We start from the raw sequence: 219,376 nt of genomic DNA on the forward strand, positions 1-219,376 counted from the left end.
ATCCCACTTTTCACCTTCAAGCAAAATTTTATCAAAATTGGACCAAAATTACTCAAGTTATCGCGTTCAATGTGCGTTTAAATAAGTTGCGCCCCCTCCCCCCCTTTTTTCTTTATACCGGAAGAAGCAAACAGGGGACGGGCGGGGACTTGTAGGGTGTGATTTTACATACCATAACGGACATCTGTGCAAAAAATTAGCTTTATATCTCGCATTTCCGGGTAAAAACCTAGATTGACTGGGCTAAAATGGGAAGGCAGCGATCAAACGAAGGTGGCTCCACTAGCGACAGTCTGCAGCGCGCTACATTTTACAGCGCGCTGTAGAATGTAGCGTCGCGCGGGAATGGAACTCGGACCATTTTCGCGCTACATTTTGCAGCCAACAGGTGGCTCCACTAGCTGTAAATTGTAGTGCCGCGCCAAGTCAGTGTACGTACAGCCGACAGGCATACGTGGACAAGACACACACGCTACAATCAGTTTAGACTTTTTAGTGTCCTTAGTTTATTTTTATTTTTGTGGATTGATTTGTAATCAATGGAGCCTGAACTGGACTGTGAAATTATTATATTAGAAATTATTAAATTATTACATCGGGAGTGTGGGAATCTTGTTTTATAGAGGTTGTGTAGGGATTTCCTACTTTATATTATAAAGTAAAACAGTAGTGATTGGAGAAACAAATACGTGAAAACATTCAAATCGTACAATTGTTATAATTAGCCCTCATGGTGGAAGTAGCCCTATAATAAAAAGCTCCTAATGGCTGTTTTAGATTATTTTTAATAGGTACAACAAAAACTCACGAAACTCATAGTGATATTCACCTTACATTGGTTACTTAGAAATATTACTTCTGAGGGTGAATGATTGTAATAAAATTAAAATAAAATAGAAATAGAGATAAAATGTCCATTAGAGTAGAGTAATTCGACACACCCAGGATTGTTGAAGCGAGGGTTCACTGTATAAAATTAATTAGTTAAAATTCAGTACACTAAAATTACCTTAATGTCACTGAAAGCACAGACAATATAATACTCATAATGTCTACTTTAATGTCTACTCTAATGTTTACTCCATTGTCTGTGCTGAAAGCCTTTCCTATACTCCAATTGTTTCTCTTAGTTTAGTTGCACACAAACGTGTTGATACTGATTCTAGTAAGCAAACAAGTTTTGGGACATTCGATAATATTCAAAAAACTTGTCTGAATACTTTCAGTATGCAATGTGTGGAACATCCCTTCGGACTTTACGTTGCTTAATATTGGATGGATCCACCATTTTCCTGCTGTGATCGGCGTCGTCTTGATAAAGTACACTATGATAACAACACTAAGAATGTTAATTTGCGGCATGATCCAGGGCCACGTTTACCTCGGCGCTACACTTAACTGCTAGTGGAGCCACGGTGCATGTGAGAGGACGCTGCAGATTGTAGTTCGTACTCTGCTGCTAGTGGAGCCACCAACTGTCGCGTGTAGCGCGCTACAATTTGCAGCGCGACAATTTACGGCAAGTGGAGCCGCAGCCTCATAGGTTTTTTCTCACACCACACACTCAACACGATCGTGAAGACATAAGACGAAACCGAAACGGCATGAGAGCCAATAGAATTGTCCGTCATGGAGCGTCCCGTGAGCCTTGCGTAAACTAGACCCCTAAAACTAAAAGGCATCTAAATTGAAATTCACAGAAAGAGAATGGAACGAAATAGTAGAATAGGAAGAATTGAAGAAAAGAATAATGAATCTGAATCCGAATCGTCGTGTCTAGGCTAGGCTAGTCGTCTCGTCTTGTCTTGTCTTCGACTTCCGTTCCAGTTCCAGTCCAGTTCCAAATCAATCAGTCATTATAATTCTCGTCTCGTCGTATACTCGCAGGCTTCAACTAAAATAATAAGGTAAAACACTGGCTAATTTTAATTCGACTGCTCGTTTTGTTTTGGTTGAAAAGTTTCAACACTTTAGTGGACAGGACAGGACTAGGTATTATACACATTGCATTTGCACTCGTCCTCTATTAATTTTTAAGATAATATTAGGCCTATGCATTCCTGTTAAAATTTCTTTAGGCCTAGTCTAGGTAAGTTCTTGTTTACATAGGCTAACTTAAGTATTAAACTTCCTTACACAATTTAAGTTAGGTCTTAACAAAATCGTAGACCAGTTTTTGAACCAAAACCAGATAACCTTTCCTTTAAAATGAAATCTTGGACTCCCTTAACTAACTACAATGAATACAATGAATTTATTTGGCCAATCAACAACAACATTGTTACAGGCTATGTCAGTGCAAGCACAACTTAGGCTACCTAGGGTAAGATAGGCCTAACTTAACTTGATTAGATATGCTAGGTTATGTTTTTAAGTCTACAGCCTTGGAGCCTCGTGTTGTAAAGTTACTTGTTACTCCGCAAGTTCTTAGTAAGTAAGTTAGGCCTACTTACTACCTATTCAACTCCAAAATAATTAGTGATGCAAGACTGTGCGATGTGTAAGTTTTTCAATGGTTTGGAATGCATTCCTTGCCTAAGTTAGTCATGGTTTAAAAAGGTAAGAATATTGATGAGTTAAGTTAGTCAGTTTTGAATTTTTCGAAGAAAGGCTATCTTTAAATGTTTAAATGCAATAATTTTAAATCCTGTTTAACTGCCTAAACTTGTCTAATGCTATGCCTAACTTATGTAACTGTAAAAATCCTCATGCAGGAAATAATTAAGTTGACTCGGTAGGCTATTTAGTGTAGATTGGCGCGATCTTGTAGCCTTGTTAGTGACTAAGGCTGACATATTCCTTAGACACAGCTGTTAATTAACCTTTCAGAGGGCGCATTAGTTTCAAAACGGAAGAGGGCGCACCTGGAGGTTACTTCCAGGTCCATAAAAACAAACATTTATGAAGTAAAACTTGTATATATTAAGTTAGTGCTGAAATTAAGTTTTATTTTTAATTTTAAACGTATAAAAATGTGTTTAGTGAACTAAGTTATTAATTATAAGATAACTTAGGCTACCTTAATTATATTTTATAAATATAAAACTGAACTAAGATTTTATCAAATGTTCTAACATAAAAGTAGGCCTATATGAAGAAATCTTTTGCAAGAATATATCCAAGTTACCGTAGTTAATATAAATTTTACCAAAAATGTCCTATAACGTGGTTCTAGATGATAACACTCACAATACCTGATGTTTTAAGTAATTTAACATTAAACTTATGGACCCATATTAACATTGATACCCGTATCAATACTAAGTTAATTGACTCTGTACATATGTCGTGAATCTCTCTTTCAGCACTGGCTAAGAGTGCTGCAATTCGAAATTTAACTTCTTCACTCATCTTGTAGAAACTATTTACAGCCTACACGCAATAATCAACACTCACACTAAACTAGAGGTTGCACACGGAAGTTACCTCCAGGCTATACAAGAATCGGCAGAGCGCACACAGAAGCTATCGTACTTCCAGCCTCTTACAAAACTAACAAATATAAAATAGTAGGGGTGAGTTATGACCTTCACTCGATTCTAGAAATGCGTGAGGTACAGTGACACGCGCACTGCCGACACCATTCAAAATAATATGATCGCGAAAAATAAAACATCCCTGGAGATTACTTCTGTGATGCCACCTCTGGAAGGTGGCATAGTGGTATGGTAATAGCCCATACAGCTAATGCATTCGCCCTAAGGGACCTACAGTTTATATCGGATTCCGAACCACATTTTTTCCCTGGTATATACGAATTGGTCTTTGAATTTTCAGGATAGTACTGCGGATAGTCGTAGTACTCACTCGTGCGGACGTTAATCTACGAACCAGAGAGTATTGCATCCACAGTGCATGCCTATAAATATCCACAATTCGTAACCTCCTAGTAGTTGGATTACAGGACGACACCACCCGTCCTAGTTTTTTTTTTTTAGTTAAAATAATAAATGGAAAGTAAATAAAGATATACGTCTTATAACACTTAAAACATATATTTATGCTTATACTGTTACTCACAAGACGGTATATAAAAAAGATGGTAAGTGGTGATCGATTTCGATTGGACACTCCAATCATCATCAGACCCAATAGGCGAATGACAAGAATCTTTAATGGCGTCCCTACTTATACCCTATTGGCTACCGGAAACACCGGCCAATACATTTTTATAAGTACAACTGGAATCGAAATTTACTTGTTCATTAATCAACTTATTTCTATTTTTACATTTTTCCTTATAAATATACAATTCTACCCAAGCATTCATCACATATCCCTTCTTACAATTCTTCAAAATACATCTAGGTAGATTATCCTCCATTTTTCCTATTGAGTGTCCATTTTGTAACATTTGTTGTGCGACATTTGATCTTTCCGGTTTGTTGTTTCTCCATGCAGATATGTGGTTTTTGAAGCGGTTGACGAAGTTCACAGTCTGTCCAATGTAGAAGCTATCACAATCGTTACAATTGATTTTATAGATGCCCGATGCATCGAATCTGTTACAATCTTCTATTTTTTTATGCAGTATTTTACTCATGGTGTTCTGAGTCCTGTAGGCTATCGAAACTCTGTATTTCTTGAATCTGTTAGCAGTCCTTTGTGTTGGTTTTTATACGTTGGTTTTTAATGGATCAGAAACTTAATACCCTGGAAAATTTAGAATTATAATGTAAACTCTTATGCAGAAAACCATTCCTCTATGAATGAACAGGAGCGAAGTCGGTTTTCTTCCTCTTTGTCTCAAGTACACTACAAAATTGAAAGTCTTAAAAAGTAAACAGATAAAAAGAATGGCATCCCATGAGGCCCATGTAAATTTTTCAAAAAATTGTACTCATATTATGGCGAAAATGGATTTTTCCTGGCTATACCACTGGTCTAGAACTTATTTTTGGCACAGAGCTTAGTTATACCGTAAGTATAAACATGTTTATATAATTGTAAAAAAAGTTGATATTTTAAGTTGAAATGTTATAATTTTTAACGCAGTGTGTAAGTTTGTATATTTAAATTTTTTTAGGGGAGCCGAAAGTTTTTGGACCCAAAATGCTGCGGTTGTCAGTGATGGCAGTGGCAGTTGGGGCAATGTGTGCCATCCTGCTCAGTCAGACAGTGGAGACGTGTAATGAAGCGGTCTGTGCCAGCGTCGTCAGCAAGTGTATGATAACTCAGTCTTGCAAGTGTGACCTCAAAAACTGTTCCTGTTGCAAGGAATGTTCAAACTGTCTCAGTTACCTCTACACTGAATGCTGTTCTTGTGTCGGTCAGTGTCTAATTGATAAGATTTTAATAATTTATTTTCGACTTTTTTAGAATTTTTGAGTTTGGCTGATTGCGTGTAGGCCTACATAATTAGATATATCGTCTTTGTAATCCAGGGGTAATATGGTACTACGGGTCCAATTAATCCATAGTCGGGTTCATATTTGTACACTAAACTAAATGTTGAATGTTTTTACATCTAACAGTCTTCATTTGCATTGAGTCAACGGTTATAACATAGGTACGACACAAAACATTGTAGCACATGTACAGCATAAAAACTGGTGGCCAACTGTGTTGTATAGGTCTCAATACTGGTACGTATGGGCTCTCAATAGACTGAAAAAATGAATATCTATCTATATTTTTTATTGTAGATCCTTTCTAATCTGTCACCTTTGCATTATAAGGAGAGTTCTACAATGGTGGAGTGTATGACAAAAGATAATCTTTTGCAAACACAAATCAATATCAAGTACAGCTTATTTTAAAATCAAACATGTCTATATATTGTTAAAAATAACAAAATAATATGAAATCGATGGGTAGGCCTATACAATGGGATTGAGTTTTCTGTTAAGGTTATATAGGAACATTTTGCAAGATCCTAACAACATTGTAGGCTTAACCCCTTCGCTTACAACGACGGCGATCCGCCGTCGCGCTCCCGTTAGCCATTGTGTGAAGCGACGGCGAATCGCCGTCCGCTATTAAAACCTGTTTGGGCCGAGTTAGTTCCCCAGAAATCCAATAGATCGCATATGCTTCTTGTTCTATGATTTCCAGGCTTTCTTTTGGTTATATTTTCGTCATCTCAGTCCAGTCCAATCGGCAAAAAAACTGAAGTTGAAATGGTGCAACTTAGCAGCTGACGACGTCTACTCTGGTTTCACAGCTGATACGTTGTTGTGTTTACTTCGACGATGTAAACATTGTGTTAGAGCCTTGTTTTACTTTATTATTTTATTGAAAAGTGTAGTTATCTTATAAAATAAGTTATAGAATTTACTTAGTGTAAGTTTTTATCAGTATTTTACTTTTTCGTCGTTATAATGACTGAGTTATTAGGCCTATCATGTCGTGTTTCACTTCGTCGTGATAAAGATTGAGCTACAGTATCTTGTTTTACTATATTATTCAATTGAAAAGCTTTTGTATAATACGATGAGTCTTCAAAATAACTTGGTATTCGTGGATGAATGTGGAAAAGAGTTAGATGAAAGTGACATCATAAAACTTATAGGGGATTGTGACAGTGACAGTGATTGTGACTTGTTTGAGGAGAGTGGTTGGAGTGATGATGATGATTTGGAAGGGAGCAGAATTCAAGTGAGTAATAAGTCTAATACGCCTATTGATTATGAGACCACAGTTTCCCCAGAACATAATACTAATTGTGTTAGGCCTAGGCCATTAGAAAGTGACCAGTTGTTGCTTGAACAGCCTTCTTGCAGCTATGCTAGGCCTATGACCCCTCCAGATGCCCTTACTGTCCAATATAATTCAGATTTGTCTAGTAGGCCTGAAATATTTGATCAGCATGTATCTTCTCCATCACGTGATGAAGAATTGCCTAAATCAGTCCAGTTTCTTGATCGGTTATACCGCGGTAGTATGAGCGCGCCTTCTCTCTCGCCTACACCGAGTGAGGAAGCTGACGACCCTGGTTTCCCTGACTCTAGGCCTATAAATGATATAGATAGTGGCAGGCATAGGCCTATGACCCCTCCAAATGTCCAATCTGATTTAGATTTGCCTATTAGGCCTGAATTATTTGACCAGCTTGCATCTTCAATCGTGCCTGCCCTCTCACCTACACCGAGTGAGGAAGCTGACGACCCTAGCTTTCCTGACCCTAGGCCTAAAAGTAAACCTGTTAGGGGCAGGTCTAGAGGAAGAGGTAGGCCTATAGGAAAAAAAGCTATTTCACAACCATCTAAGCCTACTAAAAGGTCCAAAACTCAAACTAGTAACGATACAGCTCCACCAAAAAAGAAGAAAAAGGAGGGTTGGCAGTGGACCAGTACCATAGAAAGTAATATAATAAATAAAATCCCTTTTACTGGTTGTCCTGGTGTTAGAGCAAGTTTGGCTAGAAGTTTAGGCTCAGCTCCCTCTGAATTAGATGTTTTCAATGCGTTTCTTGATAATGACTTTTGGCAACATGTTGCAACAGAGACTAATAATTATGCCAAAGAAACAATTAAGAAAAAGAACGAAGCAGGCGGGGTAGGAAAAACTATATACTCAGAATGGTTTGACACAACTGCAGATGAGATGGCTTGTTTTTATACACTGTGTGTCCTTATGTCGCTTGTAAAAAAAAGAACCATACAATCATACTGGTCGCCTAATGCTGTAACTGAGACCCCTTTTTTTCGTAAAGTGATGCCATTCCGCCGTTTTTTGCTACTGTCCACATTTTTCCACCTTACAGACAATAATAGGAAACCTGTGAATGATAAACTGTGGAAGTTAAGGTACGTTATTGAGTACATGAACAGGAAGTTTTCCCATCTGTACATACCTGATGAAAACATAGCTGTCGATGAGAGTCTTATGAAGTTCCGAGGGAGGTTGGGCTATGTCCAATTTAATCCCAAGAAGAGAGCCAGATTTGGCATAAAGTTTTACAAGTGTTGTGAATCTGGAAGTGGTTATTGTTCTAAATTTAAGATCTATACTGGAGCTGAAGTCAAAGAAAATGTACCGGTTGAAGAAGGAAGTGGGGATTCTACACAGGAGGAAAAGCTGTTAACGAGTGAGGCGATAGTCGTTGAAATGACAAAAGATTTGGCAGGAAAAGGACATACTCTGACAATTGATAATTGGTACTCCTCACCTCTTCTCTTCTATAGACTTAAGCAAATAGGTTTCAATGTAATTGGAACAGCTAACTGGTGGAGATCAAACATGCCAGAGAGCTTCAAAGAGGGTAAACTTAAGTTGGGCGACTACGAGACAGCCTATAGCCACGATATGTTAGCAGTAAGGTGGCAGGACAAGAAGCAAGTTTGCATTTTGTCTACCTTTCATCAAAAAGCTGACAAAAGATCAACTGGCAAGAAAGACAGAGTTACCCAAGAAATTATAACAAAGCCAGAACCAGTGATCTACTATAATCGTTCAATGGGTGGAATTGACCGCGAGGATCAGCAATTAGCGTCGTTTCCTAGTATGAGGAGGTATGCTAAGGGATACAAGAAGATCTTCTTTTACATAATGGACATTGGCCTTTTTAACTCTTATGTACTGTTCAAAAAATTAACCAGAAAAAAATTGGGGTTCAGTGAGTTCAAGGAGAGGTTTGTCAAGCAAATGTTTGAGTCGCGACAACTGCCACCGTACAATCGAAGAGGACGATCATCCAACTCAGAAACACCTCTGAGGCTCCAGGCAGCAACTTGGGGACATTTTCCTAGGCCTATTCCTCCAAATGAAGTCAAACAAACACCTTCAAGAAGATGTAAGGTGTGTAGTGCCCAGGGAAAGCGCAGTGACAGCCGATGGGAGTGTGAGCTCTGCCTTGTCGCACTTCACATGCCAGAGTGTTTCAAGGCATACCACACCAAAATGAACTTTGCTTGACATTTGGTGAGTTTTTATAAGTGTCATACAGTATTATAGACTAGTTCCAAAACATATATGAGCCCTATGTAGCTAAAAATTACCAATAAAAAAGTTTTTTTTTTATTTTTTTATTTTATTTTTATATGGTATAATAAAAAATTATAGTTATATTTTTTTGGGAAATATTTATATATTTTGAATCTACATTTAATTTTGAATAAGAAAATAATAATATCTTGCATATAAATAGTAAATGTTGCCTGAAAAAAAATTAAATCAGAAATGAATGAAACTAGCCACAACAAATTCGTTTGTTTTGGCCTAGGCGGGTAAAAAAAAAATCATAAGTGAATGGGTTAAGAAAACATGACTTTGCAGATATGTGTCCAAAGCCGAACTACTCGTCGCTCCGTCTTAGCACAGCCAGTCAGGTGGCTGATCTTCCTGAAGCCATTCCCAACTTGTTCCAAGTGCTGACGGCCGAGAGAGACCCTGATGAGCGATGGCTCACCTTTACCTTCCCTGTGGACTTTGACATCTCCATGTTCAAGCCCCAACTCGAGAAGGAGTACAAGTACAGAACCCGTGAGTATTGACCGTTGAACCTCAAATTTAAGAAACTGTATATTCAAATAGCATTTTCTGCGGATAATTCATCACCACTAGGTTTTTTTTATATTTATAGCTGGTCTTTAATTTCTATCTAAAGATTGTGTAAATGGGGATGGCGTGTAGGGTAGTGTGAGAGAGACAGAAGATTATCATACCACTCTTTCCCTAAACGTGATCACTGGTCTCAAATCTAACCCATAAGAAAAGTCGTTTCAGTATCTCCCACTTTCTGCCGAACCAGTCCGGAAAAACTTATATGTGCTTATAAAAATTGTTTGGTTAAAGAGATGTCACTTCTGCTAGAATGTAGTCCGGTTAAACTGATGTCTGGTTAAAATATTCTGTAAATATTAGTTATGAGGACGTCTCCTGTATTCACAAAAATTCTAATATTTTACTGGAACTTACAACATTTCCAACCAAGCATTGGACTGGGTTATAGGTTAGTATAGATTTATGAAACACTGTTTATTGATGTTGACAGAGAGTGTGGAGCAGGAGGTAGCTCCTATCAAGGACGTGTTGACACTCAACTGCTCCGTGGCGTACCTGTCTCAGTGTATGAGCCTTAACAAGTGCCACGTGTCGTGTCAGTCAATGGGAGCCGCCAGTTTCCGGTGGTTCCACGACGGATGTTGTGAATGTGTCGGGGATCGCTGCATCAAGTACGGCATCAATGAGAGCAGGTATGTTATCAATAGTTTTCCATAATTAATTTTGAATGCTCTTTTCATTCCATGCATTGCTGGGCTCTATATTTCTTGCGTAAATAAGAATCAGTTGGATTTGAGAACTTTAGCTGAGTATAAAGTCCAGCCTTGTTATAACAAATCCAAAGGGACCGAACTGAATATTCGCTATATCAAGGATTTCATCAAAATGAGGTTCGTTATATTGAGGTTAGGTTTGCCGGGATTTTGCTAATTCGAGGTTTAGAAACAGCATCAAAATACGTTGAGAGATAACCTCTCATTAAAACACAATTAAGTAGCATAGGCTACAATACTTTACAGTACTGGATTGACATTGTAAACTAGAACTTCGATTATCCGGTGTTATAAGGGGGAGCGATACCACGGATAGTGAAAACCACCGTTAATCCATCATGGTATGGGAAAAATAAGACAGACACTTGTTTTTGAGTGTGATTTAACACCAATAATGTTTTTTATGTTTTAAAAGGAAACGGTCCAAACCCTGGTCTTGTTACTATTTAACGTGGACCTTTTTTGTTAGATAGCATCATTAATTCATAACCCAATGACAAGTGGCATCTTGGTCTGGGAACGATCTCACTTGGATTCGAACCAGCGACCTTAAGATTTGAAGGCGAGCACTATAACCACTCGGCTACCCAGACAATTATACTGTGTAATTTAACCAAAAATTTCCTTTAATATCACAATTTAAATTTATTTATCATCAAAAAATACAATATTACACAATCATAATATTGAGCAATCATGGCATTTTAAGTCATTGACATTGTTTCACTTTACAAACTGTAACATTTAAAGTCACAGCTTACTGAAACTCACCTAAAATCTAGCCAAACACTGTATAGCAAAAAAACCCATAAAGAACAAAACAGTAGAGAGCTGTGTAAGCTACTGCTTGTGATTACACAAAAAGTTAATCACAAACTTATGCCAGCCTCTATAGGAATGTCTTGTTGTTTAAGGATTGTAGCCTATCAGATAGGCTACAGTATTGCTTTATCACAACAGAGGAATGTCAAATAATAATCATCAACTAGCCTACTAATAATCAACTACTGCTGCCAAGTTTAAATTGTACTGAAAGCAATAAAAACAGTAGACAAGTCATCAAACAGTGTAAAAAAAATCATAGCCTATTTGAAGATCATAAAAACAACCATAAAAAGAATAAAGATAACGATGTTAATATTCTTTCTCTTTGTTCTTCTAACAATGATAAATTTGTTATATTGAGGTGTCTTATTTCAGCCGGGATCGTCAAAATCTGTTAAATCAAGGATGTTGTTGATATATGGTTTGTTTGTTATTCAGGGTTAAAAAACACATAGTGTCTACAAAGATATGTGATTGATTATTTTGCCGTGTAAGGGGTTGTCACAAGAGACAATGATGACGTCAATGTTAACGATTTTTACATAACCACAATTGATGTTCTCTTTCCTGCCATGACTGCTAATTTTATGTTAACTTTGTACAAAAATCCTAAAAAAACATAATATTGGTCGGATTTTTGAAATAGCGGGGCTCACCGTATTTCTATTAATAGAAAATTAAACATTTCATTGAAATCCTTATTGCTCCAGCGATACTAACATTTCATTATGGAAAATATAACTAGTATCAATTTAGTTTTATATTTCTGAAAACCACACATACTGCATACAAATCTAAAAATGTATTTGCTTGACCTATTTAAGGTGTGCGAGGTGTCCTCAAACAAAAGTGTTGCCTGAAGAAGAGGCAGACTATGGTGAAGATGATGAAGGTTTTCAAGCGTAATCAACCCGAGGATTCTCTGACCGAGTGCCTTAGTAAGATAGTTGTTATGTGCCATGTCTATAATATATATCAAAGCGCTTAATACTACTAACTCCAGATCTGTTAAACTATTTTACTAGTGTTTGCCATAGCATTATCAAATATATTAGGTCTGTTTCTTGCCATAAGGAAAATTAATTGATTACATAGTAGTTTCTATTTTTAGATTAAACAAGTCTTCCGTCCAAATGACTTAAGAAGAGAGTTATAAATTCCTTAATAGGCGACAAAACCACGTTATAAAATCTTGATTAGTTTCATGAATATTGTACAAATATGTAAAGAAACTTATGACATCACATTTTACAAAACAAAGACTGAATAGATAATCTTTTTTAACAGACATGACCTTGTAAATGGTATTTTTATTAGGAATTTTATTTTTTATTTATAGATTTTTTTATAGTTGTTTATAGGCTACTAATATTGTATAGAATGTAGTTATATATCACTTTATCGGTAAATACTATAAATATTAGTCCTGAGCAGTTTAGAACATGTTAACATGCGATGAAAATGTAAATGAATTCATACTCTGAACCCCTACCAAAGGTGTGTAATCTCTAAAATTGCTACAAACCTGTCTTGAACCTTAAAGTTAGCTTTAAACTAGCCTACATTGTTTCCTCCAGTTTGTATAAAAAACAGATTGATTTTCTGTGGAATTACAATTTCAGCCTTGCCATGCTAACTAAAATCGTAAGTTATGAATTCATGACATTTTATATTAAGTTAATTTTATGCTTTATTCTTAGCCTACACTTATATTTATATCCTAATTGGGAACAAATATTTAGGGATAGGCCTAGATAGTAATAAGGGCACCATTTATTTTTGAGAATAAGTATATGTCAAGGTACTCACCTTATCCAGTTTAGTTTAATTTTAATTACCTGGTAGGCCTATACTTTACTCCTTGTTTGTACATTTATTCTATTTTACCTTTTTTATTTAGATTTTAAAATATTTCTTTAATTGTCTTTTTATTTTGTAATTTTAAAAAGTTTTAAAGTTTTTATTTGACTACTTAACTGTCAAAGCTTAGTCTGGTTTGTCTTGGATGCCAACTGGCAACTTTGGAATGTTTATGGAATGTGCTTTATTTATTGCTTGCTAATAATATTAGCATAAGATAATTTGTTTGTGGTTACATGAGATAGTAGTCTACCTCACACCAAAGCTTTATCTTTCTTGAAATAGTGTCATGTTAATTAATGAAACAATAGACTTGGTTCCATTACTTGGCCAATGGATGATTGGACTACCATGCGTTTCAACAATGCAAAATTCCATTTATTGTAAAATTCAGTTAAGTGTCTTCTCTTAACGCAGAGATTTTATTTTGTTCCATTTATTGTAAAATACAGTTAACACGTTCGCTGCTACGGACGTTCCGGAACGTCAGCCGTGCCACGGCGCCAGGAGCTAGGAACGTTCCGGAACGTCACCGTTCATTGTTGTTTAACGTTTCCATGGATCAGCCAGCTCGTCACGAGCGTCCTATATTTCTTTACAGCTCGTGGGGACATATTTTTCTGACAATAAAAAATATTGTTTCCCAAAATCACCACCAGGGTCAATAGAACAGGGCTTTGTCCCACCTCTTTCCTGCTAGATAGCGACACTACTTTACCGACTGCAACCTGGGTAGTGCTGCTATCTATCAGAATCACTTAGTACTATATCCAAAGCCAGTTTTATTGCAGAACATTGCCATCCAGTATAACTACTGTTGTTTTTACTGTAATTCAGTGCATCGGCGGCAAAGTTACGCAGCGGCGAGCGTTAGTTCAGCTCCTGGCGCCGTCCCGGCATCTAGCAGTCAGCAGCGAACGTGTTAAGTGTCTTTTAAAGCAGAGAGATTTTTAGCTTAAGTGTGGTTTAGTTTCCCACATACTTTTATGCTAACAAAGGCTAGGCCTACTTATTTTATGCAATAACAAATTAAATTTTGCATTTATTTTTGTGATATAAATTGTATTAAATTTATAAATAAATTATACTCTTATTGTATTTGACTTGTTTACCTTTAGTTGTTTTTACCTAAAAATTAAAAAGATTAAAAATCCAATGTGAAGTGTTGATAGTAGTGTATGTTCTATTCTTTCAAAAGGTTGTCTTTTTGGGGGGTATTTTATTGTATAAGGAAAAAGGGCATACTGTATTTACAATTAGTTTTTATTAGACAAGTCTAGTATCAGCTTGAGACTGTGTGAAATTCTGTGTAAACAACTGTGTGAATTACCAAACTTATAGTGGACAGCCTCGTCTGCAGACTTGTAAGGACCAAATTCCCTACACTTTTTACACACATTTTCTACATCATATCCGTCAGTACATGGTGATGGAGGATTTCATTGTATCTAGTTAGAAAAGTTTATTATAAATTAAAACTGGTATGTTGGTATATTTTTAAGGTAATCATTAATCAATCACGTCAGCATCTTTTACCTTGATTTACCTAATTAATTTCCTAACAAAAACACCAATAAATAAGCTACAGTGATGTAAAGGTAAATAAGACACACTAATTGTATCCTGGAGTTTACTTTCCGAAATCTACATATTCAAGACAACATTGATATTCAAATTCTTAAAGTGACCTGCACATAAATTACAAACTCTCATAACTTTTAGAAATAAAATATATAAGGTAGAGGCTCTACAGTTATAAAACAGAACTAAGTTAACCGATAAAAATATATCACAAATTGTAGAGATAATTTTCAGGTATAAAATTGCACCTAGTTTGTTCGACCAGCGAAACTAAGTATTCCAATAAATTGCATATTTAACAAACTTAAACTCACAACCACATTTAATTGTGCTCAGGCTTACATGCAATCCATAGTAAACAGCACTGGGTTATACATGCAATCATCTATACAACACAGCAACATAACCTCAGTGATATGCTTGTCTTTTTAACTATCAATACTTCTCAGTCAGAATCAGAAAAATGTCAAGCCAATAAATATTCACATAAATGGTATTCTAAACACTATAAATCACAATGTTATGCAATTCATTAGCACAAATCCTGTTTTAGCGATATTCCCTATAGGGAAGTAGCTATTACCGTAGGTCTCATGGTAAGACCTAAGCCCGGGACCGATTTACTTTTTCATTTTGATGTCCCCAGAGGCCAAAAACACCATTCGTTCAAATTTATATATATATGTGTGTGTATCCATCCGCACGATAACTTTAGTAATTTTTGTTGTAACATTTTGCTAATGAACAGATCTAAATATGCATTTCAGCAGAACACGTTTTTCTGAATATGAGACCTACCTACAGTGATAGCTTATTCCATATATAAGAAATCTGCTAAAATTAAGTTTGTTTTTAAAATTATGGATGTTTAACTATTTTATACAGTAGGTTTAAAGAACCCTATTATTCTCTCTTCCCATTGCGAAGCACAGGAATAGCAGCTTGTCAGTTATAAATCCTTTTTTTTCTTTTTTCAAATTAATGTGTTGGATTATTAATTTACCTACAATGTCTGTTCCTCCTTCAATTGCAAAGTTTAACCTATTTTGTAAGAGAATCTAAATTTAAAAATCTGCAGAACAGAAACCAACCTACAACAATCGTTAAACAGGATTTGTGTTGTCAAGTTTTTTTTTTAATTACATGAAAATTTGTAAAACAATTTTAAACTAGTGTCAATGAAATACCTATTATACATTGTAAACACAGTTTTTTTACAAAATTGTGACATTGGTGTTTTCTTTACAACCTATGCTACTTGAGTTGAAACTTGTACAAAGACTACGCTTAGAAGAGCACTCGGATCCTGGTGGTGCTTGCATAGACAAAGCATTTGAATTTTATTAGTAAACATCAGTTCAGTAATACAAAGTCGACAAATGAATTTTCAAAAAAACTTTAAACTAGCTGAATAATTGAATCAATAAAATCTGGAATTTCACTTTCGCAAGACTGTACAGATAATCCTGAAATCCTGCCAATTGCCAATAGAATTTAAATTACCAGATGGTTAAACCTCAACCAGTTTTAAGTTCATGGATAAAATTTCACAAAATACCTATTTTATCCGATTAACCATATGATTAACTACCCAATTACTCAAACCAAAGTTTTAATTTGTTACAAGTGAATATACGGATCAGAGTACTCTTAAGGACTTGGTAAGTATTCTAGATTCTTCCTGTTCCTGAAGTTAAGCTTCTATAAAAAGAGTTCACCTAGAAGCTAATTGTAATTTTTTTGTCATATTTTATAAGCCAAGGAGAATTCGTCAGACTTACTGAAGCATGCATTTCCTACAACTAGATTAGATTGTTTGGACTGAAAAAATCGCGATATTTGTAGTATTAAAGCGATCTTAATGCTTTTATTTTTAACCGTCTTTCTTTGAAAAAAAGGACAAAATGCTTAAAACAAGATTTTAAGTCCAAATAAAGTGCAATTAAACTAAACACAAGAGCCTAGTTTTTGTTTTGAAATTTGAATCATATAAAGAGAAATGTAGTGTGTTAAAAATAATGATATTAGTATATATTTGATATTTCTTTGCTCCAAAGTCTCACTGAGGATAGCAAAGTATGATGCGGCTGGCTTAGTGGTTATGGAGCGAGGGACTTTCATTCTTGAGGCTTAAGGTCAAATCTCTCTCAGGTGGAATTTTTTCTTGAGTAAAATTGTTTTGACCAAGAAAATAGTTTGGATTAAATTCATATTTTAGTGTTATCATTGAGTTAAGCCTACATGAATATTTTACATAACCAATACTCCTTAATCGAGATCAAAAATAATTAAAAAGTTGTTTACTAACTTTGTATTCTTATTGCCTTGGAAATAGATACATCAAAATAAATAGGTACACCAGTAAACACTTGTTTTTTTTTTTTTTTTGTATCTACCCCAGTGGCATTTTTGTAATGAAGTCAAACACTTTTAAGGGAAAGCGGTCCAAACCCATTAAAGTTTAGTGGATGTGCCGGGGATTGAACCCGTCCCTCCCGCACCGAAGTCCGAGACGCTAACCACTAGGCTAGCAACACAAACAAAATATAGGGGGTTATAGGGTAGCGCTTAAAGAGGGAAGCTGTATTATAAAGATACACAGTGTACAACTTGTTTTCCGCATTAGTTGGGTTAAATTAAAGTATTGCATGGAAAAAATCCACCACAAGGGCCAAAGGGTATTTTAATCATTGCTCATTTCCCAGCATCAGTTTTGCCTCGATCGGTAAACTTGTGTCAAAAACAGTCACTTTAGGTGGTAGTGATAAAATGAACTCTTAAGCTTGATGTCCCAGGTCTATGCCTAATCAATCACCACAGCTAACCTGAATTCACAATTCCAGAGAAACTCTAGTTGTTCAATTCACTACACAGGAACCTAACTATGCAAGTAACAAAGGATGATAAATATTAATTTTTGTCTTAGTGCTCTGTTAAACCCACAGTGAAGGTGCTTAAAAATAAAATACATCACACCAAAAACTACTTGCACAAAAATGCCCGTTGCACTGATAAAACTATAGCTATCAATATTTTTGTAATATCAATATATAACTCCAATGGCAACAAACTTTCTAAGACATTGTATAAATATCACTGCCAACACCATAAACATGTTAACAGTCAAGTCGATGAAAGGTGATTAATACATGGAAACGCTTACATTTTGGTAAACTATAAATATGTAAACACCAATTAATTAATAAAGATAACAAATGGTAACACAACATAAAACATCAAAACATAGCATTTACAACTATTTATACAAACGTAAACATCACATTTATAACATGTATCATTTATTTGACCAGTCATATTGAAAACGGTTAGTGCGTACTGGGAACATTCAATGTAAAGTCTGTAGTGTTCTGGTATACTGGTGACTTTTAATCTGCAAAGTTGTAAAGTTTGTACACCAATGAAATACTGGCAGCATGACTACACTCAAGTGTTTGGCCACTTTTTTGTGCCGAGTAAAACATTGTGACAGAACAATGCACAGGTTAAGTTGGTGCATATTCCCAGAACGCGTCCATTAAAATCGCATCAGCCAGGACAATGGAGCACAAATAGTAAACCCTAGGTTAACAAAAACAAGGGATGCCACTTCATTGGTTATAATTGATGATTGATTATAACTAGGAGTTATGTAGATTTTACTGTCTGTCCTCTACAATCTTAACATTATCTTGAACTAATAACGGAAGTCTCCAAAAGTCAATGATATTACCTATTACAATGTAATATTTATTTAAAATATTAATCACAATATTATATTATTACATTTCTGATTGGAGTGCACAATTGCAAGTAAAATTCCCACTTAGATCATACATCTCATTACTACTTTTCTAAAGTAGGACATAATAACTAGTTTAGCTTATCGAAAAAAAATATTACAAAAAGGTGTAGGTCTGGATCAAACTATATGGATGTAACAAATCAACAACTCCAACAAAAATTAAAATTTTCCTTTTGATTGGTAACTTTTTGAGGTTTTAACTTAATCTATATTTAAGTTTTAGGTTGTAAATTACTATTTGATACAAGATGGTTTACCAAACATCTGTAAATTGAAGACGCAATACAAATTAGCCTATATAATGATATATACAGTAGACTCTCAATAATCCATGATTGAGATCTTGAATAGTGCAAACCTAACCTAAAATTCCCTGGAAATAACCTAACATTGACTAAATTTGGAATTTGCTTAAACTCATTTATGTACATTTAAGATTCAATACAGGTTTAGGTAATAATACATTTTTAGTTAGTGTACATTGCTTTTAGTTTTATCTCACACGCATAATCTAAAACAATAATATTGTTTAATCCGCGGTGTGGTTAATCCACTTGTGAATAATCGGGAGTCTACTGTAGTTGTACTGCCTGCCACAGATGGTAAAATAAACAAACATTCAAGGAATACTATTAGTAATACTGGGTGACAAAAGTGATTGAATTTTTATTTACCATTATATAAAGCATCTAAACTGTACCAGTATTTTCGAGTTTTGAGCATAAACAAATTTTAAGCGTGGTTATCATAAGTCAAAGTACTGTACTAATTGTGTAAAGCATATATTTATAAACAAATAAGCCCTTAACTAATCTCCTTATCTAAAATTACATTATTTGGGTCCAGCCCTTTTCAGAAATATTAAAACTCAAACCAATAATATGCTGCAAAAAGTAGTGCAACTCTGAGCAATCTTCCAACAGTACAAAATTTAAAAATACAGCTACTGTTAGAAAAACTAAGCCACAATATGATTGTCTTGACTCATCAAGTGTTTGTTTGCCAAACAAAAGATGGTAATACTTTATCCAACGCTAAAGCAAACAACAAGAATAATTTTGACAGTATTTACACTTTCAACTTTGTTATATTTTAATTTGTGTTTGATTTAATTGTTATATTTTATTTTAACAATAATAAAATATTATTACCCAAGCTTCACAACAAAGCAAGAATACACTTAAAAGATTAATGTGGTTCTTTACAGTAAAAAAAAAAACAGTTTCACACACTTACCAAGCAAATTATACAGGCAAATCTTGTAACTTAGAGCTTAATTTAAAGTTGCAATAACTTTTGAACCCTAATTGTTGCAGCAATGGGGGTTGCACTATTTTTTTAGAACTATAAGGACCATAACATAAAATGTTTTATCCAAACCAGCTTTTTCTAAAAAAAAATCAGATTTTTTGTTATTTTATGGGATTTTTCAAATGGAAAATAAAATAAGTAACAATAATTTTTGAACCGTAATTTTTTATACGGAAATGGGATTTGTATGAATGAATAAATGATACCATAAACGTAGGTTTACACGTTGGTACCAAATTTTATCAAAATCGGATAATTTTTGCTCAAGTTATCGCAATCACGGACATATGTTTATATATATGAATTTGAACTGATGGTGGTTTTGGCCTCGGGGACCTCAAAACGAAAAAGTAAATCAGTCCCAAGTCTAGGTCTTACCATGAGACCTACGGTAATAACTTATTCCTTATATGGGAAATTTTCTAAAACAAATCTAACAGCTGATACGTCTTAAATATGTGATTAATTACAGCCTTTTAATTGATGTCCCTGACCTTGTATGAAGTTGAACGGCTGACGGGGTTTACAAAAGTTTGTGATCTTTATTAGCGTTTATAGATTTAATAATACATCACTATATATATTTTTAAATGGTAACCGCTGGTCTATAAATACTTGAAACGTTTACTTTATTTACTCTTTAACATACATTAGAGTCCAACCAATGTCCTTACGATAGTAATTAAAATTATAAAGATTGTTAGAAACACTGACCAAAGACAAAGATGAAAGAGAAGAGAGCACTAAATTTTAAATTGAAAAAATAATCCAAGCAGCATATTATTGGGGTGTATCTTAATTAACATTAGAAGTATTTTGAGCACCAAAACTGTCTTTGGAAAGAGTAGAAGAGCATAAAAAGGCAAACTTTAAATCCGTATGGTTGGGATGAAACAATATCACATTTTAACCTGGGCTGCTGTCTAATCAAACCATGACATTAAATTTCAAATCTCAAATCTGCCAAGCCTGAACAGGTTGTAAAATATATTCTTATTTAATCCTTAAAAAAGTGTAAAGGTACACTAAATGTTTGTTAAGGCCTTCTTTTTTACTTTTTACCCTCTTCATACAGCCACAATACAATACAAGATTAATTTTATGGGAACAAACGACTCATAACATAAACAGTTTCTTTAAGATAAATCCACAGAATATCTAAATAAAGGAAAAAATGTTATTGAATAGTTAAACTACCTGAAGATAAGATTTTAATGAAATACCATTGAAGATTTTAATGAAATACCATTGGATTCAAAATGCTTATAACATTTTGATTCTGAATTATCTTTGGTACTTTGATGGGAACAGTGTTTTAAATCACTAGCACTATTGCCATAAATACTTAGCGTACAACACAGACTTTTTGATCGGTTTTCATCAAAACCAAGAAATTAAATTCGGTGGTGAAACAGCAAAGAAATGCAATGGTTTCATTCCACACAAGACAAGAGGAACGTTGGTTGGAAGAGCCAAGGAGGATCTTAACAGAATCACGTGTCAGGGTTCGGTGGCTCTGTGGATTCTGGTAGTTTGATGAATGGCAAATCATTGCCACTCCACATAGAGTACAGATGCGACCTCTGACCATGGGTCAACTCCTGGAAAACATTTTTATTAGTTTTCATGATTACCTAAAACAAATCTAACAAAGGGGAAAGTCGTTAAGAGCCAACACGATTTAGAAGACTGGTTTTAAATACATAATAGTGGTGGTCAAAACCAGAAATTATGTTTCTAAAATATGAAACCAAAACTTGAAAATGAAAAGTACTCACATCAGAGCCAGAAGTGGACGTGCGACTGTGAAGGGAGTAACAGGAGGAACAGTCAGTAGAAGAGCTGCTCTTACGGGACGCCAGCATCCCGACATCAGGTTCCTCACCCTCACCCCACCTGCACACAACAGTGGTACTCGTAAAATACCATGCTACCACCACCTAGTGGATGTTATTTAGCACCCCTCTACGCTACTAGCCAGTGTTTTTATATACAGCTCGTAAATTAGCCCAGTGCTCAGTGTACTCATAGACGTAACCAGGGTATTAGAAATAAGGTGCCAGACCTACAGAGAGGGTCTGGGGTCTGTCCTTCAAGAAATTTAAAAACATTTAAACTTGAATAGCAAGTTATGAACAATTTGTAAAACCTTTTGAAAATGTTAAACAAACTCAATCAGTTTACACTAATTGCTTATTGTGATTAAGACATACCGTGCCCTTTATTAGCTTGCAATACATTTATTTATTTATTTACAGAATGCCATTACATCATAAAATGACAGGACATTTTTAATACAGTACTTAATCCTACCAATTTCCACTTTTTTTAAATTTGTTTGGATTGGCAATGTTTCTTACCAACTTCCTCTATGACTGGAACATCGGCTGTGCATCGGCTCCACTGCCCGGGTCAGCGTCACTCCTAGAACAATACAAGTATCTTTGATATAATAAAAATTTATATTTTGATGCTTAATTTTATACCATGAAATCAAAATCTAATATTTAAAAACGTGTGTAATAGTTTTATGATCAAAAGTAATTATTAAAAGTTTGAAGATCCTTAAACAGAAGTTAATTTGTTTGTCTACCATAACTTTGTGAATTTCCCTGCAGGGAAAAAGGTTTTTAGCCATTACTGTAGGCTTCGATGGTGAGGGGAAAAAAAGAGATAAAAATCTGGAACTCAGGTATTTAAAAATTGAATTTTGGATCCAATATATATAAATACGATACTCAATATAACTTACTGAATTACAATTATTTTGATCCAATACTCTGCTCATTACAAATATATAAATCAAATAAGACTATTGAGATTAAAATCACAAATTCGAGTTTTGCTTCAAGTTTCTTCACTTCAAGGTAAGACTACCTTCACCTAAGTGATTTTAGGAGAGAATTAATTCAGAAGAACTACTTGACAATGGAACTATGTACAATTTCAAGAGACTTTGTATTTGACCTCTATCATTGCAAAGTTTTAAATAGCGTTGATAATCTGGGAGGTATATTTTTTTGGCCCACTTTTACATTCTAGGACATAGGTTCTTGGCCGGGAACGTTTGCTAAATTAATTCTTCTAGGCCTAGAGGGTTACGTCATTATCACTTAGATGAAAATCTATTGATGATTGGCATGATTTGAAACTTGGACTTTGGAGACCCAAGTCTCGTGCTCTACCACTAGACCAGCTTCCTCCTTAAGAGTTGTAAGCACAATCTATTATATGTACAGTAGAACCCCGGTTAACCGAAACTTGGGTTAACCGAAACGGTTCATAAAATGGTACAAGGCTAAAATAGAAGTATGTAACCTCAGTTGTTTAGTTTAAAGTATTTTCTAACCGATTGTAACATTTTCTGTAGCTGAAATAAAACACTGTATTGAACAGACAGAAATTTCTTTTGTGTCATAGTCATTTTTCCTACACATCGTTGTAATACATATGCTATTTAGCATATGACGGATTAACCGAAAAATGGGTTACCCAAAACAGCTCTCCCCCTTTATTTCATCAAAACAAACAGATATTCACTTTTTAAATTCAAGTGAATTGTTTTTACTTCATCCATAACGACCAACATTCTTAGTCAGTGGTTTCTACGATAAATAACCCAGGAGATGAAATCAATTTATTCACTATAAAGAACGCTAAACAAGAACAACTCAAAAGTAAGTACCACATGGATTCTTTATCTTTTATATTTCTTTATTTACGACCAATCCTTCAATTTGACATACCTACCAACCATTTCTATGTATTTAAGAATTCCATCTTCAAACATCACCTCTTATCTTTTATTTATTACAGGTTACAGTGAATGGTTAAAATGTTATGTCGGATTTGTTGACAGGAAATGGTTTATATTAATTTTCTATTCGGTTTTTTTAGCAAGGGACGTAATGGTATAACTCTCTGTTGTATCCAAATTTGTTTACTCACTAAGCCCTTTAAGTTCGTCACCTCATAAACCCATGCTAAAAAAAACTCTACTATCATGTTGATGAGAAACCTAAGCCGAGTCCAAGATTGGGTTTAGCTCACTTGGGCACCTACACTATCAAAGCGAAGTTGGCTGACTCCGGTAAAAATGTCAAACCACACTACAGTCCACAATCCTTTCAAACTGACTAAGAAGGAATTTCCTGTATAAGTTATCTTTGCCATGACTTTAAATAAGGCACATGGACAGACGCTGACGAAAAAGTATTGTTTGTGACAGACCCCGTTTTTTTACACATTCAGTTTTCTGACTACAATTATTGATCTAAAATGTAAATCCACATCTATTTCTGTAGTAAGGAAAGGACCCATGCTTAAATCGACGATGCACTTACAACGCAGTATTAACTGTATGTTGTGTACTTCAATCAGTGGGATTTGAGAAGGATTCAGTGTGAATGCTTTTCACAGGTCTGCTAGTAATACATAATCTTTATCGTCAAAGTAAAAAGGAGGATTTGTATATGTTGGTACTATATTACTAAGCCACCAGTAAGCTTTAAATGATCTAGACAATCATTTCATTCATACCTGGTAAATGATGTCCCTGAGGTCCCTGTTTTATGGATAACAGCGCAATCACGTCTTGCAACTCTTCTTGATTGGCTAGAGCCGTGTGCCACACTGCATCTGTGAGGAAAATCGTTTTTAAACCTTGATCAATAAATAATCTAAAGGAAGCTGGTAAGCGTAAGAGTTAGCCCATGCACATAGCTATTTTTGTTACAGCAAAAAAATACCAAATTACACTCCTGATTATCATGATTATTATTTATTATTATTATGATAACGATAATGAATGGCTAATTATTATCTGTCTAGGTACAACTAAAATAATAAGTAAAAATGATATTTGTATGTATTGATTACCTATTATTCCAAGTACGTCCCAACTCAGCCGAATGCGCTACAAACTCTGCCTCTAACTAATTCAAAAGGCATATTCAGTGTAAAATACCTCTTTTGACTGATGCCAGATTATTTATAAATCTCATAACCTATTAATAAAGATCTCTCTAAGAATAGTTATTAAGTAGACGCTACCATAGATAAAACATACTCCCTTAGTAGATTTCTTATCCTTATGGAACAGCTGAAGCCAATTTTATTGTTAGTTCTGTCTGGTGCACTGTAGAGGTTGTGTTTTGTTTACAATTTGTTTCTTGTTATTTCAGTAATTTAAAGCCTCGTTTAACCAAATAAAACAATCTTATCATAAACAATAACTCGTCCCCTAGTTTGATTTGATTTAATTAGTTATATAACCCAACAGTAAAGCACAAATCATGAAGTTGCCCTAAAATAATGGAAACAAAATGTTGTTGACACCTAGCAATCAGTCACCAGACATGTTTTTAAAATGGGATGAGAAGTCTACTTGTGTTTGTTACTCAATGACGCTACTAACCTGGAGTGGTAGAACGGCTTCTGTCGCTACCAGAGCTGGTGGGTAGAGATAGTTTCCAAGGCATTGACCACCTTCGGGCACCTTCCCCCATTCTACCTTCCCCTCCTGCCCCTCCACCTACCTCCGACCAGCTACAACAAACACACACAGATCAACAATACAGTACAACAACTATTGAACATGATCAGCTACAGGAGATAAAACAATTGAGTCACACACTCTCGTAAATGTTTGATTTAAAGTAAGCGTTTCATCGACAAGATCGAGCCACTCATCCTACACTCATCCATCTCCGTTCATACTTGGCTTAAAATACCAACATCTATGGTTCATTTAGTCATATTGGAGTTTGTATGGTCACCATTTCAAGTAAAAGTATAAGCAGCCCATGCACTGTATCTTCCACATTGTGCGTGGAGTACAGCATTAGATGGTGCTTTTTTACTAACCATCTACAGTCTTGGGACAATCTTCTTTTTCCATAAAAATAAAAGAGGGATAAGCTTGATAGTCGTCCTCAGTTTGTGTGGAGCCTCAAATAACTGTACTTGGAGCATATAGTATTGGCTGGTGCGACAGAATTGTTTTGCACTGACGTAACTGCTGACTCAATGCCCGAGTCAGGTTTTTTGTATGTATTGTTTTGTATGGCGTTAGGATTTTGATGAATATCAGTTAAACTCTTCGCCCACCACTTACCGCCGCTGGGGTGGTGGTGGAGGTGGCATCCGGGTGTAGCAGCGGGCCACAGCGTGAGTATCCGGCTCAGGGTGCGGAGGCTGGCATTGACACTCGACCAGGCCACTCAGACACTCACAACAGGCCAGACTCAACTGGTACTGCAGATTGACCAGGGTCACCAGCCCACTGCACACCACTTGCTGTACATACAACACTATCATTAGATAGAGACGGGAACACCGGGTTAGCATTGTTAAGCCTACTAATAAATACCAGCTGTTTCTATTATTAATTCCCACTCATCAAGGAAAGCTGACCAGTTCCAGTTTAAAAATATCAAAAATTAATGACTTCTCTCAGGATAAAACCAGTGGTATTCTGACTATCAGGCCAGTACCTCAGTAGAACTCCAATAATTATCCTTTGAACTATCCAGTTTTTTAAAAAATGTTTATACTATAGCCTTATGTGATTTCGCCCATAAAATATCACAGTTTTACTCCAACCGCTGTGAAAGGGTTGTTGACAAGCTAATGGGAGAAAGTATGTGTCAGATTGCTGATACAGTTTATTTGAAATGTAGCAATCAGCTAAATTGTTACTAAGCAGGTAAGTTTATATTGTGGAGTAAATGTGAAGGGGATTGAGATGATAACTAATTTGAGAATGAGCAATATTTAGTTCAACAACTATTCCAAAGTTAAAAGGAAATTTAAATTCTTCCTTAGATAATAATAATCAATGAACTGTAAAATGTTTTTGTATATTATATATAAATATTTTTTATTATTTGAAAAATCTCTTGTATTATTCTTTCCTTTCCCTTTCCTACAGATCGGTGTTGTCAGATATGAAACATCAAAATTAATAGATGGTTCGTGCTTCCTCTGCGGTGTGAGCATTGAGCGGTGTAGGGTAGTAGATCCATCCCATCTACTGCTTCGAACGCTGCGGTCTTCATTATAGGTGGCAAATGACTCACCTCATGATGGACACTATTTGCACACATAATATGTAAATGGATTACAGTACTGCAAACTACAAAATATGTAAATTGTCTTTATTCTTCTTGCCAATTTCATTAATTGTCTCCATTAGGTGATCTGGATCATTGAAGATCAGGTTGATTTAAGTTGAGATGGTTGAGTTATAACATATATAGGTATACTCATTTACTACTTATGCTGTTACTTGTTTACATGGTAACCTAATGTGGTACATAGGTTACATCATTATCAAGCTGGTTATACCAGTTTAGGTTAGGATATTTCATTGAAACCTTGACCTGATTAGTTTCTGCCTGGTCAGTGTCTATGTCCGGCCCGGTGTGCGCCTCTTGCAGGCTAGCAATGGCTTGGTTCCTCACCACCGCAGTGGCTGCGTGTGTCGCACTGCTGAGCTGCTCAAAGATGGCACGACACTGTGCCGCACGTGCCCGACACGCCGTGGACTGCCCTGCCAACTCTCCCAGACAACCAGACAACTGTGCTCCGGCACTACACAGCCCCTTCAACATCTATCAAATAAGAGGTATTTTAATGTTTTCGAACATTTTCATGAAATGTACAATAGTGAGTCTGTTTTCATACTAAACAAGGATGTGTTAGGATTGTTTTACGAGAAACAGAATTGATCATTTAAGCCATCAGGAAAGATATACAAAATACTAATTTTTCAGTAGTTTTTCGTAAAAACTATCTATTGTATCATTTATAATAGTGAATTATTTATACAGGTGCACTGTGGATGCGATACTCCCTGGTGTGGATTAACATCCGCACTAGTGAGTACAACTATCTGCAGTACTATCCTGATAATTAGACCAATTCGTTAATACCAATTACCAAGGAAAGAATGTGGTTCGGATTCCACAATAAACTGTAGTTCCCTTAGTTGCCATTAGCTGTTTGGGCTATTAATTAACAGCTGTGTCTAAGAAATCTGTCGGCCTTAGTCACTAACAAGACTACAAGATCGCGCCACTCATCCTACACTGATCCTTCACTCATATTTGAGTTGAAATACGCACATAGTGGCGGCGTTTCCATCTTAAATAATTGATATTGATTGATTTTGTAAGTGAATTTAGACTAGAAAAAATTGTATTTACATTATTCGATCGGCTGATACATGTAAATTACATTAATCAACAGAAAAAATCTTTATTTCTCAAATCCAAGTGTTTTGTTTTTACTTCATCCATGATGTAAAAACCAGAGGTGAAATCAGATTATTGACTTTAAGGAAGTCTAAACAGGAACAACTCAAAAGTAAGTACCGCATGGAATCTTTAGCTTTTATATTTCTTTATTTAAGACAAAGCCTTCATTTTGACATGACCAACTATTCTATCTATATTTAAGAATTCCATCTTCAATCATCACCTCTTATCTTTTCTTTAAAGCAGGTTTCAATGAATGGTTATTTTGTAAGAAATCTGTTACTGACAGGGAAAGGGTTTAAACCCATGCTAAAAAGAACTCTATTATCATGTTTATGAGAAACCTAAGCATGGTCCAAGATTGGTTGTAGCTCACTTGGGCACCCCATTTTGCGAACACTATCAATGCGAAGTTGGCTGACTCCAGTCAAACTGTCTAAGAAGGAATTTCCCTTAATTTACCATTGCCATGACTTTAAATAAGGCACATGGACAAACGCTAACAAAGGAAGGATTGTACATGCCAGACCGAGTTTTTTTTTACACATTTAGTTGTTTGTGGCTTCGTCAAGGGTGCCCTTTTTCAGTGAAAACTATGTCTGTGTAAAAACAAAGCCATCAACACAAAAATCTTATACGGCCATATTATTCCTTCAACAATGGGGTTCAAAGAGGTTCTGTAAACATGTAAAAAAACGTAAATAGCTTAATATGATATTTTGAAAAAGATAATTATTTATCTAAAATATAAGCCCACATCTAGGGGTTTGCGATGCAGCATATTTTTTTTTTTTTAATTCTATGTGATTTGATTTGATGCAGCTTGTCATGATTTTCTTTCAAAATTATTTACAACTTGCGATTCTGGTATGGATCATCTACATTAAAAAAAGGTTTAAGTAAAATAATGTATTAAATAAAATGTATTATGAGCAAGAGGATAGTTGCTGATCTAACCTCCTGCTGATGGACACTGCTAATTTTATGGTTGGCCTAATTTATAAGCAAATCCAGATTTCACTAACAATTAGAATAAGCCTATAATAAAGCAATTGTTATTAATTATTGACCTGCATTAAATAAAATTGAGTTTATTTTACATATGATGTAGCTTTATTTCCAGTTTTATATTGCTGGCTTTTAATACTTTGGGATCACAACTGCATATACCGACAGGAATCCTTTCCAAAACGATATTCCGCAGACGCTACCAACCCACCTACTATGCATCAAACAGTGGCCTATCGCGACTTCTGCGTACTGGGATTGATCTCGCAATGCACCTGGACTTCTTTCATGACTCATTGTCCTTGTTCCGGAGAAAGGTCGCCTCCCTGCTAAAGTAATAATAACTCTAGTCATTACAGTAGAATCTTACCTTTCACAAGCTCAAGTCAATTAATCATTCCTGTTGTTGTTGGCAAATATCACCGCTTTAGGTTATGTATCTGTTAAATTTAATTTGTTGCCAGACCACATTGTATTAATTTATCAAAAACAATCTTTCGCTGCTTCTAATTATTATTGTTGTTGTTATTCCTTGTCACTTTTGTTATCACTGTTATTGTTATTGTTATTTGTTAATATTGATATAATATCTGTTAAATTTATTACTTGTTATTCATTTTATTATGTTCTTGCTGATACCACTTTTACTGTTGTATGATGAGCCATCTAATTACATTGTATCCATTTTTGTAAACTGGTGTAAACCGTTGGGAAATAAATAGATAAAACTGAATAAATCATAGAACTGCTCTAATAGGTCAGTTATTTTCTTACTAACCTGAATAAAAGTGAGCCATCCACTCATACACTCAGTTACTTCTTTCGATGATGCCTTTAACGCACAAATGCTGTCCACAGTATCAGGAACTTCTGGATTTTCTGACATACTTAATAACCTAAAATTAATAATTAAAAGTTTAAGTTGTAATTATTCTGTTTAATACACAGCAATATGAAAGAATTGTTGTTGACATTTATTCGATCGTTGGGCTCTTTGGAATTTGTATCATATATTTTAGAGGTCCAGATTTAGGAAAGTATACATACAGAGTGAGTTTTAATTGTCCCCCCCAACTTTTTTCTGCATTTTTTCAACTATCAATCCCAGACCACTTCCAAAAATTGTTGGGTAGTAAGTAATTCATTTTGACAAGGTGGTCGTTTCCAGCTGCCATCTTAGATTCGCCATATCGGATGCGAAATTTTTTTTCTTCAAATGTTAAGGTGAGGTTGTGACCCATTGTTTCAATTGATTGATTGATTGAAACTAGATTTTTACACTGATTACAATGCCACAATCCGTTTTTTTATAATCTTGATCCATTCCAAAGCTATGAGGACTTCTTATAACTTTATTTTTAGCCCATTTTAGCCCTGTGCATTTACAAACTAAGACCACAATCTCAAAATAGTGCTGGATAAAGATAAGTATACACCACCAGTCATTGTCAACCTATTTTCACTTGGTTATGACGGATGTAATTTTTTCGGCCGCCATCTTGGATCCGCCATTTTTGAAATGTGATCAATTATTTTAGGTGGTGTTGTGACACATAATTTTGAATGAATTTTTTAAGCTGACCTCAATGCATCAATCAGTTTTTCATTTTAATATTTTGTTTTTGAAATATTGACATTTTAAATAAAAAAATTGAAATATTTCATAAAGAAAACTTGATAACAAAAGTGGCATTGAGTTCAGCTTAAAAAATCACAACACCACCCTCATATTTAAAAATAATTGATCACATTTCAAAATAGTGGATCCAAGATAGCGTTCGAAATAATTACATCCATCATAACCAAGTAAAAATAGGTCGACATTGACTGGTGGTGCATACTTATCTGTATCCAGCACTATTTTGAGATTATGGTCTTAGTTTGTAAATGCACAATGTTAAAATGGGCTAAAAATAAATTTATAAAAAGTCCTCATAACTATGGAATGGATCAAGATTTTAAAAACGGATTGTGTCATTGTAATCAGGGTAAAAATCTAGTTTTAAATAATGGATTGCAGCCTCACCTATACATTTGAAAAACATATTTTGCATCCAATATGGGGAATCCAAGATGGCGGCTGGAAATGACCACCTTGTCAAAATGAAGTTACTACCCAACAATATTTGGAAGTGGTCTGGGATTGATATTTGAAAAAATGTAGAAAAAGGTTGGAGGAGAGGACAATTAAATTAAAACTCCCCCTGAATAAAAAAATATACAAGTTACAGCTTTTGTATAGGGCCTATTGCATATACCTTGTTCTTAGAGTAATTTAATTCTGAGCATTTTAAACAAGAATATTTTTTTAAACAAACCAAAAATGAGGACCGAACTTGGTAAAATACTTTACAGAGGCTAGTTAAAATTTGTGACAGTCTTTGTACAAGTATTTGTAGGCCTATTCAATAATTTTCTGTTTTATTTTATTTCCATTCCACCGGCCAAAGATCATTATAAAAATGATAGGTAATGATTATTATTACAATCTTATACTAATAAATAAATATGCAGTTATACAATTCAATAAATAGCTATTTAACACACAAAAAATGTATGATAAATAACAGATAAATATATAAATCAACATTTTAAGAGTTTGACAAGACAAGAAAACAACACCGCTCAGTTTACATGCACATTGATTAATAAGTATTCTAACCTATCTAATACATAACAAATATAACAACTTATAATACATTTTGTTGCTGGTGCAGGGAAGTCAACCGGACTGTAGCCTTCCTTAAGTTATTCCTATTATAGTCCTACCACTTAGAAAAAACCCACGGACCTTTTTGAGTCGCGCAGGTAGGAGAGTCAGAGTGGTGGGAAAAGACCCCTCACCCCTCGCCAATGACTTATCCCAACCACCGCTCCAGGCCCTTCCCCGCCATCACCCCTACGTGCCCGAGACAGCTGTGGTTCTGCACAGGTTCTTTTTAAAGTGGTAGGCCTATAGACTTGGTGCTCAACACTTACTGGTTACCTTCTAACTTTTAGCCTAAATAACAGTGGATTTTTTTGTTCTTAAATTTAAAATCACAAGTAGTAAATCAAATGCAATACTAACCTGTTACTGTTATCCATAGCCGACGCAGCATGAAATCCAGGTCTATCAACAGTGAGGTGATTTCTCAACTTGCCACACAGATAAGAGCTACGAACAGGTGGGGGTTTGCTACGATTGCATGCAGGGCTCTTCTTCATATTAGCCGATATGGGTTCCATTGTTATTACTTGCTAATATTACATGTTCGTTGTAAATGTTTGTCATGGTTTTCTCAGACTGTGTAGGCTAAATATATGTCATCCTGCAACACCAGAAACATAATTAACACAACGTAACAAAGAATAAGGATTCATCAAAAGTGTTTGGCTTAATTACACTTGGTACTGGGGGGGATACCTTAAATACCTTCCCTGTAGGGGATGATAACACAGTGGTGAGCCAGAATGTGCTCAATAGTCTGACTCTGGTCCTGCTTAAGGAGAACCTGGGTGATTTTGAGACTCGAGGTGATAAGCATTGTTAGAAGTACTGTATGTATATTCTCTACTGCCTGCCATTTGAAGATAAAACCATATGTTTTATTAATTGTTATGATCTATTTATATTACTTGTTTACATTTAATCAGTTTTGTTCTCAACTATGTTATTAAACCATCTATTGTTTTTCTTCTCTTTTATTGAGTAAAATCTTATCAATCTTACAATCTATCATTAACATTATTGGTCCTAAATCGAGCCGGAACAACAGCATATCAAAACAGAACTGTGTGTATCTATATCACTGGGATTTTATTTACCAAAAATTCTTTTATGTCTACCTAAATAGTAACATTCATAATCATCATGGCATCATTAAAATCAAAACTCAAACTCCAAAAATCAAGAACACCTGGAAAATGCTTCAGCCTTTTTTTCAAAAACAAAGATTGTTTGTAGGCTCAACTACAAACACGAATTGAAGTTTTGGAAGCAAATTGGACAAAATTTGACAAGGATCATGAGATGATCTGCGAATCAAAGGCCGAAATGCTGGAAAATCTGGAATATATTAATAAAGATCACTACACAGCCGAGGACAAGAAGCTTACCTCGTAAGCAAATCGGAAATGCTGGACCTCCTTGACATAATCTCAACATCATCTCACCAAAACGCAAGTGTTACTGAAAGTAATAAACTTAAATCTTTTCTCAGACTCAAATTGCCTCAAATATCTTTGCCACAGTTTGCAGGAGATTATCAATCCCGGAAACCATTTAACGACATTTCCAACTCTTTGGTTATTTCTAATCCTGACTTAACTGATGTAACAAGATTACATTACCTCAAAAATAGCTTGGTAGGCGAGGCTGCTCAGTTGATATCTAATTTTCAAACCACTGGGGAAAACTTAGTTATGAAAAAAACGGGTCTTGATTAACAAACATCTAGATGACATTTTCAATCTCCAACCTTTAAAACAAAAATCTGCCAAACATCTGAATCATCTGTAAATGAGAGTTTGGGTTCACTTAAATCTCTTGGCTCGTCGATCGATCAATGGGATCACATCTTAGTATACCTGATTGTTCATCGTCTAGATCCTGATACACACGAGGCATGGGAGCTTCACCAAGGCGTCTCAACGGAACTATCATCGCTGCAAGACCTACAGACCTTCATCGAGGGACATGTATGGGCTTTGGAAAACTTTTGAAGCCAGGGAAGTGTCTCACTCGAGTGGAATGGTGAATCTACCAAAACCTCAAGGTAATCCTCAGCATTATCCAAAAATCAACATAGCTTTGGTAGCTGAATCTAAAGGAAAATTAAAATATGTATGTAAACTGTGTAGTAATGCTCATTACATAGCATATTGCAAAGAGTTCCATGCTAAAACACAGCTAACGTAAGGACTTCTTATCAAGTAAAAGGTTATGTTTCAACTGTCTTGGCCCTCACTTGCTCAAAGAATGCCGATCTCAAAAATCATGTGTGAAATTTGTTAATCGCCACCATAGTTTGATTCATGACGCATCTAGTCAAATAAAACCACTAATCGACCCCCAAATCCACCGAATTCGGAAAGCTATCAAACATACCACAAGTGTCCTCAAATCACTCTCTTCCCACTGGAAATCGACACACAGTTCATTTAGCTACTGCTCAAGTTAGAGTAATCGGCCCGAAATGTAACAACGTTGTATGTAGAGCTCTAATTGAACAAGGCTTCAAAACTTCCTTCATCAGCGAGCATCTAGTCCAGACACTTCATATCGAACGATCCTCATCCTCACTTTCTCTTATCGGTATCGGAGGAAATCAATCATCAACTACTCGTGGAGTAGTGTCCCTTAACATTGGGAGTCCATCTAATGACAAATTCATCTGTCCGTTAACAGCACATATTCTGCCAAAACTCAAGTTACTACTAATGACATCGTAAGTTACCTACTATGACACCAGGTGAACCTAACTGCCATCATATCAAGGAGCTTCAACTAGCTGATGAAGATTTCATGACCCCTGGGTCTGTAGATTAGATACTTGGAGCTGATGTTTATGGAAGTATCATCCTTCCTGGACGTATCAAGGGTCCGCCTCTTACTCCTATTGCTCAATCAACCATCTTTGGTTGGGTGTTATCTGGGCCAAGTGGATTTATCATCAATGACAATAAATCACCAATGTATCATTGCCTACTGGAGAACAAAGTATATGATTTAATTCAGAAGTTTTGGGAACAGGGGGATTTTGCCAAAGATCCAGTTCAGGTTTTATCTCCTGAAGAACACTTTCAATCAACGCAAAGAGGAAGATATGTTGTTAAAACTCCCACTAAAAGAGTAGGCCTATGCCAAAAATCCTGGAACTGACAACCTCATTTGTTGGGTAACAACAGCTACTGGAACACCCAAGCTCTCTTCCTGTCACAGAATAAAATTGCCCAGTTCCCTGTTGCAATTTGGAGGGGAGTATGTTAGAAGTACTGTATGTATATTCTCTATTGCCTGCCATTTGAAGATAAAACCATATATTTTATAAATTTTTATGATCTATTTATATTACTTGTTTACATTTAATCAGTTTTGTTCTCAACTATGTTAATAAACCATCTGTTGTTTTTCATCTCTTTTATTGAGTAAAATCTTATCAATCTTACAATCTATCATTAACAGGCATGAATATGAAACACGAAGGGCCCATGACCTCGATATGCCATGCTGCTGCTTAAGCCACACCTTAAGGAGATACCCTCTTTTGGCAATAAAGATCTAAAACTCCCTGCCAAATAGCGTAAGGTACCTCGACTGTACAGCGTTTAAGACCGAGTTGAAGCGCTTGCTCACAAATAAGCCCCTGTACAACAGTCTTAAAGAGTTTTCTAACGATCCTCTAACGTCAGGTTGAGTATACAGACACGCATGCCACAGCCTAAGTTTTAAAATTTTTAGAAATTTTGTATATTGCATGTTTTGTAAATTGTAAATTTTGTAAATATTGGTACTTATAAATAATGACACAATCTATCCGAGATACTTTGGTCAAGGATTAAGACAACAAGTATTACATGTAGCAGCAAACCTAGGTACTCATTAAAATTTATGTTATTAAATAGGAAATAAATCTGACAATTTTCAGGGAACCAATGATCGGACTTATATCCAAACACAAATCCAGCCAGTACAAATTATTACTATTATTATTATTATTATTGGTATTAGTACAAATCCAGCCAGGTAAATAGTAATTCGCTTAGTTATACTTGGTTCAATAACCTAGTTAACTTAATGAGTTATAGCTCAAATTAGAGAATAGGATTAAGAACTAATCTTGTTTAGGCAAAAATAATAGCCTATACCAGTATATTGGATTAAGAAATGAAACTATTCTAAACTAACCTAACATAACTAACCAAACTTGCTGTAGGCTAAATTACCGTTTCAAAATTCCGAGCATTTCAATTTCAATATAATTTTTTTTATTTTTTGTTGATACTGAACAATATTTATTTATCGTAGTTGTCAGCTGATAGGTTTCAATTTGTTAATTTCAATATAAGTTATCGAATAAAATAATATTGATCAATTATATTGAAAAGAAATCATTGATAACTTAATTAATGAATGTTCCCTTTAACAGGAAAGTACCAATTTTTGTAACTTAAGTATATTATTGTTTTCGTTGATTATCAATAAAATCGTAAACATATCATAACCCGAATAGAATGTTCAACATAGTGAAAAAAAAACTAAAGAACGATAGGCCTACATTGAATCAGATAACTATCGATAGATAACATTATTCACCCAATAACATATCGCAGGTTCTCTGCAGAACTATACCCGACCGTTGATAGTTATCATTCTACAACATATCACAGGTTCTCTGTGGAACTGTATCCGCCCAAAATTCTGATACGTACTAAAATATGAGTTCCGATCACTTGGAATAATAAAACACGAAGTTAGTCATGAAATAAATGTGATAGGTAGGTCTTAATGCCGATACCTTAAATATTAAGAATGTCATGTAAGTTAGGCCTAGTAGCCTAGTGTTGTTAACTGATATTGGAAAAAAAGTTCATTTGGGTACAGTTTCTTAACTGGGCTATGCTAATATCGATTGAAACTATCGAATTGAAAATATTAATTAATAATCGATATTTTAAAATATATTTATTATCAAACTAAACCATCATAACATAACCTAACCAACCAAACTTGCTGATGGTGAAAAAATCGCATGAAGGTTTACTAATAGAATCGATAGTTTCAATCGATATTAGCATAGCCCAGTTAAGAAACTGTACCCATTCATTTTTATGTTTTTGGTAGATAACACCATAGATAAAACATACTCCCTTAGATAACACCTATCCGTGTATTTTTATCATCAGCTATCTAATGCAAAGCCACTAGCAAAGAGTATACTTACTTAGTCTAGGTATAAAAGGTTATGTAAACATTGACCAGGAAATTGTAAATTATTAGTTTGCTTGTCTAACAGACCTCTGAAAGTCTTCCTGCAATCCAAAAACCATAATATTTATAGTTTGATAGGACACATCAACATTTATTCAGGCATTACTTTCCTTACCTAATGTAAAATGCAGGGGCGGCTTAAAATCAATTATTTTGGGCTGCCTTTAAAGGGCAAAGGTTAAACAGCACTATCTTGCATTATAAACGTGAATTAACGCTTAAATAAATTAGCATGAGTACTACAACAACTGGTGAAATACCCACAAAAAACAAATTGCCGATAAAAACCCCAAACTTGTATAAATAGGTAAATAAATATAAAGGAATTCAATTCAATTTACATTATTATGTCCTATATAACCGAGTGACAATTGAGGGAATTGACAATAATAATGAATGAACGACAATGAACGAACAAACTCTTCTGCTTGTTCCAGTAGGGCCAACTGAGTGATGATAAATAAAAATAATCGTAGAAACCCAATGGCTTGCACTTTATACGATTGCAATATATAAATACCGGTTTCTTATTTTCAAGCAGTGAGTTTGAAAAGGTCTCAATGGGTTTAACCTAAGGGAGTATGTTTTATCTGTGGTTTAACCCTCCAAAATATAAACTCATTTTTGCTTCATTTTACCCATCTTTCAAATCTATTCAAAATCTCTATTTATTTATTTTACAAAGAAACCCACCGACTTAAAGAGCAATTTATGAAATAATGGATAGTTTTTCGCAAGGTTTCTCGTCATGACGAACATTTTAAGTGTGTGATTTGGGGAAGGGACTTGTAGTTTTCTCAAAAGTGCATGGGTACTTTGGGAATTTTATATGGATAACAAGGATTTAATTTATTATACTCTCTCATTCAGTTTGTTAATTAGTATTGTCTAGCTAAAGTAGTAGTCTTGGAGTAGACAGGTCTCAGGTACGGCCACCTTAAACTCCAGGCAACGGCCTGGTAGAATTGACAACGTCGCAAGTAGGGTTGTTTAGTGTCAGACGTCCCATAAGATAACATGGCAGACAGGTGACATCACTATATAGTGGTTTAAATTACCTTACTTGTCAAAACGGTCCTTTGTAGTTAGTAAGACTACAGCTGTTTCATGCTTCGAATGGAGCACATCATCAGGTCAGAAGAATGTCAAGTAGTCTTCATATTCCTCGCAGTGGAGTTCGTCAAAAGTTTAATAAATAGACAACAAAACACATAACACACGGAAACACGAAACATTTAATATTGGTTGACCAGACGACGGTAACAACACCCTCAACCGGTGCTGTATTACGTGTGTTGTTACCGTCGTCTGGTCGACCAATATTAAATGTTTCGTGTTTCGTGTTTCAGGATTGTGGGAGCGAGCTGACCAATTTCTTGAAACATGTGGCACCGCAGTTGAAGAGAATGAAGAGATCAATGACCCTGTGCTGCTCATATAGCGTTGCGCGGTGAGACCAGTCAAACAGCTCCCTCGATCTGGTGCGTAGGGACATGAAAGCTAATCCACTCAAGCAGCTCCGGGCAGAGACCCTCCCCGTTTACCAGTCTATGTAGGAACATTAGATAAAAGATTTTCCTTCTAGTCACCAGGGAATGAAGATCCATGTCAGCTGATAGTGGTGTCCAAGGCGAAGACCCACCAGGAGGCTAAACCAAAACTGGACTGATGGACTGAAGCCTCTCTTGAAGATAAATTTGGTAGGGGGTCCACACTAACTAAGCAGTATTCTAGATGGGATCTGACGATGTGGCAATAGAGGGGTTTCAATGCCAAGGGAGACGAAAAGTGCGTGAATATCAGGTTATCAGACATTCGACTTATAAACATACTTATATGCAATGGTTTACAAATTTAGTTTTGTTTGGTTAAATAGTACACGTTGGTTTTAAATATCGCGAAATAAAAATAACCAAACATTTGAACACTCTCTTCATTTAGTGGGCAGAAACATAAGTATATGTATTCATCGTATTTACAAGAAAGAAATCGGGAGGAGGAGGACTCAAAATCTATGAAAAAACATAGTGCAGAATGCAAAATGGGGATCAACATGCCACCTTCCCACCACCTTTCACGCTGGTGACTAGGTGTCACTACCACAACTTGACACAAAGCCATTTACAAAATTTGTATCTGAGTTAGCGGGTTGACGTAATGACGGGTTCACTCTTGTCCCCATCTGGGTGCTACCACGACCTGTTACAACTACGTACAGGGAAAACGACCAGTTCCTGTATTCCCGTGGGGGAGGTATGGCCGCAACAAAAGCTCTCCACCGTACACGGATCTGGGCCAGCTGCTGTACTTCTCTCCAGTTCTTGCCTTCCTCCTCTACCTGTTTTTCGATGGACCTCCTCAAAGCTATCTTTGGTCTTCCTCTTTATCTGCTTCCTTTGGGGGTTCCACTCTTAAGCTTGTTTGCTGATGTTACCATTTGGTCGTAGAGTGTGGCCTATCCAAGCAAACTTCCTTTTCTTGAGGACTTCACCAATAGGGGTTTACTTGCGCTCTTCTCATTAGCTCTTCATGTGTTACTCTTTGTGGCCAATGGATGTTGAAAATTTTTCGGAGACATCTGTTTATAAAGATCTGCAACTTGGCTGTAGCTCTCTTGGTGGTTTTTTGTTAGAACAGGCCTGTACTACTGATCAACTCTACATATTATGGTGTTTTAACACCGAAACATGTCCTGAATTGACATATTTTATTGAGCTGTGACGGGATAACGTAAGTAATTTAGTCTTACATTATGTCCAACTGCTCAGGGGCTACACACATGGATTTTAAAGAATCAGTTTGCTGATACCGTAACGAATTGGTCTAATTATCAGGATACCACTGCGGATAGTCGTAGGACCCAATAGTGCGGACGTTAATCCACACCAGGTAGTTTCACATCCACAGTGCATGCCAGCGTGCCTAAATATATCCACAATTCGTGACCTCTTAGTAGCTGGATTACAGGACGATGCCACTGTCCCAGTCTATGAACGTATAGTATAAGTAGTTCGGGAGGAGTCAGGCAGCACGGCCTCCGGTCCGGAGTTAAAGGTAAGGTAAAGGGAGGGAAAGGTGGCCGTGCCGTGAGTCAGAGGACTTTTTTTAGAGGGATGGTTGTAACACGGCCACCTTCGGCCATTGTTGTGGTGACTACTGACTAGACTAGCCTAGGTTGACTGACTGAGTTGAGTGCCCACTGCGCTGCGAATGCCCAAATCCCGAGACCCGAATCGAACGAATGGAGTAGGAGTATGGATTGAGTAGATTGACTGTGACTGATTGACTGAGTGAGATGGATGAGGGATGAGGTAACTTCAATTTTAGGTTACATCTACTTAATTTACCTATTTTTTATTTCACATTTTCAGTAACTAAACTAAGTTCAGTTGTTTGTTGTTGTTAGATAGACCTTTTGGTCAAGTAACTGTGTGAGAATGGAGGATGAAAATGACGAAGAAAAAGTAATAGAAGAGGATTACTATACTTTTCTGAATATCCCAAGAAATGTAAGTTTGACTTTCAATTTAATAATATAATTTACCTTATTATAATTTAGTTCTAACAGGGAATAGGGTTCAGGGGTAGGCCTACCCTAGTACTAAGTTATTTCTAGATGTTTTGAATTTTTCTTTTAATGACAATCAAACTGCAGGTACACTTCCATATCTGTTGGCACAAACAACTGAATGAGTAATATATTGTTTATTCAATTGTTTAATTCGATATATCCTTTGGTTAGTTATGTTAGGTTAACCTTACCTAACTAACCAAACGATATATCGAAAATAAAGACAATTTTCGATATTTATTTGAAGTTTAAGGTTACTTTGGATTAAAGATAGATATCTATACAAAAAGTTGGGTTTAGGTTATTTGAATTGTCACTCAGTGGCAGCTAGCCCATAAGGACTCTGGGACGCCGCCCTCCCAACAATACATGTTAACCCTCCGAGTGTTATTTGTTGCTGCATCGACACATAACACACTTTGTGTAGTGTTTTGTGTCGATGCAGCGACTCGCGACTCACAAACACTGTTTACGGCGAAGGCTCTATGACTGACAAAATCGGATTGAACTGGATCGAGTTAGGTATCGTTTTATTTGACAGATTCAGCGCTTTCACCGGAGGTCTGTCTCTAAGCGCTTTTCATTTTAGTTCCGAAAATATTGTAGCAGACAGCTGACTTGCGTATTTGTAAACAGCTTGGTTAACCTCGGACCGATGACTGATGTGTTTTATTACGTTTATCATTGTTTTAATGTTAAAAATCAAAAGTAGTGATATACGTGGTTTAATTTGAAAATAGCCACTTTGTTCTAAATTTTATGAGGATTACAAATATATAATAATATAAGGAAGTAAGTTGTTAGATTTGCAAATAAATAAATTATGGGCAAAAAACAGATTTCAGTACTTAGCGTTTAGCTAAGAATGCATAGCCTAACCATAGCTAGGAATCTGGCTGATAATTTACATCAATATCACTACCTACTTCTTCAGGATCATCAACCAGCCCTTCAAAATCACTTAAATCTTCTTATAATGCACCACGTATATCACTACTTTTGATTTTTAACACTAAAACAATGATAAACGTAATAAAACGCATCAGTCATCGGTGCGAGGTTAACCAAGCTGTTTACAAATACGCACATCAGCTGTCTGCTACAATTATGATCGGCTCGAGAAAAAAAAGCGCTTAGAGACAGACCTAAGGAGAAAGCTTAGAATCTGACAAATAAAACGATACCTAACTCGATCCAGTTCAATCCGATTTTGTCAGTCATAGAGCCTTCGTCGTAAACAGTGTTTGTGAGTCGAAGCTTCGACAAATAACACTCGGAGGGTTAATCTATGGTAAGGCACTGCAAAACACTATTTTAAAAATGCTTATAGACAGTAAACTTATAACTTACTTGTTGAGCAAAGTGAAGCTCTGCTGAATTAATACACTCCTGCTTTTGTTTTACAAATACTCCTCCTGAACGGCTGAAGCGATCTGCGGCACGAAATTTAGCACAATCATAGTAACCAACCATGGGAAGGTATGGTACAAATTGGACCACAGGGCTTTTTCCTAAGTGAATTTAAACTTTTGGAAATTTAACTTGGGTCTTATGGGTTATTTGGTTCCATGACATTATTTGTGAGAACAATGAAAATGTAAACAAGAGTCGAATTATATGTTGGTCAAGGAATTATCTAATAGCACATTACAAATACCGTAGGTAGGCCTACAATGAAAAGGGGAAGAACAATTGGATTGATATCATTGAACATAATTTACTACAAAATACACAACCAATAATTATGGACGCCGGAATAAGGCTGATGCACCATTGACTTTAAATAATCCAAATAGCCATTCCATTTATCTGAACCAATATAGGCCTACAATAATGCATTCTGTTCGCATACTGCAAATAGACTTTCCATTTATGTGAACTTGACGTACCATTCAATACTGCAGGCTTGGGAGACTGCAAGTAGACATTCCATTGACGTCAACCAGACGTACCATTATCTTACTGTACTGGATACTGCAAGTAGGCACTCCATTTATGTGAATCAAATGAACGATTGCATTGGATCCTGCAAGTATACATCTCATTTAAAATATGTACCATTGACTTAAGAAAAGTACCTATTGGAGATATGCTAGCTCCTGCAAGTAGACAAAACATTTACGTTAACCAAAGGTACCATTGTGTTTGGATACGGTACTACAAATAGACAGTCCATTTAAGTAAACCAGACGTAAGGCTACCATTGACTTTGGGTACTGAAAATGCATCTTATATAGCCTACTGCAAGTAGATTTATCTTTATGTGAAGCAGGTGCACCATTGATTTACTGTAAGTAGACAAATCATTTTACATGAACCAAATGTACTATTAAGTTTGGACTCTGCAAGTAAACCATCCAATTAAACGTGAACCAGACGTGCCATTCACTTTAGAACCTGTAAATAGACATTCCATTTAAGTGAACCATGCGTGACATTGACTTTGAATACTGCAAATAGGCATTTTATTTATGCAAACCATATAGGTATGTTTACGAGGCGAAGAATCGACTGCGATTTGTAGCGCCCCAGCAGTAAAGTATATAGGTATGTTATATTGATATTGGATACTGCAAGTAGACTTTTAACTAGATGAAACATAGACTTTAGTTCCTGCTAGTAGGGAATTCATCTACTGTACATGAACCAGAGACTTACAATTGACTTTGAATACTGCAAATAGACATTCCATTTATATAAACCAAATATACCATTGACATTGGAAACTGCAAGGTATTTTTAATCTCATTTACGAGAAACAGATTTAGCAAGGACTTTGTATTAATATGCTAGCTCCGCTCAATATTGAAAGCAGACAACTGCATTGTACACCTAGTTTAACTAAATTTTTAAAGATGCTAAGAAAAATGTTTGATAGGCAATATATGAGAACTGTCACTAAGATTAATGTTGATAATAATCTTCTGTTGTCTAATCTTTAGAAGACCATAAAATATCTTCTATATTAGCCCATGATGAAATTGTGTTGTTTTGATAACAATAATGAATTTTTAGTTAGGCCTATATCTATTCAAATACTGTAATGTACCTATTTATTGGTCTTGATTAAAAAAAATAAAGCACTGTGGTCGATAAAAAATTATTATCAGCTTAAACTTATTTTATTAACTTTCAATTTGTATCAAGGCAAAAAATTGTTTAGTTCATATAATTGCTAATATCATTTGCATGGTAAGTAACAGTGCCTGGAAAATCCCCAACTCCCCATGATAATTACTAATATCAGTAATCGTTTTTGGGCGAATCATTTTAGGGCACCGTTTTGGGAAATTATTGTGACGAGGGTGACCAAGAGTACTATAGTAATTTATATATCATTAGAAACCATATTTTTACCTGAAAACAATGTTGCAAAAATTTGTCTGCTGTCACAAAAACTAAATTAACTACCATTTTTTGAATTTTATTACTGTAATGCCTCTTGTCGGCTGGTCTCTGTCGCTATTACTGTGAACTGACTGACTAACACAAACGTGAATGATTGAAATTATCGTCTAGGGAAGAAGAAGAAACCTAAGATGACAAACAAGAAGTTTATACAAAGAGGTAGAGGCATTTGTAAATTAAACTGAACATTGATTATGAACTACCGTACTTCAGTTCTTATTTAGACATGTGAGGATGATAGGTTGGGTGTTATTTGGATTCCTAGTTAAACTGTAAGTGTTTTAGGTTAGGTTAGATTAGGAAGTTAAAGTTTAGGTTATAATGAATCGAGTTGTTGATTTATATTATCTCCTGTTTTTGCACTTCGTAAAAGTATTCTAAGTGTGGGTTTTGAGGGTAATATTTACTTTAAAATGGCATATAATCAATCAATAAATGTGACTTGGGCTATTAACTTAAATTTTAATTTTATTTTAAGTACAGATTCAACGTTCCTAATACAACATGAAAATAAAATTCAAAAATCGTCAGTTAATTCAGTTTTGTGACAGCATACAAATTTTTGCACCATTGTTTTCAGGTAAAAATCTAGTTTCTAATGACATAGGCCCCTATAAATTACTATAGTACTCTTGGTCACCCTCGCCGCAATAATTACCCCATTTTGTTACTAGTGGGCCAATTATAATTTTATTTATGTCAATTGTTTAGTTTCATCAAGACCTGTAAAATGATGGGTACCAAAGTCGACTATACTTCCCATTTGAAATTGTTGAGCTTACCGCTACCCCCATTATCCCCAAGGGCAAAATTTTCAAAATGAACCATCCCAATTGGAATTTTTGAGCTTACCCTTACACTACAACTGGGGGCAACATTTTCAAAATCAACTAATATTATTGTAGCCCCCATAACTAAGAAGGTTGCTGCAAACCGATTTTAAATCTCTCAAATGGTTATAAAGTTAGGGAGGGGTGCAAGTTACTTTTCATCCACCCTGTATGGATACCTACTCTATTTATACAAAAACATTAAAATACATAGGGTCTAATATAAAAAAAAAACATTTTTGTTTTAGAAGTTTAGGCTGGCCTATATGATTATGGTGCTGCCTCACACACTGGCTAGTGATGTGGCAGTTAGGTATGCATTCACTTGGGAGGTGAATTTCACAATTTGTTTCCAGTTCTTAGCATTAATCGCAATTCATGGAATACATGTCTAACTCGACCTTTGAATACATTCATTCAAAAAGAGAAGGTTGCAAAATGCTCTGGGTAAGTTCCCTTTCCGGTAGAATGGGCCTACTGGCGAAAGTGGAACTAAAAATGTCTACAAGATCGTTCTCCGCTCCCACACGCTAGAAAAACAAACGAGATTGTTCCAAAGTTAACCGCTGCGCTACGCTCACAACAGCTGTTTGTGTGCGCGTTACTACTTGATTGTATAGGTTTGATTTTGTCGCTCTAAATTGCTCCGCTCCGCCCCGCTCCCAGTCGGTGTATGTGTGTTTCTACCCTTAGTCACTTACAAGACTAAAAGATCACGCCACTCATACTACACTAATCTCCATTCATACTTGGCTTAAAATACATAGGTACATTCGTATGGTCGCCATTTCAAAGTACATTCGTGTTACTGTAGGTATTATGATGTTGGGTTTACCTGCAAACTCCCGACTTAACTATAGCCAGCAATATGGAAGTGTGTTTAATAATTAATGTTCTTTTAGCAAAGGTATTCTGTTTCTAGGCCAGCAGTGAAGAGATCAATTATGCTTATCGCAGACTCAGTAGGCTTTACCACCCAGACAAGCATACCAGTGATCCCTTGAAAAAGAATGACGCTGAACTTTTGTTCCATAAAACTAAAAAAGCTTATGAAGGTATATGCTATGATATATTTCCCCACAATTTCCAGCATGTTCCAAGTAAAGATCTCTTTAGGAAATGCATTATTGTTTAAGACTTTTCTTTAAAAAACTTGGAAATTTGCAGCTATACTTCCAAACATTGCAGCTTTGGTGAATCGTATTCGATTTACAGTTGATTGTTAAGGCAAATAAAGCCAGATTAGGTACTGTGCTTTTCACTTTTGTTCAAACAAATTATTTATGAAACATGTAAATCTACTTTCAGAATGAATACAGAATACCACCACTGCCAATCTGCATACAAGGCAAATTAATTGTTACTTTTGGGTTTATAAAATATTTTAAGCTTTTTATATTTAAATATAAGAGGTTTAATTTACCTGTTGCGTCAATTGATCCTTAAGTTATGAAATAACTACGGCCGTTTCGTACTGCTAAACGAGTACATCTTCAGGTTGTCTATGAACGTTAAAATACGGCCTTCTCATCCGTGGGTGGAGTCGTCAGCACATTTAGGACACATAACACGAACACATAACGAAACATTAAAATATTTACAATTAAAAACTTGGCCAAGTAGTCCGAACACGAGAGTTGTGTAACCGGTAGCGTTAGATGATGAGTCATGACTGACCCGTGTCGGGAGTTGGGACCCCCTCCCCTTCTCTTCCTTTATCTTTGCTCTGGTTTCTTTTGTTTTGGTTGATAATGTGGATAGCAGTGTTGTAAATTATATTTGATTTGAAGACTGCTGTTCATTTAATATATGGTCGGGTTGTTGTTTTGATGCTCTGTAGATCTCGAATTCTTCTATAGTATCCATTTGTTTGCCTTTATTACATAGATGCATGATTTCTAAATTAGTGTGTACGTCGGTGTAGTTATGGTTCGAATTAATGAGGTGATTGGCAAAAGCAGACTTAGAGTTTCTCCTTGGTAGATGTTCTTTGAACCTTGTAGTGAAACAGTTGACCCTAAGATTAACCCTTAGTTATTTCATAACTTAAGGATCAATTGACGCAACAGGTAAATTAAACCTCTTATATTTGCATTACCTTGATCCAGAGGCTAACCCATCATTTTTATATTTTCTATAAAAATTTGATAAGTTACCTAGATTAAATCCCTAGGTAAAAATAACACCACTTTCATCTAAAATATCAAGTGTATTGCTGCAAGAAGCAAAAAAAATGTTTAAAAATTGCAATGATGATTGTTGGAAAAAGATTTTCCCATTGGCCAAACAATACATTTATTAAAACCTAAAAGAAAAGTTGATATTTTCCAACTACACCTTGAGGAAGAAGTCATTTAATAAAGAATTAGGAAAGGCAACCTTCTCAAAATCCTCAAAAAAGTGACCTACTAACATTGAGTAAACAATCTCATAACAATGATGTAAATAAATATGGCAATTTTTTTATTAAGACATGCCAAAAACTGTAGATATAGGCTACAAACAAGCAGTCTGTTGCAGTTGATTTACTCTCTATACGCCAAAGTATAGACAATGTGTTGTATGGTCGCCATTTTAATGGAAAGTATTAAAGTATTGTGTTTAGCATTTTTGATATCTAAGTAACGTATAATGATAGATGGAAAGTGTAGTACAGTAGAACTCCAATTATCTGAATCAAATAGGACCGTACCACATTCGGATGGTCAAAAATTCTGAAAATTGGATTTTTATCAAAATGTGGGATATTTTACAGATGAAGAGTTAAACCTAGCTTTAACAATAATTGTGATCGCAGTATGCGTCTGCAGAGATTTCACAATCGAAATATTCACTATTTCGCCGCGATCATAGAGTACGATTATCATTTTCCATGACCATGGGAGACGAATATGGTTTTTACCACAGAAGATGTTTAAGATTTTACGCCATACCGGACAACGACGATAATGTTTCTATGACCATGATCTTGTCTACACGGCAGTGGGATATGTTTTATATTTTGATACAATCACGGAAACTAGGATGATGTTTCCTTGACCGCAGGAGAAGATGATAATGTCTACAAGACCGCGGAAGGGGGTTTGGATTATTCCGTGATCACTTCTTCCTTCTTTGATAAAGATTTTCATTAATTGTGGTTTAAATTTTTGTAAGCGATTCGGATATTCGACAATTTGAATAGTTGGGGTTCGATAATTGGAGTTCTACTGTGGGCTTTAGTGTGAAAATACTAAAATATAAATTGTTTTGTTTTCTATACCAAGCCTTTCAAAATCTTTTCACTATTCATTTAAGTAGACATCCCATTTTCCATACAAGGTAATCTAAAGGCTGTAACTAGTTTTTGAACAGGAATTGATGTAATTGAGCTGCCAACAAAGTGCTGCCATTTTCTTATTTCTAGCAAATACACCAAGCAATGGACAACTTATTATAAACTATAGAATTTTCATGTCACGTTAAACACCTAGTTTTAAAAGTGAAAAAAAAAATAATATTGTCAGTGTCACAATGGTGAGAGGTTCATTGGAAGTTGGCTACAGATGGTCCATTATAAATTATTTTACTGTCTACTAAATTATGATCGATTGTCAACTTCTTCAATGTGAATCTACTTTATAATAAATTAATAGCCAATTGGTAGTTTAACCTTTTTACTTTTTTCAAAAAGAAACAGAAATATTTAATTTTAATGTTTTATTTGATAATTTTGTAGAATCTCCAATAAATTAATTTGGTTATTAATTAGGCTCCCTGTTATTTTTAAAGTTTTGAACGACCCACACAAAAGAGCGATCTATGACAGTCTGGGCACAAAGGGGCTAGAAACTGAAGGCTGGGAGATTGTCCAACGCACCAAAACTCCTCAAGAGATCCGTGAGGAGTATGAAAGACTCGCAAGGTAGGACAGAACTAACAATAAAATTGTCTTTAGCTGATCTATAAGGATGAGAAATCCATTATGTTTTATCATAGACTAACCAACACAAGTAGACTTCTTGTCCCATTGTAAAATTTAAAACTTGTTTTTCGAGTCTGGTTTATGTCTGGTGACACTGATTGCGAAAAAATTTTGTTTTCTATTATTTTTATTTTAGGGTTGATTACATGATTCGTGCTTTACTGTTTGGTTATTTAACTAGGGAACAAATTTTTTTTTATGATTAGGTTTTAAATACTGAAATGACAAAAAAAACAAATTTGTAAAAAAACAACCTCTACAGTGTATTTGACAAAACCAACGATAAAACACGATCCTTCAGCTATTCCACGAGGATGAGAAATCTATACAATGGAGTATGTTTTATCTATGGTTTTATTCTATGGACTACCTATCAACTTTAATTTTATGTACTTTTAACAATCTTATGAGACTGACAAAATGTTGCAGGTATAGCCTACAAAACAATTAACTATTTTGTTACAATTTCTAAAGTTCTATGTTATTAATCTATTATGTTAATTTCTATGTTGTTTTTGTTACAACATTAACCATGTAAAACTATCTATCCAATCGCAACTAGAATAATGGAAGATTTAGATACTATAACAGAAGATGTAGATAAAGCAAAGAAATCAAAATCATTGCGAAAAAAGTCAAGTTTGATCTTGGAAATGTAAAGAAGTACGTAGACTTGGGAACAAAATTTTCTATCAATGAAATTAAAACTAGCTATGTTAGCTAATATTAAATCAAAGTAAGAACTAACTAAAAAAATATTGACTTGTATACAGAACACAGTTAGATGTTTGATATTAAACACGGCTGACTAGACAAAGTACTATTAAAACATGCTGGTTGATACAAAAGCGAGATTAATGGATGCACAAATGCGTCCTACGGCAAGTATATAAAACATAACTCTGTTCCTAATCAAAATTATTGTATCAATGCAAATCCACCAACTAATGTACCGATTCCAGTCCTTCCTACTTTTAATTTAAACTTTACTCCTTACGATGAAAGCGACACTGATGTTGGTCACATTTCTGTAGCAACTGAGTTTTTATGTCCTCGTCCTTGTCGTTAAGTCCACATATGAGTTGTATTCGTAATAGCATGTCTAATACAGATTTTCCACATGCTTCACAATTAAGTTTACAATTTGTCGACAGCGTTTTACTTTCTCCCCCTATACCATAGTATATGGAGAAAGTATTGTTTTTGTCAACATTTTCGAGTGTGAGTTTTGAGTGGATGTATCTGTTTTGGGTCCCCCTGAACCCAAAAAATTGTTTTCGAAGTGATGTCTGGGTGTATAAATGTGTACAGAGCTACAGACCACACCTGTAGTCCGATTTTGATGGAATTTGTTATGTAGGTACTAATTCATAGTATTTCTAGGCGATTTTATAACTTTTTTGTATTTTAATGGTGATTTTTTTATAAAAACCCGTAAAATAAATGATTTTTTCAAAAATGGCCTGAACGTCTTTTATAAATAATTATGTTATAGCCCTTTAAATTCTAAACAAGTTGGTACAAATCCCATTTCCAATTTTGTATTGTGTCTTAAGTTGCTCTGTTCTATTGTAGGGAGAGAGAAGAACGGAGACTACAATCGCGAACCAATCCTCGGGGAAATGTTACAGTCAAAATTAATGCCACTGAGATGTTCGCCCAATATGATGAAGATGAATATGAATATGAGTGAGTATTTTCTCCTTATCAGCCTAGTATTACAGTACTATTGGGAAATAGTCTTAAAGTACATTTTAGTAAATTTCCAGCGTGATTATAATTTTCTACCATTGCAATTGGCTGTACAGTGATGTGCTAGTGTGAGATATTGATTTTTAAATTTATATTTTATATATAGAAATATTGCATGACAGTGTGTGCTTGTACTGTCCAGCCCTCTTGCGTCCTTTGCAGTAGAGTTGTGTTTGTGCAGAGGATCTCAAGAATAGGCTAGACCAAAGCCAAAGTCAAGACTAGCCTTTTATATAGTTTATATAGAAAATTGGCCCAAGCCAATCTTTTATTCTTATGATACTATTGTGATTGTTGAATAGGTCTGTGAAAATTGAGCGATAAAAGAATTTACGATGTCGCCAAGATCTCAAGCTAATTTTACCTCATGATTAAACTAAATACTGTCATTTTTTTAATCTAGAGGTTTTTTATGTACAGCATACCCCTGGTGGAGATCTCTGGTATGTCTATATCCCAGTCAGTGGAGGCTCCCCTCACCACCCGCAACCTCATGACAATTGGGGGAGAGATGTCTACGCACAATGGGACAGGTATGTTGTACAGGTGTCCTTCAAACAGCTACATTATAATTATTGTGATGTCAGCAATTAACTTTGTTCTGTTTGAACAACTTTTGAATGATTTAAACTAAAAATAAACTATTGTTTATTGCCTTATTTTCAGTGATACATAAAATCGGAGCAGTAGTAGTTGCTTGCTCAAAATCGTGCCTTTTCTTACATCACATAATTATGTTTCTCTTTTGAGCATATTTGTTTGCTGGATTTCTATTAAATTTGAGAAAATTATAGAATTAGTTTAAGACTTGATGATGGTACTAACAAGTCTACAGTAAAAAAAAAATCATTCATAAAGCCAGATCATAATTATTATCAAAATAAAGTGGCAAAAGTTTTTCTGTAGATGATGGACTTAAAATTAGTTTTGGGGCCTATTTTGTACATTTTATATACAAATAGTATAACTAAGACCTTCCCTAACTTAAACATAACTATGTACGCTGACGATGTAGCCCTCTTGTTTGAAAATAAATCATTAGATAAACTAGAAATTGATAGCTTTGTAAAACTATCAAACCTTTATCAATACTTTAATAGCAATAATTTACACGTTAATCCAAGCAAATCAAGCTGTATACATTTTTCAAAAGCCAACCATTCTGAGCCCAGCCCAGTAATATTTATGAACGAATTTGAGTTACCCTTAGAAACAGAAGTTAAATATCTAGGATTGATTTTTGATAACACTTTTTCTTGGACACCTCACATTGATGCACTGTGTTCCAAGCTGTCGTCTCAATTATTTTTAATGAATAGATTTGCAAAGTATCAAAATTTATTACTTATGCGATTAGTTTATTTTTCACTCATAGAGTCAAGATTAAGGTATGGAATTATTCTCTGGGGGTCTGCGATACAATCAAATTTTTTACGCGTTTTTAGGTTGCAAAAAAGAGCCATTCGTATTATGGCAGGTGTGTACAGAAGAACACCTTGCCGAAATTTTTTTAAATCCCTTGAAATTCTAACGTTACCTTCGATATATATTATTGAAATTCTATTATATTATAGGTTTAAATCAACAACAAAAGTAACCGGTGCAGATATCCATAATTATAATACCAGGCAAAGACACCATCATAGACAAACCTCTCATAGATTGGAATTAGCTGCATCATTACCTCAAAATCTCGGGCCAAAACTGCTTAACAAACTTCCAGCCAATCTACAATCCTTAACGTCAGAAGCAAAATTCAAAATTAAATTAAAAGAATACCTTTTAGAACGTGCATGTTACTCTGTTGCTGAATTTTTTGAACAGCCCAATTTATAAAAAAAAAAAAAAAAAAAAAAAGTCTGAAGCTAAGTCCACCTGCTCTGTAATTATTACTTTCATATGTGTTATCAGTGTTATAGTAGGCTACCAGTTTTGTTATTTTATTATTTGCATTATATTATTGTTTATATTTAGAAGTAATTTAAGTTGACGTTTGTAATACAATGTATATTGTCTGACTACAATAAATGATTTGATTGATTGATTAAAAGCAATCGTTGATTGGAATGTAAGGATTGTTTAACCTCAACTGCTAGACTACTGTTCTGTGTAATGGTTTAAAGACAGTGAAGTAGCCTATAATTTACATTGGCAAGGTAGTGCAGGGAACCAGCAATGTCTGTCTTATACTACCACTGAGCAGGCTGTATTGTTTGTGTGTCAAGAGATTCAGCTGGTAAGACTGGTGTGATCTGTGTGCAGGTTCAGGAGCGTTGACATTGACTGCTAAGAGATTGCTGCAAGACAACAAGTGGGTCGAAGCTGACTTGTCAGTAGGCAACGGAGTGGTGCTCGGACTCAAGCATTTCCGCTACCTCACACGTCGCATCTTCGGCACTGGCACACTACAACTGCACTTCACAGATAGTGGCATCAAACCTGGGATCGAGGCCAGTGAGTATCGTTATTCTATGTGATGTTTTGCTTCTTCATTTCTCTGTTTCTTCAGCAATACAAAATTGTACTGACTCCTTCTGTAGATGATATTTTTAATAATGTACCGTATTGTGGATTGCGTATTTGTAATATTTTTCATAGACTGAGAGAATCAAAATGGGGCCCTTGTATGAATGCTATCGGTTGATAGAAGTTCCCTATAGCACCTTTACCTACATCCTGGGAACTTTTTTGAATCTGTTCTGCAACATTCAAAGGCCAATAAATATTTGTTAACTAGAGTTTTTAGTGACATAGCCTATTTATCTTTATTTTTTAGTAAAGGTGCGGTACTAAAATGATATGGATATAAAATAGTTTCTTGTAATAATCCTATTGCTGGAAAATAACGTTGCCAAATCCCTAGAAGAAAATTGTTAGTGGTTGGTGGGTTCAAGTCAGAGCTTTCTGGTCTAATTATCTCCGGTAACTGATTGGCAATAGTCAGCTGATAGAGAAATGTTCTTGTTCCATTGTTGTAGTAGGATTTAAAAATGTTTTGCCAGGGGCTTTTTAGGGATAGAGTTCAGGAGATAATAAATAATAAAAGGTCACAAAACATTTTTCGGACTCTTAATTCCCTCACTTAAGCTAGCTGAATTCTATCCCTTTTTAACTTCTATCAACCTCTCGGCTTTCCCTTGAAATGTCATTCAAGATATTGAGTGTGTGTTCCAGCTCTGGCCACACAGTTGAGCGACAACACGATGGGTTACCTGACATACCGCGTTGATCTGCAACAGAGCTCCATGACGACCTCCATCGCTCACAACACGGACCGTCTCAGTGCAGGCTGCGGCATCACGCTAGGAATACCTCACTCCTTCCTCTCAGCCAACTGCTCTTATAACTTCAAACAGAAAAAGCTCAAGGTGCATTCGGCAATTAAGTGAGTATGGGTTTATTTTTAGTAGCCAAATATCTGTTTTTGGAATTCACGTTTAGTACCCTCGTAGACCAGCTGTAGCCGATTTGTTATTAAAAATATAGTTGAATGAGCCATCCACAAAGTGTGCTATAGTCTAAAGTTATATTTTTGTCCTTAGATGTAATAGTAAATGTGACATTAACAATAATAGTTTTAAATTACTTTCTTTCAGTTTGGGTTTGTTAAAAAGTTGAAGTATTCTAAAAAAATCAGTAGATTACTTCAGCTCATTCTGTCGTTGGCTCAATGTAACTAAGTTCACTTTAATTTTAAAGCTGGCTAAACTTTTTTACACAAGAATGGAGTATCTAGAAACTATATTATGAATAGTTTAAACCATTGGTAAAGGTTTAAGTCAAAGAAGTTAATAAAAGTGATTTAACTATTTAATAAAAGCTTTGACAATTATCTTGGTCTTGTCTTCATCTTGAATCCAAAAGTTTTATTGAAACACTAAACTGCCTGATGTTGTGATTACTTACTTTGGCTGAAGTAAAAAGTGATTTATACTTCAGTGTTATTTTAACTGAACATATGATAGAGAGGAGGGATAAAGCTACGATAAAAATATATATGAAAGAAAAACTGAATACGAAGTGACCACTTGGACACCCTTAAAAATGTGGAAAGAAAACATTTGAGACCAGCAGAAGCAGTTAGTTAATTAACCCAAATATCCTCTAGCGCATAAATTAATAGCCAAGGTGCGAGTAAGATTTGAATTATTTTAAATTTAAAAATATTACATTTTCATGACTATGTCGTGTTTGGCAGAGGTGGGACATTTGGTGCATTATTGGAGTACTCGGCTGAGAAGAAAGTGTCTGAGCAAAGTTCCATGTCAGCTATGGTCAGTGTTGGAGTGCCCTCGGGGGTGAGACTGAGGATCAAGTGAGTTACAGAATCAGTATTATACTTTTTCGGTTTAGTAGTTCATGATATCTCTTCTACTATATCAACACTGTTTGAGATACAAGTATTTGATTAAGTATGTTTTTGTTTTGTGGCTAGCACAAAAATAGTTGATTTAACATTAGCAAATATACAGGAATGGTGGAAAGCGTAGCCACATAGAGTAACTGAATACAAGTTAGGATCAAGAATGCACATATATTACATTCTGATAGCCTACACCATCATCATACACTCTTGTGATGTGTTGTTGTTAAGCGCCACCCACTCAACTGAAAACCTTCTAACGAATTTTGATAACTTCGCGGAATAAACTGGGAATTTTGCACCCAAACCTTAGAATAGGGATGTGCTGATTTCAGCAATTTTTCAATAGCCTATCGACAATATCGAAGGGATGTCGATTCTTGATACTTTGAGACGTTAGATTCACGGTAAAATTAAGATCACATGACTCAATCGTGGCGACATGACAGTATTAATAATCTGCCCTCTCAGTTTCAGTAACATCAAGAATTTTCAATCTTACGAATTTCACATGTGGCCGTTGCAATGGCTTTAATATCCCACAATTTCCGCTTCAAAAAAGTATTAAAAATTACTAAAATCCCCAAAACATAAATAAAGATTCCTTTAATTTGCTGTCTTCAAAATATCTACCTAAAAAAAATCAGTTACATTTGAAATTAATTGAGTCATTATTCATTAATAAAACGTTCATTTCAACTTCAGTGGTCACAAAGACATCAATGGTCTTCCGCGATCATTGTGTAATCTTGAATTTTGATCTCAGATGTATTCTGCTATCATGAGAATAAAAGCTCTGTTTGGATTGATTGTATGCCTTGGCGCTCGGTCACTAAGTTTTCAGCAGAATTACCTTCAATCTGGCCGTCATCATATCCTGTAATCAATCATATCAGAAGCAGCAACACCAATGCAGTGTCCCTACACTGTCGCGGTCCGCTAGGACACGCTGAGATGCTGCTAGGCTTCTGCCTGTACCCATCCTTAAACCCTTTATCCCTTTTAAAGTTACAAAAATATGCAAATATGACTGTAAAAATAAACAATATGAATAAACCAACACCAATGCAGTGTCCCTACACTGTCGCGGTCCGCTAGGACACGCTGAGATGCTGCTAGGCTTCTGCCTGTACCCATCCTTAAACCCTTTATCCCTTTTAAAGTTACAAAAATGTGCAAATATGACTGTAAAAATAAACAATATGAATAAACCATTAATTTTATTTTGACGTCATATCCAGAGTGACAAGAGCTAGACAGACGTTTGTGTTTCCCATCCATCTCTGCGAGGAGCCCCTGCCTAGTCCAGTGTTCTACGCCACTGTTGTGCCTCTGATAGCCTACACCATAATCAAATACACGATCATCGACCCGATTGTAGCTGAACAAGAGCAACAGAGCAAAAAGAAACAACAAGAGGCAAATAAAAACAGGTATTTGTTTAAAAGGTTACATTTATCCATACTCAACTATACTGTAGTTAGTAAACAATTTTAATTAAATATAACTTACATGAAAATTATGCACATCAAGGATTGATTTGATTTTTTACCAAACTGCTACCACTTAAATACATAAGGCAGTTTTAAGGATTTCCTTTTCCTTTTTTTTATTCAGACCAATTTCTAATGGCTCAGATGTTCTGCTGAGATAAATATTTTTGGTATGTAGGCCTAACAATTAAATGAAGTCATGAACATTTTTCACAGGATGGCTCAGATGAAGCGGGAGGCAATGGCAGCTGTTAACCTGATGGGAGTGACGTTCTCACGTATCCGTGCGACAGAGGAGGCTAACAAAGGAGTGGTGATTGTTAAGGCTTTGTATGGCCGACTGACGACGCTGACGGAGGGAGAGAGGAATGTTAAAGAAGACTTGATTGACGTTACAATACCAGTGCAGTGTCTGGTCAAGGACGCTGTTCTAGTACTGCATGATGCTTCAAAGGTGAGTTTGTAGTGACAGGCAGTTTGTGTATTTTAAGAAAGATAAACAGTCAATTTTGAGGTAGATGGCCTCCAGATGACTGAGAGAGAAATGTTTAAGGAAAGGCTCTAGGCCAGGATTTTGAATTGTAGAAAAAGGAGGATAGCAGCTAGCTTACCTTGAAAGTGTGGGTAGGCCATAGAACAAGAAGAAAAACACTATGCACACAATATTTCGTCCCCTAAGGGACTTTGTCAAGTGTAGGAGAGAAAGAGTTACAAAATGGCTGCTGTCAACTATGCAGCAACCGAATGACCTAATGACAACCTAATTACTCTATGATTAATAAACACAGTCTGCATAGTTGACAACAGCCATGACAGCAGCCATTTTGTAACTCTTTCTCTCCTACACTTGACAAAGTCCCTTAGGGGACGAATTATTGTGTGCATAGTGTTTTTCTACTTGTTCTATGGCCTACCCACACTTTCAAGGTAAGCTAGCTGCTATCCTCCTTTTTTTACAATTTGAGAGAGAAATGGTTTAAGTACCTGTATTATTGGTAATCCTTTGTGGATGTTGGTAGATACAAGTTTCGGTTCATGTAAAACCATCTTTAGGCGTCAGAAGGACAGAAACCTTGCTTCATATGAAGGTTGTCATTTTTTTTACACACATTTACAAAATGAACACTCAACCCGCGTGGCTATATTTTAAGACACAATGGGTAAGAGTTAGGTCTAGAACTAACCTAAACTAGCAGTTTAGACGTAAGCTTAAAAAATTGTAAAAAAAACTTAAAAATGGTAAAAACGGTAGGAATAAGATAGAAAACAGTTTTAAGTTATAATAAAGAATCACTTTTCAACACTGTTCAATGTACTGTAAATATGTACTAAAAGAATAAAGATTGTTTGAAATGAAATGATACCGTCTGTTGTCGACTTGAAAAAGCATGACATTTGAATAGTTGCACGCATCTTGTAAAACACACTGGTGCATACCCCAAGTTTAAAATTCAGAATTTAACATGTAGCCTATATCATGTTTTTAAAAGGTGTTACTTAAGTGTGTTATTGCTATAGAGTGCGTTTTCCCTATTAAACTTTGCCTTTCTATTTTAAGCGTATCTGTTCTATTCTACATATAATAACAGTATTTGTAAATAGTAAAATTTCAACCTGAAAACATAGTGGTAGGGACTAAGTATAACAGGTAGGTTTTAAAACTTTTTAGAATTTTCCTATGTTTGTAAAATAGTACCTAAATAACATGTGTGATGTGAACCTGTACTGTTCTCCAGTGTATATTGAAATGTGTTTGTTCAGAGCCAGTTGCCTGGGTTCTATGATCCGTGTGTGGGAGAAGACAAGGGTCTCTATATACAGTATCTGTTCCACAGCCACGTCTCTGAGGTCTTGTGTAGTGATACTGAGGCCCTCAGGATACCCAAGCTAGGTAAGTCACTGTACTGTGGACTATGCCAAAGTATACAGGGTGGAAAAGAGTCTCAGGACAGTTAAATATTTCAAAAAGTAATAAAGGTAGAGCCTTAAAACTTAGTACACAGTTACCGGGCATTAAAATAATTTTAACACATGATTCAGTGATACACTACCTCTTCATGGGGACTACCCGCTAGGAGTCAGAAGAAAATTTTAAACTTAATCATAGGTTGATATGCACATGAAAAATTAATGGTCTTTACTAGTAGATTTCAATGCAGTAAATTTGAACTCAAACGGACAACCGAGTCAAAAATGGTAGGCGTTCAAAGATTTCTTAAATTTGGCATTTTGAATCTTTGAGCGGCTGCCATATTTGACTCAGTTGTTCTCTTGAGTTAAAATTTGTGACAATATATTCTACTACAGTATTAAAGACCTTTGTGCATATCGACCTATGCATACGTTTGTGATTTTCTTCCAGCTCCTAGCGTTCTTCACTGAGGAAGCGTATAAAAGCAATGCAAATTCAATGCATCTTTGAATAGCTTTAATTTTCTACTCCATTGTCCGTTTGAGTTCGAGTTTGAGGCATTTTATTTTACAAACAAAGACTTAATTTGATGTGAATATCAACGGTATGCTTACATTTAAGATTTTCTTCTGACCCCTGAAGAGGTACCGCATCTTTGAATAATCTGTTAATTACCTCAATGCCCAGTGACTTTATACCAAGTTTTGAAGATCGATCTTTGTTACTTTTTGAAATATTTAACCATCCCCAGACTTTTTTTCTACAATGTATAGGTACTTTAGGTTAATAATACATTACATCCAATACATTTTTAAAACACACTAAAATGCAAATTGAAAATTTTCAAGGTAATTTCCACTATCAGCTGATTTGGATATGATGTAAGCTGCATTATGCTAGTATTAGGCTACATAACAATAAGGGGGCAAGTGAAGCACAAAGAGTTATGGATGAAGGGTGTAAGTTAAACTTTAAGTGGATGAAGAGTGCAAGTGAAGCACTTACCACATTTGCGTGCATTTCCTGTACTTTACCCCTAAATTACAAAAATAGCTCAGCTGTTATCATACTTAGGACTATGGGAGTCAGTGTACTAAATATAACATCACTTGCACTCTTCATCCACACTTTTTTCTTTGTAATTGACGAATTGATCTAATTATCAGGATAGTACTGCAAATAGTCATAGTACTAACTAGTGCGGACGTTAATCCACACCATGGAGCATTGCATCCACAGTGCATGCCTATAAAAATATCCACAATTAGTGACCTCCTAGTAGCTGGAGGATTACAGGACAACACCACCGTCCCATTCTGAATTTAAGTTTACAGATATTGAAATTCAGCAAGCTTCGGCAGTATCTAGTTATACAGAGTTAGTAAAAAGTGTGGAGACCCTCTGTTATTTTTTAACGGCCCATACTAGAAAAACTAAACTCGGCACACCTTTATGACATGTTATGAAGTACTTTTTGGGCATAACCGTCACTTGGTGTACATCCCCAAAATGGGGGATTTTGGGTTAAACTCAAAAATTTCAAATACAAAGACCCATCGAGTGACCCCTCATTTTGAAGGTCCTGGTAAAAGAAAACCAACAACGCAAACTAGAGGTCTTTATCTCAATCCAGTAAAAAATGGCAGCTGATTGAAATTCTCAGAAGTTAAATTTAACTTACAGCTTTCCAAGTCTGGAGACCCGCTGTAAATTTTTTAACGGCCCATACTAGAAAAACTAAACTCGGCACACCTTTATGACATGTTATGAAGTACTTTTTGGGCATAACCGTCACTTGGTGTACATCCCCAAAATGGGGGATTTTGGGTTAAACTCAAAAATTTCAAATACAAAGACCCATCGAGTGACCCCTCATTTTGAAGGTCCTGGTAAAAGAAAACCAACAACACAAACTAGAGGTCTTTATCTCAATCCAGTAAAAAATGGCAGCTGATTGAAATTCTCAGAAGTTAAATTTAACTTACAGCTTTCCAAGTCTGGAAACCCGCTGTAAATTTTGTAGCGGCTCACTATAGCATAACTAAACTCTACACACCTTTTTGGCATGTTATGAAGTACTTTTTAAGCCTAATAGCCTCTTGCTTACCAAACCCAAAATGGGGGATTTTGGGGGAAACTCAAAAGTTTTAAATGATAAGCCCCATCGAGTGACCCCTCATTTTGAAGGTCCTGGTAAAAGAAAACTAACAACGAAAACTAGAGGTTTCTATCTCAATCCAGTAAAAAATGGAAGCTGATTGAAATCTTTAGAAATCGGAAATAACTTGCAATATAATATTCAATTGGCTGCCATATTTTACTGTGTTAAGATAGATACATATAGTTTGCGTTGTTCGTTTTATTTTATTATGACCTTCAAAATGAGGGGTCACTCGATGGGGCTTATCATTCAAATTTTTTAGTTTCCCCCAAAATCCCCCATTTTGGGTTTGGGAACTTATGAGATTTTCAATTGGCTGCCATTTTGTACTGAACTGAGATAAAGACCTCTGATTTGCGTTATTGGGTTTCTTTTACCAGGACCTTCAAAATGAGGGGTCACTCGATGGGTCTTTGTATTTGAAATTTTTTAGTTTCCCCCAAAATCCCCCATTTTGGGGATGTACACCAAGTGGCGGTTATGCCCAAAAAGTACTTCATAACATGTCATAATGGTGTGCCGAGTTTAGTTTTTCTAGTATGGGCCGTTAAAAAAATACAGGGGTTCTCCACACTTTTTACTAACCCTGTATTGTCTACAGTTTTATCATTATACATCCTCTATTATTTATGACTAGCTGTTTACCCGTTCTACGTACGGGAATCTTGTAGTAAGTTGAAACCTTATATTCAGAGCAGGAGTTGGTTTGCATATTTAGTGTGCATTTTTCCAGGTATGCTGGCAAAACTATTACTGTATAGGAATACATATAAACCTTCGCAAATACAATATCTGACAGTTTCAAAGCCAAAACGAATGCTTTGCAATTAAATGTTACCCGATCGTGTTAGTCCATATTTTATATCTAATGATAAAAGGAATTGCTTTATAGATCTATGAGGCATAGCCCTAAGGTAGGCCTGTAATTGAAAGTTACTTTTCACACTGGTTAAAAGTAGTTAAAAAACTACCTCAACCTCACTACTGCACACTTTATTCGGGTTGAAATTTTCATTAACAAAGGTGCTCTTTTCTTTTCCAAGAAACACTGAGAAATAAGGACATTAATGCGTTACCAACAGACATACACACACAATAGCAGAATTGAATTAGGGGATTCGCTACCCTTTAACCAAAGCAAATTACAAACAAAATAATTATTTGAAAGTTTTGATTGTGTCATCAAATGTTATGATAATCGTTTTTAGGCCTAATCAAACTGTAAAATTTGTGTAAATCCGTTGGCAAATATATAAATGAGTAAATAAATACACAGTCCACAAACAATTTATTCGTTAACAACGCCAAGCTTTAAAAATTCATGATGGTTTGCTAAAAAATCTTTCAATAATGTTTTATCATTTCATAGCATAAACTAACATTTTGGAGTCCAGACAGAAAATGCAAAAATTATACAGTAGGACATCAATTAAATTTAATAAGAAATAAGGTGCAGCACTAACGATAACTATAGTTTTAAATATTGATGTGTTTCTACATAAAAATGATTCTTACTGCTACCACCGGTTCTAAGGAAAAGTAGCAGTACCATAAACCAACGTTTACATTTAAGAAAAGAACTATAGTACTTACAACCAATTCAAACTGTCCTTCTAATCAAACTGTTTTATATAGGTGTTAATCCGTTGGCAAATATATAAATAAATAAATACACAGGCCACAAAACATGTAACATGTAACGTTAACAACGTAAAGCTTTAAAACTCACTATGGTTTGCTAAAAAAAACTTTCACTTGATGTGGTGCAGTACCGAAGTTATTAATCTCCCTTGGTTTTAAATGTCTTTTAAGTTTTCAAGAATCAAAGTTATTTCCCATTAATAGCATTATTTGTAAGCAACTTTCAATGTTAACATATTAATGACAGTTTGAAGAAACCACCTTTATCCAAACAAAGGTTTCTTATGTAAAAGATTACGTAATCTCTCTCTAAACGATAATTGGTACATATATCTAGCAAACATTCGGAGGAAATGTGACAAAAAACGCACAAATCTGGGGTTTTGGACATTTGTAGTTATACTTCCTAAGTAGGAAAAGTACCGATATCGTTGTCGAAATGTAAGTAGTAAAAAAACAAAAGTGACACATTGGAAAAGCGAGTTTAGCTACATCTGTAAGTTAAACCTCTGTTACGATCACGGCAAAATCAGAAAGATCTTCCAAGATCGCAGCAACATCCACGATCACCCAGTCACCCACTGCAGTTGTGATTTTTTACTTTGCACTTTACACAACTGTCCTTGAAGCGCCGTCAATGAGTGGAAACCTTTTTTGTAAGGCACAACGTTTTTAATCTCACTTGGTTTGGATGTGCTAACAAAACTTGATCGGAAATGGTTGCGGTATTTGTAAACAACTTTTACTGTAAACATAATCAGTGACAGCTAGAAGTGAGAACTAATCCAAACAGCTGATCGTTATTTCATCAAATGTAATAGTAAACATTAGGAGAAAATTTGACAAAAATCGAACAAAATTGGGTTTTTGATAACACGTTATTTTGTTTTCAAAGAAGCGAGGCCAGGTTTTTATAGCCAAAGACACTCTCACCTATCCAGTAAATACAGACAAATGATTAGAACCTTCATCGGTACTCTAGTTTTCTAGGAGTAGGCCGCGTAAAATGACATTTTGGCGTTACAGACGCAACCACAGAATGGACAAACAGACAAACAGACAGAAATTGAGATAAGACTCGTTTCGGCTTTCTTAGGCTATGAAACCTAAAAATAACCAAAAACTGCATGATTCTAAGCAATGTACAGGCAAAACTGTAATTTTATTTGTATAGATTAGAGTATTTACTTGACTTCTAAAACTTCAGATACTAACACTCGTTGATGTTTGTTTCAGCTCATCGGATTACCCCGACCTGACTGGGGGATAGTCATTTCTAGTACTTGTTATGGTATTGTTATTAGTTATTGTCTTGTATAAAGTGTAAAGTAATGCATCAATAAATATAATTAATTTGTGCTGAGGCTGATGTTTACTTAAGATTTTTCACATGTCCTCGGTATAAACAAGGCCACACTAAAAAAACAAGCCGTAATGCTCGTCAAGCATGACGTCACGATAGAAGACGGCAATTACGTAATGTTTGCCGTCTGTGATCAGCTTCTTGTTTTAATCTTTCCTTGGAAAATAAATAAATAAATACCTACGTCATTGCCTTCTTCTATCGTGACGTCATGTTTGACGAGCATTACGGCCTGCTTTTTTAGTGGCCTTGGTATAAAGTGGTAGACACAATCCAGAAAATATCCATGTAAAGCAAAACCACATAAAGGAAGGATCGTTGATTGACTACTGCATTAGGTTTAAAATTTATTCTGCAGCGTTTAAGTTTGTTATGTTATTTTGATCAAAGTAGGCTAATTTCATTATACATTGCAATTGTTAAACTTACCGGTAATTTTGGTTTGAAGCCAGATAAATCACCTGTGGTGAATACTTTTCTCTCCATTCACTGAGTTGTACTAGGCTTGTTCATAAATAAACTGCTGGTCAGTTGTGAAGAAAATAAACTGTATCAGCATTCTGACACATACTTTCTCCCATAAGCTCGTCAACAACCTTTATCATGGGTAAGCGGTAATAGTAGGCCTAAGTTGTGTATTATTCCAGCTTCAAGAACAAATTATTAATAAACTAGTTTACCTTGTGGTTGCCAGATTCTTGAAATGAGTATATATCTTGCTCGATGTACATTTACTGAACTACAACCTCAACCAAGCCGAGTACACCAAAGAAAAACAAATAATAGAAAATATAGCAATTAACAATGGATACGACCCTCATATTATCGATAAAATGATCAATAAAATACTAAAGAAACTAAAACCTAACCCTCCAACAGACATCATAGATGACAAAAAGACAATAGAACGAACTAAATATATACCAATCAACTATACTGATCAAATAACATAGAAAATTGGAAAAGTCTTCAACAATGCAGGATATAAACCAGCATACAGTGTAAAAACAAATCCCGTCCCAAACTACAGAATAGCTGAGAAAACTGACATCCCAATAGAACAAGAAAGAGGCGTATATAAAATAACATGTGCACCACCATGTCAAAAAGAATACATTGGCTATACTAACAGATCATTTAAACAGCGATTCAAAGAACATAATGCCAGCCACCACGCCAATCCAGAATCATTAGTCGCCAAACACCTGAAAAGTAATCAGAACCACCACATCTCATTTCCAGAATCATTAACAATCCTCAAACGCACAAATTCTAAGTCAATAGCGAAAGTCCAAGAAAGCTACCACATATATAAACATACCCATAGTTCAAATGCAGACACCCTGTTAAACAAAAAAGAAGATTACAACAATTCAATAATTTTCAAACTTATAAACCATCTAGAAGATCAATGTGGCAACAGCGCAGAGACTTGGCAACGTCGCAGTCCAAGAAGAGAAAGCTCTAACATCATAAACTCACCCCCATCCCCTGACCGAACCTCCCCAAACAAAGCTCCTCAAGCCAGTTGTCAGTCAAATAGTGACACATGTAGTGCCTCCGGTCCGCGCACGCGTTCGCGCGCTGTGTTCCTATGACTTTACGTACCGTAAATCGTCATCCGACCGAAAATGTAAATATTTGTAAATAGTGTTTGTGTTAAATAGCCTAATGTGACAAACTGTGCTCCTGACGATGCTACACATGTAGCGAAATGTACATCGAGCAAGATATATACTCATTTCAAGAATCTGGCAACCACAAGGTAAACTAGTTTATTAGTAGGCCTAAATATGATATTTTATAGTTAAAAATCACAAAAGTTGCAATAATTTTTGAACCGTAATTGTTACAGCAATGGGGTGTTGTACCATCTTTTTAGAATTTTAAGGACCATAACACATCTTCCTCTGACAGTAGAATCAATCCTACTCCTTCCAAAGATGTACAGAATTTAAGTATCTAGGAATGATTATTGATCAATATAACACAGAAGAAACTGAAATTAGATCACGACTGCTCAGTGGTGACAGATGTTACTGGTCCTTGCAAAACCTATTGAAAAGTAAACTTTTATCCAGAAAAACCAAATTAAAAGTCTATAAGACTATTATACTGCCTATAGTTACCTACGGATCTGAAACGTGGGTACTAACCAAACAAGATGAAAAGAAGCTAATAATTTTCGAAAACAAAATTCTCAGACATATATATGGCCCAATTGAAGAAGAAGGAATTTGGAGGATTAGAACAAATAAAGAATTACGTGAGGTCTACAAAGATCCGGATATTACTGCACTAATTAAAAGCCAAAGATTTCGATGGGCAGGACATGTCTACAGGAGACCTGAAGAGTCAGTCTTGAGAACAGTGACGGATGCTGTACCTGTAGGAAGAAGACCTTTAGGACGTCCAAGGCTGCGATGGTGGGACCAAGTCCGGAGGGATATGAGAAGGATGTCCGTTACAGAGGAGATGATGAAAGACCGAGAAAGATGGCGCAAAGCTGTTGGAGAGGCCAAAAACCTGCTTAGGTTTGAGTGGCCAGCTAGGTAAGGTAAGGACCATAACATATTAATTTTGATCAAAACCAGCTTTTTCTCCAAATATCCGATTTTTGTTGTTGTTATTTTATGGTTTTCATGGGGAAATAACATAAGTTTCAATAAGTTTTTAACGGTAATTTGTACAGAAATCGGATTTGTACCATTGTGTTCAAAATTTAAAGGAATACTAAACTTTTAAGAAAATCGTTACGGTAGGGCCATTTTCGAGAAAATCCAATTTTCCGTTTTTTTAGGTGGTTTTATGAGAAAATCCAAATCTAAATTTAAAAAAAATGAAAAAACTCAAAAGTTTTAAGGACCATAACATACTAAGAGCAAAACCGCCTTTTTTCTAAAATGCAATATTTGTTATTTTATGGGGTTTTTATGGGAAAACAACATAATTTACAATAACTTTTGGACCGTAATTTTTACAGAAATGGGAGTCGTTCAATTTTGTTCCGAATTTAAAGGGCTACAACATACTAAATTTTTATCAAAATCGTTCAGGCCATTTTTGAGTAAATCAGATTTTTCTGTTATTTTATGGGAAAATCAACATTAAAAATCAAAATTTAAAAAAAAATTAAAAAACACCTGGAGATACCATGGATTAGAACCTACACACCTAAATTCATCAAAATTGGACCACAGGTGTAGTCTCTAGCTCTGTACACATCCAGAATATGCGAGTAGTGAGTGAGTTGACGAACGCTACAGTTGCAGGGCCGGGCAGGATGGTGGTGGGGGGAGGGGACCGGAGCGTGAGAGAAATGATGATGATATCTTTAAAAAACGATTCCGATACGACCATTTGACCGAGTTAATATCTGAAAACAGCAAAATTCTTTACAAAATGACTACTTGCGATTAAAAAAAAATATCACAGCAACAAAAGTTTATAAAACTTTTTTGTAAATATATTTTTTTTTTATCATCACACTATCGCGAATGTTTTATTTAGGCTAAATTATTAACAAAACAAAAATCGGACAATAATTACGGAAATTATTCGTGCAAATTTGCCGCAGAGGTGCTGCTATCTATCGGACTAGAAACACAACTTTTTCAGGGACATTTAGCCTTAATAAGAAACTTTGATACATAGTAAATACAATAAAACTTCTAATTACTGGCATAATTACAAAGCGCTAGTGGAATTTTGGCAAATCACCTGGAACATTGATAATATGATATCAGGTTGACTCGTTGACTTCTCCCTACCATTAACCACCCAAAACGCCCCCTCCCCCCCCCCACACACACACGCCCACGCACACACAAGCACACGCTGTATCAGCTGTCTGTATCAGAGGTCAACCGTGTTCTGTCTAAGTAACATGTCGACCTTAGTTGGTAACAAGACTACATGATCGCCCCACACTCATCTCCATTCATACTTGGCTTAAAATACCTACCTTCGTATGGCCGCCATTTCAATTAAAAAAATACAACGTACAAAATCAATGAAAAGGAAAGGATATATTTGTAGGTATGTATAATGAAAAAGTTATAATAAAATAAACTTTATTTTTAACAGTGATATAAAAGTATACAACAATATTCAGTACCAAAAGGATATTTAATTCTACATTACGTATAACAAAAGAATACATTTATAATTTTACAGTTGTTAAAATTGTTACTTTTAATAATATGAATAAATACTTTATTACCGTACTTACAAATCGTAAATTAATTAATACAAAGTACATATCAATAAAGTCGCCACCTGGACCTACTCAAACTTGGCTCAAAAAGGGTGAGTTAGAATTTCCAGTTTCATAAAATGCAATAAGTAGCTTTTTTGAATCTAGCTAAACAATTCGTCGCGTGCAAGTTGAAGGGGCGTGAGTACATTTATCATATGTACTTACGCCCCTTTGTCTTGCAAGCATCAAATTGCATGGCTACATTTTTAAACTGGAATTTCAAACGCATGTTATGCTTGTATGAATAGACTTTCACTAGCAAGTGGCTACAAATTAATTGCATCAGTCTTTGATTTTTGGGTTCAAGTTGATTAATTTGGCAGTAATAAAATCGAGAAATTATATAAGAATTAACTTACTTATAGTAACAAAACACAAAATTAATACTAAAATACTTTAATAGATTACTGAGTTGTAGTGGTCGATTATAATTTTTTCAGCATAAAAAATCTGGTAGTTTATTTTAAAAAGTAGAACACTAGTAATATGGTAAACACAATGGATCCGATTTGTCAATTACTTATAAGATTGAATGGTTGAGCCAACATTAATTATTTATTTGTTTGCTTCCACATTTTATTGATTTTTCAATTTAAATTCTAATTCATTGCATGGATAAGTATTTTAATTTAACCTGGCATTAATTAAATTATGCTTAATCAACCTCAAATGTGACAGCACCTTCAGTATACAATTGAATATTATAAGAAAAGGGAGTAGAGCGTGCACCATGTTCAAATTCCAAATCACAGTTTGGATTTTAAAGACGACATGAGTTTTTCTAACTTCATTGCTTTCTTCAGATCTCCGTGTATCTTCAGTTTTCCTGTCATAAACGCTGCTGCTGGTTTCAAATTGCCTGAAAGTTCATGAATTCTTTATAGTGTTTTAAGGAAGTAAAAGCACTTAGGTTACAACTCTGATACACAGATCAGATACAATACAAAACTATCGATCCTTTGGAGAAGGGCCTCTAAACTCAAGTGTATAAGAACCAACTAGCAATTAGACAGTTTAAATTGTTGATAACAGCCTCAAGAAAGGAATGGAAAAGAATGCTAGGCCTACAAGTTATAAGCATACTGGAAGGGTTGTTATCAGACCATGGACCAAAGAGCAAGCACCTTAGAAACAAAGGACTCAGCCAAAAAGACGGATGCATATTATGTGCTTTTACAGAGGTAGAATTTGCTGAATATTTGTGGCTAGATTATCTAACTCGAGCCCAGAAAAGGATGAAATTCCTAGAAAATGCCAAATGACCACGTGGGGTGCTATAGGGGGGGGGGGAGGAAGGCTTTGGCCCCTCCCATTGGACCCTAGAAATATTTCCACCATAAATACGTAACGGAGGTGTTTGGTCACAATTCTAGACCTTTGAATGGCTTTAGAAATAGCGTGTTTTTTTTGGGCAGGATCCCTGATGTGGAACAACCCTGACAAGGTCCTAGAACCATCACTGGCAAGGAGCAAGGTATGGCCATACCCCAATCCACCACACCAAAAATGCCACTTTTTGGGTGTAATTTAATACCTGGTACTAAACTACTTCTTAGGTAATACAGTTGAGTTGCGATTCCTTTATGAGACAATAACTGCAAAGAAACAATTTCTCTAGGAATGAATTTTTTTAAGAGAACAAAGATATAAGTGTATAAATCTTTACATAAAAAACTGCATTTTTTATTATGTCATATTCAAGAGTAAATTTCGTGACTAATACAAACCAGAGAAGAGTTTGTGAAAGTTGACGTCTGTCATTGCGAGGGTTGCGTCGGGAGTGGAAGGAGCTTTGCCCTTGCCACAAGACCCGACTCCGTTCTTGAGATCAAGAAACCAGTTTCTCTCCTCAGGACCAGTCAGGTTGAACTGATAAATGGACTGCACCTGTCATACACACCATTCCACATTCTAGAAACTTTGATCATCATTACAATCTTACTACAAGTATATATGATGACTATGTCATTATTACCAGTAAATATTTATTATATATATGCCAACTAGAGATCTGTGAGTGACTACATTTTTGAGCTCAGTCGAGCTATTATTTTTGTGATGGTATCGTGATCACAAAAAACACCTGCAAAGATAGCAGGTGAGATTTATAAAAGATTTGAAATTAACGATTAAGCAGCTCGCACCAGAAGATAATTAATAATTTACTGCTTCCATTGTAAAATTTGTTGTTAATACTTGGACCTACATCAACAACTCCTAGGTGTCTTGAATTTCACATTATAAAGAATGCCATAACTAATCATTTTTCAGACAATTCAGTAAAAGCACAAGATAATAACTTCTATGTCTGGAAGACATGGCAAGAAAATAAACAAAGATGGTCCAGGTAGTTAAGCGTGTTATGGATTTAGAAACTCTACATGCTTCCTTAGTCCTATATTTTCTGACCATCAGACTTACTTTCTTCACTAATTCCTCGTTAAGGCTGTTTGATATGGCAGTAAATATCTTCTCCACATCAACGTCAGACTTTTCCCCAGCTGGTTTGGCTTCCGTCTTGGATTTATCTATCTTTACATTGTGTGATGAAACAATTGTGTCTGGGTGAGTGTCGAGGAAAAAGTCCGGCATCAGATTGTCCTTATTTGCTGCAAACATAAGTTAAATCAAAAGAAGGTAGAGATAGATCACAGATCTTGTCGAATGATAAAATACTGACTACATTGGGTAAATGATTAGTAGTAATAACAATGATTTTTGGTATATGTATTTAAATTTTGGATTTTCTCGATAAAGGTACCATGTTCAAGTTCCAAAGGTTTTTGAATATTTCAGAAGTTTATTTTTGGTTCTCAGGCAAGATCACATTAGATTAAGGATTTTTTAGTATAAAAATCTCACGGTATTATTGTTATCACAGGAAATGATCACAATGTTGCCACAATTGTAGGAAATGATTACGATCACAGGAGATGGTGTTTGCATGACAATACTACGATTCTAGTGTAGAGTTTTGAAAATTAACTATAAGTTATTCAAAAGAAAGCATACAATGGCGAGAATCGATTTTTACATTGGATTCTTTATTATCATACAAATTTTACCGAGATTTAAGATTAAAAATTTGGGGATTCACATGGAGTTTAAGAAATGGATTGTCTTTGATTGAACACTGGCTTACAACTTACAAGGTTCACAGGCATACTGGTCTATCTGGACCTGGCTGACACCTTCTGCTCTCAGCACATCCTCGTCAATACAGAACTGACCGGTGAAGCTGCGTGAGTCCTTGCAGAGTATTGCGTACGCAGCATCTGCGACAATCTCAGGTTTGCGTGAGTGTCGCGCAGACTCCTGACCCGTTAACATCTCTATTGCTGCTGTCAGGATCGCTGGAACACAACAATGCTTTAAAATCATGATCTTAACAGATTTGCTAATTAAAGGAATCATAGGTTAAACTATCTTTTGTCAAAGGTGGTACTCATGTCCTACATAGTGGTCCCTAACAAACGTCAAAGATCATTGTTCAGAACAGAAAGTAAATTAATTTCATTCTAGGCTATTGCATTGTAATTGCATGAACGGGTTCATAGTTTTTCAAATTTATAAAATGAAATTTAGTTTAAAACCCAATAATGAGTTGTAAAATTTTGTAGTAAAAAAATTAATATATTAATCACCGGGATTTTGATTAGTAACAACATTTAGATAGTAACAACTTATAAGTGCCACCTTAGGAATATTTAAGCGCTTTGAAGCATTGAGTAGCCTATTAGAAAATTTGTTTTGTAAGCTACCTTGAAGCAGTAATTGCTACAAGGTTTAAATTGTAGAAAAGTGAGCCAGTAATCAAAAACTGTAATCTGTGTGTCCCAAAAACATTCCTCTTTGATTTATTCTGTTCAGTGGCGGTTTAGAAATTACTAACATCAGTGGCAATACAAATCATAATGATTACATTGTAGTTTTCACTCTTGCCACTAATGGTTCAATGGTGTTTCTTATCAGCCTAATAAGGTAGTTTTGAAGGTTCATGAGGCAGATCTGCAAGTCGATATCAAATCTAGGACACCATAGGCTCCCATAGCATTCTGATCTGCAGAAGAATGATACAGATCTACAAGAAAAAATCACTAACCTTATGTTCAGGGCATCTCCTAAACTCCTATGCCTTTTTACAAACGTAAAACTAAAGTAGGCCAATGAACCATTCTTGTAGTTCTGTTATTTTTTAAGAGGAACTAAACTGCAAACTTATAAAAACCTATTAGGCCTACTCATTTTTTTGCTGTCTATCTTTTCTAAACCCCTTTAATAAAGTTAAATATTTGTTGGCAATTTTCTTTCAAGCAACATAATTATTTTAAACCTAAATAATAAATAATGAAATCTAAAATGTGTAAAAATACCGGTCTTTGGCCAGAGAGCATTGACAGCGATCCCTTCAGCCCGAAACTCCTCCGCCATGCCGAGCACACACATGGACATCCCGTACTTGGCCATGGTATACGCTACGTGGTTCTGGAACCAGTGAGGGGACAAATTCAACGGGGGGCTGAGGTTCAGAATGTGGGGGTTGGAACTCTTCTTCAGATAGGGGATGCATACTTTGGATCTGCAATATGCGGTAGAACAATGATACAGACCCATCAATCTTTTATCCTAAAGGAAGTCTACTTACTAGTTCCATTTAACAAAAATCTACAAAATAATGCCATCAAGAATTATAAATAAAAATTATTTTTTCAAGCGATTCTCAGTTGAACTGACTTTTACTATGACTTTGTTAATAGTTACAAAAGATTGTACTTAATTAATCTCAAAATCAAAAGAGTCAAAACTCAAAACAAAATAAACCAAAACCATTCTGATCATAACTGTATTTATTCTAGTTTAATATTCTATTTTAACGCATTTATAAATCTCTTTCCCTAAACTAATAACTCTTTAAGCAAGAGTCATTCCATTTATTAATATCTTTTGTATAATAATTCCATTATGATTTGGTAACCTTAGCAACCCATCAGACGCACAGGCAGCACCTGCCTATGTATGCTGTATTTCATAAAATCGTCAAATTAATTAATACAGAAATGTTCTTTTTTATTCTTAGCCTTAGTTTATATTTTGTAATTGTGATTATATTTTGTATTAAAAAGTATGTTTCTTTCTGTATACATTATGTGGAAATAAACGTATATTTCATTCATTCATTCATATACCGGTATGATGTTTATTTAGCTTAACGTAGCTTCTAAATTTACATTAAAAACCCAAAGAAAGATCATTGAAGCAGTTTAGAGTTTGTTGTACTGTTTTAAAAGGAATCCAAACACATCTAAGAGGTGTTTAAATCCCCTAAAATTAGAGATACAGTACAAGTAGATAAACAAAAATGCATTCAAAATATATTTTATCAAATAGTTAAAATATTTCCGTCCAACATAAGAATTTTAAAAACAAAAAGTATTTGGTGATGTTTCATGTTTTGTAGATTGTGACTGGTTGGGGACCACTTGTTGTTGTTTACAGTCTTAGACATAAAACTTAATCAATTAGGCTTAAGTGATCCGATTCAGCTCAAGGGCATCTTAAATTTTATGTTATCGATTACATTTGGCTATAAATAGCATTACACCAAATATCAATTGGTTTCTATGCATCATTCACAAAAATGAGGATCAAATGTTTTACAATGAAAACGATAATATTGTTAGGCCTAGCACAATGTAAAAATTGTAAAACTATCTTGAGGTGTGGCATTATGGCATGGTTGAATTCAACAAACACTACAAAGATATTTTAAATGTGAAACAAATTTAACGGAACTACTGTATTTAAAGGTCCCTTGTACACAGAGCCTGCAACCAGATCAATATAAAGAATGTCTAGTTGTATCCATTCTATAAGAATAGCAACTTACACTAGGAACGTCCCTCGAGTGTTGATATTCTGCATGAGGTCGTATCGCTTCATATCTGTGTCCAAAGTGCTGGTGAGGGAGATGGCGCTGGCGTTGTTGATGAGAATGTCAATCCCTCCGAACTTGTCCACTGCCTGTTGTACTGCCGCGGCAATCTGTGCCTCCTCCCTCACATCCACCACACATGGCAGCGCAGCACCTCCGGCTGCTTCCACTACCGGTCGCAAGGAAAATAATTATATATCAATAACTCATCTAAGCAAAATGTGTCAAGGATTTTCAGAAGTATTTAATTTGTATCATTAACTCTTTGAATTGTTTAGATTGTTTGACTTGACTGTGTTTATCTGTGTTATAAATTATCATCTTCTCTAATCTAATGAAACATAAACCAATACTATAGTTTATACATATTTACCATCTTGTTAAAACAGTATAAGTGTGTAAATATTATGTTTCAAGTGTTATTAGACATATTTTTATTTACTCTCTGTGTCTGTATGTGTAAATAAATGTGTTTAATTTTGATTAAATTTGGTATTTGGGCATTTTTTATGGTGTTGTTCTCATTAAAACCCATAAGATAACGGAAAATAAAATATTCTAAAAAATAGCCCAAACTATTTGATTTTGATTAAAAGTTAGTATTTTATCTGTGTCATAGTCCTTTAATTTTAAATCCAAACAAAAGAGTACAACCCCCATTTCTGCAAAAACTACAGTTCAAAAGTTATTGCAACTTTTCTTTGTTATTTTACCCATAAAATAGAAAATACCAGTCTTTCTCCCACCGCCCATGATAAGGGTTGTTGGCTAGCTAATGGGAAAAACTATGTGTCAGATTGCTGATCCGGTTTATTTGTTTAGCATTCAATTAATTTTCAAAGAATACAGGATGTGTTCTTTATAACAATAATGCCTATAAAATGGGAAATTGTTTTAAAAACAAATAAAGGTCAAGGGTTTATTTTTTAGTGGGTTATAACATTTATGTTAGTTAATCGTAATGATAATATTATTAGATGACCTGAACATCTTCAGTCGACTAAATCTTTATTCAACTAGGCTACAAAAAAACTGTAGAAAATACAAATCTACAAAATCTTCATCTGGAACAAACTGAAAGTGAAGAAAACACAAGCATACTGGTTCTATAAGCACAAGTAAGACTTGTGTATTTTCATTTGGAGCAGTATCACTGTAACAATTTTGAGATGAGGACGCAGCTCAAGCGTTATTTAATTGGAAGGTGAATGGGACTATTTGTCTAGTTTTGTTACTAACTAAGATCAGATAAGGACAGCTGGGCCCAGCTTAAAACCATTTAAAAGCTGGTGACTTATTAGAATCAAACCAGCAGCAACCTTCCAATCATTAGGTGTGCACTATATCCACTTGGCTAACCAGTTATTTGTCAGGTCTACATATGGTAACACTAACAAAAGGAAACCAATGATATTACATTTAATTTGTCTATAAAACTAAAACACAGACCTTCTTTGGCAGCAGTGTAGATAGTTCCCGGCAGTTTTGGATGAGGTTCCGCTGTCTTGGCAGCAATGACGATATTCGCACCATCCTTTGCTGCCTTGAGTGCAATTGCTTTGCCGATTCCTCGACTAGCTCCTGTGATGAAAATGGTGCGACCAGCAAGCTTCCTGCAAATACAGTAGTTACAAACTCCATGCATCTTGGTTACAAACCACCAACAAGCTAAAGGGTTTTCTTGATTGAACTGCTGACCTTTGTATTGGACACCATAACCACTAAGCTACCCAGACTCTCCATAAATTATTGTAACATTTGCAATTAGTGATCGTCAAAACCAGAAATTTCAAATCTCGAAAACAAAAACAAAACTTAAAAAATCTACCTAATCCTGAATCTCGAATTTCAAAACCTGAATGCGAAACATTTTAGTTACCAGGTCAAGGTTGCTAAAAAATAAAAAATAAAAATACAGGAAATGATAACATTTTCATTATGATTATGCGATCGAAACTGAAAGAGATTGACTCCTGATCCAGACATAATAACATAAATGTGAGAGATAAACTTCAATTTAAAAATAACATATATTTTTTATAAACAACTAGCATTAAATTAATGAAACTTTTGACATTGAAATAAACATGAATATTACATTAATTAGAACATTTAGTGGTCAATATTTCTTTGTGTTTAATAAATATCGAATATCGATATAAAACTGAATTGTAAGTTGTTTAAGATACCTTTTGCAGTTCAGAATACAATTGACAGTACTTGTTTCTGTTCTATTTCTTATTTAGATTAAAATTAAAAGATCAAAAGAAACTAAACTGTTTTTAATCAAGACATTAATACAAGACAATATTATTAAAGAAAGTAAATAAAAAACATATGGTTAAAAAATAATTAAATAATCATAGAGGTTGAACATCTTTCCCTTTGAGTTTTTTTTTTTCTCAAAGTTTATTCAGGAAATCGTTTGGTTGGTCTTATAATTCTGCCTCTTGATGATTTTTTAATTGCAGCTTCTTGATTGGGAATTGTTGATCGTGAAAAAGATTTACTGTAATCTTGGGGTGTTCTAGATGGAGTAGTAGTTGCTTTTTCAGTAGTATTTGATAGGGACGAGTTGGTTTGAGTAACAGTAGTAAATGGCAGAGTATCTGGCATTGTATCTTTAATGGATAAAGGAATAGGATTGTTCGGTTTGGTTGTATTACCTTTGTAAGGCAAAAGGTGGTGTCGATTCCTTCTCAACGTAGTGTTTCCTGTCTTAACCCAGTATGACCTTGGCTCTTGTCCTAAGCTGATAATAATCCCCTCTCTTTTTAGGTCTTGGATCCATACTTTTTTACCTACAGGCAGCGATGGAAGTTCTTTTGTAGCGTAGCGCCTATCGTAGTTTCTCTTGTAAGATGCTCTGTAAGTATCTTCTTTTTCCTGTAGTTGGGAGAGATCGGGTTTGATTTCAAGTTTTTTAGGTAAAACAGGCAGATTATCTCGCAGTGATCTGTTGTATATTAGCTGAGCAGGACTGTATCCACTTGTGGATAGAGGTGTATTGCGGTAGGTTAGGAGGGCCAAATATGGGTCGTCTTTGTTTTTCTTTAGCACACTCTTCGCTATTTTGACTGCAGCTTCAGCTGCACCGTTACTTTGGTGGTAGCTTGGACTGCTCGTCACAAGTTTAAAGTTATAGCTTTGAGCAAACTTTTTGAATTCAGAGTTTTCAAGACCAGTGTATCTGGTAGCAAACTGTGTACCACAATCAGATCGTAGCTCAATTGGTATACCGTGACGGCAAAATACAGATTTACATTTTTCGATTATTTCAGCAGTTGACAGGTTTTTTAATGTAGCTATTTCAAAATAACGTGAAAAACAGTCAGTGATTACTACGAACCATGTTCCTTCAAGTTTAAAGAGATCAATCGCTGCCTTTTCCCAAGGACGAGATGGAAGCTCACTGGGCAAAAGGGGTTCATGATGTTGTGTTCTATGTTCAGTACATTTAGGACAATCATTAACAAATTTCTCAATGTCAAGTGACATTCCTGGCCACCACATACTATTGTTGGCTCTAAGTCGACATTTCGTTATGCCTAGGTGGCCTGTATGTATTCTTGTCAACATTTCTTGTCTAAGAGTTGTCGGGATTATGAGACGTTCTCCTCTAAGCAATAGTCCGTCACAAAAAGAGATTTCATCCCGAACTGTGAAGTATGGCTTAAGATTATCGGGAATCTTAGTTTTATCAGGCCATTCAGTTGAGCAGTAAGATTTAATTACCCTGAGTTCTGAGCTAGCCCGCTGTGCCGATGCAATTCTATCAAGAACCATGTCAGTTACATAGGCAATGTTTCTTGTTACTGTGTGGATGGCCAGTTCAACTTCCTCATCCAAATCATAACTCTCATTAGTTGCTACAGGGCTTCTTGAGAGACAATCAGCAGTTGCTAAATGTTTGCCAGGAGTATATGTAACATTGTAGGAATATCTCATCATTCGAAGTCTGAGCCTTTGAAGACGGGGTGTCATATCATTGACCTCTTTAGTAGTCAAAATACTTACTAAAGGTTTGTGATCTGTTTCCAACGTGATGTGCTTGCCCACAATATAGTCTTTAAACTTGTCACAGCTCCATGTTAGAGATAGAGCTTCTCGTTCAATGTTAGAGTAGTTTCGTTCAGTTTCGCTCAGAATACGTGAAATATAAGAAATAGGTTTCCAATTTCCATCTGTTTGTTGTTGTAAAAGTACTCCACCCAAGCCTTGTGTTGATGAGTCAGCAGAAATCATAGTTGGTTTATCCTTGTCATAGAATGCTAGTTGAGGTGGAGATGCCAATAATTCTTTAAGTTCATCGAATGCTTTCTGTTGTTCAAACCCCCAACACCATTCGTTTTTTCTACTTAGAAGGTCGGTAATGGGTTTTAGTAATCTACTTTTGTTAGGTATGTATTTGCCAATAAAGTTAACCATGCCAAGTAACCTTTGTACACCCAAAATATCTGTTGGAGGTGCCATTTTTCTTATAGCTTCGACTTTCGTCTCATCGACTTTGATTCCTGATTCGGATAGATGGTGACCTAAGTAGGTTAAGGAGGTTTGAGAGAACAAACATTTGTCTCTGTTTAAGGTGAAGCCTGCACGTTCAAGTTTGGTAAGTACTTCTTCTAAGAAATAGTCATGTTCTTGTTGAGTTTTCCCCCAAACAATTATATCGTCCATGTGCGCAAGTGCATTCATTTGACCTTTAAGGGTTCGATTCACGCATTCCTGGAATACTTCTGGTGCAGATGTTATTCCAAAGGGTAGTTTCAGAAATTTAAAGCGTCCAAACGGTGTCAGGAACGTTGTCAAATCTTGGGATTCTTCGTCCAATGTGATCTGCCAGAATCCATTATTAGCATCCAATTTAGAGTAGCATTTTGCTTCTGAGATTTGGGCAAGTGTTATGTCGATGGGTTGAATAGGATAGTATCTTCGTTTGACGCATCTGTTTAATTTAGTAAGATCCACACAGATGCGAACTTTGTTAGAGTCCTTCTTTGGTACAACAACCATTGGAGAGCACCAGTCTGTGGCATGGTGTACCTCAGCAATCACCCCCATTGACACCATTCTTTCAAGCTCTTCTTTAGTAGATTCCCAAAGAGGAAGAGGAATCCGACGAGGTGTGTTGATTGCAAATGGATTGGCGTTATTTTTCAGTTCTACTTTGTATTTAACATCAATAGAACCTAAGCCTTCAAACAATTTAGGGTGTCTGTTATACCAGTCATTACAGGATGGCTGTATTTCATTGATTCGAGCAAGTAACTGCAATTTTTTTATTGCAGGTTTACCTAGAAGGGGTTGGGAAGTGCCCTTTGAAACATATATAGTCTCATAACATGTTTTGTGATTATGGGATAGTTTGACTGTAGCAGTTCCCAAAATTGACAAAGCTTGGCCATTTGCGCCGCTAAATGTTTTGGATGTGGGATTCAGTTTGATTTTCTTGTTCAATTTAATGTCGGAAGGCAAAATCGTTACGTCTGCTCCTGTATCAATTTTGAAAAGAACATCATCACTGTCGTTCATATTTAACACTACAGACCAAGGATCATCACGTACGGTTTTGTCAACAGAGCCAATTTGAGGGTCTATGTACTGAGAGCAAACATTTTCGGTGGGGTTTTCAAGGGGAGAATCATCATATTCAATTTGACTGACTTTGTTTGATTTGCAAACATTTGGGAAATGACCGACTTTTTTACAAAACCCACATTTGTATTGTTTAGCTGGACAGTTGAATCTTTTGTGTAAAACTGTCGAGCCACACCAAAAACATCTCTTTTCGACATTGGACAGGCTTTTATTGTCATTAATTGGCTTAAAGTATCGATTATTGTTTGATTTATCAGGAGAAATGTTTGATTTACTTAAATGTTGAGTGTTTTGGTTTATTAATGCTATGTCAGCCAAGTTTAGTGTTTGTTTCTGTCTTGTTAGTTCTTCAGATCTACGGATAGTGTTAATAGCTGTGTTAAGTTTTAATTCGGGTTCAAGTTGAAGACGATCACTTAGTGATTCGTCCTGCATACCAATAATCAAAACCATCAGAATCATCTCCTCTTCAATCTGACCCCAATCACAGTTTTTTGCATGATTGTGAAGGTCTGTGATGAAGTTCTCAATCGGCATGGAACCCTGTTTAAGTTTTAGAAACCTAGCCCGTTCAAAAATTAGGTTCTTTTTTGGAAGGAAATGATCGTCAAACTTCTTTAGAACAACTTTGTAATTAGATTTGTCATTGTCATTTAACCTGAATGAGTTAAGTATATCCTCTCCCTTTTCCCCCATACAGTATATAAGCATGTCAATCTGATGCTTACCAGAATGTAGAGCTAAATTGCTAAGGGAATAATACCTCTCAAAGCGAGTCTTCCATGTCTTCCAGTCGTGAGGATTGAAGGAAAAGGCTTCAGGAGGCTTAATGTTCAGGGATACGGGTTCTTCATTCGACTGCGCCATGTTCTATTTCTTATTTAGATTAAAATTAAAAGATCAAAAGAAACTAAACTGTTTTTAATCAAGACATTAATACAAGACAATATTATTAAAGAAAGTAAATAAAAAACATATGGTTAAAAAATAATTAAATAATCATAGAGGTTGAACAGTTTCATTTAGTGTTAATATAATCGAGATGTGTTTGCTCCATTGCTACCAGCTTGTGTGTAAACAATGTTATAAACAATAATAATGACACAAAAAATGTCATCATTTTCTAAAATATAAGTGCCAAAACTTCCTGATTCGAAACTTTTGAATCTCGAAAGTCCCCTATCAAATCTCAAAACCGAAACTTTTCCAAAGTTTTGATGGTTTTGAGATTTGGTTTTGACACATCACAATTTACAATGTTCTTTCTACTCTTTCTGCTTTTCTTAATCAGATTACATAATGCTTTTTAAATTGACAGAAATATTAGAACAGGAAGTAAATAAATAAATGTTTAAATACAAACCTTGTATCCTTTTATATTGAAAATTTGTTTGTAAATGTAAGATAGGCCTGGTAAAATTATTATTTGGAATGTTTTAACTATGGATTCAGTAGATTAGTCTGGATTTTTACGCAAAATAAAAAATATTTACCTAAAATCAATGGTTAAAATACTTAATGACTAAAATTGACTTTGAATCTTAATTTAACCTTGAAATTATAGGTAACTGGGGTTAATACATTTGACCATTTAATATATTTTTTAGCTACTTGACTTAACAAAAATGTCTAAATATCCAGCATTGGTGATGAACATTATTTAAATTATATATAACCTATCCTAGTCCTGGCAGATGAGATTATCTTTACCTTACAACACTCATGGTCGAATCCCTTTGACATTTGAACAACAAAACTATAATGCAAAATTTATTGACTTAAGACAATTATTTCCTGAATTAAGTGACCTTTGGCAATGAAACTGAACTTTGAAGCAAAGGTCAGCTTGTGATAATAGAAAATGATACTGTTCAACAAAACATTACAAATTAGTTAAGTTATCTCCTGCAATAAATCTTCAAAACATTTTATTCTAAAACCAAACAATACACATCACTTCCTTCTTGAATGTAAACATTTTTCTTTTAATTATAACAAGTTTTGTAAAACTAATATCAAAAATAACGAAACAATGAAATACCGGAACTATGCTTAACTGAATTTTAAACAAACTTTTCAAGTGTAAGACAGGTAGTTCAGAAACAACTTTTGAATTGCAACTTATATTGGATAAGCTACTGTCATTTATTTTTGATTATGTAAAAGCCTAAACACAAAGATTGATTGCTGTTGAAGATATAGTTGGAAAGATTTATTTGTTGGGATACTTAAGTCTTATTCCTACAGTTACCTGACAAGGCAGGCTAGCATGCAAAGTAGCTAATGCTGCATTTACTTACTTTTGCCGCAAACAATATACTTTGCCACACTCCAGTATTCCAACCAAAAAAACACAAACAATGTGCTCTTATATGGCACGTAATATGTACGTACGCTTGAAAATAAGTTTGCAACACTTAAAGATACTACGACTACGTTCAGCATTTCACTGCCTTTGTGTATTGATAGACTACGACTTTATCAATCAATCAATCAATCAATTATTGAGATGGGGACGCCACCTAGGTGCGTATTTTAACCCAAATATGAGTGAAGGATGAGTGTAGAATGGTGTGTGATGACCTGTGTAGCTTTGTTACTGACTAAGATCAGCGGTTTCATTAGTCAGGATCATTTATTTAAAGCCCAATGATCAGGAATGAGCTTTAACCTGTTGTTACGTGTTAACATTCTATTTTCCTTTAATGCTTTGATTAAACCTAATCTAAAATGTGTAGGGTAGTTAAGTGTTTGACCTCAAAGTGCCTTTGCTGCACAAGAGAGAAATGTTTACTCACGAGCCGCGGGCAAGTTGGAAAGTTTCTCAAGTGGTAAAGTTTCCCGCACTAGTTACAAAAATAACTATTGTGTGTAGGCTACCTGTGGCGCAAAAGCTTGTTTTGTATAACTTAAAATGTTTTTTTTTTACCCAAGCAGCTTTAGGAAGGCTAGGGTATGCAAGCCGTCTTACCACAGTAATGTAAAAAATTTTAGTTTATTCTGTAACAAACTCTGTGAGCCCCACGGACATTTAGTGACATTTGCAAGGTTTTATTAAAACGGATCTGAGAAGCTTGAAAACAATGTTAATTATACTGTTCTATATACCATTTTGTTTGGAAAATCATGGGCTTCAATATTATACATAGAACATAAGGAACATTTGTTTCAAAAAAAATTTTGGAAAATAAAAAAAAAAAAATAAGTTTGCGCTCAATGAAATTGTATAAATTATAGGCCTATAAATATTTGAAAATAGCCACTTTGTTCTAAATTTTATGAGGATTACAAATATATAATAATATGAGGAAGTAGATTTGCAAATAAATAAGTTATGGGCAAAAAACAGATTTCAGTACATAGCGTTTAGCTAAGAATGCATAGCCTAACCATAGCTAGGAATCTGGCTGATAATTTACATCAATATCACTACCTACTTCTTCAGGATCATCAACCAGCCCTTCAAAATCACTTAAATCTTCTTATAATGCACCACGTATATCACTACTTATGATTTTTAACACTAAAACAATGATAAACGTAATAAAACACATCAGTCATCGGTCCGAGGTTAACTAAGCTGTTTACAAATACGCACGTCAGCTGTCTGCTACAATATTTTCGGAACTAAAATGAATAGCGCTTAGAGACAGACCTCCGGAGAAAGCTCTGAATCTGTCAAATAAAACGATAGGCTACCTAACTCGATCCAGTTCAATCCGATTTTGTCAGTCATAGAGCCTTCGCCGTAAACAGTGTTTGTGAGTACCAAGTGTGTTATGTGTCGCTGCAGCGACAAATAACACTCGGAGGGTTAAAAGTAACTTAACTTATGGTACCATATTTATTTGACTTAGGCCAAGCAATAACAAGTTCAATCATGTTAGCCTCAGTTATTTAACAAAAAATTAAGTTAGTTTTGTCGCCAACTTATGCCTTGTTAATGTTGGTCCATGGCTTACTTCGTAACTTAGGATATAACTTTGGTTACATTATTGATGTCTTTATCCATTAGTAGTAGTTATGTCAATCTTTATCCAGGTATTCATTGAATATGTGACGCATAACTTACAATTGTATGAAAACAACTTGACTAGACCATGCATGTAAAAATGACAAATAAACGTCACGTCTTACCTATGTCTTATGTCATGATATAAAAAACCAAAAAAGGGTTATAATAAACACACACCAACTCTTTTTAAAGGAGTGGATCAACTAACGAATCAAGAATTTTCAAGAAGAAACTGCTAATTTTACCGAAACAAATCACCGACGTGGAACCCACATCAACAGTACCTATATTAATGTATTTAGGCCTAAGGGTTATATTCCATTAGACCTACAACTAAGTTAACAACCAAGTCGATCAAATAGTCCTTACATTTGCGACAAGCTGTAAAGTGTTAACTTACACGTTGGTGTCAACATTAGTTGACATCGGTCCAGTGAGTTCAGACCACACGTTAACAAGTAATTAGTTGACACCAGTCTGTGGCAAAAGTCATTACACATTAACCATAGATGACGTGGTCTGAAGAAAGGATTTTTTTTAATGTTGGTAGGGAGATTGTTAGGCCTAATCATTTTCTACAAAAAATCTACAAATTAGGCATAGGCCTAATTTTGAGCTTTAAGTTAATAAAATAAGTATTTCTAGATTCTATAAATTAAAATATGATTAATACTAAAATAAAATAACTACTAACTACTAGGCCTACTAATCATAAAATAGCCTACAGATATACGATAAAAACAATGACAAAAAGGTTAGGTTATCATAACCTATAAATATTACCCTGTATTAATCATTGTCAGCACGTATTTTTGCAGTTACAATGAAATATGTAAATAAGTTACGATAATTTGTATCAATAAATTTTGATTAAACTGATTAAATTTATCAGAACTCAAACAAAAAACAATTAATCAGCGAATCTTCAAGTCACAGGACATTTCTTCTTCACTCTCGCTCACGTCACTTCACTTTCTTCACTTCACAAAATCAACATCTCACATCAACATCAACAAAACAAAAACCTATCTATCTATAGATAGTAAAAAATGAAAAGGATGCTCCATCGGGTGGGTTCCAATCAAGGCCCCTCAACAATCGACCCATTAATACAAACTGATTTTATATGTAGCAAGATATCCACTAATATTATGCTATTGAAAATCCAAGAATTTGACTTTATTTTCTAACTTTTCAAGATGTGTCTTGACATTAATTACATTCTTAATTAATGGCGAGAAATACTTTCAAGAAAGACGAATGATGCTTCTTGGCTAGGTTCAAATTGGTTCAAACTAGGTTCAAACCAATTAAAAGAAATGTCTATAAAGACATGAAAAATTCCAATCTTTTAGCGAATTTACCTGTAGGAAGTGGCTGTGGCTATTACCGATGTGGCTAAGACCTAGGCCACGGCCACCTTTAACGGGTCGCCGGAATTTTATCCCCCTGGAATTTTACCCCCTGGTCAAAGCTGGAGTCACTATGACGTAGTAACCTGAGCGCTCAAAAGTTTGTTCGTGGGCGGAATTTTACCCCCGCGGATTTGGATGTCTAATAAAAATAGACAGAGCGTGATTGATTAGAATAGCAATAAAAACCGGAATTTTACCTCCTGTCCATATAACTAGCGTTTAGACACTATGAAGATGTACGGGCCGGATTTTTACCCCCGGAATGTTACCCCCGGATTTTTACCCCCGTAATTTTACCCCCGGATTTTTACCCCCCAGATTTTACCCCCTAGACGAATATAGAAGTTATTAAGAATGATTGATTTTCCTATATCTGTTTTTATTTAATTTGAAACATTTTATTATTAAGTATCACATTTAAACTTTTAAGTATTTAAGTATCACAGCCTAGTGCCGTAGAGTATGGGGGACTGGAAAAAAGCAAAAAATGCTAGCCTGACAATTTCAGAAGGAGTGTCCAATTTTAGGCGTCTCAGAAGGTATATGACCCTGCTAAGCTTCACACACAGATTGTCTATATTGTTCACCCAAGTGAGCTGAGGGTCCAGGGTGAAACCCAACAGCTTTACAGGTTTATTTCCATCTAAGTTTGTACAGAAGCTAAAGATTCATTAAGAGACAATTTGTTTACTCGAAACCATGCTGAAGCAGTATCAAGCAGGTTACGAACTGAGGACTTAGCTTTTCCCCAGTCTGAATGACTTGAAAAAAGAGTTGTATCATCAGCGTAAAATATAATATTACCTGATACCTTGTAGTAGTACAGATCGTTTGAGGCTACAATGAACAAGAAAGGGCCAAGCATTGGCCCTTGAGGCACTCCATCAATTTCATTCAAAGGGAATGAAAAACAACCACTCCAATCCACCACCTGCTTTCTTTGACACACATACGATTTTAATAGATTCAAGGCAGTACCTCTGATTCCATATCTCCCAAGCTTTTCGGCCAACATTTTATGAGAAACGCAGTCAAATGCGCGTGAAAGATCACATAGGAGAACCGCTGTGGAACACTTCTGCTCAAAGGAACCCAACACGACCTGGAGGAGGGAGTCCACTGCCGAAATAGTGGACCTGCCCCCCCCCCCCTAAAGCCCAAGTTTGGGACTTTTTAAGTCCTTGAGGAGTATGTTTAATCTATGGTTGTAAACAGGGTAAATGATTTAATGATGACAGATAGCGCCATTGTTCGAAGAATTTAGCCCTTAACTGTACTTAAGTGATGCTCTTTCTTAACATTCTGAGACGTATTTGCACATCTACGTAAGAATACCTTTAATTTTACACATCAAATGTTAAAATCCGTCCAGCCGTTTTCAAATTATGACTGTGAAAAGAAAACTGCTTGCGTATTAATATATAGATTGTAGAAATGCTTTTATAATCAATGACTTAGTTAAACATCAAGGCGTATTGATCAAAGACTTTGCACAACAGACAGAATCAGCTGACCAATTGATTTTGTGATGCAGATGACAGAAGAGCTGATCACATGATCACATTCAGACAGAGAGGAATTCTGTCAAATCAGAAGCAGAAGGTAAGGTACAGACAGGAAGCAGGAACAGGAACGTCAAGTCAAGTCCAACCAAGCCATCGCGTCACCAGCAGGAGCAGGAGCAAACTGATGTTAGGCTTACAACAAAGTTTTGAATCATTCAGAAATAGTTTACATTATAGTGCTATGAGTGTTATGCTATGAACATTGGAATAGAACTGTAAGCTAAACCTGCAACTTTCATCCACTACATAGATCTAGCCTACAAGACAAGATTACAAATAAACCTAATCTCATCTAACTTTCTCACTGGAATAATGGAATCACCACTAGAATCTTGCCTGCAGAGTTTGTAAGTGGAATTTTTTGTTTGTCTAAATTAGAGTAGATCTATAATAAGAACTAAATAAAAATACAAGGGATTAGGGAAAATATCTTATCTCTTTCTTGGGAAGGGTAGTTCCACACCTTAACTTAGTCTATGATTGGATAACATTTGTATTAGATATAAGTTAAATATCAATTGAAATCTCTCATTTGATAAATATCAATTTTCAGCTGCACGTTTGTATCTGTCCTACACTCATTCGAATAAAAAATATCTATATCCTAGGCTAGATTATTTCGTTTGCTACGCTTACATACTCACCTTTAGGTTGGAGCTCGTTCGCTGCGTTTACTTGCCTTCAGGTTTAGCTCGTTCGCTACGCTAACTCACCTCCAGGTTGTAGTTCGTTCGCTACGCTCACTCACCTCTTGGTTGCAAATTAGCTGTTATAAATTTTAAAAATAATAGTGCTGCACCCTGTTGGTTCCACCAGCTGTTAATTCCATTTAAAAAGTACTCATAAGGTTAACATGGGGAAACACCAGAGCCACTGGGGCGGAGCCGATTGGACGGATCACGAAATTGATGGTGTATTAAACCTATTCCATGAAATTCTATACGTATGCCTATGTAGGCCTACTAAGTTTCGTGGCAATCGGTCCAACGGTGTCCGAGCTCATAACGTTCAAACATACAAACTTCCTCTTTTATAAATATAGAAGATTTATAAAAATTTGAACGAGTGGTGTTTTTGGCCTCTGGGGACATCAAAATGAAAAAGTAATCGGTCCCGGGCCTAGGTCTTACCGTGCCACCTGCCGTAATAGTTACTTCACTATAGGGAAATTCGCTAAAACTATCATTATCACATTCGACCGCGTCCTTAGGTTAAGTACACTATGTACAGAAACTACCGACGTTTCGGCCACATAACAGTCAGCCATCTTCAGGGCGAGTGAGCACTATCACCCGATAGTGATAGTCGAACCCCGAAGACCAAGACTGTATATATATATATATATATATATAAGTGACGACTGTGGAAGCCTATCCATGAAGTTTACTTATTCTCCATAAGGATAACATAGGAATTTTAAATTTACAATATTTTGTAGATTTCTTTGTAACTATTAGGCACATAACAACGCTTCAATAAACTAAATTATTTGTTTTTTTTGAGCTCTACAAAATGGTTTGGATAGAAATTGCAAAATTTTATGTTTTTAAGGTAAAAAATGGGAAAACCTATTTTTACCCCATAAACCACCATAGTCTGATCATGGTGGTTCGCGAACTCGTTTGAATAAATGTAGGTTTACACATTTGTACCAAATTTAATCAAAATCGGATCATTTTTGCTCGAGTTATCATGCTAACGGACACATTTATATATATATGGATTTCAATGTATGGTGTTTTTGGCCTCTAGGGACGTCAAAATAATAAAGTAAATCAGTCCCGGGTCCAGGTCTTATGATGAGTAGGCCTACTACGGTAATAGCTTATTCCCTTCATGGGAAATTTGCTAAAAATACGCAAATTTTTAGCACTTTTTGCGATTTTCAAACGAGATTTTCAGGGTAATAGGCGTTTGCCCCAAAAGTGCCAAATGTAAAAATTGTTCAAAATAGGCCAAATAATGTGAATTTTTTTCTAAATTCTTTAGAAGCCCCTTTTTATAAAGTAAACAAATACCGATTGAAATTAAAAACATGTTTATTTCAGGTATTAAGTGGCCTTGTACCTCAACATGATTATCATAATGATGGCTGATCACCATGGAAAATATACTAAAAACCATGTAAATTGAATTTTGTTATCAGCCAATTGTGACAAATGTCTAGGACCTTAATGTGTCTGATACTGACAGAAGCAATCACACTTCTTAGCCTGTTTTGTACAGTTCCATGTTCATTGAAATTGCCTTAATTTTATTTTCAGAATGAAGGATGAAGATGTTACTGGATGCATGCTTGCTGATAAACATGGACTGTGTTTAGCAGGTATTGAAACTCATGTTATTTATAATACCACTTTGTCGCGGTATATTTAAAACCCCCTAAATACAACTAAATAAGTTATCTCATCTCTATCTTCCTGTTTATCACTCTACTTATGAACAATATTTTGATTTGACTTGATACAAGTTATTCACACTAAATGTTGTAGTGTCCATACTAACACTAAATTAGGGTAGCTGAGTGGTTACAGTGCTTTATTAGTAATCATCATTCATCAACCCTGAGAAAAGTGTGTGAGCCCTCAAGATGTCATCTACATTTTCAATGCTTGGTTCATTTTGCAGCATTTGTTTAAGCTATTAAAGAAAGTAATTTTACACTTAGCAAAGGATGCTGCCAGTGGTTCAAAATACTTTTTAGTTGCTTTAGAACAATTCTCATAAAATTGAAATACTTTACAGATTGACGTTTTTTTGTACTCTAGCAAATTTGGTTTTTTCTTGGTTACGGTGCCAGTGGCATTTTTAGACAGTAGACAATGTTCAGTGTGTACTGAAATAAAACTTTTAGGGAAAGGGGTCCAAACCCATATTTGTTGTGGATGAGCCGGCAATCAAACCCGTCCCACCCGCACTGTATTCTGGACCCAGAATTTACCCCTCCTGTTGACCTCTCCCACAGATAGGTAAACTTGTGACTTGCACACCAGGATTCAAACTGTTGATCCACAGTCCTATCTCCGACTGGAGACACAACAACTTATACCGCTCAGTAATTGATCAGACCTAACTGTCTATTGTGCTTTACTCAGTTCAAATAATTTAGGCGGTTTTAAGGGGAGAAATCTATGCCCTCCACTTAATAATCCTACCATTAAAATAATAGCTCAGCTATTTTTGATGTTTGCCAAAACATCGATAAGCTTCTGTACATATAATAAGTAAATAAACTAACATAACATATAAAATAGTGGTGGGGGAACTTTAACTCAATCCGCCAAAATTTTGTGAACGGAGTATAACAGCAAGATTGATCATCTAAAACCATTAATAGTAGAAGTGTAGTATATAAACTTGACTCTCAGGCTGTAACTCATGTCAGGTATATCTTCCAGCTTTGTGTTGAGTCAAGACTCCCATATACTGTCAGTAAAAAATTTGGTTATGTAACTAACTCTTATAACAGATTTATCAGCCTTAGAGCTGAAAACTGAATACCTACTTGGGCTTGTTTAAGATTTGCAGAAACAAACATTATCCCCCATCTGTTTTTAGTTGAGTTGAGTTAGACTTGCATGGATCGTCAGTTGAAATTTGGTTATGTTACTCTTGTATTACATTCATGTGCCTTTGAGCTCACAGAGCCTGATGAATGGTCTCATGGTTTACATTATATTGCAGCGGCAGGAAAGGCACACCCGGAGGCTACTGGCCTTGTAGCCGCAGTGGCTCATCAAGTGGCCAAGCTAGAACCCTCTCTCCCTCCACCTGTCATCCTGCTAGAGGCTGACAACAGGTATGCAACAACACAAGTCTTCAGCACTTTTATGAAGATGTTTCCCCTGTTGCCAATTTGTTGTAATTTAGTATCTGACAACCCAGTTGTAGGATGACAGAAACACTTTTTTTTCAATTAATAAATTTTGTAAACAAACAATTTATGCAGGTTATTTTGTGAAAGAGTAACTCAGATGATAGAGATGGGGATGTTTCAGAGTTTATATTGTAACCATTGTCAGCTTCATCTCAGTTCACTAGTAATACTTAAAAATTCTGTTCCTATTTAAGTGTCCTAACAGTGTAAGTGCCTGGTCAACTTATTTTATGTTACTTAGGCCTATTGTTTTACTACCACATCAAAAAAAAAATTGTATCGATGCAGCCCTTCAAATGAAAAAGAACAAAGAAGGACCACCTTAAGTCCAACCCTTTGAAGTATTAATTAAATAAAGACTAGGATTGCTTTCATAGCGATGAAAGCCAGTTGAGCGGAGAAATCATGTTTCATAGTTTTTAATAAAGCAATAAACAAAAATGTTAAGAGATATAATGCAAAATATAAATGTTCCCACATTCTGCCTTGCTAGCCTTTACTACTTCCTTCACCACTTCCAATGTTGTGGAACTGTTTCCCTCCCTTCCCATAGCATTTTTATTTTAGATACAATCATCTAACTGCCACGCCAAAAACGTTTCCTACACTCCGCACTTCTACCTATACTACTTCCATGTATTTACACACTTCCTACGTCGTGGACCTGTTTAAGTTTGCCATTTATGAGATGGATCCCTGAATGTGATTTACCGACAATTGTTTAAGATATAATGTTATTTGTTATAACCTTATTTAGCTACAAAAATCAAATCTGTTAAATACTATACCTAAAAAAGTATGTTTTATCTAAGAATGTACCTAGGTATTCGACCAGTGGTTGTTTCCAAATCGGGACTTAAATTTAAACCTAAGACTTTCTATGTGGTATTTGATCAGTTGTCATCGTCAAAGTTTTTTCCTTTGTACAGTAGAACCTCGCTAATTTGAATTTCAGACGAAAGACAATATATTTCGAATTATAGGTAGTTTGAAATATAGAGAGTTTGAATTATAGAGATCAGAATAAATAAAATTTGAATTATGGAGGTTCCAGTTTCAAGTGTAGAGAGTTTGAGAGAACGGAGACTAATGAAAACGTTGTGGAACATCAATAAGAGTGTCAGTTCATGTTTCAACAGGCATATTTGTTGTTCTAAATTCGAATTACAGAGGCGTACGGTGACACAGTTCAAATTGTAGAGGTTGACTTCGAATTTTGGAGGTAACAATTCAAATTATGGCAACAAAATTTGAATTTTAGAGGCTCAAGTATGTACAAATTCGAATTGTAGAGGCTACAATAATAGAAAAAATCACTTTGAATTATCGGTATATTATTTTTTTTATTTTAGAGGTTTTCTGAGGGTAATAGACAAACATTACTAATTATAGAGGTTTTTGAATTATCGAGGTTCGAATTAGTGAGGTTCTACTGTACTTTGTTTAGGTCGTGGCTTTATTTTAACATATGCTATGATTCTTTGTTTTGTTTACATTTACGTTGTTATTTTGTAACCATCGTGGCAACCCATAAGACCAATGTTGAAATTTAAAAAATTTAGTTACTTTGCAATTATATAGGCATTATCAAAAATTGAAATTGGTTATGTCCAAACCATCCAAACATTTGACAAAACAATATTGGTAAGTTTGGCTAAAATATGTTCAGCCGTTATTGAGATTAAGTAAGTGTTATATAGATTGCATTAAAGTTGATTCCAAAGAGCTTCGCTTCGCTCCGCTCAATTAATGTTTACCTTCCGGCGTTCCTGTTCACTACTAATTTGTGACGCATTGCGTCAACATGGTGACATCAGGAAACCACCGGAGCTTCGTCCAAATTAGCAGCAAACAGGAACGCCAGAAGGTAAACATTAATATTTGACGTTCCAGTATGCATTAACACGATGACTGCTGAAAACAACGTACAGGCGGGAGGCGCTCCCCAGTGGCGGGCGAAGTCCCGGCACGCAACCGAATCAGCGAACGCAATTGGCATTCAAACATTTCAGTCTGACGAATCACAAAAGAGCAGTGGTGACTGTGCTTCGTTACCCCGAGAGTGGATGTAGTTCACTGAAACACCCAAAGGTAAAGTGGATATATAACACCCAAAGGTAGCAGCACTGCACGGATCCGTATCCAGTGTCTTTGTAATGTGGGTTGAAGAGAAAAAATACCCGAAACCGGGACAAAAGCATTGCCAGGCAGGATTTTACGGGAAATTTTAGTACCAACCTACACCAAAGTAAAGCTCGCATTCTAAGCTGGCAGGCTGGCAACGATTATAACGTCTCTGTCTGAGGCTAAGCTCACACTGACTCAATATATTTCTGTTGGTCTGGTGCCGACTTTTGTCGGCGTGCGCCTCATTGAAGTGCTAGCGACGCCGACTAGAGCTAGCGTTAGCAGTCAACATGTTAAAGAAATCATGGGGTGAATCGGTTCAGCACAGGAATCAATTAACTGTACTGGTAAATATTAGTGGAGACAGGATAGGAATAGGCACCCAAGACATTGTAGTCCTGGTTTCACAGTCCGCTGCTTTTGGCTGAGCCACCGACTCGCCATATGGTTGAACAAATAACAATGGTTGGTTGAACTATACAAAGATAATGAGAATGAGGCCCTAAACTAAAAGTATCAAGATATATGGGTGGTTAAATAAATCGGAAATAAAATTACTTATTTATTTTTCAAGGAACATAACAGTACATAACAGATTGTGCTGATATTTTACATATAATTTTAAAAGGCATGACAATCGGAATGTGATATTTCTGGAGAATTTGATTGGTAGAGGTTTCAATGCATTAGTGAAAAAGTGCTGTTTCGGTTAAAAATTCTAAGCTAAAATTTTAGTTCTTTGAACTAGCATACTCTTATTCTTAATCAATAAATACCTCTGTAGACAAGCTCAATTATACTAAAGGTTCAATCATTGTTGCTTGTAACTTTTTTAGCCACACTATTTTGTTCTTTTTACAATAAATACAAAAATATATTACAAATAGATATGTGTTCATGTATCAACATAGTTTGGCAAAATAGATTAACTATATATACATCTTCAACAGAGTTCTGCTTACTTTAACAATTTTAAGAGGTAGGCCTACAATAGAATGGCTGACTATATAAACTAAAGACTAGTCCAAGCTAATGTACACATAGCACATCAAAATGAGAAATAAAAGTACCATACATTATATTTCTGATATCATTGGCTTTAAAAAACATGCACTTTTTAATCAGCTTTTAAAATTTTCCAAAAACTGTACATTTTACATTTAAGTTTAGCTAGCAGCAACATTTCCCCCTTGTTAACTTAAATGATTAAAAAGGCTTTAGTTTTATAAGAGTTAAACCTGTTAAATTCTTATATCCAACTTAAGTAGTTTTATTTTTCTAAAGCTTGACTTGGTGTATCATTACTTTAAATTAAAACAGAACAAATAAAACCAAAATTGTGATGAACAGTCTCGTTATGAATTTGTACAATTGAATTTAAAAAGTTGTTAAGCATGATACATTAATTTTGAATAGGTCTGTTGTCAGTTGTGCTGTATGATAAGTTATCATTTTACATAAATGCTGAGACATAACAACAGGCTATTGTTGTTTTGTAAAATTGTACACATGTTACACCTAAACTTTGGTCATTGCACTTTTACAAAATGAATTAACACTCACAACACTAGGCATAAAAACAAAATACACACGTAAACATCCCTGATATTACAATCACAAAAATGCAGAAACATGTAAACTTTAAAATCTAGACATCTAGGAGGCAGTATTTTACCTTAATATTGTAAAAATGTAAAACTATTAGGGTTAGTTTTGAGGCTGATTAAGTTTTTAATGGAAGATTTCAGAGATTTGTTGATTTGTTTGATGATTATAAGCTCAATGTTTATGTTAAGTTACTTTTTATTTTCACAAATTAAATGGTGGATTTTTCATTAATGCTTAATATAATTGATATTTCAACCAAATAAAAGAAATACCCCCACCACAGCGAACCTGCTGAATTTTCATTTACCAGGATAGATTCCAACTAAAATATTCCCCTAAAATTTTCAGATTAATTGCCTATTAAAATAACATTCATTTTAATGAGTACTTAGGGAAGGTAATAAGGTGTGTTTTTTTTTACTAAGAACATTGGTAGCTAATTATGAAATATACTATTTCGCCAAATTGTATTAAAGTTTATCCATAAACAAGCAACCTACAAACGTTTATTTATTCTCCATAAGAATAACATAGAGAATTTTTAATTTAAACATTTTTTAAATTTTCTCTGTAACTGTTAGGCATACAACAACGCTTCAATATACTAAATTATTTCTTTTTTAAGCTCTACAAAATGGTTTAGAAAGAAATTGTACTGTCGATACAATTTATATTGTCAAGACAATAAAGTATTTATTTATTTATTTTATAGAGTTAAACATGGAAAAACTGTTTCTACCCCATAAAACCTCCCATAAACCCCTATTCCTATAGTTCGATCATGCTGATTCGCGACCTCGTTCGAATAAATGTAAGTTTGTACCGAATTTCATCATAATCGAATCATTTTTGCTCGAGTTATCGCACTAACAGACACGAATATATATATATATATATAGGTATATGAATCTGAACGGATGGTGTTTTTGGCCACTGGGGACGTCAAAAACAAAAAAGTAAATCGGTTCGGGTCTTACCATGAGACCTAAGGTAATTTCCCTATATGGGAAATTCGCTAAAAAAATGTGTTTTCATATCTTTAAACTATAAAAATCTAAATTAAACTTAAACAGTCCAGAAAAGTATAATGTACACCTATAATTGAAAGACTAAGGTAGGTAAAATTATGTTGAACAATCATTTTAAAATAATAATTGTTTTGTTAAAAGTTGTTATTTTTAAAGAAAATTATTATCTGGTGTTGATATACAGACAGCCTATAATCCAGTAAACTATGTATTTTATGGCAAATTATATTACCTTCTTTAGTGCTGGGGGATTAGGCAAAATGTTAGCAGCAATTTACCATTTTAATCGATTAAAACAGTTGTTAGACTTTGTAAAGATACTGTTTATGAGCCTACTCAGTAAAGATCATTGAGTAAAAAACTAAAACCGTGCATGCTGTCGGGAGGGATAACACTTGTGAGAAAAGGAAGCGAGAGGAAAAGAGATTGAGAGAGCAAAAGGAGTATGGTTGGTGCACATATTCAACTGCCTGCATGCCATAAACTCAACCATTCAAGAAAGCATTTTTGCTCAGGAATTGATTCAGGTTGGACTAAATCATTAAATTAGCTAGGTTACAGATTCTTAAGCTGGCTGGGATCAGATGAGATTACAAGAAGAAAGTTTGGGACAACAAATGTGAAGATATGATCTAATCTTGTGTATGAGTTGCTATAAAAGGCTACGTTACTTCTAGAAGGATGTGGGCACAAGTTTTTTACCACGGATTGTAGTTTATCACTGGCTTGGTAATCTGTATCATTCAGCTACCGGAACTTCACCGAGCATAAAAACTTAAGCTCTCTTGTATTCAAAATACTAAATTAAGCTCACTGGGTTAAAATATTGTTATATTAAATTTTAAACTTAAAGATTGATATTTATATGTCAAAATTTGTTTAAGGACATTAAAATAACTTAATCCAGCTATAGAAAAGTGTCTCAGAAAGGTATACAACTTTAAATTTCAATAAAACTAGTTGAGCTAAAAATCTGAATTTTACAGTATAACTGGATAAAGGGAGATTGTTAGTTATTGTTTTAAAATATACAAGGTAACACGATGATAAACACAACATAAACTCAAATAACGATATGATTATTTGTAAAACAGAACTATTAATCAAAATCAGCGGACCAAGTTATAAAAGGAAAAATGAACATCTAATAAATATCCTTGACTCCAGCCCAGGAACAAAAAGAGCTAATTTAGCCCTGCAACCTAAAGGATTAAAAACAGCCTTTTTGGCTGCAGTATGGGAAAAAATTTAATACTTTTAACCTATAACCGGTTTGTTTCAGGAAATGTTTGATCCAGCAAAGCTCAACTCTCACAGCCGCCATTTTCAAGAACAATGTCACAGCTTGAACTTTCTGTACACTATATACAGCATATTACACTTTTGTAAATAAAACTTTGATTAAATGTTGTGTGATCAATCCACTTTGAGTGACTGTCTGCGCCACCGGTCGACCCCGAAGGTCACGAGATCACGCTCTTCAAAAAGCCAAGTGAGACAAGTAACTGCAAGACACGTTGCACCCACCAGGAAATGAGCCAGTTTGGACGTCTCATAGAAATATACCTATGGACACGTTTTGTCAAATCACATTCTACTTATGACAAGTTCGGTACCAAATATGAACATAGAATAGAATATTTTCAATACGTACATATTTTTAGTACGTATCTCAAATGAAAGCTTTTATTTCTAGGAGTATTTTAAGACCAAGGACATATAAAATAACTAAAATATAAATGGAGTTACGTATCTTTGATTGCGGATAAGTCCCAAAATAATTATAATTATTGTTGATTTGTGATTCAGCTGCGTGCTTCAGGTATGTCCGATCTTAATAATTAATATCTCAAATGAAAGCTGGTATTTCACTGAAGGTTCTTAGGTTCTTAGATGGCAAATTTGTGCGTGCATACCTTTCATTTTAGACTAAAATGATGAAAATCGGTCGGGTAGAAGAGCCGAATTGACTCAGAAAATAAAAACCAACACTTTTAGGGAATAAGCTATTTAATAATATAGATTCTTAACAAAAATCATATGGTTCAAATTGAAGCATTGAAATTAAACTAGTGGGCAAATAGTAAACTAATTAGGAACAAGCGAAAATCAGCTTGCTCTCAATTTAGATCTTAGGAACCAATAATTTTCATTGACATCAGCTGTCATAGAAAATCTCTACTTCCTAAACGATGGTAGTTTTTTTTATTGTACTGGGATCATTATAGATGATAACTTTCAATTTGGAAAACATATAATTAAATACCCCCGCCGAAGCAAACCTGCAGACTAAGAGAATTTTCATCTACTTGGCTGGGGTTCCACAAAATTATTCCCTTAAAATTGTCAGATCTATTTCCTATTTAAATATTCTTAATTATAAAGAGTACTTAGGTCTGCTGATACAGGGAAGACAATAAGGTGTGTTTTTTTTTAATTAAAATATTGAAAGCTTATGTATGAAGTAAAAATTTCCAAATTTCATTAAAATACGCCCATAGACAAGCAAACTATAATAGGTTATTTATTCTCTATAATAAGAATAAGATGGTAATTTAAAATTTACACATTATTGGAATTTTCTCGATTACCGTTAGGCATACAACAACGCTTCAATATACTAAATTATTTATTTTGATGAGCACTACAAAATAATTTAGAAAGAAATTTAATTTTTTCTTTTTTTAGGGTGAAAATGGGAAAACCCCATTATTTCCCCATAATCCCCTGTTCTGATAGTCTGATCCTGCTGGTTTGCGAACTCGTTCGAATAAATGTAGGTTTACACGTGTATACCAAATTTCATCAAAATCGGAAATTTTTGCTTGAGTTATCATGCTAACGGACACATATATATATATATGAATTTGAACCGGTTGTGTTTTTGGCCCCTGGCGACCTCAAAACGAAAAAGTAAATCGGTCCCGGGTCTAGGTATTACCATGAGACCTATGGTAATAGCTACTTCCCTATAGGGAAATTCGCTAAAAAGTGTTTGGCGTACGTGAAAATCTAAAATACAGAAGAAAAATGTTCCAAACGCTATGTAAACAATGTTTCTACAAATAGTTTATTCTAATTGCAACCTGTAAAAATTTAGTATCAGAACTAAGCAGTCTTTATTGCTGTGGGACAATATAAGTACTGTGAAGCATGTGTCATGTTGAATAAAAAAGACACAATTTTATTAATTAATTAAAAATATGTTAACGTTACCTCAGAAGCCATAGTAATGAGAGCTGAAGACAGTGCACTTATCAGGAACTTACGTCCAGGTACGAGGCCGTCCAGTGGTGTGAACACTGTGCCTTGATAGCGCCGGCGTATAAACAGCACACTGAAAAAGTTAAAAATTAAATGATTTCAATAGGCAATTATTTAGTTATGATATATTTCCATCCTAATAAAACAAATACAGTAATAGATACGAGTGAAATAAAAATACGGACAATTGATGCAACATGCATGACAATAAACCTAATGTTTGCTTACAGTAATATTTCATGGTGGAAGGAAAATACGTAGGTGTGCTATTCCCGTCACATGCTGATGTCACCCAGATTGCAAACAAAATACCCCCGCCGCAGCAAACCTGCCGACTAAGCGAATTTCCATTTGTCTGAATTGATTTTCAGTTAAATATATTTTAATAACATTAGGTTTAACGAGTACCTAGGTTTGCTGCTACAAGGAAACTAATAAAGTGTGTTTTTGAGTAAAATATTGATAGCTTAGTACAAAATAAATAAATTTGCCAAGTTTGATCAAAATATATCCATAAACAAGCAAACTACACAACATTTGACAATATTCTCCATAAGAATAGCATGGGAATTTTAAATTTACAATTTTTTTAATTTTCTCCGTTACTAATAATCGAACAAAAATACTTTTATATACTAAATTATTTTTTTTTTTAAGCTCTTTAAAAAGGTTTAAAGAGAAATCGGACAAAAATTACACAAGTTATCGCGTTCACGGACGTGTATATATATATATATATAAATAAATATATATACATATATAAAAATTTGCGCTAAAATCACCTGATTGTATTGCCATAATAAGTATATATTTGTTTTGATTTGATTGTTATTGTTTATATATTTTTTTCTAAATGGTGAAATGGTGTTTGCAATCTGAGTGACGTCAGCATAAATCTTTTTTTTTTTACTTTATTTAATTTACAATCTGTTCAACTTGAACAATAAGCAAATGATATAAATAGTAATACAACAATAACTTGAAGAACATGAGCTAGTGATTGACCACTGTCAACAATAGCTAACAAAGAGAATTATGATAACACTTAGCCGAATCTGAATGGTAGGTCCAATATCGTATGTAGCTTCAGTCTGTAAATGGTGTTGTGATTGTCCAATAAATTAAGTGCAAGATGATTTGAATGATTTTCCAATTTGATAATGTATTTTTCACTAGATTTTGTAATTTCTTCTTTGACTGTTCGAATTTGAAGATCATTATGAAGTGTTCTGTTGGTAACAAACCAAGGTGCAATTTGCGTTGACAATTTTACGTAATAATTTTGATTGGTAACGTTGAATAATTTCAATATTTGAGGTACTTGCTGATCCCCAAAGCTGAATACCATAAGTCCAAATTGGTTTTAGAACTGTGTTGTACAGTAACAATTTATTTTGTGTACTAAGTTTTGATTTAGATCCAAGAAGCAAATTAAGTTTAGTTGTTTTTAAATTTAGATGTTGTCTAAATCATAAATCTTTATTGGTCATTAAATAACAGATGTTACAATAGACCTCGTTAACAAAAAAAGGTGCCAAAAAGGGCCATAGATTCTAGATAGTATAACAAGGAATCTTCATATGATGGGGATAGCTAGCAAACCTATGTATTTTCCTTCCACCAAGGTAATAAATTATCTCTTTTGTAAGACCTGTACTGCACAGTCAACCAGGAATTGTTTTGTTAAGTATATTTGTTTTACAACAAACAACAAACAATGCTAGAAGTTTGTAGAATGCCGTAAATTTGAACTAAACGGACAACCAAGTCATACATGACAGCTATTCAAAGATGCATAAATTTGCATTGCTACAGAATAAGTAAGTTATCTCCTCAGGGAGGTGCCCGCTAGAAGTCGGAAGAAAATCATAAACGTATGCATAGGTCGATATGCACATCAAATTTAAGGTCTTAATTAGTAGAACACAATGCCACAAATTTGAGCTCAAAATAATAACTGAGTAATAAGTTGCAGCCGTTCAAAGATTCAAAATATATTTTAACGACTGCAATTTTTGACTCGGTTGTCCGTTTGAGTTCAAATTTGCGGGATTGTATTTTACTAGTAAAGACCTTTAATTTGATGTGCATACCAACCTATGCTTACATTAATATTTTCTTCTTAGTCTACTCCTTGTGGGCCGTCCCCCTGGAGGGGAGGAAAAATTGATAGTTAATTAAAAAGGTAGGTTTTTATGTTAAATATCTAGATACAAAATTGTACCACCGTATATGTTTTTGTTGGTTAAAAAAATATTAAGCCGATCCGGGACTTTTTTAACATACTGTTTATTGAACAGTATAATATAGTATTTGATAAAAAAAAAAAAAAAACAACCTAGATATGGATTTAAATATAATAACCTTTCTTGAAGGTCATACTTTTATGAGTAATTTGGCATTTATTTTAATACTCTATCTAAAATGGTTCTCGAGTTAAAGCGTTTAGGTAAACGGCATCCCCCCCTCCCTCCAGGGATGTTGACAATATGCGTTTTCATGATCACTATAGTGCCTATAACAACAATCAGAAATAAAATTGCATCAGGCTTTTCATGCATACTCAACCCCTTCAGATCCTGGAAACTATATACTGTGACATTGCCTAACCAATAACCATAGAGGTTTATTGAAATATAGTACTTTGACATTGACTAACCATAGAGGTTATTGATGTCGTAATATACAGTAGGCTACAGTGACATTGCCTAACCAACCATAGAGGTTATTGTCGTCCTCATAGTTATAAGTGTCAAATGGTTCCTATCCTATTCCATCTTGCTCTTTTAATCACCATAAGCCCATTTGTAATTATTTTTGGGACTCGAGATTCAAAGATTCGAGATTTTATTTTTTAGGATTCGGATTCGAGACTAAAAATTCCTGAATTCGACCATCACTAAAACTGATTATCTGAAACCCTTTAACGGTTACAAATTAATACCAAAGACCTCATGAATTCATCTAAAAAAAAAGAAAGAAATATTTTGTATTTAAGTTTAAAATTATAGTACATATATTTAGATTGTGTTAGTAGTCCGGTAAATAGGTGTTTACCATATGATTACAGTAGACACATTTTAGATGAGTGAACATGTCTAAAAGTTCACCATACTACTCTAAACTCATCTAACAATAAAAAACTGTACAAATCTGTTATATATTCCCTCCGACTAAAGGAATTGACAATCACTAACCGTAACATCTTGTGTAATGAACCTCATTTGATAGAGCAGGCGGCAAACAGCTGTTTTCCGGACTAAATTCATGTCTGGAAAGTCCATTAAAACAGTGTAGTGTGCAAAAGAATCTTTATGACATACCTGTGTATTATGCGAGCCAGCATGTTGCAACAGTTGGCCAGTATGAAACCAACACTTCCACACAGTCTAGTAAACACCCAAGATACCAACATGAAGCCTACAGACAAACCGGCCATCACTCTATTGTACCTGCAACATCAATAAATCTGACTGGGTTGACCTTGTAGACCTTGGATATGTAACGGGTGGTCCATAAATAACGGATGGTATTGAAAGAGATACTACTCAGCTGTTGTCATGAGTAACATTTTGATTGTTGCAATACACAACATCACATACTGTAGGCGAGAGTTAAGAAGTCCCTTGAGTCCTGATGTATTAAAAAATTCAGGCGCTTGCTACTCGATGGCTCGGCGCGTCGGGTGGGTCGCTCATATCATGTCCTACGCGGCAATCAGGGCTCACATTGATTGCATACAAACCAAAATAGGCAACTGTGATTTTAATTTATTTTTAATAACTTAATTAATATTTCAGAAGTACAATACAAATTTATGTACGCCAAAACTACCTCCAAACTGTCTAACTGACCACCCGATAAATACTTTAAGACCATTCATACTCGAGAGTAGGGTCGACTTTCTCTCACATCATCATTAGATAGCCTAAAGAACGTAGCTAGTGACAGACTTAACACTTGCTTGGCTGCAACTGGAACTCGTTTGAGACCTCAATTTAAGCACAACTCTACAAAAAGATTAGTCCCCTCAATAAAAGATATTCTATATAATTTGGACGTACCTGTCTAAATGAGCCGTGTCCATTGTGGCAAGTGCGTAACATTCTGTAGTGCCGTTGATAGCTAGCAGAAGTATGGCGAGACTGTGTACCTTGAGTAGCAGTGGGGCCAACCCAGCCGCAAGTGATGTACCTCCGTACAGCAGTAGTACCAACCTGGCATATGCTTGACCGAAGCACAGAGCTACCAGCCCAAGACTAACAACTGTACGTAGCAACCTCTGCAACACCTGTGATGCCTCCTTCATCTGGTACTAAAAAGAGAGAGTAAACTATCATTAATAAGGACTTTGCTTAACTACTCAGCAGTTTGTAGGTTAAAGATTGTGGTCAAGGATGTAACATAGAGCACATGGGCCTGGGTTACAGAATTTTGTGAGAGGTTTGAACTTCGCAGCCTTGACTGAATGGTAAAGAGGATCATTTGGTACAAGAAACAGATAATACAAGTTTTGTGTTTCTGGTGCCAGATTTGGACCCCTGATCATTCAGGTAAGCCTGGCTATCCTCACAAACAAATCCTAAGTTAGCAATGTATCTATCTCTGTAAATTAAGCATTTTTGGTGCAGAGTTTACAGTGAATATGAGTAACTTTTTCATTTATCATTTCATTTTTTATTAATTTATTATTTATTAATTCATTTTCATTTTTCATTTACCTTTATAAAAATGTATAACACCTTGGGTATATATAGCATATATAGCACGGCAAACTAAGGTCCGTCTCGTAGGCCTACAACAATCACTGAATGTCAGAACCGTCAATTTTGGACATGATGCTAACAAAATACAACCTTTTATGAACACTATTTCACACAATTCAGTAATATTTATGCATAATAAAATGCATGAAGATTACTGTTATACACACACACAATCTTCACGAACACTAACACTACGAACTAATAACGTATTTTTAGTAATAAATCGCGGATAACTTAGTACTTACACATAAAACTTAGTCATTAAACATCTAAGAATAAACAAAACTTACAGGGTTTTGATCATCAATAGGCTTATCCCTGTTCACCAGTTGCGAGAAGTAAAAGTAGGCACTTTCCTCAATCGGACGGAATAAAAACCTTGCTGCCAGAGATCCAAGGTTGTTGACAACATCAAACACTCCTTGCTCGTAGAATGTCAAAACGGAGAACAATGTCATCACGTATCGTTCCCCCTCCGTCAAAATCTGCTTTAGAATCCCTTGTTTGAAAAAACTCCATGTCAGGACACACAGTTTCCAGTCCACTGCTGGCTAAAACAGAGAGAAATAAAGTTGTTTGTTTTGTGGTTATGTTTATAGACTTGCTATTTAGTATTCAACCAGCAGTAGGCTGCATCCCTAGTCCCCTCAATAAAAGATATTCTATATAATTTGGAGGCAACCTATGCCTCTTGATCCAAGTGACATAGAGGCAATGAACTTTACAAGACCCCTATATATATATACTGTTAGGCCTACATATTCTGTTATATGGTAGTGAAACATGGGTATTGTCCAAGAAAAATGAAAATCAACCTATGGTGTTTGAAAATAAAGTTCTAAGAAAAATATTTGGATCAGTGCAGAGATCTAAGCAATGGTTAAAGGAAGAAGGTTAAGTTGGATAGGGCATGTGCTAAGAGGAGAGAAAGGAACAAGACTGTATGAAGTTTGGAGAGCTACTCCTGGAGGTAAACGTCCATTGAGAAGGCCGAAATTGAGATGGACTGATTGTTGTAATATTCACATCAGTGCTAGGTAGCCGAATGATTAAAGTGCTTGCTTAACAGTGGTATCATGGCGATTTTTGCAGTTAGTGGAACGGTGCACCTGGCCCAGAACTGTGGTATAGGACCCCTCGTAGTTTGCCAGATTTTGGCAATATTTAGGTTATGTTGTATTCATTCTTAGGCCTACGTTAACAACATTTATATTACATACATATAATTCTTTTTAGTTGTTTTTTTTGTACAACATTGTTGTGTATGCACGTAAAAATATTTCTCTATTTGGGAGAAGGATCCTTACATGCTAAGCCTACTGACAAAAATTACATGGTTAAATAGGCCCTATCGGCATGTCATATATATATATATATATATATATATATATATATGGTACATAGTCCAGTACAGTTTCTACTAATCGTTTCTTCGCTGTCCTTTGAAGAGTGGTCAATAATAGTTTACAAACCTGGTTTTCAAGTCTGCGAGGAAGGAACTCGCTCATGTGTGTGAATGGAAAATCGTCCTCTGATGATGTAGGTCGCTGCAAGTGACGAGGGGAACCAATGGCCGCCTGTGGTCTGGATCTTCTCTCCTCAAGATACCTGAAGAATAATTACAGCAAAGAGTTTGAATAACATCCTGTATCATTGATTTTTGGATACTAAAGTACAGTCCACTCTTGGTAATTCAAACACTTGATAATTCAAAACTTTCGATAATTCAAAATGAAGGCTCAGTCCCTAGAGAATCTCTCAATATTTCAAATTTTTACCATGCATTTTGATACACTCGGTATTTCAAAGTCCAAATAGAGGGCAGGTCAATTTGTAACACGCAGTAATTCGAAGTTTCGTCGGAAAAACACTCTATAATTCGAAGTAACTCAGTAATTCGAAGTTTTGTCGGTTAACACTCTATAATTCGAAGTCATGCTTTAATTCGAAGTTTCGTCGAAAAAACACTCTATAAATCAAAGTCACGCAGTAATTCGAAGTTTAGTCGGCAAACCACTCTATAATTCGAAGTGATCTCTCCCTGTTATATCAGGAAACTATACAGTACAGTACATCCTATTCCCATGGTAGGCTAGTGTTGGACGTTTTGATGTTTGTTTAGTAGTTAGTTCGCTGACTTGTTTTTCAAAGTTGGCAATCCGATCTCTAGATTGCGCGTCATCTCCTTGAGCACAAACGTAGTTGTCGACAGCTGATAGTTCAGCTATTGGCGAAATATATACTGTAGCGTTAAATAACAGATTTCTTGAACTGAAAAATAAGCCGTTGATTGTTTAAAAGTGTACTAAAATACGGTATGATGTTTTATTGTAACGTGCTGTACCTTTGTATGTATTAAACAAATGAACTCTCTGTAATTCGAATGGTTTATTTTTCTCCCGATAAATCGAACTCTTGATAATTCAAAACTCTTGATAATTCAAATTTATATGCTTGGCCCACCAATTTCGAATTATCAAGAGTCTACTGTATACAATACAACCCGTCTATATGGATGAGTAAGAGTTGCAGCCAATTTTATATTAAAGAAGAACATTATTTATATGAGTTTGTTAGCAAGATAACTTGAGCAAAACTCATCCAATTTTGATAGAATATGGTACAAACAAGTAAACCTACATTTATTCTAACGACTTTGTGAACCAGCATGATCAGACTAGGCTATAAGAATGGGGTTTTATGGAATGAAAATCGGTTTTTCTCTTTTTTGAGCCTACAAACATAGAATATCCCATTTGCATACTGTATACAGGATTTGACTTAAATTTAGGAGAGCAGTGTTTTTCGACACGTGATCACTGGTCTCAAATCTTTACCACGAGAACAGTCGTTTCAGTACCGCCCACTTCCTGCCGATCTAGTCCTGTTAAACCGATGTGCTGATAAAGATTGTTCGGATAATGAGATGTCACTTCTACAGAGTCTGGTCCAGTTAAAACGATGTCCGGTTAAAAGGTATCTGGATAAGAGGGAGTCTACTGTAGTTGGAATCTGATCAGTCAAATGGAAATTTTCTTAGTCTGCAGGTCTGCTGCAGAAGGGATATTTGTTACTCTGATAGTTGATGTGATTAAAAAAATGTTTGAATTTGGCTTAATCAAAAAGTTGGCGTATTCTAGAGAAATAAAGTGACATAGTGAGAAATCAGTGGCTCAAGTCAACTATGTTAATTTTAGCATATTTCTCTTTTAGGGAATAAGCTATAGGTACCATAGATGGCATTGCAAGTCCTAGAACAATGTTTTGTTGGTTCTCTTTTTTATTGCTTTGTAGTAAGAGATGTGATCACGGGAGATGATAGCCTATGCCTACAAGTATAGCCACAGATGAAACATACCCCCTAGTAGATTTCTCATCCTTATGGTTCAGCTGAAGACAACTTTATTGTTAGTTCCGTCTGGTGGACTGTAGAGGTCGTGTTTTGTTTACAATTTCAGTTATTTTAACCAAATAAAACAATCTAATCATAAACAATAACTCGTCCCCTAGTTGTATAACCAAACATTAAAGCACAAATCATTAAATGAACCCTAAAATAATAGAAACAAAATTTCGTCGACCGATCAGTGTCACCAGACATAAACTAGACATGATAAACAAGCTTCAAAATTTACAATGGGATAAGAAGTGTACTTGTGTTGATTAGTCTATGGGATAGCTGTTAAAAATTAGCAAAGTTTTCTTAATATTCTTTAAATTTAGAAACTATGCTCACCTGGCAAAGTAAAGATAGTAGCAGGTTGTGTATACCACCACTGCTGCTATCTGTGCAGCGGAAAACGCAACTACGGCTCCCTCCGGCCACCATAGGACCAGAACAGTAAAAACGGTTGTGCGAACAATAACATTTACTGTGTCCATCAGCACCTAGTAAGTAACAAACGTTAACAGTCTATCTGAAGTAGACAGCACTGCAGATTAACCCTACGAGCCCCAGGGACTATTTATTCCATTAAATTCAATATTTCTTTGTTCATTAAAGCACCTAAGTACATGAATAGTGTCATTCTTACATGACCTTACATTACAATGTTCTTACATTCAATAAATACAAAGATCTTAAAATCTAACATAAGTTTACACAAATTAAAAATTAACGCTCCTTCTAAAATTCTACAGTTCATCAAGGGAATACAATACCGGTACCTTGTTGATGAGAAATGTTTTAATACCCCTCTTAAATCCTACTATGCTTTTTGCCGATTTTATTTTGTTTGGAATTTTGTTGTAAACTTTGAAGTCGGTATAACTTGGTTTCTTACTGTAAAGTTCTAATCTGTGACGGTTTAAAGCCAGTGGCAGATCCAGAGGGGGCGAAGGGGGTGACCGCCCCCCCCCTCGGGCATACATATACATATTTTTATCTATTTTTACTGCATATATATTTTTACTGCATGTAATACAGTAGTGCATACAAATTGAGTAAAATAATTTGTCACACTAACTTTGGACAAAGAAATGGTATAAAACTGCCATTTTTGAGACTTAGTTTACACACATTTTACAGGGGGGGGGTACCCCGAACCCCCCAGATCGCACCCCCTGCGTACCGACTGCCCTTCAGTTCCCTGCCTTAGGTTCACTGCCCTTTAGTTCAGTCGATAGTTGAGTAGTGTCCGTCGTGCGTATTATGGCAGGCCGCGCATCTTTCTGTAATTTAATGTATTTGTGCGTGTAAAATGTTTTATTTTGACGACGACATCATGTTCCAATAGTTTTATGTTAGACGACAAGGCTTGAAAATGAAATGTCAGTTTCAAAACTAGTCGCTTGTAAGACTATTCAAGGATTGATGACATAAGGTACGTAAACCTATTCTATACTGGCAAAATTTTTTAAGATATTTTGTTTTCCGTAAACTGAACTTTGTTGTAGTCCTCTAAATGTCCAATTGAATGCAAGAAAATTCATTTTTTGGACTAAATTCTGATTATAAAGTGTATATTAGAAATGGGACCTCTTGTCGTTATGGCGAAATAACATTGAGCGACAAGAGGTACCTTTTCTCAGACTGTGCCTGCTAACAAAATGATTTATTTCGACCTTTTACATCTTAGATTCGATATTTTAACCAATACTGTCCTGTTTTATGTTAAAAGAGGTATAACAATCAATAAAAGAGCAAATTTTGATATTTTCAACCTTAATCACTTATATCGGCTGTACTGAAAGTTTTGTATCGCGTACATGAGGTACCTTTTAAACTTCCACATCACAGATATTCTTTAGAATAAATTGGATATGTCCATGTTTTATACAATAGAAAAAATGAAAAAGGGCTTGCCCATCTTCACACAAAATCATTGTAAGCCAATTTTCCAGCAAGAACCTGGTTAAACAACAGTTTTAAATTGAATAATGTTCATGTCCCTAATTACAAGGGGTAGCTTATTAAATAATCTTATTGATAGCACAGATGGCTTTTTCATTGATTTGCTTAGCCTAACAAAAGGCAATTGTAAGCCATATCTTATTCTAGTTTTGCACGTCATTATTATGAATAAAATCTTGTTGATTTGAAGACAAACAGGTTTTGCAGAACAAAGGCAGAGTAAAAAATAAAAATTTTCAAATGAACAAACGATGGTTTACAGTGAGTTTTTTAGTGAACTCCTACAATTAATTGGACAGCACATTTTTGTAGGATACAAACATCTTTTAATGCCGAGGCACTGCCCCAGACGATCAAGCCATAAGTAATCTTAGCATGAAATAATCTAAAATAGGCTGTTCTAACTACATTTTGTGATTTAGCATAGGCCTTATGAATTGACACACATTGTATTAGCCTTCTTAAATACATTTTTTTACTTACCCTAAACCTAACAAAGAGGAAGGCTTGAGATACAAGATACAACGGCTCGACACACATCTCGATGACACAGCTGATGGCGATTGCGTACACTCCTATGGTGTAGTGGCGGGTGATCTTAGGGTCGGGTAGTTCTAGTACGTTGAGCCACACCCAGCCAAACAACACGCACATGACGCTGCATAGTGGGACCCTGGAAACAGACGTACATATCTTACCTCACGGGGGAATGGTAGCAAATGGTTTATAACAAATATTTTATTAAACTTGGCTGTTAATAGGTACAAATTAAGCTTAGGACCAAAAAAGGGTCATCAAAATATTTATCCAGGGAATACTATGCCCTATTCTCAAGGTATTGCACTAGTCTTCCAAACGTGCTTCTCCTATATAATCTGAAGAGTTAGGGCGAATTAGTGTACATCAAAAACTGATTTTGTATTTAATTGCTTCTTTCTGACCATAGGCTAATGACTACCAGTACTCAACTTTTTGATGGTATGAAAATGGACTCAGCTTTCCTTGATCATTAGGCTTTCCATAAATTGTTCTGGCTAACGGGTCTTTGTCAGTAACAAAGCTACAAAGGCATCTGACTTCATTCTAAACTCATCCTTAATTCATATTTGTGTTTAAAAACGCACCTAGGAGGCTTCCTCATCTCAATTAATAAGTAACTAGTGTACCTGTAGCTTGAATTCGAGCAATTGCTAAGTATTACAGGCGTTATTTTAAAACGATTAACAGTCATAATTTCTGATGACTTTAAAATATTCGACTCAAAGATTTCATGGTGGCATGGCCTCTGGATCGTCTGAATTAACTATATAGTGGTTTAAATTAAACCTTGTTACTGTCAAAACGATCCTTTGTAGTTAGTAAGACTACAGCTGTTTCATGCTACGAATGGAGCACATCATCAGGTCAGAAGAATGTCAAGTAGTCTTCATATTCCTCGCAGTGGAGTTCGTCAAAAGTTTAATAATAAATAGAGAACAAAACACATAACACACGGAAACACGAAACATTTAATATTGGTCGACCACACGACGGTAACAACACACGTGATACGGCGCCGGTTGAGGGTGAGTCGCGACTGTCACGTGCCGTCGGCGTTGACCCCTACTCCTACTCCAATGTTATCCTTATCTCGTTCCTTTGTTTTCTGTTTATTGTGTATATGAATAGTGGTGTTGTAGATGATGTTTGGATCGAATGATAATTGTTCATTTAATATATTCTGTGGTTGTTCTTTTGACGCCTTGTAGATTTCAAACTCCTCAACTGTATCCATGTATCGTCCTTTATTGCAGAGTTGTACTGTTTCTAAATTATTGTCAATATTTGTGTAATTATGGTTGGATGAAATTAAGTGGTTTGCATACGCTGATTTGGAATTTTTCTTTGGCATATGTTCCTTAAACCTGATGGAAAAAGATCTTGATGTTTGGCCTATGTAAAAATTGGGACAATCGTCACATTTTAGTTTGTAAATTCCTGTTTTGTCCATTGTATTAGTTCTAGACGGTTGTCGTTCTTTGACGATGGTAGACAGTTTATTGTTAGTTTTGAAAGATACGACCACATCATTCTTAGCCAACTCTTTAGTCAAGGTGTGGTTCAGTACGACACCGTAGTTCGCACTTACGTATATTTTACTCTTATCTTGTGGCTTATTATCATTTCTATTGCATTTCTTTATCAGTTTGTCGATCAAGGAACTGTTATAGCCATTGGCGACTGCTATATGTTTTAACGTATTTACTTCGTCGTTGTAATCAGTTGCACTCATTGGGATGGAGAGTAAGCGGTGGACAAAACTATTGTATGCAGCTGTTTTATGGTTATGTGGATGATGTGATAATGAATGAATCGTCTGATCTGTGGTGGTTGGTTTTCTGTAGATTTTAAATTGCAATTGGCTGTTGTATCTGGTAATGGTAACGTCTAGGAAATTAATGGATTTATTTTCTTCAATTTCAAGGGTAAACTGTAGGTTTTTGTGGAATCTATTTAAGTATGCCTGGAGTAAGCTGATTTGGAGCAAAGAACGACAACCGTCTAGAACTAATACAATGGACAAAACAGGAATTTACAAACTAAAATGTGACGATTGTCCCAATTTTTACATAGGCCAAACATCAAGATCTTTTTCCATCAGGTTTAAGGAACATATGCCAAAGAAAAATTCCAAACCAGCATATGCAAACCACTTAATTTCATCCAACCATAATTACACAAATATTGACAATAATTTAGAAATAGTACAACTCTGCAATAAAGGACAATACATGGATACAGTTGAGGAGTTTGAAATCTACAAGGCGTCAAAAGAACAACCACAGAATATATTAAATGAACAATTATCATTCGAACCAAACATCATCTACAACACCGCTATTCATATACACAATAAACAGAAAACAAAGGAACGAGATAAGGATAACATTGGAGTAGGAGTAGGGGTCAACGCCGACGGCACGTGACAGTCGCGACTCACCCTCAACCGGCGCCGTATCACGTGTGTTGTTACCGTCGTGTGGTCGACCAATATTAAATGTTTCGTGTTTCCGTGTGTTATGTGTTTTGTTCTCTATTTATTATTAAACTTTTGACGAACTCCACTGCGAGGAATATAAAGACTACTTGACATTCTTCTGACCTGATGATGTGCTCCATTCGTAGCATGAAACAGCTGTAGTCTTACTAACTACAAAGGATCGTTTTGACAGTAACAAGGTAATTTAAACCACTATATAGTTGACTCAAAGATTATGGAAATACTAATGGATGTACATAATAGATCAATATAATCAACATTTATTGTAAACTGGCATTGGGTGACACATTGTGTGTCCAAAAGCCAGCACGACTCCCTTCCCCATACCGCCCTGAGCGATAGGGATCATTGAGATTCGCTCTAACCTTTCCTCTCCCCTTCATGGGCAAGTTTTCATCCCTTTTCTTTCTTAGGTTTTTTTTTTTTTTTTATTTTAATGCCTGTATGTATCCTTTGTCTTTTCCTATTTCCCTATCTACTTTTCTAAACATCACAATTGCTTCCTTGTCACTCATCATGTTTTATTTTCTCATCTCTAGGCCTGTCTTATCCAAGACTTATTCCTGTTCTCTCCTATTTGTCTCCTGAAGTGAGCAATTTATAAATACAACACTCGTGGTTTTTATTTCTCCACATCTACATACTTCCTCCTCCACCATGTGAAATCTTCACAAAATCGCCTTGAAATTTTCAATGTCCTGTGACAAACTGCGTTTCATAATGGCCCATCCCCCAATCTTGTTTCAGTCTCTTTCTGATGTTAGGTATATATACGAACGTTAACCTTTAAAACGTTAACATAAAACACTCTGCTCCCCAACGCATTCGCCACTCATCTAATATCTCCTCTCTTCTGTTTTCAAATTAGTCTTACACTCCTCCTTTTCTTCCAAAATCAACAGCTTATGCAGCGATTATACAACAGTCCTAAATTGAATATGAAATCTTCAGGTGACTGCTGGAGAGCACACTTAAACCCAACACGGAAGGGTGCTTGCTGGATTCGGCTATCAACGACAATAGTATTATTTGTATTTCGTTCACGTCTACCGTCTACCAGTTAAAGATAGTCGGCCTCTTCCCATTTGCCGTCCTGGTCAACGTCTTATAGTCTCCATTATGTCAAACTTTTTTTGTTGTTATGTTTTGATTTTGTGCAAAATTTTAGTATAACCATCTGTTTCAAATATAAGTGTCAATTTCAAAGTATTCATCTGTTCAAATATAAACAAACATTTTCTCCCTAGAAGAATAACATGGGAACTTTGAAGGCCACTGGGGCAGAGCCCTGATGGAATTCCAAAGTTTTTTGTTTGATGGCAAAACTACATGCTAAGACCTTTCTAAAGACACCTTGAACATGGTGATCGGTAACACCACCACTCCAAAACAATTATGAAAAAAATATGCCTAGTGTATTAAATATATAGACTTTATAAGTGGTAATAATATATTGTTAGTTGTCACAAAATATTTTGTTCTTATACTTTTGCATTAAATCTTAAGCTATGAGCTGCAAGACAGGAGTAAATATGTATTTATTGAGCGGAGCGAGCGAAGCGAGCGTAGCTCTTTTGGATCAACTTCAATGCAACAAATAGAGAAACATCACTCAATAACGGCTGAACGCATTTCAGCCAAACTTAACAAAATTACTTAGACTAATAGTGAGATGGTTTTTAAACAAACAAATTTCAATTAGATAATGCCAATGCAATTTAAAACGAACTTAAAATTTCCAATTTTTAACATTAGGCTTATGGGACTAAAGTAGCCATATGACAGTTTTTTGTTTACAAGAACAATGTAAACAAGAAAATAATAAGGTATTTCTAAACTTTCTAGACTTTTCTTTTAAACGTTTTTAATCCATTCCTATGATTTTAATAAACAAGAAAATGCCGTTAAAACATTTTTTAAGGGCGCGGAATTCACTGAAAATTAAGAAAATATATGGAACTACTTTCTCAATGCGCGGAGCATAAACAAGGAGCGGAGGGATACGAACCGGTGACTACTTTCTTGCGAACCTATTTGTGTTGCCAGCTGATTAGAAACAGCCAATGTTAGAAATCAGGATTTAATAAGCGATATATCGAACCGCATCGAAATCGATATTTAATCCGATAATACATCACAGGTTGTATTATGTTGAATTACATCGACGGTGCAGTAAGTTATTACACTTGTTAATAAAACGCAGATTGAACACTGATCTAATTTAGGCATGTGGGGAATGTAGGTCGGGGTTTATGAGTATTCGTGACTAATAAACGAAATAATATGTTTATGACGTATAATTATTATTACAGCGTGGATAAATAAAAATATACTTTAAACGCCCAATAAAAACGAAGAATACGCTAAAAATAGTAAAGAAATTTCTGTATTAGGCTAATTAATTTGAGTTGTTTAGATAAGGCCTACGTTGTGACAAAATAAGATGACGTAATTGGAGACCAAATCTACATTGTCTCTGGCATGTCTTCCCTTCTATTATTATTATGTTTTCACATAAATCAGCTGATGTGATGTTTACTTTTTACTTTTGTTATTATTATGCCTACATTTCAGCCATGTTTAATTGTTCAATAGTATTTTTAGCAGTTCGTTAGTTTTTTGTTTTACACAAAAATACAATTGATAATTTAGTCCATTTTAGTCATTTAGAAGTGTTTCAATTAGTTCGAGTATAAAGTATTTTACGGTTGTGTTTTAAAGTTAAAACAGGCATCATACCTTTTTCGTGTTATGTTTTATTAAGGCCAATATTAAAATGCCGGCCCAAAAACGATCTAATATTGGAAGAAGGTCAAGAAAAACACAACAAGCCCTAAATAAACGTAGGAGTGAAACAAATTCTGACGATGTGTTGAGAAGACGGTTTGTTGAACAAATGAAATCCTTCTCTTATGTAACATGTACGAAATGTAAGAAGACAGAACTCATTAATAAGAACGAGGAAAACTATCGTTGCTATTCTTGCAAAGCTGGTAAGTCGTTAAAATTTACATCGGCTAACCATATGGATCCAGGCTTAGTTCCACCTGAATTGCAAAATCTGACTAAGATTGAACAGATGTTAATTGCTAGGGTACAGCCAGTACTGTGTGTTTACCAGCTAAAATTAGCAGGTCAACCCGGAAATTTCCGATACAAAGGAAACATAATCAATGTTGAGCAAGATATAAGTGAAGTGGCTCGTGTTCTCCCAAAATCACCAACGAATCTTGATATCGTTATCATACGAAAGAAGTCAGTAACTGCATATGTGGATTTTCGTGTTAGGCGTCAAAAAGTACTAGATGCTCTTCACTTCTTGAAAGACAACAATCCCTTTTATAGTGACATAGAAATAGACAGTGACGTTATAGCCAGTTTACCTGAGGACGACTTTGTTACAGAACAGCTACCAAGTTTAAATGACAATAGTGCCAGTGAAATCATTGATGAAAATGACCATGTAACCGAAACTTGCGTTCCAATTTTACCAGAACAACGGGACTCTGAGTTAGTGTCAGCCGTTCTGAATTGGCCATCCGCTAACCAAAATCCAATCAACGAATTTACATCTGAATCATATATCGTCCATGCATTTCCACACTTATTCCCCACAGGTGAAGGAACATTTCTGGACAATCGCCGCAATCCAGCAGATCGCCCAACATTTAAACAGTGGTTGTACTTTCTCATGCATTATCATGATAAACGTTTTGCTCAAGACACACGGTTTAGGTTTTTTGTCCTTAATCGAGACCAGCGGCATGACGCCATTAATTCTAGCAAAATATTTGCAAAAAAACACGATTTTAATGGTTCTGTTGAGCAACTTATTCAAGAAATTAAGCATCGCCCAAATTTACTAAATAAGCTGTTGTCATTTGGAGCAAAAATCCGTGGATCATCATCATATTGGTTTAAAAGGAGACTTGAATTACAGTGTATGGTCGAACAGTTGGGTGTCCCAACAATTTTCTTAACATTGAGTTCTGCAGACTTTTGGTTTCCCGACCTTTCAAACATACTTGACATTGATGTCAAACAATTCCGAAACGATCGTCAGCTCTCAAAATTCATGCAAAAATTGCTAATTGAAAACCCCATGATAGCTGATGAATTTTTTTCTAAACGTGTAGAGTGTTACATGGGCATCCTAAAAGAAAAGCTAAAAATTAAAGACTTTTGGTATCGTTTTGAATGGCAGCATAGAGGAGCTCCCCATATTCATATGGTTGCTTGGTTAGAAGGAGCGCCAGATGTATCATCATTTGATAATGCTGGGTCAGATGATATTAAAAGGTATATAGAGTATTATGACAGCATTGTTACAGCTGTTAATCCAAATGTCAATGCGATTCCTGCTGAAAAACACCCTTCACGTGAGTGGTGTACTGATATAGATTTTAATGATAGTGAAAAAACTGCACAGCTTCTCAATCGCGTTCAAAGACATACTAGGCACTCACAGTATTGCTTACGCAAAGAAGGTAACCAGGAGACATGTAGGTTCAAGTTTCCAAAAAAAATTGTGGAGACATCTACTCTCGAGAAAAATGAAAAGGGCATATGGACCTTCACTCCAAAAAGAAATGATGAATTACTTGACGAACATAATCGTTTTGTCAGCCATTCTTGGAGAGCTAATACAGACTGCAAGGTTGTAACATCCAAACAAATAATAATCAATTATCTGTCAAAATATGCTGCAAAAGGTGAACCGCATTCAAACACATATAAAGAAATGATCACTGAAATAGCATCAAGTTTATCAAAAACTGCTCCCGCTCGAACCGTTTTTACAAAACTACTAAATAAAATCGTTGGAAACCGTGACTATAGTGCATGCGAAGTTCACCATCTACTAAATGGTGATCCTTTGTACCACTGCAGTAGGCAGTTCGTAAAACTGTTTATAGGGAATGAAGAGTATGTTCAATTGACGACGACATCCGCAAACCGAAACACTAAATCGATTTTGGAAACATACAAAAACCGTCCAGTGCAATATGAAAATATGACTCTATTTGAGTTTGTAAGTAGTTTCAAAACAGTGGGATCTAGGTTAGTAGCATCTCATAAAAAAAATGTAGTACAAGTTGTCCCTTATGTTTCATTGGGTATGAATGAATCCACGGATGAAATATATTTCAGGCAAAAAGTGTTGCTTCATTCAAATTTTCGTATAGAACAACATGTGAAAACTCATCGGAGCTGGAAAGAGACATATGAAAATAGTAGGCCTACATTAAATGTTTGGGACTTACAAGGAACTCCAGACGAAGAAAACAATGAATATGAATATGAAGGCGATATTGACCAACATGACTGGATGGAGATTTCTGCAGCTCATCCTGAAGTGCCTATAACTGAAACAGAAATTGGTTTGCGTGCACTCGACAGAGAACACAATTGGTACCATGCATATGACCAGTTTCCAAACATTGAAGAGGCAAAAGACTTCATAAAGCAATCAAAAAATGCTGAGGAGATTAACGCAGTAAATAATGGCAACGAAGAAATTGTGTTTAACCTTGATCAGCAAAATGTCCTCGATCATTTTAATCGTCAGTTGAATAATGAAACTAGTCAAAAGCGTACAATTGTATGTGGATCTGCCGGAGTCGGAAAAAGTTGTGTGATTCGGGAAATGATTCGGATGTGTAAAGTACGGCATGGTGAAGAAAGTATACTCTTATTAGCTCCTACAGGCATTGCAGCTAACAATATTGAGGGAGAGACAATTCATTCAGCCTTGCGTTTTAATTTGAATCGATTTGGTGAAGTCAGAGAATTATCTGGAGAGTCTAGAAAATCTTTTCAAGAAATGATGTTAAGTATAAAAGCCGTAATATGCGATGAGTTTAGCATGATAGGCCAAAGAATGCTCGCAACAATGGACAAAAGGCTTCGTCAAGGTAATCCAGAATTATCTAACGAGCCATTTGGTGGTTATATCGTATATTTGTTTGGCGATCCTAACCAATTACAGCCAGTTAAAGACCGAGCATTATACATGGAAGCTGGTGTGAGCGAACTAGCAATTCATGGCAAAGCAATGTTTATGACTTTTGACAAGGTATTTGAACTAAAAACAATCATGAGACAGATTGGAGAAGATCAGAATGCTTTCAAAAATGTGCTCAACAATATAGCTAATGGTGTGATAACCATGGATGATTATAATTTCCTCGAAACACGATTCACCTGGACAAATCGAGAACAACTACACTGTTGTGAAAATGTATTAAGAATTATAAGCACAAATTCTGAAATTGAAACATACAACCTGGAAAGATTGAAGAATACTGGAAACCCAGTAACGATTATAAACGCTATAAACAGCAATAACACTTCAAGCAGAGCTGATACTGACGACTGCCAAGGACTCCCAAATATACTCAAGCTATGTGTTGGTTGCAGGGTTATTTTAAAAAAGAACTTGTGGACGTCAAAAGGACTTTGTAATGGAAGTTTGGGGACAGTACATGAAATAATTTACAAGACTTCAGATTTTGCAAACCACTTAGAAGATATGCCTTTGTGTGTTTTGGTTCATTTTGACAATTACAAAGGTCCCACAATCTTTAATGGTGTAGTTCCCATTACCCCTGTAACAGTCTCTTTTAAACACAATGGAGTGTCATGTGTCAGAAAACAAATGCCATTACAACTAGCATTTGCTATCAGCGTCCACCGGAGTCAAGGGATAACAGTGGACAAATGTGTTGTTGACATTGGCCAAAAAGAGTTTGCTCTTGGATTGACGTATGTAGCATTATCTAGAGTTCGACAACTGGATGGACTTTTATTACACTCATTTCCTCCATCAAGACTACTTGGCATAAACAGCCATAAGTTATTTCCTGCAAAGAAAGCTGAGTTCAATCGATTGGAAGGGTTAAAATGAAGACAAATTTAATGTTTATGTCACACATTTGACTTTTAAATTTCAAATTTTCCCTCATGTTTTTATACTTAAATGTTCGTTTTTTTATACTTATTGTTTTTTATACTTCAATACTTTTTACCGATTGCAAGGGTCATAATGAAGTCCACGGTTTTTTTGTACAGTTGAGTTTAAATGTAAAATTTCCCTCCTCTTTTTTTACTTTAACTTTTAACTCTACTTTAACTTTTAACTTTAACTTTTTTTACTCGCGTTTTCCATATTATTATCATAGTCCCAACTACTGTAATTTAATCTACTTTTGCAAGAGGTAGCCTATCTGAATCACATCAAGATGTAGTCAAGAGGTAAATTATTAAAATTTCAATCAATAAAACAAGCATTAGTACATATATTGTTTTTTTTTATTTAGTTAGTTACCCAAATATTAAATCAAGTTTTCTCCGCTCAACTGGCTTTCACCGCTCTGAAAGCAATCCTAGTTTTTTATAAACCTCATCTGCAGGGGCAGATGGCCCCTACTCATGAATGAAACCTATGATGAAACCTACTCATGTAATACTGGTTTGTTACAGTAGCCTTCAGTGGTCTAAAGAATGTAGAGTCGCCAAGGTATAAGCATAGATAAAACATACTCCCTTAGTAGATTTCTCATCCTAATGGAACAGCTGAAGACAATTTTATTGTTAGTTCTGTACGGTTTATGTAGAGGTCGTGTTTTTTTTACAATTTGTTTCCCGTTAATACAGTCATTTAAAATCTCGTTTAACCAAATAATACGATCTAATCATAAACAATAAATTGTCCCCTAGTTATTTAACCAAACAGTAAAGCACAAATCAAGAAATTAACCCTAAAATAATAGAAACAAAATTTCGTCGACACTAGCGCCTAGTGTGGCGTACATGAACTAGACATGAAAAACGAGCTTCAAAATTTACAATGGGATGAGAAGTCTACTTGTGTTGGTTTGTCTATGGTATAAGTCACATGGGTAAGCCAATGGGGGCCACAATGATGTATTCAGGAGGCGATCTTGAACCAATACAGTCTGCCTCATCAACCCGAAACTCTCCTACTGAGCAAGGGAGAATCAAATCAACTGATTTGAGAGTCAAATCAGCTGATTTGAATAAATAGAGCAATTTAATAGGGCCCACTTAATTGTCAGTTATTCCATACCAAGTGTTTAAGGGAAATTCTTTCTAAAGGTCAACATACTTTGTGTTTGATAAATGAGGAACAGATTTATTTGTAGTCAAAACGCTTGTTGGCCGTAAGAAAAAAAAATAACTACTGTAGTGCAAAATATATGAGTTATTATATTAACTACTAAATCCTAGACCATATAGGGGAACAAATAGTTGTAAAACTAGATAGGCTAGTTATTACATTAAAAAAATTATACTTACATTAACCAAAGCAGGTTAATAACTTGAGCCCAGTTGTGGGAAGTGGTGTTGGTCAGACAGGCTCGTCGGAAGGCTTCTCTACTGAGAAACAAGATGGTTGACTCAAGCAGCAAAAGTCTCACATTCATCACTCCAATCACAGCTTGCTCCACGTGACGCAGCACAAATGCGTTCATCAGGAATGTTAAACATCGGAACATTATCTAACAACAAAAATATTGATTTAGTTATAACTAGCAACCAGTGTCACTTTGTGACTTCAAAATCCCTGATATATTTTAATTAGCCAATTTTCTGTTGCTCTGAAATAAGTTGAAAATTAGGCCTATCTATTTTTTACGTGATAATCTAAAGATTATCAAAATCAATGGAAAACCAATGGATCGTAATGTCTTTAATACTTTTCAATGACTTGTAATTTTTCAAGCAAACCCTGAACATAACTTTGTAGGCCTAATTTGATTTTCCAATACAATGTAAAATCATGCATAAAAAAGCGGTAGGCCTATCAGCAATCTGACACATACTTTCTCCCATAAACTTGTTAGCAACCTTTATCATGAGTTGGTGGGAGCAGCTATGGTATTATACAGTGAAAAATCACAACAGTTGTAATGACTTTTGAACCGTGATTGTTACAAAATGGGGGGGGGGGGGTTGCACTATTTTGTTTAGAATTATAAGGAACATAACACATTAGTTTTAATTAAACCCGTTTTTTTCCTAAAATCCGATTTTTGTTATTTATGGTTTTTTTATGGGGATCCCTACATAAGTTACACTTTTGAACCATAATTTTTTAGGAAATGGGAATTGTACCATTTTGTTCAAAATTTAAAGGACCATAACATACTAAGTTAAATAAACGGTTTTTTTTCTAAAATCAGATTTTTCGTTATGTTTTGGGATTTTGATTGGAAAATAACATTTAGGCCCTAAGTAAGTTACAATAACTTTGGACCCGTAATTTATACGGAAATGGGATTTCTACTATTTTGTTAAGAACTTAAAGGACTAACATAGCTACATACTAAATTTTTATCAAAATCGTTTGGGCTGTTTTTGAGAAAATCCAATTTTTCTGTTATTTTATGGGTTTTATAGGGAAATCCACATTAAAAATCAAAATTTAAAAAAATGAAGAAAAAACGCCTGGAATACCATGGATTAGTACAGGCCTACATACCAATGCCATCAAAATCGGACTACAGGTAAATGGTCTGTAGCTCTGTATACATCCACACACACAGACACATCACTTCGAAGACCACTTTTTTGCGTACAGGGGGACCCAAAACCGATATATCCAACCAAACTCGAAGATTTTTACAAAAACTATAACTTAGCCTACTTTCTCCATATACAATGGTATAGGGGGGAAAGTAAAAAGGGAAATTTTATGAATTCATATTTTACTTGAATTCACTAAAACGGATACAAGTTAAGTATCCACTCAAACTCTAAAATTTTGACAAAAAAAACTTACTTTCTCCCTATACAGTAGAACCTTTTAAATCCGAACTAATTGGGACCGGGGGTAGTTCGGACTATTGAATAGTTCGGATTACAGAACATATTGTTGTTTTTACATAACAATAGCTAGGGAAAAGTGAAAAATGCTTTTATTAAGTCAAATACAGTGTTTATTTAATACAGTAGTAAACATAGGGAATAAACAGAACTGTACATCTATCTATATATATAATACGCTAAGCCGATTTTTGTAAACAGAACTCCTCCCTCATTTTTGGACCGATTTTGATGATTAAAGTGTCAAAAAAATTGCCCTGATCTGTAGTTTTGCAAAGTGTTTTTAGTTTTTTGATATCTTTATTAGTTTGGGCAGGATCTTCCATCAAAGTTGGACTTTCTCCCATAAGATTAACATGGGGGAGTCTAAATATTTAATTGTAAACTTTGTCTCCACTAATTTGAGAGAACGGCTGGGCGTAGAAACTTGGTAGAGGTGTCAAAAGAAAGGTCTTGGTCTGTAGATGAGTTATCAAAAGAAAAACGAAGTAAATTCGATTAGGTCTCTGTCCCAGAAGCCTTTAAAGATCCCTCCACAGATTTGTTTACATTTTGGTCATGTGGATAATACTTTTTAATAAAACAGCTGTTAATTTTAAAATTGTATTTTAAACAACATTTATTGGGAGTTACTGAATAGTCCAAAAGAAGTATTTACAATGTTATTTTCTGATTTTAAACTGGATTTTCTTCTGTATCATGTTATGTGTTTCAATATAAAGTTCCATTACCAAATCAGTGGAAAATCCTATTATCACAATAACTCTTACAATTATTTCTTATTGAACTATCCTATATGTATTTTACGGGTTTGTGTCTGCCTTTTTCACACCTTTTCCCTATATTTTATCATATTATTCTAGACAGATCATAATAGGTTCATGAGATTATTGTCATACATGCTTTCAATCATTGGAAAAATCATCGATTGCGTAATACAATACAAAATAATAAAAGTGCAGAAGAGCACGGTGCCCATTTGAGCCGTGTCCATATTTTGTTAAATTAATAGTGGTTTACAGCACTGGATAAAATATTTTACAATATTTATGTTGAAATATGTGCATGATTTAGAAAGTCATTAAGCTGGATAACTGCAATATACTGCAGACTTTTCAGAGAGGTTACTTTGATGTATTCATTCATCTTAGTGTAAACATAATATAGATATGTATACAAATAAGAAGTTGAACTCTGAGGGAGCCTTTGAATTTTATTAGACTAACGAAAAGGGTTGTGCATTTTTACTAGCGCTACTCAGCAACAAAAACAATGTAATTCATCTCTAAAAAATTTATTCTTAAGTGCACTAAGCAGCAGCCTAAAAAATACTATGTAGCTTCCTCATATAGTTACAAAATGCTCAAACTCGCATTGTCGCATTTTTTATGATTCGGCTTATATTTCTCCAACTTCATCTGCAGAAGAAGTTCAGTGTGCTCTTATCGCGTCTAATAACATCCAAACACAAAAACCTTGCCTAAAATGGTACCTATCTTGACAAATTAATTATTTGCAGTGACCTATATTACGGACCGTGGCTCACTGCGTTGGTAACATTATTGAAAGTATCACAATATTTTGGCTGTAAGAGTAAATACTATTTAAGCAGCTACTGTCACGACAGAAAGGTCATATTCTTTTTAAACTAGATCACATTATCGTTTATAAGATACGTTGATTAACAATGCATGTAAACGACAATATTTACGTAACAGCCAATTTACAGTATGTTTTTCTCTTTGGAAATGGCACATTGCTATTTCATTTGCATTATTTGTTGCCAATGAAGCCACACGACCGTATAAACGAGGAGGCCCCTAACCGTCGAATTCGACGGGTTTCACCTAGTTACAATTGAAATAATTACGGTGCATATTATATCAATAAATACAGTATAACTTACAATAAAGAACTACTGTACTGTGTATAGGGTACAGCAATGAGGCGTTTGGATTAGTGGACATTCGGATTACAGGGGTTCGGATTAAAGAGGTTCTACTGTACTATGATACCTATACTTAGAGGGAGAAAGTAAAAAGGGGATTTTTATGAATTCATATTTTACTTGGAGGTTCTACTGTACTATGGTACCTATAGAGGGAGAAAGTAAAAAGGGAATTTTTATGAATTCATATTTTTATTGAATTTACCAGAACATTACTTACTATGAAAACACAAAATCCTATCATTTTTGCATTTTACATTATGTATTAGCCTAGCCTACTAAATTACGTAGGCTAACTAGGCTTAAATTATGCAGCCTTACAACTCAACTAGGCCTACTTATAAATCTAATATACATTAAGTTAGCAGATAATTAATATTTATATTGACTATCTAAATATAGGCCTACCGATTGAAATATTTTAACTGATAGGCCTAACTTGATTCCATCTGATAATACACCATAGGTTGTCTCGGAACTGTACCCCAGAGAAATTAAAAAGCCAATGATTATAAGTATACTTACTAACTTGATGCCCGAAAATAACTTTATTTTTTTAGGCTGCCAATCACAATTTAAATTAAATTACCTTGCTTGTTTTAACTTCAAACGTGAAACTTATTATCTAAGTTAACCTGTAATGAGGTTTACAGTAAATACTTAACTTACTGCTTAATAATGTCGGGGGTTTGAAAATAAAGGGTACAGTTTCTTAACTGGGCTACGCTAATATCGATTGAAACTATCGATTCGATTAGTAAACTTTCATGCGATTTTTTCACCATCAGCAAGTTTGGTTGGTTAGGTTAGGTTATGATAAGTTAGTTTTATTTTATAACAGATATATTTAAAAATATTGATTAAGTTATTAATCAATAACTTATTTTCAATTCGATAGTTTCAATCAATATTAGCGTAGCTCAGTTAAGAAACTGTACCAAAAATAAAATGTTAGGTAAGTTTTAATTTTAATTATTATGATAAAATTAAATAAATGCTATTAACACTATAACCTAACTTACCTGAAAAATAATGTTGAACGAAGCATTTTGCAAACTACTTTTAAGGAAGTTTTTCGCCATAGTTGCGGTGGACTCTCTTAGTACAGTAATAAACTTGTAAGATTAAAAATAGCTTTATTCTAGACAGGTAATGCTGAAAATGACTCCAAAAACGGAACCTTCCTAACCTGTACCTAAGTGATGAAACATAAAATCTGTTTTGGCCATAATGTGAACATAAACGTAAGTTACCACTATGGCTAAACCACGTCCACGTACTTTTTTTTAATGGTTAGGGAATTAATCATCCACATTAGTGTCTTACAGGCATGACAAATACTTATCACTAATTTCCCTAACTCCTCGTCTCCTTTGTTCGAAGATTGCAAATCAATGTGTGTGTGGTGGGTGAGTCTGAGTATTTTTGATGGTGTTGTCATTTTTGTCAAGTTCAACCAACAAGTAACAACCAACAACAACAACACGTCTTGAACACATGACTGGAGTAACAGCTGAGCAGACGACACCAAAACAGCTGCTTGTTTTTAGGAAGCCGGCCTCGCTTTGCTTCGCGTGCTCGGGCACTCGGGCAGTCGGGCTTTGTTTTCGTTTTGTGTTTTGTTTTTAATTCGTTTTGCTTGCTTGCAATTTGCATTCATCTTTCATCATCAACGTGATCGTGATGGAGCGTCTGCAGAGTTTTAACTAACTGTTTTCTTTGATTTTGGAAGTTGTTTTTAAGTATCCAAAATACCACCAAATTGTTTTGCTGCTCTTTTCTGATGAATTGAAAAATATTATTCTCTCAAGAACTGTTTAGGGGTCATTTTAAATTAACAATTTAAATGGCTAATCCAGATATTCCAACTCCCCTAACCTCTTTAGGAGTAAGTTAACCTAACCTAGACTGTAAACTCGTAAATAGGCTAATGTGTCAGATTAAAATATAGAAAATAATTTGATGTTTTATATAATAGTAGTAGGTTTAAGTTAATATATTTTAAGAGATCTTTATTTTTAACTTTGGGGTCCAGCTTAAGAAATTGGTACAAGTTAGGCTTTGGCATGATTGAATATGCCATAGCCTACATTCAACGAGATAGGCTTAGGCTATGTTCAAAGATCATTAAGTTAACTGTCATCACTATTTGAAATGTCAAATGATGTTAATTGGCTATGCACTTTCTTCTTGTTAGTTAAAGTAACAGATACATTTTTAAGTTATAGGCCAGCTATATTTTTTTATAGAGGTTTCGCAACCTATTTTAAGTTTCCTTGCATTTGTTTGTCCACTTGAGCCACAGAGGCCTGTGCATTGAACATATCCAGCAAAGCAAGGGGTAAGCGCATAAAGTACAATGGTGTACTGTACTGATAATAAGTTCCTAGGGAGTGGTAGATATCATGATCTGAACCTACAACATCACTGCCTTGGGCCCGAAGTCCGTTGCACTACTGTCACCAGATAATTGTTAGTGCAATAGCAGATGCATGCTGAAATTCAAGGCACATGCTCTCTTATTAGGTACAGTAAAACCCCTTATATCCTATCTCGGCAAGACCGACTCCTCGGAATATCTGACCTAGTGTCCGACCGTCTACTTGTTTCCTGTCTGGGGTGATAATGCCAAGCGTGTTCGGTTCACCAAATGCGATCACGATCAATGCTGTCTCGGAAGACTCTTCCTCGGTGTCGCCAATACCGCAAGAAATGCTTTTGGGTTTTGCTGTTGTACAGAGAGACAATTACCGGTGTGGCCGAGGAGAGCGCAAGATATGCTCCTCCCAATATTCAACTTTTAGGCCGTTCCGACCTTAGCCCGGTCCTATCATGGTCAAATATCAGGCCATAGTTACCATACTATTCACTACCGTACCATAATTATTCTGATATTATTTCATTGGAAGCACAGTCATAGACAAGAAACGCCGACAGAGGTACTTTAAAATTATTTATTAGTTTGTTAGATCTAAACCCCTAACAGTGGCATTCCATCTTGAGTCTGAGAGATGTGCTAGGGCTACACATCTTTCCCGTGTACAGAAAACCAGATTATTTTGTTTGTTTGAATTGACATAAAAAATAATATGAGAAGCTCAATGTATTACAGTTGTTGACAAGCTAAGACAAACCAAGGGTCGAGTCTGTGTCCTAAGTGTATTGTTTACTAGTGCGTCAGCTGGTCCTTTATTACTGCCACTTGACTGCCCACTAGAAAATAAATAATTTTACTCCACACTACACTGTTTTAACAAACTTCCCACGCAAGGATTTATTTCAGAAAACAGCTGTTTGCCGCCAGCTTAATCTTATGGGATTTCATTACGTGCTACTGTACTGTAAAAAGTTTTTACCGGACACCAACCAGCTGATTATATTTGGCAATGAATGACTATAAACAAAAAGAGTAGTGATTGTTAGTCCTGTAGTCGGCGGGTATAATATAATTTTTATTGTTAAGTTAGCTTAGAGTAGTATGGCGTAAAATATTGAACGTCACTCTTCCAAAATGTGTTTACCGGACTATAATGGTAATTCTGCACGGGAACGACCACACTCGTCCGGTAATACTTATTTTCAGGACTAGTAACGTCATATACTATTCTTAGCGCATAAATCACAATATCACATCATTTTAGTTGTATTGTAATATTAACCCTGGAGAGCGCGCGCCTACCGTCAAAACACGAGAACGCGCGTAGAGTAATTTTTTACCCCATTGTGTCTTTTTAGGATTTTAATGAAAAACAACATAATACTTTATTCAAATCTTAAACTTTGAATTTAAATACCAAAACACAAATAAATGAAATTTTAAACCTTTAATTATCTCTAAAAAGTCTGGTTTTCACACGTAAAAACAGTCCTCCACAGAACAGTTTCCACAAGATTGTTGCAGATTTTTGTCGTCTTTTTATCTTAGTCATGGACAGAAGTCACATCTCAAACTTTTTCTTGCTAGTTGTCGTATATTTTCTCTCTGTGGATAACCTAGAATCGAGTTGTATTCTGGCCTTCAAGTCACGAGATAGCGTTATTATTTGACTTCTGGATTGAAGATAAGGCAACAGCAATTCATGCCTTAGTGTAATATGCACAAATAACACACTCATCTTCGAACTAATACATAATTAGTAATTCGCCCAATTCACGAACTATGAATGTATAGCGTGAGCGCGCGTGCAGGGTAAAAAGTCTCCAAAACAATGTACGGTCTACCGCCATGGACACACTACTGCTGATTGGCACCTCCAAACCTCAGGTCAGACAGTGGACAAGTTGACTTGAAGCTGCCAGCTTAGAACATACACCCAACCCTCACTATAGCTTGTCCACAACTACAAAAATTTGCTTAGCTAAATCATGTACTGTATCTGATCTATTGTTTGAACAAACACGTCATATTACCACTAATCAATATTGTTGTGATATTGTTTGAAGAAATCCCACCAAAGTGTTTGTGTTACAGGCTGGTGCGATCGCTGGTTTAATTGTTGATGTTACTTTGTTCCCATTGGATACTTTGAAAACGAGAATCCAAAGTGAACAAGGGTTTTGGAAGGCTGGAGGTTTTAAGCAGATTTATAAAGGTTTAGGACCGACTGCAGCAGGGTCTGCACCCTGTGGTAAGTCAGTGATCAGCTCTAGTTTACTAATACTGTATTTGAGTAGAGAATTTATAGTATACCTGTATACCTTCCTCCCACTTTGTAATCAATGAGTTTCTTACCACTTTGGGAACCATCTAAAAGAAGAGCCCTGTTTTAAAATATTTGTGTCCATGAGATGAGAGACTACTCAGATAGAAACATGTATGGTTAAATGTTTGCAACAGAATAATCCATGGATTTTAAATTTTTACTGTAATGATTGTATTGTAATTAATTTGTATAAGATGGTCATTGGTCAATGCTTTCACTATTTTTCAGCTTCGATTTTCTTCCTGACTTACAATGAGTCTAAGGGTTGGTTCTCCCCGTATTTCTATGGTGCTTGGAGCCCCGTGTGTCATGTGGCGAGTGCTTCTGTTGCCGAACTGGTAAGTTAGGATAATGCCTATGTGTGCTTTAAAACTTAAACTAGTTAATTTGCTGTTAAGTTAAATGTAAGTTATAGTTAAATCTTATAATCTAAAGTGCTTCGTCAACATTTTTTTTTCTTAAAAAAGCTTGTATTAGTTATTTTACTAACAAATTCCACATAGAATGGGCCCTATCAGAATAGTACCTACAACCCCTAAATGTGATTGAAAAAATATATCTGTAATAATCTATCTGGAAAATTTACGATATCAAATAATTATCACCAACTAAAAACCTAAAGGGCAAGTACAGTAGAGTCTCGACCATCCGATCTTTGTTTTACTTGATACCGGTACTCTGTTTTATTCTACTCTATTTGTTGACAATTAACTGTTTCAAGACTGTAAATAAAACATATCTTTTATTTAGGATATTATATTATTATGATCAGATGTAAACAAATATTGTTATTAGTGTTAGAGACTTCTTACAAAAGACATGTTCAAATAAAATGTTACCAATTTAGATCATTCCTAAGTATTATTATCACGAGAAGTATAGACGGTCGTGATACATGGCGCAGTCTGATGTAAACCTACAGATCCAACAGGAAATTGAAGAGAACAGACTTCAAAGAAATCAAATCCATGTCAAGCCTCCAGACAATTTTTCCTTCAACCCCTATGATTGGAGTGCGTGGAAGAAACGCTTTGAAAGGTACAGGTTAGTCAGCGATCTACATAAAGCACCTGGGAAAAGGCAAGTTGACATTCTTTGCTACTGTATGGGGGATAAGGCTGAGGAAATATTTGATTCCTTTAATCTAAGCCCTGATGAGTTGGAAAATTATGAATTGATTATGGGAAAATTCGAAAACCATTTCGTTCCTAAAACAAACATAATTTATCAGCGTGCTAAATTTCTTAGACGAAAACAGGGATCCTCAGAGTCTGCTGAAAATTTCATCACAGACTTACATACTCTTGCAAAACCATGCAACTGGGGAGATTTAAGGGATGAAATGATTCTCATGCAACTTATCGTTGGAATGAATGATCAAAACCTTAGTGATCGCTTACAGTTACAAAGCTCACTAAAATTAGAAACTGCAGTTGATGCTCTTCGCAGTTCAGAGGCATTAGTTAGGCAAAAACTTGACCTAGCTGATCCCTCCGTTGATCGGGTAAAATTTACCACTCCTAAAAAGTCTTTTTGTAAGAAAACAGTTTCTAATAACCATGGAAAATACAATCCAGAAAACCTATGTAAATGGTGTGGGAATACTCCATCCCATCGCCGAGGCTTGTGTCCTGCCAAAAATGTTCGGTGTAACAACTGTAAAGCAAACGGTCACTTTGCTAAAGTTTGTTCTAAGCAAAAGGTTAATGAAGTCAGTAGTGAACCACAGTTTGTTAATCAATATTGTACAAATTCATCAAATTCTGAAGAATTCATAGGTAAAATTACTGAAAACAGTGCTCTAAACCCTGAATCTTGGGAAATTGACCTCAGGTTTAATGATTCTGACATTATTAAGTTTAAAATCGATACTGGAGCAGACGTTTCAGTTTTGCCAGCTAATATAAAGCTAAACAAAAAAGTTCCATTACAACATACGTGTAAAAGACTTTCAGGACCGGATGGGACTCAGTTAGCTGTACGAGGGATGGTAAATGTAAAGTTAGACTATAAGAACAAATCTTGTTTTGAGCATTTTTATGTAGCAGAAAAATGTAAAACACCACTCCTAGGTAAACCAGCCATTGAAAAACTAAACCTTCTACAAGTTGTCCGAAGTGTGTCTTCAACTTCGACGAACTGGTACGAAAAATGTCCATCTCTTTTCAGTGGTTTAGGTAAAATGAACGGAGCTTATGAAATTGAGCTAAAAATGGGAGCAAAGCCATTTTCAATTACAGTGCCTCGACGAATACCTCTACCATTATGGTCAAAAACCAAGGAAGAGATTCAAAGAATGGTAAATATGGAGGTCATAACTCCAGTAGACCATGCTACACCTTGGTGTTCTCCGATGGTCGTCGTACCAAAGAAAGACAGCGGTAACGTCCGGATATGTGTTGATCTTTCGAAATAAACCAAAGTGTTCGGCGCCAGTTACATCCAATTCCAGGGATAGAATACACAATAGCACAGATCAAAGGAGCTACTGTGTTCTCTAAACTAGACGCCAATCACGGGTTTTGGCAAATACCTTTGGAAGAAAAATCACAAGATCTCACCACTTTTTTGACACCTTGGGGACGATTTAAGTTCAAGGTCCTCCCCTTTGGCATTACATCAGCTCCAGAGTATTTCCAGAAACGCATCCATGCTGCTCTTGGTGATCAAAGAAATGTAAAAGCTTACATTGATGATATCCTAATATGGGGAAGCACACAAGCCGAGCATGACAAGGTTTTGATGGAGGTTCTGGAAAAGCTTCAAAATGAAGGCATTACCTTGAATAAAGAGAAAACAGTCTTTTCAAAGCCAAAAATTAAGTTCCTTGGCTTTGAACTGAGTGCTGATGGCATTTCTCTTGATCAGGAGAGAGTTAAGGCTATTTCTGCGATGGAGCCTCCAACTGATGTGAAAGGTGTACAAAGATATCTTGGAATGATCAATTTTAGTGGAAGATATATTCCAAATAGGTCTGAGATTTTGAAGCCTATTCACGAGCTACTCAACAAAAATAATGAATGGATATGGGACAAACCACAACAAAAAGCTTTCGATACTATCAAAAATCTTCTTACTACGGCTCCTCACTTAGCTTTCTATGACCCTAATCTCCAAACAATGATTTCATCTGATGCATCATCATTTGGTATCGGCGGAGTATTGTTGCAACGAGAAAAAAGTGGCACATTCAAACCAGTAAGCTACATCTCACGTTCTCTCACTGAAGCAGAAAGAAGATATTCCAACATAGAACGAGAAGCTCTGGGAATCGCCTGGGCATGTGACAAGTTGAAAGACTATATAGTTGGTAAGGACATAATAATCGAGACAGATCATAAACCACTTTTGAAGATTTTGACGTCAAAAAACTTAGATGAATTAACTCCACGTCTACAGAGAATAAGACTAAGAATGATGCGTTACTCATACAATCTTGTGTATACTCCTGGAAAACACCTAATAACAGCTGACTGTCTTTCACGTAACCCTCTAAAGGACACTGAAAACTATGACTTAGAGGAGGAACTCACTTACTACGTGAGACAAGTCATTTCCAATGTTCCAACTACTGATGAAAACATACAGAAAATCCTACATTGTCAAAGACAAGATCCAATTTGTATGAAATTACGGAACTTAATCATTGATGGTTGGCCAGAAAAATCTGAAATTCCAGATCAATTAAAGACATTTTTCAACGTAAAGGAAGAACTTTCTGTTGCTGATGATCTTGTATTACGAGGAACAAGAATATATGTTCCAGAAGCATTGAGAGAAGAAATGCTAAAACGAATCCATGTAGGACACTTGGGAATAACAAAATGTAGACTCCGAGCCAGCAACAGTCTTTGGTGGCCAGGAATATCTCGTGAGATTGCAAAGATGGTTGAAAGTTGTCCACAATGTATTCAGCACAGGAAAAATAAAAACGAACCACTTATTCCAGCAGAGTTCCCTTCAAGACCTTGGCAGATTGCAGCAATGGATCTTTTCAAGTTAAGTGGTCAATGGTTCATCGTGTTAACAGATTGTTACTCACGATACTTTGAAATTGCAACCTTACGTTCTTTGACAAGTCATCAAGTCATTGAAAAATGTAAATCAGTATTTAGTCGTCATGGAATTCCAGAAGAAATCAGAACCGACAGCGGAACCCAATTCCCCATGCGTCAAGGTTCGGAATTCCAGCAGTTTTCCAAAGACTACAATTTCAAGTTAAAGACAAGTAGCCCTCACTTCCATCAGAGTAATGGAGCTGCAGAGGCTGCAGTGAAGGTAGCAAAATGCATCCTAAAGAAAAATAAAGAAGACCCTTACCTGGCACTCTTATCATACCGTAACACTCCAATATCGAACGGGTTTAGCCCTGCACAACTACTAATGGGACGACGTTTACGAGACAACCTACCAGTTTTGCCAGGACTTTTAACAGAAAAGCCAGATTTGAGTGACTTGAAACAAAGGGAGAGGAATTATAGAGAAAAGTACAAGAGAAATTATGACTCCAGACATGGTGCCAAATCTCTTGGAAGTTTGAAATCTGGAGACAGCGTTTGGATATCTGAAGTGGGAAAACCTGGAACGGTTGTAAAAACAGCAACTGAGCCACGATCATATATTGTCAGGACTGATACAAGAGACCTAAGAAGAAACCGTTTCCATCTTCTACCATTTCCCGATGACTTGAAAAGTACACCATCACGAGACAATGTGACAGAACAAAATTCAACAAGTGTCTGTACCAGAAGTCCAAAACCACAAGAGGACAACTCAAGTTACAAGACTAGACACGGACGTCAAGTACATCCTCCAAGGAGACTCGACCTTTAAGGAGGGGGATGTTTCAAGACTGTAAATAAAACATATGTTTTATTTAGGATATTATATTATTATGATCAGATGTAAACAAATATTGTTATTAGTGTTAGAGACTTCTTACAAAAGACATGTTCAAATAAAATGTTACCAATTTAGATCATTCCTAAGTATTATTATCACGAGAAGTATAGACGGTCGTGATACATTAACAAATTAATTTCTATATATTGTGTGGCTGTACACTGAAAAAAATGTGTTAAAACAACTCTTTTGCCACCTCTTTACATTGGAAAATAAAGTTGTTTAAAAGTTTATTAAGTTCTTGGTTGTAGCGTTGTGAAAACTCGTTTTTAACTAACTGTTAAATGTCCATAATAATTCCTCAAATACCATAAAGTTGTAGTAGTTATAAAGTTAAAGTTGTATCACTGTTCAGGTGGTAAACCTAGTGAAGGTGCCAGTGGAGGTGGTCAAGCAGAGACGCCAGACGTCCGGTACTCGGCCACTCTCCATCATCCGTCACGCAGTGCAGACTGAGGGTCTGCCGGGACTGTACCGGGGCTTTCTTAGTACTATCATACGTGACATTCCATTCTCCGTAATCCAGTTCCCTATCTGGGAGGCAATCAAGGTGTATCTACACTCTGCAACTGGCCACACCACCACACCAGTCGAGGGTGCCTTTAGTGGTGCCGTAGCAGGTTTGTGACATAAGGATTGAGTTTACAATAAAAGTGTAAATGTCGCTCAACACCTGTTACAAAATGGCCACTCAAAAGAAAAAATTGAGGATAATCTATTTATTTAAAAAAATTGTATATTTATAAGGAAAAATGTAAAAATAGAAATAAGCTGATTAGTCAATTAAATATTCTATTGTTCAAACATTGAATATTAAAACCTTTGTGTGTGGATGTGACAACTTATTGTAAACATGTTTAGTTTACAAATTATGCTGTTAATAAAAATTGCTAAGTTCAAAAATATTAATAATGTTTGAAAGGCTGCATCACGGTAAATATATTTAGACTACAGACTAAATAGACTAATTAGACTACTAAATACCCTACACTTTGACACTAAAACCGTATTTAGTGTCAAAGTGTAGGGTATTTAGTCTACTTCAAACCCAGTATTTATAAGCATTATTGAACAATTAAGTCCTTCAGAATTACAACCACCAAAAGCTAAATTAAAGTAAAAAAATTCACTAATTTTTCAATTTTTAACAAGGTTGCATTTGGCGCTTGAGGTCTCAAACTTGCATTATTCATTGGGCCAACATCATTAGATAAGAAAATAAGTAAGCAATAAATCAGAACTACCAGATTTGAAGCAAGGTACCCCCCCCCCCCTTCATAGAACAAAGTTACTGGACTAATGTCTTGAACTAAAGAACATTTTTTATTAAAGCAATAAGACATAACTAGTTATGTCGGTATATAAAAATAACAACAAAAGTAATCATTATAAAATTCCTGTGCCTACACTGTCCCTGTCAGAAATAGGGATGCATGTTGACTGTCTACTCAAGTATTGGGCGAGTTGAACAAATCAACAGCTGGGCCGACAACAGGCCTGCCATACTCGACACGTGTAAACCAGGCTTAAGAGCGTAGTAAAAGTAAGTGTTATTTAAAAAGTCCTGTTAACTCCATATTTTGAGGATTGCTACATCTATCTATATATTAATAGGCAAGCATGTTAATACTGTTCAATGAAATGGCGTCCATACAAAGTAGGTATTTTAAGCCATGTATGAATGGAGATGAGTGTAGGATGAGTGGCGCGATCTTGTAGTCTTGTTAGTGACTAAGACCGAAATTCCTTAGCCACAGCTGTTAATTAATAGCCCATATAGCTAATGGCAACTAAGGGACCTACAGTTTATAGTGGAATCCGAACCACATTTTTGCCTTGGTATATACGAATTGGTCTAATTAGCACTGCGGATAGTGGTAGTACTCACCCGTGCAGACGTTAATCCACACCAGGGAATATCGCATCCACAGTGCATGCCTATAAATATCCATAATTCGTGACCTCCTAGTAGCTGGATTACAGGACGACGCCACCCGTCCCAGTAATTTTTTAAATTAAAACCTTTTTTCTCAGCTTGTGTGCATCGTAGGGAAAATCTACGCACACTGTTAGAAAGATATTTTTCTGTAGGTGTGCAGAATCCCTTTATAAATTAAAATAGGTTCAAAAATAAGCACAAGAAATGAATTTGAAATTTTAAAAATAACATTGATATGGGCCTCATGGGTTGCCATGCTGGTGACGAAATAACAACGGAATATAAACATAAAATCAAAACAAATGGAAGCAATTCCAATCACATGTTTTATTTACAGCTTGGGGTGAAAATAGATAAGCCTGTAGCATTGACTTACAACTAGACACATTCCATCCCCATGTTAAAGTTGTCACCAGTTTTTTAATTAAATTTGTCGTAGTTGATGTGAGCCACCAAACAAATTGCGCTGATCTAAATTACTAATTTCTGTTGAATAAACAATGTTTATTACCAAGTCAACTTTTGGAATGTCTTATTATGAGCTATAGCAACTGTTATGAACCATCAACTGTGTCAGCAACAAAAAATGAGGTCGAAAATAGAATATATAATTTTAATTCTACACATGCATTCTGTATGGCTCGAACAATTACAGTTGACTCTCAGTAATCCGGCAGATTTAGGACCGTGATACTGCCCTGCATTAGTGAAAATGTTGGATTACGGGAATATTATCAATAAAAACAATTAAAACACGTCTCCGAAGATCGCGCGATCGGAAACCACTATTTCCGCAATCAGGCATGACGACGATGACGTTTTCGTAATAGAGGGAAACGATGATAACGTGTATGGCCACGAAAGATAATCATGATTTTGCCATGATCGTTCATGACGACGATGACGTGTGATTGCGGGGGATGATGATAACGTCTACACGTCCGCGGTAGATGTTCGTGATTTTGCTGCGATTGCGCATAACGATGTTGACGTCTCCGTAACCGCGGGAGATGATCATGATTTTGCCACAATCGCGCAAGTCGACGATGACGATTCTGTGACTGCGGGAGTAGACAATGATGTTTACACGGCCGCGGGAGATGATAAAATCTTTGTCACGACCGCGGAAGACAACGATAATGTCTACATGACCACGGGAGATGAGCATGATTTTGCCGCGATCGCGAAATACGACGATGACGTTTCCGTGACCGCGGGAGTAGACAATGATGATTACACAGCCGCGGGAGATGATAAAGTATTTTGCCGCGACCGCGGAATATAACGAAAATGTCTACATGACCGCGGGAGATGTTCATGATTTAGCCACGATCATTCAAGATGACGATGACGTTTCCGTAACCACGGGAGGCGATGATAACGTCAATAAGTCCGCGGGAGATGTTCATGATTTTGCCACGATCGCGCAAGACGACGATAACGTTTTCATGGCCGCAGGAGAGAATGATGATATCTACACGATCGCGGAAGACCTCCCGCCAAAAGACGCTGGATTACTGGAGTGCCAGAGTGGTACAGTGCCGATTATATGGGGTCTACTGTACAATGTTTTATAATTAAAAAATGACGGCAGCAGATGGGCTGTCTACTTTAGAATCCAATAGTCAATGCGTGTACATTACAAATTTTTGGTCGAGTTTCGACCACTGGATGACCACTAGTTGTCATTACAGTAGACTCCCTCTTATCCGGACACCTTTTAACCAGACATCGGTTTAACCAGACTACACTCGGCAGAAATTACATCTCTTTAACTGGACAATTTTTATCAGCACATCGGTTTAACCAGAGTAGAGCGGCAGGAAGAGGGCGGTATTGAAACGACCGTTCTCGCGGGAAAGATTTGAGATCAGTAATCACGTGTTTAAATACAATGCTCTCCTAAATTTAAGTCAAATACTGTATACAGTATGCATTGAAACAGTCCGCTTTATCGAGTTTTTGGGGACATCGGTTTTACCGGAAAACCCATTATCCTGGCTGGCGTTGGTCCCGAGGAGTCCAAATAAGAGGGAGTCTACTGTATTGTGTACTTTGAGGCAGATATTATTATTAGTTCTATAGCATTGGCACATCAATTTGCATTTTAAGGTGAAATTGAATAAAGAATTATATTAAAATTAAAATAATGGTGTGAAAGCATTGTGTGATAACTACTTAAAGGTCAAATGTAAAGGCAGCTGATCACACTCTTTCAAATCTTCTAAAGATACCTGAAAGTTTTCAGAATCGAGCCTTTGGAGCTTTCTCAAGACATCTATAACTGTGTTACAGGGGCTATAGCTGGGGCCATCACAACACCCCTAGACCTGGCCAAGACTCGTATTATGTTAGCTAAAGATCCTTCCACCACCATGGGCTCAGTACTGCAGCAGATATATAGGACCAAGGGTGTCCAAGGGTAAGTTCACAATATAGTCTTCCACACTAAAATTAAAAACTGAAAAAATAGCAACCACGCTTTATAAAACTGATTGATGGGGATTGACTAGTGAAAGAAATGGGAAATCCCCCCCCCCCAAAAAAAAACACTGTTGCTTTGGTGCCAGGCTTTGGCACACTGATCTTGTTAAGCCCAAATCAGTATTCGTTGAGTCTTAACTAACTGTTAAAAAAATAGTGGAAGTATCCATGATATTTATTTGTCTTAAGGACCAAGATAAAAAAATTGATTTTAAGATGAAGGTGGTTAAAATTATGCACATTCCACTTATCATTGCTGTTATTTTTAAGAAACATTACATATTGGGTGTGTTGCTAGCCTAGTGGTTAGCGTCTCAGACTTCGGTGCGAGAGGGACAGGTTCGAATTTCGGCACATCCACAAAACTTTGATGGGTTTGGACCGCTTTCTCTTAAAAGCGTTTGAATTAACTTCATTAGAAATATGCCACTGGCGTAGACACGAGCAAAAAATTAAATTTTTTAGGTGTGTAGATGTTTATCTTAGTTGTTTGGCATCTCTGACTTTAACTTGAGGGGGACGTGTTTGATCTCTAACATGTCCACAAACATTTGAGGGGTTTTGCCAGATTTATTCTTTCACTTGGATGTGGTGTACCTGCCAAAAGTACTAAAATTAAATGTAAAACTAACCTTACTTTTTGTAGATTGGCTAAAACAGTAAACAGCCACAAAATATTAAGATTTCAGATCAAACAATAAGTTACCTTTAATTATGATTAAGAAATGTTATATGTCTATCTATAACTAACCCTTTTTTTGAATTTTTTTAATTTTTCGGCGAGTATAGGTTGTCATTCAAGCAGTCGGGAAAAAAGGAGCCCGGCGACCTATACTTGCCATTTGACCGCAAAGATAAACTTTTTTCATTTTTTTTTTTTTTTTGTATAGGTCGCTATTTTTGAGCAGTTGGGATAATGGTGGGCGGCGACTTATACTCGCCATTCGACCGCAAAGATAAACTTTTTTCATTTTTTTTTTTTTTTTTTGTATAGGTCGCTATTTTTGAGCAGTTGGGATAATGGTGGGCGGCGACTTATACTTGCCATTTGACCGCAAAGATAAACTTTTTTCATTTTTTTTTTTTTTTTTTGTATAGGTCGCTATTTTCGAGCAGTTGGGATAATGGTGGGCGGCGACTTATACTCGCCATTCGACCGCATAGTTAAGATTATTTTGACGAACAAAATTAAATAGAGCAAATTATTTTACTTGGATGATGTTGAAATGTCTCAAGGTTTTAAAAATGAAAAGTACCGGTACCTGAGAACTATTCATTGTAAATGTTTACTCTAATTCCTTGGATGGGCTTAAATTTAAATTCTTTATTGAAACCCACTGGAAGACACTGACAAAACACAACCTGTTATACATTAGATAGTTTTTATTTACATAAAACATTTACCCTATTTATAATTAGTATTCTTTTATTTAAAAATATTGATGTATATTGAATTCATTTCAGACTCTTTGCTGGCTTTGTTCCTAGAACAGTTTTCATCTTCCTTGGAGGTGGGGTTTTCTTCGGGTGTTACGAGTTTGCTAAAGACTTTGTGGAGACTTTAAGTAGTGGTGTTAGATGATAAAACCCTCTGCCGTAGTAGTTTTTTAAAACAAATAAGCACAATTGTTATAGTTCCTTTACATAATAGATTATTAATTAACGCAAGTTATTGTAGACTGGACCACTGGTAACATTTTCTTAAAGGCACAATTTTGCTCCATGATATCAAATATCAAATAGAAAAAAAAGTGATACTCACAAAAGAACAATTTAATAAAATTACTTTTTTTCTCTTGAGCCAAATTTATGATAGTGCCTAAACTGTCATTGTCGTAGTGTTACAATTTGTTATACTGTTCATAGTTTATTTTGTAATTTGTCTTTTATTTTCTGTTTTACATGTAAATACCTTGCTGACAAATTTACTATAAAAAAATAGTAATTTTTGTTATTTGTTGTTTTATGTAGGTCTACATAATTGATTCTAGTCATAACTTTAAAGTCACGAATCATGTTATTAAAAATACAAACTCTTTATTAAATAGTGCTAAGTATTAATAAAATACTTAAATAAACGGTATCAGCATTCTGACACATACTTTCTCTCATAAGTTTGTAAACAACCTTTATCATGTGTAAGCGGTGAGAGTAAATATACGGAAATGGGATTTGTACAATTTTGTTCAGAATTTAAAAGACTATAACATACTAAATTTTAATCAAAATCGTTCGGGCCATTTTTGGGAAAATCCGATTTTTCTATTATTTTATGGGGGTTTTATGGGAAAATGACATAATTTACAATAACTTTTGAACCGTATTTTTTACGGAAATGGGATTTGTACCATTTTGTTCAGAATATAAAGGACTATAACATACTAAATTTTTATCAAAATCGTTCAGGCCATTTTTGGTAAAATCCTATTTTTCCATTATTTAATGGGGTTTTATGGGAAAATCCCCATTAAAAATAAAAATTTCTAAAAAATTATCAAAATTGTAAGGACCATAACATACTTTGTTAAATCAAAACCGGATTTTTTTCTAAAATCCTATTTTTTGTTATTTTATGGGAAAATAACATATTTGATAATAACTTCAAATAACTTTTGAACCGTAATTTTTACAGAAATGGATTTGTACTATTTTATTTGTAATTTAAAGGGCTACAACATACTAAATTTTTATCAAAATCGTTTGGGCCATTTTTGAGAGTATCCGATTTTTCCGGTTTTTTATGGGTTTTTATGAGGAAATCCCCATTAAAAATAAAAATATGAAAAAAATGCTTGGAGATACCATGGATTAGAACCTACATACCAAATTTCATCGAAATCGGACCACAGGTGTAGTCTCTAGCTCTGTACACATTCAGACACACAGACACACACACGCACACAGACATCACTTCGAAAACCACTTTTTTGGGTCCAGGGGGGCCCAAAACGAATATACCCACTCAAAACTCAAACTCGAAAATTTTGACGAAAACAATACTTTCTCCATATACTATGGTATAGGGGGAGAAAGTAAAAACATGTTGTTTATCTATATATTTTGATATTTGTATTTGTAATCTCTTTTATATGAAGCTAATTTTAAAAGTTGTTAAAACTCACCATTCATTCATATTTAGCTTTAAAAAATTAATTTTGGTGGTCTTTCAAATTGTTTATGATTTAGGCGAAATGAGTGGGACAGAAGAATTGGAGTTAATTCTTATTGAAATTTATTATTGATCATTCAATAATTGTATTAAACAAGTAATAACATGAATGTTACTAAAAATGTGTTGTTATCATTTAATTTTGTTAGGCCTATTCAGTGATAACACACTAATGTAACAAATTTAACGTTTTATAATGTGGGACATTAATTATTATGCTATCTTACTTTCGTATACTGCTTATGTCTCCAACCAAATAACATTTTGAAACGTTAAGTTACCTGGAACCTGGAGTCATAAACGTTGACTGGGGATTTAACACACTGACTGGTTTGTCTTGTTGGCAGCTCTGCTTATCTGCTCTTCACCCCCACCTAATAATGATTTACTACAATAATTAAAGAGACGTAGGAATTGGCTAACTCTGAAACTGAAGTGCAAGATAACAAAGTTAACAAGGGTCTAAAAAATCTACAAGAAAATGATGAATATGAATGTTAAATTATGAAAATATACTAAAGTGTTTTGGTAAATAGCCCCTTGATAAAGCTTAATAAAGCTCGTAAATGTAATAAATTTATACATGCAGGTCAACGACACATAAAATTTACACATTTAAAAAAACAAAAGTAACTCTGTCGTGTCCGCCGTGTATCCTGCGTCGGTTTGTCCCGCATTCAATGTGACCGGCCTATTGTATAAAATGTATTTGTAACTTTTGTTTTTTTAAATGTGTAAATTTTACGTGTCGACCTGCATGTATACATTGATGAAGACTTACGTTGGATGTTTGACCATATTCAATATGATGTTTTATAAGGATTTGATAATGGGTCTTTGTACCTGAAATTAGTCATCCATAGACTAAGTTAAGACTGAAGGCGGAACAAGGTACGTAACCTATTATATAAATCTATAATAAACATACGAGCTTCAAATTTTTAAGGTATAGGTATAGGAGGGTTATTTACCAACACTTTTGTATAGTTTCAGAAATTTAACATTTATATTTATTATTTTCTTGTAGATATTGTAAACTCTTGTTAACTTTGTTAACTTGCGCCGAATATTCTGTTGAAATCACCGTTATGACTATCAATTGTTTGTATGAACGAAAAATATTGTGTCTAAATGACATTTGCGTTGACAGTGGTCAATAATAAGTTTATGTCCAGTACCACCAGTGAGTACAGTACCAACAAACCGGCATGAGCCATTGAGCTTATATCACTGCCAATACGATCCGATTGAGTTGATTTGGGCTCAAGTCAAACGGGAGGTTTCTGAAAAAAAAACAACGTTTAAAATCAGTTATGTTGAGAAACTTACTTCCGACGCTCGACAAAGTAACTGCAAAGTGCAAGTGACTGAGAGAAGTGTGTTCGGCATGCGGAGAAACTCTAAGAGGATGACTGGGCCAAGGAAATAGTAAGGGATGACGCCATGGAGCCATTAATCATAAACTTAAACAACGAAACTACCAACATATTTTCCTTGAAAAAACATACATTTGCCACGAAATTCAAATGTATGGTAAATTTCTACCGTGGAGCCCTGATGCCCAGGCCATAAAACATCTTGGAGTATGGCTGGATAAAAAACAAGGGGAGCAGTGCGTGAAAATACTCAAAAAATAAATGTTTATTAAATTATGACAAAATATTGTGTATTTTGTGCTGTTTAAGAACATACATAACACTTTATACTTTGGATATTTTCTTACATAAGAAGGAATCTTTAATCCTCCATTAAGATAAATTAAGGAAACTACCCATTTTCCTGGGTTTTCCAGATTTACTAAGCTTGTAATAGTTGAATCTTAAATCAAACTGCATATTTGCATTTAGGAAAAAAAAAACTGAACAATTTGAGTACCCATAGTCTAATATTGTAAATAAAAATAATATTCCCGGATTTTTTAAAGAGGGCCCTTCTGGATTCTACTGAGCCTGCCCTTCAAGGGTTCAAATGTGAATATCCGAAAGTTAGTTTTTGAGTGAAAATTTAAAAACGTACGTTTTCATGTCTCTGGCCTTTTACTTCGTAGATACTGGATTTGTAGTTTATTATTATGTGTTTTAATATTTTTTGGGATGGGGGCAACATGTTACACACATTTATTTGGTTTTAAATAGGTTCTAGGTATTTTTAAAGTCTCTAAATTCACGACCATGACGTGTCCCTAGGGTACATTTTCCAACTTTTACGCTGTTTTTAGACTAATTATTCATGCCGAAATATACAGGGTGTCCCAGAACTCTCTACCAATATGTTAGGGCATTGATCCTGGGTAAAAAACATAACTAAATATCATATTTAAAATGTCCGGAAGTCCTTAGTTACTCACACAGCCGCTATTTTGTTTTTTTCAGTTATTAATTTTTTTCTAAAGAATGGTTAAACATACGAAATGGAAACTGGTTAGACTTTACCATAAATTCTTTATTTAAGTCATATGTTTTCTAATTATTAAAATGTTAGTGTTTACTTTCAAAAATGTAAATAAATAATGAGTTGAGTGAGTAAATGAATGAGAAAACCATGTCCACTTTTCTGAGTAAATATCTATAATTTCTTTATGGTCCTTCTACGCCACGCAATATGAGCCAGCAAAGAGTAACAACATTATTAAAACAGAGGAGTACAGTGAAATCAGCCCTTACCAGAATCAATACATACCTAGAAAATGTGAGTATTACCAGTACAGATAAGGCAAACCTGATTGTAAGGCAAGAAAAGCTTGATAAACTATTTGATCTGTATCTTCAAATTCATGAAGAAATTAGCAGTATAGATGAGGAACAAGCTAATGATGACATTTTAGGAGCTTTCGAAAATGATTATTTTGCAACTAAAGCTAAATTATTAAATTTACTAAGTGAATATCAAACTAATGTCCCTAATCTAGTTCCTGTTCCTTCGGTTAATTCTATTCAACAAAGTGTTTCAGTTGACCCTATTTCTCAAGTCAAATTATCTAATTTACATCTACCATCATTTAATGGGAATATTGAGGAATGGCCTTCATTCAGCGAGTTATTTATATCTATTGTCCATGACAACCAGTCGCTTCCAAACATCCAAAAGCTATTTTATCTAAAATCTTGTCTAAAAGGGGAGGCACACCACCTATTGCAGTCACTTCCGTCTACAGATCAAAACTATTTAGAGGCCTGGGACATTCTAAAGCTCAGGTATGACAACAAAAGGCTGATTGTAAATTCTCACCTAAAAGGATTATTCAGTCAAGTACCTTTACAAAATGAGTCTTCACAAGGACTTAGAAAATTAGTTGATGAATCTGAAACCCATATTAGGGCTCTAAAGTCGTTAGGTGAAAATGTAGGTGAATGGAATAGCATACTTGTGTACATTCTAACTAGCAAATTAGATAGTGAGACTAGAAAACAATGGGAAATGTCCTTAACTACACAGGATAGTCCTAATTTTGAGCAGCTAAAATCGTTTCTTATCCAAAGAACTAATGCCTTGGCATCCTCAAGCATATCTAAGACATCTGCATCTAACATTAGTCATTCTAATAATAGAGGTATTCAAAGTAAAGGGACGTTTAACCAAGCAAGGGGAAAGTCTTCTTTTACTCATGTTTGTGTAATCTGTGAAAAACCTAATCATGCAATTTATCAGTGTGACGAATTTAGTAGCATGAGTGTATCTGACAGAATAGATCTTGTCAAAAAGCGTAAATTATGTTTTAATTGTTTAAAACCCAATCATTCTGCTACTGATTGCAATGGTTCTACTTGCAAACTGTGTAACCGAAACCATCACACAATGATTCATATTGAATTGAAAAAGGAAAACGGCAAAGCATGTGACAAGAATAAAGTAACATCTATCTCGGCTAGTCATAATGCGTCTGAACAAGGGTTTGCATCTAAATCTGTTGATCTAAGTAATGCAGAGGAACCAATATCATCATCACAAGTTTTGTTGTCGACTGCTATAGTCCTAATCGAGAATAATAAAGGAGAACATGTAAGAGTGCGTGCACTACTTGATTCAGGTGCACAATCTAACTTTATAACTAAGTCATGCGCTGATCGACTTGGCTTAAAACTTTTAAACTCTTCAATAACTATTAATGGTATAGGGCAATCGAAAACAAGAGCATCAAAACGAGTATCATTAAATCTTTTTTCAAGAGTTAGCGAGTATTTTACCAACATTTCAGCAGTAGTTTTGCCAACCATCTCCACTAAACTACCTGCTGAGACTATTAACCATACCAACTGGTCTCATCACATCTCTACACTTGTCCTGGCAGACCCGGAGTTCTACAAACCAGGTGAAGTCGATATGCTATTGGGAGCAGAAGTTTACTTCGACCTTATCATTGAAGGAAAGATATCAGGTACCAAACAAACACCTACTCTTCACAATAGTGTTTTGGGCTGGATTGTTGCTGGTAGGTGTGGGCAGTGCCCAAATGAGACTGAGTCAACTTGCAATTTGACTATTGAGAGTCAACTTAAGCGATTCTGGGAAATCGAGCAAGTTGTTACTGATCCGGTTCTCACTAAAGAGGAACAATATTGTGAGCAGCATTTCAAGGAAAATGTCAAACGAGATGAATCTGGACGCTTTATTGTAAAACTACCATTCAATGAACGTCTAAATGAGTTAGGAAAATCACAACACATAGCTTTGGGTAGTTTCAAAAAAGTTGAACAAAGATTGTCATTAAATTCCGAGAGAAAACAGCAGTATAATAGTTTCTTACAGGAGTATCTGAAACTAGGACACATGGAACTAACAGGGAAGCTAAATTTCAGTGAATCAGTAACCACCACAGGTAACGTAACAAATTGTTTCTTACCTCATCACGAAGTAATAAAGGAGTCAAGCTCTTCAACCAAACTGAGAGTGGTTTTTAATGCATTCTGTCCTACAAGCACAAGGGTATCTTTGAATGATACACTTATGGTAGGTCCAAACGTCCAGCAGGACTTGTTTTCCATCCTAACACGTTTCCGATTACATGGAATAGTTATGGTTGCTGACTGTGAGAAAATGTATCGCCAGGTGTTAGTTGATGAAAATGATTGTAAGTTTCAACAAATATTGTGGAGGACAAACAGTTATGAGCCTGTCAAAGTATATATACTAAAAACAGTAACATATGGCACCTCTAGTGCTCCCTTCTTAGCTACTAGGTGTTTGAAACAGTTATCAGAAGACGAAAAGACACGATTCCCTACAGCTTGTGCTGCTGCAGGAACGGATTTCTATGTGGACGACTTAATAACCGGGTGTCATGATGAGAAGACTGCTCTACAGTTACAGGAAGAACTTGATCAACTTTTACGTTCAGGAGGTTTCAAACTACGTAAGTGGTGTTCCAATAGTTCTGCTGTACTAGACAGGATACCAAAAGAGGACAAAGAGGTTGGTGCTATGAACTTAGATTTAGAAGAGAGTAAACCTATTAAAACTTTAGGAGTTGCGTGGGAACCCAAATCAGACATGTTTCAAATAAACATCAATGTCACAACTCAAAATAAATCTAGTTTAAACAAACGAGAAATTCTGAGAGCTATTTCAAGTGTATTTGATCCACTGGGACTAAGTAATAGTTTCAAAAATCATGCTACAACAACTGTGGTTAACTGGACTAACTTGGGATGAGCCGGTGAGTGAAGACATAGCAAAACAATGGGATCAAATCAAAGGTGAGCTGTTAACTATCAATAAATTGTGCATTCCAAGACAAGTCACAACTCACAATTACTTACGTGAAAGTATTGAAATTATTGGATTTTGTGATGCATCCGAGAAAGCTTATGCTAGCTGCGTGTATGTGCGATCTATTTCAACCAATCATGAGGTAAAAGTTAATTTGCTTTGTTCCAAAACAAAAGTTGCCCCAACCAAACAAATTTCCTTACCACGATTAGAACTTTGTGGTGCCTTGCTTCTTTCTCAATTATTAAGTAAGGTAGCATTTTCTCTGAATATTGATGTAAATAAGTGTTGTGCTTGGACTGATTCCACAATTGTTTTGTGTTGGTTGTCTCAGTTGCCAAATAAATGGAAGACGTTTGTTGCTAACAGGGTGTCAGAAATACAAGACACTATTCCGCCTTCAAATTGGAATCATGTTAGTTCGTTTGAAAACCCAGCTGATTTGGCTACTAGAGGCATTTCTGGTTCTCATCTGAAACAATCTAGTCTTTGGTGGCATGGGCCGGAATGGCTAAAGGAAGAGAAATCAAGTTGGCCTCGAAATAACATGAATGTTAACTTAAAAGAAATCCCAGAGTTACGAAAAACATCCACTCAAATTTTGTTTTCCCAAGAAAAGTCAACTTTGCTTAAGAAATTGATGAACTTCTCAAGCTATTTTAAGATCATATGTATTGTTGCTTATATCTTGAGATTTACAAATAACACAAGAAAACCTGAAGAAGAAAGAGAAAAGGAGTCTTTAAACAGCAGTGAAATTGAGAAGTCTACAAAAACAATTGTCAAACTTATCCAGGAAGAATGTTTTCAGGATGAAATAAAGCAACTGAAAAAACATGGACATGTCAAAAACAAGAGTAAACTGAAAAATTCATTTCCATTTTTGGACGAGGAGGGTAAAATATTCCTGAGGAGGGTATATATATTGGAAAATATTCCTCCATGTAAGTGGCTCACTGCCAGAGTAGAACAAGTACATCCAGGAACTGATGGAATAGTACGTGTGGTCACCTTAAAACGACAAGTGAAATAATCAAACGATCAATCTCAAAACTGATTATCATTCCAATGGACTGATCTTGAGATACAGGGTATCTCAAGGGGCGGAGAATGGTTAGACTTTACCATAAATTCTTTATTTAAGTCATATGTTTTCTAATTATTAAAATGTTAGTGTTTACTTTCAAAAATGTAAATAAATAATGAGTTGAGTGAGTAAATGAATGAGAAAACCATGTCCACTTTTCTGAGTAAATATCTATAATTTCTTTAGAAACTGTTATATATGGTATTAAGAGGTAAAATTGTGAGAAATACCTTTAGATCCTAAAACTGAAGATCCATTAGGGTTTTGGTAGAACAGGAACAAGATGAGCAGAGAAGCGATGGCTCTGGCCAGAGTGACGAGAATCGAAGGACCACAGATGAAAGATGATGTTGAGAAATGACTATTGTTGTGTAGTATGTAATTCTTCACTGATTTAAATTAAAACTCTTCTTCATTAATAAAAAGAAAGCAATTCACTACTCATGAATATTCTGGACTGTACACGAAAATTTACAACACATCTACTTTAAATAAAAATATCTTCTTGGATCCTAGCTTGACACTTGGTACTATAAATTTGGAATCCATATTTAAATGAGAAATGATGAAATAATGCACTTGGAGCGGTAAGAGAGAAAGAGAGATTAAAATAGTGAAGAATTACATACTACACAACAATAGTCATTTCTCAACATCATCTTTCATCTGTGGTCCTTCGATTCTCGTCACTCTGGCCAGAGCCATCGCTTCTCTGCTCATCTTGTTCCTGTTCTACCAAAACCCTAATGGATCTTCAGTTTTAGGATCTAAAGGTATTTCTCACAATTTTACCTCTTAATACCATATATAACATGGTCCTTCGAGCCGGATGTTTCCCAGCCTATGGAAAATAATCTACTGTGACTATTAAGTTTTGTATTTATTTGAACTGAATAAATTAATTGAATAAATTTGTCATCAACATTAAGTATCATTAACAAGAGGATTAAATATTTTTGATCACATTATTATCAATTTATTAAATTGTTGCAGTAATTTGTGAAATAACACATAAAGTTTTGTTGTCCCAGACAGAAAATTTTGTTCTCAGACTGTACTGTCTACAACTCCTGTATTTTCATGCATAGTTTGTCTATTCTCTATTGTGCATTATCGGGCTGCATCCTGTCTGCCCCCTTCTCTCCCCCCTGTAATGTGAAACAAGTTTCTCATCAACACTAGCGCTGCTGATGGATAGAAATGAAAACTTAAATGTCATTATGCAAGACTTTGTTTATGTTTTCATAACCTCAATTGTTTGCTTACACTTTTAAATTAAAGTGACAGAAGAATGTTTTTTAATACGGATTGAACATTTAATTACAGTTTGTGTTTGAAATAACATGTTTTATTGAATTTCAAATTTATTATCTGGAAATAATTGCAGGTAGATATTTTCTGGGACTTAAACTTTTTATAGGCCTATACTATGGCTGAATATTTCTCTCTGATTTCAAGTTGACTAATATTAATATTTAATACAATGAATCCTGGCTGTCTTTAAATAAGTTTTGCTCATTATAAACTTATTTTAATCTGCATTTATTTTTATTTTGGAATTTTATTGAATTTAAGACTTATTCAAAATGAGGTTCTCAACTTTTGTGAAGCAATCTGAGCTTGTGCTAGCCAGGCTTAAGTCAATTGAAGCAAAAGTGCTTGCTATCGAAAAGGAACCTATCACTCCTCAACTTATAACAAAGCTCACTCTTTTGGATTCCACCGCTACAGCCAAAAATAATGATTTTGACAAATTAGTGAATAAGTTGTTCGGCACTGTGCCTTTACCTGAGGAATTAGATGAAAGTGAAAATATCACTACAATTTCAACATTACAAGATGAAATAAGTGATCTCTATGTGTCTATTCACTCTTTGTGTGTGAACTTGATACCTTCCCCAAGCTCTAACCAGTCGAGCCAGCCAAACCTGGATGATTCCAATGCAGCTATCAGCCAAGTAGCTACAACTAAGGTTAGTGTACAGCTTCCTAAACTTCAACTTGGTACCTTCTCAGGTCAACATGAAAAGTGGATGGCGTTCAAAAATTTGTTTGAAAATACTATTCATAAAAATGATAGTATTTCTGGTGTTGAAAAAATGAGTTATTTGTTAAGCTGTCTTGAGGGAGAGGCACTTTCAGTTGTTAAAAACATCCCTATGACTAATGCTAATTATTTTATTGCATGGGAATCTCTACTTAAAAGGTATCAGAATACAAGATTACTAATCTCTCTTCATGTCAACAATGTGTTAGACTTACCAGTTCTTCACAATCCCTCAGTGAAGCAACTTAGAAGGTTTTTGTCTGTTTTAAATGAAAACATTGAAGCACTTAAAGCTCTAGATGAAGAAATTTCTCAGGAAAATTTAATTTTGACCTCTCACTTGTTAAGAAAATTTGATTCTGATTTTCGCCATCATTTTGAACAGAGTCGAAGTGATAACTCTGTAACTCCTAAGTTAGATGAGTTAACCAAGTACATTGAGTCTCACTGTGTAAATCTTGAAGCAGCTAATCTTACTAATGTGGGATCATCTCTTAAGGGTACCTTAGGCCACCACACTCAAGTAAAAACCCCTCAGCGCTCAAATAAATCGGCGCTTATTGCAACTCCTCGCACTGTTTGTACATTTTGCGCAGGTGCAGATCACAAAATCTATCAATGCAAAGGTTTTCTTAAATTGACTTCACAAGAAATGTATAATTTTGTTAAAGGCAAAAATTTGTGCACCAACTGTCTTGGCGATAAGCATAAGGTAAAGGAATGCAATTCATGGCGTACATGTTCTACGTGTAAAAGAAAACATCACTCTCTTTTGCATTTTATGGATTCTGAAAATAATCCCTCTCCTAATGTGTCTAAAGGTAACACAGACAAACGAGCTCCAAGTTCTGACTCAAATAAAAATGAATCTGGTTTTGTTGGTTTGACAAATACAGAGAACACAGTTCTTCTTGCCACTGCTTTAATTGTGGTAAAATCAAGCGAAGGTAAGACCCTAGTTTGTAGGGGAGTTTTAGATTCTGCTGCTCAGTCTACCTTCATTACTCAAAGATGTGCTCAGTCTTTAGGGATTAAGCGCTCTCATGCTAATAAAACGCTTATTAATGGCATCTCGTCTGCTCAGGTGAAAACAAAAGGGTTAACTCATGTCACTCTCCAGTCCCTTAGTGGATATGTATTGGCAAGCTCTCACCCTGTCTTCATTTTGGATAATATCACTCCAGATTTACCTCGAGCTAAGATCACTCCTGAAGTTCGCTCACAGATGCAACATTTAATGTTAGGCGATCCTACTTTTGATAAACCCGCTCCTATTGATGTTCTAATTGGAGCTGACCTTTTTGCCTCCTCTGTGAAAGGCCAGTTTTTGTCACTTGGTGATAATATGCCTGTAGCAATTGACACCATTTTTGGATATGCGCTCTTAGGATCGACCCCTGTCGCCTCAACTTGCAAAAATTCATTTCATGGATTAGTCACACTCTTAACCACCAATAGTTTGGATCTTCACACCTCTATCCAACAGTTTTGGGCTGTAGAGGAACCCCCTCTTACAAGCAAGCAATCCTTACCCGAAGAAAAATGTAAAAACATTTTGTATCTACGCACTCTCGCACTCCTGAAGGAAGATATATTGTCTCTTTGCCTTTCTCAGACGATCCGTCAACATTAGGCAACTCGAGCAAAATGGCAAAATCCCTATTCTGGTCTCTGGAGAATAAATTTCGTTCTAATCCTGATTTCAAGGAAACTTATGTTGATTTTATGAGAGATTACTTGTCTTCGGGACATATGACACTCTGTCAGTCACCACGTCTTAAAAGTAATCCTCATTACTACCTTCCACATCATGGAATTTTTAAAGATGGAAAATTAAGGGTAGTATTCAACGCATCAGCACCTACATCAACATCTCTGTCTCTCAACAGTATTCTTCATCAAGGACCAAAACTCCACAACAACATATGTGACATCATTCTCAACTTTCGCCGACATGCGGTTGTTTTTTCATGCGACATCAAGCAGATGTTTCGACAAGTCCTTGTAAAGGAATCTGATCAGATATTTCAACTTATTTTCTGGAGAGAGAATGATAAAATGCCTCTTCAAATCTATCAGCTAGCGACTGTCACTTATGGGCTCACATCATCGCCCTACTTGGCAAATCGTGTCATTCAACAACTCATTATTGATGAAGGAAAAAATCATCCTCTAGCCGCAACTGCTCTAAAGGATCAGATTTATGTCGATGACGCCCTATTGGGTAGTAATTGCGTAGAAAACGCTCTTTTGTTGAAAAATGATGTGGTTCAGTTACTCAAAAAAGGAGGTTTCGAGTTAAGAAAATGGTCTTCGAATAATCCATTACTCTTACAGTCGATCCCTGAAGATCACAAAGAAAAACCTATTGGTTTTCGAGCTCCCGAACAACCAGTTCATAGTGTTTTAGGACTTAAATGGATTCCTAATGAAGATGTTTTTTCTTATTCTGTAGGAACTCAAAATATTAAGGAAACTCCTACAAAAAGAATTGTTTTAAGTGTGATATCACAGATCTATGACCCGTCAGGATGGTTAACTCCTGTAACCTTCTGGTCCAAATCCTTCATGCAATACTTATGGACACTTGGTCTCGATTGGGATGAACCCCTAGACGACAGCGTTATATCAGTTTGGAACAAGTTCGCCAATGAACTTCCATATATTGAAATGCTCAAGATACCTCGCTACGTGGGACTTTCTTCTGCTAAAGATATTCAGCTACATGCTTTTTCTGATGCAAGTGAAGCAGGATATTGTAGTTGTGTTTACCTGAGAGTTGTAAATTCACAAGGAATTATATCGACTTATCTTCTGATAGCGAAGTCAAGAGTCGCACCTCTGAAGCGTATCTCCATACCTCGCTTGGAGCTCTGCGGAGCACACCTGATGTCTAAGCTCCTAAATTACTGTATACAACTTCTCTCACCTCACTGCAAGATTAGTTCATACACAGCTTGGTGCGATTCCACAATCGTGCTTTCATGGATTGGCATGCCCTCTTATCGACTCAAGGTTTATGTGTCAAATCGAGTTGCAGAAATACAGGAAAATATCCCACCTTCATTTTGGCAACATATTTCATCACTAGAAAATCCAGCGGATGTTGGGTCAAGGGGTACCGCCCCACAAGATTTGATTAACCACACACTTTGGTGGAATGGACCTGTCTGGTTGTGTAACTCTGAAGAAAATTGGCCAAAGTCTGTCTGTAAATCTTTACCTGAAGAGTCTATCCCTGAAACTAAGATTCTCACAGTTAACACTCTCTCTGCTGTTCCGGATGAACCATTTTCTCTCCTCACTCGCTTCTCATCTTGGACAACACTACTTCATGTTTCCGCATACCTGCTGCGCTTCATTCATAACACCAGAAATAAAGTTAAACAAATTGGGAATTTAACTTCTCAGGAGATAAAAGAGGCTCATAACCTGATTTGTAAATTGGTTCAACGAGAATATTTTTCTGAAGAAATCTCATGTTTGAAATCCAATAAACCTTGCTCTGTACGCATTAGACGCCTAGCTCCTTATCTGGATAAAGATGGCCTCATTCGAGTAGGGGGAAGAATAAACAAGGCTGATATCTCTGAAGATCACAAACACCCCGTCTTGCTACCTAAAGGTCATAGGTTAGTTGATATTTTGATTGACCACCATCATGTCTTATATTTGCACTCTGGTCCAACTCTAACTCAGGCTATGCTGGCAAACAAGTACAGGATTCTCAGTGCTAGAAGCTTAATAAGATCTAGGATCTTTAAATGCATAAAATGTTTCAGATGTAAACCTCCTCATTCTTCTCCACTCATGGGGGAATTACCTATGAATCGAGTTACACCTTCAAGGCCATTTTCCATATCTGGTGTAGATTATGCAGGACACTTCTTTGTGAAGCAACATCTACTAAGACGAGTTCAACCTATCAAGGTTTATATTTGTATATTTATTTGCTTCTCTACTAAGGCGGTACACATAGAAGTAGTAACCGACCTAACAGCGGATGCCTATTTAGCCGCTCTTACCAGATTTGTCTCCAGACGAGGAATCGTTTCAGATATTCACTGTGACAATGCTACAAATTTCACAGGTGCATCCGAAAAACTCAGACGCAACTTTGAAAATTTAATCAAGGATTCCACAGTACAATGCTACGCTGAGAATTTCAATATTAAATTTCACTTCTTACCTCCACATGCACCTCATCAGGGAGGCCTTTGGGAGAGGGCCGTCAAAAGTGTGAAATTTCACCTAATAAGAGTCATTGGACAACAGACCCTGTCACTGGAAGAGTTTTCGACTTTAATCACCCGTATTGAAGGAATGATGAACTCTAGGCCTATAACTCCTCTTTCTTCTGATCCCTCGGACCTAGAAGCTTTGACGCCAGGTCATTTTTTAGTAGGTGGTCCTCTTATGACACCTCTTGAACCTGACTTGCGTAGCATTCCTATCAACCGATTAAAACGCTGGCAGGTAGTCCAACAGTTCAGTCAACATATCTGGGCTCGCTGGCAGAAAGAGTATCTGTACACTCTTCAAGAGAGAAATAAATGGGTCAACCCCAAGAAGAATATTGAAGTCAATGACTTGGTTGTCATTCATGAAGACAACTTGCCTCCACTCTCCTGGAAGCTTGGACGAGTTCTCTCCGTTTCACCTGGTACTGATGGAATAGTACGGGTCGTGCACCTGAAGACCGCAAGTGGACACCTCTCTCGTCCTGTGACAAAGGTGTCTGTCCTTCCTATGGCATAGTGAAGAGGAGTTACCACCCCCCTTTTTTATTGATTTTCTCATTTTTTGTGTTGTTTTCAGAACCCAGGGGTTCAGGGGGGGCCGGTATGTTAAATATTTAGTAATTCAACTAAGGACATTTAATAAAATATTTATTTAATAACATATGAACTATATACAGTCAAATATAAACAATTAATCAAGTAGTTTTAACATTCAAGTCAAGTTTTTAGTTCAGTTATTGAAAGGATACAACAGCTGATATGATGACATCACTGTCCAAAGTTCACTACAGCACTTCGTACTAGTCAGTTCAGTTTAGACTCACCTCTCTCACAGTACACAGTGCTTACCTTTTGGTTTAGTTCATATTAAATATTTTATTAAATGTCCTTAGGTGAATTACTAAATATTTAACAGAAACTTTTCACAAACATTTAGGTCAACTAGACAAAGCTACCAAAAAATTATCACGATTTTTCAAATTCATAAAACAAAATGGCGGCCATTTAAAATTTTTGTAAAATCAATGGTTTTTTAGTTATTTAAGAAAGAACATTTTAAATGGCCGCCATTTTGTTTTATGAATTTGAAAAATCCTCATAATTTTTTTGTAGCTTTGTCTAGTTGTCGTAAATGCTTGTGCAAAGTTTCCATTTCGTATGTTTAACCATTCTTTAGAAAAAAATTAATAACTTAAAAAAACAAAATGGCGGCTGTGTGAGTAACTAAGGACTTCCGGACAATTTAAATGTGATATTTAGGTACGTTTCTTACCCAGGATCAATGTTCTAAAATATTGGTAGAGAGTTCCGGGACACCCTGTATAAAGCCATATTTTTATGTCATCAATGGTTATTAAACTTACAAAAAAGGAGCATATTATAATTTTATTGTCATTGCAAACTGACTACCATGACAAAATAAGTCTGTCCCTCGATTTGGCGTCACACCATTTGGGAAAAATTTTCAACTTTGGAGCACGACAGTGGCAAGCCTGGCGTCGATGGAGTCAGTTGGTTTTAGAGACTAGTTCGGGGTGTACGTCAGGATTGTAGTGCCGGTCGTTTCGAGTTGAAAGGAGGAATTACAAGATTAATAAAGGAAAGATTGTGTTTTTTGTAATTTTGGTGTGTTCATGACCGTACATAGTCATTCGGTGAAGTAGACATGGTGTTAATTTTTGTTTATAAGATATTTCAATTGCTAAATTAACCTAGAAGTCCACTTTGTATCCTCGAACATGAGGTGCAGGGCTACCGCCAGAACAGAGCCAAATAACACGTAATTTCACGACCAAAGTTTCACGACCATCGCGATTTTTCACGACCAATCCAGCCTTATGGATTATAGTGTGTTTGGTCGTGACAATAACTTTAATATAATTGTAAATTGAACAGTTTAGTTCAATTGAAACACATATTTTTATTATAACTAACAGTATAATTGAAGGATTGTTTGGAAAGATTTAGATTGTTTCAGAAAATTCACGACCGTACCGCTTGTCCCTGACCATCACGTTTACGATTTCTATCATACAAATTTCAAAAATTAAAATATCGTCATATTTCAATGTTTTATACACAAAAGAAGTACACCTCTATACAAACAACGATTTTTCGGGTCTCAGGTAAGTTTTTTCGGAGTTATACAAACTTAAAAAGATTTTATTGGCTTTTTTTTCAATTTTTTGAGTTTTTTTATTTTTTTCTAGAAAGACCAAATATACCAAAAGCTCAGGGACCTTTTTATTGTATAATGGTCATAAAAGTAAATTAGTTTATAGCAAAACATAGTTATAAAAATAATATTGACTATTTTTAATATTCATTTAAACGTCTGTTATGGTCGTGACAGGATTTTGTGTTTTTCCACTAAAGATGCTCTTAAAAAAAAAAAACTACCAAAGATATTGTGTTACCATGGACATTTTATGAAACTTCAAATGTTAATGAAATAAAAAAAATAATAAAAGTTTTGAAAAAAGGGGATAAAAATTTGCAAAGTGTTTTTCATGAAAACGTACGTTTTTAAATTTTCACTCTTTTATAAGTTTAGGTACCATTCTAAAGAAAATTACGTAACTTATAAAGCCCAAATTTTACACAATACTTCCTGTTACCATGGTGAATAGTTTCATGCATTTTTAGAATGTTACAATTAATTTTACTTTAAAAAGAAATTGTTTATTTAAAAAAAAGCACAATTAAAAATTAGAAATATTTATTTAATTTTATATTTTAAAAACTATACCTAATTTCTTGTTTATATAGCATGAAATAATAGAAAACAATCTAAGGAATGAATAAAAAAAAATTTAAGTCAATAACTCTAACGGTTTTTAAAATAAATGTAACTATCTAATCACATGTTTTCCCATAAGAATAACATGGGAGTGGTATTCGCCCGCACACTATAGGTCGGCCGCTTAGAAAACTACCTCCTCCAGCATTGGTTTAGCATTAGCGCGCAGGTCGTTTTCTAAGCGGCCGAACTATAGCGGCTAGTCCCTGCCCACCAAATCTGTTCGGGAGCGAAACTTAACTTCTACCCTCCCGCCAGCCCAGCTGTTATTTGGAGGCTTCTGATTGGCTGAGGGAACACCATTACCGCAACGCTACGGCATGATGCCATCGGCCTCGGTTGTATTCTATAGCCCCGGGTATAGTGGAAGTGGATAGAGTGCCGGGCTGATAAACTGAAAGTGCCGGGCTCGAATCTCGCCCGTGGCACTATTTTTTTGTCTCGGATTTTTTCATTATCAGCAAGTCTGGTTAGTTTGGTTTGGTTATGACAGTTTAATTTTATAATTAAAAAATTAATTTTTCAATTAGTAAACCTTTATTATAGTCAATCAGAAGCCTTCAAATGACACTGTTGGCAAAACTAATCCTGGAATAAAAATTCAGCTGGAGGGAGGGTAGAAGTTTCGCTCCCGAACAGATTTGGTGGGCAGGGACTAGCCGCTAGTTTCGCGCACTGCTCCCCTTGGAACTACCACGTTAGTAAAAAAACTGTCCCAAGGTTATGCACGCCTTGCGCAAAGCTTTTCCCTTTGGCCAATAGGAAATCAGTGATAGTTACTTTCCTTCGCTAAAAGCAGCCTGGAATAGAAACGATTTTCATGTAGAAGCGCTGCGGTGGGACAAACACGAACTACTCGCACCTCAGAGCCCTAAAATAAAGGATCCATTTAGGAGATATAATCAATATTATGTAAAGAAATGGTATGGTGTCATCCCACGGCCACCTTTTAAAGACCAATGAAATCTTTCTAAGTTTTTTATATACTGTTAATACTGTTCTATGAAATGGCGACCATACAAAGTAGGTATTTTAAGCCAAGTAAGAATGGAGATGAGTGTAGGATGAGTGGCACGATCTTGGTTGTAGTCTTGCCGACATTTCTTAGACACAGCTGTTAATTATTAATAGCCCGTACAGCTAATGGCAACTAAGGGACCTACAGTTTATAGTGGAATCCGAACCACATTTTTGCCTTGGTAATTACAAAATGGTCTAATTATCAGGATAGTACTGCGGATAGTCGTAGTACTCACCCGTGCGGACGTTAATCCACACTGGAGAGTATCGTATCCACAGTGCATGCCTATAAATAATAAAAAACACAATTCGTGACCTCCTAGTAGTTGGATTACAGGACGACGCCACCCGTCCCAGTTAACCATTAGAGAGAACGAATTACATAATTCATAAAATATTATTTAGAAAAACAGCACTGACTAAGTGAAGCTACGTGATATTTATTCAAGCCTTCTAAAGAAAGCAGATTAGAAACAATTATTTAGCTTCTGCTTGTTGTTGGATCTGTCGTCTGCTTGCAAATCGAATCGAAATCGGCATCAAACCAAAACCAAACACAACGGTTAACACTGAAAGTTGATAAGTTATCTAAGTTTATTGTGCCAAAACGTTGTCAATATTGAAAACATGCAATGTTTTTAGATATAGATTTTTTGAGTCATCATTAATTCTTCATAATCATGGCTTCAGCATCAAGTACCAGTGCTAGGTCTCTCTTTGGAGAATCTAAATCAAGATTGGCGGATAGAGTCCAAGTGAATGTCAATAACATTGCCTCATTAGCAAGACAAATCCAACGTGGCTCAAAATCTAATGAGGTAATCAATGTTAGTTTTGACTTGCATAGTCACAGTCTTTAAAAAAATATCAACTAACAAATATAGGCTAATGTTTAAAAGTTTTCTTGTTATTTTGTTTGGTTGCCACGTGTCCTTGAAGTCCATGACAGTATCATTTTATAATTGAAATACTGTAGTTAAAAATAGCGATTAATAATCAATATTTTCAATTAAAAGTTCCAATCGATATTATCGTAGCTCAGTTAAGAAACTGTAGCCTACCCGTCCAATCAATACACTGATGCGAAATTTGCCTCCTAGCCTACTTAATTAAAAAGTATTTGAAACTGTTTACCACTATTAACTTAGAATAGGGTACAGTTTTTATCATAAGATAAATAACTGCTGCACAAAGGCCCCAGTTACACAAACCCTAACAGAAATAGAATCAATTAGGTGCCTAATTTTTAGATTTGCCTTTGCTTCTCAACGGGGAGAGGACGTTTAACGATTATAATGAGATTCTGCACAGCCTCATCCAACACAAACTCCAGGTTGAGTACCGTAATCACTTGTTCTTGAAGTAAGCTATTACTTACCGGTTACCATTTGTTACATTTGTACGTACCTTGACGTCGTCAATTCCTCAGTCGAACTTCAATTGACTAGTTTTGACTACTAAGTAGTCATTTTAAAAATGGAACGTTAAATTTCATTCATCAAATGTCATCAATTTTGTTAAATAGGCCTACATTAAACACACATACATAACACGGTAGACATTTAACATAGTTGGCCGGCCGGCACACATCATGTTCAGTGACGGCCATGTTAAATTTTAAATGCTTAGTGATTTAATTAACATCAACACATTTTATTTTGATTAGCCTAATAAATAATGTACCATAATTAATTGATAACAGCGGAGCTTATTCCTATAGGTACTAAAGAGCCTGTGACTGATTACATCCAAGGTTTACCAAGATACTGGTAGTTGTTTACCACATTAGCCTAAAGGTTTTGTGTGTAGGCTACCAAGTGATCATTTTTGTTTTCTTATTCAAAGGCTAGCTGGAATGGCTTTTAGGCTAATTTGTTACATGAATAAAGTTTGCATTGTAACAATTGGTTTGTTACAGGAAATCTTTTTCACTATTCTACTGTTTAAGAAAATGCTTAAAATACTATTTAAAGTAAAGCGTTGTTTTAATTTCAAATAGGCCTAAGCTAGTTCAGTATAAGCAGGACAGGTTATTATTGGGGTTTGGCAAGGCCACACTAAAAAAACAGGCCGTAATGCTCGTCAAGCATGACGTCAAGATAGAAGACGGCAATGACGTAATTTTGCCGTTTGTGATCAGCTGCTTGTTTGAATCTTTCAGTCGAAAATAAATAAATAAATACTTATACGTCATAGCCGTCTTCTATCGTGACGTCATGCTTGATGAGCATTACGGCCTGTTTTTTTAGTGTGGCCTTGGTTTGGACATAGTCAGTGATAGAGAAAGACAGAGAGTGTGTGGGAGAGAGAGAGAGAGAGAGAGAGAGAGACATTGCTGTAGATATCTCTGTGTGCCAAGGCAGTCCTTGCTAAAACAGAGGATGTGTTAGACTTGTGTAGGTTTGCACATGTTCGTTTTACTTAGTGCCTTTGGCAACAGAGGTTATAAGTACGGGTCCCTAGCCAATGCAAAGTCTTTTATCTTGTGCTCTTGTTTCTGTAAAGAAGTAAGTAGATCTTCAAGTTTTTTACCCTCAAGTTGAGGATTCCGGCCTTTGGAATGTGGATTACTTCCGGAAGTGCAGCTCTACTAGTCTGGCTTCGGTAACATCAGATGCTGCCCTTGTCCTTGGACGTTACAGCCCGAGGCGAAGGATACTTTGGAAGCTGGTCTACCAACGGAGGAGTCGTGGTGTTGCTGATCCTAGCAGTCCTGCTCCTGCGTCGACGATTTGTGTGGATGGTGTCTACCCAGATGCTACCTCAGACTCCAGGACCGAGCTCTCTTTGGAACACTTCGGATGAGTACCACATAGTGGATCTTATTTAGTTGGAGCCCCTAGGTGTCTAGATAGAAGGACTCATTGATTGGATAAAAATTGTGTGTTGTAATTTAAAGCTTTTAATGGTAATAGGCCTAACATTGAAATTTGGTTAGATATTTTGACGGAGAATTGTTATTTTATTTGTTTCAATTATTGTAATAAATCTTTTCTGGGAATAAGATGTGTTTATTTTGTTATGATCCGAGGCTCTGGTATCTCACAGGCATTCATACCTGGTTTAAAGTCCAGTAAACAACTATTCTTGTTGTACAATCATTATTATTTGGATGGCAAGGGATTTTTTTTTACAGCATTATAAACCCTAATGTAAGTTTTCATATTTCAGTATAACTTGATTATCTGGACTAACTCATGCAAAGATGCAAGACTTCGTAGCCTAAAGATAACTGATTTAGATGCAGTTTTAACCCTATTAAAGAACTTATTGCAATTATTAGATAGGTAGTAACAAGACCAGGGCTTGGACCGTGACCCTTTCAAAACGTAAAAAATGCCACTGTAGTAAAAAAACACACACAAAATATGTCTAAAAAAATAAATCTGAGTAGATAGGTTATGCCAATCTACATTAATAGTAGCCGCTATTAAACCACTCTAAATAATAATTTTCTCAACCTACACAAATCTATATATTAATTTGAAACTGTTTTTCTTTGTGACAGCTATTTTGAGAGAACGGCAAAAGGCCACTGGGGCAGAGCCCCAAGGGAATTCACCATGTTTCTCTTTTGATGGCTCATCTACAGACCAAGACCTTTCTTTAGACACCTCTACCGAGTTTCTACGCCCAGCCGTTCTCTCAAATTAGCTGTCACAAAGAAAAACAGTTTCAAATTAATTTGGTAGGGGTGTCTAAGAAAGGTATTGGTCAGTAGGTGAGCCCTCAAAAGATAAACGAGGTAAATTTCCTTGGGGCTCTGCCCCAGAGGCCTTTAAAGTTCACTCTGCAATTTTGTTTACATTTCGACCATATGGATAATTTTACACTACTTTTAATGAACCAGCTGTTAATATTAAAATTGTATTCAAAGGTCTACTGAAACTGTCAAAATTAAATGTTTACATTATTATTTATGATTTTAAATGGATTCTCCACTGCATGGCAAGTTTTTTATAGTTTCAACAAAATGATAACATTATGATACATTTTAAATGTTTTGTTCAAAAATCTATGCTTTATTGCTCTTAGAAAATTTTAAATTATGAAATAAGTGTGACATAATAATTTCAAAGGAACATATAACTATTCCTTATCGGGTTAGCTTATATATATTGTAAGGTTGGCACTTGCCTTTTTTTCCTACTTTCAATCACCATTTATTTTTAAATTCGAGAAAGAACATCTGAGATTCATTTATTGGTATAACAGTTTTTGATAATAGGGTTGAAAATTGTGTCATAGATGAGTACGTTGAGGATGAGAGCTGTGTTCAAGTTTTGGAATAGACTAACTACGGAGTTTATGGTTTTGGTAAAGTAGGTGAACTAATGTCAATTCAGGTATTTAAAAAAAAATGTGTACACAGTTTTTACTTTGATGTACACATGTAGAGGTCGAACAACGTATCTAAACCTCACTACATACAAAACATTCAGAAACACAACAGTTTCATCACATCTCATCGCATTTGCATAATTTGTTACCAAGGCTGGACTAGGTTATGGATTTGGTTCCGCAAATGTTCAAGATTTGTGATAAAATTTCCTACAATTATGGTTAATTCCAATCCACGAAATACATGCACAGCTTTATGTGATCTATATGGCCAAGGCAAAGCTACCCCACAAGTTAATGAATTATCAAGTAAGAACAGGATGATTAAATACATGGGTCGATGTGGCAAGAGAAGGAATTAAAATTGCAGAGATCGAATGTAAGAATGTTACTGCTTTCTGGAGAATAAGATATTTTTATCAAACAAAAAAACTGATTTAATATGCTGATTGAATTCTGTATTTTTATGACCAAAGATGAAGATTACTTATAAATCAGGATACAATCTGAATGATTTTCCTAAAGCAGATGGAATTAGTGGTTAGTAATAAAATTGACTCTTTCCGTAACATGATAGACTAATTATATGAACTCATTCTCCCATATAGTGAAAGTGGCTTTGGTATGAAACAAACTCATGAACAAACAATTATAAGACTCCTAAAAAACCCTTAGGGCAACCTAAAGCCGATAAAAAGGTAGGAAATATTGTGTTAAACGTATTCATTAATCACGTTTTTTAGGAACACAATCGTCATACTTATTATTGCTTATCCTCCCTTCATTTAGCTAAGATTTTAATGACTTCACTCTATCCATCGCAGTTAGCTGAATTTACATAAAACCTCAAGATCAACCGTCGATTTCGACGGGGTTCCACTAGTATTGTCTTAATTTAAAACTTTAGGGAAAAAATAATAATGAATCAAATCAAATCAGTTTTACTTCCACAATAAGTATACAGAAAAGTAACAATTTTTCAAAGATTAAAATACGAAGATAGTCTAGAAGCATTACTACTTTGTTTATGTAAAATTAAATTAAAAAATTTATTAATAGTACCACTGTATAAACTAAAATACTAATTGTGATGTGGAAAGCGAATAGGAACCTCTTGTCGGGAATTTTTTATTTTGAGTTATATATATAATATATATATATATATATATATACATATATTTGAATTCCTTATTAAATTCCGAATTACTTGGTAACTGATATTTTATTGGTTTTCGCTTTCCACATCCCAATTGAAATATGCTTGTTTTGGCAAGTAATAATAACTAATGTCTAGCCTAATGGAAAGGAGTCTACATAGACCTCAAACTCAGTGGTCTGTGCGTGGACTAGAGTTGTTAAAAATTATGTTTTTTTTTTTTATTCTGAGCAAATTTGCTATTGAAGAAAAAAGTTTTAAAACTTAAAAAAATACTACTATGTACTATGGGAACTAGATTTAAAGATTTTATACGGAAAGTAAATAAAAGAAACGTCTTATAACACTTAAAACATATATTTACGCTTACTGTTACTCACAAGACGGTAAATATACAAAAAAGAAGGTAAGTGGTGGTCGATTTTGATTGGACAGTCCAATAATCATCAGACCCAATAGGCGAATGACAATGTTTTGTATAGTTTACGCTTTACTAATGTATGCTTTTTAATTATAGCCTACTTATTTATCAAATAAGCTTTGAATATGTACTGTATTACAATTCCCCTTTTTTTAGATTATGATGCAGAGTACACGTTCATTAGCACTACAGGAGCATGCTATAGAAAACACTGAAAATGTAAGTATATCCTGAAATCTATTTATTAGAGATTTTGTTTCAAACCTTCTTTTAACAACACATATGCAGACTGCAACTACTGGATTGCACAGTACTAAGTTTAACAGAAAAGTACAGTATTTTTCTATGTTGGCTGCATTTGGTATTCACGGCACAAACATTTTGTTTGAATTAGAGCCTTCTTCTTTTCACCCTACTTCCAAATTCAAAATGTACAAGTCAAAGTTTACCGTAAAAAAGACGTTTTACAACCCAGTGAATAATTATAAGCTTTTGTTTTAAAGAAAGCAAATAACTACAATTCATAATAAAAATCAATACAACAATTTGTAATTCAACTAGGCTTATTTGAGTGGAGCGAAGCGAAGCTCTTTGGGATAAACTTCAATGCAATCTTTATAACACTTATTCTCAATAACAGCTGAACATATTTTAGCAAAACTTACGTTGTTTTGTCAAATGTTATGATGGTTTAGACGTAACCAATATCAATTTTTGATAATGCCTATATAATTTTAAAGTAACTCAAAGTTTTTAAATTTTAACATTGGTCTTATGGGTTGCCATGATGGTTACAAAATAACAACGTAAGTGTAAACAAAACAAAGAATCATAGCATATGTTCAAATCAAGCCACGACCTAAACACAGTAGCCTACAAAGGAAAAAATTGGATGATGACAACTGATCAAATAATACAGAGAAAGTCTTAGGTTTACATTTAAGTTGCAATTTGGAAACGACCACTGATCGAATAGGTACAGTCATAGATAAATCATACTTTCTGAGGTACAGTATTTAACAGATTTGATTTACGTAGCTAAATAAGGTTATAACAAATAACATTTTATCTTAAACAATTTGTAGGTGAATCACATTCATGGATCAATATCATAAATGGCAAACTTAAATTATATACTTTTTTTGTAGATTTTACCGCAGCTTTCAGTACAATAGCTTTGTTTTATAAGTTATCATGCCTTGGTATTTCTACGCATATGTTAAGTGCTTTAATGGATTTATATAATGGTACTTCGTCAGCTGTGACAGAGATGAGCTGAGCTGTCTGGTGTATAAATGGAATTACAGACTACTTTGAAACAGGCCTAGGTCTAAAACAAGGAGATATTTTGAATCCTTTGTGTTTTAACTTATTTGTAAATGACATTATAGATTAAGTGGAGGCTGCATTTTTGAAGATGTTCAAATTAAGGCTTTGTTATATGCTGACGACATTGTGTTGATGGCTCCGACGGGAACTAGTCTGCAGTTAATGATAAATGACCTTGAGAAATATTGTCAACAATGGAACTTGACTGTGAACTTAAGTAAGTCAAAGATTATGGTTTTTAGGAAAGTAGGGAAACTGAGGAAAAATGACAAATGGTATTTTCGAGGTGAAAGAATCAATGTGGTTAATGATTATAAATATTTGGGAATAAATTTAAATTCTAAACTATCCTGGGGGTTGCATTTAAAAAACAAGCGCAGCTCTTCAAAATTAGCAATTAACAGTATTTGGAATACACTTCTAAATAACAAAAAAAATGTACCTTTAAGCAAAAAATTCACTATTTATTTTTCAATTGTCAGAGCAACTCTTTGTTATGGGTGTCAAATATGGGGTTTATGGGAAAGTGATTATATAGACGGGACTCTCTGTTTTTTTGTAAAGAAAATTTTAGGATTGGCAAAAAATACTCCAAGCTATGCGTTGTATCTCGAAACTGGAATAGAAAAAGAGTACATTTATACGCTCAGTATGCATGCTCGTTATATCATACATGCTCTGTCACTGCCGCCGAATCGTCTACCAAATAAATTAGCAAAGAAAATAATAAGTGAAAATGTTAATTGGAGCAGAGATTGGAAGGGTCTTGGAAGTAAACATGGAATTGAATTATCTTTTGATGTGAATTCCATTGAGGATACCCAGCGACACCTGTTATCAGTAGTAGAGGCAGTAAGGGGGAGAGCAGGCGGGGGTTAGTCCAGGCAGCATTGGCCTCACGATACCACACAACTTATGCTTCACTGAATCTTGACCTTGAAGATAATGGATATCTATCAGATAACGTTCCTGATATGGCTAGATGATGGATATTCAAAGTACGGACAGAGACTATTTCCTTAAATTTTAAACCTTGGATGACAGACGCTAATTTTATATGTTCTTTATGTAATCTAAATGAGAATGAGGACACTTATCATTTTGTTGCTCGTTGGCCAATTTTAACCCAAATTAGAAATAAATGGCTATTCAAATCAAAATCAAATCAAAAATCATTTTATTCACCTTTATAAATACAGGAATACATTATTAGGGTAAGAATAGTATTCCCCCGAATGGACTGCAAGTCCGTGCTCGAGGGAAGAGCTCTTACCAGCAGGAAATAGGTTTTGGTTACTGTCCATAGGTCAAAAACATGTGCACACTGTTTATAAATAATGTGTACATCTATACTTAATACGTATCAGGAGCTCTTTGTTGAAAGCTCTTTTAACTCGCTCAGAGTTTATAGATTTCCTTAATGGTAAGGATTGGCGTTCGCTGGCAAATTTTCTGAGAGATGCTTGGAAGTATAGATGGGATTTGGTTTTAGAATTCAACGTACAAGACTAGCAGCAAAACAATATAAATATTATAGCTCATTACAAATAGTTTTACATTTTAGTCGTATTAAAAGAAAATGTTGCCATAAAAGATAATGTTGTCAACCCGGCAGACGGTCTTATGACCATTGCTGTAAAGTGCTATTTTTAGTTAAATTTGTTCTTTCTTGTTATGCAGAAGATTATGTTTAGTTATAAGTTGTATGTATATATGCAGTTTATTTTTGTGTTAATAAAGCACTTTTTCATTTCATTTCATAATAGGCAAGCATGTTTCTTTAAAACTTTTTTTCTCAGCTTGTGTGCATCGCAGGGAAATCTATACATACTGTTAGAAAAATATTTTTCTGTGGATGTGCAGAATCCCTTTATAAATTAAAATAGGCTCGAAAATAAGCACAAAATTGTATTTAAGAATTATAAAAAAATTAACTTGAGTCTTATGGGTTGCCATGCTGGTGATGAAATAACAACTAAATATGAACAGAAAATCAAAACAAATGGAAGAAATTCCAATCACATATTTTATTTAGAGTGTGGGGTGAAAATAGAGAAGTCTGTACATTAAACATTTTTGGTTGAGTTTTCGAACATAGGACGACCTCTAGTGTATTTTATTGTGGCCACAGACAATAGTGGTGGTAAAATCCAGGAATTTTACCCTTCCAGGGACGTCAATCTTCGTTTAATTCCTGACTGAAAATGGAAATATCTGTCCCGAGAAATTTCTTTTCTGGGTTAAAGACGGATATATCCATCCAAAAAACGATTTGATATACATTGTTTATGATAGGAAAATAAACATTACACTGCATTATAAATGGGTTATTTTGATTTTGAGGTTAGCAATAATAATTGCCACAGCTGTTTCAGCTATTATGTTGCACCAGTGTTGCAAACAAGATCCTCTCCCATGTCCTTAATAGCTAACATAGATTTTGATAAATTTAGACATTCACAACAGTCATAATACGAAGTTTAGCAAACAAATGCCTACAATGCTCCAGATAGTGAACCTGACATATTACCCCCGATAGCCTTTTTTGATGGAACAGTAGTTTCTGAGCATGCGGGGAGTGACACCACAGGCGTGTGCCATATACAATATGGGCCTGGAAAAAAGAAAAGAAAGCAAGTCTCAGAAAGTTAAAAGGTAGTTCAGAGGTCAACTTCCTCAAAAGATGCATTACTCTACTTAATTTTACACAAAGTGTATCTATGTGGTCATCCCACGCAAGCTCCGAATTCAGGGTGAAACCCAGCAATCTTACAGACTCACTGGAAACATTTTTATTAAGAATAAACATGCTTTCTTGAGTTTTGGCTGCATTCAAAGCCAATTTATTTCCATCAAACCATTGAGACGTTTCATTTAACAATGTGCTAACAGAATTTTTGCCATAATATGATCAATATGTCTCGCAAAAATAGCAGTATCATCCGCCTACATCAATATATCATTTGAGACGCCATAATACAAGTCATTCATGGCAACAATGAATAAAAAAGGCCCAAGAACTGAGCCCTGGGCGACTCCATGCTTAACCGCTTGAGTGTTTGATTTATCCCCAGCCACCTGAATAGGTATACAACCTGAAACCTATTTTCAAGGTAGGAATCAAACATTTTGAGCGGACAGACTCCAACACCATACATTAAAAGCTTTTTGACAAGTAGGTCGCGGCACACTATCAAAAGCGCATGACAGATCACATAAAACAACAGAGGTTGACATTTTGTCTTCAAAAGCATTAACCTGCAAAAGGCAGCCCACTGCAGTGACTGTGGACTTACCCTTACATAAGCCGTGCTGAGCAGGGACTAGTAGGTTATGGGTTTTAAAGTGCTCACTTATCTGACTTAACATTAAGGCTTCAAATATCTTGCCCAGCACAGGTATCAGGGACACCGGCCTATAGCTTGCTAGTAAGCTTCTAGGTCCCTTTTAAAACAACAGGCAGTTTAAAGTTTTAAAGTTCTGGCTGTTTTCAGAACATCAGGAAATATGTCTTCAAGAAGGCAGCAGCTAAACAAGTGGGCCAGTAAAGGAGCCATTACATGTACAACCCTTTTGATAAAATCAGTTGACATCTTACTAATATTATAAATCTGAAAGTTTGTGAGTTTGTGTGTGTGTTTGTTGCTCAATCACGCATAAACTACTGGACGGATTGGGCTGAAATTTGGCATGATGATAGCTCACATTCCCGATTAACATTAAAGCATATTCTTATCCCAAATATCCTTTCGGGCTCCGCCCCAGTGGCTCTGTAGTTCCCCATGTTAACCTTATGATTTTTCATTTTTAAAAGGAATTAATGAATCTTATCAGCTGTTTCAATTAAACAAGTTGGTTCTGTTTTATGATGTTCAATAGCATAAAAGTTACAAGGATTACCAACAGGGTGCAGCACTATTATTTTTTTTTTATTTATGACAATAGCTAATTCCAACCAAAAGGTGAGTGAGCGTAGCGAACGAACTTCAACCTGGAGGTGAGTTAGCGTAGCGAACGAGCTAACCTGAAGGCAAGTGAGCGCAGCGAACGAGCTCCAACCTAAAGGTGAGTGAGCGTAGCGAACGAACTTCAACCAGGACGTGAATGAGCCATGCGAATACTTATGAAGTTAAACGGGGCAAAGCCCGCGGGTACAGCTAGTCTATATATAAAGCCAAAAGTACCCATGAACTTTGAACTTTTGAGAAAACTACAAGTCACACCCCCATAAACCATATACTTAAAATGTTCGTCATGACGAGAAACCTTGCGCAAAATTATCCATTATTTCATAAGTTGCCCTATAAGGTCGTAATTGCTTTCCAAAGGGAACTTTCCATTTACCTAATGTTAAAAATACCTCAGCTGTTATTATTTGTTTGTATTCTGCTTTGTTTATTTCATCTTAACTTAACCAATCAATAGTTTTATTAATACTAATGTAGTAAAATGGGGTGGAGCCCGTGGGTAACAGCTAGTATGACTTAAATCTGGACTCCTTGGTTTGACCGGATGAGTGGACTTCTCTGGTTTGACGGGATGGGTGGACTGCTTGGGTTTGATCGGATGGGTGGACTGCTCGTGTTTGATCGGATGGGTGGACTGCTCGTGTTTGATCGGATGGGTGGACTGTTTGGGTTGACAGATGGGTGGACTGCTCGTGTTTGATCGGATGGGTGGACTGCTCGTGTTTGATCGGATGGGTGGACTGTTTGGGTTGACAGATGGGTGGACTGCTCGTGTTTGATCGGATGGGTGGACTGTTTGGGTTGACAGATGGGTGGATTGCTCGTGTTTGATCGGATGGGTGGACTGCAAGTCTGGTCAAATAGTTTGACTGTTTTCCTTTTCCTTACTGTGTCGTTTGCGTGTGTCCATAAAAAACTTGTTTCACTAGAATTATGATTTTTGTGTTTGTAAGATAAAGGGTAGTCCTGATAAAAATTTGCATAGTAAATTAAACAAAAATAACTGGAGCTGTAAGGGTTTAAAAACTGTTGTAAAACTATGGTTTCATTGGTTTCAAAGCTATGAAGGGATAGAGTGGGTTTTCTTAGTTGAAGAAATCTCTGACAACATAGCCACCTATACCTATTATAAATAGGCCGACTACAAATAAAATTATTCTCATAGACTCGATAGATGCAATTAATGATCAAATTAATTATATTTAAAAATTTAATTTTTTTTACAGAACATTAAGAAACTGCAACTGATTGTTTCACACCTGTCGTCGCAGCAGGAGTCGATCGCTCGTAGTTGTTCACTCATAGAAGAGGTGAAGGAGCAAGCCCAAGCAATGCAGCGGTAGCCCCTGTGAATAGAGTTACAGTAGTTGGACGAACTCTGAGGGAATAAAGATTTATGTCAGCATAACAGTCTTAAAACTCTAGTGCAAGAAACACAAAACAATTAACACAAAAATTGTTTACTGACAACAATTTCAACCAAGCTAGTTTGCTTGGTTGCATTTATTGGTTGAAAATGCTGTTCCTGCGACACTCTTTGAGCAGATTATATTATGATTACACTTTCACGGTAGAGAGTTTAATATCTACGTATTATTATCATATTGTACAGTCTAATTAATGACATTGCATTATTCAATAAACTATTTTAAGTAAATTAATGGTGTGGAACTACTTTTTTTTATTTTAACTTGAAATACAAAATTCACATTTTTTTTACACAAGACACATTTTGCTTAGCCACATTGGGATTTAGCTGTCATAAAGCAAGAAGTAAGGTAGTGAACCAATCAATACAAAATGAGCCGATCTTTGTCAATTAAAAAAATAATCCTATTAGAGTTTTACTAAAGGGAGAAGTGTATGGCTGATGTCCTCGAATCCAGTTGATTCTTTTTTTTACCTTTAGAGCCGGCCTTATGCATGTGCAAAAGATGGGGCCACACCTGGAGGGCCCTACGCTTGGGGAAAAGCACTAAATATGCAAAGACTGTATAAAGGCTGTTATTTTACGTAAATCTTGTAGTATAGGACCATTGATTGAATTCTGCAATTGAAAACTGGATCAAATATAAACATTTTTATATTTTCAAATCCATTTAAAATAATATGTGTCTTCGTGTATGTGTCGTCGTGTGTATGTGAACTAAATGTCTACCTGACGAAGTTAAAATAAGTGGATTTTGTGTTCCTGTACTACGATAGTTTGACAATGGCGTTCTGCCGAAACATGTAACTACAAGTAAGTACAAACTACAATTTTGGAACTGCAGACGAGGTAATAATCTTCACCCTATTTTAGTTTATATTTTACACAAATGGAGCTAGAAAGTCACAAAGAAACATTTGATAGCCAAAAAAGTACCAGTTGTTACAATTAATATTAGTTTACAATCGGGCCAGTGATGTCATTTGTGATTATGATGATCCATACTGTTATGTTATAATATCCATGATAGTTTTTGTTTCTTTTGTTGTGCGCCACATGGTTACACAAACAATAAAAAAAACTATGAATTTAAAACTGATGTTATTATGGAGGATTAGTAAACTGTTGTAGTTTGTTTGTATATGGATATATTTTGTTCAAATTTGGTCTAGCTTGATCAAGATTTTAATATTTCACTAACAAACATATATAACTACAACGGCGGTTTTTTAAGTAAGGGCTGGGTTTGCGTATAACTCCGTAGTTTGCTTGTACGCCGCAACGAGGCTCCTCACCACTTACTGGCATCATTTGTGAACAGAACGCCTCAAATTGTAGCTCTCTAGCTGTTATGTATGCTTCGCTGTGTGTTTTAAGATTGTTTAAACAATCAAACCTTCCGCCGTATCCGAGGTAAGTTCAGTAATACGTAATTTATTACAATAAACATATCTGATGCCAACATTCATCGCCAGATGACTGGAGTTTATGACCCTGATGCAATGTAAAATAGCGTAGAAAGCGCAGAAATAAGCTAGGGAGTTTAAAAATTGCTGTAAAAATGTTCATTTCGGATGGAGTTGTGCTTTTTTTTACAGAAGACCATAAAGGAAAATGATTTCATGGCCATTTCTACACTCCTTACTTAACCTATTTCTGTACCTTACCCCCTCGCATTGCATTCATTGCCTTAAGTCATCTGGGGATGAATGTTATCATAGGATATGTTTTGTGTAGTAAAAAAGAAGTATTACTGACCTTACCTCAAACGTGGCAAAAGTTTATATCGTTTAACAATTTTTTTAACATTCAGTGAAGCCAACATGACTGCTACAGAGCAATTCAAGCTACAATAAATTGGTGTCATTCCGTTCACAAATGATGCCAGTAAGTGGTGTGGAGCTTCATCGCGGATAAGCTAAATCTAGATTTTAACGCAAAGCCACTTAAAAAAGTACCCTCATAACTAGCTTTCCTGTAGCAGCAAACTTAAATACTCAATGTTACTTAAATACAGTTAAACCCAATGTTTTTTAAAAAGGGGATAAAGTCTAAAGTAATAGTTTGGTGAAAAGCCAATCAGGCAAATGGAAATTCACTTAGTGTATAGGTTTGCTGTGATGGGGGTATTTTCTGCAGTACTTCCAAAAAAAGCTTTATTTTTTAGACCGAAGTTAGAAAATGAAGACATCAAATGCTGTTTTTACATTATAAAAAAAATTTTGTCTAAGAGAGATATGTTGAAATATTATAAGCTACTACATAGGCCTACTCTGAAACATATGCAAAATTATATAGTAATTTGCTCTTGATATTGATGGATGTTCATTACTCAAAAAACGTCACTGATTGCACTAATTGCTTACATCTGTCACTTTTTCTGGATTATTGAAAGAGACGTGGCATATCGTAGTGTTCTTACATTTAAAATATTTCACAAGTTTTTTTCTGTAAAATAACACTAAATACAAATTAATATTGCCATAGAATAGAGGAAATATTTATCTTTGACACAACAGTATCGTTCAAGATGAAGATTTACTTCAGCGTAAGTATGATTTTGGATAACTTTAAAAATAGTTATTAAATCAAATTCAATTACAGCAATAACACAATAAATGTCTTACAATGAAAGAACAATTTGTAATACATTTTCTATTCTATTTATTTTGTAAACCAGCTACGGTAACATTTTTTTCATTCAAATTACCAATTCTAAGAACTTAAGTTGAATATGGAGGTATAAACCCTGCAATAAAAGAAATACTGTTTCTTTTATAGTTTTCAGACTACGGTAGCTATTTTTAGGGACTTTGACCTTTGGCTTGAATAGAAAAAAAGATCACACTTTCCTAGTGTCTGAATTTTCTAAAACGATACCTTAATTCATACATTTCAAATTTACCTTCTTTTTCATGTTCCCTACCCTAATTTGAGATCAGATCAAAAGATATGTTGTAATTGATGGATCCGCTATGTATTCTATCCTATAGGCCTACTCTTATGATCAATGTTTGCTTGTATGTACAAATGTATGCTTTTAACATTGGCATGCCAAGTTACTATGTTGGTTGAACAAAATGACAAGGAAAAGTAAACAAAAAACCTGTAACATGTCTTTATAACAAGCCATCCACAGTACACTTTAAAATATACAGTACAAAGTGAAAAACATCAGTTGTTACTACAGTTGAAACCCACATATCCGACCTCGGAATATCCAACCTAGTGCCTGCCGTCTACTTGTTTAATGTCTGGGGGCAATAACGCCGAGCACGATCGGTTAACCAAAAGACCGATTGAGGATGTTGCCGTAGTCGCGGCAGACGATAACCACTGTCGCCAATAACTGATGTTGCCGAAGTTGCGGAGACTTCAAGCTATGCTCACGGGTATTGTCGCGATTACGAGAGACGATTACCAAAGTTGCAGCGACTGCAAATTACACTGACGGGTGTTGTGGTGGTCGCGGGAGGCCATTACCAATGTAGCGAAGACTGGATATGAGGGGTTCTACTGTATTAAGCAAAGATTACACACTGAAGATTACTGGATATAGGGGAAAATAGTGCTAACCAAATACTGATTATTTTAGTGGCTCTCTCCTACTAAAACTTAATCCCAGAAGTACTGAGGTGTGTAAATTAAGTATGGAAACAAATCTGAATTTTTAAACCGAAATAGATAGAAATATTCTGATTGTGGCATTCATTGTTAACAAAGGTTCCACAATTTTTTACATCAAAGATATTTTTTAAACACCCTTAACAAGGTGGGAAGTAGAGGGTACACTTATTTTTTCAAATAGCAACCCCTATTGAGTGACCCCTTATTTTGAAGGGTTTGTCAAAACAAAATGACGCAAACCCGATGTGGATATCTCACCCCTAGCCAAAATGGTGGGCATTTCATAATTTGATTTATTAGAAATTCACCCCTACCCAATCCACCAATTCAAAATTTTTAATGTCACAGGAGACCGAATTGAGCGACCCTTCAATTTATAGTCCTTGTAACACTAAAAATAATGTTCAGATAAATTGAAATCTTATGGATCCTAAACAAAATGGTGGTCACAGACTTCTTCATTTACATCATTACAATCTACATTTAATCTACATTGTGCATTTGCATTCCGAAGGAGCTGAGACAACAAGAGCTACTTAAATGATTTCTTATTTCAGCTATTTCCCTTTTATTTTAAAACTCGTACAATTTTATAGAATGACTTTGTTTTACATAACTTTAATCATAAAAATTAACTTTTTGGGCCACCATTTTTGTAGAAATATAGCCTAAGGGTATCTCAATTCAAATATTTTTTTTTGTTGTGTCACAAGGGCTATAAAATTAAGGTCTACTCAATTCTCTCTCCTATTACATGGATAATTTTGAATTATCATTCCAATTTGAGGAATGGGTGCATTTCACACAAATCAAATTTGGAATGCCCGCCATGTTAAATCAAAACCGGATTTTTGTCTAAAATTCCATTTTTTGTTATTTTATGGGGTTTTTATGGGAAAATAACATAATTTACTATAACTTTGGAACCGTAATTTTTACAGAAATGGGATTTGTACCATTTTGTTCAGAATTTAAAGGGCTACAACATACTAAATTCTTATCAAAATCGTTCAAGCCATTTTTGAGAAAATTCAATTTTTCCAGTATTTTATGGGTTTTTATGGGGAAATCCCCATTAAAAATCAAAATTTCAAAAAAAATGAAAAAAACGCCTGGAGATACCATGGATTAGAACCTACATACCAAATTTCATCGAAATCGGACCACAGGTGTAGTCTCTAGCTCTGTACACATCCAGACACACAGACACACACACACACAGACACACACACACACAGACATCACTTTGAAAACCACTTTTTGGGTCCAGGGGGACCCAAAACGAATATATCCACTCAAAACTCAAACTCAAAAATTTTGACGAAAACAATACTTTCTCCATATACTATGGTATAGGGGGAGAAAGTAAAAAGTAATCAGACCCTCTACCTCTACCCTGGATAAGTTGATATTTTTTATCAAAAAATTGTATATTGCGGTTTCAGAATTTTACGTAACTCTTGTTGGGAAACTGACCAGGTACCTCATGTTCTCTGATTTTAGCATCTCTTTCAATAGCCTATGTTTGCGATCATTTTTTAATACATCAAAATTTAGATCACCTGCAATGATTAGCTTATCACATTTTTTACTTAAATACTTAATTAATATACCTAGTCTATCTACAAAAATATTTACATTTGAGTTGGGTGGATAACATAACATAACTCATAACATAACATACAGTTATGTTTATGTTTTTAATGTCATGAATAATTTGTGATTTTTTGAGAATTTTATATAATTTATTTTTATTACTTTTTAGGTGAAGTGGTAGAACATTATGGCTATAGTAGATGTGTAATACCATAGACAAAAAGAATTAAATATAGACCGTCAGCTGTGCTGCGCTTACCATAGGTTCTGGCGCACACCGCTTGGAGCACCACGGTAGTTACGGCGTACGCGCTACGTAAACTATGGTAATGGTGGTGTGCGCCGGAACCTATGGTAACCATGGCAACCGCAGCACGGCTGACAGTCTATATTTCATTCTTTTTGTCTATGGTAATACCATAGTATACCGTCAATTTAAAGAATCAAATTTTATCAAACTTTCTCCTCCCCCATTACAAACGCATAACTGCAATAAGCATTTTAAACTTATATGCCAACCCCGTACGAAGGACGGGTACTCTGCTAGTATGTAATATCAACTGTAATATGTATACTATTATAAAGCTGAAATAGACTTTTTAAGAATTTTATGTCTTTTAGTGTAAAAACGAAATATAGAAATAATAAAATGTAAAAATATAATATTAGAAAGTTTATATTATAAACACACCGTAGAATATTATACAGGGCGTTTCCAAATTGGCTAAGTCAAACATAAAATGCCATATAAGTACAGTATGGGTCTAAAATGCCTAGATTTTTGTTTGTCGGTCTGTTTGTGTTTTTTTAATAATTTTCTTTATATCTTGGGCATTTTACAAGATAGAAATTTCAAAATTTGTATAAATGTGTATTTTAGTAGGTAAAAAGAGCTAACAAAGTTTCGTTCCAATATCTCAAGCCGTTTTAATATGGCAGCCATTTAAAATCTTTAATGCCAAATTTCATGAAAACCGTAAATATTAAGAAAACTGTTTTTCAGATCAAAATGATAGAGAATTTAAATCCAAATCAAATGATACCTTGTGTTTGTTAAAAATCGGATGACAATCAACCGAGTTATCAGTTTTTTCCTAAATTCAGGTACGCAATTTAATAGGACTACCATACTGCTCTGTAAAATAACAAATAATAAACAATATGGAAGTCCTATCAAATTGCGACCTATCTAACCGAATGTAGAAAAAAACTGATAACTTGGTTGTTTGGATCATCCGATTTTAACAATCAAGGTGTCATTTGATTTGGATTTAAATTCTCTACCTTTCTGATCTGAAAAACAATGTTCTTAATATTTACGGTTTTCATGAAATTTGGAATTAAAGATTTTAAATGGCTGCCATATTGAAATGGCTTGAGATATTGGAACGAAACTTTGTAAGATCTTTTTACCTACTAAAATAAACATCTATTATATTATTAAAGTTATACAATCAAATTTTATGTAAACAGTTAAGGTAATTTATCAAATAATAATATAAATGCCTTTATTGATCAAGCGTTTCTCAGTACAACTGCTTTTCAGAACAACTCTAGTCATATTATAAGTAACAATAACTTATAACTAACAATTATTATAGGCATATGGCATATCAAAATGAAGCTTAGAGTGTATAGATTTGCCGAAAAGTATTGATGTGGACTAACTCCCTAAGGGCTCTGCCCCACAGGCTGATTTCAAAAGGGCTACGCCTTGCATGTTTTGGAAGTTAACGTTATTCGATTAATTTAATGAACAACAGATGGCCAATGCAATTGACAATATAGTATGTTTGTTTACATTTTTGTTTACTTATTTTATTATTTACTTTTATGTTCTTAAAAGAGGTGCGGTGAATGGACAGTGAAACTAATTCTAGCTGTTTGTTACAAGTGAGTGAATAAAAGTGTTTGAAACACGATGAATATGAGATTAATAAACCATACTTTATACTTTCTTATGAAATGGCGACCATACTATGTAGGTATTTTAAGCCAAGTATGAATGGAGATGAGTGAAGGATGAGTGGCGCGATCTTGTAGTCTTGTTAGTGACTAAGGCCGACATTCCTTAGACACAGCTGTTAATTAATAGCCCAAACAGCTAATGGCAACTAAGGGACCTACAGTTTATAGTGGAATCCGAACCACATTTTTTCCTTGGTATATACGAATTGGTCTAATTATCAGGATAGTACTGCGGATAGTAGTAGTACTCACTAGTGCGGACGTTAATCCACACCAGGGAGTATCGCATCCACAGTGCATGCCTATAAATATCCACAATCCGTGACCTCCAAGTAGCTGGATTACAGGACGACGCCACCCGTCCCAGTCTTGTTGTATGTTGTTTGTTCCAAGAGGTTGTCACCGATCTTTAACAGGTCGCCATTTCATTGAAAAGTATTAAAGTAAAGTACTAAAGTATAAAAGACGTTGTGAAAGAGAGCAGCGAGTTCAGGTACAACTGTACCGACCTCGGCCACCTTAGGACGTAAGGTATGAAGGTTCTTATGCTTTTAACATCCTTTCAGATGACAATTTCTCGAACTTGGGCCCTTTAAATGAAATATAAAGTCAAAGTTGATTGAATAAATTTAATGGTGGCTTCTGTACACCCGTGAATTTGCGGGTAGAACCTCTTGTTTATACCAATTTTGAAATTTCTATCTTGAAAAATGCTCAAGATATAAAATAATTTTTAAAAATCACAAACAGACCGACAAACAGAAATCTAGGCATTTTAGACCCATACTTTTAGGGCATTTTATGTTTGTATTAGCCTAAGGAACAAGTCCACAAAATATGTCCAGACAATTTTGAAACACCCTGTATTTAGGGGCTATTGCCCCTACAAGCCACTTAGTTTCTATCCATTTCTGTTTTATAAATACAGATTTGTTTCCATACTTAATTTACGCACTGTTATTTTATGTACAGTAACTTAGGATTCAAACAAACATTTTCAATCAGCTGTTTTAATTTAAACAAACTGTAAAAACAATGTTTATGTAAGTATAGGCTATTATAAACGAGTGATTTTTACCATAGACCGTAATAGCTATTCACATTACAAGTGTAGTAAGAGCGTTTTTACATCACGCAGGTGAATGTTGTGCAACGAGCGGAAGCGAGTTGCATAATTTACCTAAGTGATGTAAACACGCCCTTGCGTAACGTGTAACGTAAAAGATTTTACCTGACCCGACAATATACATGGGTTTACGTACAATATTTTTCACTATCCATTTCACTCATCTTCTATCAGTAACGTTCTTTTACTAACAAAATTGCAAAAGCTAGGTTGGGAAATAAGTTAAAGCATAAAAATAACATTCAAGCGCACAGCTGATTTCTATTGTTGAACGTCGTTGGCTCCATAGAGTTATATTTTTTAAGTTAAGCACTCAATGTTATTTAAATGGGTTTCTTTACATCACCGAGTGAGTTTTTGATACTTTACATCACTCGAGAAGTAAGGAAGTTGTATACATCACGCTTGGGATAGGGAAGTTTAACATGGCGGGTTAGGTAAACAAATTAATGTGTTCTGGATTGCCAAGTTAAATTTAAAGTTAACTGAGATGGGTGGCGTCAACCTGTAATCCAGCTACTAGGTGGTCACGAATTGTGGATATTTAGGCATGAACTGTGGATGCAATACTTCCTGGTGTGGATTAACGTCCGCACGAGAGAGTACTATGACTATCCGCAGTACTATCCTGAAAATTAGACCAATTCGTATATACCAAGGCAAAAATGTGGTTCGTATTCCACGATAAACTGTAGGTCCCTTAGTTGCCATTAGCTGTATGGGCTATTAATTAACAGCTGTGTCTTAGGAATAAGTCGGCCTTTGTCAATAACAAGACTACAAGATCGTGCCACTCCAGTGCCACTCATCCTACACTCATCTCCATTCATAATTGGCTTAAAATACCTATTTTGTATGGTCGCCATTTCATTGAAAAGTTAAAGTTTCTATATTAATAAATTGAAGTTCCTCTGAAACTTAAATTATAAAAGCCTAAATTAATTGTAAATAAAACGTGAGTACCCCTTATATTGCTTTTAGAATCGAAATAAACTATAGCGAGCCATGGCTCCATCCCCCATTACTTCTATATAATAACAATTATTACTACCAATATTGAGATGGGACCACAACTGAGATTATTTAAACCCAAATAATAAAGGATGAGTATAGAATAGAGTGAGTTGCCAAAAGTTATCACTGACTTAAGACCACTGTTATTTAGCCTGCACCATTTTGAAAACCCAATGATCAAGAAGAACTTGGCTCCAATTCGAGTCACCAAAAAACTATTTGAAGGACTTAACTCATTGAATATCTTGCAACCTAAAACGGCAACTGTTGAAATGACAGCTATTAGCTAACTTCTGACTATAGTCTTTAATACACACACCTCACCATGCTAGTAGGCATAGACTACTAAGGTAAACTACTACATAGGCAGTACTAAGGTAGGTAGGTACTAAGGTAATCAATAAGGTTTTAATGCTGAAATTCTTTCCTTTCTTCAGATCAGTATCGTCATATTGTACTTGCATGTTGCCACTCGTGCTGATGGGCCAGACGGCAATGCTGAGAGCAGTACTGGTAGTGGTATTGCTTCTACTCTCCTATCTACTGTTTCATCCCATCTTACAGAAGCTTCACCTGACACACCCAAAGAAGAAGGAACTGAGATACCTAGTGTGGCTGATTTTACTTCTTTCGTCCAAAAAGTTGGCGACTTAGTTAACAATCCGTCCATGAACACTTTAATTCCTCTTGCAAAGGATGGAGCTAGAGTATTAGCTAAATCAAAAACCCTTATCATTACTGCAAAAGGGTTTGCAGTTAAAGCAGCACAGAGTGACGCGACAAAATCAGCTGTCAATGTAGCAATGAAATCCGCAAAAGTAGCAGTGAGTAGTGCAGTATCCGGAGTGAAATTCTTGAGGAGTACTACCCAGAATAAAAAGGAAGAGGATGCAGTGGTTACCGCTAAGAAGGAAACTGGCACTAACTCACAGGAAGCTTTAAACCAAATGTCCAACAGTGAAACAACTGCTAACGTGAAGACAAAGGCAGTAGAACAGGAAAATGCACACACACCAAGATCAATAGAATCTGAAAAAAATAATTTGGAAGCAAAGGAACAGGTCAGAAGTGAAACTGAACTGAAAAAAGATGCGCATGATAAATCAAAAGTTGGAAACAATAAAGTCACAGCTGCTGGGAATTCTGATGGCCCTGAAAATGTTAAGAAAAATCCAACAGTAGAGCGGACAATGTCTCAAGGAAAAAGTTCTGCAGGATCAGCAGAACACAAATTGGAGGGATCAAAAGAAGAGAAATCAGAGGTGTCAGGTACAGACAAATCTGAGGCAAAGGTTCAAGAGGGGGTTAGTGGTGAAAATAAACCAACAAAAAAAGCAGATGAGGACACCACAGCTGGGAATTCTGATGGCCATGCAAATGGTAAGAAAAATCCCACAGTAGAACAGGCAGTTTCTCAAAGAAAAAGTTCTGGAGGATCAGCAGAACACAAATTGGAGGGATCAAAAGAAAAAGAGAAGTCAGCGGCAGAAAAATCTGAATCAAAGGATCAAAAGGGAAAGGTTAGCGGTGAAAATAAACCAATAAAAGGAGCAAATGAGGAAACTACAGCTGGAAAATCTGGTGGCGCCACAGCTGGAAATGGTGGTGAAGACAAAGCAAATGGAAATCGTGGACATCATCATTCTCATCACAGGAAAAAAGATTGCTAAAGGCACAACAGCAAGAAACTCTGAGGGCACACCTTTGAAACATTCTTGTTGCATAGCTTTCAGATGATTTATTAAAACTCGATTAAAATTCTTTGAAGCTTTTGAATCCCTTGACTCCCATTTGCTTGATCAAGGTGCATTACGTTTTATATTATCTATTGCACATTATAAGCATTTTCACACAAAAATTTTCCTCCTATAAAATACTACAGCAGCTACTTTTTACAAAACCGAAGATTTCATAAGCAATAAGCATTACAGTGGCCATAACGCAAAATCTTCGTAAAAGAATGCTACTAAACCTCCTTTAATGCTAAAGCATTTGCAAAACATTCTTGTTAGGACCTCCTGAATTAGTTGTTACCTTGCTTGAAAATCAAGAAGTCAATTCAAATTGCCTCATTGAGAATGGACAATTTAACACACTGTATTACAATATGGTCATTAATTGAAGTACGGAATACAGGTAAATATAAAATATTTAGATTGTCTATAGCTAACATTTAACTTTTGGTCGGAACATAAATTAAATTAAGCTTTCCACAAATATTAACTGCTAAATTGTAAATCAAAGACGTTGCCTGCATGTTACGCGCTCACTATTTCGTGCCTTCACGTTGCAAATCTGGAGTGAGACAAAGTAATTAGAGTGAGACAATGTTAACATTGTCTCACTGATGAGCGAATTGACCACTTTGCTTTCTCAAATCAGCGAGAGAACATGTACATTGTTAGGTAACTGTAGGAAAATTAATTAAATTGCAAAAATTCAACATCATAGTAAAAACTAAAAACTCATTCCACATAGCTGTATCCATGTATCGGCCTTTATTACAGAACTGTACTATTTCTAAATTATTGTGAATATCAGTGTAATTGTGGTTGTGGGAAATTAGGTGGTTTGCGTACGCTGATTTGGAATTTGCCTTAGGCTTGTGTTCCTTGAACCTGGTAGAAAAAGATCTTGAAGTCTGGCCAATGTAAAAATTGGGGCAATCGTTACATTTCAATCTGTAAATTCCTGTTTTTTCCATTCTATTGGTTTCAGGTTGGCACTTTTCTTTGACGATGGTTGAGAGTTTATTGGTAGTTTTAAATGATACAATAACGTCATTTTTAGCCAATTCGTTTACTAGAACCTAGGTTCAAGGAACACAAGCCTAAGGCAAATTCCAAATCAGCGTACGCAAACCACCTAATTTCCCACAACCACAATTACACTGATATTCACAATAATTTAGAAATAGTACAGTTCTGTAATAAAGGCCGATACATGGATACAGTTGAAGAGTATGAAATTTACAAGGCGTCAAAGGAAAACCCACAGCATATATTGAACGAAAAATTATCATTCGAGTCTAACATTATCTACAACACTGCCATTCATATCCTTAATAGAAAGACAACAAAAGAACGAGATAAGGATATCATAGGAGTAGGGGCGGGAGTCAACGCTGACGACACGTGACAGTCGCGACTTGCCCTCAACCGGTGCCGTATCACGTGTTTCGTTACCGCCTGGTCGACCAGTGTTAAATGTTCAGTTTTGTGTTTTTGTGTTTTTATGTCATGTCTATGTTATTTATTTACTACTATAAACTTTTGACGAACTCCATCATGAGGAATATCTAATGACTGCTTGACATTCTCACGACCTGATGATGTGCTCCTGCAGCACGAAACAGCTGTAGTCACTACGAACTACATAGGATCGTTTTGGACAGAACAAGGTAATTTAAACCACTATACGTTAATTCAGACGATCCAGAGGCCATACCATCATGATTTTTTTTTTTTTCATTTTGAGGTCCCTAGAGGCCAAAAACACCATCCGTTCAAATTCATCTATATATATTATTATTATTATTATTTTCTTGCATTTTTAGGGCTACTAATATAGTAAAATTCAAAAACATATTTAACAAAGTACCCTTTTAGTAATTATTAACAAAATAAAATAATTACTAAAAGGGTACTTTGTTAAATATGTTTTTGATTTTTAATATATATATATATATATATATATATGTGTGTGTGTGTCCGTTAGCGCGATAACTCAAGGAAAAATGATCCGATTTTGATGAAATTTGGTATAAACGTGTAAACCTACGTTTATTCGAACGAGTTCGCGAACCAGCATGATCGGACCATGGGAACGGGGGTTTATGGGGGCTTTTATGGGGTAAAAATGGATTTTTCCCATTTTTGACCCAAAAAACATAAAATTTTGCAATTTCTTTCCAAACAATTTTGTAGAGCTTAAAAAAAAAATAATTTAGTATATTGAAGCGTTATAATGTGCCTAATGGTTACGGAGAAAATTCCAAAGAATTGTAAATTTAAAATTCTCATGTTATTCTTATGGAGAATAAGTAAACTGTTGTAGTTTGCTTGTTTATTAACATATTTTGCCCAAATTTGGAAATTTTTTTATTTCTTACTAACTATTAACATTTTAAATAAAAAAACCACTTTTACCCTCCCTGTTGCAGCAAACCTAAGTATGTGTTAAACTGATTCTATTTAAATAGGGAATAAATGTGATATTTTTAAGGAGTCAATTTAGTCAAATCCAATCAGGCAAATGGAAATTCGCTAAGTCTGCAGGTTTGCTGCGGCGGGAGTTTTAATGAATCACAGTGTTTGGTTATTTCTAAATAGGCAAGAAGTACATTAAATTATAAAATTTTGTACCAATATTTTGATGCAGGGAAGTTAATTTAAATCTAATCAATGATATGTTTGTCCATGATGCTCCCTACTCCTAATGTTATAATTATGAACATGATTCAGTTTTTCAAGTAGAATATTATGTTAGTAGAAAACCAGTCATGCTATCTACACAACATTGTCTTAAGAGGAGATAATCTATATATAAAGCTCAAATACCACTGACTCATTCATTCATTCACTCACTCATCACGAAATCTCAGAAACCATAAGACCTAGGAACCTGAAACTTGGCAGGCATCTTCCTTTTGGGTAGTAGACGCTCACTAAGAAAGGATTTTACCCTCCGACCTCTGGGCTCTGGAGTTTCCCATGTTAACCTTATGAGAAATGGAATTAATGAATCTTAACAGCTGTTTCAATTAAACAAGTTGGTTCTGTTCTATGATGTTCAATAGCATTAAAGTTACAAGGATTACCAACAGGGTGCAGCACTATTATTTCTTTTACATTTATGACAACAGCTAATTTGCAACCAAAAGGTGAGTGAGCGTAGCGAATGAACTTCAACCTGGAGGCGAGTTAGCGTAGCGAACGAGCTAACCTGAAGGCAAGTGAGCGCAGCGAACGAGCTAACCTGAAGGCAAGTGAGCGCAGCGAACGAGCTCCAACCTAAAGGTGAGTGAGCGTAGCGAACAAGCTCCGACCTAAAGGTGAGTGAGTGTAGCGAACGAACTTCAACCAGGACGTGATTGAGCCATGCGAACAAGATCATCTTGGAAATTAAGAAGTTAAACGGGACAAAGCCCGCGGGTTACGGCTAGTATTTGATAAAAGTCAAGGACTTAAAAACATTGTATTGAAAATACTTTATTAACAGAGACATAAATATTTATATGCTCAAAAAATATTTGTTCAATTTATTGGTGCAACAAGACCTCTTTAATTTCAACAAAGAAAACAATCCTCAATTTATTATAGTACTCTTAACTATGTTTGTTGTACAGAAATTTTGAAAATTCAAGTTTAATCAAAAATTTAAAAAAATCAATTACATGATACAAAGGATGGGTTTTTTGGAATGTGAGTACTTTTCAACTATCTCTTAAACAAAAAAAAAAAAAAAAAAAACACTTAAAAGTTTTAAAAATAACTAGCTGATCATGTATCACATATTAGTCCCAGTGGTAAAAAGATAAACAAAAGCATCATAACTACACACAAACTAAGAACAATGATACTTAATCCAAAAATATCTTACTTTCAAACAACAAATGCTTTAAATATTCTTTGCATTTATAATAAATAACCAGAGTACAAAATGTACAAGACATTTGAAATTACAGTACTAAACAAAGTTATCAAAATATAAACACTGTTTTTCAAAATACTTTTTTCTAGCAAATATAGATTACTTCACAGTATCTACAGAGCATCTAAAATTAGAAGTTGTCTTGGCCTAGCAAACTAGTTAAAATCTGAGAAATATTTTTCAATGTACGCATCAACTTTGTTACAACATTGGTTTTGAACATGGACAATGGCTATAGATGTTGTCGAGCCACTGACTCGGCGCTACTGCTCGGAGTGATTAGGCGTGAGCGTGTCAAAGTTTTTGTCGTGACACTACTCTATATCACCTCGCAAAATGAAAGTTATTACCTATATTTTAAATTGCTTACAACAACATTCAGGAGCAGGATCAAGTAAAAATGTATCATACCTTGTGTTAATAAAAAAATATAAAAAAAATAAAACTATTAGTTTGTCTTTCAAATTAATGAAAGTTTGAGTTTGCAAAAGGTTAAAAAATTCAATAGTGTACTCTCCAAAGCACCATTTACAATGTTTTCTTTTGCATTTCGAATATAATTTAGATGCTGTATCGCAATAGACTAACTATCAAGTAGTCTTCTCATCACATTGTAAAATATTAAGATTGTTTTTCTTGTCTAGTTCATGTTAGTAGTGACAGCAGGTGCCTCAGTTTAAATACTTTATTTATATTACTTTAGGGTTAATTTTATGATATGTGTTTTAATTTCTTGTAATAAAACCAGAGGACGAGCTATTGTTTATGATTAGATATTTTTAGTTGGTAAATGAGGTTTTAAATAACTGAAATTGAAATAACAAGAATTGTCTTCAGCTGACAAATCTACTAAGACTAAGGGAGCATGTTTAATCTATGGTATCACATACTGTCCGAAGTTCAAGTTTTGTGTTTTCATGACCTGAAATTTTTAAGCTACTGCGGCGGCAGCAATGGCCATGCTTTGTTGCAGAAATGCATTGATCTTTAGATTGTTTTGTTTCAGTCCCACAAGGCACAAACTTGGGCTCTCTATTTAATACTTAAAATATCCAAGTAAATTCTTTTAAAATTTGCAATCATACAATTGCATTGTGGAGTGGTGTTTAAGCATTTAAAATATAGGTCTGATAGAATTTTAAGAAAAGGTTTTTTAATAAAGTAACTTTAACCAGACTAGAGGTGGAAAAGTTATTGGGCCGAAGGGAGCCAAAATGCAAAATCTGGCCCTGAACACATGGCTTGTCTCAGTTTTGAACTAGCTAGCTTGGCCACGATGGGAGTATGTTGGAGACCTTCTATGGGCAAGCCTGGTGTAAACACAGAAATCCTTAGCAAAATACTTAGTGATGGTTGAGCTTAGTGTTAACAATATTGTTTAATACTTCAATCATCATTTAAAATTATAAAACTACAAGTCATAAGCTAATTTAAATTTCTGTCAACGGACAAGTTTAAAAATAAGGAGTAATATCCTTGTAGTTTATAAACTACAAAGAATGTTATAACAATCACATATCCAGAGACGAACAATTTTAGCTTGGGAAAAAGTAATGGGTACAACCAAGGCTAGACTAAAAAAAACAGGTTGTAATGCTCGTCAAGCATGACGTCACGATAGAAAACGGCAATGACGTAATGTTTGCCGTTTGTGATCAGCTGCATGTTTTAATCTTTCCTTGGAACATAAATAAAAAATACCTACGTTATTGCCGTCTTCTATCATGACGTCATGCTTGACGAGCATTACGGCCTGTTATTTTTAGTGTGGCCTCGGTACAACTTAATTACTTTCAATATATGCAGCAATTTGACACTGTATAGGAATTTAAATGTTATCCAAGAATACCAAAGGAAATAAACGGTATCAGCAATCTGACACATACTTTCTCCCGTTAGCTTGTCAACAACCTATATCATGGGTAAGCGTTGGGAGTAACTGTGATATTTTATATGGAAAATAACAAAAGTTGTAATAACTTTCGAACCGTAACTTTTACAGCAATGGGTGGCTTCACTATGTTGTTAGGAATCATAAGGATTATCACATGCTAATTTCAATCAAACCCGGCCTTTTTTAAATACGATTTACGCTTATTTTATGGTTTTTTTTAAATGGGAAAATAGGTAATAACATAATTCGCAATAACTTTTGAACCGTAATTTTTACAGGAATTTCTACCAGTTTGTTCATAATTTAAAGAGCAACAATATACTAAATATTGATCAAAATCGTTCGGGCTATTTTTGAGAAAATCTTATTTTTCTGTTATTTTATGGGTTTTTATCAGAAAACCACCATTAAAGATAAAAAAAATGTTTATTAATACACTTTATGACAACTGCTATGTGTGTGTAAGGTAACTAACTTGTAAATATTTGAACCACTTGAAATTTACAAAACAATTTTTTATTATTAGTTACACAACTTTTTCCCCGATTTTTGTAAAATGGAAAAGTTATTTCATAGTTCACCAATACACCTTATGATTTAAGCCTATGTACAACACATGACTTTCAAGTCACTACCTGACTTTGTGATGAATCATTTTAACTAACAAGTGACCTACTGACACAGAAAAGGTCCACCATTACACAAAGAATACCTGAGTTAAAGCAAAAGTTTGGCACGCTGTTTAGTTTCTTCTTTGTTACAGTTTGTCCTAATACTAATTTTTCACAGCTTCAAGTCTAAAATTTGGTTAGTAACTACTATATACTTTAATGTCTCCGCTTACAAGCATCACAAGAGTCCACTGCTTTCTTTGATAAAAGCCAAATATGTGTCAAAACGGTAAATGGTAAATGTCTATCTGTCAAACAACCTCTTGCTAGAGTAAAAACATTGCTTGAACCTCAGATTTGTAGAATTCATGTCTGATGAATCCAACCCCGATAACTATACATAAAAGATCTTCTAGGTGGTTCTAGGTTAGACCTTCAGACTGAAGACCATGTTGAGGAACTGTTCGTAGTGTATCTGTATGACACCATCTTGGTCCGTGTCGTGCTGACGGAATGCTGATGTGAGTGTCTGAAACAAGCAGTGAAGAGCTAACTAAAAACTAAGATTCTATGAGAAAAATGTTGTGAAAAAAAATAATAATTAAACACTATGATTCTTGGAAAATCAATCAATCTCAAAATATATTAGATTTTTGTGTCACCAACTCATCTGGGCATGGTTCCTTTGTTACTGAGTAAATACAAGGCCAGTGGAAGTGATCAGGGACAGCTGTTTCCAGGACTATAAAAAATCATCTAAATTGTTTAAGAATTGAATCAGTACTCTTCTGATTAATTGGTGGGTACTATATATTTTACTCAGCTATATTTTGAACTCTTAACTGTAAGACACCCTTTGCACTACTTTGCAACAACTATAAAAAATAGAAAATCTGTACCTAGTTACCTAAGTAAATAAAATTACAGATTTGTCGTTAAAATTATATTGAAACGTCGTATGATTAAAAAGTTACAAAGGAAATTCCAAAAAAAAAACTCTTCATTTGATTTGGAGACATAGCCTCTGGATCGTTATTGCATTTTTTTTCTAAGGCTTAGCTTAGAATCCAATTTATTTTATAGTGGAGACCTAGGATTCTACGTTATCATTTCAACAAAGGACCTATGAGACAAAGAACTAATGATAACGTTTTGACCTAGAAACCTAGGTCTCCACTATAAAATAAATTGGATTGTAAGGTAAGCCTTAGATTTTAAAAACCTACATTTGTCATAGGTCTTTTTAGCTATTAAACATGGCCAAACCTATTTTAAGGTAAAATAATTACTGATCAAAGACTCAATTTTGTGCATTATTGGGACAAAAGTTTTACTATAATATACGCCATTTAACAAATACCAATAATCTCCTTAGAGAATACATCGGTTAAAATTACAATCAGCTGTTTAAAGATTCTGAAACACTTTCACTGGTATGTTTCAAATTTCCATTACAATTATTGTTTTACAACTAATGATGTGTCAGTACTATTTTATTGAAGTCTGTATCGGTACCAAACCCAAAAAAATGTTTATTGGTTCACCGTATGAGAACAATAGGTACAGACTTTAAGAGTAAGCTGCAGACATTAAACTTTTATATGACATATTCATTTTGTAATATGTGACGCCTGCATCACAGCGGCGACGCATCAGACGTAAATCAGCTGATTGCTGGAGAACTTGGGGAGGGGGTAAGAAGCGCGGAGACAGAGTAGTGGTTTAGTAGTTGTGCTCTGGAGACTACTTTTGCCGGTTCAATGCTGGACATCGTCGCCGAATTTATAAGTTGTCATTAGATTAAGTAATTTTAAAATATGTTCTAATTTTTTTCAGGAAGGGGGGGATTAAGGGGTTAGGGAACTAATAACTATTTCAGCTTAGTATGTAAATTAAACTTGAGCACACTCGTACCCTTAATGTACGAGAGGAAGTTTTACTTGTTCTTTTGCTTAATATATTTAATTAGATGCAAAAGAAATATTAGATCATCATAATGGCTGTGATATGGATGTGGTTTGGCTCAGTATTTAATTTAAGTTTATTATTATTCAACTCAGAATGTCGATGCAGCAATAAACTGATTATATTGAGCCTTAACGATCCTTATGAGTCCAGTACCGTTACTATAAATTATAGTACACGCCACAAATAGAAGGTTGATTACATACAAATAGCTGTCTAATTTTGTGTTTAATGTTAAGGGTGGTTACAATCAAAAAGCTGGAAGTAGTCTATTAAAAAAAAATTTTGGCAATCTTGTTTTATAAGTAAATTCAAAAGCAATTCAGAAGAATGACTCTTGTAAATTAAAAAACAAATTATACTGTTTGCAAGTACTCTATTTTGTGATTGGAAATCAAATGAAATGATTGCCAAGGACCGAGAAATTAAGATACTTTGACTGAAGTGAAGCCTAATTAGCGGCTTAATGGCAAACAAATGAAGAAAAAAGTACTTACATAGAGGATAACGCTGCATTGAATAAAGTCATCAAACAGGATGGTTCCTCGCCCGAACCTGTCAAACTTGCGCAGCAAAGTGTCCACAGTCTGAGGACTCAACCGATAGCCAAACGTTGTCAGGGCCTGTGTCAGTTCGTTCTTGTCGATGTTACCGGAATTGTCCCTGTCAAAGGAGCGAAAGCAGTTCTGCCAGTCAGTAACATATTTCCACAGCGCTCCAAAATCTTCAAAACTGACAGTGCCTCGGTTCTGTTTGTCAAACATACCTAGGAAAGTACAGTATTATATAGGTAAAACCAGTCTTTATTGGTTTCAGCATACAACTACAATATTCTAAAACCGGACACAAACTGTCAATTGCACGTTATCGGGTAGACCTTGAGCCATGATAAATGTGAGCTATGAAACAGTTTTAAGTTTGCCGTTAAATGGGTCTTGTAGTCACTGTCACTGATAATGCACATTTCCCCAGTGAGCTTAGCTCCACTGCTATTTTCTTCTTTTGTAGCGAATTTCCCAATAGGGAAGTAGCTATTACCGTAGGTGGCATGGTAAGACCTAGGCCCAGGACCGATTAACTTTTTCATTTTGATGTTCCCAGAGGCCAAAAACACCATTCGTTCAAATTTATATATATATGTGTGTTCGTGGCGATAACTTGAGTAATTTTTGTCCGATTTCGATGAAATTTGGTTTAAAGGTGTAAGGCGGGATAAACGTGAATGAGTTCGCGAACCAGCATGATTGGAAAATGGGAACGGGGTTTTACAGGGGTTTTATGGGGTAAAAATGTCTTTTCTCATTTTTTATCCTCAAAACACAAAATCTCCCAATTTCTCTCCAGATCTTTTTAAAGAGCTTAAAAAATCAAATAATGTAGTATATCAATGCGTTTTTGTACGGTTATTAGTAACGGAGAATATTCAAAAAAATTTTCATTTAAAATTCCCTTGTTATTCTTATGCAGAATATTGTAGTTGTAGTTTGCTTGTTTATAAATATATTTTGATAAAACTTAGCAAATTTATTTATTTTATACTAAGATATTAATATTTTACCAAAAACACACTTTATTAGCCTCCCTGTAGCACCTAACCAAGGTACTTGTTTGACCTAATGTTATTTATAGATTTAATTGTATATCAATTCAGGCAAATTGAAATTCACTTAGTCTGCAGGTTTGCTGTGGCGGTGTTTTTTATTTTACATAAAAATTGCTATAAATCTAAAAAAAACATTTACTAAGAGGTACACATAAGAGGTGCATAAGAATGATTCTATGAAATGCAATTATTACTTTCATATACGAGTGGAGTTCTGTGTTCACTAAATACCAATCTGCTTAAAAAAGATGGTTTTGCTTGTAATATACGATAATAATAATATGCGGGGGTTTTTTGGGTTTGGTGTATAGTTCCGTAGTTCACGAGTTTGCCGTGATGAGGCTCCTCGCCGCTTACTGGCATCATTTGCAGGGGCGGCTCCTTCCCCCGAGAGCAGGGGAAAATTTTCAATATTTCAATAAACGTATCTCATACCATTTAATATTTAATATTATTATAATTAGCTATGTCTTGATACCTAAAGGAAAATCTCGGCACCATCGGTTTTTAGAACAAGTATCTGTGCCAAAAATCAACGTTAAATGGGAGTACAGTACCAGTATTTCAATACCAACAGGACAGGGGCCTTTATGCGGCCTTGTTTTGACGATGACCAGAAACAATACGTGCGGTGGCATCGGACGAATTGCGCATGCGGCGGATGTTACTTTCATTGTTTATTCATTTTTCTTAGTACATTAGGTATAAGTTATGGCCAAAACTCGAAACCTACATTAGCAAAGAGGTCAAGGGAACATCCCGTGAGCAACTGTTGCGATCACGGCAACATAGTTTTGTATTTCCCACGATCGTGATTTTCTTCCTTTCGGTAATGAACTTGGCGCATAAAATATTCATGTGCTCTATAGTAATAAATGGACAAGACACTTGGCCATAGGCTATCGGAAGTGATTCTTAAAAAATATAAAGTAGATTTTAAAAATATAAAGTAGATTTTAAAAATATAAAGTAGATTTTAAAAATATAAAGTAGATTTTAAAAATATAAAGTAGATTTTAAAAATATAAAGTAGATTTTAAAAATATAAAGTAGATTTTAAAAATATAAAGTAGATTTTAAAAATATAAAGTAGATTTCTCGGCCCCAATCAAAATTTACGTAGTCTACTGACAATTAACAAGCTTTTTTCGGTCTTCCAAATTTCCAAAGTTTCCAGTATCGAGTTCAGCTCGACATTCTGGTCCCCGGTCCCCATAAGTTTATTTGATTTTGATTTACAATAATTAATTATTACAAATTAAAATACTTTAAAACAATTACTTTAACAATATAATTTGCTTTCAAAATATTGTCAAACCGCTTTCACAGGTGCGCCCATAGCAAATTGATAAAAATAGACGGATCTTTGTACGTAGGCCTATTTAGGCAAGATAACATAGATTTTTTTTTCAAATTTACAAGTATATTTTTACTAGTTTTGATTGTCTCCTGCAATTGTAGCAGCATCTGTGACCATATTCTGCGGTCTCGGCGTCACCGCTGGTCGTCTCTCGCTATCACGTCAAGGCCGGTAATCGGCCACGTTTCGGATGACCGGGCTTCAGATAGTCAACGGTTGACTGTTCGTAGTGAGGTTACTGATCCCGAGATCTGATTTTGATAAGGATCAGTTACTGATAAAGACCTTAAAAATGTGATGGCACAAAGCTTAATGTTAATTTGCTATTGACTCCATATTAAAATTAAATACTCAAAGCTTGAAATGTAAACTTTCAATCAATGTTACTGAATTATAAGTGGTGGTAGAAAGTGTTGAATTTACGACTATGCCGTGGTTTAGGACCTCGAGGGTATTGTACAATAAACGCCGCGGTTAAACATTTTTTACTACAATTGAAAAAATCTTTTTTATGTCTCTAAAAATCTAAAAACGTGAGATTTAGGTCTAATTTGCAAAAGTTTCCCGGACCCCCGGTGTTTAGGGGGTTAACAGCCTACAACCCAAGATTTCAAGCAATGGCCCCCTCCGAGAATCCATGCTGGAGCCGCCTCTGATCATTTGTGAGCAGAATTACATCATTTGCTCCCCCCATACAAGGGACATTTCCACTGTATCATCTTATCACAAGTTCAAAAATGCAAGATTTTTAAACCAAATGTTTAATTATAAATAAGTTAATAAATAAGATTTTGCTCTCCTGTAAAATTTAGCAAATGGCAGTAACGAGTTATCATCACTACACCTGTGGAGCTTAACATCCACAGCCTGATCCACCTAACTCAAATGTTCCGCCAAGAAGGCACTCTTCAACTCACGTCAGTGCACGTAAGGTGAGTAGAGTACCATCAGGCTGTCTTGGTGCTGCCGTGGAACAAAGAACATGGACGTGTGCTAGGAGTTGGGATATGGCGTAAGGCTCCATGAGAGGTAAGGTGGTAGATATGTAATTACTCTAAATCTCCATGATTGTACTTTTCAGATTCTGTAGTTAAAAATGCTTATCTTAATTTCCAGTGCCCCCTTTTAATATTAATATTTTGCTAAATTCTTAGTCCACATTGTGTCCAGTTATCTGATTAGTAATTATTGCACATATTCAAAGACAATGAACTTCTGTAGTTAAAATGGTTCAATTAATATTAATAATCATCAAAGCTGGCTCTTTGGGCTTGTGATTCACGGTAAATTATCTCCTCTGGTTAAATTAAGGGGTTCAGTTGTTGTTTCCTACACAAATGGTTTTGTCGTAACAGTCAATCAATTGACAATAATCGCCAATATCGTAGCTTAAACGCCACACACCAATGCTAGATTGAAATCATGAAAAAAGGTGTACAGTAGGCCTACAACGTTCTCCGTGACTTTACTTACCAATCATCAGTCTCACAGTTTCGGGATTAAAGGGAGTCCAGGTGCCATTGGATAAGGCAGTTTGTAGTTCATCTGCAGAAATAACACCACTGCGATCTTTGTCAACTCTGTAAATAACATAGGATGAAATAGATTTTAAAGTACAATAAAGCAAATTACTTTATTAATACAGCTAGTCCAGAAGAGGCGGATCCAGGAATTTGTTGAAGGGGGGGCGAACTTAAATTTTTACATATTGTGTGGACACATTTTTGCCCTATAGGTATAAGGGCTCAAAAAATAGAACCCATTTTTGAAGTTGGATTTGGTTTAATGGTACCTATTTGTAAAAAATTCGAATTGGTTAAAAACGTTCCGTTTATTGGTTGTTTTGCAATAATTTTGCCCCGATCATGAAAGACGATAATGATGTCCCCATGATCGCACGGGTCATGAAAGATTTTGCTGCAATCGTAAAACACAATAATGATATATTTCCAAATTGCAACCGCAGGAGGTGTTCAGTGTATTATTACTATTGTCAGGATCGCAGGAAACGATAACGAGTCTTATAGCTTTCGCGGTGATGTTCAAGATATTTCAGAAATTGCGGTAGACGATGATAATGTCTTGGCACCCACGGGTGGATGATTGATGATGTCTTGGTGTTCACGGGAGATGCTCACAAATCCACCGCGATCGTGGGATATGATTATGATAACTTCAATATAGCCGGATTGTTTAAAACCATCCCGCCATCATAAGAGAGGATAGCTTTGTCTATGCGATCGTGGGAGATGTTGAAGACAAATTTAAGGTTAGATCCTACCAGTTTATGTTGAGAGCAATTTATTGATTATCATCCCTTTTATGTACCGTACCTATTTAAATTTACATTTAAGTACCTATTTAAACTTTTATCCAAATAAAACGATCTTTTAGAAAACCATTACTTAGACTGTATGTTTTGACTGAAGAATAGAGCACAAATAATATAATTTTTCCAAATAAGAAATTGAGAAAAACCATTTTGTCAACACTCTTAAACCTCACTAATAAAAAACCATTGACTATAAATATTGGGTGAATATGTTCAATCATGAAACAAACTCAAAACGAGCTTCAAAATTTATATTAGGATGAAAAGATTGCATACGTATGATTTAAAGTTAATATCAAAACCATTGATTATACATCTCTACAACTGTAATCTTAAGACAGGTTATGGGGAAAAGATATAAGTTTATGGTCACACCGTATTCAATCTAGTTCATGTGGACTGGAATGAATCTAGTGCAACACATTAAGTAAGCAAAATATCCCTTTTTCAGTGAAATAAGACTGCTCCCTCAAAATAAAAACTACTAATGTGGAATACACTTGCAGGATTAAGTAAGTTACGACGGAAAATACATAAGTTTAGCAATTCCTGGCAGTTAAGTAAGATTTGGTAAGAGTGTATGCCAGGCACAACATTATTACATGTTAGGCCCAAGTTACCCGATAATTAAACATTGTTGATGTCCAAGGGGGGGGGGGCGCCCCCTGACTGGATCCGCCACTGAATTGGAGTCAATTGTACATGACAATTTGATTTATTATGTCAATATGTCATATTATTATGTCATTAGCTCTTTCAAATGACCTCCACCAATGTCCACACAAGACTCTAATCTTTTTTGAAAATTCTCGAACAGATTACAATTCACTGATATTGGTATTGCAGAGATTTCATCAATGACGCTGTTGTGTGTGTGTGTGTATTACAAATAGGTAGAGGGTTTCTTGAATAAACACCCAACCAATGATACACAGCCAGAAGTTACATGCAGCAGAAATATTTGATAAATAAGCAGAAATAAAATCTGTTGAGCAGAGCAACATCGCTGTCAGAAAACAAGATGTCCCGGGAAGGGTCTGCACAGGACATTCATCGAGCAGAATAGCTTTATCTTGTTAGAACCATAATATGTTCCTATTTAAACCTCTGTGATGCAGTTAGAGGACTAAAAATTCCTAAAAAATCATTAATATGTTATATTCTTTAAAACTTTTTCCCATTCTGGTTCTCAAAAAAGAATTATTCCAAAACGTAATTTACCACACCGGACAGTTACTATTTCACTGTAACTGGGGATTTACAGTTACAGAATTGTACTATTAATTGTTCAGTAACTTCAATGGTTTGGTTAATTCCTAGGTTACAGATAAAAAAAAAGTGGAAATGAGCTTTGGCAGACATATTATTAGACAAACGTACATAATAAGGTTTTCACTTTCAATAACCTGCAAGAACCTTTTACTAAACATCAGACATAATCTAATCTAATCATCTATTTCAATAACCTTTGATTCAACTTAAGTCATAGACAAAAAGAATTAAATATAGACTGTCAGCCGTGCTGCGGTTACCATGGTTACCGTAAGTTCGGGTGCACACCGCTGTAGTTTACTTAGCGCGTACGCTGTAACTACCGTGGCGATCCCAGCGGTGTGCGCCAGAACCTATGGTAACCGCAGCACAGCTGACGGTCTATATTTAATTCTTTTTGTCTGCTTACGTGCAACAACCAATTTGTAAGGATGAAAATATGAGGGATGGATGAGTGTAAGGATGAATGGCGCGATCTTGTAATCTTGTTAGTCACTAATTAAGGCCAACATCTTCCTTAGACACAGCTGTTAATTCCATACAGCCAATGGCAACTAAGAGACCTATAGTAGAATCCGAACCACATTTTTGCCTTGTAATTAACGAATCGGTCTAATTATAAGGATAGCACTGTGGGTGGTAGGATGGGTTGAAAAAAATCACGACTTGTAATAAGGTATTTTCGAGTTGTATAATACCTTGGAAAAGCTGCCAAATTGTGAGCCCAAAACAACAATGTAATAAACATATTTCCATAGAAAAAAAGAAAATTGTGCCAAAGGGATAGGCCAACAATAGAAACTAGATAACCCGGTGCTCTAAATCGAGCAAAACTGCAACTTGTAATAAAAGAATAAAGAACAAAAACATAAACAGCGAGACCTCATTCAAAGAGTCACTCTGATTATAGAAATATTAAAAATATTATGTTGTACAAAATTTTAAAAGTAATCTACAATATTTAAATATATAGGCCTATCCACTCTCATACTGCTTTGGCCAAAAACACCATCCATTCAAATTCATATATACATATATATATTTATATATGTGTCCGTCAGCGCGACAACTTGAGCAAAACTCATCCAATTTTGATGAAATTTGGTACAAACTAAAAAACCTACGTTTATTCGAACAAGTTCGCGAAGCAGCATGATCAAACTATGGGAACAGGTGTATATCGGGGGTTTTATGGGGTAAAAATTTGTTTTTCCAATTTTTAACCCTAAAAACTTAAAATTTTACATTTTCTTTCCAAACCATTTTATAGAGCTTAAAATACAAAAAAATTTAGTATATTGAAGCGTCATTATGCGCCAAATGGTTACGGAAAAAATTCCAAAAAACTGTAAATTTAAAATTTCCATGTTATTCTTATTGAGAATGAACATACTTTGATTAAATTTGAAAAAGGCATTCATTTCATTCTAAACTATTAACATTTTACAAAAAAAAAAAAAACAAATAACAAATACCCCCGTCGCAGCAAACCTGCATACTTAGCGAATTTCCATTTGCCTGATTGGATTTAAACTAAAATGTCTCCTTAAAAATATCACATTTAGCCTATTCCAAGTTTAAACAGAATTACTGTAGTTCAATGAGTACTTAGGTTTGCTGCAACAGGGAGGGTAAAATGTTTTTTTTATGTAAAATGTGAAAGGTACTGTGGTTTAGTAAGAAATTAATGTATTTTCCAAATTTGATCAAAATATGTTCATAAACAAGCAAACTACAACAGTTGACTTATTCTCCATAAGAATAACATGAGAATTTTAAAATTACAATTTTTTTGAATTTTCTCCGTAACAATTAGGCGCATAATAACGCTTCAATATACTAAATTATTTGTTTTTTTAAGCTCTACAAAATGGTTTAAAAAGAAATTGTTCCCATAGTCCGATCATGCTGGTTCGCGAACTCATTCAAGTTTATCCCGCCTTACACCTTCAAACCAAATTTCATCAAAATCGGACAAAAATTACTCAAGTTATCGTGCGGATGGACACACACACATATATATATATATATATATATATATATATATATATCTATACTAGCTGTGTGCCCGTTCTACGCACGGGGATCTTATAGTAGTCAGTTGACACCTTCTTATATTAAGATTAAGAACAGCAGTTAGTTTGCATATTTTTGCAGATATGCTGGCAAAACTATTATATATAAACCTTCGCAAATACAGTATCTGACAGTTCAAGCCAAAATAAATGCTTCGCAATTAAATGTCACCCGGATCGTTATGGTCCATATGTCCAATGATTAAACTAAAAAATGTTTTATAGATCCATGAAGGGTAGCCCTAAAGTAGGCCTATAATTGAAAGTTACTTTCCACATCGGTTAACTTAAACGTATTTATAGTACTACCTCAACCTCACCATTTAACACTTTATTCCGGTTGACATTTTCAGTATCAAAGGTGCTCTTGTCCATTCCATGAAACAAGGACATTAATGCGTTACCAACAGACATACACACAACAATCCAAAAAAGGCCACGAACTATTGATACATAAACAATATAAAGGCGTAAACAATTCATGATGGTTTGCCCAACAAATGTTTTACTCAAATAGGTTATCATTTTCTTAGCATACCGGGTAAGCTAAGATTTGGAATCCAGACAGAAAAAGCAAAACTTATACAGAGTTAAGACATCACTTAAATTGAATACGGACGGCTCTAATAAATAAGGTGCAACACCAACGATAACTAATTTATAAACTACAGTGATGTGTTGGTACTACGTAAAAATGATTCTAGCAGCTACCAACGGTTCTAAGGAAAAGAACCAGTACCTACGTAAGAACCTACCTAAGAACTATAGTACATCCGACCAATTAAATACATTAATATCTAATCCCGGTCCCGAGGTTATTGATCTCTTGCTTTTGGATTTTCTCGTAAAAAGTTATAGCGTAAACTTATCGGTGTCAGTTTGAAAAAAAAACAACCTTACCCAAACAACTTTTTGTTATTTAATAGATTACGCATTCTCTAAACAATGATTAGTATATCTATTAACATTAGAAGGAAATGTGACGAAAATCACACAATGTTGGTGTTTTGGTCATTTGTAATTATATTTCTTAAGTAGGTAGGCCATGTATTCTATGTAAAAGTACCGGATTCAAGGATCGTCGTCAAAAAGGTTGTTATGAATAAATATGTAGGCTTACGTACCCAAGATATGAGCTATGGGCCTATTGGCTGTATGGTCCAACGATTGCATCACACGGTGAGTAGAAACAGAAAGTGACACATTGGAAAAGCGAGTTTAGCTCTTCCTCTGTTAAACCTCTGTTACAATCACCCACTGCAGTTGTGATTTTTTACTTTACACTTTACACAACCGCCATTGAAGCGCCGTCAATGAATGGAAACCTTTTTTGTAAGCTATTGGCGACGATCATTTCAGTGTCCAGCCCTATACAACACTGATTCAAGGTCTTCTTTCTGGTTGTCAAAACTCAAGAAACATTTTATACTCAAAGAATTTCTGGTTCCGATTTGGACGATGTCTAGTTATTTAATTTCATTTACGGTTACACTATTAGACTATATTATTGCACTTGCGATTAATTAAATCCGTTATGTAAGAAAAACGTTTTTAATCTCACTTGGTTGGGATTTGCTTTCAAAACGAGATTCGAAATGGTTGCGGTATTTGTAAACAACATTTTGTAAACATATCATTGACAGCTAGAAAAAATAATCTTGATCCGAACAGCTGTTCGTTATTTCATAGACGATAATGTGATAAAAATTGAACGTAAATTTGACAAAAATCGCACAAAACTGCATTTTTGAACGTCCGTAATTTTATTTACAAAGTAGTGAGGCTATATTTAAATCACTAAAGACACTCTCGCCAATCCAGTGAATACATTAAAATGACTTGGATCTTGATAGGTACTCTGGTTTTCACGGAGAAGATTGCGTAAAATGTCATCTTGAGTGTTACAGACAAAGGGAAAGACAGACAGACAGACAGACAGAAATAGAGATAAGACTCGTTTCTGCTTCTTTAATGTATAAAACGTAAAAATAACCTAAAAGTATATAATTCTGAGCAAAGTACAGACAAAACTCTAATTTTATTTATATAGATATAGATATATAAAAATTTGAACGAATGGTGTTTTTGGCCTCTGGGGACATCAAAATGAAAAAGTAAATCGGTCCCGGGCTTAGGTCTTACCATGAGACCTACGGTAATAGCTACTTCCCTATAGGGAAATTCGCTAAAACACATTTTTACCCTCCCTGTTGCAGCAAACCTAAGTACTCGTTAAATTAATATTATTTAAATAGGGAATAAATAAGGTATTTTTAAGGAGACATTTTTGTGTAAATCCAATCGAGCAAATGGAAATTCGCTTAGTCTGCAGGTTTGCTGCGGCGGGGGTATTGTCTCTTATTAAGTACATAAAAATCTCACTTTACTCCTCGGAACTCTCCTCCCTACAAATTTCTGCCACAGTCTTAAAAGATTGGGCAAATGGGTTGGTATTGTGACCCTATTTCCCACATATTTTTTATTGCATTATTTGTTTGAATTGAATTTCATGCTCTGTTGGGTTCCAGCACAGACTTTTGAATACTGTAATGTTTACTCTGTGGTCTGTGGTTCCAGTGCCAACGTCGGGTACTTGTATATCTGTGCGTATTTAGGATCATCACCTTCTTGAAGAATTAGAGGAACTACTCGGTGGTAAAACGTGTCATAGATGTTGAAAATTGTGGATCCCCTGCGTGATCCTCTCATCTAATGAGCTTTGGAGTTAAACATGACAAAGGCGGAATTGAATTGACAAATTTCATCAAACTAATTTCTGGATAGCTGGTCTCACAACCCTGTTTTCAGATTGGGAGGCTCCAATAATTTCATAAAAACAAACCTTCCATTTAGAACAAAAAGTAAATATTTAACTGTCGCGGCCAGACTTTTCTTGCTTAAAATGTAAGCCACCACAATAAACATTTAATTTTCATTTCTCCAAGGTTGGATGTATCACCACGGTGGCGGTACTGCCACTCTGTACCTGTCAAAAATGTTCCATTGGAAGGTTGATGCATGTTGGTTAGTTACGATCGCGTTCCCTCCAGCCACTCACAGTTCTTCATCTTACGGTGGCATTTAATTTGAAATTTAAATAAAATTTGAAAGTTAGCCAAACAACAGAAAACACTATGAAGGAATTTCGATACATATGGTAAATTACATGATAATTGGTATATAATGAATAACTGCCCTGTAAACAATCACTTTTAAATAATTCACTTCATCACACCGAACTGTAACCAAAACTACCGGTAGGCCTTAGCCTACATAATATTTCAGAAAAATACGATGTAAGGTACCTAAATCAATTCAACTATTCGTCCATATGTTTAGTTGTACACAAAGAGAATTGAGTTTGATGTCAACAGATAGCGCTGCCGTTTCCAAACTTTAGCACTTAACTGTACTTAAGTTCCGATGCCCTTTCTTAATGTTCTGAGACGTATTTGCACATCTACGTGAAAATACCTTTAATTTGATACCTCAAACGTTAATAAAATCCATGAAGCCGTTATCGAGTTATGACTGTGAAAAGAAAACTGCTTAGCCTAAGTACCGGTATTAATAGCCTGTATAGAATTATGGTGATTTATTATTTTCTTGAGGCAGACTTTAAATAATGCTTTAAATTGATAAAGACTGATACTTTTATCAAAATGGTGAAAATTAGGTAAGCTACCTATTAAGAAGTACCTACCTAACTAAACGAAAAAAAAATGTATTTTTAGTAAATTGGGTTCTTATGGAACCGTGGTCGCACCAACGCCAGCAACAGCAACTTATTGTAATATTCTGACACATTTCAACCAACTAGCAACGAGTGTAGGTACAAATAATTATAGCTTACTAACTTATAGCCTAAGGTTTATTTACAGTGTTGTTACAGTCAAAACTGTTTAATTAAAACACAATATTCTACCAAATTTTCATCGTCTGTCTTGTTGATTGTTACAATCATTACCTACCTAAAATATAAACTCGATCATTTAAATAAAAAAATGTACTATTTTCTAGCCTCAAACACGTCTGTCAGGCGTCCGAACAATCCAAAACTATCATTCACAAGAAATCTGAAATTGACTGACGGACGCCAGGAGAGCGACTGACAGAACTGCAACGGATGAATGTAGATAGCTCAAAAGAACATTCATTAACTTAAAGAATATTTTTGTTAACTGCGACGTGCCTGAAGTGACTGGACTGTGACGAACCGTAACTGATGTGCGTGGATCGACCTTTTACTGTGTTGTATATTTGTAGGAGGGGAGGTAGGAGAAGTGGGAGGGGTTATTGCTGATCTATTGCCAGTTTCACGCTGATGTTTACTTAACTCACAATTATTACTCAGTTCAGTCATGAGGTAACTTACCGTAAACTAAAAAGTATGGGTACAGTTTCTCAACTGGGCTATGCTAATATTAATTGAAACTAAGCTTATCGAATTGAAAATATTGATTAGGCTATCTATAAAATCCAATGTATGTTTGTATATTTATATGTTTGTCCTTTATGGACTACAAAACCGCTCGTCAGATTGTAATGAAACTTTCAGGCATTATTAAGCATTATTCAAGGATGGTTTGTGTGAAGTTTGGTGCAGATCCGTCAATAGGGCTCCGTCCCAGTGGCTCTGGAGTTTCCCATGTTAACCTTATGAGTACTCATATTTAAATGGAATTAAAGAATCTTAACAGCTGGTGCAACTAAACAATTTGATTCTGTAATGTTCAATAGCATTAAAAAGTTAATAAGTTTACCAGCACTATATTTATTTTTAATTTATGAGAACAGTTGAGCGTAGCGAACGAACTTCAACCTGGAGGTGAGTTAGCGTAGCGAACGAGCTAACCTGAAGGCAAGTGAGCGCAGCGAACGAGCTCCAACCTAAAGGTGAATGAGCGTAGCGAACGAACTTCAACCAGGACGTGATTGAGCCATGCGAACGAGCTCATCTTGAAAATGAACGAGCATGTGACATAAAACCACAATAGGACAGGACGACGTCTGTCGGGCCAGCTAGTCTATTATAAAATAAAACTAATCATAACCTAACCTAACCAACCAAACTTGCTGATGGGGAAAAATCGCATGAAGGTTTACTAATCGAATCGATAGTTTCAATCAGTATTAGCATAGCCCAGTTAAGAAACTGAAGAAGGCCTACCCTGGTTTAATTATGCTAATTATTATCAATCCGAGGTCTGACTTAGGCCTAACTTCACTTAGGTTATGGCAACTTACTTCTGAAAAATGTCCCAGAGAAATTCACGAGAAGGCATGGTTGACATATTCATTGTTGCAAACTAATTTTCAATCAAACGCAAGGATGAATGATAATAGACAGCACTGTAAGAAGCTGATGTGGAATATAGATTATAAAAATTAGTGCAAATAAACTTTAGCCTAATCGTTTCCTTCCTCCTCTACCCTCCTTCTTTCGGTCCTTCCTTCTTCACTTCACTTCTACTTCAGCTATCAGCTTCAGAGAGAGACTCAGACTCAGACTAGTGACTAGTCGGACTTCTTATCAGTGTCAAAGTGTGACGTGACTCAGTCCTCAGTCAGACTTTTGTCAAACAGACTCAAGTCAAACATTTGTCCAACACTTAAAAAAATACCTCACCAATAGACCATATTACAACATAAACGAGTACATAGAGGAACATTCTTACACACACATACGCCAGCTCACTTCGTGAATATACAGAAAAATCCCGTCCAGACGGAAGAACTATGACGATTCCCCGATCTACGGATTGTGGTGAAGACATCGAAGGTAAAAGGTAAAAGGTAAAGACTGGAGTCGGAGTCCGAAGTCCGAGTCAGACTCAAGCTAGAGCAAGCTCAAAGCTCACTCAAGTCAGCAGACCATGAGTCAGCCAGTCACTTCAGACGAATGAATCTGAAGTCTGAACTCAACCACACTCAACTGAATGAATGGTCTGTCTGCTGAGCTGACTAGCGTCTGATTATCCTCGTCCGGAACTAATGAAAACTTCTGCGAAGGAGTGGGGTATTGTGGGAGAGCCCTTCACGTAAAGAAAAACTTTAAATTTATTTTATAATTTTGTAGTTATAAAATTAACTTTTTAACTATAAAATTAATGTTAACATCTTCATTATAAAAACTGTCATAGGCTAACCTCTGCTGATAATATAATACCCCCGCTGCAGCAAACCTGCCGACTAAGCGAATATCCATATGCGCCTGGATTGATTTTCAATTATTAATCTATTAAATTAACATTTGTGTTTAACGAGTACCTAGGTTAGCTAATACAGGGAAACTAATAAAGTGTGTTTTTTATTAAAATATCAATAGCTTAGTATGAAATAAAGCAATCCGCCAACATTTATAAAAATATATGCCTAAACAAGACAACATTTTTCAATATTCTCCATAAGAATAACATAGGAATTTTAAATAACACTTTTTTGAATTTTCTCCGTAACCAATCACCGTACAAAACACTTTTACTAAATTATTTTTTTTAAGCTCTTTAAAAAGGTCGTGAGAAAAATTGATAATTTTGTGTTTTAAGGATAAAAAATGAGAAAAACCCATTTTCACCCCATAAAACCCCCCGTTAAACCCAGTTCCCGTGGGCCGATCATGCTGATAACTCATTCAAGTTTATCCCACCTTACACCTTCAAACAAAATTTTATCAAAATCGGACAAAATTGCCCAAGTTATCGTCCGGACACCCACACACATAGGCTATACAGTATATATGAAATTTATCATGCTGGTTCGCGAACTCGTTAATGTAGGTTTACACGTTTATACCAAATTTCATCAAAATCGGATCATTTTTGCTCGAGTTATCATATATATATGTGTGTGTGTGTGTGTGTGTGTGTGCTTTCGTGCTGCATAAGCTGTGGGGATATGAGTGTGAATGTGACCAGACTGTGTGGACCTGGTCGCTTATGTGGACATCACACACGTCCACACAATTTTCACAGGAAATACATTAACTGTGTGGACTTAGTGATGTCTGACTAGTGGCGCTCCTACAGACTTTTTGGTGAACAAGGAAAGCTGCTGGCGGCTACTAGCAATGGGACTTGAGTGTTTGGCTTCCCAATCTCCTGATATAGAATACTCCTTGAACAACATTTCATAATAAATTAATAACCCAATCAACTATTTAAATAATTCTTACAGTTTGGTTAAAAATAGCATATTATCATTTATATATATTTATTTATTTGGTATAAATGTTATTTTTTTGACTTTTTATGCCACCTAATATTTTTTTCATAGTTATTTATTTCACTATTTGTTCTTGTGATCCATTTAGCTCATTTTCACCCATCTTCTTTAATTTATTTATTTTTTCTATTTGATCAAATAGAATTAGATAAAACAGTTAATTTAATTTATACAGTTCATTTCTCATTTATGTTTTTCTTCTCCATTAAATATGTGTGTACAATATTTGTAAACACTTTTTTGGAATTAATATATAATTCATTCATTCATTCAAAATAAATATAATGAGTGTGTGATATAATAAATCATTATCACATTTAAATGAATAACTTATTGATTAGCATCGTACATGTTATTAAATTACGTGAAAAATACAGAAAATATATACGTCTAATAACACTTGCAATAATATATTTACACTTATACTGTTGACTTACAAGACGGTAAATACATGTAAAAGTTGGTAAGTTGTGATCCAATCGAAATCGATCACCACTTACCAACTTTTACATGTATTTACCGTCTTGTAAGTCAACAGTATAAGTGTAAATATATTATTGCAAGTGTTATTAGACGTATATATTTTCTATATTTTTCAGGCACATTTAAATGTTACATATATTATTCAATATGGTATTTAGTAAGTAAAAAAAAAAAAAAAAAAAACAATTTGCAGGATCCATTTGCATCAATTTGCAAGTGAATAGACAGTGCTGGCCAGACTTTACAGTTTTAACCAGTTTTATCACTTTTTATTCTTTTTTTATAATTTGATCAACATGACTAGTTTTGACTATTGTGATTTTGACAGTATTTTAAAGAATCTTTTGACATACCACAATGTTAATACATTGATTATGTGGTTGCATACAATGACTTGACGAAGTTCTAAGGAACGAAACTAGTCGTCATACCAGCAACTGTGGTTGGATGAGGTAATCCTTTTATATTATTAATAAAACTTGTGCGTGTAATAGAAAGAAAGTGGTTTACTAAGAACAAATAATACAAGTCATTGGATTCATCCTTTTTGTCGTGAACGTTTTTATACTATCGTATGTCAGTCCAGTCATTCGATGAGCTTCTTCAGATCATGAGGCATCAGATAACAAAAATAAACACGCATTTTAGGAATGCTATTCTATGCTATCATAATATTATTATGTCTGTTTGTCCCACAGGGATAGCTGGCCATGAACATTTTCGATAAACTTATCAACATCAAACATTTCTAGTGGATTCTAAACAACCGCACAACGCAACAGGATAGTTTGCACAAACCCCCGAGACTGGACGAGTTTTCGGTCTTTCGGTTGTACTAAGATGATTGATTAAATGCACTAAGTTGTGACAAAATTAGTCAGTACAGTTTTTATCCCTGTCTTATTAAATTTTTCCATTACAAGTCCCATCATTAATTAAATGGCCATCATTAATTGTCTATACTTTCTGGTTAATTGCGTTCTTAAGTACGGGGTTTGTGAGTGTAGATGCTAAGTTTGAGAACGCCTCACAGAAGAAATTTACACTCGCTAAAATCTGGTGATCTAGGGGCCACGACATAATATCACGACATAAATATTGGAAAGGTGAAATAAACCATTCTAGAATAGAAATATAATAAATTTTATGAAAATTGAATCCTAATGGGCAGTGAATCTTGTTAAATTAACATTTATAAGGTTTAATGTTTATCTAACGTTGTTGTCTCACCTGTGACATAAAAAAGAGCTTAATCAACAATTATGAACCACAGCTAGACACAGGGCCGTCCGAAGGGGGGGGGGGGCAACCGGGGCAAGTTGACCCGGGCGCCGGAGCAGATTTTGTTTGTGGTATTGTAGGTTTTCATTAATTGTTAAGGTTATCAGATTATGGCGTTAATAAATACGAATCTGAAAAATGAGGCTGTAGTTAATAATAATTTGTAATACTATAGGTGTAATCAAAATGTAAACGTAATGTAGTATGAAGCTAACATATGCGAATGCGACTAGTAGTGAGGAGGAGGGGGCACCGCGACTACATTTTCCCCGGACGCTGACAACCCTAGGGACGGCCCTGGTTGACAAAGCGTTTCAACATCTACATCATCCTAACATTTTCTTTAGAACCGAACGGCTGCATTTTCCCGATAGATTCCGTTTCCCTAAAATTCATTCGTACGGACATAATTCATTTTAAAAAATAGAAAGAATTCAATAATAAAGTGAATTACAATTAAAAAACTGAGAAGACAAAATGTTTAACTTTCCTCTAATAGTAAGGGGTTGTCGTCAAGATGCTACCCCAACAAAACGCCACCATCTAGATGACCGAAGTGTTGGGTTGACTTGTAGGCTGCAATTTAAGTGCCGTACCGACAGTATAGTCATTAATTAAAATATATAGTACATTTTCCTTACGTCCGCCAGTAATTTTAATACGGGAATATGCTTTATTTCTTCTCATAAAACCTTTTGTACTGCCGTTGATTATGGACGCTAACTTTACTGACTATAAGTACAGGTAATGTAGCATAAGGGGGGAGACGTGATTCATATGATATTATTTCTTTGTACTATCGGTCGCTGATTACTGTACAGAATCATCTTTTTCCTACCTGCATTAATCCATTTACACTATGGTCGATTATAGGCGCTAACTAGAGCTACAGTTCAACATAGTCAAGCTATAGTCAAATTTGAAACTGAATTGAGTACCTCATCTGAAAGGGCTTTCTGTTCAGAGACAAAGTCAGTTGGTGTCATACATTAAGTCAAAACCAAATACAGCAAAGTACTTAATTTATATATTATTAATATATAAAATATCCAATTAATATTAATTAATAAATCAATATTGTAAAATATTAATATGAAATTAATACTATAAAATATTTATATCAAATTATACAATATTTATATATAATATTGAATTATATTAGTAATATGGAACCAAATCGATTGTATATCACTGAAAAATATCGATAGTTCTCCAGCAATATCTTTATGAAGACATTGGTGTTTTGGCCTGATATTTTAATCTGACGAGAAACTGTATTTCTTACTTATTAAATATTTTTTACAATGAATTAATACATGAATATTGTTATTTCATATGCTACATAGCAATTCGGATGTGACCAATATACAACGATTTGTTTATATAAAGAAGAGTGGAGACATAACCTAAACATACTGTCAAAGTGCAACCAGTGAAATTCCCAAACTGTGTGGACATTAACACCTGCAAGCAAAAAAACACTCGATTGTGTCAACATTTGCATTATCTGTGTGGACATGTGTACTAGCTTTTGCATTACCTGTGGGGACATGACCAACTCTTGCATTAACTGTGGGGACGTCCACACAATTTTTATAATTGTTTTACTACATTTAGACCAATAAACAAGGAGTGTTCTTTTATTCATCTTCAATTTGAGGTTAGAAAGAACCTAGGATATTTTTTTCAGCCGTGTGCCTTGATGTCCACATAGTTTGGTTAAAAACCCATGTCCACACAAGTATAGGGATGGCGTGTATCTGTGTGTGTGTGTGTGTGTGTGTGTGTGTGTGTGTGTGTGTGTGAATTTTGACGGATGGTGTTTTTGGTCAAAACGAAAATAAATCGTCCCTCGTCCAGGTCTCACCATGAGTACTACCATTGACTTTATCTACGGTAATAGCTTATCCCCAATATGGGAAATTCGCTAATAATAAAGATTTAGTCCGAAAACACATTTATCAGTTGAGTATTTTAATTAAATAGTTCATAAACACAAATTTTAAAAAAATATGATAAAAAAATGTTCCCCTAGAGGTTTTTACAAGGTGCAAAACTAGGGTTTGGCCCGTTGCTTTACAGGAAACCATAAAAAAAGTAATTGGCACAGGATAGACAAAAATTAAGACCATAGTCTTTTCCAATTTTATAATACAGTTTCCGAGGTTTATATTGCACTATTAAAAAAATGGGAGTCTAAAATGTAGGTGACAAGATGCATTATCCACTGATGACTAAACTTCAAGGGTGAACGTCTTCATTAGCATGTGATACAATGAGGTGTACTGAACAGCTGATTGCGAGCTTCTGCACGATCGTCCTTGATCAGCTGAAGAGTCCGCCACTGCCTCTGCCACTTCGATCACGTACATAATACAGGACGTGTCTACGAGAACGCTGATCATTCTTTGTAATACATGCAAATTGTAGCACTTGACATTCCATCTGAGAAACCTATCACCTAAAGTATCAGGGATCTTTCGCGTTTATCAGATGTTAATGAAATGTGTGTATATGAATTACGAAACTCCATTAAGTTTAAAATGCCGAATGATCGAAATGGTCACTATGACAAGTGAAATTTCTAACTCTTATCAAAGGAGCCTAATAACAGTGCGGTCATATGCAAGAACCATTATTGTAAGTGATCATATTCAAGACCAAGATAAGTGCAGTTTTATGAGTTTTTTAGGAGATTAAAATGCTTTTGCTCACACTAAAGCAAAATGCTTTTGAAACCCATATCGGTACACTACTGATCGTCCTCTCAGTAGTGCATCCCGCAGCACTACCGGCTTGAAAAAACCTTTGGCATATTCGTTGAAGGTCTTTGCCTTAGCAGGCTTCAGCGATTGGATTATGACTGCTCCGTCTAGGACAATGCAGCGTTGAAGGAATCTCAGACATAGGCGGGCTGAAGTCTTCTAGACATGCGAGAAGATCACTCTTCACGCCAAACCGGATGCTACCACTATCCGATAGTGTAGGAGGAAAAGCTTGGTTTTCATGTCTGAAGAATTCGTATATATTCCCATCCTGGTTCTGGCATCCGATGTGAAGACGAGATAAGAGGTTCACGTCGTTCTTGAGATATTTAACTTTTTGCTCGCCTTTTGCCTGAGGATTTGTGGCGGACTGATCGAATATTTTGAGGTTGTTTCTTTTAATAGTATCTTGTATGGGTTTTGTTCTCTATACCAGATGTTCTCTGATGAAGTTGTCAAACTGGGCCTTTCCCACTTTATATGCACAACGGAGGTCGGATACAGCTTGAGGTGGTGCGATCTCCTTGGTGTCGATTACCAATAGATCTTGACTATCTTCTTTAAATGGATTCCCAAAGTCTTCCATCACTTTTATCATAGACTGGACGTCTTTTTGGAAAGATATCTGTACACTTGAGGACTGGTCGTGATGCTTTGTGTTTTGTGACTGGTCTTGGTTATATTAGACTGGGACGGGTGGCATCGTCCTGTAATCCAGCTACAAGGAGGTCACGAATTGTGGATATTTATAGGCATGCACTGTGGATGCGATACTCCCTGGTGTGGATTAACGTCCGCACGGGTGAGTACTACGACTATCCGCAGTACTATCCTGATAATTAGACCAATTCGTAATTACCAAGGCAAGTGGTTCGGATTCCACTATAAACTGTAGGTCCCTTAGTTGCCATTAGCTGTATGGGCAATTATAATTAACAGCTGTGTCTAAGGAATGTTGGCCTTAGTCAACAAGACTACAAGATCGCGCCACTCATCCTACACTCATCTCCATTCATACTTGGCTTAAAATACCTACTTTGTATGGTCGCCATTTCATAGAACAGTATTAACAGTACTCCTTAAACTCTTCAATGAGCCTTGCAACCTCTGGTCCTGCCACCATCCACCGTCACATTGCACTGGAATTGTCATTCAGGCCAACTGCACCCCCGTCTCCTTTTATGGCTGCATTTGTTCTGCTCGTGTGCCTGATCAACGGGGATGGCGGAGAACGGCCTTGTCGTTTTATGGACTGTAAAATTCCCTGCTCGGAATTCATTTGAGGGTGTTTCGTTGATAGTTCCACCATGTCTCGCAGATGCATCGGAATCCAGCGTCCATAGTTGGTGTGATCTAGGGCAAAGAACCACACTACTAGTTCTGTTAGTGCATCAATGTACATTTCAAATTATGCTTGGCGCAGAGAACGAACGTACACTTAGTTAGCTCCAATTCCACTATAGATGCCCAGTAGTGGAACTGGGGGCAAGTCTCCGCCTTTTGCTGGCACCAATTAGCGAACTCCAACTGCTCGGTGCTGGCCTCACTCAACTGGTCAATATAGTGTTTGTAGGCGTTCCGCTGAAGGTTGAACAGGGCTGCTGCTGTTACTTTGATGCGCTCTCCTAGTTCGAGTGACATGTGATACACGCATGAACAAAAACCGCAGTCCCAGTACTGGTGATCTCTGACTCAACAAGTGCTTGCACCCATCTGCCTTACAGTCACCAATGGTCTTCAGTGCTGCCATCTGGATATTAAGACCTCCGAAGAGGATGATAAACTTCTCTTCACCATACCCCTGTGGCCCTAAGGGAGTATGTTTTATCTATGGTACTATGGTGTATACCGTCAATTTAAAGAAGCAACTTTTATCAAACTGTGTCCTCCCCCATCGCAAACGCAAAGCTTGAGTATAATGCCAATCCCGTACGTAGGACGGGTTCTCTGCTAGTATAAAATATTTTACACAACTATGTGGTAGGTTTATTTATGTCATTGATTATGGAAATAAAGAAAAATTTTATAACCATGAGTTATGAAAATTATGTTATTGATACATTTTAATGTAAACAGTAGGGCAATTACAATGTACCTAGGTCATACTTTTTTGTAAACATTTGGTGGCTCTTTGTTTATAAATTCAATCTACCTACTTAACAAGTGTTTGGATTAGGCAGTATGGACATATGGTACATCTTCCTGTTGCGAAGCACGGGCACAGCAGCTAGTTCTCCATAAGAATAACATAGGACAACGTATCCATAAGAATAGCATGAGGAATTTTAAGGTTATGTTTTTTACATTTTTTCCGCAACCATCTAACCTACGCTGATGATCCAAAAAACTTAATTGTTTGTTTTTTAAGCTCTTTAACATGGAATAAGTCCTAGTTTCATCATTCAAAGATTTTATTGTAAAAAATGCAAACAACCGATTTTTGAAAAATGTCAACTCCCATAAAACTTGCGGTGCTATCGCATCCGATGGTCCGATCATTCTGATTTTTAAGTTCAAGCTCACTGATGCTATTCTACACGTTTGTGCCAAATTTCATAAAAATCGGACGTATCTTGACAATTTTATCTAACTTCTTTTGTATTTCGTCTATACAGTAGCGGCCATTTTGAAAAATGGCCGCCACGGCCACTAGGGGGCAGTTGGCCGATGGCTCCACGTCTAAATTTGATCACATTACATCGGTTTACCTCTGTGCCAAATTTGGTGCTTTTATCATAAAGTGCACAATAGGTTAGGTAATCTGCCGTACTATTCAGGGAAAGTGTGTTTATAATAAAGTGTGTTTGGTAAAATATTAATAGCTTAGTATAAAATAAACTAGAGGTCGTCCAGTGGTCGAAAACTCGACCAAAAATACGTAATGTACCCGCATTGAATATTGGATACTGAAGTAGACATTCCATTTATATGGACCAGTTTTCGCCATTTTTATTATGTAGTTGTGTGAACCCAGTTACAGTATGCGTGTCTAAAATTATATTTTCTATCTTATTTTTTTTTGCTGACACAGTTGATGGGTTATAACAGTTTGCTATAGCTCTTAATAAGTCATTCCATAAGTTTGACTTGGTAAAAATCATCGTGTATTCTTTCTATAATTTATCTCGAGAAATTAGTCATTTAGATCAGCGCAATCTGTTGTTGGCCCACATCAACCACGAAGAATTTAAATATAACCATAGACTAACCAGTATGTTTTATCTATGATATAACTCTCGACAACTTTAACATATAATAGGGATGAAATGTCTAACTATAAGTCAAAGGTACAGGCTTCTCTATTTTAACCCCACGCTGTAAATAAAACATGTGATTGTAATTTATTCAATTTGTTTTGATTTTCTGTTTATATTTGGTTGTTATTTCGTCACCCATGGTAACCCATAAAGCCCATGTTAATTTTTTTTTTCAAATTCATTTTTTGTGCTTACATTTGAGCCTATTTTAATTTGTAAAGAGATTCTGCACATCTACAGGAAATAGTTATTTGTGTAACTAGTGGGCAAAGTGGCACTTTGCTGCACACGAGAGCAATGTTTACGCACGAGCCGCAGGCGAGTGCGGAATGATCTCGAGGGCAGCAAAGGCCTTTTGCACTCGTGTTACACATTATATTTTTCCTACAGTCACTATAAAGTATATAAATAATTAGTCTTTGAAACACTATACAACACGTTTTTAGGTTCAGCTGGCAACACAAATAGGTGCCCTAGAGAAAGTAGTCACTTGTCCGTATCACTCCGCTATTTTTTCCTCGGCAAGCAATGTGCTCCGCGACTTGAGAAAATAGTTCCGTATGTTTTTGTAATTTGAAGTGGTTTCCGTGCCTAAAAAAATGCTTTAAATGTATTTTCTTGTTTATTAAGATCGTAGGAATGTTTTAAAAACGTTTAAAAGAAAATTCCAGAAAGTTCAGAAATACCGAAACTATAAACAAGAAATGACAGGTTAACTCGTAGTTATAATAGTCAATCAGCTACTCATAGTATTATTATCTTTGAGTGTTGCCAACCTATTTCCAAGCGTACACGGATTACGTGCATAATAGAACCACGCTGTTTTGTGTTGTTTCGTTGGAATCCTGATGTGCGCCAAAGTATAAACCGTACGACAAAGTATAAATATACAGCAATTAGCAGCTTTCTGTATTATAAACAGTACAAGGAAGCCAACTTTGTCGGGTGACTGTAGGAAAATATCTTTACTAATAGCCCAGTCAATGAATGCAATAAAACACCCTTTTTCGCAACTAAATGGTGGAAAGCTGGATTTTGTATATGTGATAGAACCACATGAGAGGTGCATTTTCCCAAAAGTCCCCACTTCTACCCCTTGAGCTTTCCCCCCCACCCCCCTCCAAACATAGAAATTGCAGTGTTTTACTTAATTGATCATAAGTCGAATACTATGTAAGCTATCGAGCTGCAATTTGTTTTGTTTTGTTTCTAAATAGTTGTCCTACAAATTTTGTATTTATAACATTTTTCTAAAACCAATACTTAAGGAGATATAAAATTTAAACTTCGTTAAAAGCTTTGTTTCAGAGTGCAAAATTTTGTTTTTATCTATGTATACTTTTAATTAGAAATAATACGCAAATATGGTTCAAACAAAGGTTTTAGTACGTTTTTCAAGGTTTACAAATATATTATTGGTTAGTCATCTAGGTGACCGAGTGAAGAGCTGGGCGTCGGCAAAGAGAGCGCGTGCGGGCTAGTTGAACACCTCTGCGCTGCGTCATCGCATCTAGCCCAGCTAATAAACGCACAAACTGCCTTTTTTCGTAGCTAAATAGTGGAAAGCTGAGTTTGTTATATGTGATGGAACCACTTAAGACATGTATTTTCAAAAAGTTCCCGATTCCCCCCTTGAGCTTTCCCCCCAAATCCCTTCTAAACCTGGAAATTACAGTCGTTCACTTTACTGGAAATAATTCAAATTCTACGCATTCCATCGTAGTGAAATTTGATTTGTATTATTTATAATTAGTTTATCCAAAATTTTTGTACTAAAAGGTTTCTTATAAGACTATATCCCAAGAGATATAGCATTTTAACTTTTTTTTATGTTTATGTTTTAGAGTACACAATTTTGTTTTACCCTCTATATATTTTTTCGAAATAAATTACGCAAAATGTGTCAGAAACAAAATTTAAGTACCTATGTTTATTAAGGTTTATAAATATATTTTTATATTTGGTTAGTCGACAGAACGAACTGATGTAGTGAGGGCGTCAGCAAAGAGAGCGCGTGCAGGCAGGCTTCTTCAAAGCATCCGCGCAGCGCAGCCCTGCCCGTCGATGCATCGCGTCGTAGGCACCGACATCGCTAAGTTCTCAAAGGTTGTGGTTGTATACAAATGCTAAGGCTTTGTACTTTGTACTTTACTATCAAAACAATCTGTATCCAAGCTTAACCGTGAACTGCAAAAACAATTATTATTTAGATGGAACCCAATCATTTACTTTATAATAACCAGTTTTGGTTCAGGTAAATTAATCTCTACCTACTTACTTGTTATACTTGCAATACCTGTAATACTTGATTTCTTCATCTTTGACCAATAGACGTTTGATAGATTGAGGTATAGAACACTAGGCCTAATAAATACTTTAAAAATCACTTAAAAACATACTCTTTGCTCTTCCTTGCATTACAATGTGCTTTCCATTATCTACCACCAATGGGACTCGCTTTGTTCCGCAAGATTTATACTAACTGCGCCTCGCGGTCAGTAAAGATCTAAACAGTAAAAAAAAAAAAAAAAAAAAAAAAAAAAAAAATACTAATTAGATGAAACCTAATCATTTGTAATTTTTTTAAATTTATTGTCAGTTTTAACGCGTTTCTCACTTGAAATAATAATAGTTTTAATTATTTCTGTCTACGGCTACACCTATTGACAATAATGTACACGGATACAAACATTGCATTACATAAAGCTGCGTAAGAAACCTACTGAACCCAATGATGAGATGACCCAATTCGCCTATGGGTCTGAGGATGATTAGAGTGTCGAATCGAAATCTTCCACCACTTACCATCTTTCATTTTTTCTCTTTTTCTTTTATCTTTTCTTTTATGTATATTTACAGAATTGTGAGTAACATTATAAGGGTAAATTTATGTTTTAATTGTTAGGCTATTAGACGTATTTTCTTTTATTTACTTTCCAATTAATTAATGTAATAAGGCATATATCCAAAAGTTATCAATAAGTAAATAAAAAACTATATTTGTGTCCCCATACATGCAGGCAAGACTATTTACGGGATACATACAGATAGATTATTCAAATTTCCTTTCCAAACATATTGTGTAGATGTGTCAATCAAATTGGGGTTTTTTCGTAAACATTTGCATCAATGTATTACGAATCTGCTTTACGGCACTAATACGTGGTCGAGATCAATCATTTTTAGAGACTCTATACTGTGAATCTTGGTTGACGTTATGTTCTCTAATATTTGATTGTTTTCATGTTATCTTAAATTAAAAACTTAATAAAAAAGTTATTTTTAACATTGACTGGTTATAATTTGTATACATTACCATGATTAAAAATGGCTTATAAATATTACCAACAGTTTTCTACGTTGTTCGTGATATTATTTTAGCACAGGCTTACAACTCATGGCAGAGCAGAAAGCTAACCCTTACTAGCGGGAAGCGTGAAGAGAGGGACATAACAATGACGCAGTTTGTATCAAGGATTAGTGGGTCGATGAAAGTTTTTACTGACCGCGAGGTACTTCATTTAGTCACTGTTTCGATTGGAAACAGATTGTTTTGGTAGTAAAGTAAGCTACAAATTAGGGAGTCTTAGGATTTTTATGAAACAGTTGAGAACTTAACGGTGCCGGTCCTTATTATGCATCGACGGGCGGGGCTGCGCTGCGCGAAGCCTGCACGCGCTGTCTTTGCCGACGCCCACACTACATCAGTTTTTTTAGATGACTAAACAAATATATATTTATATACCTTAAGAAACATACAAAAATTTTCTTTCTAAAACATTTTGCGTAATTTATTTCGAAAAAATATATAGAGGCTAAAACAAAATTGTGTACTCTAAAACATAAACATAAAAAAAGTTAAAATGCTATATCTCTTTGGATATAGTCTTATAAGAAACCTTTCAGTAAAAAAAATTTGGATAAACTAATTATAAATAATACAAATCAAATTTCACTACGATGGAATGCGTAGAATTTTAATTATATCCAGTAAAGTGAACGACTGTAATTTCCAGGTTTGGAAGGGATTAGGGGGGAAAGCTCAAGGGGAGAATCGGGCACTTTTTGAAAATACATGTCTTAAGTGGTTCCATCACATATAACAAACTCAGCTTTCCACTATTTAGCTACGAAAAAAGGCAGTTTGTGCGTTTATTGGCTGGGCTAGATGCGATGACGCAGCGCAGAGGTGTTCAACTAGCCCGCACGCGCTCTCTTTGCCGACGCCCAGCATTTCACCCGGTCACCTAGATGACTAACCAATAATATATTTGTAAACCTTGAAAAACGTACTAAAACTTTTGTTTGAACCATATTTGCGTATTATTTCTAATTAAAAGTATACATAGATAAAAACAAAATTTTGCACTCTGAAACAAAGCTTTTAACGAAGTTTAAATTTTATATCTCCCTAAGTATTGGTTTTAGAAAAATGTTATAAATACAAAAGTTGTAGGAAAACTAATCAGAAACAAAATAAAATAAATTGCAGCTCGATAGCTGACATAGTATTCGACTTATGATCAATTAAGTAAAACACTGCAATTTCTATGTTTGGAGGGGGGTGGGGGGGAAAGCTCAAGGGGTAGAAGTGGGGACTTTTGGGAAAATACACTTCTCATGTGGTTCTATCACATATACAAAATCCAGCTTTCCACCATTTAGTTGCGATAAAAAGCATTTATTGACTGGGCTATAAGCAGCATTAAAAGCTGTAACTGTCAAAGTAGGATTGTTTACAGTTATGTTTATGTTTTTAATTTAATTAGCATATTGTGTGATATTGTGCGAATGATTGATAATTTATTTTTTTCTATAGTTTAGGTGCAGTTGTAGAACATTATGGCTATGGTAGATGTGTTATGCATACCGTAAATTTAAAGAACCAAATTTGACCAAACTGTGTCCTCCCCCATTGCAAACGCAAAGCTTGAGTATAACTAACTGTAATAAGCATTTTATTCTTATATGCCAACCCCGTGTGAAGGACGGGTGCTCTGTTCGTTAAAAAAAAAACTAGTGTGCCTGTTGCTCCCAATCGAGTAATTGTCAAGTAAACAGGACTTATTTTAAAACTCATTGTATTCGATGCGTATAAAAGACAAAAGTCTAAAGCTTATGTAAGCAATGAACTCGAGCTGTTCATAACAGTTCGATACAAACAAACTTTCTTGTAAATATTTTATCATGTTTCAGAAGCTATAACCTTGTTCTTAGTGTTTTCTACCAGTGTTTACCGACTTACCTTTATCCACATACAGTTTACATCTACACAGCTACAGCATACAGTATGCATCTTCGTCATTGATAATGTAGCCTTCATGGTACCACCATTGTTGCCAGTATCAGTATGTTTACAAATGTCACTAATTTGTAGCACATTGTTCACATTACTAACACACACCTAATAATAAGGCAATAACAATGTGGGGGGGATTACTTACCCGATTATTTTTCTGTCTCCACAGTTTTATTTGCTTCAATTGACATTATTTTGGTTATTGCTGTAATAACATAAATTGTATTTTACCTGAGAAAATACAGAGTTAAAAAGGATGTTGTTCAGGTGGTTTCCCTTAACTGTGAATAATTGAATCCTTCAAAGAACGTTTTGATAAAAGTGTCTGCGGTGTAGTCCAATTCTTATAAAATCCTTTATGGAAACGCAGATTGAATGTCCTTGACGTACCAGTTTTATTCATCCTTAGAGTGCTTGCCTTTGCAATTATCACAAAGCAAGTCCATGATGTTTCCTACTAAAAATGGTAGCACTTCGGCCAACATTCTCGTTCACCATTTGTAGGAATCAATGTTGTGTTCATCACAATATTGGATAACGAAAATAAATTCGTATTTAAATTTCTTCTACTTAGTGGCGTTCTATGACTTCTGACTATAATGTAAACAAATCTGTTCTTCATATAAATAACATAGGAATCTTAAAAGCCCATGGGACAGAGCCCAAGGGACTGTTTTTAACATGTTAGACATTATATGACATCTAATCAATGAGATCTGTCAAATGAGCCATAAACTAACAAAGTCAGTTGAGAATCCACGGAAAAGTTCTGACGACAAAATTCGTGCTTACCATAGAAGACTAGCTGCTGTACCCGTCCTTTGCAACGGGAAGAAGATTGAGCTTCGAAGAACGGGTGTCCCCTTTATATCATTAAACTATGTCATAAATAGCCTTTCAATGATTACATTTAATTTAATCTCAGATTTTATAATAATGAAAAGTAAACGTTTAACAATAGGATTCCGAATGTAGACTACTTATAATTGTAGGATCCAAAGAAAAAAGTAAAATCAAAGATAAGCAACTATAGGGTACCTATTTAAAACTTCAGAAGTTGTGGTAGTAAAATTATGATGGTTTGGTAAGAACTGATAAATGTAAATAATTAATAAAACATATGATTTTATCTTCAAATGGCAGGCATTTTACAAGCGAATGACAAAGCCATATCGGTAGCTATTGGAAAAGCGAAGTCTGATTTCCGGACACGGAAAGTAAATATGGCAGGCATAGAGAGTATACATAGTAGGACTACTTCTAACACAATTTGAATTTAATTTGTGACGTCAGTA

At 35.3% G+C, this 219,376-nt stretch overlaps 11 protein-coding genes across 13 annotated transcripts; 7 read left to right on the top strand and 4 right to left on the bottom strand.

Moving 5' to 3' along the window:
* Positions 1-1,832: 1,832 nt before the first annotated feature.
* LOC128994514 (protein twisted gastrulation) lies at positions 1,833-14,000 on the top strand. The gene is made up of 5 exons (XM_054419125.1): positions 1,833-1,907; positions 5,027-5,269; positions 9,217-9,423; positions 9,935-10,136; positions 11,867-14,000. The coding sequence occupies exons 2-5, from the start codon at positions 5,053-5,055 to the stop codon at positions 11,946-11,948; spliced, it is 708 nt and encodes a 235-aa protein (XP_054275100.1). The 5' UTR covers positions 1,833-1,907; positions 5,027-5,052; the 3' UTR covers positions 11,949-14,000.
* A 518-nt stretch (positions 14,001-14,518) lies between these two features.
* On the bottom strand, positions 14,519-37,214 carry LOC128994512 (uncharacterized). Of its 2 annotated transcripts, none has more exons than XM_054419120.1 (10): positions 36,950-37,214; positions 31,933-32,173; positions 29,641-29,758; positions 26,979-27,209; positions 25,712-25,893; positions 25,013-25,143; positions 24,136-24,234; positions 21,957-22,020; positions 21,375-21,492; positions 14,519-21,197 (listed from the first exon to the last, which is right to left on the bottom strand). In XM_054419120.1, the coding sequence occupies exons 2-10, from the start codon at positions 32,088-32,090 to the stop codon at positions 21,090-21,092; spliced, it is 1,209 nt and encodes a 402-aa protein (XP_054275095.1). In that variant the 5' UTR covers positions 32,091-32,173; positions 36,950-37,214; the 3' UTR covers positions 14,519-21,089. The 2 variants fall into 2 exon arrangements, with proteins under 2 accessions (XP_054275095.1, XP_054275096.1); XM_054419121.1 differs by lacking the exon at positions 36,950-37,214 and adding an exon at positions 36,788-36,913.
* Positions 37,215-40,115: 2,901 nt separating this feature from the next.
* LOC128994440 (dnaJ homolog subfamily C member 11) lies at positions 40,116-63,292 on the top strand. Its single transcript, XM_054419014.1, has 12 exons — positions 40,116-40,343; positions 45,566-45,698; positions 48,415-48,547; positions 50,183-50,296; positions 50,780-50,892; positions 52,622-52,813; positions 53,534-53,744; positions 54,558-54,674; positions 55,964-56,155; positions 56,432-56,669; positions 57,977-58,106; positions 63,166-63,292. The coding sequence occupies exons 1-12, from the start codon at positions 40,272-40,274 to the stop codon at positions 63,186-63,188; spliced, it is 1,668 nt and encodes a 555-aa protein (XP_054274989.1). The 5' UTR covers positions 40,116-40,271; the 3' UTR covers positions 63,189-63,292.
* Positions 63,293-67,348: 4,056 nt separating this feature from the next.
* On the bottom strand, positions 67,349-84,046 carry LOC128994575 (hydroxysteroid dehydrogenase-like protein 2). Of its 2 annotated transcripts, none has more exons than XM_054419222.1 (8): positions 83,879-84,046; positions 74,932-75,095; positions 73,438-73,651; positions 71,924-72,129; positions 70,700-70,903; positions 69,972-70,159; positions 69,278-69,437; positions 67,349-68,409 (listed from the first exon to the last, which is right to left on the bottom strand). In XM_054419222.1, exons 1-8 carry the CDS (start codon positions 83,890-83,892, stop codon positions 68,297-68,299), a joined length of 1,263 nt encoding a protein of 420 aa, XP_054275197.1. In that variant the 5' UTR covers positions 83,893-84,046; the 3' UTR covers positions 67,349-68,296. The 2 variants fall into 2 exon arrangements, with proteins under 2 accessions (XP_054275197.1, XP_054275198.1); XM_054419223.1 differs by lacking the exon at positions 83,879-84,046 and adding an exon at positions 80,791-80,874.
* A 2,045-nt stretch (positions 84,047-86,091) lies between these two features.
* Positions 86,092-96,121, top strand: LOC128994140 (uncharacterized). The gene is made up of 4 exons (XM_054418441.1): positions 86,092-86,422; positions 88,340-88,401; positions 89,760-89,874; positions 95,998-96,121. Exons 1-4 carry the CDS (start codon positions 86,388-86,390, stop codon positions 96,062-96,064), a joined length of 279 nt encoding a protein of 92 aa, XP_054274416.1. The 5' UTR covers positions 86,092-86,387; the 3' UTR covers positions 96,065-96,121.
* Positions 92,629-124,331, bottom strand: LOC128994139 (protein RFT1 homolog). The gene is made up of 10 exons (XM_054418440.1): positions 123,958-124,331; positions 119,458-119,660; positions 108,582-108,771; positions 106,482-106,633; positions 104,218-104,353; positions 103,036-103,296; positions 102,044-102,294; positions 101,303-101,431; positions 97,932-98,052; positions 92,629-96,281 (listed from the first exon to the last, which is right to left on the bottom strand). Exons 1-10 carry the CDS (start codon positions 124,015-124,017, stop codon positions 96,132-96,134), a joined length of 1,653 nt encoding a protein of 550 aa, XP_054274415.1. The 5' UTR covers positions 124,018-124,331; the 3' UTR covers positions 92,629-96,131.
* Positions 124,332-124,588: 257 nt separating this feature from the next.
* Positions 124,589-139,112, top strand: LOC128994635 (S-adenosylmethionine mitochondrial carrier protein homolog). The gene is made up of 6 exons (XM_054419316.1): positions 124,589-124,823; positions 127,407-127,563; positions 127,867-127,976; positions 132,896-133,160; positions 136,775-136,901; positions 138,428-139,112. Exons 1-6 carry the CDS (start codon positions 124,782-124,784, stop codon positions 138,543-138,545), a joined length of 819 nt encoding a protein of 272 aa, XP_054275291.1. The 5' UTR covers positions 124,589-124,781; the 3' UTR covers positions 138,546-139,112.
* Positions 139,113-151,030: 11,918 nt separating this feature from the next.
* Positions 151,031-153,730, top strand: LOC128995621 (uncharacterized). Its single transcript, XM_054420638.1, has one exon. The coding sequence runs from the start codon at positions 151,031-151,033 to the stop codon at positions 153,728-153,730; it is 2,700 nt and encodes an 899-aa protein (XP_054276613.1).
* Positions 153,731-157,430: 3,700 nt separating this feature from the next.
* On the top strand, positions 157,431-169,909 carry LOC128994623 (uncharacterized). Its single transcript, XM_054419294.1, has 3 exons — positions 157,431-157,851; positions 163,108-163,170; positions 169,475-169,909. Exons 1-3 carry the CDS (start codon positions 157,714-157,716, stop codon positions 169,589-169,591), a joined length of 318 nt encoding a protein of 105 aa, XP_054275269.1. The 5' UTR covers positions 157,431-157,713; the 3' UTR covers positions 169,592-169,909.
* Positions 169,910-172,055: 2,146 nt separating this feature from the next.
* Positions 172,056-180,769, top strand: LOC128995911 (uncharacterized). The gene is made up of 2 exons (XM_054420960.1): positions 172,056-172,225; positions 179,446-180,769. The coding sequence occupies exons 1-2, from the start codon at positions 172,208-172,210 to the stop codon at positions 180,676-180,678; spliced, it is 1,251 nt and encodes a 416-aa protein (XP_054276935.1). The 5' UTR covers positions 172,056-172,207; the 3' UTR covers positions 180,679-180,769.
* A 6,283-nt stretch (positions 180,770-187,052) lies between these two features.
* Positions 187,053-203,243, bottom strand: LOC128994648 (programmed cell death protein 6-like). The gene is made up of 4 exons (XM_054419332.1): positions 203,020-203,243; positions 193,567-193,673; positions 189,628-189,896; positions 187,053-187,694 (listed from the first exon to the last, which is right to left on the bottom strand). Exons 1-4 carry the CDS (start codon positions 203,070-203,072, stop codon positions 187,593-187,595), a joined length of 531 nt encoding a protein of 176 aa, XP_054275307.1. The 5' UTR covers positions 203,073-203,243; the 3' UTR covers positions 187,053-187,592.
* Positions 203,244-219,376: the final 16,133 nt, after the last annotated feature.

The sequence above is a fragment of the Macrosteles quadrilineatus genome, unplaced genomic scaffold (assembly GCF_028750875.1).
Source record: "Macrosteles quadrilineatus isolate MER2022 unplaced genomic scaffold, UCM_ALF_1.0 Scaffold_5__1_contigs__length_97177068, whole genome shotgun sequence".
In the NCBI taxonomy this organism is placed as follows: domain Eukaryota; kingdom Metazoa; phylum Arthropoda; class Insecta; order Hemiptera; family Cicadellidae; genus Macrosteles; species Macrosteles quadrilineatus.

What these genes read in the sequence shown, in the direction of transcription:
- LOC128994575 (XM_054419222.1), bottom strand. An exon ending in ACTCGAGGGACGTTCCTAGT is followed by an intron (nt 72,130 to 73,437) that starts GTAAGTTGCTAT and finishes CGCATATTGCAG; the next exon opens with ATCCAAAGTATGCATCCCCT. An exon ending in CCAGTATGCCTGTGAACCTT is followed by an intron (nt 70,160 to 70,699) that starts GTAAGTTGTAAG and finishes TTATGTTTGCAG; the next exon opens with CAAATAAGGACAATCTGATG.
- LOC128994512 (XM_054419120.1), bottom strand. Translation starts at nt 32,090, where the DNA reads ATGGAACCCATATCGGCTAATATGAAGAAGAGCCCTGCATGCAATCGT. An exon ending in GATGGCTCACTTTTATTCAG is followed by an intron (nt 27,210 to 29,640) that starts GTTAGTAAGAAA and finishes CTTATTTGATAG; the next exon opens with ATGTTGAAGGGGCTGTGTAG. An exon ending in ACCAGGCAGAAACTAATCAG is followed by an intron (nt 25,894 to 26,978) that starts GTCAAGGTTTCA and finishes TTGTATGTACAG; the next exon opens with CAAGTGGTGTGCAGTGGGCT.
- LOC128994635 (XM_054419316.1), top strand. Translation starts at nt 124,782, where the DNA reads ATGGCTAATCCAGATATTCCAACTCCCCTAACCTCTTTAGGA. An exon ending in CTCCCCTAACCTCTTTAGGA is followed by an intron (nt 124,824 to 127,406) that starts GTAAGTTAACCT and finishes TTTGTGTTACAG; the next exon opens with GCTGGTGCGATCGCTGGTTT. An exon ending in AGCAGGGTCTGCACCCTGTG is followed by an intron (nt 127,564 to 127,866) that starts GTAAGTCAGTGA and finishes ACTATTTTTCAG; the next exon opens with CTTCGATTTTCTTCCTGACT.
- LOC128994440 (XM_054419014.1), top strand. Translation starts at nt 40,272, where the DNA reads ATGGAGGATGAAAATGACGAAGAAAAAGTAATAGAAGAGGATTACTAT. An exon ending in TACTGCATGATGCTTCAAAG is followed by an intron (nt 56,670 to 57,976) that starts GTGAGTTTGTAG and finishes GTGTTTGTTCAG; the next exon opens with AGCCAGTTGCCTGGGTTCTA. An exon ending in CCTCAGGATACCCAAGCTAG is followed by an intron (nt 58,107 to 63,165) that starts GTAAGTCACTGT and finishes TGTTTGTTTCAG; the next exon opens with CTCATCGGATTACCCCGACC.
- LOC128994139 (XM_054418440.1), bottom strand. Translation starts at nt 124,017, where the DNA reads ATGGCGAAAAACTTCCTTAAAAGTAGTTTGCAAAATGCTTCGTTCAAC. An exon ending in CTATTGATGATCAAAACCCT is followed by an intron (nt 102,295 to 103,035) that starts GTAAGTTTTGTT and finishes CTCTCTTTTTAG; the next exon opens with TACCAGATGAAGGAGGCATC. An exon ending in CTGGCTCGCATAATACACAG is followed by an intron (nt 98,053 to 101,302) that starts GTATGTCATAAA and finishes TAACTTTTTCAG; the next exon opens with TGTGCTGTTTATACGCCGGC.
- LOC128994140 (XM_054418441.1), top strand. Translation starts at nt 86,388, where the DNA reads ATGGAATCACCACTAGAATCTTGCCTGCAGAGTTT. An exon ending in GAATCTTGCCTGCAGAGTTT is followed by an intron (nt 86,423 to 88,339) that starts GTAAGTGGAATT and finishes TTTTATTTTCAG; the next exon opens with AATGAAGGATGAAGATGTTA. An exon ending in ACATGGACTGTGTTTAGCAG is followed by an intron (nt 88,402 to 89,759) that starts GTATTGAAACTC and finishes ATTATATTGCAG; the next exon opens with CGGCAGGAAAGGCACACCCG.
- LOC128994648 (XM_054419332.1), bottom strand. Translation starts at nt 203,072, where the DNA reads ATGAATATGTCAACCATGCCTTCTCGTGAATTTCTCTGGGACATTTTT. An exon ending in AACTGTGAGACTGATGATTG is followed by an intron (nt 189,897 to 193,566) that starts GTAAGTAAAGTC and finishes GTACTTTCCTAG; the next exon opens with GTATGTTTGACAAACAGAAC. An exon ending in AATGCAGCGTTATCCTCTAT is followed by an intron (nt 187,695 to 189,627) that starts GTAAGTACTTTT and finishes TGCTTGTTTCAG; the next exon opens with ACACTCACATCAGCATTCCG.
- LOC128994514 (XM_054419125.1), top strand. Translation starts at nt 5,053, where the DNA reads ATGCTGCGGTTGTCAGTGATGGCAGTGGCAGTTGGGGCAATGTGTGCC. An exon ending in GGAGTACAAGTACAGAACCC is followed by an intron (nt 9,424 to 9,934) that starts GTGAGTATTGAC and finishes TGATGTTGACAG; the next exon opens with AGAGTGTGGAGCAGGAGGTA. An exon ending in TACGGCATCAATGAGAGCAG is followed by an intron (nt 10,137 to 11,866) that starts GTATGTTATCAA and finishes GACCTATTTAAG; the next exon opens with GTGTGCGAGGTGTCCTCAAA.
- LOC128995621 (XM_054420638.1), top strand. Translation starts at nt 151,031, where the DNA reads ATGCCTCTTCAAATCTATCAGCTAGCGACTGTCACTTATGGGCTCACA.
- LOC128994623 (XM_054419294.1), top strand. Translation starts at nt 157,714, where the DNA reads ATGGCTTCAGCATCAAGTACCAGTGCTAGGTCTCTCTTTGGAGAATCT. An exon ending in GTGGCTCAAAATCTAATGAG is followed by an intron (nt 157,852 to 163,107) that starts GTAATCAATGTT and finishes CCCTTTTTTTAG; the next exon opens with ATTATGATGCAGAGTACACG. An exon ending in CTATAGAAAACACTGAAAAT is followed by an intron (nt 163,171 to 169,474) that starts GTAAGTATATCC and finishes TTTTTTTTACAG; the next exon opens with AACATTAAGAAACTGCAACT.